The following is a 288358-nucleotide window of genomic DNA, read 5'->3' as shown; positions in this document are numbered from 1 at the left end:
TACTATTTGTGGGACACATGTTCAAGTACATATCCCATTCATTAAACCATTTGATGTTTTTCCACATCCAAGTCTTCTTGCTTTTGCACAAAATGTCATTGAAGAAAATATTAGGCCATGTATCCTCTACCGTTTTCTCTACTCTTTTAAAATATTTTAATATTTTCACCATAGCAAGTGCTTCAAAAGGGATAGCCCCCATTTTACTTAGCATGATATCATAAGGGACTGAACTTTTAATTTTGAACTTGTTTGTAATCAAACGTTTTTGGATTTTCTCAATTTGCTTCCACTGTAAGTTAGAGGTACTACTAACCCACAATTCACACCCATAGAGAACAACCAAAATCACTAAAATCCATAAAAGAGTTTAGGTATTCTTCTAGTCCGATAACTCTACCTCTCTTGACTTAGTTTGAAAGGCATAAAATGCTTTCCAACCTCCTAAGGTTATCTTCTTTTTGCAACTTCCCCAACTTAGATTTTTATTGAATCCAAATCCAAGGTAATTGTAATATGCTACTTCTTCAATAATATTGTCTTCAAAGTAGAACTTATGTTGTTTATTATTTCTTTTGTTATATAAAACCACTACTTTTGTCTTGCTAATGTTAACCTGCATCCCCACAGTTTTACAAAAAAAAAAAAGGGAAAGTAAGTGCTCTAGCAAGCCAAGACCAGATTCAGCAATCAAAATAAGGTCATATGCATACAAAAGAAGGCTTATCACAAAATCACCCAAAAGGGAACCATCATGATCTTGATTGTTTAACCACTCTTCAAGTTTGTCAATATATAGACTAAAAAGTGTAGGTGACAAAGGACACACTTGCTTGACCCTGATATCACTCCTAAGACTTTCAAGATATGTCAGCTAAAGTTTTGATTTTTACTTAACCTCTTCATATAACCTAAGGAAACTACTCTGAGATGTAAAGGAACCCCAAGTTCATCCATTCTGTGCCAAATTTATCCCTGGATATTGTGTCAAAATCTTTCTTAAAATCAACAAAGTAGAAAGAAACTTCCTCCCTTTCCTCCCGCACCTTTTCAATGATGTGTCTTAATTTTATACCATTATCAACCATGGAATTATTGGGTATAAATCTCGCTTTCCCTTTAGCACGTTTACCCCTTCCTTCTACCAAATTGTTACTTCTATTTTCTACCATACTTCCAAATGGTTTTGAGAACAAAGGATTTATCATTATAGTCTTATATATTCGAAGGATTATTGATGTCACCTCTCTTGAAAAGAGGTATTATTATACTAGTTGTCCAATATGTAGGAAACCCATGCTAAATAATGTTGTTAAATATTTTCATAATGTGAGGTGCAAGAGTTTTCAAGTCCCAATTTAGATACTCTACATGAAGTTCAACTTAGTCTGTTACTTTTCTAGTACCCAACTTCTTAATACCCATCTCGACCTCTTCAATAATAAAAATCATAGTAGTAGTGTTGACCAATGGGGAGGTTCGGCCTTAGAATCCTACAAAGTTGACTTATTTGAGCATTTTTTATTACAAAGGACTAAAATATTTTCCTTTGAGACTACTTCTTCCTTATTTGTTCCCATTTTAAACATGCAATTGTGTTTTAAAATACACCAAAACTACTTCCCATTGACCCAAACCCACTTCCCTGCTTTAATTGAAGAAGTAATTTTCACTTTACCTAGATGGTTCATTTCAACATAATTGGGTGTCTCTTGTCCATTTTTTAACCCATAATGGTGACTCTGAAGAGGGAAAAAAATACAAGATAAATAATTGAGTTGAATACATGTCTTCCTATTGGAGACATTCAAAACAATTAGAGCCCACAAATAAAGGTGATGACTCCTTCCTTCATATCCAATGGTGGATCTTAGGGATGTATCGACTCCTTGATCAAGCTCTATTACTTATATCGCTCTAGATACAGTGCTTCACTTCATGTTAATTATCGCATGTCAATCATGATTCATTGCATGTCGCTCACTACTTTAATCAATGGATGACCTTCACTGCATGTTGATCACCATCACTACATGCCAATCACTACTTTCCTACTCACTACTGCATGTTGGTCAACTTCACCGTTGCATTTCAATCATCTTCACTGCTACATGTTTCTCACCTTCACTGTCGATGTGAACTTTGCATGTTGCTTCACTACCGAACTGACCATTGTTGCATGTTGATCTAGTCTAATCATTGCTCCCCTATATTTCATGTTGATCTGATGTGATCGTATCGCTACTCACAATGTAACCTTATCTCATCAAACACTTGCTTTCTATTATGTTTATTTTCCTTTAAATAGATTTAACAATTAGGTTTGTTTCAGCTTTTTAATCATAATAGGGGTGTTTATTGTGTTTTTATAATAATTTTAGAAAATAATCAATTAGTTAGAGAAATAAATAGTATAAAATTTTATTATGTTTATTTTTACTTTATATATATATATATATATATATATATAGTAGATGATGAAATATGTAAAGGAATAAACATTGGATATGAAGAAGGAACCTATGCAATAAATCAAATCAATTCCCATGAAACTTTTAAGAGGAGTTATAACATTGTATAGGATATATTTGAACTAAATGTTCTCTTAGCTTATGGGATCTCAAGGCTTCCACAAAATTCTATCACTATAGCCCTTAAACTGCATGTTGGTTAGAAGGCCACACAACAATATCATGGTGTTATGGTAGTAAAGGAGGGAATCTTTGGCAACCTTTCTTAGTCACCACTAAGTAGTGAATTTAGGTGTCCAAACCCTATCGCATCCTAGAGTAGCAAATAAGAAACCCAATAAGTATCTTCCTTAGCAAACTATAGATTATTCTAATGAATAACCTCTTATTTCTTAGCAAACTAAATATTATTATGATGAATAACCTCTTATTTCTTAGCAAACTAAACATAATCCTAATGAAAAACCTCTCATGTTCAAGGTAAGTACTTCATTGAGGTAAGTTTGTATTATTTAAAAAATAAAAATCTCAAGCATCTTTACATCCATAGAATTGAGAGTGGGTATGAATAAAAGGTGGTGAAGGCTTCATTATATTGAGGTTTTCCATTTGGATGAATATAGGAGGACAAATTTTTATAAATGATCATGTTATATTTTCATCTAAGGTAAAATATAATTTGCATGGTATAAATTATATCGTTAATTGGGAATTGGTTTGAAGATATTTAATCTCCTTGAAAGTGTTGATATAATGCATCCATTCATCAACAATTAAATGGAAATGTTTCTTTGTTCTTAAGTTAGATTAGGATCTCTTACTTTTTTTTAAAAGGAAAGGAATGATATTTTTGAATTAGAGAAATATACCATTAATGGAATAAGCTACTTGAAATTTGGTCAAAGCCTTATTACATGGACAGTCTTGAGTGATTGGAATTTTATAAGATGAAATCATGATGATTATTGAAATATGAATAGTTTAAATCATAATGAAATGGATATTCTTGAAACATAAAACCATCATAAATATTATCATGACAACTATTATTAGCATACCCTAATTAGGATTTTGAGGATAATCACAATCACAATAATATTTTCTTTGAAAAATGAGAATGGATTTCAAATTGGATGATTTGAGTAACCAATGCAGTGGCATGCTTATAGATATTGAAGAATTCAATTTTTTTGCGAGATTTCCCTTTTATGTCATAGAATTGTGATCCTTTGGTACCTAATTGGTTCAAAACACAACAAAAATTATGGGAATATATTTTTGGTGGACAAGCTTATTGGATTTTGGAAAAACCCTTGAGAATACAGTCACAATATTATCATTGAGTTATTAGGAAGATTATACATAAGGGATTTTTGAAGATAATAGGAAATTTCCTATAAGGATAATAAACTTATTATTAGAATATGATGATGGAAAAATAATTATAAAGAGAAAAACAATTTTAAGAAGGGGAGTAAATTTTCTAAGTGATCCACTAATAATAGCATATATTTGAGAATTTACACTATGGGGGAAGGGTATATGAGAAACTTACATAGTTTCAAATGAGATGAACGTAAAATAATGCTATATAGATAATTAAGGTGAGTGAGAAAAATACTTAAGTTATAACATTATGAAAGATTTTGGATTTAGGGAATATTGATGAATGAATAATTTGGTACTCTCAAGGTATCCCATGAATAAATAACCCCGTGGAAAATGATTGCAGAATCATAGAATTATTTCCATATAAGAACACAATAATGATAAAATTAAACATCAAATAAGGATGATGTATTTTAAGAAGGAAATATAGCCAATCAATGAATCAAGTTAAATGATCATGATAATATTGAAGGTAATTTTAAGGAATTATAGTGTAGTGCCTGCTCTAGTTGACTGAAAATGATATGACACTAGCATTTATTTAGCCCTAAAGCCCACACATTATTCTTTGAGGATCCAGGCACATGATGCTATTATTATTAGTGATTGATATATTCATGGTTGTGATGTTTATGTATGTTCTCCATTGATATTATGATGAACATAGCATGAATGGTTATGTATGTTATCTATTGGTATTATGATGATTGTAACATTAAATGGTTAAGTTTGGTCTTTATTGAATTTATGATGATGATGGCAGTAAAGGATATGTATGCTCTCTATTAAAATCATGATGATGATAAATTTGATAAATAGGTATATTTCTATTGATGTTACGATGTTGATAGCTTGATGGATATGTATGTTTCCATTGATGTTTTGATGATGATAGCTATGATGGATGTGTCCCCTATGTTACCTACTTTCATTAGTTCGGGCTTACTATGAACAATGATGTGAATGACTAGGTGTTGTTAATGATGCTATTATGACAATGACTAACACTGAGAAACCTTGTTACTGATGATTATTGAGTATGGCAGGAAACCACCAAAGGCACTCGCATATGACGAGTTGATGACAACTAGTTTGATGAAAAAAATTATATTATTTTATCTTTGAAATTCAAAGTCAATTTTGAAACCTGTTATATATGTTTATCTATATTCTGATGAGATTTTAGTGGTTGCAGGCACATATTAGTTGCTTGGCCGAGTGACTCACATACGGGTGATGGGGTTGTACAAGTGGATGGAACTACATGGGAGGGGTGGGACAGTGTCCTTGATCTCATCCACTAGCACTCCCGCCGTGACTTGGGCTGGAAAGGTTGAAACACCTTCACCTTGAAGATCACAATGTCATGAGGGCAGGTCTCAAAGTTGGGTCGATCATGAGGACTTTACTGCGGGGCACACATCAAGGTGGATTCCTTGATCCCCTACACCATTAGTCTCACTATAGCAGGCAACATAAGAGATAATAGTGGTCTATGATGTTGCACCTATACTTTCCCCTCGTAGTCACTGAATGCTTGAAGGGCAATTGGTGTGGCACCCTTGGAACTTCAAGGGAATTTCTTGAAGGGCACGACCAACTTGGCACCCTTGGCATCACAAATAAACTATTAGGTGTGGCACCCTTGGAACCTCAAGGGAAGTTCTTGAAGGGCATGACCAAACTTGGCACCCTTGGACTCATTAAAAATAAATTAATTAATAAATATAATCAAGAAATGAAAACTAGGTAAATTTGCATCAAGGGTAAATGATGTTAGAAACCGAGGTAATTAAATCAAAAATAAAACTTAGGTTAAGAGGATCATAGGAAGAAATAAAATAGGTTACCTTAAAAACTCTACCCTTCCCATGTTGGAAAATAGTAGGTAGATTATGTAGTTTAATTAGGTAGAAGGGGAAAGAGGGACATGACTGTAAGGATAAAGATTAATCCTAAAATAATTAAACCTAATTAAGAGAATAGGATGGTGAATTAAAATAAGATTAATAAATTAAATTTTAGAGAAATGGAGAGAACCTCCATGTGGAAGCAACCAACATAACAATATCCATCTAAGAGATAACTTGAGTTAAATTAGGGAGTAGATAGGGGATCAAATCTTGACTCATTAATTGACTTTAGTAATGAACACAAATTAAGGAGTAAAAAGGGGGATCAAGAGGCAACTAGGAGAAGAAATAGGAATCTTGTTGAGATGAGGAAAATATTAGTTATAAATCAAAATTTAAATAAATAATTTTGGAGACCCTCGATGAGAGAGTGACACATGGGTGGGTGAATAATCAAACTATTGAATTATAAAAAAAAATTAATTATGCATGACATGTCAAGTGTCACCTATGAGGACTCCTATAAAATAAGGGGCAAGCCATGGGAGAGGGGACTTTTAGGAACCCTATTGTTGGATGGATGAGATTGTTAGAGTAGTGATTACGAAACTATAGTGAGTTTGGTGAGGTAGAGGATTTTAGAGAGGGGACTCTTGAGCCAAGGAGTGCTCTCCTCTACCAGCTATTGTATCCCTCCATTGTACAACCCCATTGCAGCTCGGGGGTCCGCGGGGAAGAAGAGTACCCAAGGAGTAGGCTGGGAGGTTAACATATGGGTCATCGCATTCGGATCAAGTACGTTGTCATTCACTCTCGGAGGTGAACGACAACAAGGGAAGACAAGTAATGGAAAATCAAGTGGAGTATCGTCTTCTGGTGAACAGTACATATGTGTTGCAACATTATTTTGTATGATTTCTTTATGGCCTTAGTTAAGTAATGTAAATTTTATGATATTTTCAGTGAAATGAAATTCAGGAATGTGTTAGACAGTGCTAAATAAATTTGAATTCCCAATGTTTTTCTCTTCTGGTAGTATTTTATTGCGATTTATTTTAAAAAATAAAAATAAAATATATAGTATAGAATTGGTCCTTACATATAGGAAGTATAATGAAATTGTATTGCAAAGGTAATAAACCCATGAGTTCTTGTATGATGTTACTAAAAATTATATAATCACACCTTGAGAAGGTTTATGCACAAACTTAATAGAAAGCAACAAGAATTTACTAATAAAGGATGTACTTGACTAGTATGCGTTCAGTGTTTCATGTGTGGGTGGTTGATATAATGAGACTTCATATAGAGAAAATTGATAATTTTGTGTCATTGGAAATGAAAGAAGTTATTGATCAAGCACAACAAGTGTATAAAACCTTATGTGAATGATAATTGTGGTAGTGGTTCCAAGTGATTCAAATTCTAAACCAAAGATACTATATGACCAACCCAAAAGAGAAGGGGAAGAATCCCTAGTCCAACTCGAATTACAGTGCATCTAAGATAAAAGAAATCAAGAGATATTGAGTTAATGGGTGATAGATAAATCACTATGATTAACCATCCCATTGTGCATGTGGATTAAGCATAACATAAAACTTAAGCAATGACAACCTAGTGGTTACTCACTATTGGTTTTGGCATGGGTGACCAAAAGACGTAAAGTGACATAAAAACATGACATTTAAATTTTTATATCAATGATTTAAGGAATCACCGTAAGAATACTAATAGCTTAATGTTGAATTTTACCAAATTTTATTGTGCAGAAAGAATACATGACTAAATGTTAGGGCTCAAGTTGATGAGGCTTGAAATTTTAATGGTGTACTTAAATAAGGAAACTATATGAAAGCTTAAGCATATTGATATGGTAACTATACCTATCCTATCAATTGTCATCTTCTTTGTTCGAAGAAGAGGAAATAATTATCATAAAAATAATCGGTATCTTTATGAAAGTTTAACACTTATAGTATTGATAAACCAACATAAATTTTATATGATGTTAAATTATGCTATTGCATTAATTATAAGAGCTGGTATTCATTGTTTATGTAGGATAATGAATTTGATTTTGTTGACGGATCATGATAAAAACATTCACGATTTTCTAGCTCTACACGTGATATGTGTTGAAATGAGTATCCATATATATAATGTACTTCCCTTGATTATATCATTGTACTGTTAAAGATTTTATACAGATATGTCGATGTTATAATATTATGATGATTCATCATGTGATGGCATGTGGTAATCATATGCTATTTTTTTATAAAAATCATGTAGTGTTTTCATGAATATATGCATGAGTTGCAAGTGGATCATTTTGTATGATATGATGATGTTATAACGAATTCATTACTTACATGTTATTAGGTGATGGCAAAATATGAATCCACTAGTGGACCAAGAGGGTTGATTTATGTGATGAACTTATGGGAGTCCATACTTACAAGAGATAAATGAGTAACACCATTGCTATTTTTTCTTCTATAATTCTTTATGGAATATGGGATCATCTTGAGAAGTTCAAGTGCCTTATATTCAAATTTTGATGCCTAAGTCTATAAGTGGGATGTCATTTTGTGTGGAACTTCAATACTTGGGTCTGCACCTAGTAGGAGATTTGGAGGGATTTGGGTCATCCTTTTGAGATGCTTGGGGTATGTGAGTTTAAGACAGGATGCCTACCTTAGGGTAGATGAGGTTTTAGCCTTGGGGCTCTAGTGTATACCAATGAGGCTTTAATCTTAGTTCCAAAATTTGGGAAGGAATAGCTTGAGAGTACTCGCACTTTCCCCCAATGTTGTGATGTAACTTTTGATGCTTGTTATGGTCACTTGGGTGGCCCTTATACTAGTAACAATATAAATTGTTGCATAGAAGGTATGGAAATAAACAAATAACTTATAACTTATATGGTTAAACTTAACTTCAGGCCAAAGTTCCTTGAAGAATGGGAGTATGTAATGCCCCATATTATTAAAATAATAATAATAATAAAAGGGAGAACATTAATTAATAAATAAATCAAATATAAACAATAAATCAAAGATAACAATAATAAATAAATAGTAACTGGAGATCATAATATATAAAGAAAATAAAATAATTTTATAATAAAAAGAGAGAGAGAGAGAGAAATAAGTAAGAGTAGACTTATGAGAAAAGTCAAGATAATAAAAAGATAAAAGAGTAAAATAAGCAAGAGTAAAATTATTGGAAAAGTCAAGTTAGTAAAAAGTAAAAGAGTAAAATAAGCCTAAATTTATAGAAAAAATCAAGTTAAGGAAAAACTTAAGATCAAAATAAAAATTACATGATGACACATGGATTATGTACATGAATATTTTCCTTCCATTTTTGGAACAAATTTTTCTAATTAATGCATGAGAAATGGGATGTGAAGCATTCTTTTTCGAGGAGAATTCTAGGATAGGAGGGCTTCAGTAGCAAAGGTAGTTTATTGAGGGCTTGAGGGTGGTCAACTATATAAATACATATTGGAGCTAAGCATATGGTTGGGTGGAGAGTTGTCCCCAACACATTGGTTGTGGTCAGCTAGATCAGAGTAGCGCACTAGTTCTAAAATCACAAGTAGGATAATCCTTCATTCTATAGGTAAGTTTCTCACCTCTCACCACTCTTGGGGATTATGTACTAATTACTTGAAATCGTCTTTCTGTTTGATGACTAATGGCCTTGAATTTTTATAAGTAATTTTGTATTTAATTATGTTTTAAGTTTAGGCCATTATAGAAATATTGGATTGTAAGTCCTTTAAATATTTAAAATTTTAATTCATCCATGTTCTTTGTAGGCATGATTATAGTGTTTGATTTAGATCTTCCTACCTTAGAATTTTGTCAAACTAGGGTTTATTGATACATATTGATGTAATAGTTATGCCCTAAATGCATATTTTCATTTAATACAAATTCTTATTTTGTTTAGTAAAAACGAAATAAAATGTTTTGGGGGAGGACAATTCTTATAATGACCCCCACCACCCAAATAAATTAATTAAAAAATCAAAAAAATAAAAAGCAAATCATTGGTGGAAGTTGATCTTATGATAAATTCCTTCCTAGAACTTGTATAATTGGAAAGATTTAAATTAATATGAATACATCCAGTCTTAGTCCTAGATGCAATATTCATTTGTGTTATCTTCATTATTTTGTCATCATCACTATAATCAAACTCAACATTATGATCAGACCCAATAAGATAATGCCAAGTGCCTTAAATTGCTACACTTGAATGACTTGAAACATGATATTTATTGCTAGGACCATGATCATCTTCATTGTTAATCTTATCGATAAGAGAAATGTTAAACTCAAAAGAGAAATGATTTCTATCCTCAACAATGTCATAAAATCTCCCATGAAATAATTCACTTGAAGTAAAATTACCATCACCTTGAAGACTATTAGAGCCATTAAGTTCTTCTCTTGGACTAGTGTCTTCATCATTAGCAACATCATCATTCATGCCTTTAAAATAATCATTTGGAGGAAAAATAATCATCATCACCATCGATGCCTTAAATTCACCACTTCGAAGAATTATCCACCATCATCATAATCATTTACACTACTTTTATAATCCCCACTTGAGGAAATTAAAATCTTCATAATCCTAGCATTAGCACCCTTAAATCCCCTCATGGAGGATGCTGAAAAGTGTAACTAGGCTCGGCCTTCATAATGACATGTATAATTATGATTTTATGTAATTGATGTAAAGAAGGAAAATAAAATTATTTTTGTAATGCTTGGCGCATGGGTTTCATGAGCAAGGAAATTTATTTTTAGTTAAGGCTCCCATTGTGAACTCATAGAATTGGTCATAACGTCAAAATGAGTCAATGTCATGTATGAAGGACCCTTCTTGGACATGTTACATATGTATGTGACTCATTAAAAGATTAAAAAGGCCCTCCAAGGCCAATATCAAGCACCTCCAGCAAGTCAGACTCAAGATGGAGTAATAAACCTACATCAAATGTCATGTCGGCCTAGGACTCTCTCAAGTCGACTTATTTGATGGACAAAAACACTATTTATATGTAGCTTGGATCTCATTTGGAACAAACAATTTCGGTGAAGGTGATTTGAGTGAGAAAAGGTGTGAAGATCACAAAAGTATAAGTATTATCATCAAGCGAAGAAGTAGGAAGATAAACAAGTTCATTTTAATATGTTTTTAGGGCTAAACTCTTCCACATGTGCGAGATTACAATATTGTCTATTGCAAAAAGAACCAAGGTACTACAGTCATCTTAAGAAGGAATAATTGGGAAAGGATCAAGTGAATCCTCAACCCGATTTGAGTAAGGATAGTCTCCATCTCAAGTGAAGAAGATTTAAGTTCAAAGTTTCTCAAGGACCGAAATCTAGGGTTTATGAATTAGGGCCAAAAAGTTACAATTCTATTCAAGGGGCCAAAATTATGAACGGTAGCCAAGAAGGAGGAAGAAGAAAGAATTTTGAGTATCATTGACTCAAGGAAGAAGTGTCTCACCAAGGAAGATTTGTGACTTGGCCTTGGAGAGGAAAATAGGTCAAGGGTCTTGGTATTGGTATTTGTCAATTGAATTCACTATAAGAAGAAGAATTCGTTTGGGTTTCCCTCTCAAGTTGGAGAGGTTTTGGCCCTGGTTGATCGCCTACATTTTGTGTATCTTGTCTCTTTATTATTTATGCATTGGTAGTTTTTTGATGAAGAATAAAACTATAATAAACTAAGTAAATAGAAGACCTTAATCTAAAGAGGTAAAAAGCATTCACAAGCAATTATCATTAGAAGAGAAATCACCTAATTGTTATGCCCTAGATTTCTCAAAAGAGGAAACTCTTCATTCAAGTCTTTAAATTATGTTGCTGGAGAAAACTCTTCATAATTATTATGTCATCATCATCTTTATCATGTAAAACAATTCTACCACTAAAATGTTCATTGTGTCTTCCATTAAAATCGCCATTCAAAGGAAAATTATCATCCCAAATATTTAAACTATCATCATAATCTTCACTTGCAGGTAGATTTTGAGTATTTTCCACATCATTGGTGTTATCATTAAACTTTTGAGATTGGATGCTCGACATATCAATCCTCCCATTCATTAATTGGAGCCTTCAAAGTCCTTATATTTAGGAATTTCTTCATGAACATGCTCAATCTTGTTGCTTGCACTATGATCCAAGAGTCCTCAGTGAGTGAAAATCACGACTCTCAATACCAATAGAAGAGGTACATGAACAAAACGTTGATGCTACAAAAATATAATTTTCTCTAGTAGATGAACTCACGAGTTCTCGTTAATAAAATAAAATAATACAAATTCCAATGCTCGCTAGTGATAATCTTATATCTTGGAGAATGAAATTTTCCTTCCAAAATTCCCACCCACCCCCGAAGAATTTTTCCCTTCAAAATTAAATAAAGCTTTTACTCTCTTTATTTCTCATTCATCCATTAATTTTTTCAAATTTAGTTATCCCACATTCAATAAACATAGAGATAATTCATCTAATCTTTGTTATAAACACAATTTTCTTTCATATTCTTCACATACTTTCATTTGTGGGATGATTAGTTAAAGAAATTTATGCAATTTACAAAGGGAGTTATAGGATCAGCAAGAAAATGATTGCTATGGAGCTTCTATCGCTTAAAATGTTAGTATTTTTTCAATTTTAATCATTTACTAAAGCCAAAAAAAATCTTTATTAAAATAAAATAATTTTTTTTAAAGACTAAACCCTAAATTATATAAAATATATATATATATATATATTACTTTTATCAAATTAAATTTTTTTAAATATTTTTATATCTTTTTTAAAACAAAATCTTCAATGTTTTATAAAATTTTAAAAGTATTAAAAAACAATAGTGTCATTTTTTTTAATTGTTTAATCTAATTTAAAATTATCTCTCCCTCACCTTTAAAATAGATATAAAATTCATAGAATATATTTTTTTAAACTGTTGTAAAATTAAAAATCAAGATCAAAAAACAAACAAACAAACCTAACCATAAATTGGGAAAACAAAAAAACAAAAAAAAACAAAAATTAAAGAATACAAAAAACTGAGATTTTTTAAAAATAGTTTGGAAAAATGTTTTAAAATGTAAAATTTTAAATTTTAAAAATTTGAAAACATATTTTAATGTTTTTCTTTTAAAAATCTTACAAGTTTGAGGGGAAGGGACAATTCTCAAAATCACATCCCCCACAAATACTCCACCCTATTTACTATAGATTTGATAAAGATCCAAAAAAAAGGGAGGTGGTTTATTTCGGGAATCACCCTTACCCTTCGTGGTCTAGACCCAAGAAGCAACTAATCCCGAAATTGATCTGGTTGAAATCCCCTTGAACATGACCCGGATTCTTAATAGTGATCTTCTAACTTTATTGCATTAACAAACTTGAATCCAATTAAACTTGTGAATGTGCTTACGGTCTCCCAAATTCATTGCTTAATGCATTTAATAATCATAATTGCAAAATAACATGCATAAGAAAATATGAGGCAAGAGATAAATGACATGAAAGAAGAAATCACTAAGTTGGTAACAGATTTCACCTAGTGTGGGCTACATCTCCAGGCTCCACTCAACTAGGTAGCCACTTCATTAGTTGTTCTTTAAGAGATGCTTTTCTTTCTCAATACAAAAGGACTAAAATCTCACTTCAAGTGGTAAAATTTCCCTTTCAATGTCACACTATCTCGCTTTTCATGCAGAGGCTATGGCCCTTTCAGTGCCATACTGTCTCGATATACATGAACAAGTTATGGCTCTTTCAGTGTTGCACCATCTCAATTTATACCACAGGCTCAAACAAAGAGTTCTTTGTAATGATATAGATCTTTGTGTATTTCTACAACATACAAAGACTATTCAAAATTTGCAAGTACATATTCTCTTATAAGAGGGAGAATCAATAATGAATGAGAATTACATTAGCTTTTGTGCCAAAACACTCAACCAAATTCTTGAAACTTAGCAAACACAACACCCTTAGGTTAGTGCCATCATTTTGTAAATTTTGACTATAAGCATAACCATCTTATGAAAAGTGCATCACTATCTCAAAATTTGTGCCATGCATTAATGACACATATGGGCTTTACCATGAGCCCTCATATCTGTTTCTCAAAACACAATAAACACAACACCAACAGGTTCATCTCACCATTCTGCAACTTTTGACTTGAAACACAAGCAGCTTCTGAAAAGTGCATCTTTATATACCAAGCATTAATTGTTGAAAAGTGTGCAACAAGAAATGCTTGTTGAGAATGCAACAAGATGATGGAGCTTAGTGGAAAGGAGTCTCCTTCACTAAGTGGGCCTGCAGGCAAATTATGGCGCAAAGTCTATTTTTGGATCACAGTAGGAGTGAGCGCAGCAGGAGTGATCACAGTAGGAGTGATCAGAGTCTATTTTTAGACTGCTAGTCAAAAATAGAAAAGTCAAATATTATTGTCTCATAATAATATTTAGACTATAAACTTTATCTTATTCTCTTGGAGCACTTCAGTTTGAGCTACAGATGTGGCACATGCAACTTTCAGAAGGAAATACGCTTTCTTTATGAGTCATTTGAGCTATTGCATGTAGGACATCAGTTAGAACTCATGTGGTTGAGTTCTGTGGAGTTGGATGAGCATAATGGAGTTGTGTTCAGTTTGACTTAGTTAAACTAGTTGTATTTAGTCTAACTAATCAATAGACTAAGTGATGAGTTGTGTGAATTAGTTATTAATTAATTCACTAATTATTAACTCATAATGTAATTGAAGAATACATCAGTTAACTCAGTGCATGTACAGTTCAGTGGAGACAGGTGTTAGAGGTTGAGATTGCTATCAGTTGTGCATGAGATTGTGCACATGCATAGGATTGAGCTATGCCGATGATATCTGTGTAGTGTGGGCCAATACCAAGTGAAATATAGCTTGTGCTCACGTGATTTACAGTGTGGGTGATTTTCACAAGGTAAATAGGAGTTTGAATCAACCATTCTCATTCATTCTTAGCAGGTATTGTGCAGTGGAGGTAGGCAAAGCAGCGGGGGAGATTTGGAGATCAGATCTGAGTGGTATTGTGTGTGATAGTGCTGGATACTTGTGAGGAATATTGTACTATGTATTGTTACATGTTCTCAATCATTAATATACAGATAGTGTGGGGTTTTCAGCTGTAAGCTTTCCCCGGGTTACATACTGTGTTAACGTGTGCATGCAATTGATGTTTCATTGTTTTTGATGCTGCTAAATTGATGATCAACATAGAGGAGGTTATGTATTATGCATGTATTTCGCAATAGTGTATAATCGGGATAATCTCTGTTGAATGTGTGTTTATTATTCAAAATTTCTACATGGTATCGGAGCTGTTGATCATCAGATCTACTATTCAGGAAGTGATTACATTCTATTTCTTCAGGCAGAGTCTGTAATCGGGCCAGGTAGCCTCTGGATTCATCCTTCTTTTGGAAGTTGAGATATCCGGTGAATGCCCATATAGGCAATCTATGTACAAGAAATACTTTGTTCTCACGAATTCTAGATCAGAGGTGGTTGAGTTGTTGAGCTGGTGGAATTCAAATTTGCAGCAGTGTTTTCTTGGTGTCAAAGTTGAAATGTCTTTCAACGGATTGCGATTGGAGTATGCCCTTGAGGGCAGCTCGAACTATATTGCATGGAAGGACAGGATGGAGGCAGTATTAGATGATAATGGGTTGAAGGAGTTCATAGATGCGGATGTCCCAAAACCTACTGATGCTGCTCAAGTCGAGGATTGGCAAAAGAAGACAGAAAAGTGTCGAAGGATTCTGTTGGAGGGCGTGAGGGATCACATTGTGTCCAGCCTCCATGGAAAGGCTTCTCCATATTTGATGTGGAAAACATTGACAAAATCATTCCAAAGCAAGAGCGACAAGAGGAAGTTGGCGCTAAAGGATAAACTCAGAAACATTAGGTGTGAGAATGGAGACAATATGCCCCAATATCTCACGAAGTTCACCCAATGCCGAGATGAGCTGGGAAGTGTGGGGGTACCTATTGAGGATGAGGATATGGTGAGTCTAGCACTCCTTGGCCTTCCTAAGAGTTGGCATAGCTACCAAGACTCGGTGAAAGGAAGGGAGAAATTTCCAGGATGGTAGAGACTTTGGTCGGATCTTGTGCAATAGGAGATTAGATGGCGCACCAGAGACAGTTCTTCATCTATGCATGATGAGGAGAACTGTGCCTTCAAGGGTAAGGCGAAGAAGGCGAAGGGGAAGGTTTCTCTTTCCAAATCCATTTCTTCCAATGATGGGAAGAAGGTTGACAAGTCGAAGGTGAGATGCTTTCGTTGTCATGAGTTGGGCCATTATGCCAATAACTGCCCAAAGAAGAAGTCCAAGAAGGGATCCGGGGAAGGATCTGAAGATGAGGCAGCCTCACTTGCTTCACAGTTTGAGTTGGACTTCACACTCTTCGCATGCATGGTTTCATCCATGGTCGGAAGTGGTTGGTTTCTTGATAGTGGAGCTTCTTTCCACATGACCGGTGACAAGAGTTTGTTCAGTACTTTGGAGGAGAAAGATCCCCAGATACTCATAGCAATGGGTAATGATGAGAAGTATAGTGTCTCAGGTGTAGGCACGGTTATTTTTCAGAGGGAGCATGGAGCTCGCCTTACCTTGACCGATGTCAAGTATGTACCAGGACTGAAGAGAAACTTGGTGTCGATCGTGATGCTGGAAGACAGAGGCTATGATGTAGTCTTCAGTAAGGGAAAGGTTTTCCTTAGACACATCATCACTAGACAGGTGAAGCAGATTGGTTCACGGTTCAAGAACCTGTATGCTCTTGAGGTTCAAGATGCATGCAAAGCCTTGAGCAGCGAGGCAACTGATGGAGACTTGGTGGTTGAGAGGGAGGGTATATTACCTCTCAACATGCAGAGCCAGAAGAAGTCTCAGATGATTTTGGAGGAGCCACGATTGGTGCAGCAGCTTTAGGAGGTTGTGGAGCAGCCACAACAAGGGAAGCTAAGAGGAGATCAAGTAGAGACATCTACTCATGCAGAGACCTCTAGTAGGGGAAAACTTCGAGCCAGGTGGGCATAGGGATCGCATGCAGCCATACCCCCAGGTAGGAGGTGGGGTGATGTGGATTGATTGTCCCAAGGAGGAGGGGCAGGATCCTTGAGGTACCCAACCTCTTGGATGAGACCTTGCTACGGGAGGCCTGATGTGGAGTAGCAGGAACTGATTGATTGGGTAGAGATAGATGCAAATGGAGTAGCAGAGAGAGCGACAGTGCAGGGAATCCTAGGACAGCGCATAGCGTGCAGGCTGCAGCAATGCGAGAGGCACAAGTGTTTTGCACAGTGCTAGGTGGCACATAGAGGTGTGCAATGGTGCGAGATGCATGGAGATGTTGCAGTAGTGCAAATTTCAGAGAGGGAGCACTTGTCAGCAACAGGTAGAGCTTCAGCATCAGGGTATGTTCCTAGCCCAATAGAGTGGTCAGTTGGGAGTGTTTTTTTCCAAGTGTTGTTGGAGCAAAGTGGACAGGGTAGATGTGTTGCATGCAGAACATTCCAGAGTTTCAGGATCAGGTTTGAGAGGAAGCATTTCTTGTTGAGAGGGAGTGTTGAAAAGTGTGCAACAAGAAATGCTTGTTGAGAATGCAACAAGATGATGGAGCTTAGTGGAAAGGAGTCGCCTTCACTAAGTGGGCCCGCAGGAAAATTATGGCGCAAATTCTATTTTTGGATAATAGCAGGAGTGATCAGAGTCTATTTTTAGACTGCTAGTCAAAAATAGAAAAGTCAAATATTATTGTCTCATAATAATATTTAGACTATAAACTTTATATTATTCTCTTGGAGCACTTCAGTTTGAGCTACAGATGTGGCACATGCAGCTGTCAGAAGGAAATACGCTTTCTTTATGAGTCAGTTGAGCTATTGCATGCAGGACATCAGTTAGAACTCATGTGGTTGAGTTTTGTGGAGTTGGATGAGCAGTTAATGGAGTTGTGTTCAGTTTGACTTAGTTAAACTAGTTGTATTTAGTCTAACTGATCAATAGACTAAGTGATGAGTTGTGTGAATTAGTTATTAATTAATTCACTAATTATTAACTCATAATGCAACTGAATAATACATCAATTAACTCAGTGCATGTACAGTTCAGTAGAGACAGGTGTTAGAGGTTGAGATTGCTATCAGTTGTGCATGAGATTGTGCACATGCATGGGATTGAGTTATGCCAATGATATCTGTGTAGTGTGGGCCAATACCAAGTGAAATATAGCTTGTGCTCACGTGATTTACAGTGTGGGTGATTTTCACAAGGTAAATAGGAGTTTGGATCAGCCATTCTCATTCATTCTTAGCAGGTATTGTGCAGAGGAGGCAAGAAAAGCAGCGAGGCAGATTTGGAGATCAGATCTGAGTTGTATTGTGTGTAATAGGTGGAGATAGTGCTAGATACTTGTGAGGAGTATTGTACTATGTATTGTTACATGTTCTCAATCATTAATATACAGATAGTGTGGGGTTTTCAGCTGTAAGATTTCCCCGGGTTACATATTGTGTTAATGTGTGCATGTGATTGATGTTTCATTATTTTTGATGCTACTAAATTGATGATCAACGTAGAGGAGGTTATGTATTATGCATGTATTCCGCAATAGTGTATAATCGGGATAATATTTGTTGAATATGTGTTTATTATTCAAAATTTCTACATTAATGACATATTTGGCCCCTAGGAATGAGCCATCAGATCTGTTGCTCAAATCAAAACTCTATTTCGACCTATGGACTCATTTCAAAAAATCGTGAAGAATGACTATAAACACCATCACCTATGGACCCCTCTGATATCCTCTATCTCGTACATTGTGCCACACAAACAAAATATTCCCTGAAATATCCTTGCCTCATAAATTGTGCCTGAATTGGGTATGGAGGTCTCCTTTTCCTGGGTTCATACGCGGGCCCCCGTCCCATTGTCATCTTCAGTTTCTCGTCCTAATGGTTGAATAAAAAAAGTTTATATGTTTAAGTGAAGGGTGGAATTTACAAAGCCACTCGTTGGTAGATTGGTTGGCAAAGGTTAATTCAAGAATTCATTGGGGAGAGATCCCAAAGTCAAAGACCCAAGACTTCCTCTTCTGGCTATAAATTATAACCATGGCACATTTTTTTATAACAATAGCTTCTCAAACTTTAAGTTTTTGAGGATTTGACCCCCCATTTTAAAATTTGGCAGTTGTTACACTAAAAAATGTCACCTTGACTACTTACAGTTAGTATGGCTCAAATCAACAGTCATGCTACCCTCTTAGGCAAGTCTTATGCCTCTGTTATCCATCTCAAACTCAAAAAAGAGAGAAAGTCTTGTAAAAACTATGTTTATCTCTGGGGTCACAGGTTCTCTCTAGCCTTACCTGCGGGGACGCAGGCCATGTTCACAAAAACTGCGTCCATGGACGCTCTGTATGTTAAAGGACAGGTGCGTCCTTCTGTAAAAGGCAAAATGCGCAAGTTTTATCTTGAAAAAGTTACTTGTGGTTACTTCTAGAACATTCTAGAGGTCGGTTTGATGAAATGGATGCGCCTCCAGTTGGTTCATGTATCTCTATTAAGAGGGAGCTTATCCCATCAATAAGGGAGCTATCCCACCAATAGAGGGGGATGATCCCATTGATAGTGGACCTGAATAACCTCTTTACAGCACTATAAATAAAGGCATTGAGCCAGAAGGAGAGGAGGTTGGAGCTATACATTTTCTTTGGGTAAATGCTGCAGGATTTAGGTCTTCCATTAGAACCTTTGTGAGGAGAGATTGTCTTTACTTGATTCTACTTGGAAGTGGGTGAGCTTTGTCAAAGTAGAGGAAAACCCTTGATGGACCCTGGGAGGAACTTGCACAACACCAAGGCCAGGTTGTAAGAGTTTCTTTGTTTCGTTATTAATACAAACTGGTTTATTTTTCTCAATAGCTTGTGTTAATGAGTTATTTCATGTGTTCCTTGGTCTGCATGTTGAATATATGTTTTATTATATGAAATGCAAGTGCTTGGTAATTGTTTGATTGTTTGTGGTTGCAGGAATTGACTTGAAGGAGGAGCTCATCCGGATTGGCAAGGACAAACTACAACAACAGCGTTTTGGAATAAGGTAAGCCTAAACACTCGTAGTTTTCATGTTATAAAAGATATATTTAGAGAAAGATCACTCCATTTTGTCTTGTTTGTCATTAGAATGTCCTAGACTTCTAGGAAGGTCAGTCGTGTCCGCACCCTTGACCAATTCCGTGTGACAAATTGGCGACTCCGCTGGGGAGCCATTAATGAGAAAGTTTTTTCCTTTGTGTGAACTTTGCTCTGAGAAAATCATTTTTATTTTCTGGTTTTTGACTGTGAGAATTAGTATTTGGGTGGCTTAACTTTAGATTTAGTTAGATTTGGTTTTTCTTAACTTTTCCAGAAGGACACACCCTCTGAGTACTGCACAGTGCGTCTTTGGACGCGCTGTTGCCGTTTGCACAGAGCGGGCCCGCGCCTGTTCTAACGGGTTGCCTGCGTCTTCCTGTAAAAATTTAGGAAAACTCCATTTTTGCTTTAATTGCTTTTAGATTTTGGTTTTTCTTAGTGTTTTCTGCCCAGATCCTTTAGTACCCTGTCAAAAATTTTCACCTGAACTTGTTTCATTAGCATTCCTGCTTTTAGCTTTCATCAATTGGGTGTTTTGAGTCTCTTTTTTGAGAAATTCTTAATTTGATTTCCTTTGGTCATTACTTGGAGGTTTCTCTCAGTCTTTTCACAATTTTGCATCTTTTTGCTTTTGTTTTTGCAAAAAAAATTCCCCCTCATTCGCCGGGGGGGGCTAAATTGTGTATGAGTGTTAATCGCCTTTGAGTGTTTTTATGTTTTGATCTTTGGAACTCTCACCCAATTTTCTCAATTTGCACTTGATTGGTTCTTAGATCACATTAGAATCGTCTTGTGTTTGAGAATTCTTTTGCATAGATCACATTTGGACAATTAGAATTCTCATTTTCAGAATATTATTGAAAAATGTGCATAGATTACATTTGCATACTTTTCGAGTGAATTGTGGTTAGATTACCATTGCATAGTTTACATTCTGAAAAATCAATCGTAGATTTAGATCAGTTTTCTTTGATTTGAATTTACACAAAAATAAAAAAAATGGTTTGGAATTGATTTGCATTAGTTTTTCTTGATAAAATTAGTGCATTAGAGAATTTGTTATATTTTCTCTTAGTGATCAATTTTTTGCATTGTTGGAAGTGAATGGAAACTCTCTCCTTACTTTAGTTAGGATTCATCGAATTGAAACGATTACATTATCATATTTGATTGCATTCAGTTGAGTCGGGTCATAACACCATTGGTTTCATATCCATTTACCCATTTGAGTAATAACAGCCTTAATAACACAGCGCTTAATTAAAATTCATCTAGTAATTTTTACATTTCTAGGGCTCTGAAGCACCAACATAGCTTAGGCTAGTGTCTTGGAGTAGGTGAGTACTTAACTCTCCAAGACAGTAAAACCAAACAAGTAGTCGATCTTGTGATAGAATCAAATCCAATTGTTACATTTACACTCTGGGAAAGCTCCTCTTAAAGGAGAAGCACGAGCTCGTGTCCAAACCAGTGAGGGGATCATTCCCCCCTCGTTGGGAACGACGCCAGACAGTACGTATTACAAACGGTAAACCTCGGATTAACCATTGTCGAGGAGCCAGGGGTCACTTATCGGTAAACCTTGGATTACTGTCAAGGAGCCGGTAAGGGGATTGAGCTTGCTACTCTGCCCTTGCGTGCTGTCGGAGTTTAGACTGTTCCCCCAGGTGTACTTGTGGCCGTTGGTAACCTTAGTGACCATAATCTTTAGGATTCTACCCAAGGTGACGGTGGAGGGAAGGTCCCACTGTACCTGGAGCAGACGTCGGCTATACTCACTTGGATTTTCTGGGGGGTTCACTTCACTCGAGACGGTTAAAGTGGAGGAACTTGGTCCAGTCTATTCATTAAGCAGGTTGTCGGCGTAACTGTTCCACCCGCCATTTCTGTACTGAATCCAGCGAGGTTGGGCTTCATCACCAACTAGCGTTTTTGGTCCGGAAGAATACTGTTTGTGTGTGGTTTGACTCCTAGATTTGATAGCGCGTGTTAATTTGTTTGTTTTTACTTTTAGAGACCATAGGTGTGAATTGTGAATTTTAATTGTTAGGTGTAAATTGTGAATTGTTAATTTTAGTTTAAAATTGTTAATAAAATTCACTGAAGTTGAATATAATGGCAAATGTTCCGGAATTTATCAACCTAGGAACCCCTCCTAATGAGAATCCTAGTACTTTTCCTTACTTTGGAAATGTTGGTCCTCCTTATATGGCTACTTTGTCATTACCTGGATTTACAATAGGTTTACCGATATGGTTATTTTCAACTTCGTTGGCCCAAAATACTTCAATTGTTCCATCTCAACCGGATGCTTCACCTCAACAGAGTTCACCATCTCAACATCACCAACCTTCTGTTGACCCTTTACCTTCTTCGCCTAATTTTTCTTCCTCTTCACCTGGTAAAAGCCTTGATGCTAGTAACCAGGAGGCTAAGAAGAAGAAGAAAGGGAAGAAGAAGAAGAAGAAGCGAGATAAGAAAGAAGTCAACCAATCAACCATGGCTGTAAGTGTTATTGGTGTTGAGGAAAATTCTGACATGCACCGTAAACCCAAATACCCTTGCAGGATTTGTAAGGGTGACCACTTCCTTATCAATTGTCCTGGTATACCAAAGGTCTTGGAAGTATGGTCAGAAAAATCTCATCAACTTTCCATTGATCCATCAACCAGTGATAGTCAGGTTCTTGGGAAAAAGGGTAAAGTTAGGTTTCCTTGTAAGTTATGCAAAGGGAGTCATCAAACTCACATTTGCCCTCACATGGATGAAGCCTCAACATTGTTGGAAAAACTTACTGTTCCACGGCAAGAATTTCCAACTGGTTACCGTAAACTTTCTCCCAACCTACCGTCAACTGACAAAGTGATTGATCTAACTTCAAGTACAGTCGATCACACTCTCCCATTGGAGAGTGAAACTCATGTCACCCAAGTTGATGATCCATTAGTTGATCAAGTGGTCGATTCAATTTCACATTCGGTCGATCCCACTTTCCATTTAGAGAGTGAACTTCATACTGCTCAGGTTCTTCTTGTTACATCAGATTCTTCTATGCCGGGGGGCATTTCACCTGTTTCTATGGGACCCCCTCCAAGCACTGAGGTCTTTTCCTTTGATTGGAATAGACTGACAGAACCTCGTCTTCCTTCCTCCATCCCTTTCCAAATCATTGTTAAGGCTGGTGGTAGGGACATACATCGTACTCAGGTAGATGAAGGTGCTTCTGTTAGTATTTTATCCTCAACTATTTGGAAAGCTTTGGGTTCCCCTCAGCTTGCGCCTATTACGCAGAATCTGAAAGCTTTTAACCGAACCATTAGTGAACCTTTAGGGATCCTTCCTAAGTTTTCTATTACCTTGGAAGGTAAAACTGTCTGCATTGATCTTATGGTAGTTCGAGGTCCCTTGGATTTCAATTTACTCCTTGGGCGAGACTATGTGTATGCAATGAAAGTTGTCGTATCGACACTCTTTCGCGTGATGTCTTTCCCTCACAATGGCAGTATTGTGACTGTAGACCAGCTTTCGTTCCCTAGTCTTGTTTCAACTACCAATGATATGACACCCCTAAATGTTCCTGATTCTAAAGTGGTATCTACCCTGCCACGGGTTAATTATGTGGCAACCGGTCCCATGCTTTCAGTTACCGATGTAAGTGAGCCTCTCACTGTTTGCTCATCTTCCTTGGATTTAGATCCGGTAATTGACATGGAAAACTCTATGGGATTACTTGAACACGATGTTCTTATCCCTTTTGAGTCCCTTGACATGTGTTCCTTCCAGAGAACTATTCTTCCTTCTGATGAAGACCTCTTGGAAGCCATGATCAAGGTGTGTCCATTGACATGTCTTTCTTCCAGTTGGAAGCCATGATCAGTGCGCGAGGATAGTTTTTTCCTGTATCAACCTCGTTAAAAAATGAAACAAGGAGCGCAAGGATAGTTTTTTCCTGTATCAACCTCGTTAAAAAATGAAATTGGATGGTGAGGAAAGTTCCTTTTACTGTGTCAACCTCATTAAAAAATGAATCAGTGTGTACAAGGATAGTTCCTTTTCCTGTGTCAACCTCGTTAAAAAATGAAACAGGTGTCCACGAGGATAGTTTGTTCCTCTCTCAACCTCGTTAAAAAATGAAATTGGATGGTACGAGGAAAGTTCCTTTTACTGTGTCGACCTCGTTAAAAAATGAATCAGTGAGTGTGAGGATAGTTCCTGTTACTAAGTCAACCTCGTTAAAAAATGAATCAGGTATGAGGATAGTTCTTTTACTGAGTCAACCTCATTAAAAAATGAATCAGCTAGATTTTAGGATATGTAGGTAGATTGTAGAAAGTAGGGTTATGAGGATAGTTCATGTTACTGAGTCAACCTCGTTAAAAAATGAATCAGGTATGAGGATAGTTCTTTTCTTGTGTCAACCTCCTTAAAAATGAAACAACTCCCTTTTCAAGTTAAATATTGAAAGTAAACCTTCATTTCATCCAGCCGGTTGAATGCAATGAAGCCTGGGAGGCATGTACCTCATTTTGCATCATTAAACTGGGGGCATGCGAAATCTTTGAGCATAGTTCCTTGTCTTGTGTCAAGCTCGTTAAAAAATGAAACAAGGGTAGGTTAAGTAGGTAGATTGTAGAGTTTAGTCATGAGCATAGTTCCTTATCTTGTGTCAAGCTCATTAAAAAATGAATCAAGGATTTTAGAGCATAGTTCCTTGTCTTGTGTCAAGCTCGTTAAAAAATGAATCAAGGTTTTTAGAGTAAAGTGTTTTGTCAGGTAGATTGTAAAGAGTAGTTATGAGCATAGTTCCTTATCTTGTGTCAAGCTCGTTTAAAAAATGAAACAAGGGTTTTGAGGATAGTTCTTTTCCTGTGTCAACCTCACTAAAAAATGAAACAACTCCCACTAGTCTTTCCAAGATTTTGAAAGTAAAGCTTCATTCCATCCACCTCATTGAATGCAATGAAGCTTGGGGGGCATGTACCTTGATTTGCATCATTATGCCGGGGGCATGTGAACTTGTAACAAGCATAGTTTTTCGTTTCAAGCTTGTGTAAACATGAAACCAAATCCGAGCATAGTTATTTTCCTGTGTCAAGCTCGTTAAAAAATGAAACAAATCCTCCTCTATTTGAGTCGAGAGATTGACTAGATCTTGTAAATGTTAAGTTGTATATTTAGGTTAGTTGTTTCGGTGTTTTGCATAATTTTCTTACAGTTTTAGGTCAAGTCTTTCAAATGATCTCGTACTTGAACCTTCATTTCATCCTACTGGTTGAATGAAATGCAGCTGGGGGGCATGCGCTCTAACAGTTATGCTTAGGGGGCATCAAGCACAGTTTTATCTCTGTTTCAAGCTTGTGTAAAAATGAAACTATTTTGAAGCATAGTTTTTATCTGTTTCAAGCTTTTGTAAAAATGAAACCTATTTCGAGTCAATTTCAGTAATTTTCAAGACTCGTTAAACTCATGAAAATCCCGAGATTATTTTGCTATTTTTCATTCTCGTAAAAACAAATGAAAATACCGAGTTCTTTCCGTCTTTTCCTGCTCGTAAATTAAATTGAAAGTCGGCCATATGAGTACATTTTTATCATTTTTTCGAACTCATTTAAAATTTACGAAAAAGTGAAAACCATGAGTACATTTTTATCCCTTTTTCGAACTCGTTAAAACTTATGAAAAAGTGAAACCTTGGAGTTCTCTTTTAAGCCCTTTTCAGACTCTCAAAATATGAAAAGATTGCCGAGCGTTTCTTTTACACTCGTTAAAACGGAATTAAAAGACGGTCCCCTTATAGCCCTTTTCTGACCGTAAAATCAGGAAAAGATTGCCGGGTTTTTGTCGTTTCAAACTCGATACGGAAATAAAACGACGTGTCCTTGATCGCTTTTTACTTTTCAGGTCAGTGGCACTAATTATGAAAGTACTCCTTGGTCGCAAGATCAAGCGGTTCCCCCAGGTATTATTTTATACTTTTTCGGGCTTGAGGGACACAAATCTACGAAAAAGTTCAACTTGGAGTTTTCTTAAGTTTTTCAGACTCTCTAAAATTGAAAAACACCGAGTTTCTCCTATACTGGGCTCGTTAAACATTTCACAGTAAAGGACCTGTTCAATTACAAACAAGAACGAACCACTCCTTCCTAGGGTTCGAATCAAAACTAGGTTGGACTCGTCCGAAGGATGAGCTTATAATCAAGCATATGTTATCCTCCTCAAGCTTGTTAAAAATAAAGAGGTACTTGCCAGAAATGGTGGGGGAAAAGAGAGAAGAATGAGCCTATTTGTTACCTTTTGTCTCAAAAGAAACTTTATTACCGCTCTTGAACACGACATTTTTCATTCACCTGGGTTGGGAAATCTTTTACCTCACAGTTGACCAAACCACTTTGAAAGTCTTTAATCGGGTTCCAGGGATTAACTTTGAGTTATTCGTCACCAAGCCATCTGTCGTGTCGTTATGTGTTCAAGAGGTCTGCAAGAAAAACTTTCATCTGCAAAATACTTGTCATCCATTTGACCATCCCTGAGTCAGTCCTTACAGCAACATTTCTTCAACTTGAACAATGATTTCGTGTTGCAGGCTTGCCTGCAACGAGTCGCTTTCTATCGACATCGACACATTATCTAGAAAGATGACTTAGGAATCGACAGTACCTTGAAGTCTGCATGCATCAATGGCAGGTTTCTCGCCTTTGACGACAGTTTACATCATTGACTTTCGATCAAAGGATTCCGTGAAGTGTTCGACATCAGAACATCTATTCACATTTCACGGGTTGTGCTTGGTACTTTGAGAACCATTGACATTACTGGTGGTCTCTCTCACGCTTGTTAACAGTTCACATCATCGACTGGTAATCAAGTGGTTTCTAACATGTTCGACATCAAATCATTTAATCACATGCTTAGAATCGTACCAATTCGGGAAATAGAAGTGAAGACCCTGGATCTAGTTTCTACCATCCAGGCTGCGAGGAGTTTTGTATTCATTATCTATGTAGACTAATCATAAACAGATGGCTGCGTCCATACTGTGTCTACAAAAGTCTATAAAAATGATGTATTGCAAGATCATTCCTGTATCAGAAATAGTTAGTCCATTAGTTAAAGTTTTGAATCTGAGTATGGGAATGCCTACCTCAGTGATGATATAATCTTATACATGTATTTTGTGTTGAAAATTGCAGGTTCCAACTAGGTCATCCACAAGTCAATCCTTGAAATGATAAAGCGCTTCACCCTTCCTAGAATTACAAAACACCAATCTATTCCAGGCTTCGCACTTTAGGGGGCAATCTGTTACACTAAAAAATGTCACCTTGACTACTTACAGTTAGTATGGCTCAAATCAATAGTCATGCTACCCTCTTAGGCAAGTCTTATGCCTCTGTTATCCATCTCAAACTCAAAAAAGAGAGAAAGTCTTGTAAAAACTATGTTTATCTCTGGGGTCGCAGGTTCTCTCTAGCCTTACCTGCGGGGACGCAGGCCATGTTCACAAAAACTGCGTCCATGGACGCTCTGTATGTTAAAGGACAGGTGCGTCCTTCTGTAAAAGGCAAAATGCGCAAGTTTTATCTTGAAAAAGTTACTTGTGGTTACTTCTAGAACATTCTAGAGGTCGGTTTGATGAAATGGATGCGCCTCCAGTTGGTTCATGTATCTCTATTAAGAGGGAGCTTATCCCATCAATAAGGGAGCTATCCCACCAATAGAGGGGGATGATCCCATTGATAGTGGACCTGAATAACCTCTTTACAGCACTATAAATAAAGGCATTGAGCCAGAAGGAGAGGAGGTTGGAGCTATACATTTTCTTTGGGTAAATGCTGCAGGATTTAGGTCTTCCATTAGAACCTTTGTGAGGAGAGATTGTCTTTACTTGATTCTACTTGGAAGTGGGTGAGCTTTGTCAAAGTAGAGGAAAACCCTTGATGGACCCTGGGAGGAACTTGCACAACACCAAGGCCAGGTTGTAAGAGTTTCTTTGTTTCGTTATTAATACAAACTGGTTTATTTTTCTCAATAGCTTGTGTTAATGAGTTATTTCATGTGTTCCTTGGTCTGCATGTTGAATATATGTTTTATTATATGAAATGCAAGTGCTTGGTAATTGTTTGATTGTTTGTGGTTGCAGGAATTGACTTGAAGGAGGAGCTCATCCGGATTGGCAAGGACAAACTACAACAACAGCGTTTTGGAATAAGGTAAGCCTAAACACTCGTAGTTTTCATGTTATAAAAGATATATTTAGAGAAAGATCACTCCATTTTGTCTTGTTTGTCATTAGAATGTCCTAGACTTCTAGGAAGGTCAGTCGTGTCCGCACCCTTGACCAATTCCGTGTGACATGCATGTATTCCGCAATAGTGTATAATCGGGATAATATTTGTTGAATATGTGTTTATTATTCAAAATTTCTACATTAATGACATATTTGGCCCCTAGGAATGAGCCATCAGATCTGTTGCTCAAATCAAAACTCTATTTCGACCTATGGACTCATTTCAAAAAATCGTGAAGAATGACTATAAACACCATCACCTATGGACCCCTCTGATATCCTCTATCTCGTACATTGTGCCACACAAACAAAATATTCCCTGAAATATCCTTGCCTCATAAATTGTGCCTGAATTGGGTATGGAGGTCTCCTTTTCCTGGGTTCATACGCGGGCCCCCGTCCCATTGTCATCTTCAGTTTCTCGTCCTAATGGTTGAATAAAAAAAGTTTATATGTTTAAGTGAAGGGTGGAATTTACAAAGCCACTCGTTGGTAGATTGGTTGGCAAAGGTTAATTCAAGAATTCATTGGGGAGAGATCCCAAAGTCAAAGACCCAAGACTTCCTCTTCTGGCTATAAATTATAACCATGGCACATTTTTTATAACAATAGCTTCTCAAACTTTAAGTTTGGGAGGATTTGACCCCCCATTTTAAAATTTGGCAGTTGTAATAATATATAAACAAATAACTCTACCATATCATATCACATCTGTAACACCTGTCATGGTGGTTAAGTCGGTTGTTTATTTTTTTGCACCATAGGTTGGCGGGTCAAACCCCATTCATTCTACCATTGAATGTTTGTTGAACCAAAGTTTTGATTCACCAACTGAGCCCATTTTGTCCACCATGGGTTGCCACATGGAATAACCCCATTGTTCCATGTGTACATCAATCAATCGGTCAATGTCGCGTGTTGAACTAGATTCGGACATACAAGATGTATGGTGTCCTAGTCATCTACCATGTTTCGGTCTCCCATTGATCCACATCAATTGTATGACCCATGTCAGCGGTCCCATGTGTCTTGTACCTTGACTTTGATTTTTTTTGTTTGGTCAAGATATTCAAACTGCCATAAATTTCTCCTATGAACTCTATTTGAGGTCTCATTCATGCCACTAGAATCATCTTGTTGAGCTCTTTGACATGGCGTTGTTTCCATCAAATTTTGAGCGCATTGATTTTTTAGATTTTCCTAGAGCCTCCTAAATCACCACAAGTTCCCCTCCCTTCCTCTATGTTTCCCAGACCCACCACTCCAAATGGGGTTATTCTAGTTATCACCCTTTACCCGTAAGTTCCCCCTCCCTTTCCCTTAGTGCACAAAGCCACCACTCCAAAGGAGCAGTGGATTTGAGCACCAAAGGAAGGGGAGGGGAAACTCAAGGCCCTAATTCGCAGTGCTGGGTTTGGATGCCAAGGGTAGAGGAGGGGGGTGCTTGGGGCCCTCCCCTCCTTCCTTATGGTTGGATTTGCATCAAATCCAAAACAATTATGGGAGGGGTATCATGATTTCAACAATTTCCCTTCCCCATAAAACACATAAGTTTTTTCAAAATTTTAATTCTTTAAATCTTTTTTCAAAATTTGAATATTTTTTTTATTTTTTATTTTTATTTGTTTTTTTTTAATTAATATTTTCTCCAAAAATTTAAAACATTTTCATTATATTTTTTCAATTTTGTATTTTTTTAATATTTTTCCAAATTTTTAAAATTTAAAATTTTTCTTTTTTCCATTATCTATAATTTTATATATATATATATATAGAGAGAGAGAGAGAGAGAGAGAGATATATATATATATATAGAGAGAGAGAGAGAGAGAGAGAGAGAGAGAGAGAGAGATTTATTTTTCCTGTAATTTCTTTATTTAGTTTGAAATTTATAGTTTTTATTGTTTTATGTTTTGAACTTTCTTTTTCAAATTTATTTTTTTAATATTATAACACACACACAAATAAATAAAGCCTTTTTAATTAAAAAATTTGAAATATGATTATTATAAAATAATAACTTGTCTTTTTAATTTTCTGCCTAGGGAAAATGTCATAAAGAAGGGTGTTTGTGAATACTTATGAATTAAGAGTTTTATTCATTGCATCCAAAACTACAGTTAATGCTTCCAAAAATGTTTGCCAACAAAAGACTAGTCCTTTTGTTCAAGGTCCAACAACTAAGCTCTGAGAAGCAACGAAGAATATAGATATTGTAAACAATATCTAATATTGGCATGTCTTGTCTTGTTGCACAAGTGCATAGAAAATTTTCATGCTAGGAATCAAACATATATCTCATAACAAGCTGAGTACTTGATAATTTTATCACATGTATTCAATCTTTGTGTGTGTGTGTTCATATATATATATACACAATGAACACACACACACACAAAGATTGAATACATGTGATAAAATTATCAAGTACTCAACTAGTTGTGAGATATATGTTTGATTCCTAGCACGAAAATTGTTTATGCACTTGTGCAACAAGACAAGACATGCCAATATTAGATATTGTTTCAAAATGAACAACTACAACATAGGTTAAGGTTTTATTCAATTATGTGCATCTATCATGCAAAACATTGAGAAAGGAAATGCAAGCTTGTTTATTCTTATTTATGTATCAAGTAATATTATAAGTGGCATGATATTTTTACATTTTGTTTAACATCAAAATGTTATATTTTATTTTACAAGATTTTTCTATGCCTCTTTCACATATGTTAGTGAAGATTTATTCTACAGAGGAAGATATCATGGAAGTTTCTGATGTCTTTTCTGATCAAGGAAAATATTCGACATCCTAGGGTACTTACAAAGTTCCCTCTTTGTTTTCATAGGCGTGGTAATCTTTTCATTTACTCATATATTAAAAATAACTTATAATAGGAATATAATCATTCAACGTGTTCACTTGTGAGTGGACCATGTGTTTTAAAAGGAAAATACAATAATAATATCATAAATAAATATTCTCTGATGAGTCATTCCATGATACAAATCCATTCATATATTATGAGGAAAACACATTTGAAGAAAATTAATAAATAGAAAGTAGAGAAATGGTCCAAACATTCATAGAAAATTCACAAGATTTCATTACATTTAAGAGCCTTGAAACCACAAATGATATGAACTCCCGAAGGTAACTCTAAGCGAGCACTAAAGAATAATTTTACAAACTTTAAATTTTTTAATAATTTAGTGCCTAAACCACTATACAAAATCTTGAGACTTAAGTGTAAATGACAAAGGCATTATTCCCTAAAGGTATAGATTGGGCTCTCTTGGACCAAATAATATGAGGTACCCTAGAAGAAAAATAGAAACTAAAGTTAGGGGTCAACTTTACAAATATATAAGACAAATTTTAAACATTGAGACTAATGTTTTAACAAGTAAACCCAACATATCCTAATGTAATGATCAATGAAAGTCATGTTATATATATTACCAAACCAAATGGGATAAACATCGAGCCACACAAATCAAAATGTGTCAATTCTAGCATTCTACATGCTCTTGAAGTGGAATCATGAAAAGGTTGTTTGCTATGTTTACCAAGGATATAATCCTCACATTGCTTCAAGTCCCTTAGAATGGTAGGAAAACTACAAACATCGGTGTTCTTCAACATAAAAATATTGCCATAGTTGATATGTCAAAATATAACATACCACAAAACATGAAAAGACAATGTACCTTCATCATAGTGAGAAAGATGTGCAAAATTCAGTGCATACACAGATGTCCCTTTCAACTTCAACAATTTGTCATCAATTCATCCTATCATGGAAGCTGTGTTGTTAAAATACCTTATTTCAGTTGCTCCATCAAACATGTGAATGAAGTGACATTTTTTTAAAATATGTACAAGGAACGACAATTTCTTTCACAGCTCCAAAAGAAAAGAATGTCATGCCAAAAAATGTATCGGAATCCAAGAAATATAAGCTTTATGGTGTCAATTCCTGCAAGTTTGGGACTAGATCTATCTACAAAATACATTGCACCCATTACATTATCATTCAATTTTTCAAAGACATATTTCTGAAATATCATGTCCCAAGCACCAATGTCAAGCGAATGAACATCTATCCAAGATTTAATAGAACCTTTGAACAAGTATTCATTTATTCCAAAATTGTTGTGAGAAAAAATGAAATGAGTAGATTCAACGAATTTACCTTTGTCTTCCTTTTTTTCTACTTGTCTTTGATATTTTCCCATGGGATTCTACATGTATTTTTTGCATGCCCATCCTTACCATGACTAACAAAATGAATAGAATACCTCTCACCTTGATTATTCCTAAACCACCTCACCTCTGAAATTCCACTTTGTGGTGACCTCTCATATTGCCTTCTCCTCTAGAAGAAATCATGTGGTCAATTCTTCCCTTTTTCAGAAAGTCATATTATCTCTCTAATATAAGGTGGGAGGGATGATCATAGAAGAAAATAAAAGAGTTCAAAGTCCAAAGGTTTACTTAATAACATCTCATCCTTACTAAAAGGAAGAATATGTGATCTAGTAGATTTTATCAACCTTGTGAAATTTATAGGTCTTTAATATCCATTATATTGTGCTTTTGTCGAAATGGTAAGGCTTCCAGAGAAGCCTTTTCCAACAACCATATGTGTATTATCACAATTCATTGTGTCAATGAAATATCCAATGGAAAAAGTGACAAAAAAATTACATGTGTGACGTGATAGGTGTGGATTACCCTATGTTCTTTACCCATCCAAATTATAATTGTTCATGTGTAGCGGAAAATTGAACTTATTCAACCAAAATTATTGAGAAATCATTTATTGCCACTATGTATAATAATTTATCTATAGTTTTTCTCAATTTGCAAAACATGAGTGAAGAAAGCTTCTCACTATATATCAATATATTACCAAGCTAAGGCCAACAAAGGGTTGGAACTAGTTGGATATTGGAGCTCATGTTCCTCTCATTGTTCATCAAGAGCAAGTTCCTTTATGCCCTATTGCACTTTAATGAGGAGATTCTTAACTTTTTTTGTATAGATCAAGGCATCGTTAAATTATCCTTACCATCAATAAAAATAGTGTTTGTGTTTCATTTGGACACCATTATTATTAGCCTCTGGAGAAAAAGTAATGGTGTTTGAGAGAAGAGCGGAACCAAATCACTTTGTGGGAAAGGGTTGTGATAGTGGCTAAGCAGGTTTATTAGCCCTATATTTAATTTTGAAAGCTAATTGAAAGGCATGATCTAATGAGAAGCTATAGAGAGTTTTATTTTTTCTTTGACGTGAGGAAGCAAAATCAAAATGAACATGATTAAAATAACATACAAAGAATCCCTTACCTCAAAGTTGATGCAATGTTTCTTCAATTCCCTATGGACTATTGGACAAAATGCCATCAATCTACTAAAGTTTCATCTATTATGCCAACAATATTCCATTTACCCTAATATATATAATCACTTACAAATAACATCTCTGAAATCATCCCAAATGTCGATTAGAGATTGATTAGAGTTTGTGAGGTGTTAGGTGCATTATTCTCACCGTGGCCCTATCCCTTTTTGGAGCTTCATCAAATGTACAAATAGAAAGTTTTAGATTTAGTGTAAAAATTGTTGGGAAATGGAGATACCTAAGGGAGTATTGGTTTGACATTGTCACTAATAGTTCAAATTAGATAATATATCATTATTTAGTCATAATTACCATAAGTATGATGGGGGAAGTGGAATGGATAGAGTAATGGTTGATAAAATCCCTATTTATCCACATTGACTAAGGGAAACTATTGTAGCAGTATTAACCAATGGGTATGTAGTCTTTGTTGGCTAACTCACTATTGGGAATGGTTGGAAATTTTTGAAACATACTCCTCATACATAGCATCATTTGAGGCTAAAATATTTTCTTGTTGTTGGACTTATTATTCTTAATCAATGACTACTTCTAACAAGCTACATTCCTACATTTGTTCAACCAATATTTGGGTAATGTCTAACTCTTGAGTATCTAGAGTCACTAGCAATTTTATTGTGAACCATCAAACTGTTAATCCCTATATAAGCCCCATGTTAACCCTAAAACATAATATTAATCCTTAAATATTGAGTGATTACATTTCTATTGTTATATTGATATATAGGCTAGAACCTTTCATGGTGTCATTGTAATATAACTGTACCATTTGTCTCATATATGTGTGTGTGTGTGTGTGTGTGTGTGTGTGTGTAGAGACACACACACACACAAAGGATACCTAGTCTTTGGATCATCAAATCTTGTCTTCTAAATTATATTCATTATAAGAGGAGGTTCCCCCCTCAAAGAGGACTATAATCACTGGTTTATTATCATATTTAAGGTGAAATGTTCATAACCTTTGGTATCAGAACATATGATCCTAAAGTTTTGTTGCTTCAGACGAATCATCTTAGAATTTTCTTTACAGCTTTTTTCTAAGATGCTTTAGATGGTGAAATTTTGAGCATTTTGAGGATCATCTAGTTAAAATTTCAAATCATAGTTCTCTATACTTTCTAAGATATTCTCTGAGCAAGTTAGGGCTCTTGAATTGTCTTGAAAACAATTTCAAACAAGTCAGTTTGGAATTTTTCCTATAACCTATTTTCAGGGATGTTTGAAACCATGAAATTTTGAGGTAGATGTGAGATATATAGGTACATGTGATAAATATTTCAAACATTGGTTCAATATAGTTTTGGAGATATGCTCTTAGAATGTTAGGATTCCTAAATGCTCCTAAAATCAATTTTAAACAAGTTAGCTTGGGATTTTCAAGGATGTTTCATATTGTGAAATTTATAGGAGATGAAGGAGAAATCTCTAGGTACTTATGGAAAACATTTCATACTTTGGTTTGCTATACATTTAAATATATACCCCATGGAAGTGAGGGTCTTTAAATGGTCATGAATGTTGGGTGTGGAGCCTGATTATCTTCTATAGTACCGGCATTTTGGACCCCAGTTCAAAATGGGGCGGCAACGCCGCCCGTAAAATGATTGTTGCCGTGGGGGGTCCAGGGGGGTGGCAGCGACTTTATGGAGCCCCCCCTGGCGGGGGGTTTCGGGGGGCAGCGCCCCCGAAGCTAAAAACAGCTGTAAAATTGCCTTGTAAAAGTATAGTAATTTCTAGTCAATCTGGGCCGTTCATTAGGCAGATCATCTGACGGTAGAACTTATGTTTAGTTTAGGGTTTTTTGCCCTAGAAGGCAACCCCTCTCTTTATATGAGAGCATTGTATTTGAGGCTGATACAGATGTGTATTCGGTGAGCGAGAAACATAGAGGTGAGACTGTGAGAGAAAACAGAGGATATTACAGTGGTTTTGCTGTAGGTTGTATCTCTTCATTTTGCTGGATAATAGAAAGGAAGGACTGGCTGTTCGGGGTGGACGTAGCCCAAACTGGGTGAAGCACGTATATCTGTGTCTCTCTTGTTTTGTGCGTTTTCTGTGTTTATATTTCTGCAATATTTTATGTGTTCCATTGCTCCGTAATATATAATTTTCTAATAATGAAATCAAATTCAAATGAGTCAAATTGGTATTTTTTATATAACTTCTTTCTAGGACTGTTCATATTATAAATTTTTTAAAGATCTAAAGAGACATACAGAAATACATTAAGTAAAAATTTCATAATTATATTTGAAGAATTGAACACATGATTTTCTATACAAATTTTCTCTTGGGAAGATGCAAAAAATAAAAAATAAAATCGAAAAGTTACTATAGCTTTCACTTCACACATCAAATTCTAGTTAGACTTACATAATTGCAAAGAAAACATGTCAAAGTATTATAAATCAAAATTTTATATTGAAAGGGGCTCAAATCTCAGAGATATATCAAGATAAAGTGTAGTCATGCAGATATTCTCCAAACTAAGATTTTAAAAGTACATAACTTGCAAGTGACATAATTTTTTATTAGAAGATCCAACCTTTTTTTGTGACTAAAAGTTATGATAAACAGGAATACTATTATTATTTCCCAGCATGCCTCCAAAGAAAGTTATTACACCAATTAAACCTCCTCAAGGCCCATTCATGACTTGTTGAGAAACAAAAGGCTTTGAATATCAGTTATCCACATTGGAAAGTCAATTTAAGAAAATAAGTCATACTATGACTATTGAATTGTCACTGGTGAAAGGATTAGTCGAAAATATGGAACAAAAGATGATGGATGAAATGGAAAAGGATATGAATGAAAATAAGAAAGATAAATAAATCCGCAAGTGAAAATATGGAATAAATAATAATAAAAAACATTTTATTACAAAATATCAGGAGAAACCATGAAAATAAGGAGAAGAATGGTGTTGAGACTCAATCACATATGAATAGTTTATCACAATTGGAGAGCACAAATATTGAATCATAGAACCATAATCAAGTTTTTTCAATCCAAGATCCCCATAATTAGGGATTCAATTTAGCACCAAGGAACTACTGCATTTCAAATATCAGTAAGAGGAAGTTTGATGACAATGATATTATAACATGGATATTCTAGATGGAGCGATACTTTGATCTACACCAAGTGGCAGCCTTAAAATTGGTAAATATTGCAACCATGTTCTTAGAATAAGATCAATATGTATAGCATCAACGGTTTTGAGAATGGAAAAAAGGATTATGTTATATCTTGGTCTATATTTATAGAGGAATTGATATCACTTTATGGGGATATTAAATAAAATAAATTTTTATTTAATTCATAAATCTTCGATAAAAATATCCAATTACAAATCACATTCAACAATTCAAAAAGTTTGAGTCTAAGGGTGAAGAATGTTTTAGAGGATAATTTTTCAAATCTATTTGAGAGTTTAAAAGAAAGCATCCAACATGAGGTGTGTCTCTTTGAACCTAAATCTCTAGAGCATACTTTCAATATAGCAAAAAGAGTTGAAAGTAAAAATATGACCACTAGAAAATTGGTCGAAAAATAACTATAAAGAAAATCTTGCTCCATCTCGTAAACCAAAAAAGTTGTCTTCTCAGTAAACAGATAAAAGAAGAGAAAAGGGACTATGTTTGATTTGTGATAGCAAGTATAGAAAGGGGCATAAATGATCCAAACTTGTGCAAGAACGCAACAGAATATAGATATAAACATAAACACAAAGATGCAACAAAAATAAATCTTCATTCCATTAATATCAAAGAATTGAAAGATGTTTACAAGAAGAACATAAATAAACTAGCTCGGGTGATGATAGCTTATCTCTAAGAACATATTTGGAGGCTACATGCCTCTAAACTATATTGAAATGAGGATCCAGGGCATTTTTATTATTGAACAACAAGGGAAAACCCTAAATAACCAAAACCCTAAACCCGAGAGATGGAATGCCAAGAGTTTGTCGGCCCCATTGGGGTTAGTTGGACAACCAACTTCCCGAGGTCATAACTTGGTCATGTGATCTTCGTTTGGCATGTACGATACCTCGTTGGAAATATCTCTCCAAATATCACAGGATTTATTGCAGGCCCCCTCATAAGGTAATGGTTTTGCTGTGGACCTTTAAAAAACATCATTTAGTGGGTCAAAACAGCTCCGAAAGTTCAAGACCCGAAAAACTGTTAAAAATAGTAAATGCTTCTATAATAAAGAAAACATATGAAACCAACTAGAGGTCTAGGTGGAATAGGCAGGTGGCCACCCATATCCACCTAGATCGGCCCTCCCCCCATGGGAATCAATTTTCCCCATTGCGTAAAGAGCCTCCATGAGGTGAGGAAATTTCTGTTGCACCTGGTCCCTAGTGAACCACTTTCCCTGGTGAAGGAGTTGGCTTGCTTTGACAACTTGATATAGATGGATCCTCTATTGGTGAGTCTTCTTGATTTATGTGTCCATTATCCCATCAATTGTGGCATGTTCAATGTAGCTTGGTTTGAGCTCTGCTAGTGTCAGCTACTTAGCAATGTCAGATATTTCCAACAATGGGAGGAAATATGGTCGTAGCTGATCCACATTGAATATTGGGTGCAGGTCGGTGGAATGCTGACCTCGAAGGAATTGTCTCCTACAGCGTTGGTGATAACATACAACCCATATCATAGCAGATGAATTTTGTGATGGGGCCCAGCAAGACGCCACTTCGGCAAATAAAACAAAACTTTGTGACCCACCTGGAATTAGTGTGGCACCTAATGTTGATCATGATGTTGCTTGTACTTAGCATTGACTCTATCTAGTATTTCATGGACCTATTATCGGATGTGTTGATTGCACTCAATTAATTTGTTAGCCCTGTTAGCTTTGTCCTAGACATGAGTCGAATATGCCTGAGTAGTGACAAATGGTATGGCCACATCAATGGGACATAGTGGTTGAAATCTGAATCCCACCTTAAAGGGGTTGTGGCCAGTTGCGCTATGGAGATATTTGTTGTAATTGTGTTGGATATAGGGGATGATTTCATCCCATGTGTGTGGATGCTTCGAGTTGTAGATGCGTAGAATGTGCACGATCATCTTGTTCACGACCTTTTTTTGGCCATCAACTTGGGGTTTGAAGGTCATGGACTTAGTGAGCTTGGTATCCAGCATCATTCAGAGGCTTGACCAAAATGTACTCAATAACCTATTGTCTTGCTATGATATAATGGACTGTGGAATCCCAAAGTGAACCCACACTTGTCCAAAGAAGAGCTTAGCAGTGGCAACTGATGTGATATTCTTCTTGCAGGCCACAAAAATGGCCATCTTAGAGAATTTTTCAATGACCACGAAAATGCATTCGTTTCCATGCTTAGTAGAAGGAAGCCCCAACATGTAATCCATATAGATGGATTCCTAAGGCTAACTAGGAGTAGGCAGAGGAGTATATAGGCCTTGTTTCATGATGGTCAAGTTGGAAATGGCATAGCCAGTGCAGGATCTAATGTACTCCACAACATCTTGTCGAACATTTGTCTAATAAAAATACTTTTGCAATACTGCCACTATTTTCTCTACCCTAAAATGTCGAGGGACCCGACTGTAGTGCGCCTCACAAATCATCTTGGCACACTCACTTGAAGGAACACAGAGGTGTCCAAGGTGGCACAATAGTGCACCCTCGAGGTAAAAATCAAGAACTTGTTTTCCTTCTAGCAGCATCTGACATGTGTTGTCGATTCTGAATTTCTCTTGTAAAGATGTGTCCATTCCGAAGTCTAGTGTCCACAAGAGTCGAGCACAGTGGTCAGTGCCATGACCGACGGTCGGCTGAGGCAGTCTGCAACATTATTGGTTCTTCCCTTATTATACGTAATGTTCAAATGGAACTGTTGTAAGTATGTGGAATATGCCTGATGGTGATCATTATGTAACTTTCCTTGTGTTTGTATGAACTGCAGGGATCGGTCGTCTCTGCGGATGACCATATCCTTCCCCATAATATAATGCTTCTACTATCGGCAGGCCTGCACAATGGAATACATCTCTTTGTCATTGGTGGGATAATTTCAGACTATGTATGAAAGTGTCTTACTGTGATATGCCACTGGATACCCCTACTAAGTAAGAAATGTGACAATATCATAGTCAAAGGCATATGTATCAATCTCAAATGGTTGTTGCAGTTCCAGTAATGTGAGCAGCGATGCGAAGTAGAGGCAATGCTTCAACTCAGAAAACACCCTCTATTGGGATTCGGACCAAAATAACTTTTCTTTCACTCCGCCCTTGGTGACTTGACTCAAAGGCCAAGTGATGTGAGAGAAACCCAACACAAATTGGCGGTATAAATTGTAAAAACCCAAAAAATTATGGAGATCTGTTAGAGTGGTTGGGGCTAGCTTATCTCAAATAACTTGTATCTTGGTTGGGTCGATATGCACACCCTACTCACTAATGATGTACCCCAGATATTGAACTTGGGTTATGCCAAAAGTGAATTTCTACAAAATTGCACACAACTTGTGTTGTTGCAAGGTTTAAGGACCTGTCAAAAATGGTGCAGGTGCTCCTCCCAACTCTAAATGAAGATCAGGATGTCGTCCAAATATACCACCACGAACGAGTTGGTGAATGCATACAAGATGTCATCCATCACCCTCATGAAGGTTGTGGGGGAATTTCAATCTGAAAGGCATGACCAGTCATTTGAAAAGGCCTTCCTTGGATTTGAAGAAAGTCTTCCACACATCAAAGGGTTCGATTGGTACCTAGTGGTAACTGGATGTCAAGTCAATCTTGCTGAAATATCTGACCCCCCTTGATATGGTCCAGAAGGTCTGATCTATAGGATTGGATGCCTATTTCGTACAGTGATCTTATTTAGTGGTCGATAGTCAATACAGAGCCTCTAGGTTATGTCCTTCTTCTATACCAACATGATCAGACTCCCACAGGGTGAGGATCTGGCCTGATGTGCCCTTTCTGCAATAGCTCCTGAATCTACCTCTTGATTTCATCATTCTCTAGAACAGAGTGCCAGTAGATCAGTCCATTGGGTAGTGGTGTACACGGGATCATATTGATGGAGTGTTTGACATAATAGTGTATAGGTACCACTGTGGCTGAGGTGAAGATGTCCCTGTACTCTTCCATGACCTTATCCATTTGTTTTTGTCGTGCGGAGGATCCTTGGTTGGAGGTTGTGGATGTGACTACAATCTTCCTCTTGTTCTGAGGGTGAACCATAAGGAAGATAAATTTCTTGATCTGGGAAATGATCTTACTGCATTGTTTAGCAAAGATTAAAGAAAAGGCGGTAGGTGGCACTACCTCTGGTATCTTGTACAACTTCTGACCCAAAATAATAATAACAGAGTGAGGTATGGATTCATATACAGCATGATGTTTCCATAGGTATCACTGACCTAATAAAACATCTCAGCAAGAGGGGAAACATCGCACAATACCTCATCTAAAAAGGGCTTGATGCTATAAGGCAAGCAGCATCATTGGCCGACATGGAGATCTCGCCCTTAGTGGAGCCATCCGATGGTGTACGGTTGTGGGTGCGGCATTGTCAACAGCTTCAATCTCTTAACGACCTCAACTAAAATCTAGCTCTTTTAGCTCCCACTCTGAACGATGAACTGCACTGGAAAACCCTTTACCCACATCTATGAGTGGAAGAGGTGCTCCCCCTCCTTTGTATCCTCAAGTTCCACCTTTTGGAGCTTGGTAGTGGCTACCATCGCAGTGGGTTATGTTGATTTTTGTAGCATTAGATGTGCTCTAGCCTCGAGATTTTGCAGAGGCTAAGACACATGCATTCTCCAAGACCCAGAAATTGTTTGGAAAAATTCCACCTAGAGATGGTTCAGTTAAAATAATTGATCAATTTTAATGTATTCCTAAGTCTAAACCTAGGAAATGTGATTAATTAAAGGGAATTAATTAAATCTGGTGTGAATCTTCTAGAAGAAGACGAGGATTAACTCCCAGATAATCTTAGCCTTTGATTATGTTTTAATCTTGGTCATTGGTGCTCTAACATGAGATTATAAGAAGGAGATTGATGGGCACTTGGAGGACACACCAATATAGTGAGATCTAGAGATCGAATTTCTCAAGAGTAGCAGTGCTGAGTTTCTAGAGAGGGATCTAGTGATATTTTTGCAGTGAGGGTTAGGGATAGTAGACTGGAGGAGATTTTTCTAGATCCAGAGAGTGCAAGGCAGAGAAGGCAATGAGATGTTCAAAGAGGCAGCGCAGTGCCACGCAAAGGCATCGTAGAGCTTCAAAGGGAGTCTGTAAGTTTGCTGGGAGCATCAAAATCTAGTGCCAGAAGTCGGGGTGTGAGACCGAAGGGCCAAAGAATCAAAGTTTCAGAGGCAAATCGACCAGCAAGAAGGGTGACACAGTTCCTAGAGACTGTCACGTAGATCTGTGTAGGCTGGCGCAGAGGCAGAGTGGCGATAGCCATCCAGAGCCTGGATCAGATTTGGATTTTCAGTGACAGTGTGAGATTTTTCTCACTACCTCTTGGTTAGTTTATTCTCTGTATCAAATTGTCAGTTTGGTCATCTAATGATTTGTACTCAGATTGCTACTACATAATAATAAAACCCTCAGTTGTTGCACCGGTTTGCCCATGTTGGGTTTTCTGAGGAAGTTTGTCAAAAAACAATAGTGTATTTATGTGTGTGTTTACTTCTCTCTAGCGCAGTGTTAGTTTTCATGGTATTTTGTGTAGGTTGCAGTGTATGTATTTCGATATTTTTCATAGAAAATTGCAAGTAATTTGTTTAATGTAATTTAACAAATAGGAAAAATATCATCAGTTTGTTGCTGTAGGAATTAGGTCACCGATTTTTCACATGGTATCAGAGCACAGATTGTAAGCTAGAGAGCTTAGCGCAAAAGGAAAGAGGCAGTTCAAATTTTTGCATAGGCAGCAAATCGAAACCCTCAAGGGAAGCGTATTTCCTTGGCCAGAAGAGTTAGTTTTTCATGGGAATTTTACTTCTCTCAATGAGTCGACAAAAAATAAAATTTTCTAGATCAAAGAGCACCAAAGACTCAGGGAGTAGCAAGAGTTTCATTGAAGAGCAGAACTTCAGCCGAGACACATATTTTTCAACAGTTGTTGGAAAAATAGCGTCAAAAGGAGAGAAGAGCACACAGTAAGGGAATTATTTCCTCAGGGAACTTCTAGACAAGAAGTTTGAATTTTCCCAACATAGTAGCAATAGTTGTGTGCAATATTTATCACTCTAGAAGGGAGTGTGAATAGTTGGGCAGCAGTTGCGGAGAGGAGAAGAGGAGGAATTCGAATTTCTTCAGAGATATGGCATCAACTGGGTTGAGAGATCAAGATCGGTTGGACGAAGCCTACAACTATGTGATCTGGAAGGCTATAATTTTCTTCCTTCTCGATGAGCATGATCTCAAAACTTATGTCGATAGTGTGGTAGTTGTACCCATAGATGCAGATCCACTTAAGAAGTAGAAGTAAGAGATGGCGAGAGCTAAGAGGTTTATTCTCTATGGGATTTGAGATCATGTGGTATCTCACATAGTTGGCAAAGATACTGCCTGGAAGATGTGGGAAGCACTAGCTACATTGTAAAAAGTGTCTTCCGAGCAACAAAAGACGTATCTTGAGGAGAAGTTGAGATGCACAAGGATGTGGAAAGGGGGGTGTGTGGAACCCTTCCTTATTAGGCTTCAAGATGTCTGGGATTAGTTGGCTTCAGTAGGATCAACATTCCAGCCTACAGAGTTTGTACCATTAGCACTGAATAGTGTTCCTGAAGAATGGCAATTTTCCATCCAGGGTATCTTGGGTACACAAAAACTACTAGATTGGGAGCGTGTGTGGGCTGATCTTCAGTAGGAGGAGATGAGGCGATATCTAGTGAAGGCTATTATCAGTGGCAGTCGCAGCAGTGGGACAAAGAAATTAAAGGAAGAGTAAGATGTGGCCCTCGCATCTAAGGGGCAACAGGAGCAGTGCATAAGAAAGAAGGACATTTCAAATATCAAGTGCTTCAGATGTGGTGAACTTAGCCACTACAACACTCAATTTCCTCTTAGAAATAAGGACAAGTAGGAGAAGAAGGATCAGCAGGTTGCATCTGTAGAAATCAACAGGTTGTCCTCCAGATTGGAGGAAGAGTTTTCCATGATCGTCGAGATGCCTCCAGGGGTGAGGTGGGGTGATTTGGAACCGTAGCCCAGAGAGCTACAGGATGGTTAGGATTCTTGAGGAGGTCCACCTCATGAATCAATACCTTGTTACGGGAGCCCAAGACATGCAATTACAAGATGGATCAATGGCAGTTGGTGCAATCAGGTGCCAGAGTGACAGATGCAGTAGCTAGTAACAAGTCAGAGATTAAGCATTGTAGAGCAGAGTTGGCAGCAATGCAAATGGCACAGAGCAAATTTAGTAATAGTGCAGAGGCTTCAGTGACAACGCAAAGTCTAGCAGCATTCAAGACTCAGGTGACAGATGCATCATACTGACCACAATTGATTCAATATTTTGGATGCTTTTCTGTTACAGTTGTTGCAGTTGCAGTAGTAACAATTAGAGAGGGTTGCAGTGAAGATGCAGTGTTGGCAGCAGATTCAACAGGGCCAGTAGTAGCACGGATGTAGCAATTAGAGTTGCGTAGTAGTTGATGGGCAGCATAGTCAGACATCAGCAGCGTAGTAGAAGACGTTGCAGAGACAGGGTGATGCTTCAGTGGGTTACAAAAATAAGAGCACATTCCTCGCTAAAAGGAAGTGTTGATTGCTGTAGAATTGGATGTGCTCTAGCCTCGAGATTTGCAGAAAGGCTAAGACACATGCATTCTCCAATACCTGGAAATCATTTGGGAAAATTCCACATAGATATGGTTTAATTAAAATAATTAACCATTTTTAATGTATTCCTAAGTCTAAACTTAGGAAATGTGATTAATTAAAGGGTATTAATTAAATCTGGTGCAAATCTTAGCCTTTGATTATGTTTTAATATTGGTCATTGGTGCTCCAACAAGAGATCATAAGGAGCTTTATGGGCACTGGGAGAACACACCCAGATAATGAGATCTATAGATCGAATTTCTCAAGAGTAGCAACGTTGAGTTGTCAGAGAGAGATCTAATGATATTCTTGCAGTGAGGGGTAGGGATAGTAGATTGGAGAAGATTTTTCCAGATCTAGAGAGTGAAAGGAAGAGAAGGCAACGAGAGGCTCAGAGAGGCAGCGTAGTGCCACACAAAGGCAGTGCAGAGATTCAGAGGCAGTCCATAATTTTGTTGGGAGGGTCGAAATATAGTGCCAGAAGTCAGGGTGTGAGACCTGAGGGCCAAGGAATCAAAGTTCCAGAGGAAAATCGACCAGCAAGAAGGGTGATGTAGTTCCTATAGACTGTGACATATATCTATGTAGGCTGACGCAGAGACTGCGCAAAGGCAGTGTGGGGCTAGTCATCCAGAGCCAGGATCATATTCAGATTGCCAGTGACAGTGTGGAATTTTTCTCACTACCTATTTTCCAGTTTATTCTTTGTATCGAATTTCTAGTTTGAGCATCTAATGATTTGTTCTCAGATTACTACTACATAATAATAAAACCCTCAGTTGCTGCACCGGTTTTCCAAAGTTGGGTTTTTCTGGGGATGTTTGTCCAAAAAAAACGGTGTATTTGTTTGTGTGTTTATTTCTCTCCAGTGAAGTATTAGTTTCCGCAGTATTTTATGTAGGTTGCAATGTATGTATTTCGATATTTGGTGTAGAAAACTGCAAGTAATTTGTTTAAATTAATTTAACAAATAGGAGAAAAATATCATCAGTTTGCTATAGTAGGAATCGGGTCATCGATTTTTCACAGGTTATGCGTCAATGATCTACTTTCCCTTGTCAGTTCCCTTGTTAGGTTCTAGCTTAGAATCATAGCATTCATCTATCTCTAGGTCTTTCAGCTTGGCCACTAGTGCCTGCTTTGCACAACACTCGTTCGTGTTGTGAGTGGGAGTTTTATGGAACTCACACCACTTATCATTGTCCTTCTTCATATTTTTTTTATTATTTGCTTGCAGCTTTGAGGAGTTGTCCTAGGGACTTGCGCCCTGACTTTGCCCTTTTCTCTGTGGCTTGGGGGCGCCTTTTCTCTACTTTGGGTTCGCAGATCCAAGGTCTTGCTTCTTCTACTTAAATTTTTTCTAAATCTTGGAAGCATAGAAGTATGTTGCGCTAAGCAAGGAGATGTCCAAGAACTCCATTTCTTCTTGAATTTATTTGTGCAAGTAGTTGTGGTACTTGAGCAAAAGATGTTTTTCCGGATCTTTGATACCCAAATTTGTGCGCAGGGTATGGAAAAGATTCACCATATCATGCACATCCTGATCCCTTTGTTGTCGCGGTGTTGTCCATTGTATGTACTTGTCCTCATAGCTCCCCATGGGATAATATTGTTCCTTGATGGTGTCTCATAAATAATTCCAAGTGGGTGCGGCTGAAACTAGTGAGGTTTCTCTCTCATCCCTCTGTTCACAATAGGTTTCCCACCAGTACTTGACATGGGGGTGGCTCTGAGGAGTGAAAACGCAATATTTTCCCGTTTGGAAAAATCATGAACCAGAAAATATTCTTCTAATATATTTAACCATCTATCTATGGCGTCTACATCTATTTGGCCTTCAAATATGGGAATATCAAAGTTGATTTATACCTTAAAGGGAGTGGCGCCTCCAGAGTGATTGTTGGATGAAGATGTGTCATCTGCTGGTAGTTGCTGAAGGATCTGGACAAAGTTATCCATCATTTCGTTCCTTTGTCACTCGAGGCCTTCCTCGAGCAATATTTTGAAAATATCTCATGCTCCCTCGTCTTTCTTTTCTTCCCCCATGGGAGGTCGTCGAGGTTTACAAGACTAGTCTTACAAAGGCTCAATCAGTTCAAGCCCTAACACCTTATACCCTGACCTCGTTGGGGACATGCAAAGAAAAAAAGAGAAAGAGAAGATTGTTCTGATACCATTGATTTGAATTGTGCAAGAATGCAACAGAATATAGATATAAACATAAACACAAAGATGTAGGAGAAATAAATATTAATTTCATTAATATCAAAGAAATGAAAGATGCTTACAAGCATAATGGAAATAAACTAGCTTTAGTAATGGTAGCTTATCTATGAGAATAGATGTGGCGGATACATATCTCTGAATTGTATTACAATGAGGCTCCAGGGCCTTTTTAATATTGAACAACAAGAGAAAACCCTAAACAACCAAAACCCTAACCCTAAGAGATGGAATGCCAAGAGATTATGGGCCCCGTTGGGGTTAGTTGGGTATCAAATTCTCAGGGTCATAACTTAGTCATATGATCTTTGTTTTGCTCGTACTATACCTCATTATAAATATCTCTTTGAGTCAAAAAAACGTCATTTAGGGGGTCAAAAGAACTCTGGAAGTTCAAGACCCGAAAAACTGCAAAAAATAGTAAATGGTTCTATAATCAAGGAAACATATGAAATGAACTGGAGGTCTAGGTGGAATAGGTGGGTGGCCACCCATATCCACCTGGACAAATGAATGGAGTGAGAAGCAATAATTCTACATAGACTGTGAAGATGAAGAAGATCAAGAAGTGGAACAATCACAAGATTTAAAGCTAAAAGAGAGTACTCCAACAATACATTGTCATGCATTGGCTGACATCAATACTCCACAAACCCTCAATATAGAAAGGTATATCATAAATAAAAAGGTAACAACATTGATTGATTTAGGGAATACCCATAACTTCATCAATTACAAATTGAAAAAACTTAATTGCTTTGTATATCTAACATCATAATTTCATGTAACTGTAGATGGAGGCACCATAAATTGTTCAAGAAGGTGTCACATTATTAAGCTGAATATGAGGGAGTATATGTGTTAGGATCCCATATTGTCTATTTTTGACCTTATATTTTGTCATTATATTACCCTCTTCAACCCTTAGTTGAAAGCCTTTGCTAGCGTTTTGACTTAATCATTCCAAAAGGTATATAGTAACTCTCCTCATTGTTATATGTTTAATTATTCAACACGTAATAATGCTATCTTTATAATTGATCCTTGAAGTTGACTAAGTTGCTGAACAATTGTTGAAACTGCCTAACTGGCAGGACCACATTTTGCAGTTGCTGAAACAGCAAGAACAGCATGAACCTCGAAGCTGAAACAGCAAGAACAGCATGCGAACTTTGAGGAGACAGTTGAGATTTGCGTAACAAATCTGCATCAGCAAAGGAGTCCGACCGATTACTATATTGGTCGTAATGATCATGATCCACATGACTGTAACAACATTCTGTTAACGAGAACTGATTTTCCTATTTTTGGTACAAAGGGTTGAACCAGAATGTATAATGAAAATCTTTTGTAATAGATGTCTCCTCTATAAAGAGGAGACATCTACATTAGAGAGGGGGATAGACATATAGAGAGAGGATGAACAAGTTGTAACACAGAAATTGTAGTGAAGGGATGAGACTGAATCTTTCTTGTAATATGGTATATTGACAGATGAATAAAGTTCTGTTCTGAGTATTTTATCTTAGTTTCTGTGTCCTGGGGAATCTTGTGAGAAGGACAGGGCCCACCTTCATCACAAGATTCACCCATCTTCTTTCTGTTGTGTGTCGTGTGTGTGATTTATGTTTATATCTTATTCACGAGTACTGCTTCTAATGATATTTTACTTTTGCTGAAACTCTGTTTTCCTTTTAACTGATTGATGTTGTATATGAGTGCCTCACCGGTGATTAGGATTTACAGAGTGTATTGGTGAACTGGATAACAGAGGCAGGTGCTGAAAGTCCTTACTCTGAGGATAGGGTCCTGATCCTTTGTTACAGGACAGCCATCACTCCCTTTTGCAGATTTGTTTTCTTTAATTATCTGTTCTTATTCCATTCCTGCAATAGGCTGTAACTGTTGTAACACAGAGTAGGGGTTTAATAGATAGTGAACTGTTTATACTACAGCTTTTAATACTATTAAGATTGAGTACATACAGTACGTAGTCACCTTTGGAATAATCAGACTTTCCCGAGTTGATAATTTATGTGGCACTCGATTGTTTTATTAATAAACAATTAAAGTGACCAACAATATGATGGATAGTCCCATGAGTGCAATCCAAATGGGTGGTGTTGAGGTTGTATTAAGGGTCACATGGCTACAATAATTGGGAACAATGGCCCTTAATTTTTAAAATGTTTTCATAAAATTTTCCTCAAAAGGAAAGCAAATCGTGCTTAGAGGTATCCAAGGAAAACTCAGTAAAGTGATAAGCTCTAGTATGAAAAAATTTCTTAAAAAAAAGTGACACCCAGTAGTAATTCCATAATTGTGTTCATTAGATGCTCAAAAATATATCCTCTCCTACAGTAGATCTCCAAAAGAATATCTACAATCATTCCAAGGTATGTGGAGAGATGCCTAAGGATCTTCCACCTACTCAAGATCATGACCATGTTATTCATTTGCAACCTGGAAGTGTACCACCTAACATTAAGCCTTACAAGTATCCATATGCACAAAAGAGTGAGATTGGGCATATGGTTCAAGAAATGTTAGAGGTTGGTATCATTCAACCTATCCAAAGTGCTTTCTCTTCACCAGTTATGATGGTTATCCAAAAGGATTGTTCATGGCATGTGTCCAAATTACAGACAGCTACAAAATGACAATCAATGATGAGTTTCCTATTCTTGTCATCAATGAATTATTAGGCAAATTACAAGGAGAAATTTTCTTTACTAGGCTGGAATTTTGTTCAAGATATCATCACATCAAAATGAGGCAAGAATACATTCCCAAAACTGCTTTTAGAACAAGTGGTCGTTGTGAGTTTTTGGTTATGCCATTTGGACTTACATATGCACCTTCAACATTTCAAAGCTCAATGACTTCTATTTTCACATCATTCCTTAGAAAATTTGTCTTGGTATTTTTGGATGACATACTAATCTAAAACAAATCTTGGGAAGAGCATGTATGAAATGTTGACAAGGTCTTAACAAGAATGGAAGAGAAACAACTACTCACATATCCATCCAAGTGTGCTTTTAGGATTCAAGACGTGGATTCAATATAATTTGGGTGATGGGAGAGTGATGCCTGAGGACATGGTATTTATGCAAATTTGATGCAAAAAGGAAGGACCCTTACCTTCGTAAGTAGCAAACATAAAAGGAAAGAACTTACTCAAACTCATTTATGAAAAAGAAGTGTTGGTCATACTACATGTAGTAAAGAAATGGAATCCATACCTAATAGGATACTTCAAATTAAAAATCGGTCACGATAGTTTTAAGTACTTCTTGGAACGAATACTATCTCAAAACAACAACAAAATTAAGTTACAAAGATATTCAATTATGACTGAAATTATCTACAAAGGGAGAGAAAAATATTGTGGTTGATGTACTCTCAAGGAAAGATGAAGAAACAAATGGTGTAATATGCACCACTTACGTTTTACAATTTGATTGGCTAGAAGAAGCAAGGATGGAATGGACGCAAGATGAGTGATATAGATTTGTAGATTGGTTGAGACATTGGATTTTATGATTTTGGTGTCAATAAGGAGTTCTTGTGATTTAATTTACTTCACATACTAAAGTTGCTTGGTTAAACATTAGATCTTCACTTGAAATTCCCATCATTTGAACTGCAAAATCTGAACATACATTTACCTCAATTGATTTGTCAACTTCCTATGTTGTGATATTGACTGGACTAGTATTTCTTCCCTTTTCTTCAACTTTGACTATTACATTTGAAGATTTTGATATTTCTTTTGTGATACGTTCTTCTAATTTGTTTTTCAGTGATTTCTTGTCATTTTTAAGTTTCTTAATTTGAGTGAGTAGACTTTGATTATGATTTCTTAAAGTGAAATTTCTTCAACTTATGATTTAGCTTCATTTTGAAATTCAACCTTCTCATTTTTTTTAATCTCTGATTTGTTCTAATAACTCTTGATTAAATTTTTTCAAGCATTTATATATTTCTTCTCTGATAGACTCTCGTTGAATTTATTTTCAAAACTTTCTTTTTCTTGTTATAATTTGTGTTTGGTAACTTTACACTTTTTTATTTGTGCAAGTAGTTTTTGGTTATGATCCTTCAAATGCAAATTTTCTTCAATTTTATTGGATATGACTTCTTCAAGCTGCTCCTACTTCTTTGAATTCTCATGAACCATCAATTTCGAAATATCCTTAAAATATTTTGATGAAGCCATTATCAATTTTGACTTCATTGTCATGTCTCCCAATGTGATCATCTTCTTATAAGGAAACATAAAAAATTGTTCTATATTTAACATGAACATACCTATTTCATTAAACCAAGGTTGTTTGAGAATTATGTTAACCTCTTTGTTAAACATAGTTACGACACTAAATTGAAACATGTATTCATAATGATCAAATGTCAGTTGTAAATGATTAATTTCATACTCTTTATTGCCAAAAAAATCATTTTTCACCTATATTTTAGCTCTAGAAGTAATAGATGATTTCGCTAAATTAATATTTATGTAATTTTCCTCGTTACTTGTGTTGATAACGATATTAATATCTCCCCCTTAGATACTCCTTTTTAATGTAAATAATTTGTAATCTTTAATTGAAAGACCCTTATAAGAAAATCTTCCTTTCATTTTCGGTTTATAATCCATTATTTTTTCTTCAAAGATTGATTTCATTTTAGTTTGTTGAGATGAGCTTACGTTTTAAAAGGTAACCCTTTTTAATCCCTATAATAATACTTTTTTATTATTAATTTTTTTATTAAAGTACTTTTATTAATTTAACCCCTTTAAATAAAAACCTTTAAACTTTATTAACTTTTCCCTTCTTGCTTCAAAACTCCCATACTTATTTATTTGTTTTTTTTCAACCTTTGCCGTAATTTAATAATGTCTCAATAATTTAAAAAAAAAACACCCTTTTACTCCTTAGTAATGCCTTAAGTTGAAATATATACAAAATTAACCAAATCGATTGAAAGTGACTACAATGGGAAACATTTATCTCAATTTTAATACTTATTCCCTTACTGTTCTCTTGATTGACTTTCACAATCTTCATTTTTGCAAACAACTCCTCTTTTATTTAAATATGAATCGGTGACTATGTTAAAGAATCTAGGGCAAAGTAGTGTAGTGTGATTCTTCATTACTTGATAACAATTTGTGGAGTCTTTTTGCTTTTCTTGTTAGCTTATTCTTCTTCTTGTTCTTATTAGTGCATATGTGTACTTCATCAAACTGCTACCAAAACATAAAAACAAAAACACAAGATGTTGGCTCTCTTCCAGTGCCAAAACCTTTCTAATCTTGAGAGGAAAAAACATTAGTGAATTTCTCTTATTGAATCTTCTATTGATCAATGCCAAACCCTAGACCCCTAACAATGAGATCCTCCAAGCACAAGTCAATTCTCCACTGCTTTCTGCACCATATACCCTAACACTTCATCCGGCACTTCTTCCAGCACTTCATCTTCCTACATCCGACACTTCGTTCTTCCTGCAACTTGTTAGTAAACTTGTAGTCCTTGCTCTAGAGAAGATACTTTTGATGAGACCCTTCTCCTTATCATGGTTCCTTTCACCAATCAACTAACTTTGGATGACTATAATGTAGGGTTGTTGTGACTGTAGAAAGAGATTTGATTCTTGCACGTATGACTATTTTCTACCCTAGAAAACAATCCCTTTAACTTTGTTCTTGTTCCTTCTTCCTTCATTGGTGAGGGCTTCTCCTTCGCTCTTGGATGGAGGCCTTGTAGACCTTAGTTTCTAACCCAAACAGAGATAAGGATTGAGTTGTTGTATTACTGTTGTTATAGCCATAGAGAGACCTCCTTCCTTCACACGTGTGGTTGTGTATGACCCTAAGAACAGTCTCTTAACCTTTGTTGTTTCTCCTCCTTTCTTCACTGCCCTAACAGACCTTTTCCACAACTTCTTTTTCTCTTCTTTTCTTGCGGATTTCAGAGCTTGAGTTCTATGTTGTATGAGGAGTGGACAACCTCTATAAATAGAGGTATGTCCCTCCTTTTAGGCCAACTTGTAGGCCGACTTGGTTGCTGCTTGTAGGCTGACTTGTAGAGTTGTTTGTAGGCTGACTTGGAGGGAAATTTGGTGGCTGATTTGCTGAGCATACTTCACACATTTTCTATGGTGGTGTAGCATGCTTGAAGGAGCTTCTTGAAGGGTCATTACATAGGTTCAGACTTGAATTTTCTTGGAGGTTTCCCTTTGACTTTAATATATATTTATACATAGTGTAACATGCCCTTAAGGCCTTCAATATTTTCTCTTAACGATTTGACTCATTTATAGCACTTTGACATGTGTTAGACCTACTTCAATGAGCAAGAAACTCATTGATATATATTTATAAAAATAATATTTCTTTTCTTGAATAAGTACAAATATCAAAAGTACATTTATGAAGACCGAACCTAGTTACACTTCCTTCAACACTCCCTCTTAACTAGGGAGGTATTCATACAGCATTACAAGGTGTTTGGTGACTATCAATCTTGAAGAATTCACATAAGAGAAATCGGATTAGCAATCCATCCGTTATAGCATCATATCCATCAGCATTGTCATAGTTCAAGGCCTTGACTAATAGCTCCATCTCTTTACGAGACCATGAGCTAAAATGTTGTTGAGACCAATGACTTATAGACACCTTCGTCATTGTCTCTCAAGGTACATACCCACTTGGGTGTTCTCCGAGTGTGAACTTCTAGGACTATTCTTATATTGGCTTCCCAACCCTCAAAGAATATCGGTCTTCTTGCCTACTCTTGTCTTGGATGCCCTACACATCCTCAAAGAGTATCGTATTCTAGATGGTTACTCAATCCTCCCATTCTTTCTTCCCAAGTGAAGACAAGAATGTAATGTCTATCTTGTGTCTACATTTCCATTCATGGCCTTCATCTAGACTTACGGTTGTTAGTCCTGGTCTAGTGCATGACCCATGAAATTGAAAACACAATTGTCACTCCTTTGTAATCAGGGGTGATTCAAAACTCCCTCTTGATCAAGGACTTGTTAGAGCTCCCTCTTAACTGGGGACTCTTTCCTTCATCAACAACTTCTTCTTCGTGGGTCCTTTAGCTGCTTGATCTTCTTCCTTTCTTGATGTCATGAAGTCTTTGTTCAAACTTCTTCTAGGTAGGGCACGATCCATCGATTAGTTTCTTTCCTGGTTTGTCATTTCATTGCTTCGCGGAAAGCGGCTATCAGGTTTTTCTTGTCATCTTGGATACTCCTTTGTTATCTTTTCCATGCTTCGGAATACTCTTCTCATGGATACTTCATTGTACTTGCTTGTTTACATGTTTTGACCTAGTAGCTCATCATGATTTCTTCCTGATATTGCTTCAACATTGCCCTTTTTTTGTTGGATGGCTTCTTCATCAGGACATCTTTGTACAGTAGAATCATCTATATGCACCTTTATATGTCCAAGGCCTTCATAAGTGTCAAGGGTCATTTCTTCCTTTATCAGAGTTGTCCTTCCTTTTTTCAGGAGATATCTTTCAAGGCATTTTGTCAGATAGTGATTCTTGGTGATCATGTTGTTCTTAACATGCTTGATCTCTTTCTTCATTTTCTTCTTCTCAGATAGATAGGTCAACCATCTAATGCTTCTTGTGAGAGAATTCCTTCATTGCTTGCTTTCTAGACTTGTCAACATTTCTTCTTGTTTCTTATTCAACATTCTTATGCTCCTTATGTGAGAATATTCTTTTGTTGTGTTGAAGAATCTAGAGCATTCAGAATTAACGTGATTCTTCTTAGCATGATAACAAATTTGTGAAGTTCTTTTACAATTTTCTTAGCTTGATCTTCTTATTATTATTAGTGTGTGTAATTACTTCATCAAATTGCTATCAAAACAAAGAGACAAGAACACAAGATATTTGGCTCTCTGCCAGGGCTAAAACCTCTCCCTCTTGGAGAGGAAAACCTGCACAAAAATTCTTCTTATAGAGATTCCAATTGACGAATACCAAGACCAGGACCCTTGACCTGCTACGCCACTCCAAGACCAAGACACTAATCCTTTTCTCTGTCACTGCTGATATCATCATCATCACAACTGTGTTAGGACTGCTCCTTCAGCTAGGTCCCTACTGCATCATCACTGCTCCATTAAGATCTTCATTACTGTTGTAACCTTCATCAAGATTATGATCTTCAAGAACAAGATCATGATTGTACACTACTATATATTGAGATAACGTGTGCCACGATAAGATCCTTTGATCATCATCATGTTGAGACAGATGATCCTTGTCACTGCTCCTTTTTCATTATGTCGAGGCTATGGTACAGTTCCTTCTCATTATGCAGAGGTTGTGATCCTGCTCCTTCTCATTACACTGAGATAGTGATAGTCACTGAGATCCTTCTTCTACCATGAGACTAGGACTGTGTCTGCACTTTCACCGAGGCTACGTTCTCCTTACACTGAGATCTACTGTAGTGATGTCGAGACTGTATCATTGTAACCCTTCTCCTCACAATGATGCCTAGACTATGATTGCGTATGGAATAAGTGCCTAGATAATGCATTCTTGTGAGAGCACTGAGATACATGTATATATACATATATGTCGAGGCTACTAGGGGACCGAATATTCTTCACTATAATGTCGAGACTGTACCTCTGTTTAACCATGCGAAGATTACAATGATACCATTCCATCCGTAGCCCTGATCTACTATCTTCCTGTAATGTGAGGTCTCCTTCCTGCTCCTTCTATCCACTCGAGACCTAGTCTGCCTGCACCTTATACCCATTTGAGGTGCAGTCAAACCCTTAAACACTTGCCCTAATGCAATGTGGATTTGCTCCTTCTATACATATGAAATCTCAAAGAGAAAAGCGAGTTTTATCATTAGCATTTGCGGATACCCTAGATGGGTATTTATAGTCGTTTGTGCTTCCTATATTGAGTCGACTTGAATACATGAACCAACATGTCTATTTCCCAAGCCGACATGACATTTAATTATGTATTTAATTCATTTTTGGAGCCGACATGATGAATTCCTTATTGATTTGCTTGCAAACTTCTTGAGCTTGCTAATGGAGGATTGTTCTTGGTCTTGGAGCGCTGCTTTTGCTTGGATACATTTTACATAAGCTCATGAAGAGCTTCTTCTTACATGACTTGACTCTTTGACATAATAATAAAATCCTAAAGACATCAAGAAGAAGTCTTTTGACCTATGACACTTCTTGCTCAAGAAACCCATGTAGAAAGGCATACAAAAATAATTTATTCTCTTTAATTACATTATTTACAAAGATCGTGTCATTATGAAGACCGAACCTAGTTACACTTTATTCAACACTCCCGCTTAACTAGGGAGGTATTCATAATGGTACTTGGTCATTCTCAATCTGAAGAATTTCTCATAAGAAGAATCAGATTTGCAATCCATCTGTTATAGCATCATTTCAACCAGCATTGTTTCATATAGCAAGGCCTTAACTAACAATTCTATTTCTCACTTAGATCAGAGCACACAATGTTGGTGAGACTAATGATTGATACACATGCATCATCATTGTCTCTCTTAGGGTCATACCCACCTTGGTTTTCTCCGAGTATGCCCTACTAGGACTATTCTCATCTTGAGTTCCCAGCCCTCAAGAATATCGGTCCTCTTGCCCACTCTTGTCTTGGATTCCCTACCACGTCCTCAAAGAGTGTCAGATGCTAGATGATTACACAATCCTCCATTCTTTCTTCCAAACTAAAGACAAGAATGTCGTGTCTAACTCTCCCTCTCAACCAGGGATGAGTTCTAAGTTTATCTTCACTCAAAAATTTTCTCAAGTTCCTTTACTCATAGGAACCTCCCAGAGCTCCCTCTTAACCAGGGACTCTATCATTAGTACTTTATAGGGTCTTCTAGATGACTAATTATCCAAGACTTCAATGTCATCAATTTCTTCATATGTAGGGTTCAACCATCCATGTCATTCCTTCTTTCCCAGAAAGTATCCTCCTTGGCTTTGCATCTGGGGCTTCCTTCATAGGGCCATCTATCTTCACCTTTCCTTCAACAGTGATTTCTCTAGATCACGAGGTACATAGTTGTGACATCCTTCACAACTCTTCTTACCATGGCCCTGCACACATACCCAGACTTTCTCCAAGAGGTCAGACACCAAAAACAAATCACATATTACCTTTTGGTGATGGCCTTTTCCAGTGACATCTTCTTGTAGGTATCAACACCTTGCATACATGTTGACACATCTCCCACGCTATATGTTGTCAAGGATCTTCATCTTTTCAGAATTCCATCAGAGTCTTCACATCTTTCCGGGAGATTTTTTGGTCAAATCTTCCTGATCCTTTGTATGTTGATTGCCTTCATCATGGTTGCATATTTCACGATCTCTCTATCTTCCCCTCTTCCATTCCCAGGAGCTTTTAGTCAGAGTTCTTCAATCATATTCAACCACCTCATACTTCATATGAGGACATATTATGTTGATTTCATCTAATGTGACTTATGTCTTTCTGCATCCTTTCAGAGGAGGAGATCTTTTTCCTCTTGATCATGCTCGATCCATGTTACCTGCAACCATATGTCATAACATTACAATATTAAATACAAATACAAGCATACATACCTCATTTTTCCCTCAGGCTTCTTCCAGTAGCTTTCTTGATTGAAAAGATCTCCAATCCCTTGATCTACCAGATTAGTGGATCCTCCGCTGAGGTTTCTATCAAAAAATCTTTGGGATCTTGCATATCCCTATCTGGAAAATGTTTCGTTTGACTTAGATGACTTCTTCCTTTCCTTCAATGTCCAATGAGATTCCCAAGAGCTATGTCCTTCATGTTTCTTATGGTGATATCACGAGTTCTTGTTTCTAATTCTTCCATGATGCCACGATGCATCTTCTTACCATGGTCATATCTGCAAGGACTTCTGATAGGATCCTTTTGAGAGGGACACCATCTCATTCATAGTAGAGGTATGTTACTCCCTCTTCCCTTGGCCCTTTTCTTCAGCTTCCTTCACCCTTCCGGTGATATGAGCTCCTCTCCATAATCTTTCCATAGTACTATTTTGTCTTGTCAACCTTCCCTTTCCTTTCTGCACATATTTGAGTCCTTTCAACTTGTCTTTCTCTATCTGGCATAGAGACCACAAATTGTTGATTGAGGTAACCTTCTTGTTCATGGACATTTGTTACCTTGCTTATCAATATCAATATCAATGATGATTATTTTCTCATCATTTTTCCTACATCTCATAACTGAGATTTAATAAAGATATTCCTTTACTCTTTGATACCTTCAATCCAGTCTAAGTGACATGACCTATGTGACTGCATTTCAGAAAGTATATCTTCTATATATTTCTTATTTGTCTCCTTTCTTGCTACATAGAGATGAATTCAAAGGAGACTTGTTTACTGACTTCTTTTCTCCATAAGGATTCTGTCAATCCTTCTTATTCTATGCAAGGACCTTTGATGACCTATCTATCTATAGATCTCCTTGCATTCATGAAGTCATAGAACCAACTTGATTACAGAATGAAAAGATACTTACTTGATTGTGAAGATGAAGTCTTCACCTTGATTGCTTTGATGTTGGTAGAAGAAGATGTATGAGGACTTCTTCTTGAATACTTTGCTGCTTCTCTTGACTATTTTCCTTCTAGGGTAAGGAAATGATCCTCCGAAGATGTTCATGCTTTATTGCCTTCAATTGTAGTTCAGATCAAGACTGCTTCTAGGACCTTCTTTGAGTTGATGTAGACTTCGATTTGAGGTCCTTTGAGCTTCATTTGATGAGAGTCTTGGAGGCTTTAAAAAGGTCTTGCTGTTGTATATTGTCTCCTTGATTGCATAGACAACAACCCTTGTTATTGAATACTGTTGTTGAAGACTGATCCTTTGATCTAGGGTTTGATCACGATTAGGGTTTGATTCTGCAATGTAGATCTTGATATCCTTCAACTTGCTTTGATGCCTTGTAGAAACTTGATCCTTGAATGTCTCTTTTCTGCCCTTCCTTTGACTTCTGAACCCAACCTAGCTTCGATACCATGTTGAAGAATCTAGGGCATTAAGAATTAAGGGATTCTTCTTAGCATGATAACAAATTTGTGAAGTTATTTTATAATTTTCTTATCTTCCTCTTCTTATTATTATAGTGTGTGTAATTACTTCATCAAACTGCTATCAAAACAAAGAGACAAGAATACAAGATATTTGGCTCTCTTCCAGTGCTAAAACCTCTCTCTCTTGGAGAGGAAAACCCGCACAAAAATTCTTCTTATAGAGATTCCAATTGACGAATACCAAGACTAGGACCCTTGACTTGCTATGCCACTCCAAGACCAAGACACTAATCCTTTTCTCTGTCACTGCTGATATCATCATCATCACAATTGTGTTAGGACTGCTCGTTCAGCTAGGTCTCTGTTTCATCATGACTGCTCCATTAAGATCTTCATTAATGTTGTAACCTTCATTAAGATTATGCTCTTCAAGAACAAGATCATGACTGAGATAGGATCATGACTATAAACTAATATAAATTGACATAACATGTGCCACGATAATATCCTTTCATCATCATCATGTTGAGACAGATGATCCTTGTCACTGCTCCTTTTTCATTATCCCGAGGCTATGGTACAACTCCTCCTCATTATCCAGAGGTTGTGATCTTGCTCCTTCTCATTACACCGAGATAGTGATAGTCACTGAGATCCTTCTTCTACCATGAGACTAAGATTGTGTTTGCACTTTCACTGAGGCTATGTTCTCCTTGTGTCGAGATCCACTGTAGTGATGTTGAGACTGTATCATTGTAACCCTTCTCCTCACAATGATGCCTAGACTGTGACTGCATATGGAATAAGTGCCTAGATAATGCACTCTTGTGAGAGCACCGAGATACATGTATATATACATATATGTTGAGGCTGCTAGGAGACCGAATATTCTTCATTGTAATGTCGAGACTGTACCTCTGTTTACCCATGCAAATATTACAGTGATGCCATTCCATCTACAGTCCCAATCTAATGTCTCCCTGTAATGTGAGGTCTCCTTCCTGCTCCTTCTATCCACCCAAGTCCTAGTCTGCCTACACCTTATACCCATATGAGGTGCAGTCAGATCCTTAAACACTTGTCCTAATGCAATGCGGATCTACTCCTTCTATACATACGAAATCTCAAAGAGAAATGTGAGTTTTGTCCTTAGCAATTGCAGATACCCTAGACGGGTATTTATAGTTGTTTTTTCCTCCTATATTGAGTCGACTTGAATACATGAACTGACATGTCTATTGCCCAAGCCAACATGACATTTAATTATGTATTTAATTCATTTTTGGAGCCGACATGATGAATTCCTTATTGATTTGCTTGCAAACTTCTTGAGCTTTCTAATGGAGGATTGTTCTTGGTCTTGGAGCGCTGCTTTTGCTTGGATACATTTTACATAAGCTCATGAAGAGCTTCTTCATACATGACTTGACTCTTTGACATAATAATAAAATCCTAAAGACATCAAAAAGAAGTCTTTTGACCTATGACACGTCTTGCTCATGAAACCCATGTAGCAAGGCGTACAAAAATAACGTATTCTCTTTTATTACATTATTTACAAAGATCATGTCATTATGAACACCGAACCTAGTTACACTTTCTTCAACATGTTGAGCTTCATTGCATTGCAGTACATGTCTTCGAGCATGTTCTTGGTGAAAGAGATTCTTTCATGCTTGATCATGTTATAGAACTATACCCATACAAATGATAACATGACTTAAACTTTGATGCATACATACCTCATCTTGATTCTTCTTTGATCGCCCTTTGGTGTGGCCCTTCTTACTTCATCTTAGCTTGCCTGCATATCATTCTTTTCTTGAAACCCATGAATGCAATTCCCAATGAGACATCTACTTTGGTCCATGAGCCTTCTTTTGAAGATTTCATCATACGATCTTAAACATCCTTGCCTTGCAAATGTTTCCTTTCTTTTGATTATGTAGGTCTTCTAGGATTCTTATCATGATCAATTTTCTTTCATCGTGTATGAGGTCCTATACTAGGTATGCTTCTTCTACATGAATATCTTGAGCTATATCTGCTATGCTTCTATATTCTAGAAGATATTTCTACTTATGCATTTTTGTGCTTATCATAAATGTTACATCTACATGAGTATCTAGAACTTTATGTACATCATGTTGCTAGATTCTAGAGGATGTTTCTAGTCATGCAATATTAATCTTATTCCTACATGCTCATATCCTACTCAAAACTTTGAAAGAAGTCTAGAAGTAGAGAGTTTTACCTAGTCATAGTAGAGATCTAAAGGATCTTCCTTCTTTTGCTTCTTTCCTTCTTTCATCTCTTGAGTTATGTGAGATTCTTCCCTCTTCATTTTGTTGTTGTCATATTCCTTTTGTAGTGTCCATATTCTTGGCATCCAAAGCATTGGATCTTGGACATGTCTTTGTTGTTTGTTCTTCGTGGACCAAACTTGCCAAATTTACCCTTTCTTTTGGCCATGGTAGCAAATGCTTGCTCCTTTGATCCCACATATTCTTTTGCCTTAAGTCTAGTTTCCTTTGTTCTACATAGAGACCACATTTCACTGAGAGTGGTTGCTTCCTTCTTGGCATATATGCTAGATGTGAAGTTTCCCCACTCCTCAAGTAGAGCATTGAGTACTACAGTTGCCATCTCTCTGTCAAACATGACTTCCCCAAGCTCTTGAAGTTGATCACTCATTTCAAACATTTTCATGAAATAGGGAGCTATTCCTTCCTTTGTTATCTTCATCTTGTATAATTCATTTCTCAAATATATTTCTCTGATTGTGGATACCGAGAATACCTCTACTAGCTTATCATAAATTTCTTTTGATGTCTCAAATTTGGAGACATAAGGAATGAGAGAGTCTTTGATTGATTCTATAAGAATCCTTTGAGATCTTGTCTCATTCTTATTGTACTTGGCTAAGGCTTGAGTCTGTTCCTTAACAGGGATAATGATATTCCCTTTTATATGCTCTAGGAGTTCATTCTCCTTGAGTAGTAGATCAGTCCTCTTCTTCCATACAAGAAAGTTATTGGTTCCTACCAATTTATTGTTTTCCTTGCAAAAAGACATTGATGTATATTTAGAAGGGGACATGTACTTGATAAATTTTGAAATGTAATGGATTTGCTTCCTCCTTGAAGGCTTGATGGCTTATCTTCCCTGGATCTTGATGTTCTTCAAGTTGCCTTCTCCAAGTGGACTTACTTGGTGATGAGGTTTGCTTGAAGACTTGTAGCTTGATGTAGGTCCTGCTTCACCCTGCTCTTCTTCATAGGTGCCTTTATGCAAGGCTCTTCTTCTAGCATTGTAAACCACCTTGATGAATGATGGATTGTAGACCCTTTTTGTCCTTGAAGTTATTGAGACTTCTAGGCTTGATGCTTCAACTTTGTAGATGCTTCCCCTTGATAAGTGTCCTTGAGTTGTCCTTTTCTTAATGTGATGTGTCACCTTCCGCTCTGATACCATGTTGAAGAATCTAGGGCATAGTGTAGTGTGATTCTTCATTACTTGATAAAAATTTGTTGTCTTTTTACTTTTCTTGTTAGCTTATTCTTCTTCTTATTATTATTAGTACATATGTGTGTACTTCATCAAACTGCTACCAAAACATAAAAACAAGAACACAAGATGTTGGCTCTCTACCAGGGCCAAAACCTCTCTACTCTTGAGAGGAAAACCCTTTAGTGAATTTCTCTTATTGAAGCTTCTATTGATCAATGCCAAACCCTAGACCCCTGACAATGAGATCCTCCAAGCACAAGTCAAGTCTCCACTCCTTTCTGCACCATATACCCCGGCACTTCTTCCAGCACTTTGTCTTCCTACTTCCGGCACTTCATTCTTCTTGCAACTTGTTAGTAACCTTGTAGTCCTTGCTCTAGAGAAGATACTTTTGATGAGACCCTTCTCCTTATGATGGTTCCTTTCACTAATCAACTAACTTTGGATGACTGTAATGTAGGGTTGTTGTGACTGCAGAAAGAGATTTGATTCTCGCACGTGTGATTGTTTTCTACCCTAGAAAACAGTCCCTTTAACTTCGGTCTTGTTCCTTCTTCCTTCGTTGGTGAGGGCTTCTCCTTCGCTCTTGGATGGAGGCCTTGTAGACCTTAGTTTCTAACCCAAACAGAGATAAGGATTGAGTTGTTGTATCACTGATGTTATAGCCGTAGAGGGACCTCCTTCCTTCAAATGTGTGGTTGTGTACAACCCTAAGAACAGACTCTTAACCTTCGTTGTTTCTCCTCCTTTCTTTGTTGCCCTAACAAACCTTTTCCACGACTTGTTTTTCTCTTCTTTTCTTGCAGATTTCAAAGCTTGAGTTATGTGTTGTATGAGGAATGGACAACCTCTATAAATAGAGGTTTGTCCCTCCTTTTAAGCCAACTTTGCTGCTTGTAGGCCGACTTGTAGATTTGCTTCTAAGCTGACTTGGAGGGCAGTTTGGTGGCTGATTTGCTAAGCAGACTTCACACAATTTCTATGGTGGTGTAACATGCTTGAAGGAGCTTCTTGAAGGGTCATTACATAGGATCAGAGTTGATTTTGCTTAGAGGTTTCCCTTTGACTTTAATATATATTTATACATAATGTAGCATGCCCTTAGGGCCTTCAATATTTTCTCGACTATTTGGCTCACCTATAGCACTTTGACATGTGCTAGACCTACTTCAATGAGCAAGAAACTCATTGACATATATTATAAAAATAATATTTATTTTCTTGAATAAGCACAGATATCAAAAGTACATCTATGAAGATCGAACCTAATTACACTTCCTTCAACGGAATATAGTAAAAATACACTTTCAAAGGTCACACACCAATTTGTATGGATAAGATATTATTAACAGTATGATTCAATATTACAATTGTACAGTTTAATAATTAATATCCAAAAGGCTCTGGTTGTCGTAGATTTCCCTACGGCTACAACAGTGTAGCACAGAGTATCGTCAACAAAAGAGCACAACAGATACAACAATGGTAGTGGATAGGGGATAAGCATTTTCGAATACTTTGATTTGTGAAATTGATGTTCACACATGCATTTGAATGGCGATCATGAGGGTTGACACTTATAGTCCCTAGTTGTTGTGATTTTCAAATGCAAATGCAAAGATTGCAAAGGGTGAATGGTTTGTGTTGAAGACAACAATTGCAGTTGTGGCATGCAACAAAGGTGGTCGTTGTGGCATGTAATAGCTAGTTTGGTGGTGGGGCGGGAGCTGGTTGGTTGTGGTCGTTGACAAAGCAAGCAACGACAAAGGGTGGATGCAATCTGTGCAACAATTGCACAGGACATGATTCGACAATGTCCTGGATCACATCATGTTCGCTGGCAGCAATAGCAACGAATGGCCATATAGATATATATATGAGAGATTTTTTATACTTTTTACATTCAGTATGACTTCTTTATAACTTCTTTTTATTTGTTTTATTTTTAATTTCTATATTATTTTTTTATAATAAAATTTTGCTTTTATCTTTTTTTTTATAATCCTTTTTTTTTAATATATATATATATAGTCAAAGACAAAAATCGGACTGATTGTAGGAGAAACTCCAAAATCTTTGAATGTGCAACATGAGATTAACCAATGGCCGGAATTGAAAAACGTGATTGATACCAATGTAACGAACAGAGTTCGCATATGCAACAGAATATTTGGAATATAAGAATGTCCACCATGGGACAAATAACAAATTTATATAAGAATATTTGAATACAAGTGATATGAAATATGTTACAAATGAAGGTTCACTTATATAACTAGGCAAGTGCCCCTTCATGAAAGGTCCTATCCTTAAAGACATGCATCTTCTATATTATTACTATTATTATTATTATCCAAGGAGTAGTTCAACTAGTTGTCACTAATATGCAAATGGTCAGTCTTGTGCCAATAAGTATCAGGTTTGAACCACTTTGAGTTATGTGCGTGTACTAATTTATGTCGACAGGTTTACCAAGGATGCCATTAAAAATCTGGGGAAGCATAAAGGTCTGTCAAGAACCTATGAACTTAGTTTCAAGTATTTTGCCCAAAACTATTTGAAACTTGTTTCTTTTAAAGAACCATATTGATTATGGTAACATAGGTAGGTTTGGGCATGCCATATTTAGCCACAAAATTGATGCTACTTTATCATCCCAAAACCCATTATCAATTGGTTAACTAGTCAAAGAAATCCAATCTCTTACCCTACAAACTTTTGTAACTTTCATTTGTTCTTCTATTAATTAACTCTAAATCATATACAAAACCATCATTCACAAACTTGTTCAAATGGTGCACGGAGGAGATAGAGAGATAGTAAATTATAGTGTTCCACAGGGATGCATCCCCTAGGGTCAAGTGCACGCATCCCTTGCACCCCACGCACCCGGGACAAGGAGTCTACTAGGGGTGTGTTCCCCCACGCACCCTTTTTGGGGAGTCTTGGGGAGATGCAAGGGGGTGCGTTTACCCAATGTGGGGGACGAGACTCCCCAAAAGGGGTGTGTTTGGGCGTCCCCCATCAAAACTTCAGTATTTAGTATATAGTATATAGTAATATACTAGTATGTTTTGCTTTCAATTTAGATTCTAGAATGATGAATGATGAATTTAATTTTAAAATCAATGTAGATTGTAGAATGATGAATGATATGGATCAATGCATTTGAATATTTCATTATTGAATTTTTTTTATTGAATCTCATGGTATGGATGAATACTGATGAATAATGAGAATGTCATATGAATGATGTATGTATCAAAATGAATGATGAGGATGGATCAATGTATGTCATTATTTAATTCAATTATGAATTTAAATTTTATGTGGATCAAATTTCATTTTTCAATGTATTGATATCCATATTACTGTTAGTATATTTAATATTTATGCTTTCATTATTGAACAATGAATATGAACTTGAATTATATATATATACACCTCAACGTCCCCTCGCACCCCTGAGATTTCCCTAAAATTTGAGGGTACTCCCACACATCCCCATGTGCGTCTCCCGCACCGGAGGCTTCGTGGAACATTGGTAAATTATGATTGTAAATTGTCAAATATGGGAGAGATGGCATACACAACAGGTGAACATACATAAACTCTCATAGTGCTGGCCACAAAACTCCCACAGTTATAACTAGCTCAAGGCATTAACACCTCTTAAACGTTATTTATCAGCTGCAACCTAATGGGTGTATTTAACGTAAGACCCAATAATTACTTCATGATATAATTGAATATAACCTTCCGGATATGTCGTACAAGCATTTGAAAAGCACATACAATGGCTGTCACGTGCATACAACCATATTCATCATAAAGCATATATACGAAATGCTGTAATTCTGGTGACTGATAAACCACCACCAAACTAAAATTATTGTACGAGTCTTCCTAATTTATCCAGAAGGTGATAATCATGAAGGATGTCATGTTGAATGCATGAAAATACAAATTTTTCAATTCTCGTAAATGGTTACAAACCACTTACTATTGTCAAGTAATAAAGCTTATAAGAAAAATACTTTTGTGATTTTACATTGAAAAGCTAGATTACATATAGAAGATTAACTGGATAATAAATAGAACATTTAAATCAAATGCTTCTAAGACTTTTGTTGCACAAGCGATATGAACCAATCTTTGTTTCTTAAGCCTTCCAAGTCGGGATCCTCAACCAACTCAGAAGGAGAGATTGCATCTACATGCATCAAATGCCTCAATGCCCAAATAGAAGTGTTCTCTTGACCACATATTCCAGCAGCACATGCCATGTTGTACATTAAATCACATTGTTCTTCAAAACAGAGCTCCTGCTTGCCAATGGAATCTGCCAATCAAAATTGGATAAAAGAGTCAGCTTAGTTGTAGAAATCATGAATTTTACTTATTGAGTAAACAATGAAAGACAGTATTGTTATAATATTACTAAGTGTGCATCTCTGGTTCAATGTTGTAACTTATCATAATGTCTGCAGCAGTAAATAATAATCAGAATATCAACTAGGACACAGAGATGATCACAGAAAACTAGGTGAGACATGCAGCCGGAGTTCACGGATATTTCTATTTGGAGAAGTGAAACAGCTTATTGCAAATTGAAGAAAATATATCGTAAAACAACTCAAACACAATTCATTGCAATAAGGAAATTCACAACCTTCTAAAAGATTCACAGCTTTTGTATACCACTGCAAACTTTTCAATGAAGACTCTTTAGCCCTTTCTTCTTCCCCTGAACGGAGAGAATGTTTTGCTGCCGCGAGACATACTTCACCAAGGCCCATCAAAGCATCCAAATTGGTAGCATCAATTTGTAGAGCAGCACCATAGCCTTCTTTGATGGATTTCTCCAGTAAATTCAGCACCTGCTTGTCAGCAGAGAACAATCAAGGTCAAGATTCTAAAAGCATACTGCATAAAATAAGGTGAACAAAAATGACTTCAGAAATTAATGAACACAAACACATCACACATTGTAAAATTCCCCAAGTCTACGAGAGACAAGACAGAAAAAGAAACAATAACAGATAAATATCTCTCTTAGCCTCTTTCAGGGAACGGTAGGACTAATACGAGCATTGCTATCAATTATTGTTAATTATTTCCTACTTACAAATCCATCACAGAATCAGTTTGAGCTGTCACATGTTGATGTCAATGCATCTTCCTGTTGATAAAAATTTCGATATCCATTTGATTTCTTTAAGGAAAAAGCAGGAAAGGTAACCTTCTATCTAATCTATTCCCCTTGCTAAACTTGTCTGTCAAAATTATTGGTAAACTTCACTTTATGTAGCTCCTAAAGGAATTGTTTGTCACACAATTTGATATAATGGCACACTTTTTATCAATGTTCCACCAAGACACTGGGACTCCGGGACACGGGTGCAGGGAGAGGCACAGAGGGGGCATATAAGAGTACCCTCAAATTTTTAGGAAATTTAGCGGGGATAGGGAACATTGGGGTATAAAAAAAAATTTCTTTTTTAATATATATATATAATGAAAGCATACATACATTGATCCATACATAATTAAATTAAATAATGAAATACACTGATCCATATTCATCATTCTCATTGATACATACATCATTTATCCATAAGACCATGAGATTCAAAAATAAAATACATTGATCCATATTCATCATTCATTATTCACCATTCTAGAATCTACATTTATTTAAAAATTAAATTCATCATTCATCATTCTAGAATCTAATTAGCATCAAGCAAAATAGACTAGTAAATACTGAAATCTGAAGACTGGAATAGTAAATTGATATAACTCAAAACCCAAAAATAGTAAAGAGTGATGAGTCAGTCTAAGATCTATAGAGGGCTTGGTGCTCTTGATTGAGTATTAATTCAATACCAGTGTTTTTAAAACCGGAACCAGTGACCGGACCGGTCCACCTAATGAACTGGTTTACCGACTGGAACCGGTCTAATCGGGACTAGTTTCGTCTAAACGAACCGGTTTTAGAAAAATACATTAAATAATTAATTTTTAATGAAACAAAACTATTTTTAAGATTTAGAACCATGATTCCAAGCCAATAGAGACAAAATATGCAAAGTTTGCTCATTTATATACCATGTAAAGGTGAATATATCGAAATGGCACCGAGTGCAATACATATCATCGACAAAATAGCAAAATACATGAGCAATGAGGCTCTAAATGGCCTATAAAGTCCAAAAACAATGTTGCAAGCTATGAGGCCATTGACCTACTACAAGTCTATAGTGTACACATGATCAATCATCAAGTTCATCACCACTACTAGCCACGGGATCATCATCAAGAGCTACATAGACATCATCTGGTTCAGAGTCTGAGGATGCCTCAGCCTGATCTGCAACCTCAGTAGCAATGCCACCAATAACAATAGAAGTGGACCTAATGGAAGCATGAGTTTGTCGACCTGCACGACTAGTGCCTTCCATTGGTTCTTTCCCTTTCCTTGATGCCGCTACTGATCCTGGTTCTGATGCCGCCACAAAATCTGCTTCATCCCCCGCTAAAGCCATGTCGATATCAAAATCAGCCTCAAACACAGGATCTTTAGTCTCCTCCACCCATTCTAATGTTGGATTAATTTCGTCCAACACAATGGGATCTAGATCAGGTGCTTTGTTCATCATTTGGTTCCTCCTCAGTTGAAGGTTGTATTGCACGAAAACAAGATCATTTAACTGATTTTGTTCCTTAAAGGCTTGGAGAGAGTGTTTTTGGAGGGAAAGCACCCTTAATTTCCCTCTAAAACCCCTAAACTACCTTGGAAAAGCCACACTGTGGGTCCTCGGTGGGCATGGCAGGTAACCGGCTGGCTTAGGACCGGTTAGTTTCGGTTAGGACCAGTTTAGGACCAGTTAGGTCAAATTTTTCGCCATGCAGCCTATTAAACCCGATTTTTTCACCGGTTCCAACCGGTGGGCCTACTAACTGGCCGATTAGACCGGTTACCTAGGCTGGTTTTTAAAACTATGTTCAATACCCTCGTACATGACAAAATCCAATGGAAATATTGCAATCTCCTCAATCTTGAAATCCTGAAAAATTATTAAGTCTATTGGATTTTGAGTGAGATCTAAAATTCTACTTTCTCCATATGATAAAACCAATGAGGTTGAAACCACTCTCAAACACCCTAATTCATTTCATGGTAATGTTAAAAGTTTAAGTAAAAGGATGAAAATGAAAGATAAAGGAGAATGTCACTTTAACATACCATTAATTACATAGCATTAGTAAGGCCCCGGGGTTGAATATTAAGCTTACCCACTCATAAATCATTTTTTCAAGCAAAATTAAGGGGGACGCCTAGTCCTTTCTGAGGCAAGATGCCCACAAGCACCCATTTTGGGGAAATGCATCCACTATGTCTCCCCACGTCCCCCACATTGGGGAAACGTTTTCCACTACGTCCGTCTGCATCTCCCCAAATGGGGGACATGGAGAAATGTTTCCCCAGGCGTCACCCCATCCCAGGTATGTGTGAACCATGGGATACGTGCACCCCACCCTTGGGGATGTTCCCCATGGAATACTGCCTTTTATCCATTTCACCACTAGTATTTTTTAAATCTTCTATTGTCCTCACGAATACTAACATTTGGTTTAACTGTCAATCACAACCTAAACAAGATATGAAAAAATCACGATGAGACAAACTTGTAGACTTTTCCTCTAATATTCCAATATGGGGAAAATAAACTTGAAAAAGAGAAGATACCCAAATTGTCAAGAAGACATACAAAAGTAAGAATATCTAAATCCTACTCACCCTAGGGACTATAAAGATACTTGAGAAATGTTAATAGAAAAACATTTAAGATTCTAATAAACTTATTACTTAATGATTAACTTAAATCAAGCAAAAAATAGTTGATTTCCAATTAAAGGAAGTAATGTTGATTTATAAACATTTCAGGTTCTAATAAACTTTATTTAATTACCAGGATTCAGATACGGATACGGATCCGGATCCACTAGTTTTTTGAAAATCTAGGATCCGAATATGGCAAGGATACATCAAGTACAAAAAAAAATAAAAAATAAAAAAAAAAAAATATATATATATATATATATATATTAAATTTTAAAAACACTTTAGAGTTCAAAAAACAAATACTCCTTGAAACCATCAAACACTTTTAGAACTGAAACCATTAGATATATTATAAATATGAAGACTGAAACACTGAAATGATGTATCCTCCCTCATACAAAGTAACAAAAAGGATCATAATCTCATCAATGATAATAGTAAATACATTTACATATCCTCAAATGGATCTACATTATCTTCAGCATATTGCAACTCTACATCATGAATAGATGATGGGGGTACTGGAATGTAGGAACTTGCATCAGTAGGTTGGACTGGTGGTGGAACAATATCCTCAAGTAGGTTGAGGTGACTCATGGCATTCAATGTCAGGTTCAAGTCAAAGATCTCAGGCTCCACATCCCACATCCTACTCGGATCTTTTTTATACTCTGGTTCAACATGTGATAGAAGATGGAGGTTGGAATGAAGTTATGAACATACACAAGATTCTCCGCCTTTGTCGCTCCTAGCCTGTTTCTCTTCACTGAATGGATGAAGCCATATGTACTCCAATTCCTCTCAGCTGATAAGGAACTAGCAATGTGTGATAACAACCTTATGGCTAGAGTGGAGAGATGAATGTTATCCCCATCATGGAAATCCCACCAAGTAATAGGATCAAGATGCCCTCGATCATCCATAGCTACTGGATCTGAAAAGCTACCAGTAGATTGTACAAATCCTCCAAATTCTTGGTGTACTTCCATTGCAACTCCCATATCTCTATAAATTTTCCTCAAAGTTGTCTTGTATCCTTGTACCACTTTAAAATCCCTGTTTGGCGTCGTTCTACTAGGTAAAGACAAATTTTTGGAATTATAACTTTTAGGGTGCAATGCATAGGCCAAAAGGTGTAATGGTGTGGTCATTTTGTTCCACCTTTTTGTAACTATGTCCTTCACTTCATAATAGAATGTTTCAAAAGGGTCATTTTCACTTGCCCTGATAATTTCCCTTATCCTCTCCAACATACTATCAATGTTTTCATAAACTTCCCCCAAGCAAGGTGTATATGTGTCAAATGCCCTAATCAAGGTCAAGATTGGTTCAGTATGTTGGAATTTCTAAGTCTATCCATTAGAAATTTAATTTGTATTCTTCTGGTTTATTTCTTCTACTTGTTAAATTCGAACAAGTTATTTAAAACATATAAATAATGAAATAAACACAATACAGTTTCAACATCTACAGATCAACAGCTGAAACAGAACAAACACACAAGTGACACCGTTATTTTTGGACAAACGTCCGCGGAAAAACCCAATGCGGGAAAACCAGTGCACCTATTCTGAGGATTTATTATTATGCAGTATTTCCTTGAGTACAATTGGGTGCCAAAATGGCTCACCTGACAGAAAAAAAAACCAGCATTAATACCTCTATTCGAAAATAGGTATTCAGAAAACCTATCCCACGAAACCCTCTCCGACAACTCTGAAGCACTGTGTCAACCTCCTGCTGCTCTACATCAGCCTGAGAACCCTTTGCGTCAACCCTCTGAGGCACTGCGCAGCCTATGGAACCCTCTACGTCACTCCCACTACCTTCTGCATGGATGACGCAAGCCCTCTGGCCTTCGCGTTGTCTCTGTTGGGCTCTGCGTGGCCTGCTCTAGCTGCTGTTTCTCACTCTCTACCTCTACGTTGGTCTCTCAGTACTATCTCTACCTTTGCGCTGGTCTCTCGGCACTATCTCTGCCTCTCTGTCCAGTACTCACTGCCCCTCGTTGTTGATCACTTATTCGACTTTGCTTAGCAACCCCGCTCTAGCAAATAGAATGACTAATCACTCTGGTGTATTCTCCAACTGACCCTCAAGCCTCTTCTTATACTTTTCTTGTTGGTCCTTCAACATCCGAGATTAAATCTCTAATCAATGGCTAAGATTAGATTTGGGTTGATCCATGACTTTTCGAACCTTCTAACCCAGTTTTATATTAATATCCATTAATATTTTATTTTTCCTAAGTTTAGACTTAGGAACTCCATTAAAAATATTATTTATTTTAATATCTCTCGAACCTAGTACAATCTGTCCAAACCATTTCTGGGTCTTGGAGATCTCATGTGCTTTAGCCTCTCCACCAATTTTCATGGCTAGAGCACATATGATGCTACCCCAAATCAACACTCCCTCTTAGCATGGATTGTGCTCTAGTAATACTCCTCATTGAGAATTACTCTGATTATATGGCACTGGTACCTGTGTTGATGCTAGGTGTCCCCGCCCAACATCCTCTGCACTGCTACCCATGGCCCTTCCATTGCCACTGCTACATGCATATGGCAACTCCCTCTGCATCTATGTTGTTGCTGGTCCTTTCTCCCAACACTGCATCTGCAATGCAACCCCCTCTCATCATGTTGCATCGTGCTATTGCATACTGCTACTACACTGCAACCCCCTCTCATCATATTGCATCGTGCTATTGCATACTGCTACTGCACTGCAACTCAATTACTAAGAAGTAACTGATCCACCCAACTACTGACATCCCTGTCAAGCTAGAAACGCTCTCGATGTTGAAGCTCTCTCTGCCGCTAACAAGTGCTCCCTCTACTGACCTCTGTGTTGTTGCAACAACTCCCTACATCTCGCACCGTTGCACACCTCTTTGTGCCATCCTGCACTGTTGCAACACTCTTCGTGCCTCTCGCATTGTTGCAGCCTGCTAGCCTCGTGCTGCCTGGGGACTCCTGCACTGTAGCACTCTCTGCCACTTCATCCACATTTGTCTCTACCGACATCCGCCAGTCCTGCTACTCTCTCTTCGAGGCTCCCGTAGCAAGGTATAATCCAAGAGATTGGGTACCTCAAGGATCCTGCCCCTCATCGCCTATAATCTTCCTGACTACAACTCGATGTCTGCCTACCTCTTCTCTAGAGGTACATGAGCACTCATGGCACAATTGTCATCCTCCTCGACCTCCTTTTCCGCCTTCACTAGGCTTGCCTTAGAGCCAGACACCTCTCCGTTGTTCTTCTTCCTCAGACACTGGTTCGCATAATGACCCAGTGCCCCACAATTGAAGCACTCGACCTTGGAGAGGTCCTTTTTCTTCCTCTTCTCCTGCTTTCCCGCAAATGCTAGAGTTGCATCCTCTTCCTCTTCTTGATCCGGACTCCTTTGCTGCTACTTCCCGTCTTGCTCAACTTCCTGATCTCCACTTGGCGAAGAGCCACCCACAATTCTTCCCAATCTGGAAGATCCACCCTGCCCACTATGCTCTATACAAATGTCTCCCAGTCCTCGGAGACTACGTTAAGTGCGGTCCTCACCAACATCTCCTCATCCAGCGTGGCCCCTATGGAAGTTAGTTGGTCTCGGATCTCCTTCAATCGACCGAGGAAGTGATCTATCTGTTTCCCCCTTCTGCATCTAGTATGACCGCAGTTGATTCTCAAGTAACATCTTCCTCTGCACGGAGGTATGCTTGTACAATTTTTTCAAGGTGTCCCACATTTCCTTTGCCGTCTCCTTCTCGGCAATATGTTGGAGCACATGATCCTTGACTCCATCAAAGATGATACATTTCGCTTTGGCCATTGCGTCCTTGTACTTCCCATTATCAATCGAGTCAACTGGGATCGCCATTGTTCTCAAGGTGAAGGCCTTGATGCGATGTCTATCTAGAATGGACAGGATCCTGGCCTTCCAGACCACAAAGTTGGACGCCCCATCCAACCTGTCCTGATCCCTTAGCCCGTTCATGGCCATCTCTCTGCTCTTCTGTAGACTCCTTCGAGTCTCTCTACTTCCCTCCGGAAGTTCTTTCTTCAATCCCTATTGAGTCTCTCTACTTCCCGCTTGGAAGTTCTCTTTTGGACTCCCTCTGAGTCTCGATTTCCCTTCTGGAAATCCTCCTGCCAAGCATCAAGTTGCACCTCTCTGATCTTCTGTGCACCTGCAACACTAATCTGGATTCCTTGGCTAGAAATCCGCCTTAGTAGCAACTCCCTCTACCTTGGTTGCTTGATTAAGGAGGCCCAGAAAGTCAACTTCATCCAATGTTGAGAGAAAGAAAAGAAAAGTGACCTTCAAGCATTTATACTTCAAAGCAAATGATGCAAGCTTCTCGAGATAAAAATAAATATCTAGGACATTTCATTCATATAACATTGGCCCATACATTAAATAAGCTAAAACATGCTCAATTCCACATTTTGACAATGCAACAACTAGCTAATCTTAGCAGTATGCAACAACAAGAATAATAGCATCAAAATTTACTTACAACATTATAGAGTATATCCAACCAACATTTTGTTTGCTCAATAAATCTCCAGGACGAGAAATAGCCCAAATCCATACATCAAAATTCATCCATCTCCAAAACTATCCACCAAGGAAAAAGTGCAAAAATTCTCTATGATTGGAGAGATCCCAAGTCAAATGATGATACAAATGAATGTATCTAACATCAATATATAGCCTTCTAAGGAGTTCGAATTACCCTATGGGCCCCTAATGATAAAATAATGTGCAAATAATAACCCCTATTCGTGACAAGCCCACCATACTAGCTAGTAATATAAAAAACAAGCCTCACAAGGGGCCAAATAATGATGTATGCATATCATAGGACCCTCCAACGGCTCAATAACATCCTAAAGTGCCATATTGAGGAATAAATTCCTCGAAATATTATGGACAAGGGGGTGGCCCCTTGTTCTCAAAGTAGTAAACCTATGGTGCTCTCAATGGGTCTGAGGACACATCAATGACCCCATGGGTCTCCATATGAATCGGAGAAGTCTATAGATCCTCTGCAATGGTCCAAGTGGTAGAATGAATACTGCCATGACATCGTACAAGTGTCAGGACACCTTCCAAGAGTGTGGAGCTCATGTGGGGGCCAACTCGACATAATGTACCATTCATGTCACCATCGTCCCAAAAGTGGATCGTTGGTAGTCTCTGAACATCCAAGAAGATCTGTGGAGTGTTCTCTGCTATTGTGGAGGTCCATGGCTCTCTATGCACACCCTACATGTGCCAATGTGGACCTCTGGGGATCAGGATCCCATATAGGGAAGTCAAACCCAAGTGGAAACCACCTACAATCCTGCATAAGATCCAATGCATCCCCTAGGCTTCCAGTACAATCAATGCTTAGAATGATCGAGTAAGGGAGCTTACAAACCATGGATAACAAAGTGGGAACTTCATAATAGCATGCCCTTCCGTAGTGGGCTTTGGCATGCGCTAGTGTCTCCAAACTCCAAAGGGGGTTAGCCAAGTACCTTATTAGGTGGTTTCAACCCTTAGAGCGGATAGTATGTCCAAGGTACACCCTTCTAATGAGAGTGGCAAGTTACAAATAGGTGAGATGGAATAGGGAAGATAGGGGCAGCCCTGGGCCACATAATGGGGCATATGGGTAGCTAGATAAGGGGAAGCCCACAACCGGGTATATAATGTATAGGAGGGAGCAGTCGTGGTACATGAGGTGCCTCAAACTTGATTTTCCCACCCTTATTTATATGCCTTTTGCCTTTTATGAAATTTCTTTAATTAATTGCTTGGGGCTCAAAGAACAAGAGCATGATGTGTATAATATAGCAGTGATTACCCCTTTTGAGGTAGGGCGGTTCATTTCCCTCCAAGGGTTGGGAGAATCATGGGTTCCTGAATGATAGATGAGGCCCATCTAGGGCCTATGGAACTAGGGTGATGGCCATGGATGGGGTAGAGCTCATGTGTCGGCTTTTGCCCATGTGCTAATTATTTTTGTCTCAGCCATCTTTTACATTTTGTTGTACAATTTCCTATTAAATGTGGCTAATTATGCTTTTTCTTATTTTTTTAATTGCTTCAACCTCCAAGGCATCATTCTAGGCCTGACCCAAGGTGGGGACAATGGGATAGGGAGGCTAGTCCTTTGTGGACCCAGAATTGGAATGTGGGCCCAGGTGGGAGAAATGATAAATGAGGGTATAGTGAGCGGAAAGGTAGTATACGTGGGTAAAGGAGCGGGACCACACACCCAAAGTCGAGGTTTCCCAAGTAGTACCACCGTAGAAACCAGTGGCCAATAAAGGAGATCCCACGGGACTAAGATCCAAGGGTAACAACCAAAAGAGATCAAGGAGACAAGAGTACAAACTAAGCCCACTCTTCCTGCCAAATTCCCCCATCAATCCATACCCAGAGGTATCCATGTTAAGTAAACTCAATACTCAATTATGAAATGACACGACATACCTTTAGATTTGGGAGGCCCACCTTCAAATCTACGATCAATACAGGTGGGTGAGGAACCACATGGCTAGGTGGCAGAGAAAAGGAACAATGAGCTAGTAGGAGACATCAAGGGGTCATTGGCTGTCGGCTGAGGCTCATCATGGGAAAAGTTTCTCCTAGGGATATCACCCACAAGGTGGTGGGTAACATGACCCATGCCTTTCTGCATCTTCTCAATGGAGGCGATCCTTTTCCCTTGATGATGATCTCGAAATAGAGCATTTATCCATGTTAGCTACAACCATATGACATGACTCTAGTTTATCACGCGTTCATACCTCATTCTTCTTTTAGGTCATCTTCCTTTAGCAGCTTCCTAGATTGAAAGAACTTCAATCCCTTGACCTGCTTATACTTTCATGAATTCCTCCAAGTAGGAATTCTTGATGAAACACTTTCTCCCTTTTGATTGGTGAACTTGCCGATGTAGATTCCAATAGAGGATCTTAAGTATCCTCATCAAGCAGAGGTTTCCTCTTAACTCATGTATGATGAGCTTTGTACCAAATGACTTTTTCTTTTTCTCTTTTCCCATAAGTACTACTTATGCTTCTAATGAGGTTACCAAGAGCTATATCTTTCCATAGACTTAATTCAGTTATCATTCATGCTTCCCTATGATGATGTCACGAGCTCTTGCTTCTATGACGCCATGATGCATCCTATCATGCTCTTCTAATGATCCCTATCATGATAGTTATACTTTGCAATAGTAAAAGAAACTTGAAAAGAACTAGGTGAGGAAGACTATCTCAATCATAATAGAGATCTTTTACTTCGTCTTTCTTAGACTTCTTCTCTTCAACTTCCTCTACTTCTTCGATGGCATGGGCTTCTTCTCTTCCTCTTTTGTTATTGTCCTTCTTGATCCTAGGACAATCGTTCCTGTAATGCCCATATTCTTGACATCCATAGCATTGAATCTTAGCCATGTTCTTTTTCTGAGGACCAAACTTTCCAAATTTTACCTTACTTTTTGTCATTGTAGCATATGCTTGATTTTGCTCACCTAATCCCACATCAGATTTTGCCTTTAGCCTAAATTCTTCAATCTTGCATAGTGACCATAGATCCTGGATGGAGTAGCTTCTTTCTTCCCATAAATACTAGAAGTAAAGTTACCCCACTCCTCCAGTAGTGCATTTAGTACTATTGTAGTCATTTCTCTATCAAACATGACTTCTCCCAAATCTTGAAGTTGATCCCCAATTTCAGATATCCTCATAAAGTATGAGGCTATTCCTTCTTCTTTTGACATCTTCAGCTTGTAGAGTTCTTGCCTTAATGACATAACTTCTCCTGCAATGCTTACGGAATACAACTCTACCAATTTGTCATATATTTCTTTTGAAGTTTCGAGTTTTGATATATATGGAATGAGGGGATCCTTGATGGATTCTATGAGAATCCTTTGAGCCCTTACTTCCCCCTTCATAAACTTTGCAAGTGCTTGAGTATCTTCTTTCATTGGTTTGGTGATAGATCCTTTGACATGATCCATGACCTCATTTTCAATGAGATTTAGATGTCCTTTTATTCCATGCAAGATAGTTTGAAGCCCAAACCAAATTGTTGCTCTCCTTGCAAAATACATTTTGACAAATTCAGATGTGGACATAAATATACTTACTTGTTAAAATGCTTCTTCCACTTGTTGCTTCCTTGAATTTGATGATGATGTAGATAAAAAGAGAAGAAACATGTCGATAGTTTTCTTCAAGAGTGATCCTTCACAAAGAGAGAGACCACTTTAGATCTTTGATGATGATGTCCTTGATGATGACTCCTTGATGATGTGTTGATGCTTCTTGGATGATCTTCTTCAAGGATAAGGATTTTTCTTTTGAGATGAAATCTTTGCTTCAACGAGAGGGAGATTGCCTTGGAACCTTTTGAAGATGATGACAACATCCTTTGATCTTGTTTCCGTTGAATGAATAGACTTCAAGTTACCTTGAATTGTAGATCTCTTCAACTTGATGAGGGTCATGGTGGTCTTTTGATGATGACTAGAGGATCCCATGACTTTTGTTGGTGTAGACTTCTTCTTCGATGTAGGGTATTGATACTTCTTTGTAGATCTTGACTTCAACATGATTTCCTTAAATTCTCCTTGATGTCTTTCTCGAGATTTAAACCTTCAGTGTCCCTTGATAAGATGCCCCTCCTTGACTTTTGTCACCTTAGCTCTGATACCATGATGAGAAATCTAGGGCATAACAATTAGGTAATTTCTCTTCTTTTGATAACTACTTGCAAATGCTTTTTACTTCTTTAGTTTAGGATGTTCACTTTCCTTAGATTATTATAGTGTTCTTCTTCATCAAATAGCTACCAATGCATAAACAATAAAGAGACAAGGAACACAGAATGTAGGCGATCAGCTAGGGCCAAAACCTCTCCCACTTGAGAGGAAAACCCAAATGAATTCTTCTTCTTATAGAGATTCCAATTGATGAATACCAAGACCAAGACCCTTGACCTAATGACCTCTCTAAGACCAAGGCACAAGGCTTCCTTCTTCAACTTCCTCTTCCTTGAGTCAATGGTAGTCAAACTTCTTCCTTCTAACACTACTTCAGCTAACCTTCAGATTTCGGTCCTTGACTTAGATCTGCACTTTTCGGTCCTTCTTTAGAAGCCCTAGATTCAGTACTTAAGAGATTTTGACCTTCAACCTTCTTCGCTTGAGATGGAGACTATCCTTCCTCAAATCGGCTTAAGGATTCACTTGATCTTTTCCCAAAACTTCCTTCTCACAATAACTAAAATACCTCGGCCCTTTTTGCAATAGACAGCCCTGAAATCTCGCATGTGTGGAGGAGTTTAGCCCTAAAACAGATCAGAAAATAACTCGGTTAACTTCCTGTCTCCTTTGCTTGGTGATGAGGCTTCTCTTCTAAGTTCTTTGCACTTTCATACCTTTCTTACTTCAAACCTTTTTCGAAAATTTTGAGTTCCAAATGGAGGCCGAGTTGCTTATTTATAGTGGTTTGCCCATGAGAAATAAGTCGACTTGCTAGTTTCCTAGGCCGCCATGTCATTTGGAGTAGCTTCATTATTTCATTTAAGGCCGACTTGATGGAGATGCTTGAGCTTGGTCTTGGAGGGTCTCTTTGACTCTTTCAATGACTCACATATATTTGTGACATGCCCAAAAAGGGTCTTCCATATATGACATTGACTCAATAGACTTTTATGACTTGATGAAAAAACCTAAAGGCTCACCATGGGAACCTTAACTAAAATAAAATTCCTTGATCATAAATACCGTGATTCAAGTATTACAAAAAAATATATATATATTTCTTCTTTACATCAATTACATAAAATCATATTAACACGTCATTATGAAGACCGAACCTAGTTACACTTTTCAACATCAGGTTCATACCTCATGACCCAGAAGTGAAGAGGAGCTGACTTGAAGAGACTTTGTAGGGAACGATTTTTGGCACATTTTTTAAGGATTGTTGGCTTATTTTGGAAGGATTTTTGGCACACTTTTCGTAGATTTCATTCCTAGTTTGGGGCTTGTTGAGGCCGACTTTTGTTGATAAGGAGGGCAAGTTGAAGGATCATTTGTTGAGGGAAGTTTTGTTCTTAAGAAGGTCGTGTGCTTGTGTGAAGGACAAAGTAGCAACTGCCATGAGGGCAAACTTTCTTTGACTAACATTGACTCTTGTACAAGCTTTGGTGCTGATAAATCAAGGAGTTGGAGCTAATAAATTTGAATGTACTCTTTATATATATATATATATATATATATATATATATATATATATATATATATATTAAGAAAAGCATTATGTGGTTTCCACATAAAAATCTTTGTGTTCTATATATTTATGTCCATTTCTTATACCTGTGGATGCATTTACAAGTTTTTGAAGTTAAAAATTGTTAATATTGATTCACCCTCCCTCTCAATATTGTTGAATATTCCAACACCAGTGACAATGATGAATCCAATGAGCAAGAATGTCATCATATAAGGAAAGCTAATTTGGTGTTAAGCATGCACAATCAAAGCATGAAAACAGCCCCGAGGGTTAGCACAATTGGTCGAGTCGCCATAGTTCCACTTCTATTAAGAGGTCACGGGTCCAAATTCCCTCAAAACTCTTGAGGTTAGGCTTCATGTTTGAGCTGGCAGGAAGTGATCCATTCAGGTGGATCTGCTTGGAAAAATATTCCATGGACATAGCAAGTCACCAATCTCTGAGGACCATAAACCACAGCGGTAAATTAAAAAAAAACAAAAACAAAAAAATCAAAAGCATCAAAAAGCAATCTAACTACATCACATAAGAAACCTAAATTGGGTGCCATTTCTAGCATGTTTGTGTCAATTTTTGGGCTAGATTGTTCTTTGTTGTAGATAATTGCAATTTTAAACTTTTCAGCATTCACATTACATTCACCCCATAACATCATATCATCATTACCATCTATGTAGAGAGAACAATAACATCAACAATGCAACTTAACAATACAATAGAAGAAAAGCATACAAAATAGAGACACCAACATTTAGGTTAGAGACTAGGGAAAAACCCCACAATGGGGAAAACCAAACCAAATTCTTCTTTTTAGATATTCATCAAATGTTAAACTGAGATACAATGTACAAATATCATGAGACATAAGTCTTCAATCATCAATCACATTAGGCCACCTAGGGCCAATCTTAGATCATACAAGATGGAAGTTGCAAGACAATCAAGGAGGCCTTCAGACTGCCTTCAAATCTCTCTAAGTAGCATAAATATTTGTCTTCAAGAAGAGCACAAGTAACGCTACCTTACATTACACTATCATAAGCCATGTATCACTGCCATATTGTCAATGTCATACATCACCATACATTGCATTGTCATAAAGGTACTGCCACACAATACTGCCATAGAGCATACTGCCACACATCACTGATGATATACCTCATTGTTGTAATGTTCCCAAGTAATTAATCGCTTAAGGGACGAACTAGCCTATCCATCCCCGTAGGCTATAGTCCTCCATAAAGGGGATAAAAACCCAAAATATCCATTGTTGAGCAAGTTTTGGGGCAATTGGGCGAAAAAAACCCAAATCAAGGGTTTTGAGTAAAGGTCACTCAATATTTTAAGAAGATGAAACCCCTCTAGAAAAGTTATAAATAAAGAAGGATTGAGTTCATTTTGGAGCATCAATTGAGGATCAATTTGTCTTTGTTTTTCTTGAGCCTGAGGCTCTGAGAGTTTTAAGACCCCATTTCTCTTGTCAATTTCGGTGGTGAAAGATTCCACCCTAGTTTACATTTCTTCCATTTTTTTCTCTCTGTCTTGGTAGAGGAATTCTATTGAAGAAGTAAATTTCTATTGTTTGTTCTGTTTTGGGCACAGGGACATCAATAAAGGTCATCGAATTTTTTGTGAAAAACGATTTTAGTTCTCGGCACAGGAATACCCTTTGGAAGACACCGCAGCCTCTATTTTATGATATAGTCTTGTCACAGAAATTACAGTTGAGGGATAGCAGAATTCTATTAGCTTGGTGTTGTGTTCCTGTAAAAGAATCTCAACTTCGAAAGGCAGCAGATTTATCCAACCGTTCATAGAACAATTATTGGGAAGGTAGCGAAATTTCGTAATTGATTTAGCGAAAATTCTTGAAGGAGGACCATGCCCGTGTGAGTTCCATCCATAGCAAGTCACTCTATACATTTGTGAAGTTGAATCTCTCCTGTGGCCAACCAACTCCAAGTATGCGACATGAGTAACTAAGGTAGGAACCTTGAGACGTCTGAAACGAACGGGTAAATTGTCAGAATACTCCAGTGCAAAGAGAATTTCGTGACAGGGCATAACGTTACTTGAGCAAATCGCAGATTCCGGAACAAGATCCATTAAACTATGGTTAAGCGGGAGTATTTAATAAAATTTGAAGTTATCGCATTATTCTGGCTAAAGTCGAGCAAGTGAAGTATGTGTCCTTGTAAGCAGTTGCAGTGTCGTGCTCAAACAATGTCAGGTCGAAGCTTCAACAGTGACGAGTAGAGGGTTTCAGATTTTTTTTAGTGACAATCCATAATTATGTGTGGTTTTTCATCACTTCCAGCTAGTGTGTCGAACATAAATTCAGTTAAAATAATTTAACATTCCCAATTGAGTTCGGTTGATATTTGGACATAGTGTCACATTAGAACATGGGACCATGATATTATATGGCATGAACTACTTTGTATCAATTATTATTTGGTATAATTTGGAATTATTGGAATTAAATTATGAGATTTTATTTTGTCAAGTTATGGCATGGTTGTTTGCAAAGAATTGAGGTATTGAGTTATTGAGTGGCATAGTATATATTTAATAAAATCATTCATGCGATTAGACTTTGTGACTAAAAAAAAAGCTGCCTGCTTTTTCGGGAGCGTTTAGCCTTTTTTGCAAAAAAAAATTGCAGTAATGTTCCAAATGCAATTTTTTTTCAAAGAAACAAATCAGTTTTGAGTGGGGCAGCTTAATGATCAAGCCTATGGCCCTAGTATTGATATGTGATTCATGGTAATGTTAAATTCTTAAAGTAAAAGGAATCTTCATATTCATCATTTTACTTAAATTTTTAACATTACCATGAAATGACTTGAGATATTTGAGAGTGGTTCCAACCTCATTAGATTTCATATAGAGAAAGTAGAATTTTAGATTTCATTCAAAATCCAGCAGACTTATCAGTTTTTTTGGATTTCAAGATTGGGGGATTTCAATGTTTCCATTGAATTTTGTCATGTATTAGCGTATGGAACTCGTATTTAATCAAGAGCACCAATCCCTCTATGTACCTTGATGTTAGTGACATTGGTTTTCGAACTCCTCTATCATGACCCTCCTAAAAATGTATGCATCACTCAAACAAAATCTTGACTTGACATGCTATGCTTTTTCTATCTTCTGTTAATGCTTAGAGGGGGATATTAATGACAAAGATCCCTATACAGATACAGAGGTAATGACAAAGATACCTCTGGATATTAATGCTTAGAGGGTGATATTAATGACAAAGACCCTGATTTTCCAACAAGACTAAAAAATTAGACATTTCTTGTGGTGGCAAGAGGCCCAAGCATAAGCAATAGATAATAGATTTACTTGTCTTTTCTAGTTTCTAGTAGTTTTTATAACTATTGACTCTTTCATATTTATTATGATATTTTTTTAAACAATATATGACAATTTAAGTTTGAAGTTGGCAAGTATAACTCATTAGTAATGAATTATGAATATGATGCTTCATGAAAGTTGAAAGTTGTTTCATTCCATTTCATTTTATAACATTTCAGTTCATGTTAGATATTATTTGTTGTAATGGTTACACTTAGCTTACAAGTACAACTTTGGTGATCAATGATGATAAATGTTATATATTGAATTTTGAAAGCTTGAAACTTTAAGATTGATGACTCATGAGACTCAATATGTTGTATGTTACTATGTTACTAACTTGTGGACATGGTTGATGAAGATTATAACTTCTAGATGATTGTTGTTATATGGTTCAATCTATGTTTTTTTATGCTTTTTATATCTAATTCATCATTCTACATGTGTTTGTTGACATATATGTATCAAAATATAAAAAATATATATATTATATTTAAAAAACGCTCTGGGATTAGCTCCCAAACTGGGAGCTTCTGAAAATGTCACTCCCGCACCCGTTTTCATTCCCGCTCCCAAGTAACACTGCATGCGACGCTCAAAACGAACTACATTTACTACTGAGGACGTGAATACGCTTGGACTTAAAAATGTGGAGACAGTTTATGGCTTTGCTTCGGGAGATCCCTTGAGATTTAAGAGAGCAGTGGGGCATACAGATTTGTTCTACATTAATGATAAGGATTTGGAATTCAAAGATGTTACTGAAACACCATTACCAAGAGCTCCTTTGGACACTGCAATTGTTGCTCATTGGCTAGCTATTGAAGGAGTTCAACCTGCTATACCTGAAAACCCTACTCCTGAAGCACTTGGAGTTCCCTCAGAGAACAAAAAGACTGAACAAAGCAAGGATGATGGGCTTCTTGTTGATGTAAAACTCCCTGTCAAACATGTATTGTCAAGAGAACTTCAGCTGTACTTTGAGAAAATATGTGAATTGATTATTACGGGATCTGATTCTAGACTATTCAAGGAAGCATTAGTTAGTCTGTCAACAGATACAGGGCTTCATCCTTTAGTTCCTTACTTCACTTTATTCATTTCAAATGAGGTAACCAAGAGTCTGGAAGATTATTCTCTTCTTTTTGCGTTGAGGCGTGTGGTGCAGAGTCTTTTACAAAACTCAAACATACACATTGAACCTTATTTACATCAGTTGATGCCCTCGGTGATTACTTGTCTTGTTTCCAAGCGTTTAGGGAAAGAACCATCTGAAGATCACTGGGGACTTAGAAATTTCACTGCAGAACTTGTTGCATTTATATGTAGAAGATATGGCCATGTATACCACAATCTCCAGTCACGGGTGACAAAGACTCTTTTTCGTGCGTTTCTTGATCCAAAGAAAGTGATGACCCAACACTATGGTGTTGTTCAAGGCCTAGCAGCTTTGGGCCCTAGCGTGGTGCGCTTGCTTATATTGCCAAATTTGGAGCCTTATCTACAACTCTTAGAATCAGAAATGTTCTTCAAGAGTCAAGAGAATGCATGCTGCAGGTAGATGCATATTCAAAGGCCTAAGATTGTTTCCAGGTCTTCTATCTTCCCCTACATGGGCTACCCCAAGGATCACTGCAAAAGTGGTTACAGCATTGCATCCTGCCAAAGATACTGCTTCTCCTGGAAAGTTGTCGAGCCCCTTAAGTAAGCGCAAGCTTGTTGCAGATTGTTCTTCACAACAGACCTGGAAAAAACCTGTGATTGATGGCTCTATTGGCAGCCTGTCATCTGAACCTTTGCCTGATTCTGTAAAAGCAACAACTGAAGGCCGAGTTATTGATAGCCAAGGAGAACTTTCTCTTGGGAAGGTTGCAGGACAGAACTCAGAAGACAACATAACAAGAGTCAGCAGCAAGCAGAAGGGAAGGATGAACAAGAGAGCAAGGCCTGGGAGTTCTCTAGCTGAGGCATAGAAAGAAGAAGTTAATATAGGGAACAAAATGGGCAGCAGCAGGGATTGTCATTACTTGAGGACAAGCAATGTCGGGAAAGGGGGACTGTGATGTTCCCAAGTAATTAATCGCTTAAGGGACGAACTAGCCTATCCATCCCAGTAGGGCTATAGTCCTCCATAAAGGCGAAAAAAACACAAAATACCCATTGTTGGGCAATTTTTGGGGCAACTTGGCGAAAAACCCAAACCTGGGGTTTTGAGTAAGGGTCACTCAATCTTTTAAGAAGATGAAACCCCTCTAGAAAAGCTAAAAGCTATAAATAAAGAAGGCTTTAGTTCATTTTGGAGCATCAATTCAAGATCAGTTTGTCTTTGTTTTTCTTGGGCCTGGGGCTCTGAGGGTTTTAAGACCCCATTTTTCTTGTCAATTTCGGTGGTGAAAGATTCCACCTTAGTTGACATTTCTTCCATTTTTTTTCTCTTTGTCTTGGTAGAGGAATTCTATTGAGGAAGCAAGTTTTTATTGTTTATTTTGCTCTGGGCACAGGGACATCAATAAAGGTCAGCGAATTTTCTGTGAAAAACGATTTTGATTCTCGGCACAGGAATACCCTCTGGAAAACATTGAAGCCTCTGTTTTAAGATATCGTTCTGGCACAGAAATTACAGTTGAGGGATAGCAGAATTCTGTTAGCTTGGTGTTGTGTTCCTGTACAGGAATCTCAGCCTAGAAAGGCAGCACACTTATCCAACCATTCATAGAACGATTATTGGGAAGGCAGTGAATCTTTCATAATTGATTTAGCGAAAATTCTTGAAGGAGGGCCACGCATGTGTGAGTTCCATCCATAGCAAGTCTCTCTATACTTCTGTGACAGTCGAAGCTCTCCTGTGCCAACCAATTCCAAGTACGTGGCACGAGTAACTAAGGCAGGAACCCCGAGACGTCTGAAGCAAATGGGTAAATTGTCAGAATACTCCAGTGCGAAGAGAATTCCCGTGACAGGTCCTAACGTTACCTGAGAAAATCGTGGATTCCAGAACAGGATCCATTAAATTGTGGTTAAGTGGGAGTATTTAATCAAATTTGAAGTTATCGCATTATTCTAAGTTCTAACTGAAGCTGAGCAAGTGAAGTGTGTGTCCCTGTAAGCAGTTGCAGTGTTGCGCTCAAACCATGCCAGGTTGAAGCTTCAGGGGTGACGAGTAGAGGGTTTAAGAATTTTTTTTAGTGACAGATCTGCAATTACGTGTGGTTTTCATCACTTCAAGCTAGTGCGTCGAACATAAATCGGGTTAGAAAAATTTAACATTCCCAATTGAGTTCCGTTGATATTTGGATGTAGCGTCACATTAGTATGTGGGACCATGATATTATATGGCATGAACTACTTTGTATGGAATTATTATTTGGTATAATTTAGAATTATTGGAATTAAATTATGAGATTTTGTTAGTTATGGCAGGGCTGTTTGTAAAGAATTGAGCTATTGAGTTATTGAGTGGCATAGTATTGATTTAATAAATCATTCATGCGATTAGACTTTGTGACTATATAGGAGGAGGAAAATTAATTGCTACAGAAAACTCTAGGGTAGAAATTACCCTAGAATACTACAACTGTTATCAAGTACAGCCACACATCTTTATCATAGAAGCACTGCCACACAACTTAGTCATCATTGCCATTAGAACAATTACTATTGTCATCAAAAGTATTGTACACATACTATTATCAATGTCATCAAGATTACTTTTATCACTGTCATCAAGAGTACTCAAGGTCACTCTACCATATATCATTATAACGACCCTACTGTCATGAGGTTTTCCATAAACACAAGTTTCACTGCCAACATATATAACTGCCATAACCAAAGGTAACTTGTCAATAAGCATAAGCTAATCACTGTCATGGGAATCTCTACCATAGATCTTATCCTTTGTCATTATCAGTGCTATGGTTGCAATCATCATAGCCATATAACACTGACAAGAGAATAAATAACATTGCCAAGTATCAAGTCCATTCATCATTATCAACAGAACAATTGTTACTGCATTATGTCACTGTCCATAATCACTGTAATAAGTATCAAACACTAATATCCCAAGCATTATAAGAACCATTTAGAGAGCCACAAATAATCATAGATAGATCGTAGACATTGCAAGGTATATATGTGAGCCATAAAGAGTGCAGACCACAGAGAAAAATGCAAGCCGTAGAGAGCATGGGCCACAGAGAAAATGTGTGCCATAGAGAATGCGAGCCACCACAGAAAATGCGAGCCATAGAGATAAATGTGAGCCATGAGAATATCAACGAGCTGCCCAGAATTCCAATACAAGCTGCCATAGAACGAGTTTCCATAGGGATATCAAATCCATAGTCCAAGACACCTTAGATAGAATGATCTTTCTAGCCTCAGATGTGATCGCACTGCCTTGATGAGATATAACCAATTCATATTTATAGTCTTCTATGGAGATCTGAATAGGTGCCTTGGTGGATCAAGTTGACTTAAGAATTTGGAAGAAAACATACTTAAATTCAAATTTGCTCGTAATATATTTTTCCCTAATGATTGCTTGCTCAATTTTGTGCCGCATGATAATGGGAAGAGTTTCAAACACATCGATAATAATAATATTTTTCTTTAACCAAATTGAATTCTTCCTTGGGGCAAGATGGGCTTCTTTTGGGGTAGCTGGGTTTCTCATGGGAAATTCATCCCAAAGCTGCCCCAAATTTCTACACTCCCTCTCAGCTAGCGAGGAATTTACAGCAGCACCATGTGTCTGATCTTGAATGTACATGCCTCAACATAGGAGAAGTGTTAATTTTAGTTATGTTCTATGCTAGAGCAATTTATTTAAATTTTCACAGTTAGCAATCACACCAGCATTAAGATAAACTGCAGATAGAACATAAATATAAAACGCAGAAGACAAGCCAAGACAAGAGGACACAAGATATGGCATGAGCCAGGGACAAACCCCACAATGTGTGGGGAAACCCTTTGATCAAATCTTCTTTTATCTTCAAAGTTTAACAGAGAAAGAAAGAGAGAGTACATTTACAATAGAAGTCAACACTTTGACTTATCTAGATCTAGCATAGATCATTTCGTATAACGATGAGATCAGTTGAAGACATTCTGCTTCCACTGATTCTCAAGGTGACTCCTTCACCTATCATCGTGCTGCATCTCGTCCATTTGCTGCACCTTACTGTGTAGCACCATCATGCTGCTCATGATCTCATACATCACACTGCCCATACATCATGCTGTCTATGATCTGCATCATGCTGCCCATGCTCATGATCTCATTTATCATGATGCTGCCCGCTGCATCATTCATCACAGTTGCACCATTGTTGCACCTTTATTGAGATCATGCTGCCCTATGACGGAGCTGCTCTTATCATCATTTTTCTGCCCATGCCCATCATGATCTGAGACTGATCATTCTCATCATTCTCATTATATTGAGATTGTAACCATCATTTCTTATGATCCTTGTCAATGTGAATGCATATTTAATACTTCACGTCACAGCTGTATGTCACTGAGATCTTCTTTATCCAACCGAAACCGAGCAGTTGTGATCATACATCAAGACTGCTACAAGTATGCCTAGGGTTTATCATATCATGTAGAATTACTGAATTATCATACACAGGTATGTGGAGCTTCATATATGATCTGCGGCTACAACAATTATGACTGCGGCTTGGTTCAATACAAGACTGCGGCTACAGGAATTGACAACGGCTCCATACCTTAACTGCAGTTATGACTGCGTATGAGTATCTATAAACAGCGTATGTATGAACAGCGTGTAAATATATATAACATGAACAGTGTATGTATATATGAACAGCGAGTATATATATAACATGAACAGCGTGTAGGGTTTCTGTAAAGGTGTGTATATTGTCTTCATGACAGAGTATACACTGCGTAGATGCCTTCATTTATTAACTGCGTAAGGTCTCCCTCCTTCACTGCGTATAGACTGCGTTAGATATAGTCATGACAGCATATATACATATATTCTTCATTGTTGTGCATATAGATGACAGCGTATAAGTGCCTGCGGAACAGCGTTAAGATTGTACTGCAGCTCTTCCATATGACAATGAAGCAGATACGTTGACTGTCTTGTGTAATGACTGTCTCCATAACCTATATATATCAGCGTATGACTTGTCTCCATGACCAGCATAGATATGTCTTCATGACCAGCGTAGGATAAGGGCATCATCTTGCAGCTGGGGCTCCTTTTAGGCCAGCGTATTCTTTTGGTTCTCTCCTTCTCCAAAAACCCAAGACGTGGAGAGGAGATCACCTCAAGAATACATGTATGAAATGACTTCAAGTCCTCACCAATTTATACTAAAACGAGGATGATGAATAGACATGACGTTTGGGCTTCCTGAGCCTACGTAAGAGCTGGTCGGCTTGATAATAATTACATAATCGAAATAAATTCATATCTCCATAAATACTTATCGAAATCGGATGATCTTTGGATCAATCCTACACCTCTCGACGAGAGGGATCCAATAAAAATATCAGCTGCCATAAATACGCTGACCCACATGGAGTTTGGCCCTAGTTGCCAATTTAACACTCCCTCTCAACTAGGGAGAACTCCATCCGCTGATCCATATGTCCGACTGTACTATCTCTGCCATCAGTGCCCTACACTACTTTGCCCAGCTTTGCTCAGCTCTGCTCACATCTGTTGGCTCTACTCTGCTCTACTCAGCACTGTTGGTTCTGTTGGCTCTGCTCTGCTCTACTCTGCTGAACTATGAATAAGAAGAATTGATCGAGAATGTCTCATACCATTCTCCACTGACCCGAAGTCAATCTCAGAGTGCGTACCACTAGTCCCAGACCAGTCTCAACCGACCCAAAGTCAGCGTCATAGTGGGTACCACTAGTCCCATACCAGTATCACAGGCTCAGAGAGTGTACCACTGGTCCCAGACCAGTCTCAACCGACCCAAAATCAACGTCATCGTATGTACCACTCTCACTGGTCCCAGACCAGTCCTGTACTAACACGAAGTTAGTCTCGGAGAATGTACCACTGGTCCCAAACCAGTCTCAGCCGACCCGAAGTCAGCGTCATAGTATGTACAACTCCTATCACTGGTTCCAGACAAGTATCACAGGCTCGGAGAGTGTACCACTGGTCCCAAACCAGTCTCAACCAACCCGAACTCAGCATCATCTTATGTACCACTCTCACTGGTCCCAGACCAGTCCTGTACTGACACGAAGTCAGTCTCGAAGTATGTACCACTGCTTCCAAACCAGTCTCAGCCGACCCGAAGCCAGCGTCATAGTATGTACAACTCCTACCACTGGTCCCAAACCAGTATCATTGATCCCATATCAATTGAGGTCATCCTAGCGTAGGGAGTACGATAGATACAACGATGCGTCCATCGGTACTACTATGGTCCCTAACTTCATTTCCTTGCTCATTGATCAGATGAGAGGTACTTCCCATGAGTCCCAGACTGCATGGGTAGGATGCCTCGACAGGAGAACTTAATCAATCCTGTCCTCACAGGAGAACACATCAATCCTGCTACAATCGCCATGGAGAACACATCAATCCAAGCCGCCATGGAGAACACATCAATCTAGGCCTCATAGGAGAACACATCAATCCTGCTACAATCGCCATGGAGAACACATCAATCCAGGCCTCACAAGAGAACACATCAATCCTGCTACAATCGCCATGGTGAACAAATCAATCCAAGCCTCACAGGAGAACACATCAATCCTGCTACACAGGAGAGCGAATCATCCTGTTCCACAAGAGAGCAAATCATCTTGTTCCAGTGCACACCACCAGGGGAGGGTGAGTCACCATGTGGTCGTATGTTGTTTCAGTAAGAATCGCAAGCCCCCAGAGCTCCCAGAGCTCAATGTATGCAACATGCAGGACCCTTTTACAAGGGTCTCTCGACGACTCCAAGTCGTACGGGAAAATCACAGGTTTGATCTTTCCCCGGCGCTTTGTCAAAATGTCAGCGACCTATACATCAGTCTCAATGCGATGGAGCCTCCTTGCTCATCGACTTACCATATCCCAGATAAAGCAGTATCTGATGTCTACCTACTGGAGAAATCGTCGAATACGGGATTCCTCAATAATTGAATCCCACCTCTAGTTGTCACAGAGAATCACAGTGGTATTCATCATGTGTACAAACAGCTCACTGAAGAGCTTCAGCAGCCAGACTGCCTCACAGAAGGCCATACTAGCAGCAATGTATTCTGCCTTGTCGGTGCTTAGAGTCACCGACTTCTGCTTCCTGCTCATCCAGGATATCAAGGCAGATTCCAAAGAGAAATAGCACTGAGAAGTGCTATAGTGATCCTCCACACTGCCTGCCCACTCATCATTCGAATAATCATGTGGTTTCATATTTCCGGCAGTGTATCTCAATCCATGAGAGATTGTGCCCTGAAGATATCTCAGAAGATTCTTGGCACCAATCCAGTGAGGCTCAACCAAATATGAGCTCACCATGCTAACTGCAACACATATGTCCGGACGGAGGTTCTCCAAGAACATCAATGTGAATGAGTTTATGAAACTCAGAGGCATTTCCCAAATCAGGTCTGACATCACTACCATATAACTTCTTGAAAGTTAAGATCCTCGAGGTAGTCACAGGCTTGCAGCTTATCTTTCCACATTCAAAATCCAACTCCCTCTGTCTCCTATAAATGAGAGGGTCTGCACCTGTCAGACATAGGTGCCAGTATGAAAGGTTTATCATCCACAACCTTCGAGTAATGGTTTGAATTGGTTTCACTCCTAGTGAATCTTAGCTGCATTAGACAGCTATCAATCCTCTCATACTACGCCCGAGGTGTTTTGCTTCAAGCCATAGAGGGCTTTCTTCCACCTGTATACATGAGATTCCCAATCATGAGTCTCAAAATCCTCGGGTTGTTCCAAGCCTGTGGACCTGCTACATGAGGGGAATGGTCCCCTTATAATATTTTCCTTCGGTACATTTCAGACATGTACCTTCATGTTCCTTTTTGAATTTAGGCATCCTAGTCACCATCTGACTCACAGACCTCCAGTGTTCAGTTAATGGACATGGTCCCCAGTGGACTTCCTGCAACTTGATACAACCCTGAACTCAAAAACATCTTTGAAAGATCTATTTTCAAACACATACCTTTCCATCAATAAGTGCCACCCTGTAACCTTTGATTTCCATTTCCAAGATGGACACCAGGTTCTTCTTGCGATCATGTACATAAAAGAGATTCTGGGGTTCCTTGCTTTCGTTGAAGAGTCGACCATTTCCTTGATGACCTGCATTACTAGTCATTCCTTTGATCATTGAAGATGTCCTAGGAATGGTTGTTATCTTCATCAAGAGATGTGTCTCTACTATTCGGACACTCCTTCGCATAACGGCCGAATTTATTGCAACCAAGGCATCTGCCTTTCCTTCCACCCTTAGATCCGAACTTCCCAATGAAGTGATCCTTAGATGGGCCATCAAAAACTTCCGTTGCACCATTCTGATAACATTCTCTGCTTCGACTTCACCCTGAGAGAATTATGAGGAACCCATTGATCCTTCTATCTTGTCCCAACTGTCTTTGGTGATTGCTCTTTCACTCTTGCTTGGGCATTGTCTCCACCTCAGCTCTGATCCCATGTTAATTTTAGGTATGTTCTATGCTAGAGCAATTTATTTAAATTTTCACAGTTAGCAATCACATCAGCATTAAGATAAACTGCAGATAGAACATAAATATAAAACACAGAAGACAAGCCAAGACAAGAGGACACAAGATATGGCGTGAGCTAGGGACAAACCCCACAATGTGTGGGGAAACCCTTTGATCAAATCTTCTTTTATCTTCAAAGTTCAGCAGAGAAAGAGAGAGTACATTTACAACAGAAGTCAACACTTTGATTTATCTAGATCTAGCATAGATCATTTCGTATAACGATGAGATTAGTTAAAGACATTCTGCTTCAACTGATTCTCAAGGTGACTCCTTCACCTATCATCGTGCTGCATCTCGTCCATTTGCTGCACCTTACCGTGTAGCACCATCATGCTGCTCATGATCTCATACATCACACTGCCCATACATCATGTTGTCTATGATCTCCATCATGCTGCCTATGCTCATGATCTCATTTACCATGATGTTGCTCGTTGCATCATTCATCACAGTTGCACCATTGTTGCACCTTTATTGAGATCATGCTGCCTTATGACTGAGCTGCTCTCATCTGCTCTTATCATCATTTTGTTGCCCATCCCCATCATGATCTGAGACTGATCATTCTCATCATTCTCATTATGTTGAGACTGTAACCATCATTTCTTATGATCCTTGTCATTGTAAGTGCATATTTAATACTTCACGTCACAATTGTATGTCACCGAGATCTATATGCCAAGATCTTCTTCATCCAACCGAAACTGAGCAGTTGTGATCATACATCAAGACTGCTACAAGTATGCCTAGGGTTTATCATATCATGTAGAATTACTGAATTATCATACACAGGTATGCAAAGCGTCATATATGATCTGCGGCTACAACAATTATGACTGCGACTTGGTTCAATACACGACTGTGACTACAGGAATTGATAACAGCTCCATACCTTGACTGTAGTTATGAGTGCGTATGAGTATCTATGAACAACGTGTATAACTAGCATTGGACAGCGTGTAAATATATATAACATGAACAGTGTATGTATATATGAACAGCATGTATATATATAACATGAACAGTGTGTATAACTAGTGTTGAACAGCGTGTAGGGTATCTGTAACGGTGTGTATATTGTCTTCAGGACAGCGTATACACTGCGTAGATTCCTTCATTTATTAACTGCGTAAGGTCTCCCTCCTTCATTGCGTATAGACTGCGTTAGATATAGTCATGACAACGTATATACATATATTCTTCATTGTTGTGCATATAGATGACAGCATATAAGTGCCTGCGGAACAACGTTAAGATTGTACTGCGGCTCTTCCACATGACAACGAAACAGATATGTTGAATGTCTTGTGGAATGACTGTCTCCATAACCTATATATATCAGCGTATGACTTGTCTCCATGACCAACATAGATATGTCTTCATGACCAGCGTAGGATAAGGGCATCATCTTGCAGCTGGGCCTCCTTTTAGGCCAGCGTATTCTTTTGGTTCTCTCCTTCTCCAAAAGCCCAAGACGTGGAGAGGAGATCACCTCAAGAATACATGTATGAAATGACTTCAAGTCCTCACCAATTTATACCAAAACGAGGATGATGAATAGACATGACGTTTGGGCTTCCTGAGCCTACGTAAGAGCTTGTCAGCTTGATAATAATTACATAATCGAAATAAATTCATATCTCCATAAATACTTATCGGAATCGGATGATCTTTGGATCAATCCTACACCTCTCGACGAGAGGGATCCAATAAAAATATCAGTTGCCATAAATAAGCTGACCCGCATGAAGTTTGGCCCTACTTTCCAATTTAACAAGAAGTTCATCTCATCTCGTCTCATCTCATAGAAGAAAACTAATCCACAATTGACGGTAGGGAAGATTGATTTACAAGGGTAAAGATCCTCCAAACCCTACTGGACTCTAGGTCAAGCTCCAAGACCTCATCTCAGCTGAACAACGATGTCTTGATCTAAAGAAGAAGAAACATCATAGGGGACATCAATTTACCACTAGGGTAAATATCTTCCAACCCTATATCAAAGACAATAGGGGAGATCGTTTTGCCATAAGTGACAAAGATATTCCTAACCCTATGTCCAACTGGGTGATCAAAAATCCATCTAGATAAAAGGGGAGATCAACTTACCAACTAGGGTAAAGATCCTCCAAACCCTATATCTTCTACAATAGGGGAGATTGATTTTTCTTAAGTGACAAAGATCTTCCAAACCCTATGTCACCCAACTTGATCCTCACTGATCAAGTGGTTGAACACCATGCATCTCGGACTTAGGGAGACCAATTCACCAGGTGCGTCCGCGATAGGTAAAGATCTTCCAACCTAAGCCTCTTCACTCATTGGTCAGATGAGTGGTGGAATCCAACAAGCCCAGCTTGTGGGTAGGATGCATGTTGGGGTATGTACTCCATCAAGTCCCAAACTTGACTAGGGGAGATCCACTTATCAAAATGATAAGGATCTTCCAACCCTATAGCTCCAAGGAGTACCCCATGCCCCCAAGAGCTCCCAGAGCTTAGTGTTCGTGATCAGCCAGGATCCCTTCCTAGAAGGGATACTTTCTCCACAACTCCAAGTTGCTCTTTGGAGACCAAGAACTTCCCTTTTGGCAAAGGCTTGGTGAGAATGTCAACAACTTACTCATCAGTGAAATCCTCACTGCTTCAATTCAGCAACAAATCAATGTTGGAGCTTCACTGCTCCCTCTATGTTAGACCCACATCGCTCCCTTTGTGTCAAAGACTCAAAGCTCCATCAAAAGTCACACTACTTGCAATATGATCAGCACTGCTAAATAGAGTGCATTGGAAGTATGCGACTTGCTCATCCAGGTTATCAGAGTAAGACCCATAATGAAGCAACACCTCATTGTGTTCTTCCTTTCCATAGCACTCCTGGTTCACTTGGCATTGGCATATTTCTTTTGTCACAATATTGTCTTAATCCATGTCCATACCAGCTTTACAGCATCCAATATACATGTCCAGGCTCTATCTAACTCAAGGCGCATGTTGCAAAGCAAGGATCCATCTAGTTGCCTTCTCATCATGGGATCCATCAAGTCTATATCTAAAGAGGAGTCTCTATCAACAGCTTCTGTGTAATTCATCATGCCAAGTTTCTGACAACATACTTTCCTTGAAAAGGAAGTCCTCATCATCTCTCTGTTACACTTCTAATCTCGAGAAGTGGATTTCCTAGGTTCAGAGGTCAAGTCCATCTAGTACTGATGAGATGATTTGATCCTGTCATAAATAAATTATTAGCATATATGAAACCAAATATCAAAGACATACCTTCAAACTTGAGGAGAGGTTAGAGTCCATATCAGATATCCATTAACCCAGGCATACCAAACATAAGAGACTGGCTTGAGTTTATATCGAGCTTTCTTCAATCTGTAATCATGAGTCTCCTTCTCATGTGCCTCGATGCTTCTTCCTTAAGTACATCAATTATATATCTGATAATAGGGCATCTGGCAACAAGTACTAGTTTCTCATCATAGTCTTCTCTTAGAGAATATTCATGGAAGGATTTGACGCTGCAACATCTTCGTTATCTAGAATATTCCTTGCATCAAGGACATATTGCTCCCAACATCTCATCTCACTATTTAATTTGACAGTCTGCTCCCTCTAAGTAGGAAGCCACTCCAATCATAGATATCAACCTGGGAGACTAGGATCATTCCTTAAAGGTCTAAGCATTTGTCCAATTTCAAATGCCACTCTAATCATGGGGTGTTTCTGCATCCTCCTCAATCTCGGTATTGAGGGCTAGTTCCTTGCATCCATCTAATGTACCTCTAGACCCTAAAACAAGAGCAAGAGCAATAATAGAAAAATAAAAATAATGAAAAATGTACCTAATAATAAGGCAAGATTGTCTTTCTTCTCTAAATATGAGAGTGGCTTCTTCATTTCCTGCACTAGCTCCCTCCTTGGGCTAACTCTTCCTGCAATGTTCTTCGGCCTCAAAGAGGGCTATTCGACCTCACCAAAGGACTATAAATGAAGTAGTTCGAATTCCATTTGAAGCATTCACTCACAAGCAAGTTTAGTATCCCTTGAAGCTGGGAAAAAGTGTGAAATAGAGGAAGGAAGGTGAAAGTAGTGCCAGTTTGGTCTAAGTGAAGAAAAGAAGGAAAATCGAAGTTTCGGTTGAAATTTCTCTCTCTCTCTCGTGCCCTATGGAAGATCGAAGTTCTTTAGTTGATGTCGTAGCCAATTGCTGCATGTTGTTGCTGCTATATGTCGAAGTTGTTGGTGTTGGATGTTGCTACCTCAAGAAGTTGTAATGGACCAAGATCGAAGTTTCTAAGTAAGGATCGAAGTCTTTCAATGAAGATCGAAGTCTCTAAGGGCAAGGTCGATGTTGTTGTGTCGAAGAAAGTGTTGCTACTGTTGTTGTTGCTATCAGGTCAAGTAAAGGAAGAAGAAGGCTAACTTGGTGTGGAGGAAAGTTTGTGTCAAGGTCTAGAGTCTTGGAATATCTCAGGGAAAACTACTGAAGGAAGAATCATTGACTAGGTTTTCCCCTAGAAAGGGTTTTTTCCCTGGCTGTGAGCCTATATCTGATGTCCATTGATTTATGTGTTATTTCTTTGATAATTGCTTGATGAACTAAAAGAAAGAAGATATAAAGGAACCTAATAAGAAATCAAGAACATCACAAGTAATTAACAAGTATAAGAAAATCTTTTTGCCTTTCTAATTTTCTAACATAACAGTGCTTCTATGCTTGGCAATGATAGTACTCTTGATGGCATTGACTTTGTCGATTGTTACCCTTAATGTTTTTTATGATAGTGACTATGTCTATAATCATAATGCATAACTTGTTCTTATGATGTGTAACTATACATGATTCTTAAGTCAGAGATTTATTATGGATCGAGATACTTATGTTTGCTACATTGCTCCTTTGATACATATAATAGAGATTTGTATTGCAGTGATCTTGGCATATGATATATGATTACAGTCTCCTTGATGCATGACAGTGATGATGATCTTTCTTATGATGGCAGTTATCTTGGATTTGTCGCATTCAACTCCCTCTTTCCAGCTGAGGTGGGTGAACTTTTTCTGGATCAATATTGAATCCATCATATCATCAAGTGATCAACAAATTGTCTTCATGACTTCTTGTACCAACTCGTAGGCTTTCCTACCTCTATAGTGTACACACTTTTGTATATTCTTCTCGGAAGTTATACCATATCCCAAACATTATGAATATCATTATCATAATTGCCAAATCAATGAGAGTGACCTCTAGTCAAGATGTAGAATATTTCACGTCAATTTATACTGCTAGCTCCTTCTAAGGTCAACAATACTTTGTTCATATACAAGTTCTGCTAATGATGTGTTCGACTACTAAACCAAGGCTAGTGATGTTGTCATAGAACTGTCAATCGACCATCAAGGAGAGTCTTGGCTCTCCTAACTTTCTATGAGAGATGTATCTTGACCAAAAATATTATGTTATGATATTGACTTTCTACCCATCTATATTTCATGTATCATATTTCTCCTTCAACTCCCTCTGAAGATATGATTCCTTTTTCTAAATGTCTAATATAGAACCTTTTCTAAGACAAGCATACTTCTTTTCATGTTTCCATTCAATTGACTTCTTTATGATCGAACTGGTACTCTTACCTTCTTTGAAGTTGATGTCCATGAATGATGAGGTTCCTTCTTCCATGTTGCTTCTAAACTCTCTTCATACTTTCTACTTCTAGATTGTTTCAATGTTGTTTCCATGTTCTTCTAACACAATAGATTTATGTCATGTTACTTAGATTCCTCCATTCAAATGTTAAACTCTGGTAGTATCGTTGAATTGATGCAAAATATCATGTTGGAGAGACTTCTGACTCTACTATAGATCTGCGTCTTGTAGTTCTTACTTGCTAAATGACTGCTTCAAAAACTTTGTGATGAGACTAATTGCTTCAGTGACTGTACTATCCTTATGACTAGACAACCTTTTAATAATCCAAACTTCTTGCTTGCTAGATGATAAGATGAATGCTTCCAACCTTTTGTGATAAGATGCAACTGACTATATAGACTCCATTTCCTTCAATGCTACATGTTTCTTCAAACAACTTTATAATTTGCGAACCCCAAGAATATTTTGTTCTTCAAATGTAACAGTAACTGCTACTCTAACTTTTATCTTCTAATAAGAAATGAAAACAAATTGTTTGCAAAACCTAGTATTTGTCTTCAATAGTAGAGGTCCTTATGGTCTTCAATCTTTGGTTTCTTTTGGGATTCATCTTCTGCAATGTGAGCTTCACTTATTTCTTTCCTCTAGTTGTTCTTGTTCTTAGGATCTTTAGGACAATCCCTTTTCTAAGGCATTATTCATTGCAACCAAAACATTGTACTTTAGACATGTCTCCATTTCCATGTGGTTGATTGTTGTTGATGTATCTACGACAAGGTTCAAATCTTACAAATCTTACAAATCTTCCAAACTTCTTCCTTGATCTGGCAGCAAAAGCTTGAGCATTTTCAATGTTGGGTTTGTTGCCATCCTTTGCTTTCAACCTTGCATCTACTAGAACACATTATGCCCAAAGTTCTTCAAATCTTGGAGTTTCTTTGCATGCATAGATGCTACTCAAAACCACTCCAATCTAGAAGTAGAGCATGAGTATGGAAATAATTAGTTCTAAATCTAATATGACTTCTCCAAGCCCTTGAAGTTGACCCTTCAATTTTGAGATCTTCATAAGATATGAGGCCACATACTCATCTTTAGATATCCTTGTTCTATAAAGATGATTCTTTAGTGACATTTTTTTACCGATAGTATTGACAGAATATAATTTGATCAATCTGTCATAGACTTCTTTGGATGTACATAGATCTGAAACAAAGGAGATAAGATGGTATTTTATAGAATCGAAGAGGATCCTTTGAGCCTTAACATCTCCCTTATTATACTTGGCCACTTCTTGAGTCTTATCGTTGTCTGGTTCTGGAATTTTTCCTAAAATGTCATCCATGGCCTCATTTTCTAAGAACCAAAGCAATTCTCTTCTTCCAAGCTTTGAAGTTAGAGGCTCCGTCAATTTTGTTGTCTTCCTTACAAAAAGATGTCATTTGATTGGAAGGTTGAGACAAGGAGTAGTAAGGTACTTACTTTTCAAAAGAGTGGAGTGCTTCAAGAATGTTGATGATGCTTCTTGTTGACCATTGAAGACCACTTGAAGACTCCATGCCCAAGGACATGTCAGAGACTTCATGTACCATCAGAGTTCTTATATCATCCAAGTTTTTAAGCTCTATATTCTTCTTCTCGTCTTCTTTTGTATCATACTCAAATTCTGCAAGCCCTACAGGGATGTTGTAAAGTAATGTTAGTGTGATGAATTGAGTCATGTAACAGACCTAGGAGGTGTCTAATTTTCCTTTGAAGTTGTTAGTGCAATTTACTTTGGGCGTTGTCATTCCACTTTCACTCAAGTATCTCTAAAATCAACCTCCAACTTAAGTTGGTTGTATAGAATCTAGGGACCCTCCACCCCTATTGACTCCTCATTGTGAGATCCGGATTCTAGGCAAAGGTGAGGTCTGGGGACCGAAGTTCAATTGAAACTTTGCTTTAGAATACAACTAATAAAATAAACCAAGAGCACATCTACATCACAACTTTACTTTACTTGCAAATGCAATTCTCCTACATATGCTATCTTGGATTTATTTGAGTCTTATTTGCAAATATCATCCTTATTTCAAGAAGCATTTATTTTATTATGCAAGTATTGTGAATCTTTTACTTTTGCAACTATTAGCTTTCTTGTACTTGGAATATTCTTCATTGGTGCAACGCTATTTCAAGTTATTTCATGTATTTGTTACTTTGATGATCATTTAGCTCATGAGTAATTGATGTCATTATCTTGTCACTTGAGCATTTTCTTCCAAGTACTATTTCCTTTATAGTTGCAAGTGATATTTATATGCTCATCTTGGTCTAACATTTGATTTTGCAGGATTATTTATCATTGTATCTTGAATTTTATTTTGAGCAAGCATTTGTCATTTACTTTGAAGCATTGGTCTATACTTTGAATATATCATTGAATGTTGCTCATATATTTATATGCTTGTTCACATTTTGGAATCAAGTTATCTTTGATAAGTAACTCCTCCTAAACTTAGTCTCCTAGAACTTCACATTTCCTTAACTAATCTTCTAGGGACTGTTACCGCTCAAGCTAGCAAGGGTCTTAGGAGGGGGATCCTTTAGGGCAACTACAAGGTCAAGGGCAAAAATGGAGCGATAGCCCACTGTCACCTCAACTAAGGCTCCCTACTCTTTATGGACTTTCACCGATGGGAGGAGACACAGTATAATGAGGATCGTGAAGATGAATGGATCAATGATAAGGTGAAAGGTGATCCGAGAAGCCTATTCACAAGAGAGGCTCGGAGGTATGGCTTACTTGCTTGGAAAGCAAGATGAAAGGCTCTGTAAGAAGGGCTTAGGGGAATTCTAAGGGCTAGGGTTTGAGTATATGACTTGTCAAGGAGATTCCTAACCCCTAAAATCCTTGTGGAAACTTGGATTCCAAGTGGTTTTTGTGGATTGAACTTTAAAATGTTATAGGACCACACGGGGCCAAGTGAACCTAGAATTAGGTCAAGGGGATGAATTTATGAAATTGATCAACCAAAGGTGTGCTTTACCTAATTGAGGGGGAGAAAGGGATTAAAGGAGAAATTTTCTTTGAATTTAATGCAATAATCCCAATGAGGTCACTATCCAAGGAAAACCCAGGGCAAGAAACGATCTTCGAGCTAGGGCTTGCAATATCTCGAGATCCCACTGTCGGATTGGCTTCAAATTTGGAGGGCCTCTAGAGAAATCTCCAGCGCAGTTATGGACCAAAAATCGAAGAATTTGGATGGCTAGATTGTGAAATAAGTGATGCCCTAGTTGACCTATGTAAGCTAGGCCTAGAAAGAAAGGGAGAAGGTGAGAAAAATATGCTTTAAGGTGATCACCTATGGAAGACCAGTGCCTATTCCTTTGGGAGAAATGGAGTCAAGAAGATTCCAATTATTAGGATGGTTTCATTCAGTCAAGGAGGCCTCTAGAACAATTTCGCATGACAATTAGGGCATGAGGAAAATTGTTTCAAGGTATTTATACTTCAATGTGCAATATGTGATGACTTATCAAGATAAATTTCAATGAAATATCTATAGGAACATTCACTTATTCAAACATGGCCCATAACATGATGCAACACTAATAAAAGACAAATTTATACCCTTTCACAAAAGAAAAGCAGCTAAATTTCGACATACTTTAACGAAAATCCCAGCATCATTTATGTGACATAGAAAAAGAATGACAAAATAGCATTAAGAGAGCACTTACATATGAGAACAAGTATATCCAATCATCTTCATATGTCAATATAGAAGCTCCACGACAAAAATGAAGATATCCAAAGATCAAAATTCATCCATCCATCCAATTTCGTCCTCCAAAAAGAATGCCAAAATATCTTAAGAGAGAATGATCAAGCCAAGTGATGATGAGAGAATGAATCAGCTCATTATCTATTTATTCAATGTCTAATGAATTTGATTTAGCCTATTTTGGCCTAATTTAGCCACTAGAATAAAATAATATGCAAAATAACAAGTATTTTTTGTGACAAACCCACCAAACTAGCTCAATAATAAAGGAGTAAGCCTCTCAAGAGGGTCGAATGATCAATAACATGTGTCGTTGGGCCTTAGAGGAGGCCTAATGAAGTCCATAGATGCCATAATTCGAAAAAGGACTCCAAAAATAGTGGACAAGGGGTTGGCCCTTTGTTCTCCATGTAATAAACATGTGGTGCTCCCAAATGGATGTGAAGGCACACAAATGTCCTCATGAGTCTCCAAACATATTGAAGATGCCTATAGGCCATCTGCAAGGGCTCAGATGATGATATAAGTGATACCACATCATCATATAGATCCTAAACCATTTTCCAAGTGTATAGTGCAACTATGGAGCCGGTTGGGCATGTTGGACCAAGAGCATTATCCTCATCCAAAAGGTGGAATAGGAGTAATCAACGAACACTGTTGGGGATCCATGAAGTCATCTCAGCAATGGAGGAGGCCCATGGCTCTCAACACTCACCCTATAGGTGCCAATGTGGCCCTCTAGAGGGCTAGGACCCCATATAGGGAGACCAAGCCCCAAATGGAAATCCACCTGCAATCTTGCATAAGATCCAATGTGTTCCCTTGCCCTCTAATACAACAACTCATTAGAATAATCAAGTAGAAGAGCTTACAAGTCATGGAACCAGTGGGGCACTTCATGGTGGCATGCCCTTCCATAGTGGGCTTCGGTATGTATCAGTGTTGTGAAAATCGCGATTTGTTCCTTCTGTCGATCAAATCGCGATAAATATACGAAAAAATCGCCGGTATTTTTTTTTGCCGATTTTTATTGAAAAAATCGCGATAAAAACGAAAAAAACACGATTTTTTAAGAAAAAATCGCCGGGGGTCGCGGCAGCATGGTTTTATAACGATTTTTTAGGTTTTTCATGCGCTCATTTGGACAATCGCGCGCGGAGGGAGGAGGAGCTCTTGGAGACCAAGCTAAAGAGGGTTTTTAGCCAAATCTAAGTGCTTAGAGGAGAAAATCAAGAGGAAACCACCGATTTCTCCATAGAAACGGTATGAGGATTACTTTTTTTTGTTTTCATTGTTTAAAAACATTGTTTTTGTATGTTTTTCATTGTTTTTGGTTGGGAAACTTGGTATGGAACCATTTTTCTTTTGTTTTCATTGTTTTTAAAGATTTTTTTGTATTTCTTCATTGTTTTGGGTTGGGTAACTTGGTATGACTATGGGAACCAATTTTTTTTTTTCATTTTTTTTAAACATTGTTTATTTTTTTTCATTGTTTTTGCCATTGGGTTGGGTAACTTGGGTTTGGAATGGTTGGGTAATTTGTGTTTGAAACTTTGAACTTTGGAGTGGTTGTTTTAGGTTGGGTTACGGGTAACTTGGATTTTCATTGTACAATCATCAATGTAAAAATTAAAAATTAAAATACTAAATTATAATTTGTAAATTTGTAACTTGTAATTTTGTAAATACTAAATTGTAATCCTAATCCTTATTTTCCCATAGGTTCACAACTGCACCAAAACACCATTCAAGACTTCAAGTTTGCAACTTCAAAGTTCAAAAACAAACATGCCAAGGAAATTGGATCCTTTCTGGGAATATGTTGTACCTGATGCTCTGAATGATAGAGTAAACTTGAGTTGCAAGTTGTGTGGAAAGGGGATGTCCGGGGGGGTGTACAGGTTGAAGTTTCACCTTGCAAAAATCCCTGGACATGATGTGGAGCCTTGTACAAATACAACTTCTGAACTTATCCAAAAAGCCATGAAAGCATTGGAAACTTTAGAGCAGAATAGAGAGGCCAAAGAAGAACTCAAAAGGCAACTAAAAAGGTCAGTTGAAGGAAGTGGACCAAGTGGCACTGGTTCTACTGCAGCATCAGCCAATCCGGTAGCTGCATCATCATTTTTTGTTCCTCGAACCACACCTGGTTCATAGCCATCTATCGGTTCAATGCTAAAAAGAACTGAGAAAGAACAAACTAACAAGTTGCTGGCAAAATTTCTCCTCTGGAGTGATATTCCTTTCAGCATTGTAAGGAATAATCCATTTTTCCAACCTACTGTTGATGTTATTGCCAGTGTTGGCCCGGGGTACAAAATCCCTTCTTATCATGATTTCAGAGGCCGGATTCTTCAAAATGAAAAGCGTGACTGCACAAAAAGATTGGAGGATTTTAGGGCATCATGGGCACAACCAGGATGCACTGTTATGTCAGATGGTTGGACTGACCAAAAGGGGAGAACCCTTATAAACTTCTTGGTTATTTGTCCCAAGGGGACTATGTTTATCAAATCTGTTGATGCATCTGCACAAATCAAAGATGCAAGAACTTTATGTGATTTGTTGGATGTGTTTATTTTGGAGGTGGGTGAACAACATGTTGTCCAAGTCATAACGAACAATGCTGCAAATTATGTTGCTGCTGGTAGGATGTTTATGGACAAGCATCCTACTTTATTTTGGACACCTTGTGCTGCCCATTGTATTGATTTGATGTTAGAGGACATAGGGAAAATTCCCTTTGTCAAAGATATTGTTGACTCATCAAAAAGCATTACAAAATTTATATATAATCATACATCTCTGCTTAACTTGATGAGAAGATTCACCAACAACAAAGAGTTGGTGCGCCCCACCATTACATGGTTTGCCACCAGTTTCATATCTCTTCAACCCCTCTTGATTTCTATGTGAGATGTGAAGAGAATGTTTCTTTTAGAGGAGTGGCGTGCTTTACCAATGAGCCGCAAACTAGAAGGAGAGGCCGTATGCAGACTAGTTTCATACCAGGAAGACTTCTGGGCGGGAGTGCAGGAGGTGTGCGCCGTTACTGAACCTTTGGTAAAGGTTCTTCGGTTGGTTGATGGTGAGAAGCCCGCAATGGGCTATTTGTATGAAGCCATGGACAGGGCCAAAGAAGCCATTCGGGCCTACTATGATGATCAGGGAGATGATGGGTTTAGAAACAACTCTTTCTATGGGGAGTGATTGATGAGCGATGGAACAACACACTCCATTGTCCCATTCATGCTGCTGGGCTTTTCCTGAACCCTGCATTTTCTTATGCATGTGGGTTTGATTTTGATGCTGAGATCATGGATGGATTCTTATCCTGTGTCTAGAAGACGGTGCGATCTCCAGAACAACGTATAGAGATCTCTAAACAAATTGAGACATATAGGATGGCAAGTGGCACATTTGGCTTTGAGATGGCTATCACTGATAGGGCGATTAAAATGCCAGGTATTTTTTAGTTTGTAACTTTGTTTCAAATTTCATTGTCTCTTCAAATTCCATTTTTTTCTTATGTTTATTTAAAATTTTATTTGTAATTTTGTTGTAGATGCATGGTGGAAAATGTATGGTGGCAGGGTACCCCTTCTGCAAAAGCTTGCCATTCGCATCCTCAGCCAAACATGCAGCTCCTCAGGATGTGAGCGCAACTGGAGTGTATTTGAAAAAATACACAACAAGAAGCGCAACAGGTTAACACTTAAACATTTAAAATATTGCAAATTTCCAAATAAATTTTTGAATTCATTAAACAATATTTTTTTTATAATTATTAATTATTATTTCATGATCCCTGTACAGGTTGGAGTCCCAGCAACTTAATGACATGGTCTACGTCTACTACAAACTTCGATTGTGGGTGAGGCAACTTGAGAGGACCCCTGATGTGGATGCCATCTCATTGGATGGGATTGACACCATTGTTGCATGGAGGGTTTGAGGCCGAGAGGCCTCTCATGGATTCTGTTGATGATTGGTTAGTGCAAGATGTAGTGGAGGGGGAGGAGGAGCAGGAGCAGGAGCAGGAGCAGGTGGAGGAGGAGGAACAGGAGGAGGAGGTAACACCGCCTGCCCGGGCTACCATTGCCACCAGTAGAGGACGTGGTCTACCTCCTATAGCTCCTACTTCTAGTTCTTCAGCTTCTAGAGCACATCAGACTCCATTTTCAGCTCCACCAACACGGGCACCAGCATCTACATCTAGAGGGAAAGGGAAAGCTGTGGCATTTTCTCGCAAGAGGGGCAGAGGAAATCAATAGGATTAGACTTCCATTTTATTGTATAAGACATTATGACATGATGAGATACATTATCATATTTTTTGTTGATATTTTGAGGCTGAGTTGGGACTCAAGAGTTAGGACTTACTATTCAGGACATGATTCAATGTTATGTGTGATTTTAGCGCTAGAAATGATATTAAACATCTTATATATTAGTTTTTTATCATATTTATGTGTCAATGTATTTAATTTATGTTGTAGATGGTTTAGATATTAAAAAAATTGAACAAAAAATAAATATTTTTGTACCAAACGATTTTTTCCAGATAAATCCGATTTTTTCCGATTTGTTCCCCGTGCCAATTTAATCCCGATAACGATTAATGCAACATTGGTCTTTCTTGCTGTAATGAATTTACTATGCCTTTCCTGGATATCTTTTACAACTTATTCCAGTTAATCATTTTGCAATAAAAATAAAAGAGGAAGAGTGGAGATTTGTATCATTTTCTATATTTAGGTTTAAATTACTTCTTTGTAGAGCATTTGAGCCAAAGTAAACATGGTTGAGGAACTAGATGAACGTTGAAAACAATATAGAGCACTTAAATACCATACATGTAGAGAAAGTGTAGTAAGAATTGCCATTTCAAAAAACTAAAGAGAACTTCAAACCTGTGGTTGATAATCTGTAGTATGAGAAAACCTATCTGCCTGCGCACTGAAAAGCTCTCCCAAGGCAATACAAACACTGGCATCTGTTTGAGAGAAGTTTGCAGCATTTCTTAACTTCTCCTCAGCTTGATTGAATGCTTCAGCAGATTCAACAATGTCTACCGAATGCTGAAGAAAAGTAAAATATGTCAGAAAGAACAGACAACCAGAAAGCATCACAAAGGACCTAAGTAGCCAAACTCTGGGAATGGCTAAATTTCCAAATAGAAACAGTTTCAGACAAGAGCCTTCCCAAAAAGAGAGAAATGGGGAAACAACAATGTATCTGTGTATTCATATTAGCACAATGCAACAAGAACAACTACCAAATATGATGTCCATGTCCACAATTACAATGTCACTAAGGTTCAATAGAACTATGTCATCAACGGAACAAAATTACTATGGAACTATGCCATCCACTGAAGCAATTTCAGAGTGACCGGTTTCTAAATTCACTATTGAACTTCATTCTTTCGAGAAAATTAAGAGTGATGGCCTAGAAGATTGACCATTAGGTTAAATTAGGTTAAATTTAGGGTTTCTATCTTAAGAAAAAACTATACGTGGATGAACTCATGTGGTGATGGAGAAAGAAACACAAAAAGTTCCAGTGATTTCAAGAAAATGCAAACTAATATCATAATTAGGATTTTTGTTGACTCTAAAATTAGCTAGGATCCCAAAAGTGATTTTCTAGCAATGGGGATGGCATTCTAAAAACAGCAAGGACCCTGGAATTGATTATCTAGCAATGCAGATGGTATTCAGTTTTTGAATAACTTTGGGATTTTTTATGCAAGTCTATTTTTGGTGGAAAAGGAGCACCCTCATTTATTTTTGACATGAGCTTTTCTGAGATACTTTCTTCAGATATTTTGGAATCTTATCCAATGTCCTTTTCTGGATCTTATCTGGTCTATTATAAGCTAGAGGAAGTGTGCCGCAGTTCAGAGAATGCTATCTTTGGCTTTGATTTTCCCAGGGGACTTGTGCACCAAGCAAGCTCTTATCCTCTTGCCTATAATCTTATCCTTATGGCTATAAGGAACACAAACAAGAGAGTTTGATGATCAGTATCTTTGTTCTTCCATCTCTATGCTTCAATTCTTACTCACTTCAAAGTCACAGTTTTTGCACAACATTTATGATTTGATGCTATTGCATTGGTTGCATTTCCCACATTCAATACCGCAGTTAAACTTCAAGTGGTGTAAGGAGATTGTAAAACTCTTGGCATGATTCTTCCTATCGCGCAATATCCTTAAGTGCATGGACTTGTATCCTATTTATTTGTAACTTTGCTCTTTTAACAACTCTGAATAATGAAGATCAAATCAACATCCTTTGGTGACCAATATGAGAGCATGTCTGTGTATGAATTCTATTTAGCATAACTCTTGCATGTTTTATTTATGAAATTCTTTAACCTGTGAGATTCAAATATTATATTTTTCCTTGCATGTTTTCTTTTCATTTCACTCTAGTATTCCTGTTATCACCCAAATGTACCTTTGAACCAAAGAACACAAAAATACCAGATAACTATAAGGAAACAGTTCTGCATCAATGAAGTAACTTGCTCTCACTTCCAAATTGGTGCATGACAATTTGAGGCAAGTCTACCGAATCTGAGGCCTTAACCTTGAGTTGCTGGGAGAAAGTGGCACCTCAAATCTGCAATAAAATATGCAAAATCTGCAATTTTCTTCCTCAAATAGGTGGTAATAAAGTTCATATTTATGAATAGATATGTCAAATAGCACAGAAAATTCATAAATCTGCAATAATCTCCTTGTGTTACTGTAATAAAAATTGCAGCACACCAGGCTTCCCCAATAAGCAGTACATCTACACACTGAGATGAGCAGTTTTAATTTGAACTTTTTCATATCTCACCTGGCAACTTCACAGTGGGACGAAAGATTGTTCCCAGTTATTTTGGTGAGGAAAGTTTGTAGTTATTAATTATGTGATCTTACATGACAACCCTTATTTGAGAGAAGACAGCAACTCAGATTTGTTAGAAATGATCTTTTCATATTGATCATGGCTATTTAAATGTCATGGTTAGAGCAAGATACATATCCTTATTGCATGAGTTCAGTGGCATCCATTAAAAGGAACATGAAACTCTATAGCAATTTCATATTAGATTCATCAACGTATATATGAGGATTCATCAATCATTCAGAATGTTGCACATATCGCGATATTATCGCCAAACTGCCCCTCGCCAATAGTATCGCCACAACTTATCGCGATAATTTCGAAGTTATCGCCCTGTGATTTAGAGGATTGAGTTGTGAGGATACTCTTCATATTTTGATCAAGCAAACAAGGAGAAATCTATTGTTTTCATTTCCAAAGATTCATCTCATGAGATACATACCCTAATAGTTAATGGTAATATTAAATTCTTGAAGTAAAAGTGACATTTTCCTTTATCTTTCATTTTCTTCCTTTTACTTACATTTTTAACATTACCATTAATTGACTCAAGATGTTTGAGAGTTGTTCCAACCTCATTGGATTTCATATGGAGAAAGTAGAAGTCTAGATCCCACTCAAAATCCAGCAAACTTAACAATCTTTCAGGATTGGTAGGATTGCAATGTTTCTACTAGATTTTGTGACGTACGAGGGTAAGGAACTAACATTTAATCAAGATCACCAAGCCTTATACGTACCTCGATGTAACAAATAAAATATATATAAATGATGTAAACTAATGTAAATAATAATAAGCATAAATAATGATTAGTTAAACTAGTAATTAGGCTAAAGAGACATGTCTAAATGAGACATGACTCTTCATGAAGAGACACTTGCGTGGTATATAAGCAAGCCTCTCGTTCTCATTTGTAAAATCATTCTTATCAACACAATTAATATATAATATTTGTATCATCATGGATATCTTTATATTCCAAGTTTTTTGGAGTAATTAATTTTTAGAGGGAACTTTGTTCATTTCATTTGGTATCAAAGCAGTTTGGTCCTCTAGGTTGCTTAACCGGTGCATAGAACTCGTTCTCTGATCCAAGTCCTTGGCTATCGAAATTTGTCAACCGTTTTGCCATACAATTGAAGCATTTTGCTCAGAATTTGGGAGTTTCTCCTTTTCTCCGTTTTTCTAGGCCTTTGGCCATTAACATTAAAATTAAAATTAAAAGAAAATTTGCTAGTTGGAGGGTCTTGTTGAAATTTGGTACCAGAGGACAGGTGGTTCTCTTAGGCTTTGATCTTTGGCCTAAGGAAAAGTGTCCAAAAGAATTTAATTTTTCTCCTAAAGTAACTTCATAATTTTTATAAAGTTAAATCTAATTTTAAAGTGACAAGTGATAAAGTTACTAAGTCTAATTTTAAAGTGACTTTTATAAAGTCAATGAAAAATTAGAAAGGAAAAGTGACTTTGGAAATAAATGACTAAGTGGGTCTTTATTAAAGTGGGGTGAATTAAAAAAAAAAGTGAGATTTAAATGAGCATTTAATCTCAGCCTTAGATCCCAATCTATTTCAGCCATTGGATTTAGAGATCACCCAAAAATCACTTGGGGTTAGATTAAAGGAGGAAAAGGTCATTCATTCTTTCATGAGCAGATTGGAAGAAGGAGAGCAAGAGAGATTTCTGAGCAGGGAGGAGAAGGAGAAAGCAGCTTGGCACACATTCCAAGGCAACAATTGAGCAGATTTGTACAGCTGGTTCAGCACACAGTGAAAGGCAGATTTTGGCACGATTTTCGAGGAGTGGTTTGCACAAAAATCGAGGAGCAGTTTGCTGATTTTTTTTACATGCAAAACGAGGGTCGTACAGCGCATTTATTGCAGTCCGTATAGCGCATTTAATAACGGCCGTACAGCAACATTTAATGCTGAAAGTGGGCACGAAAATTGAGGAGGCCGTACAGCATTTATTGCTGTCCTGTTTGCTGTGAGGCATGGGAAAAGAGATAAGTTGTAAATTTGCTTGCTGATTTTTTGCTGAATATTTCTCACTGTGAAAAAGGCAATTTTCAGAAATAAAGAAGAGCTCTCAAACTGGTTTTCCCCAAGAGTTGTAGGGGGGTTTTCCAGGGTCATGTTGACCAAAAATCTCAGTGTTTAAATGTGTTTTAATGGCTTTTATTACTGCTGATTTTTATTTCTACAATTTCCAGCGTTCTGTAAAATTTCCAGAATTTGTGTTTTCAGCAATATTTATTTTTTTCAGCTTGTTAAATGTATGGTTATGGGAAAGAGCATTTAACTACATGAGAGAAATAAGGTGAAACTGAAAACCGGGGTGGGAAAACAGAAATTTCTACAGGTCTCCAATTCGCTAGTTGACCTTTGGCCATAAAAAAAAAATTAACCAAAAAAAAATATATAAGTAAATAAATTAAAAAAATAAGAAGAAGAAAAAGTAAAAAATCAAATAAAAGAACATAAAAAAATCAAATTATATATAAAAAATAAAAAAAAGATTTAAAATCACCTGGTAGAAGCCCGTGGTTTTAGAAACAACCCATGGTATTTTAAAAGTAAAAGAAAAAACAAAAGGGATACAAAATCTCATACCAAGTGATAATTAAAACTTTTACGTGGAGAAGCCCATGGTTTTAGAAACAACCCATGGTAATTGCCCATGGTATTTTAAAAGTAAAAGAAAAAAACAAAAGGGATACAAAATCTCTTTACGTGAAAGGTAAGTTTTACTTTTTACTTAAAAAATTTGGTGAACATCGTGACCTTCTCATATGAAAAGACTGACCTTTATATTTATTAAGTGTGGTGACATCATAAAAGTTTATATAAAGTGTGACTTTTATATTAAGTGTGGTGACATCATAAAAATTTATAATATTTAAAAAACAAAAAAATTAATTAATTAATATACAAAGTCCAAATTCAAAAGTCGGGAAGTGCCACATTCAAGTCAAAAGAGGTGAGATATATAGTATATATTAATTTAATATAAAAATAAGGGAATGAATACATCAGTGAATATGACAACTCAAGAAGACAAGTCAGTTGAAGAAACGACATACTTAGATGTTGCAGTTCAAACAATGGACATCCCAAGTGAATGTTCCATAACCAATTCAACAACATCTTCGCCAGAAGAAAATCTAAAAACTCCATATTGACATCCGAATCTCGAGAGTAGACCAATCAGCCACAGAACAGAAACAACAAACTGACATTCCAGATAATAGTGATGTAATCTGACTCCAATCTTATGCTAACAAGTCATTACAAAATTCTAGTGATCAGAATATTCCACAAAAGATTAATATGGGATGGTCTGATCCCTTCTCAGTGTAATGACCCACTTATAATAAATTAATATTTAAGAAATTAAATAAATTTAAAATTAAATAAATTAAAATTAAATTATTAAAATAAATAAATAAACTTTATTTCAAATTAAGATATGCAAATAAAATCAAATCAGATTTTTGTTTATAAAAATCGACACGTATCATAATTTTGACATGGTGATGGGGGATGTCAGCAAATAGAAACTTATAAGAAGGAAGGGGCAGTGGCAGGCAAGGGGGGAGGAAAAACGAGAGAAAAGCTTATACACAGTTGGTTAATCATCAGGAACAGCTGGGCCTTGCTTGTTCTGAGGTGTCTAGGCATGGGGGAACAGTGTGCTCCAACTGAGGAGTTTACTGGACTGAGTAGCGAGGTTCTGCTCAGTTTGGCTGGGTGGTTTCAGTCATTTGGTAAACAGAAGAAAACTGGAGGAGTCTTGAAACATTTTTCATCTGCAGCAGACCAAGTAAGTATTTATCATCCAAGCCAACAATTAGTCATATGAAGTTTTTGCATAAATTTAGAATAGAAAATTTTCTTAACATCTCATACTCTGTTTAGGATAGATAGCTCTACAGAAAAATTTTAAAATATTTACAGTTCAGTAAATCGTTATAGAATCAGACATGGTCCTTTACAGTCCTTTACATCAGCTCGGTCTTTACATCTGGTATCAGAGCGAGGTTAAACTCTCAGATCTGTTAAGTTGTTCAAAAAAAAATCTGTTCAAAAACTCTATCTAAAGAAATAATGATAGCAAGTAAAAAAAAAAAATATGTTCAGAAATTCTGTCTAAAGAAGTAATGATAGCAAGTGCTTCACTACTGCAGATGCATCTTCTGGCTGAAGAAATGCAACTAAAGCTCACTCTATTACTAAAATACTTATGTTTTCAGATGACTTTGAAAAGAGTCCTTATCCTAGAAAGGTAACTCTGTATCTGAAAAGAAGCGATCTGCAAACAAAGGTTTCATCTTGTTCAGAAGCTTTAAAATCTTGAGAGGAAAGCCTGTTTACATTACAAAATTTTATTTAGAGTTGTTGTCAAGCTAAATGAGTGACATATAGTGCAACATGAATGATGAACCGAAACCCTCTGTTTCTCTTCTTCAGACATTTGAATCAAAACCCCAAAACGCTCTGCTCTCCACTGCCTCCTTTCCATATCAGAATTAGGTTTTCTTTTTATAGCATTCTTGACCTGAGCAAAAGATAAAACCACAGTTGTTGTCGTCTCTGGTTCCATGGACTCGACCGACGTTTGCTTCCATTGAGCATCTCCAGATTTTTGCTTCCGTTGAGCATCTCCAAATTTCTCTTTGACTTCGTCCTGCTGAATTTGCTGTTGCAATTCACGGCCACCGGATTCAACCTCGGTCTGCTTGTTTGTGTAATTCTCCTCTGTCTTCTGTTCATTTTCGCGGTCCGCGGACGAAGAAGATTTTAAACCTCTGGCGTCCATGGCACCCTGTATTCCCTGGACTGTTAGTCTCTTCCAGTGGATGGCTCCTCCCTTGGACGAACTGTCTGTCATCGCAATTTCTGATCCGACCCCAAGCTTTTAAAGCCCCCTTCAAGACTTGGAAAGAATGAAAGCCCTTAGGTGCCATAGAAATCAAAATGAAACGCTAACCAACCAACAGCCACTCTATGGAGGTCCTGATGATGGAGAATTAAATGAAGGAAATGCAGAGTGCCAATTGATAATTATAAAGAACGAAACCGCCATAACAACGCATTTACATAAATCCGCTAGTCTCTTCAAGGCCAGCCGTCAATAGCTGTCCACATGCCAATTACCTTCTCGAAGTATGCAGGCGTGTTACTATGAAGAGGCGCCAAAGAAATAATTTTATTCTTCAGGTGTCAAGTGATGAATTAAAGTTTCAAGCCATACATGATATATATCATATCGTAACTTTATCATATAATATAGCAAACCATATCCAAATATTAAACTATATCGAATGTGCAATCACATGTATCACATGTTATCCATTGAAAAATGACGGAAGGGTCGGACGGGAGCATGAAAGAAGGATTACAGGTTTTATTTCTCGTCCAACCTGCAAAACCACTATAGGATGAACTGGTCAGTCAACTTTTGAATAATAATTTCAGCCATAGAAAAATTAAAGACTATAAACACAACCATTGTAAGAGAAAGCTTAAATAATTTATACCTCTGGTATGAGCATTGACATGTTATCGAAGGAAAATACTCTCACTCGACAGAGTATAGAGTTAACAACTTAGAAGTGACAAATTGTGAAAGCATGCTGATAGAAGGTGTTTAGAGAACGCTTGGTGGGATACACTGTAAAAACTGTAAGTGAAAACCTAGCCGCAGAGTGGCATAAACAGTGGAGATCATTCAAGAAATGAATATGGCATAATAGAAACTCAATAAGGTCATTAACCTAACAGTGAAACCCTAGAATAATCCTCACCGTCGATTTGACATAAAAATATCTGAACTGTTGTTTGGAGTTAGGTCAAAGTGATACACGTGGCGATGCGAGTGGTTTTTCCGCTTAGTCATGGAATAATCCAGAGATGATGTGATATAAAACCGTATGAGTATTGGTGTAAATGAATAAAATAATACTACATTCAAAAGTGGAAAAGACCGCCATCCTTATAACCAAGTTTCTAATTAGTGCAATTCAAGTAACATGAGCATGATAGTAGGTTGGATATAGCATTAGTTTAAAAATAGGCACTATAATCAACATCATATGTGTCTAAGAACGTGAAGAAAACTAAAGTCCATGACTTTATGCAAAATAATTTACAACAAATAATTTAGTAGCCAAGGAATAATATCGTATGCAACGAATAAATAAAATCTTGCGATCATATAAATGTTTAAAGGTGTAAGTCTTTGCAAGAAGAATTGGACCAACACAAAGTGTAGTGGAAAAAGGTGTGTGCAAATGTTACATATTTGAATATTGCAAAATTAGACTTTGATATCATATGAATATTGCAAGATTAGATTTCGGTATCTACATATGATGTAGTTGGAAATAAATATATTGATCAAATAAACTTTTATAAAGAGAATTATGGTGAGCATCTATATATACAGTGGAAAGATAGGAAACAAAAACCCTTGTAACATTTTAGAGTAATTAAAATAAAAATTCTAGAAGAATAACACAAGAAAATTGGAGTAAATGCCACTAAGATATGTTTAGTAATATATGTACAAATAATTAAACATTGGAAACTTTATAAATGTTGAGTTTATTTCAATAAAAACAAGAAGTTAGAAGAATGATAGAAAATAAAATAAGAGGGTTGTTGGTAAAAAAAAAATTGACTAAAAAAAAGAAGAAATTAGGTATAATTATTTTAGGCTATTATTTATGTTATGTTACAATGATTATGATAATAATCTAATTTAAAGACTCATGCATTAGAATAGTATTATTACGCATTAGGGTAGGATTCCCTGCATTAGGACAAGGAGGTCGCGAGATGACCCTCCTTGACCTCGGTACCAGTAAGATCTGCCTAGCAAATAAAAATAGCAAAAAAACTATACCCGTTTATAAATGTGAAATGGCAAAAAAAACAAAAAAAACTATATGTTAAATCCAAATATATACCTCAAATTTTTTATAAAAATTTTATTATGTATACAGGAAACCTTACAATGGTAAGGACATATGAGCGACGACGACGTGATCAGGCAGCATCACCGTCATTAATGCCACTACCGTCGTCATCACCATCTCCATCACCACCATCGTCATCATCGCCTCCATCGAGACCACCATCAATACCGATCGCTCCAGCATTGGAGTTGACGGTGATAATGAACTCCTTGGAAGCTTTATTAGAAACATTAAAAGGGTCAACCATGGCTAAGACCAAAGAAGAACTTCAACCCTTAGCAACCAATTCAGCGGGGCCAAAGAATTTTGAGTTTAAAAGATCAAAGGATGATATTTCTAGGGAGCTTCAAAAAATTAAACTCCCAAAATTTTCAGGAGGTCGAGCTGGAGAACGTGCTGAGGCATGGTTAGAAGGAATGAACAGATGTTTTAAATTAAGAGAATATTCTTCTTCTGCAAAAACAAAAATTGTTGTATTTTAATTAAAGGAGAGTGCTTTGATTTGGTGGGGAAATCTGGAAAAACAACTACACCTCACAACAGATAATGTCCCTTGGGAATTATTTGAGGAAAGATTTCGTGCGAAATATTTACCTCCATATTTTCAACAACAAGCCGCAGCCTTTCATACATTAGTTCAAGTTAATAAAACAATGGAGGAATACGAGATAAGGTTTATGGAGCTTGTAAAATACATTCACTACTTAGATTCTGATGAACGTCACGCTAAACGCTTCATATTTGGGTTAAATCATCGCATCAGGGCCTTGGTGAGCATATGGAAACCGTCATCAGTAGCTGAGGCGGTAGAATGTGGCCATTATGCAAAAGAACATCTAGGAAGCAAAAAGGATGTAGGGCCAGCAGAACCTGTACAATCAGGATTTCCAGGAAAGACTCCCCGAAATTTCTTCAGGGGAGGTAACTCAAGGCCACCTTATGGTAATAGATTTACCTCAAGAAATGTAGGAACAAGAGCTCCCATGGTAGTTAATACTATAGCCGCTAAATCATCAAACACCAGTCCGTGGAGATGTCGTGGCACTGCTAATAGAGGAAGAAATTCGAGAGGAAGCAACATGAGAGGACGAAGCTCTTTATCTAGAAATTCACGTCCTGATTCAAGAGGACCAACACAGGTTATATGTTGGGGATGTGGAGGACCACATTTTCAACGTGATTGTCCAGAAGCTTCATCAAGTATAGTGCATAGGACTGGAAAGGAACCAATATCAAATAACCAAGGCAATCATAGAATTCATGCGCTAGTCAACAACGATCAAGCAGCACATCAATCCACTGTAGTGGAATCTTCAGGTATTATTAATGGTATAAAACTCAAAATCTTATTTGATACTGGTGCCACAGATAGTTTCATTTCATCATATGCATTAAACAAATGTGGGCTGGCAGCTCGCAGACAAAATGATTTCAGACAGGTAGAAATGGCCTCAGGAGACCTCCAACCCGTAGACTTAAGTGTGGATCAATGCAAAATTGACCTAAGGGTCTGTTCAACTAAATTGAAAGTGTATGTCACAACCTTAGGAACTTATGATCTTGTCATAGGTATGGATTGGCTAGAAGTTCATCAAGCTTGGGTAGACTGTTATGGGAAAAGAATTCTAGGAATAAATGATGAAGGAGAACCGATCCAAATTCAAGGAACAAAGAGAAAAGTATCTTTACACTACATATCAGCAATGAAAATGAAGCATTGCTTAAGAAAAAGTTGTCAAGCATATGTAATTTAGGAAGTAAGTAAAGAAAAAGGACCATCCTTAGAACAATATCCGGTGTTAGCCGAATTTCCGGATGTATTTCCAAAGGAACTACCAGATTACCTCCTGAAAGAGAGCTAGATCTCCCAATAGAATTGAAACCTGGCACTCAACCAATCTCTAAAACAATTTATAGAATGACAACTACAGAACTTCAAGAATTGCAAATTCAATTGAAAGAACTAGTGAATATAGGACATATTCGACCCAGTATATCACCTTAGGGTGCCCCTGTAATTTTTGTCAAAAAAAAAGATGGATCCTTAAGATTATGCATAGATTATCGAGACACTATCTAGTGGGGCGAAGTTTTACTCTTAAAAGCGACCATCAAAATCTACAATATTTGTTCATCCAAAGAGACTTAAATGCTAGACAAAGATGATGGAGTGAATTCCTAAGTGAATATGACTTTGGAATATCATATATTAAAGGAAAAGAAAATGTAGTAGCGGATGCTTTAAGCAGAAGACCACGGATATTTTCTCTCATACCTAACAAAGTAGGCTTAAGGAAACGAATACTAGATTATCTCATAAAAGATAGTTGGTATTTAAAGGTGAGATCTAGTCTTGAGAGTAAAAAGCCAAAAGAATCTAAGTTTGAAGGATATGAACTAGAAGACGATGGAATCTTACGATTTCATGGAAGGATGTATATTCCTGATAATAGGGATCTTCGAAACACTATCCTTAAGGAAGCTCACAGAGCAGTGTATTGTGCACATCCTGGAGTAAAGAAAATGTACGCAAATACCAAGAAACTCTTCTTCTGGTCGGGCATGAAACGTGATATCGTTCAATTTGTTGTAAGATGTTTGGAATGTCAACAAGTGAAAGGGATCATTGTCATCCAATGGGTCTTTTACAACCTCATGACATTCCTATGATCAAATGGGAGATTATTTCTATGGATTTTATCACTGGGCTACCTCTTACTTCTCAAAGACACAATGTCATTTTGGTAGTAGTGGATAAATTAACGAAAAGTGCCCATTTCGTTCCCGTAAGAGATACTTATGACGTTACTGACGTAGCTCGAGTATTCATATATGAAATTATTAGATTTCATGGAGTACCTAAGAAGATTATATCAGACAGAGATTATCGATTCACTTCAAGATTTTGGACTTGCATGCAGTCAGCCTTAGGAACTCAACTAAATTTAAGCACAGCTTATCATCCTAAAACTGATGGGCAAACAGAAAGGGTAAATCAAGTACTTGAAGATATGTTGAGGATGTATGTTATGGATCAGCAATCACACTGGGAAAAATATTTATCCTTAGTCAAATTTGCATACAATAATAGTTACCACAGCTCAATCGGAATGCCTCCATTTGAAGCATTATATGGCAAACCTTGCAGAACACCATTAAGTTGGGACAGATTAGAAGATCGGGTGATAGTAGGACCAGAATTAATCCAAAAAATGGAGGAGCAAGTAAAACAAATTAGGCAACGATTAAAAGAAGCACAGGATAGACAAAAGAGTTATGTTGATGCTCACAGAACTGATAGGAAGTATGAAGTAGGGGATCAAGCTTTCATCCGCATCGAACTGAATAAAAGCACTATTCGATTCGAAAAAGAGACAAAGTTGTCGCCCCGATTTATTGGACCATTTAAAGTCATGGAAAGAGTTGGACCTGTCGCCTATCGTTTTCCACTGTCACCTCACTTGCATAAAATTCATAATGTATTTCATGTATCTGTATTAAGACATTATATAGCTGATCAATCTCATAACCTTCAATGGCAGGAACTGCAGGTATTGGAAGAAGGAATCATATCGGTCGAACCATTGCGTATACTGAAACGTAGGTTTCGACAGATCAGGAACCGTCTGATAGACCAAGTTAAGGTCTAGTGGGACAAGTATAGTCCTGGATCGGCTACTTGGGAAGATACAGAGAACATATGTCAAAAATACCCCAATCTGTGTCAATTTTGCAGAACTTTAAACTATGTTTTGTACATATTTGCTTTACTGTAAATAAGATACTCAGAACCATTTTTGAATGACCATATATAAACATGAACTTTTATGACATAATATCTGTTTAATTCCGCTAGTACATGGATACCAAAATGGAATATGTTATTGATCTTACTAAATGATAGTTATCAAAGTAAAGTTTAAATATTTGAGTAATTTTGCTTCTGATGAGGATTAAGATATTATAATTTTGTTTTATTTATGCATATCAATATGACTAATGAGATAGAAATCAAAGAACGATTACATTTTTATATGAAAACCACTGACAGGAATAGATTATGGCAAAGTATGTTATACTATAGATGACATGTATGAAATATACATAAGCTATGTGTTTTGAACATATTAATGCACATTTTATAAATGCATGGACAAAAGTTTATGATTGCAGATAATATCCGTTACCAAAATGACCACGTGATGACAGAAACTTCAGAACAATTAAGGCTCAAAGAGATTCCATGATAGGGTATTAACCCTGATTCTACTGGGAGGGGTGGAGGTGTTGCCCACCATTTATCCTCCGAATCCTGGAGTCATGGGAGGACTGTGCGAGTCACGCTCCCCTAGACGTGTGATGATGACTGTCGGATGCCTACTAAGGATCAGGTCGGTATAGCCGACGTTGTCATCCTTAGAGTTTATGAATGGTTAGGTCAGTATAATTGACACCATGGCGTACTCTAATAGAAGACGGATAGGATGGGAATGGAAGAGATTAGGAAGGATAGGATGGTTATAGAATAGCTGAAAACCAACTGAGGCAGAACATGGCTATTATAGTGGTAAAATATTAAAAATATTAAAGAAAGCAAATTCAATTTTGCAATATAAAGACCTATATACTCATAATAATCATTAATATATTTTATAAACACTAACTTCAGGACGAAGTTTTTGGAAGGATGGATGTATGTAATGACCCACTTATAATAAATTAATATTTAAGAAATTAAATAAAATTAATTAAATTAAAAATTAAAAATTAAGTAAATTAAGTAAATTAAAATTAAATTATTAAAATAAATAAATAAAACTTTATTTCAAATTAAGATATGCAAATAAAATCAAATCAGATTTTTGTTTATAAAAATCGACACGTATCATAATTTTGACACGGTGATGGGGATGTCGACAAATAGAAACTTATAAGAAGGAAGGGATAGTGGGAGGCAAGGGGGGAGAAAAAACAAGAGAAAAGCTTATACACAGTTGGTTAATCATCAAGAACAGTTAGACCTTGCTTGTTTTGAGGTTTCTAGGCACGGGGGAACAGTGTGCTCCAACTAAGGAGTTTACTGGACTGATTAGCGAGGTTCTGCTCAGTTTGGCTGGGTGGTTTCGGCCGTTTGGTAAACGAAAGCAAACTGGAGTTGTCCTGAAACATTTTTCATCTGCAGCAGACATCCGCAGCAGACCAAGTAAGTATTTATCATCCAAGCCAACAATTAGTCATATGAAGTTTTTGCATAAATTTAGAATAGAAAATTTTCTTAAAATCTCATACTCTGCTTAGGATAAATAGCTCTACAGAAACATTTTACAATATTTGCAGTTCAGTAAATCGTTATAGAATCAGACATGGTCCTTTACAGTCCTTTACATCAACTCAGTCTTTACACTCGGTGCGACAATTTTGTTTGTCACTAAGAAGATCATATCAACTTGTATCGACGAGGATGACTATTCCGAGAGAGAAAGACTTTCGAAGCCGAAAAAGAGATCAAGCCTTTTTCATCGACAAGCTTTGAGGAGAGGAAAGACGCAATGTAACAAATAAAATATATATAAATAATGTAAAATAATGTAAATGATAATAAGCATAAATAATGATTAGTTAAACTAGTAATTAGGCTAAAGAGGCATGTCTAAATGAGACATGACTCTTCATGAAGAGACACTTGCGTGGTATATAAGCAAACCTCTCGTTCTCATTTGTAAAATCATTTTTATTCACAAAATTAGTATATAATATTTGTATCCTCATGGATATCTTTATATTCCAAGTTTTTTGGAGTAACTAATTTTTAGAAGGAACTTTGTTCGCTTCACTCGATGTTGTGGCGTTGACTGTTGAGCTCTTGCTTCATGACCCTAGTAAAAATGTACTCTTCACTAATAAACATGAAATACCAGTAAAGTAACCATGAAACAATGAAATAAGAGACACAGAAATTAGACACACAGTTGGGGCAAAATCCACAAGGAGAAAACCAAAAAAAATTCCTTATGAGAGAAAGAGAGAGTTTCCAAATTCATCTATACTTCATAAATAATAATAGCAAAATAATAACCAAACCAGCAACCAGAATCATGATGAAGTGCCATGTCGAAATTCAAGTACCTGAAATTTCGGCACTCTCTTTAATTTCGGCCTCCCCCTAAAATTTCGGCCCTCTCTAGAATTTCGGCGTCCCCCTATAATTTTGTCCCTCTCTAGAATTTCAGCCTCCCCCTAAAATTTCGGCCCTCCTATAATTTCAATCGATCAAAGATGCATGAGACCAAATTGATGTGTCCAAATGAGGAGAAATGATCTCCTTTATATAGCTTTCAACAGGGGGTCAAATGGGTGCCTCTTAGGGGCCTAGCAGACCTAATAAATTTGGAGGCAAAGTTAAAATTCAAATTTTCATTTCTTTTTCAAAATGAAAATGCCAACCATGGCTACTATATTTTCCAATAGGTTAGATCATGGAACTGTGGATTCTTGGCCAACTTTATCGCAGTAGTGTTGTTAACCAGAAGAGAAGTTGAATGCACTTGTTTCTCCTGCAAATCTTCCAAAATTTTCCTAAGCCACACAATTTCCTTTGTTGCTTCAGCTACTGCCACATATTCTGCCTCAGTTGTGGAATATGTTGGAATTGACTATTTGCGTGACCTCCAAGAGACAGCTCTTGATCCAAGACTCATAACTGTTGAAATTCTAGTGTAGCAAGGACTAGAATAGTTTTTCACAATCTATAACTACTTCTATTCATGCAATTTTTTCCTTCTTTATACTTTAATCAACAAGTAGCTATACATGAAAAACTTCAACCATACAATTCTTCAACAAGAGAGTAAATAGAAATCACAGTAGACAATGAACAATAAGCAATAGAGAAGAGACACCAAGATTAGTATCACAACCAAGGCAAAAACCCCAAGCGGAAAACCCAACAAAAAATTCTTTCCTTCTGAGAGAGATTTTGTCCATCAAAATTGCATCAAGAATATTCCAACAAATCCAAACTTGACCTCAATAATATATTAGTCAAATTCGGTCAACAAAGAGAGTAAAGACAGCTCCAAGTTGTTAAGTTATGGTATGTTCTATGCTTATAACAGTTTACTTCTTTTTCTTATTATATTCCACAGATTAGCAATCATAGAGTAAAGTGCAGATAGAACATTAAACAATCGACAGAAAACAAGCCAAGACAAGAGACACAAGATGTGGCGGCTAGCCAGGGACAAACCCCACAATGTGTGGGGAAACCCTTTGATCAAATCTTCTTTTATCTTCAATAATTCAGCAGAGAGAAATAGTACAATAAATCTGATTCATATCAACAGTAGCAAACCCTAGATCAGCAGCATTAGCATTAGCGGCTTCATTATCAAACTAGGGCAGACGATATCTCACAAACCGACCGTCGGATTGACTTCATTCCACCACCAAAAGTTTCGGCTTCCAGAGGAGGTTCAGATGAACCTACAGCACAGTTCAGATGAGGAGATATTCTAGGCCATGCAGGTCAATCTTTACTTCTGCAATTGCAGCTTCAGTTTCAGCAGTTTCCGGCTTCAAACTAGGGCAGTCGATATCTTGCAAATCGTTCATCGGATTAACTTCATTCCACCACCAGAAGTTGCGGCTTTCAAAGGAGGTTCAGATGAACCTACAGCGCAGTTCCAAAGAGGAGATCTTCTAGGCCACGCAAGTCAATCTTTACTTTTGCAGTTGCAGCTTCAGTTTCAGCAGTTTCCGGCTTCAAACTAGGGCAGTCGATATCTTGCAAACCGTTCATCGGATTGACTTCATTCCACCACCAGAAGTTGCGACTTTCAAAGGAGGTTCAGATGAACCTACAGTGCAGTTCCAAAGAGATCTTCTAGGCCACGCAAGTCAATCTTTATTTCTGCAGTTGCATCTTCAAATTCAACAGCTTCCGGCTTCACATGTGTGAGAGAGAGACCCATTTCAGCGCAGTAGAGAAGAGACTCATTTCTGCGCAGTAGAGAGAGAGATGTGATGAGATGAGTGAGTGAAAATGAGGAAAAGTCCTCTTCTATTTATACACAACGTTGGTGGGTGAATAGATGCGACTATTGAGCTTCTGAGCCTACATGAGTTGTAGGTCGGCTTGATAATAATTCCATAATCAAAATAAATTCATATCTCCATGAATACTTATCGGAATTGGATGATCTTTATATCAGTGTTGCACACATCGCGATCGGGATTTAATCGGCGCCGGGAAAAAAGCGGAAAAAATCGTTAAAATCGGGAAAAAATCGGAAAAAAGCGGGAAAAAATCGTTTGGCACAAAAATATTCATTTTTTTTCAATTTTTTTAATATCTAAACCATCTACAACATAAAATAAATACATTGACACATAAATATGATAAAAAAACTAATATATAAGATGTTTAATATCATTTCTAGCGCTAAAATCACACATAACATTGAATCATGTCCTGAATAGTAAGTCTCAACTCAGCCTCAAAATATCAACAAAAAATATGATAATGTATCTCATCATGTCATAATGTCATATACAATAAAATGAAAGTCTAATCCTATTGATTTCCTCTGCCCCTCTTGCGAGAAAATGCCACAGCTTTCCCTTTCCCTCTAGATGTAGATGCTGGTGCCCGTGCAGGTGGAAATGGCAGTGGAGTCTGATGTGATCTAGACGTTGAAGAACTAGAAGTAGGAGCTATAGGAGGTAGACCACGTCCTCTACTGGTGGCAGGGGTAGCCCGGGCAGGTGGTGTCACCTGGAAACATTACAATCTCCCAATCCTGAAATCCTGAAAAACTGATAAGTCTGCTGGATTTTAATTGAAATCTAAAATTCTACTTTCTCCATATGAAATCCAATGAGGCTGGAACCACTCTCAAACATCCTGAGTCATTTCATGGTAATGTTAAAAATTTAAGTAAAAGGATGAAAATGAAGATTAAGGAGAATGTCACTTTTACTTTAAGAATTTAACATTACCATGAATAGCATATCCATACTAGGGCCTAGACTTGATCATTAAGCTACCCCACTCAAAAATTATTTGTTTCTTTCAAAAAACATTGCATGAAAAAACCCAAAAAAAGTTATAAAACTATGCTGTCCTGAGCCCCCACGATTTTTTCGTTAAAAATCGCGCTTTTTTCTAAAAAATCGCGATTTTTTGAAAAAAGCGCGATTTTTTCAGTAAAAATCGGCAAAAAAAAAGTAGGCGATTTTTTCGTATAAAAATCGCGATTTGATCGGCAAGATGAAAAAATCGCGATTTTCCGATAAAATCGCGATTTTATCGCGATTTTAACAACACTGCTTTATATCAATCCTACACCTCTCGACGAGAGGAATCTAATAAAAATATTATCAGCCATGAATAAGATGACCCACATGAAGTTTTGCCCTGGTTGCCAATTTTAACACTCCCTCTCAACCAGGGAGAAGTTCATCTGCAATCTGTCTATCGGTTGTTACTATTCATCCATCAAATGCACTGCCCTGTACAGCCTGACCCTTGCCCTGCTCTGCTCTATTCTGCCTATTCTGCTTTGTCTTGTTCTGCCCTACACTGATCTGTACTTTTTTGCTCTGTTCTGCTCTACTCTTGCATTGTTCTGTTCTGCTCTTCTTTTGTCTGAATTATGAAGAAGAAGAAATGATCGAGGATGTATCATACTGACTCAAAGTCAGTCTCAGAGTATGTACCACTGGTCCTAGACCAGTCTCAACCAACCCGAAGTCAGCGTCATAGTGAGTACAACTCCACTGGTCCTAGACCAGTATCATCCTCCACTGACTCAAAGTCAGTCTCAGAGTGCGTACCACTGGTCCCAGACCAGTCTCAGCCGACCCGAAGTCAGCTTCATAGTAAGTACCACTCCTACCACTGGTCCCAGACCAGTATCACAGTCTCAGAGAGTGTACTACTGGTCCCAGACCAGTCTCAACCGACCCGAAGTCAACGTCATAGTATGTACCACTCTCACTGGTCCCAGACCAGTACTGCACTGACACGAAGTCAGTCTCGGAGTATGTACCACTGGTCCCAGACCAGTCTCAACCGACCCGAAGTCAGCGTCATAGTATGGTACAACTCCTACCACTGGTCCCAGATCAATGGAGGTCATCCTAGCGTAGGGAGTACGGTAGATACAACGATGCGTCCATCGGTACTACTATGGTCCCTAACTTCATTTCCCTGCTCATTGATCAGATGAGAGGTACTTCCCATGAGTCCCAGACTGCATGGGTAGGATGCCTCGACAGGAGAACTAATCAATCCTGTCCTCACAGGAGAACACATCAATCCTGCTACAATCGCCATGGAGAACACATCAATCCAGGCTGCCATGGAGAACACATCAATCCAGGCCTCATAGGAGAAGTAATCATCCTGCTACACAGGAGAGCGAATCATCCTGTTCCACAAGAGAGCGAATCATCCTGTTCCACAAGAGAGCGAATCATCTTGTTCCAGTGTGCACCACCAGGGGAGGGTGAGTCACCCTGTGGTCATATGTTGCTCCAGTAGCAACCGCAAGCCCTCAGAGCTCCCAGAGATCAATGTATGCAACATGCAGGACCCTTGTACAAAGGTTTCTTGCCAACTCCAAGTCGTTTGGGAAAATCACAGATTAGATCTTTCCTCGGGGCTTTGACAAGGTGTATCAACTTGTACATCATCTTAATGTGATGGAGCTTCCTTGCTCATCGACTTACCATATCCCAGATGATGTCTATCTGCTAGAGCAATTGACGAATACGGGATTCCTCAATAATCGAATCCCACCTCTAGTTGTTACAGAGAATCACAATGGTATCCAATGTAAATCCAAACAGCTCACTGAAGAACTTTCACAACCAGACTGCCTCACACGAGGTTATGCTAGCAACAATATATCCTGCTTCGGCGGTGCTCAAAGCCACCGACTTCTGCTTCCTGCTCATCCAGGATATCGAAGCAGATCCCAAGGTGAAACAGTACCTAGAAGTGCTCTTACGGTCCACCACACTCCCTGCCCAATCAACATCAGTATATCCAAGTAGTCTGACATCTCCGGCAGTGTATCTTAATCCATGAGAGATTGTGTCCTGAAGACATCTCAGAAGATTCCTGGCATCAATTCAGTGAGGCTCAACCAAATATGAGCTCACAATGCTAACTGCAAAAACATATGTTCGGATGGAGGTTCACCAAGAACATCAATGCGAATGAGTTTTTTTTTGAAACTCAGAGGCATTTCCCAAGTCTGGTCCGACATCACTACCATATAACTTCTAAAAGTTAAGATCCTTGAGGTAGTCACAGGCTTGCAGTCCATCATACCGAATCTTTCCAATATCTTTACCACATATTTTCCTTGAGATAGGAAAATTTCCGTTGGCTTCTGCCACACTTCAAGTCCTTGGTCCTTCATTTCAAATTCAGAAGCCATCTCCCTCTTACATTTGTGGATGAGAGGGTTTGCACCTGTAGAAAGAGGTCATCCACATGCAACACCAGTATGATAGGCTTGTCATCTTCAACCTTAAAGTAAAGGTTAGGATCGGCTTCACTCCTAGTGAATCCCAACTTCATCAAGTAGCTATCGATCCTCTCATACCATGCTCGGGGTGCTTGCTTCAGCCCATAGAGAGCCTTCTTCAACCTGCATACATGAGATTTTCAATCATAAATCTCAAATCCTTCGGGTTGCTCCACGTAGACCTCTTCTTTGATCAAACCGTGCAAGAACGCAGTCTTGACATCCATCTGATGTAGGTTCCATCCTTGTGAAGTGGCAAGGGCTATGATCGAGCGGATGGTCGTATATCTGGCAACAGGTGCAAATATCACATCATAGTCTATACCTTCCTTCTGGGAGAAACCATGAGCAACAAAACGAGCCTTATACTTTTCCATACTTCCATCTGCTGCATGCTATATCTTGTAAATCCATTTGGAAGTAACAACTGTCTTGCCCTGGGGTCTGGGAACTACTTCCCAGACATCATTCTCCATAATAGACTCATATTCTATGGTCATAGCACCCTTCCATAGTTAATGCTTGACGACATCTGAGAATGATGAAGGCTCATTTTGTATGATCGTGCTCATGATGGTCAGGTATCCCTGATACCTATTAGGTTTCTTACTTTCACAAAAGGTTCCTCGGGGTGCAGCATGTCCTTCAGCATCATCAACTAGGCCCCTAAGCCATGAAGGCCTCTTCCTAGAAGAGGAAGGCTCATGTGGAGGAGGATCAATCGGATCCATGGGTTCTTCTACATCAGGCATTGATTCATCAGCCTTTTCTTTCGGTTCCCTGCTGTCGGCTTCTTGAGAGCTCCTCAAAGTCGGAAGATTGTTCACCTTGCTGAGAGCCATATCTTCGTCAAAGGTGACATCATGAGTAATTACGACTTCCCTTTGACCGGATACATAGATTCTATAGCCTTTAGTATTTTCACCATAGCCCACGAAAATTCCCTTCTTTCCAGATGCACCCAATTTATTTATTTCTCTTTCGGCACATGAAAATATACATGGCTTCCAAAAATTCTGAAATGAGAAACATCAGGTTTCTTACCAGTGAACTTTTCATCAGGAGCCTTGGAACCCAATGCTTGATGAGGGCATCGAATTTTGTACATATACGACAGTGATTGTAGTTTCAGCCCATAGAAACTTTGGAAGTCTTTGATCATGTAGCATGGCCCGGACAGCTTCCATCATCGTGTGGTTCTTCCTTCCCACCACACCATTCTGCTCAGGAGTATGTGGTGTAGTAGTCTCCCTCTTAATGCCAACCTCAGGTATGCCTGAGTAAACCAACTGTAATATATCGGCGGTCTTGCTTTGGCTTGAGGGGAATGGTCCCCTTTTGAGATTTCCTTTGGCACATCCCGGACATACACCTTCTTTCTCTACTTGGAATTCGGGCATCCATGTTACCATCTGTCTTACATCGGGTAGAGCTTTGTAATGAAGGTGGGAAAACCTTCGATGCCAAAGTTCGGACTAAAGAGATGTGTCACAAGACATGACACCTAGCGGACTTCCATCGACCTGATATAATGAATCAACACTAAACCCAAGAGTAAAGGCATCTTTAACATTATTTTTCCATATACATACCTTGCCATTGCTGAAGGTTACCTTGTAGCCTCTGTCTTCCATTGCCAAGATGGACACTAGGTTCCTTTTGAGGTCAGGTGCATTTAATACATCCTAGACTTTCTAGCCTTCTTGAATGGTTTACCTCTTCCTCGATCTCCAGCTCTCCTCTTACCTTTGCTATTGAATTTGTCATTCCTTTGATTTGCCATCAGAGGGATTTTGATCATCGTCCCGGTGTGAGTCCTTTCTTCTCTTTGCATGAGAAGAAAAGGCAGCAGGAGGACCTTTAGGCATGGGCATTTCTTGCACTTCTTCCCTTGTTTCTTCTTGAATGCATCTAGCCATTAATTCCTTGAAACCAGGAATTACATTATAGTTCAGAAGAGTAGTCTTGAACACGTACCATTCGGATGGTAATCCTCCAAGAGTTGTGAGTGCCATTTCTCTATCAGTAATAGTTTCCCTAATAGATAGGAGATCGTTCTTGATCTCGGTGATTCTTAAGAAGTATGCTTGCATACTTTCATCCTTACTCTTCTTAATTTACCTCAGCTTATTTCTAAGAAACAAAACTTGATTTGCATCATTAACTTTAAATAAACTCGCCAGTCTATTGTAGATTTCCTTGGAGGTGTCCAGTTCAGAGATGTAGGCCACCAAGTGCTTGTTGATAGAGTCCCGGATGATCTTCTATTGTTTTGACTTCTCCATTTTTCCATTTGTTCCAGGCAGCAGCGGATGCATTTGATGGAGGCTCAATAATATTGCCTCTGACATGATCCAACACTCCTTGATTCTCAAGGGTTAGATCGATAGACATCTTCCATCCGTGATAGTCAGCTTTCTCACGGAGCTTGTCTTCAACAGGAAAGAGTGTTGAGGACCCCATAGTTCTTTTAGGATAGCCTTGCCAATATTCTCTTCGATGATTGCTCTTGCTCTTGCTCGAGCTTTGTCTTCACCTTAACTCCGATACCATGTTAAGTTATGGTATGTTCTATGCTTATAACAGTTTACTTCTTTTTCTTATTATATTCCACAGATTAGCAATCATAAAGTAAAGTGCAGATAGAACATTAAACAATCGACAGAAAACAAGCCAAGACAAGAGACACAAGATGTGGCGGCTAGCCAGGGACAAACCCCACAATGTGTGGGGAAACCCTTTGATCAAATCTTCTTTTATCTTCAATAATTCAGCAGAGAGAAATAGTACAATAAATCTGATTCATATCAGCAGTAGCAAACCCTAGATCAGCAGCATCAGCATTAGTGGCTTCATTATCAAACTAGGGCAGACGATATCTCACAAACCGACCGTCGGATTGACTTCATTCCACCACCAAAAGTTTCAGCTTCCAGAGGAGGTTCAGATGAACCTACAGCGCAATTCGGATGAAGAGATATTCTAGGCCACGCAGGTCAATCTTTACTTCTGCAGTGGCAGCTTCAGTTTCAGCAGTTTCCGGCTTCAAACTAGCGCAGTCGATATCTTGCAAACCGTTCATCGGATTGACTTCATTCCACCACCAAAAGTTGCGGCTTTCAAAGGAGGTTCAGATGAACCTACAGCGCGGTTCCAGAGAGGAGATCTTCTAGGCCACGCAAGTCAATCTTTACTTTTGCAGTTGCAGCTTCAGTTTCAGCAGTTTCCGGCTTCAAACTAGGGCAGTCGATATCTTGCAAACCGTTCATCGGATTGACTTCATTCCACCACCAGAAGTTGCGGCTTTCAAAGGAGGTTCAGATGAACCTACAGCACAGTTCCAAAGAGGAGATCTTCTAGGCCACGCAAGTCAATCTTTATTTCTGCAGTTGCAGCTTCAAATTCAACAGCTTCCGGCTTCACATGTGTGAGAGAGAGACCCATTTCAGCGCAGTAGAGAAGAGACTCATTTCTGCGCAGTAGAGAGAGAGAGATGTGATGAGATAAGTGAGTGAATGAGGAAAAGTCCTCTTCTATTTATACACAACGTTGGTGGGTGAATAGATGCGACTGTTGAGCTTCTGAGCCTACATGAGTTGTAGGTCGGCTTGATAATAATTCCATAATCAAAATAAATTCATATCTCCATGAATACTTATCGGAATCAGATGATCTTTATATCAATCCTACACCTCTCGACGAGAGGAATCTAATAAAAATATTATCAGCCATGAATAAGATGACCCACATGAATTTTTGCCCTGGTTGCCAATTTTAACACAAGTGAACTGTAATAGCCTGCTCAATAAGGCCGAAATTCGGTCCTATGGTCATTGTAATAAGAGGCCGAAATTTAGTTCTGAAGTCTACACAGAAAAGTCGATGCACTGATCACAAAAACTCAACTAAACCCACAGTGAAGTCACTCGATCTACCTAGGTTAGTGTCACATTGTCAGAGCGAAATATTAATCCCAACAATCAACAAACTTTTAAAGTATTCGGTCCTCCAAGGAAATCATATTTGAGGTAGAATAGATGTCAATATGCCCATGACAAAGTTCAGTCAACACAATCACCAATAGAAAGTCAATGAACAAGAGAAAGAGGTGTTCTTGTCCTTCGCACTTGTGGAGATGCTCATTGGGAATTGCAAAACGAATGAGATGAAATTCAATGTGATTGATGCTCCAAATGAGTGCCATCGATGCCATATGTGTGTGTGTGTTACATGTGGGCTAATTAGACCTAATGGAGCCGACTTGTGGATCTCATTACACCGACTTGTAGGATGACAAAAAATAAATTTTCCCCTTCAAATTTTCAATGAAAAATGCCAATTGTTGTTACATAATTTTCAACAATAACATAACTTGAAGTAGAAACTCCATTTTCTTTATCTCCATCAAAATCTGAATCAGGGTATCCAATCAAGTTGAAGTCATCCACCTATGTATACTTCAGTCCAAACTCTTGAATTCCCTTCATGTACGTTAGAACTCTTTGAGTCAAACCAATGACCCTCACAAGGCTTTTGCATAAACCTGGAGAGGATTCCAACAGCAAATGAAATATTCAATCTCGTAGTAGTCAGGTAGTCAAGACTTTCTATGAGTTGTTTGTACTTTGTTGCATCCTCAAATTTATTTCTTTCAGTGGATGTGAGCTCTAAATTCTATTCCATTGGAGTATTCAAAGCATTGCACTCAGCCATGCCAAACTTGTTCAAAAAATCTCCAATGTACTTCTTCTAAGAGGAATATAAACTTCGGATGTCAAGTTACTTCAATACCAAGATAGTAATGAACATATCACAAATTTGTCATTTCAAAACCATTCCTCAGTTGTTTCCTTAAGGATGCAATGTAATTCTCATTGTTCCATGTCATCAAAAGATCATCTACATACACCATAAGATATACAACTACTTTGCCAACTTTCTTGACAAACAAAGTTGCATCATCAAGATCATAGTGCTTGAAATTGAGTTTTAGAAGATGCTTAATCAATTTCTCGTTCTAGGCTCGCGGTTCTTGTTTGAGGCCATACAAGGATTTGACAAGCCTGCATACTTTGTGTTCCCAAACCTTCACAACAAATCCTTCTGGTTGGGACATAAAAACATTTTCTTTCAAGTCTCCATTCAAGAAAGCAATTTTTGCATCCATTTGATGGAGTTTCAAACCATTCTAAGCTGCCAAAGCAAAGAGAATCTAGATGGTAGCCCATTTTGTCGTGGGGGCAAAACTTTCCTCATAATCAACCCCTTCCTCTTGTGCAAAACCTTTTTCCACAAGCCTAGCTTTATGCTTGTCAAGTGAGCCATCTGCTTTATACTTGTTCTTGAAGACCTACTTACAGCTTATTATTTTGGTTCGCAATGGAGGATTAACCAACTTCCAAGTGGCATTCTTTATCAAAGCATCATATTCTTTTTGCATTGCTTCTTTCCATTCATCACGAGAAACGGCTTCTTTAAAGGAATTTGGTTCGAAATTGGTAGAAAAAATTAATTCACAATGATAAGAAACATCCATATCAATAGGTGAATCAAAATCGTCCTCATCACCTCCATTCTGACTAGCAGAGCTTCTTATCCCTGTCTCTCCAACCTCATCAAGACAAACACTTTTAAGTGTTTTTGTCAACCATTTTGGAAGACCTTTTTGAGATGGCCTAGACTTCTCAGTTGAGTGAGATGGGGTTGAATCAAGATTTAGCCTCCTAATTCCCTCAATCACATAACTCAAAGTGTCTTCTTGATCAGTCGGTGGAGCATCATGAGGGGGAGAGAGTTCTTCAGAAGGAGATTCAACAGATTGATCCAATATAGGGATCCCCCCTTCAAGATGTGGAATATCATTATCAAACTCTTGAAAAGTTTTTACATGCTCGAATTTGTCCATGTGATCAAGCTACTGCTCAACAACATTGTCAATCTTGGAAGATTCAAGAAAGATCACATCTCTAGATATTATAAACTTCTTATTTACTTCATCATAGAGATGGTATGCTTTGGAGGTATTTGAGTACCCCAAAAAGATACATTTTCGACTCCTTGCACCAAGTTTGTTTCTCTGTTCCTTAGGTATTAAAGCATCACAAGTTGAACCAAAAACCCTGAGATGCCTCATCGAAGGAATGTGGTCAAACCACATTTCATAGGGAGTCTTGTTTCTGAGTGCATGAGATGGACACCTATGCTTAATATACATTGTGTTACCCAACACTTTGTGGGTGATATCCCTAGGAAAAAAATTTCTGCAAGATGGTCCTCAGCCGGCAGCCAATAACCCCTTGCAACCACCAACTAGCTCATTGTGCCATTTCTCCGCCACCTAAGCCAGCCATGTGGTCCCTCACCCATCTATCATGATCATATGTTTGAAGTAGGCCTCCCAAACCTAAAGGTATGCCTTGTAATTTGGTAATTGAGTATTGTAGTTTGCTTATCATGGACACTTTTGGGCATGGATTAATGGAGGATTCGGCAGAAAGAGTGGGATAGGTTTGTACTTATGTCCCCTAGACCTCTTTTTGATGTTACCCTTGGATCTTAATCCCGTGGGATCTCGTTTACTGACCTTTGGGATTTAGGGTGGTACTACATGGGAAACCCTGATTTTGGTTATGTCGTCCCGCTTCCCCATCCACATATATCACTCCCCTTTTGTTTATCATAACCCCATCCATCATCTTTCCCACCCGGTTCCACATTTCTTTTGATTTGGGGTAGCATCGGATGTGCTCTAGCCATGAAAATTGGTGGAGAGGCTAAAGCACATGAGATCTCTAAGGCTCAGAAATGGTTTGGACAGATTGTACCCGGTTTGGGAGATATTAAGATAATTAATTTGTAATGGAGTTCCTAAGTCTAAACTTAAGAAAAATAAAATATTAATGGGTATTAATATAAAACTGGGTTAGAAGGTTCCAAAAGTCATGGATCAAGCCAAATCTTATCTTAGCCGTTGATTAGAGATTTAATCTCGGTCGTTAAAGGACCAACAGGAAAAGTATAAGAGGAGGATTGAGGGTCAATTAGAGAACACACCAGAGTGATCAATCATTCGATTTTCTAGAGCAGGGTTGCTAAGCAAAGTCGAATCAGTGATCAACAACGAGGGGCAGTGAGTACTAGATAAAGAGGGAGAGATAGTGTCAAAAGACCAGCGCAGAGGCAAAGAGTGAGAAGCAGCAGCGAAAGCAAGCCACACAGAGCCCAGCAAAGACAGCACAAAGGCCAAAAGACCTGCGTCATCCACGCAGAGGGCTGTAGGAATGATGCAGAGGGTCCCAGAGGCTGCGCAGTCCCTCAAAGGGCTGACACAGAGGGTCCTGAGGCTAACGCAATGCTTCAGAGTTGTTGGAGAGGGTTTCGTGGGACAGGTTTTCTGAATACTTGTTTCCAAATAGAGAGGTATTACTGCCGATTGTTTTCTCTGTCGATTGAGCTAGTTTGGCACCTTGTTGTACTCAAGGAAATATTGCATAATAAAAAACCCTCAGAATAGTTGCACCAGTTTTCCCGCATTGGGTTTTTCCGGGGACATTTGTCCAAAAATAACGATGTCACTTGTGTGTTTGTTTTCTTTCAGTTGTTGATCTGTAGATGTTGAAACTGTATTGTGTTTATTTCGTTATTTATATGTTATAAATAACTTATTCAGAATTAACAAGTAGAATAAATAAACCAGAAGAATACAAATTAAATTTCTAACGGATAGACTTAGAAATTCCATCATGGTATTAGAGTGTGGTTGCAGATCACACGAGAGCTGAAGGCATCAATTAAGCAGAGCATTTGCAACAGAATCAGTGGTCTTGAGTGACAGAAGCTGATCCTTGCAGAAAGCGACGAAAGAAGGGTTGACGCAGAGGGACTACGTTATCAGTCTGGGCCAGAGAGAGGCCAATGCAGAGGCTAAGGAGGGCAGAAAGAGGCTCACGCAGAGACCAGGAGGGTTCACGCAGTTGGCTAAGGGAGTTGTTTTTCCAATGCTGGATTGCGCAGAGCCTAGAGGCTTAGTCCTTCAATTGCTGGGGCATAGGAAGCTGTGGGCAATTTGCGGGAGCGAAGCTGGTTGAGTATTGGGGGCAGAACAGTAGCTAACAAGGCAAAACCAAGGTAGAGGGAGTTGCTACCAAGGTGATTTTCTAGCCAAGGAATCTAGATCAGTGTTGCAGGTGCACGGAGGATCGGAGAGGTGCAACTTGACGATTGGCAGGAGGATTTCCAGAAGGGAAATCGTGACTCAAAGGGAATCCAGCAAAGAACTTCCAGGCGGGAAGTAGAGAGACTCAGCAGGAGTCGAAGAGAGAACTTCCAGAGGGAAGTAGAGAGACTCAACAAGAGTCGAAGAGAGAACTTCCATAGGGAAGTAGAGAGACTGGGAGGAGTGGACAGAAGAACAAAGAGATGGCCATGAATGGACTGAGGAATCAGGACAGGCTAGACAGGGCATCCAACTTCGTGGTCTGGAAGGCCAAGATCCTGTCCATTCTAGATAGACATCACATCAAGGCCTTCGCCTTGAGAACAATGGCAATCCCAATTGACCCAGCTGAAAATGAAAAGTTCGAGGAGGCAATGGCCAGGGCAAAGTGCATCATCCTTGATGGGGTCAAGGATCATGTGGTCCAACATATTGCCGAGAAGGAGACGGCAAAGGAAATGTGGGAAGCCCTAAAGAAATTGTACCAGCATACTTCCATGTAGAGGAAGATGTTACTTGAGAAATAGTGGCGGTCATACCAGATGCAAAAGGGCGAGCAGATAGATCACTTTCTCGGCAGATTAAGGAGATCCGAGACCAACTGACTTCCATAGGGGCAACGCCGGATGAGGAGATTTTGGCGAGGACCACACTTAACGCAGTCTCTGAGGAGTGTGATACATTCGTCCAAAGCATACTGGGCAGAGCGGATCTTCCAGATTGGGAAGAATTATGGGTGGCTCTCCGCTAAGAGGAGATCAGGTGGTTGAGCAAGACAGGAAGTAGCAGCAAAGGAGTCCAAATCAAGAAGGAAGAGGGAGAGGATGCAGCTCTAGCACCTGCAGGAAAGCAGGAAAAGAGGAAGAAGAAGGACCTCTCCAAGGTCAAGTGCTTCCACTGTGGGGAACTGGGTCATTATGCGAACCAGTGTCCGAGGAAGAAGAACAAGGGAGAGGCATCTGACTCTAAGGCAGCACCAGCGAAGGCGAAGAAGGAGGTCGAGGAGAATGAGGATTGTGCCATGAGTGCTCATGTATCTCTAGAGAAGAGGTGGGGAGACATCGAGTTGTAGTCAGGAGGTCTACAGGCGATCAGGGGAAGGATCCTTGAGGTACCCAACCTCTTGGATTATACCTTGCTACAGGAGCCCCGAAGAGAGAGTAGAAGGACTGGCGGATGTTGGTAGAAACGGATGTGGATGAAGCGATAGAGAGTGCTACAGTGCAGGAGTCCCCGGGCAATGCGAGGCTAGCAGGCTGCAACAGTGCGAGAGGCACGAAGAGTTTTGCAACAGTGCAAGATGGCACAGAGAGGTTTGCAACGGTGCGAGATGCAAGGAGTTGTTGCAGCAACGCGGAGGTCAAGAGAGGGAGCACTTGTTAGCGGCAAAGGGAGCTTCAGCATCGGGAGTGTTTCTAGCCTGACAGGGATTTCAGTAGTTGGGTGGATCAGTTACTTACTTCTCAGTAACTAAGTTACAATTCAGTAGCAATTAGCAGTAGCACAATGCAACATGATGAGAAGGAATTGCAGTGCAGATGCAGTGTTGGGAGAAAGGAACAGTAGTAGCATGGATGCAGAGGGAGCTGTCGTACGAATGCAGCAATGGCAGTGGCAGGGCCATGGGCAGCAGTACAGGATGCAGCAGTGCAGAGCATGTTGGGCGGGGAGGCTTAGCATCAGCACAAGTACCGGTTCCAGGTAATCAAAGTGCTGCTCATTGAGGAGTATTACTAGAGCACAGTCCTTGCTATGAGGAAGTGTTCATTTGGGGTGGTATCGGATGCGCTCTAGGCATAAAAATTGGTGGAGAGGCTAAAGCACATGAGATCTCCAAGACCCAGAAATGGTTTGGACAGATTGTGCCTGGTTTGGGAGATATTAAAATAATTAATATTTTTAATGGAGTTCCTAAGTCTAAACTTAGAAAAAATAAAATATTAATGGGTATTAATATAAAACTGGGTTAGAAGGTTCCAAAAGTCATGGATCAAGCCAAACCTAATCTTAACCGTTGATTAGAGATTTAATCAGGAAAAGTATAAGAGGAGGCTTGAGGGTCAATTGGAGAACACACCAAAGTGATCAGTCATTTGATTTGCTAGAGCGGGCTTGCTAAGCAAAGTCGAATCAGTGATCAGCAGCGAGGGGCAATGAGTACTGGACAGAGAGGCAGAGATAGTGCCGAGAGACCAGTGCAAAGGCAGCGAGCGAGAAGTGGTAGCCAGAGCAGGCCACGCAGAGCCCAGCAAAGATAGCGCAAAGACCAGAGGGTCCCAGAAGCTGCGTAGTGCCTCAAAGGGCTGACGCAGAGGGTTCTGACGTTGACGCAGAACAACACGAGGCTGACGCAGTGCTTCAGAATTGCTAGAGAGGGTTTCGTGGGACAGGTTTTCTAAATACTTGTTTCAAAATAGAGAGGTATTACTGGCTATTGTTTTTCTCTGTCGAGTGAGCCAGTTTGGCACCCTGTTGTACTCAAGGAAATACTGCATAATAATAAACCCTCAGAATAGTTGCATCAGTTTTCCCGCATTGGGTTTTTCCAAGGACATTTGTCCAAAAATACAGTGTCACTTTTGTGTTCGTTTTCTTTCAGTTGTTGATCTGTAGATGTTGAGACTATATTGTGTTTATTTCATTATTTATATGTTTTAAATAACTTGTTCAAAATTAACAAGTAGAAGAAATAAACCAAAAGAATACAGATTAAATTTCTAGCAAATAGACTTAGAAATTTCATTAATTTCTCCACTAAGTCCACATAGGGTTAGCCTCCCCTTTCCCTTTCCCACACCTTGGGTCAGGCTTGGAACGATGCCTCGAAGGTTTATGCAGCTGAAAAGAAAAAGTAAAAGCACAATTGGCCACATTCAACAGGAAAATGTACCAAAAGATGCAAAAGATGGTCGGGACAAACATATTTAGCACATGGGCAAAAGCCAATGCATGAGCTCTACCACATACCCATTGCCATCACCCTAGTTCCATAGGGGTCCTAGATGAGCCTCCTTTATCATACAGGAACCCATGATTGTCCCAACCCCTGGTGGGCAATGAACCGCTTTACCTTAAAGGTGGTATCTACTGCTATACCTCACACATCATGCTCTTAGCCTTTGAGCCCCTAGCAATTAATCAAAGAAAAATCATAAAAGGCAAAAGGCATATAAAGAAGAGTGGAAAAATCAACGTCGGAGCACCTCATGCACCACGATTGCTCCCTCCTATACATTATATACCCAAGTATGGGCTTCCCTTTACTAGCTACCCTTGTACCCCAACATGTGGCCTAAGATTGCCCCTTCATTCTGTTCGAAAAGGTAACTATTTTCGGTCTTCAATAATGTACTTGAGTCATTATGTAATGTACTTGTCAAAAGAATAAACAAAAGAATTTTTATTATTGTAACATTGACTTATTAAAGCATGGGCATCATGCTTGGGTCATCATTATATTAGTCAAAGTCCCCATTGTGGACTCCTAGGATTAATATTGAGTGTATAGAGTCATTGTACATTCGAAGAGACCCTTCTTGGGCTTTCGGACCATGTAAAAAGGTTTTGTATCAAGTAAAATATGAAATATGTATCCTCCACATCATGTCGGCCTAAGGAAGATCAAGTCAACCTAAAGACCCCCATTTTGTTGAAGAATCTAGGGCAATTATAGTTAATGAGATTCTTCTACTTGATAACTATTTGTGAGATGCTTTTCCATTTTTCTTTTGATTCCAATCTTCACTTATTATTATTAGAGTGTGTCTTCGTTAGTTCATCAAATAGCTACCAAAACAAAGAGACAAGAACATAAGATGTTGGCATCCTGCCAGGGCCAAAACCTCTCCCTCTTGGAGAGGAAAACCCGCACAAAATTCTTCTTATAGAGATTCCAATTGACGAATACCAAGATCGTGACCCTTAACCTACTAGGCCACTCCAAGACCAAGACATCAATCCTCTTCTTACTGTTGAGATCATCATCATCATTACTGTTGCTTCACTGTTGCAGTTGCACCATTGCTTGTACTTCCACCTAGATCATTGCTTTATCACCATATCAACAAGGTATTATATACTTGCGTGTGAGTTGCACCTAGATAGTGATCATGACCGAGACCATGATTGCTACTTCACCGAGATCTTGACTGTGTCTAGAATGCTGGGAATGTATAACTGAGATCACTGGTAATTATGTCGAGACTGTAATCATATCTAGAGAGTAGGTCGAGACAAAGAGTGTCACTTTTAGGACCCTTCCATTCACAAGTATGTCGAGACTGTTATGCTGCATTAGTGATGACTATGAGACTATAAGGATGCCAAAAATATAGTGGGTTGTCTTCCGAAATACATACTGTAACTGCCCTTCAAAACATCAAAAGTATCCGAGATTCCTCACTGTAATCATCCTTGAAATTTCTGAGACATTCGAGATCTTGTACCTCCTGTACTTCCTACACCTATCCGAAGTTCAGAGAGAATGTAGAATTATGTAATCTTGTGGTGACTCTAGCAGCATATTTATAGTAGTTAGGCTCCCATATTTAGCCGTCGTGTCAATGTGAACCAATGTGTCACTTTTATTAAGACGACATGACATTTATATATGCTTTGAGGCCGACATGACTGTCTTATTCATCGTTTAGCTTGCAGACTTCTTCTTGTGCTTGTCTTAGAGGATTGTGCTTGTTTTGGAGGGCTTTTAAGACTAGTATACGTTTACACATAGATGCAAGAAGAGCTCCTTATACATGACTTTGACTCTTTGACTTTCCTAGACTTATGAAATGAGCAAGAAACTCATTCTTATCATTTACAAAAATAATATTTATTTTTCTTGACAAGTACAAAGATCAGAATTACATTTGTAAATAGCGAACCTAGTTACACTTTCATCAACACTCCCTCTTAACTAGGGAGGTATTTATAATGGTACTTGGTCATTCTCAATCTAAAGAATTTCTCATAAGAAGAATCAGATTGGTAACCCATCTGTATAGCATCATAATAACCAACATTGTTTCCACAGCAAGGCCTTGACTGACGGCCATATCTCTCATTAAATTAGAGCACAATGTTGGCGAGACCAATGACTATAGACATCTTCATTATTGTCTCTCAAGGTACATACCCACCCGGGTGTTCACTGAGTATGATCATTTAGGACTATTTTTATCTTGGGTTCCCAGCGCTCAAAGAATATCGGTCCTCTTGCCTACTCTTGTCTTGGATGTCCTACACATCCTCAAAGAGCATCGAATGCCAGATGATTACCCAATCCTCCATTCTTTCTTCCAAAGTGAAGACAAGAATGTTGTGTCTATCTCTCCCTCTCAACTAGGGAGGATATCACGTGTCTACATCAATGTTGCACTAATCGTTATTGGGATTAAATCGGCACGGGGAAAAAATCGGAAAAAATCAAGGAAAAATCGTAACATACAAAAATATTCTTTTTTTTTCAATTTTTTTAATATCTAAAGCATCTACAACATAAAATAAATACATTGACACATAAATATGATAAAAGAACTAATATATAAGATGTTTAATATCATTTCTAGTGTCACATCACACATAACAATGAATCATGTCCTGAATAGTAAGTCCTGACTCATGACTCCCAACTCAGCCTCAAAATATCAACAAAAAATATAATAATGTATCTCATATCATGAGTCATAATGCCATATACAATGAAATGAACCAAATAACTAAAGTCTAATACTACTGATTTCTTTTGCCCCTCTAGATGTACATGTCGGTGGAGTTCGCAGTAGACTCTGTTGTGCTCTAGAAGCTGAAGAACTAAGCGCTACAGGAGGTAGACCACGTCCTCTACTGGTGACAGGGGTAGCTAAGGCCTCCTCCTCCTCATAAAGAAACAAAAAAAAAAAATTTCCTTTTCCGATTTTTACAAAAAAATCGCGATTTTTTCATAAAAATCAAGCAAAAAAAAAACCGTTTTTATCGAGCAATTACGCGAAATTTAAAAAATCGCGATTTTACCGCTGCAACACTGGTCTACATTTATCTTCACGGCCTTCACCTAACTTAAGGTTGTTAGTCTTGGTCTAGTGCATGATACATGAAGTAGAAAAACAAATTGTCACTCCCTTTTAATCGGGGGTGATCCAATCCAAGCTCCCTCTTGATCATGGACCTGTCAGAGCTCTTTCTTAGCTAGGGACTCTTCTATACATCAGCAACTTCTTCTTTGTGGGTCCTTCAGCTACTTGATCAACTTCTCTCCTTGATGTCATGAAAATCAATTGAGCTTCTTCCTTGTAGGGCAACAACCATCGATCACTTTCCTCCTTAGTTCATAATGTCATTCCTTTCTTCATGGAAAGTGGCCTTCTTCATATCTGGAACCTTCGTTATATGACTACTTCTTTCTCATCATGCTTCTTCCATCCACCACATGAATGCTAGTTGTACTTGTATTTACAACTCTTGTTCGAGTAGCCCTACATTATCCAGATATTATTCAAGAAATCAAAACATCATATTAAATCAAATCATACCTTACGAGATGGCTCTTCATCATGACATCTTCTTGTAGGTATCAGCATCTTGCACACATATTGACACATCTCCCAAAGATATCCATTGTCAAGGGTCTTCATCTTTTTCAGACTTTCATCAAAGTCTTCATATCTTTCCGAGAGATTTCCTAGTCAAATCTTCTTGGTCTTTTGGATGTTGATTGCCTTCATCATGGTTGCATATCTCACGATCTCTTCCTTCCTCACACATTCCATTCCCAAGAGCTTTCAATCAGAGTTTCTAAATTGTAGTCAACCACCTCATACTTCATATGAGGACATATTGTGTTGATTTCATCTAGTGTGACATATGCCTTCCTGCATCCTTTCAAAGGAGGAGACCTTTTTCTCTTTAACGTGCTTCTTAAGATAGAACCAATGATCCATGTTACCTGCAACCATATCACATGACATTACAATATTAAACACAAGCATACATACCTTATCTTACCTTCAGGTCATCGGGGCTTCTTCCAGCAGCGTCCTTAATTGAAAAGATCTTCAATCCCTTGATTTGCTTCATGTCATCACATCATCATCTCATGGATTCCATAAGTTGGAGTTCTTGTTGAAACACTTGCTTCCTGTTTAGATTAGTGAACCCTACGATGAGGATTCCATCAGAGAAATTTGAGGATCTTGTATATCCCCAACTGGCCAATATTTCCTTTTTCACTTGATGTATGATGAGCCTTGTCTTAGATGACTTCTTCCTTTCCTTCAATGTCCACTAAGGTTACCAACAGCTATATCCTTCATATTTTGTCTGTCATGGATTTTGTCCTTCATGATTCCCATGGTGATGTCACGAGCTCTTGCTTCTAATGCTTTCATGATGCCACAATGCATCTTAATATCATGGTCATATCTTTAATAAAAGATCGAGGAGCTTATGATAATATCCTTTTGTGAGGGAGGCCATCTTAATCATAGTGGAGATCTATTGCTCCCTCTTTCCTTGGCCCTTTTCTTCAGCTTCCTCCAGCTTCCTCTGTCTTTTCCTTTCCTTTCTGCACATAATTGGGACGTTCAACATTTTTGGCTTCTATCTAAGATAGATACTACAAGTTGTCGAATGAGGTAACCATCTTTGTTCATGGATATTTCTTACCTTGATGATTATCTTCTCGTCATCTTTCCTAGATCTCTCAATTGAGATCTCATGAAGATATTATTTATTTCTTTGATACCTTCATTTTGTGTAGATCGGGTCTATGTGATGTGACCTTCTATACTGCATTTTTCAAAGTATCCTCTAGCATTTCATATATCTCTTTAATGTATTCTTTCTTGGTACATGGGTATGAGAGAACCTTAAGAGTTCCTTCCCATGAATTCAAAGAAGACATTTTTCCTTGATATGTTCACTGATTTATTTTATCTGTGAGGATTATCACAATCCTCCTCATTTCATGCAAGGACCTTTGATGACCCATTCAATCCATAGATCTCCTTGCAGTCATGAAGTCATTTGACCAAACTTGATTATAAAAATGAAAGATACTTGACAAGTGAATATGAACTCTTCTACTTGATCACTTTGATGCTAGTTGGAGAAGATGTATTGGAGTTTCCTCTTGGATGATCTTCTCTTCGATGGAAAGCCTTTCTTCAATGGAAAAGGTTGCTCCCTTTTGATGAGAATGATATGATGCTTCCCTTGGATGTTCTTCTTCCAGGGCAAGGAAATGATCCTTGCTTTTATAACCTAGAAGATGATGACAATACTTTTTCTTCTTCAATATCTTGTGCCTCCTTTAGTAGTGTAGATCAAGATTGCTACTAGGGTTTCAACCTGTTTCAAGATGAGGTGATCTTTGATTTTGAGATCCTTCGAGTTACCTTGCTTTGTAAACATCTTGATGAGGGTCTTGGTAGTCTTTTGATGATAGTTGTGGAGACACAAGTTCTTGTTGTTGTAGACTTGATCCTTCAATCTTGACAAAACCCTTCAACTTGCTTTGATACCCTTGAAGACTGATCCTTGTATGTCTCTTTGCTGCCCTTCCTTTGACTTCTAAACCTTGGCTCCGATACCATGTTGAAGAATCTAGGGCAATCATAGTTAATGAGATTCTTCTACTTGATAACTATTTGTGAGGTGTTTTTTAATTTTTCTTCTTATTCCAATCTTCACTTATTATTATTAGAGTGTGTCTTCGTTAATTCATCAAATAGCTACCAAAACAAAGAGACAAGAACATAAGATGTTGGCATCCTGCCAGGGCCAAAACCTCTCCCTCTTTGAGAGGAAAACCCGCACAAAATTCTTCTTATAGAGATTCCAATTGACAAATACCAAGACCGTGACCCTTGACCTACTAGGCCACTCCAAGACCAAGACATCAATCCTCTTCTCACTGTTGAGATCATCATTATCATTACTGCTACTTCACTGTTGAGATCATCATTATCATTACTGCTACTTCACTGTTGCAGTTGCACCATTGCTTGTACTTCCACCTAGATCATTGCTTTATCACCATATCAACGAGGTCTTTTATACTTGCATGTGAGTTGCACCGAGATAGTGATCATGACCAAGACCATGATTGCTACTTCACCGAGATCTTGACTGTGTCTAGAATGTTGGGAATGTATAACTGAGATCACTGGTAATTATGTCGAGACTGTAATGATATCTAGAGAGTAGGCCGAGACAAAGAGTGTCACTTTTAGGACCCTTCCATTCACAAGTATGCCAAGACTGTTATGCTAGGTTAGTGATGACTATGAGACTATAAGGAGGCCGAAAATATAGTGGGTTGTCTTCTGAAATACATACTGTAACTGCCCTTCAAAACATCAAAAGTATCTGAGATTCCTCACTGTAATCATCCCTGAGATTTCCGAGACATTTGAGATCCTGTACCTCCTGTACTTCTTGCACCTATCCGAAGTTCAAAGAGAATCTGAAATTTTGTAATCCTGTGGTGACTCTAGCCGCATATTTATAGTAGTTAGGCTCCCATATTTAGTCGACATGTCAATGTGAACCGATGTGTCTCTTTTACTGAGCCGACATGACTGTCTTCTTCATCGTTTAGCATGCAGACTTCTTCTTGTACTTGTCTTGGAGGGTTGTGTTTGTCTTAGAGGGATTTTTTGACTAATATACATCTACACATAAGCTCAAGAAGAACTCCTTATACATGACTTTGACCCTTTGGCTTTCCTAGACTTATGAAATCAGCAAGAAACTCATACTTATAATTTACAAAAACAATATTTCTTTTTCTTGACAAGTACAAAGATCAAAATTACATTTGTAAATACCAAACCTAGTTACACTTTCTTCAACACATTCGACCCACAAGAAGCCTATATATTGAAGGAGGTTGAAGTCATTTGTAGCACTCACTCTCTCAAGCAATTCGATATCTCTAGAAGAGTTGGGAAGTGTGAAGTCTACTGTCGGAAGGAGGAAAGAAGTGCGAGTTTGGGGGAGTCTCTAGAGAAGAGGAAAATCGAACTTTTGGTGCCTTTCTCTCTCTGTTTCGTGGTCTGGTTTAGGAAATCGAAGTCTGCTAGGGTCTTGTTGTTACCGAAAGATGCATGTTGCTGGGATCTGTTGCATAGTCGAAGTTGCTGGAAAGGGTCGAAGATCTTGGAGGCTAACATGTTGTGGACAGAAAGTTTGGTCTTGGTCTAGGGTGAAGAGTCTCAAAGAATACTATTGAAAGGAAGAATTAATTTGACTAGGCTTTCCCCTCGAGGGGGTCTTTTCCCTGGCATGTGGCTATATCTTATGTCTCTTGTTTTGTGATCTTCATGTATGTATAATTGTTTGATGAAAAATAATATAACAAAGAAGTAAAAGAAGCCAACACACTCACAAGTAATTATCAAGAAAGGAGAATCAAACCCTAATATAATATCATTGATTTTCCAACATGGTATCAGAGCTAAGGTCAAGAGAAGTTGAAGACAACTCTGTTGGCATGGATTCTCCCTCTATGGTGAACTACATAAGATTGGGTTTCAACTCTGTTGGATGATGGATCAAGAAGATCATCTTCTACCTATTCAACAAAGTCAAGATTCATGGATTATTGGTTGCCCTTACAGGATCTCTTACTGATGATAATGCATGGATAATTGATAGTGGAGCATCAAGACCAAGGTTGCAAGACTCGTCCCCCCCAAGGATCCAAAGGCAAATCCGTGTCCCGTATGGATCCGCCACCGATCCTTTGGCGGAACTGCAGATCGGAAAATTGGATCCGCGGATCGTCTTTTTTTTTGCGGTTCCTGCAAAAATGGATTCGTGGGGCCCCGATCCGCAGCTCCTACTGCCCGATCTACGGTTCCTATTTCTCGATCCGTGGATCCAAAAAGGATCGGGTGCAGATCTATGGAGGTTCGGGCATGTATCCACCGCGGATGGTGATCGGATCCGAGAGAAGGTGGACGGTTCCATGGGGCTTTTTTTGGTTATGGAAATTTCAACTATTCTGTGAGGAACTACACTTTTTGAATACTCCCAAGGCGCTCCCTAACGGTGACATTCTCCTTTATCTTTCATTTCCATCATTTTACTTAAATTTTTAACATTACCATGAAATGACTCGGGATGTTTGAGAGTGGTTCCAACCTCATCGGACTTCATATGGAGAAAATAGAATTTCATATCCCATTCAAAATCCAGCTGACTTAACAGTTTTCAGGATCAATGGGATTGTGGCGTGTCATTGGCTTATATCATGTATGAGGGCATGTGATTGGCATTTAATCAAAAGCAACAAGCCCTATATGTACCCCACCTAGTGTTGGTGTGATTGATTGTTGAACTCCTTTTTCATGACCTTAGCAATTATGTACGCTTCACTCAAGTCAAAATCATTGATTAGGCATGTTAAGCTTTCTCTACCATATTATAAGGCTTGGATTAAGTTGTTTGATCAAAATTAGGCAATGTTGACTAAAATCCCTATACAATTGAAGTAGAGGCAAAGGCTAGACAACAGAAGAGGAATCTAGATTGTAGATGGTTGATGCTGGAATGAATAATCATTGATGTATAATGGATGCCATATCTATCTTGATTTATGTAAAAATATGCATGTTTTCATGTCTTCTACAACTGATTTGGTATTTTGGATGTTTTTTTAATATAAATGCAAAAAAATAAAAAAAATAATATATATATAGTAGACACTTACGAGACGCTTTGCTTTCTAGATTTTTGGAAAATGACGCTTCCCCGCTTCCAAAAAATGTCCTCGTTTCGTCCCCGCTTCGTGCAACACTGATCGAGAAATATGACAAGTGAAAGTAGGCAACTACACACACTATCAACGGAATCATCCTCCCATGCAATGGAATTGGGTGATAACAAAAGCTATGTTGTTAGAGGCCTGGGATCTACATCATTAAAGCTGGACAATGGATCGAAGTTGCATCTCAACAACATTCTCTATGTTCCAAGTTCGAAAAAAGAATTTACTTGTTTAGAAGATAAAGGGGAAAGGATTGCTTTTGTTGATGGAAAAGTATTGGTTTGGGGAAAGAACTCTAATATTGAAAAAGCTAGGGTTATTGGAGTTCATGAAGGAAGTCTTTACCAGGTTATCACTCCATCTCCTCAAGCTCTTGTTCATATGGAAATAAGTCCCATTGAACTATGGCATCGAAGGTATGGCCATCTTCATTATAGGGGCATCCCTACTCTTAATCAATTGGTTAATGGCATTCTTGATATGAAGCTAGACCATGAAGGTGTATGCAAGGGATGTTCTTTGGGGAAGCATACTAGAAAGCCATTTCATCATAGTGAATCTAGATCTAAAGAAATATTAGATCTCATCCATTCCGATGTGTGCAGGCCCATGTCTGACAAGACACTTGGAGGTCATCTCTACTATGTAACATTCATTGATGACCATTCAAGGAAGACATGGCTCTACCTACTCAAAACTAAAGATGAAGTATTTGATAAGTTCAAGGAGTTTAGGGTTGAGGTGGAAACCCTAACCGAAAAGAAGATAAAGACTCTAAGGTCTGACAATGGTGGGGAATACACCTCTAAAGAGTTAATTGCATATTGTAAGGATGCAAGTATTAAGAGGGAGCTCATTGTTCCCTACTATCTCGAACAAAATGGATTGGCCGAAAGAAAGAATAGGTCAATTGAAGAAGGTATTAGAACTATGCTCCTTGATCAAGATCTACCGAAGTTCTTATGGGGTGAAGCAGCGATGACTGTCGTGTACGTTCAAAATAGAAGTCCTCATAAGAGTCTTGATAATACTACACTCGAAGAAGTATTCACAGGAAAGAAGTTGAGTGTGGATCATTTCCACATATTTGGAAGTCCAGCATATGTCCATGTTCTGAAGGACAAGCGAAAGAAGTTGGACTTGACAAGCATCAAAGGAATATTCGTTGGTTATAGTCTTTCCTCAAAAGCTTATAGAATCTACATAAAGGAAGAAAGATACATTGAAGTAAGCAGGGATGTCATATTTGATGAGAATCAAGATTACAAGAAATCAAAGGATATTCCTATTGATTCTGATGACGAAGAAGTTCCCGTATTTGAAGAAGATGAAGTTCATGAGAACTCTACTGCAAATGATGAAGAAGAAGGACCAAGTGAGCCTATTCAATTGGTGGTTATCCCAACCACAAGGAAGAGGCCATATTGGTTGAGAGATACATTAGAAGATGTTGAAGGACATGAAGTTGCGAAAGGGTCCTCTAGGGAAAGTAAGAAACCAAAAAGGTATTCTAGTTATGCTGCATATATGACAAAGTTGATTGAAGCCGAGCCATCTACATTCCAGGAAGCTGAGCATGAAGAGGTTTGGAAGAAAGCTATGCAGGAAGAATATCAATCCATCATGAAGAATGGGGTTTGGGAAATCGTTCCTAGACCTAGTGACAAATCGATTGTCACATCGAAGTGGATCTATAAGATCAAACATGTTGTTGATGGAAGTATAAACAAGTACAAAGCAAGGTTCATTGCAAGGGGTTTCTCTCAAAAGGAAGGCATTGACTATGAAGAAACATTTGCACCTACTGCAAGGTACACTACCATTAGATCGTTGGTTTCACTAGCTGCTACAATGGGGTGGAATATCCATCAAATGGATGTTAAGATCGCATTTCTAAATGGGACCATTGATGAGGAAGTGTACATCGAACAACCTGAAGGATTTGAAGTGAATAGTAGGGACTCTCATGTTTGTAGACTCAAGAAGGCTCTATATGGCTTGAAGCAAGCACCAAGGGCATGGTATGCAAGAATTGATGCATATCTTCTCAGGATTGGGTTCGTGAAGAGTATTGTTTATCTGAATCTATATATCAAGGTCATGAATAATAAGCCAGTCATTATTTTACTACATGTGGATGATCTATTCATCACCGGTGTAGAACAAAGAATTCAGGAATGCAAGAAGCTGTTGGCAGTTGAATTTGAGATGAAAGATATGGGAATGATGCATTACTACTTAGGTCTAGAAGTATGGTAGAGACATGGGGAGATATATTTCAGGCAAGGAAAGTATATCATGAAGTTATTGCAAAAATTTGGGATGATCGAATCCACGCTGATGGTTACTCCTATGATCACCAACCTCAAGAAGTTGAAGAGCTCCAACTCGAGTCTCGTGGATCCTACATCATATTGTTAGTTGGTGTGTTCCCTGATGTATCTAGTAAATACTAGACCAGATATATGTTTTGCAGCGAACATTCTTAGTCAGTTTCAGTTGCAGCCTTGTCATGATCACTCGATAGCTGCCAAACATATATTGAGGTATCTTCGTGGCACTATACATCAATGCCTAAACTATGATAGTAAGAAATTCAAGCTAATTGACTTCACAGACTCTGATTGGGGTGCCAGCGAGACCGATGGAAGGAGCACTACCAGAGGATGCTTTAGTATGGGAGCTGCTATGATCTCATGGATGAGTAGGAAGCAAGATCCCGTTGTATTGAGTAGTGCCAAGGCAGAATATGTGGTTGCATGTGAAGTAGGAAAAGAGGTTGTTTGGTTAAGGAAGCTTCTGATAGACCTGTGCGAAAAGTATCTGGATCCTACTGTGATTAACTGTGATAATCAAAGTTGTATCAAGATGTATAGAGATCCTGTGTTTCATTCGAGGACGAAACATATCATAATAATTTCCAATTTATTAGAAACTTGGTGCAGGATGGGATCGTGAAGCTAGAATATGTTCCAGCAGATGAACAGGTAGCAGACATTCTGACAAAGGCTCTTCCTAATAAGAAGTTCAAATATCTATGGAACCTGTTGAGTTTGGAAGATATTGGTGATTATATTGATAATAAAGGAATGGAAGAGATTTGTTGAGACTTTGCGAGTGAAGCATTACCTGGGGAGACATCAGGCCGGCACTATGTGTTGATGTCAGGAATCCCGAAATTGAAAAGGTGGTGTTGTTTATTGAGCTCGGTTTGGATACACACCTGAATGTTTGGGTTGGTGGTTAGCAAGGAACCCTGATGGTATCTAGAGGGGATGAAAGTTTGAGTCCACCTTAGTCCCACCTAGATAGATTGCCCTGGTCAGGAATCTAGTCCATGGCATTATGGTGCCTAAATTGTTGAGTGACTGATTGGATAGATTGCCCTGGTCAGGAATCTAGTCCATGGCATTGCGGTGCCTAAATTGTTGAGTGACTGGTTGGATAGATTGCCCTGGTCAGGAATCTAGTCCATGGCATTGCGGTGCCTAAAGGTTCTTCATGTTTTCATATAGTGTGAGATCTTCCATTGTATTTGTACATTACGAATACCTCACTAGTTAAAAGGGAGTGTTGGAAAAAGTAACTATGTTCGGTCTTCAATAATGTACTTGTCAAAAGAATAAAGAAAAGAACTTTTATGATTGTAACAATGACTTATTAAAGCATCAATAATGTACTTGTCCAAAGAATAAAGAGAATAATTTTTATTATTGTAACAATCACTTGTTAAAGCATGGGTTTCATGCTTAGGTCATCATTATATTAGTCAAAATCCCCATTATGGACTCCTAGGATTAATATTGAGTGTATAGAGTCATTGTGCATTCGAAGAGACCCTCCTTGGGCTTTTGGATCATGTAAAAAGGTTTTGTATCAAGTAAAATATGAAATATGTGTCCACCACATCATGTCGGCCTAAGGAAGATCAAGTCGGCCTAAAGACCCCCATTTGACCCACAAGAAGCCTATATATTGAAGAAGGTTGAAGTCATTTGTAGCACTCACTCTCTCAAGCGATTAGATATCTCTAAAAGAGTTGGAAGTGCGAAGTCTACTGCCGGAAGGAGGAAAAAAGTGTGAGTTTGGGGGAGTCTCTAGAGAAGAGGAAAATCAAACTTTCAATGCCTCTCTCTATTTCGTGGTCTAGTTTAGGAGATCGAAGTCTACTATGGTTTTGTTGATGCCGGAAGCTGCATGTTGCTAGGAACTGTTGCATAGTCGAAGTTGTTGGAAAGGGACGAAGATCTTGGAGGCTGACATGTTATGGAGGGAAAGTTTGGTCTTGGTCTAGGGTAAAGAGTCTCAAAGAATACTATTGAAAAAAAGAATTACTTTGACTAGGTTTATTCCTTGAGGGGGGTTTTTCCCTGGCATGTGCCTATATCTTGTGTCTCTTGTTTTGTGATCTTCATGTATGTATAATTGCTTGATGAAAGATAAGATAATAAATAAGTAAAAGAAGCCAACACACTCACAAGTAATTATCAAGAAAGTAGAATTAAACCCTAATATAATATCTTTTATTTTCCAACACATTCCCTATTCCATCCATCTCTTTATCACATGCCACCACCAATTGAAGGATGTACCTTGGACATACTATCCCCTCTAAAGGTAGAAACCACCTAATAGGGTACTTGGTTACCCCCCTTTGGAGCATGGGCAAATTAGCACATGCCAAAGCCCACTATGGAAGGACAATGTCATTATGAAGTACCCAACTATTTTCCATGGTTTGTAAGCTCTTTAACTCGATTACTTTAAATGACTTGTTGTGCTGGAAGGCTATGAGACACATTGGATCTTATGCAGGATTGCAGATGGTCTCCATTTTGGGTTTGGTCTCCCTATATGGGGTCCTAACCCTCTAGATGGCTACATTGGCACATGTCGGGTGTGTGTAGACTGTAGAGAGCCATGGCCCTCCACAGCAGTAGACAGCACTCCATGGATCCCCAGAGATGTTCAGAGATTGCTCGAGATTCACCTATTGGATGAGGAAGATGCACCTGGTGTTAGAAAATCAGAAAGGAAAAAATATTTTCTTATACTTGATAATTACTTGTGATGTTCTTAACTTCTTATTAGGTTTCTTTATATCTTCTTTCTTCAGTTCATCAAGCAATAGCACATAAAACAATGTACACCAGATATAAGCTCACAGCCAGGGGAAAACCCAATTAGTAATTCTTCCTTCAATAGTTTTCCGGAGATATTCCAAGACTCTAAACCTTGACACAAACTTTCCTCCACACCAAGTCAGCCTTCCTCTTCTCTTGCAAATGATCCTACTTGACCTGTCAGCAGTAGCAGCACTTTCTTCAACCCAGCAACTTCGACCTTGCTATGGAGACTTCGATTTTCTCTGAAAGATTTCGATCTTCACATAGGAACTTCAATTTTGACCCAATACAACTTCCTGCGGCAGCAGCATCCAGCACCAACAACTTCAACCTATACTTTGATCTGGCAACAGCAACATACGACAACTGGCTACAGCATCAACAAGAGAACTTCGATCTCCCAAACCAGGGCATGAGGGAGAGAGATAGATGCACCAAAATTTCAATTTTCCTCCTTTCCTTCTCCTTGATCAAACTCGCACTTCCTTTTCTTCCTTCCTCTATTTCGCACTTTTTCCAACTTCAAGAGATATCAAACTAACTTGTTGAGTCAGTGCTTCAAATGGAATTCGAACTGCTTCATTTATAGTCCTTTGGTGAAGTCGAATAGCCCTCTTTGAGGTTGACTTGAACATCTGGAGGCTAACTTGGTGTGGAGGCAACATAATTCATATTTGACTCGTTACTTAACCTTTTTACATGATTCAAAAGTCCAAGAAGGGTCTCTTTAAAAGTACAATGACTCTATTAACTCAGAATAAATCCTAGAAGTCCTCAATGGGGATTTTGACCTAAACTGTGATGACCCAAGCATGAAACCCATGCTTTAATAAGTCATAAAAATAATAATAATTCTTTTCTTTATTCTTTTGACAAGTACATTACAAGATGACTCAAATACATTAAATGAATACCGAACCTAGTTACATTTTCCAACACCTAGTTCACCATGCCTAGTCGGCCCCACAATTGTGCCATGCACTTGGCAAATGATCCAGGACTTGCATGTTGATGTGGCATCACTTACACCATCATCTGAGCCCTCACAAATGATCTACAGGCATCTTCGACCTACTTGGAGACCCATGAGGTTACTTGTCTGCCCCCACACCCATTGGGAGCACCACAGGTTTATTATTTGGAGAACAAAGGGTCAACCCCTTGCCCACTACCTTTGGGAGTCCTGTTCATCATCATGGCAATTATGGACTTCACCAGGCCTCTTAGAAGGCCCAACGACATGTATTATTGATCATTCGACCTCTTGAGACGCTTATTCCTCTGTTTACGAGCTAGTTTGGTGAGCTTGTCACCAAAAGTTTGTTATTTTGCACATTGTTTTATTGTAGGGGCTAATGTAGGCCTAATTAGCTAAATCGGACTCATTAGAAGTGTATAAATACAAGTGATGAGGATTCATTTTAGCATCATCACTTGGTCTAGACTTGTACCTCTTTTGTCTTAAAGCTTCTTGATTGGCAAATTGTTGATGGTTGGATATACTCTTAATACATGTAAGTACATTTAATGTTATTTTCTTCTTTATTTTTGTCACATACATTGTTGTTGAATTTTCGCTATACTAGGGCTAATTTTTGCATCCATTTATGCGAAGTTGTGGAAATTGGGTTTCTAAATAGTGATGCCTCATGTATGGGCTATGTATTATGAAAGAATGTTCCTAGAGATGTTTCTTTACTAAATTTCATCTTGATAAGCCATCAATTTTGCAAAACGAAGTATAAAGCTTTTGAAGTTGCTTATCTTGCTACCCTAATGCTATGCGAAGTTGTCTTTTAGGCCCCCTTGACATAGAAAATTTGATGTCTATAGTCATAATTAATATTGACCCCAAAATGTCGCCAAAGGACTAGGCACTAGTCCATGATAACGGTGATCACTTCAAATTATTTCCTTCTCTCACCTCGTTTCTAGGTCTAACCCTATAGGTCCCCCAGGGCATCATTTATCTTGGAAACCACCCACTGGAAAAGTTTGATCTCTTGCAATCCTCTACGTTGGTGCTTCTTCTAGGCACCCTCCAATTTTGAAGCAATTCTAACAGTGGGATTGTGAAATACTCCAAGCCCTAGCCTCAAGATCAATCTTGCCCTTGGTTTCTGTAGGCCTAAAGACCTCATTGGGGTCCTCACTTTGTCTTGTGTTGAAAATTCATTCTTTGATCCTGTTGACCACTACGTGTCAACTACCCATAGCAGTACACCCCCTTTTCTTCGCAAAAGGGATAGCGCTAGATCGACGTGTCCGTGCCATTCGATTGTCATCATCTGCTCGATTATGCTTTGTTGTAAACCCAGTATGCATGTGTAAATTGTAAATAATCTTAGCAGATCTGAGTCATGTATGTAAATTGCCTAGGCAAACCTAAATTTCTAGTGATAATCTACGTTCTAGAAGGTTTTTTGTCTCACCGATCCATGATCGGCAGAGGTTTCCTTCAACCTAACCCCAAAGCTGGAATGGATTTTGTCATTAGAATCTTAGGGGACTCCTAGTGTACTTGGTCAAGTCTATGTAAAAGTAATTTGGAAATAACTCTAACTATTTGGTTAGGTTATTACAAATTACTTGATCTGCTAGCTTATAGTTGTCGCAGAACTGGGTGGTCTATGAGGGTCTATGTCAAATGGGTTTTCCTTCTTGAGATGTAAAATTGTAAAAGTCATGATGTAAAATGTCTTGAGGGTTAGAAAATGTTTTAATCCCCTCATAAGTCTTAAGTCCTAGGTCCTAGGTGATTTTTCCAAAGGCTAAGTTCGAGGATCCAAAAATAAAAAATAAAAAAACAATAAAAAATAAAAGATATAAATAATAAAAAATAAAAAATTTAAAAGGTAAATTTTAAATAAATAAAAAAATTTAAAAATAAAATAAAATAATAATAAGTCAAAGTTTTCAGAAAATAAATGCAAAGTTTTAATTTTTAATATATTAAAATGCATTTAAAATTTCGACGGATGAGATTAAAAGGGATTTTGATCCTCACCGACGGTCAAGATCATTTTGACATGGATCACTCGAACTAACCGTTGGGAAATTTTCCTTTAAATAGGGTGTTAGGGGTCATCTGAGATCAGATTGGATCTGAGAGTCTGATGCTAAAGAAAGCTCTCTTGTAGTCATTTTTTGTGCAATAAAGAAAGACTTTGGGGTTGAAATCTTGTTGGTGTTACTCTTCTGAAAATGTTGTAAGATGTTTTATTTTTCTGCATAATTTTATTTTCAGCGATTGATGATAGCTTGATGAAGATTGATTCAGACACAGGTATCTTGTCTGATCTCTAGGGTTTGAATGATCATTTAGATTTTGAAATATAATGGCAGGTATCTCCATTTGATCTGGATTTCACTATTGTTTTCTTGCTATATGTTAATGGTTGATTTTACTCTATGCAGGAAATCCATTTTTTTAGATTACGGGGCGTTCGAGGAAGTTCTCAGCTGAACCAGCCAACTCCCGAATTGCGTTTTCTGAAAGAGCCCAGCCAGTTTTGATCCCGGGCTTATCATTTGAAATTCTTTTTATGAATGCATGAAGGGTTTTCTAAAGTATCTCACATTAAATTTAAATTCTGAAAATATTACTGTGGATTATTGACAAATCTAACTGCTTAAGAGTCGAAAATCTGTAAATATTGTAATTTTTTCCGCTAGTTTTAGGGTTTTTCAGTTTTGTTTCTTGCACATTTTATTTCTCGGTGTTCTGTTTTTTCCATTTGCAGGTTGCAGGTATAGATTTTAAAAGTTCTTCAAGGTTTTCCATTAGGCAATCAGGATTTCCATCATGCAATCTGAAGCAGGAAGGCTTTAAAAGTTTAAGTTTCTCTGCCACTCAAGGAAAAAAAAAATATTTTCTGATAGAAAAGCTCAAATTTTTCTTTTATGCTATCCGGATCTGCAAACCGTTCCGCAAGCTGCTTGGTCATTTTCTGCCACTGGCCATCACCTACTCCACGCTGCCAATCCCTTCCATTCCACGCATCCATATCATTTATGCCCGTAGTGCATCACCATCCTCACGCTGCTCTCTCCCTCTGCATCTGCATACACCATAGCTATCCCTGTGTCCATTCTCCAGCTCCCTTCATCATTTGCGTACACCATTCACCCTTCAACTCTCAACAAATCTGCCATCAAAGTTTCTCCACGCTGCCATCTGCTAAACCTACAAACAAATCATGTTCATCTTACGCAGCTCCTTCCTCAAAATCCATGGCTCTTTCCTGCGTATGCCTTCACTCGTGCGCAGCTTTCCCTTGCAATCCTCCTCTACCTGCGCGTAGCTTCCAGCACGCTACCCATTCTGCGTATCTCCTTCCTCAATACGTTGCACGCAGTCTTCACTCTACCACCATTTTGCTCTCCAACCTTCAACGCCTTCCATCAAACCTCCATCTTGCTCTTCCTTTTTCCTTCAGCATCTTCCACACACCTCCCACGCAACAGAAACTCGTTCACCCTTCACGCAATATCCATTTTTCTTCATGCAACTGAGCCATCCATGCAGTCATCTCTATGTTACCGTCCAGGTTTCTCTGCACCTGCGTGCTGCCTCTCTGCTGCGTTTACCAGTGAACACCAACGCCTTCACGCTGCTTTCCCTCCTCCGTCCTGCACGTCAAACCTGCAAATAAAAATGCCTTCAGATTTTTTGGTTAGGTTTCCCTTTTTTTTTACATGCGTTTATGTATTTAGATTTTAAGTTGGCATATATTTGATTTTAGTTTAGGATTTGATTATTTAGGTTAGCATTTATTTTATTTTTTTCTATGAAATGTGTGTTAATTTTTTTTAAAAGCAAAAAAAAAAAAATCAATTTTCTTCATAGTATATGATTAAGTTTTAGCTTTCGACTTTATTTTAACTTGGGCTTTAGCTTTAGTATTAGTTATATTTTAGTTTTTCTTTTGTCTTATTTTGATGTCGAAAAATCATAAAAAATATAAAATATTTAAAAAAAAAAAAAAAAAAAAAAAAAAAAATCACAAATGGTTTTAAAAAATAAAGGGTCCTTTTCATTTTCTTTTTTAGTTTTGTTTTATTTAGATTTTAGTTTTAAGAATTAAATCTTTACGGTAGCTTAGTTCAGTTTTTTAAATTTATTAAATTTTAAGTTTTTGTTTAGCTTTAGATTTCTTTAAATAGATTTAATTCTGTTTAAAGTTAGATTTTAATAAAATTAATTTTCATTTTTTTTTAGATTAACTGTTAGTTTCAAGTATAGTTTTGTTATATATATATATCAAAAATCATAAAAAAATAAAATAATAAAATCATAAAAAAAAGTTACTTTTTTCAAGTCTGAGTTTTATTTAGAATTTAGATTTTATATTGTGTATATAAATTAGAATTTAAATCTTAGTTTTAGACTTTATTTTATAATATTTAGTTTTAAATTCCATTTCATTTGTATATATTTAAATTTCATTTTCATTTAGTTTAAATTTAGATATTTTGGTCTATTTTGATATAAGATAAAATAATTAAAAAATATATAAAAATTAAAAAATTTTGAAAAAGACTAATTAAAAATTGACAATTCATTTTAATGTCTTTTTCTTTTTCTTTTGTGGTATCTATGTTCCGCTTTTCTATAGTTAAATGCACTTAAATGTTTATTTACAAGTTGGCTATATGAAAGTGGTAATTGGTTAGCATTTAAATTATATGATTGTTTAAAGCATTCAATATTTAGAAATTTAATTGCTGGATCATTATTAAGGCATTATGCGTATGTTGAATATCTTGCATTCTGCTTGGGTTATTTGATGATAAATGATTGTTAATCATGGAATTATAAAGTTCATATTTCTGCTGCTTTTGATAAACAATTATTTAATCATTAACTCCGTAAGGCACTGGTACATTAATTCCTAAAATTAATCAAGTACTGGTATTGCCTTGTTGTGTCTCCCAACCCAACTGGTCCACAGTTGGTCATCCTTTATCCCATAGGGTCTACCCCCCTTAGCCTCAAGAGACGGCTTAAACGGAGAGATTAGGGATCAGGGTGACAGCGCCCGGTCTGAGCATTGTCGTGACTATCTGTGCGACAACAGATCCCATTCTCTCTCCAGAATAAGTCAAGCATATCATTGGTTGCCAAACCCTCCCCCCTTGACCTACCCCCAGGTGCACTTGGTCCTGTGAGGTCCCATACCTCATTAAGAATAATTCTTCAAAGATCAATGGGAATCCAAGCCTTAACAAGAATTCTAGAGTTTGAGGGCCTCCACCATAAGAGACACACCCTAAAAACTCAAACTTTGGAATCCTCCTCAAGCCCTTCCTTGAGAGCCTTTAACCTTGTCTTCCAAAGCAAGCAAACCATTCTCTGAGCCTCTCTTCTGAATAGGCCCCTTAGCATCACGTCTCACCCTACCATTCGTCTATTCATTTCGTGATCCTTATTATATCGGGGTTCCTCCCATTGGTGAAAGTTCATAAAGAGTAGGGAGCCATAGTCGAGGTGACAGTGGGCTATTGCTCCATTGTTGCCGTTAACCTAGTAGTAGCCCTTCAAGGATCCCCTTTTAGGACTCTTGCTAGTTTGAGTGGTAACACACTGCACATAGAACTACGTCAGCCCAAAACATCAACTTAACATTCTTGAAAAACATCATTGAACATACAATATTTAAGATTGTCCTGTTCATTCTTTTAGCTACACAGTTCTGTTGGGGATTATAAGGCACAGTTGTTTGATGTTTAATCCCATGCTAGCAAAGATAGTTTTCAAAATCATTTGAAGTATATTATTTTCCATTATCAATACGAATAATATGAGATCGTGTATCATTTTCAATCCATGCATGAAAGTTTATGAAAGTTTCAAAAGCTTCAGATTTGTTCTTAAATAGATATACCCAACACATTCAAGTGTAGTCATCAATAAATGTCATCATGTATTTATTACCATTTGCAGAAGAAATAGGGATTGGGCCACATAAGTCATAATATGAGTTCAAGCTTTCTACGTGTTCCAGAATGAGAATCATTAAAAGATTTTTTGTTGTGCTTTCCTAAGATACGAGCATCACATTGCTTAAGTTTCCTAAGAATGGTTGGGAAACCAGTAACACCACTTTTCTTCAACAAACAAAGGTTGTCATAGTTCAAAGGTCCAAATCTAGCATGCCATAAAACATTGGATGGAAGTGTACCTTCATCATAATGAGAAGTGTATGAAAAGTTTTCTGCACAAGTAAAGGTTCCTTGCAGCTTCAATAGTCTTTTTCCTTCTATCCCAGTCATGACAAGTGAGTGGTCTAACGCTTTTCTGACCTCAACCTTGCCACCAAAATGTGAATGGAGTGTCCTTGTTTGCGGGATGTGGACCAAAGACAGCGAGTTTTTCCTCAACTCCGGGAGGTAACAAACATCATGTAGAATAAAGTCTAGAAGACAAGGCAGTTTGAGCCTAATGGTGCCAAGCCCTGATGGCTCGAGTTTTGACTAGTCTACAAAGTAGACTGCTCCATCAACATTGTCAGTGAATTCTTTAAAGAAATCTCTTAAAAAAGTCATGTGGCAAGTTGCTCCTGAATCAAGCAACCAAGCATCCTTCCATGAAGCAAGTGAAGCATTAAATAAGTCTTCAATTACTCCAATGTTTCAATGTCCCACAACATAATGAGCGGATTCAGGTGATTTAACTTCCTTTTATCTAATGATTCTCCTTTCTCTTCATCCCTTTCCTGTCTAATCCTATCCCATGAGTGCTTACATGTGGAAGCATCATGTCCATTTTTGTTGCACTATATGCAATGAAGATCAGGTCTTTCTCCTTGGAAATGTTTGCTCCTCTGCCTCTATTATTCTTCCTCGTCCTATTCAATCACCTCTTCCTCTAGAAGAATCTTGTCCCTAATTCTTCTCTTTTTGTACAAGGCACACAACATCTTCAGGAGACTAAGTAGTTGTCTTCTTCTTCCCAAATGCTTTCTCTCTTTCAGTAAACTTCTCCACATGAGATTCATAGGAAATCTCCTTAAGTTTGCCACTTGCTTGTAATGACTCAAGATAATGGGAATAAGTGGGATACAATGCCCTCACAAAAGTTGTGATTGGAACATCCATTTTAACACTGGTGGATGCTATATCATGCATAATGGATCTTATTGCAGAGGTTAAGGCAAGGGGATCATCATCTTTCAATTCTAAATTCAACAGCTTGATCATTAATTGTTAAATTGGCAACTAAGGCCAAACTCCATGTGGGTCAGCTTATTTATGGCAGCTGATATTTTTATTGGATCTCTCTCGTCGAGAGGTGTAGGATTGATCTAAAGATCATCCGATTCCGATAAGTATTTATGGAGATATGAATTTATTTTGGTTATGTAATTATTATCAAGCCGACCAGCTCTTACATAGGCTCAAGAAGCCCAAACGTCATGTCTATTCATCATCTACACGTTAGTATAAATAGATGAGGATTTGATGTCATTTGGACACACATTCTTGAGTGATCTCCTCCTCTCCACGTCTTGGGTTTTTGGAGAAGGAGTGAGACACCAAGAGTAATATGCTGGCCTTATGGTGATGCCCTAGCCGCAGGTCGATCTATGCAGCAAACAGAGACACCTATACGTTGTCAAATGGAGATATCTCATACGCTGGAATGGAAGACCTTATACGCAGTCATGGGAGATATTCAACGCAGTCAATGAAGACTCATCCAACGCAGTCATGATCTGTTCACGGTTACGCTGTTCATAATGGATACGTTGTGGATATTATACGCTGGTTTTCAACGCAGTCAATGAAGTTATTAACGCAGTCAAGGGAACGTTGTCCAGAAGCAACCTGCACGCTGTTCATGCTGGAGACTATTACGCTGTGAATAGAAACCCTATACGCTGAGTCGGAAACGAAGTTGTTAACGCAGTCAAGGGAACGTTGTCCAGAAGCAACCTGCACGTTGTTCATGCTAGAGACTATTACGCTGTGAATAGAAACCCTATACGCTGAGCCGGAAATGAAGTTGTTAACGCAGTCAAGGGAACGTTGTCCAGAAGCAACCATAAAAGCACAGAACTCATATTCGGATGGTTCTGAGATTGGAAGAGGAGCCGCTGTGATATGAAGGAACCCACAGTATATACGCACTCAATCACTGTCTTGTAGACTTTAATACGCAAGGCATAAATACGCAGTCATAAAGACCTTTCTGCGCAGATAGATATTGATACACAGTCAAAGGAACTCCACACGCAGTCATGGAGCAAACGCACAGCTACGTGTGATAGCAAACGCACAGCTACATGAACCCTAATCCGTTGTATATATGCGTTATGAAGAATGTCATGACCATATACGCACAACACTCTGTCATGATATAACGCAGTCTATACGGGAAACGCAGTCAGGTATGGAAACATCTAATCCGCTGGCAATGCTCTATACACACAACAATGAACTATATACGCACAGCTATGACTATACGCTGTCATCTATCACAGTGCATGAAGACTCATGACCTTGAAGACTTGATGGGCAGTAATGCTGATATAGCAGTCAATGGTATGACTATAACAATCTTCAGTGGAATTGTGTCAGCATATTCATTGACATGGCATGGAAGACACACTATGTATAATATGGCAGACAACATATATGGCATGGGCAGCATCATGATGTAGATCAAGCATAATGCAGCATAGAGATGAGATCATGAGCAGCATGATATATATATATATATATACAGCTTGATATATATGGGCAGCATGATGTATGAGATCATGTGCATGGGCAGCACAATGATACATGGAGCATGGACAGCATCATGGTGAATGTAATCATAAGCATGGGCAGCTTGATGATGAATGAGACCATGGAAGATGCAGCAAGATGAGCAGCATGAAGATGAGAGCAGCTCAGTCACCTAGGTCCAGCACGGTGATGGGGCAGCATGATACTACACGGTAAGGTGCGGCAAATGGACGAGATGCAGTACTATGATAGGTGAAGGAGTCACCTTAGAGAATCAGTTGAAGCAATATGTCTTCAACTAATCTCTGTAGATATCAAAAGTCAAAGTGTTGACTTCTATTGTAAATGTACTATCTCTCTCGCTTTCTCTGCTGAACTTTGAAAAACATAAAAGAAGAATTGATCAAGAGTTTCCCCACACATTGTGGGGTTTGTCCCTGGTTTGCGCCAAATCTTGTGTCCTCTTGTCTTGGCTTGTCTTCTACGATTTATATTTATGTTTTGTCTGCAGTTTATCTTAACGTTGATGTGATTGCTAACTGTGAAAATTTAAATAAATTGCTCTAGCATAGAACATACCTAAACTTAACATGGTATCAGAGCTGAGGTGAAGACAATGCCCAAGCAAGAGTGAAAGAGCAATCACCAAAGACAGTTGGGACAAGACAAAAGGATCAATGGGTTCTTCTCAATTCACTTAAGGTGAAGTCGAAGCAGAGCACATTATCAAAATGGCGCGGCAGAACTTCTGATGGCATACCTAAAGATCACTTCATTAGGAAGTTCGGATCTAAGGGTGGAAGGAAAGGTAGATGTCTTGGTTATGATTTCGGCCCATATGTGAAGGAGTGTCCGAATGGCAGAGATGCAGGTCATCAAGGACATGGCCGACTCTCAAAGGAAGCAAGGAACCCTAGGAATGGAAGTCGAAGTTTTTAAGGTGGCATTCGTCGATGGAAAGGTACGTGTTTGAAAATAGGATTTTTCAAAGATGCTTTTGAGTTCAGGGATGTATTAAGTTATAAGAAGTCTACTGGGGACCATGCTCGTTGACACATAGCACCAAAAGTCTGTGAGTCAAATGGTGACAAGGAAGCCTGAATTCAAAAGGAGCATGAAGGTACATGTCTGAGATGTACCGAAGGAAAATCTTATAAGGGGACCATCCCCCTCATGCCACAAGTCCACAGGTTTGGAACAACCCGAGGAATTTGATTCATGATCGTGAATCTCATGCATCAAGTGATATAAAGCCCTCTATGGTTTGAAGCAAGACACCCTGAACATAGTATGAGAGGATCAGCAGCGGTCTGATGAAGCTAAGATTCACTAGGAGTGAAATCGATCCAAACCATCCGAAGGTTGTGGATGACAGGCCTCTCATACTGACACCTATATGTCTGATAGGTGCAGACCCTCTCATTTATAGGAGACAAAGGGAGTTGGATTCCGAATGTGGAAAGATAAACTGCAAACCTGTGACTACCTCGAGGATCTTAAGTTATATGGTAGTGATGTAGTGATGTCGGACCAGATTTGGGAAATGCCTCTGAGTTTCATAAACTCATTCGCGTTAATGTTCTTGGAGAACCTCCGTCCGGACATATGGTTTGCAGTGGTGAGCTCATATTTGGTTGAGCCTCACTGGATTGGTGCCAAGAATCTTCTGAGATATCTTTAGGGCACAATCTCTCATGGATTGAGATACACTGTCGAAATATGAAACCACATGATTATTCGAATGATGAGGGGCCGGCAATGTGGAGGATCACTAGAGCACTTCTCAGTGCTGTTTCTCTTTGGAATATGCCTCGATATCCTAGATGAGTAGGAAGCAGAAGTTGGTGACTCTAAGCACCGCCAAGGCAGAATACACCACTGTATTTCTTTGTGACAACCAGAGGTGGTATTCGATTATTGAGGAATCCCGTATTCAATGATTGCTCTAGCAGATAGACATCAGATATTGCCTTATCTGGGATATGGTAAGTCGATGAGCAAGAAGGCTCCATCGCATTGAGACTGATGTACAGGTCGCTAACATTTTGACAAAGCCCCGGGGAAAGATCAAATCTGTGATTTTACCGTATGACTTGGAGTTGTCGAGAGACCCTTGTAAAAGGGTCCTGCATGTTGCATAAATTGAGCTCTGGGAGCTCTGGGGGCTTGCGATTCTTACTGGAGCAACATACGACCACAGGGTGACTCACCCTCCCCTGGTGGTGCGCACTGGAACAAGATGATTCGCTCTCTTATGGGACAAGATGATTCGCTCTCTTGTGGAACAGGATGATTCGCTCTCCTGTGTGGCAGGATTGATGTGTTCTCCTGTGAGGCCTGGATTGATGTGTTCTCCATGGCGATTGTGGCAGGATTGATGTGTTCTCCTGTGAGGCCTGGTTGATGTGTTCTCCATGGCGATTATAGCAGGATTGATGTGTTCTCCATGGCAACTGTAGCAGGGTTGATGTGTTCTCCTGTGAGGAAAGGATTGATTAGTTCTTCTGTCGAGGCATCCTACCTATGCAGTCTGGGACTCATGGGAAGTACCTCTCATCTGATCAATGAGCAGGGAAATGAAGTTAGGGACCACAGTAGTACCGATGGACGCATCGTTGTATCTACCGTACTCCCTACACTAGGATGACCTCCATTGATCTGGGATCAATGATACTGGTCTGGGACCAGTGGTAGGAGTTGTACCATACTATGACGCTGACTTCGGGTCGGTTGACACTGCTCTGGGACCAGTGATACATACTCTGAGAGTCTGAGACTGAATTCGTGTCAGCGCAGTACTGGTCTCGAACCAGTGAGAGTGGTACATACTATGACGCTGACCTCGGGTCAGCTGAGACTGGTCTGGGACCAGTAGTACACTCTGAGACTGCGATACTAGTCTGGGACCAGTGGTAGACCGTAGAGTAGTACCCACTATGACACTGACTTCGGGTCGGTTGAGACTGTTCTGGGACCAGTGGTACATACTCTGAGACTAACTTCATGTCAGTGCAGTACTAGTCTGGGACCAGTGAGAGTGGTACATACTATGAGGCTGACTTCGGGTCAGCTGAGACTGGTCTAGGACCAGTGGTACACTCTCTCAGCCTGCGATACTGGTCTGGGACTAGTGGTAGGAGTAGTACCCACTATGACGCTGACTTTGGGTCGGTTGAGACTGGTCTAGGACCAATGGTACGCACTCTAAGACTGACTTCGGGTCAGTGGAGAATGGTATGAGACATTCTCGATCAATTCTTCTTCTTCATAGTTCAACAGAGCTGAACAAAGCCAACAGAGCTAAACAGAGCAGAGCAGAGCCAGCAGAACTGAGCAAAGCAGAGCCAGTAGAGTTGAGCAAAGCCAACAGCGCTGAACAGAGCAGAGCAGAGCTAGCAAAGCCAACAAATCTGAGCAGAGCAGAGCAGAGCTAGCAGAGCCAGCAGAGCTGAGCTGAGTTGAGCAGAGCTAAGCAGAGCAGAGCAAAGCCAGCAGAGCAAAGCAAAGCTAGCAGAGCTGAGCAGAGCCAGCAGAGCAAAACAGAGCCAGCAGAGCTAAGCAGAGCAAAGCGAAGCTAGCAGAGCATAGCAGAGACAACAGAGCTAAGCAGAGTTGGGCAGAGCAGTGCAGGGCACTGATGGCAAAGATAGTACAGTCAGACTTATGGATCACCACATGAGTTCTCCCTAGTTGAGAGGGAGTGTTAAATTGGCAACTAGGGCCAAACTCCATGTGGGTCAGCTTATTTATGGCAGCTGATATTTTTATTGGATCTCTCTTGTCGAGAGGTGTAGGATTGATCTAAAGATCATCCGATTCCGATAAGTATTTATGGAGATATGAATTTATTTTGGTTATGTAATTATTATCAAGCCGACCGGCTCTTACGTAGGCTCAAGAAGCCCAAACATCGTGTCTATTCATCATCTACACGCTAGTATAAATAGATGAGGATTTGATGTCATTTGGACACACATTCTTGAGTGATCTCCTCCTCTCCATGTCTTGGGTTTTTGGAGAAGGAGTGAGACACCAAGAGTAATATGCTGACCTTATGGTGATGCCCTAGCCGTAGGTCGATCTATGCAGCAAACAGAGACACCTATACGTTGTCAAATGGAGATATCTCATACGTTGGAATGGAAGACCTTATATGCAGTCATGAGAGATATTCAACGCAGTCAATGAAGACTCATCCAATGCAGTCATGTTCTGTTCATGGATACGTTGTTCATAATGGATACGCTATGGATATTATACGCTGGTTTTTCAACGCAATCAATGAAGTTATTAACACAGTCAAGGGAACGTTGTCCAGAAGCAACCTGCACGTTGTTGATGCTGGAGAATATTATGCTGTGAATAGAAACCCTATACGCTGAGCCGAAAATGAAGTTGTTAACGCAGTCAAGGGAACGTTGTCCAAAAGCAACCTACACATTGTTCATGCTGGAGGCTATTACGTTGTGAATAGAAACCCTATGCGCTGAGCCGGAAATGAAGTTGTTAACGCAGTCAAGGGAACGCTGTCCAGAAGCAACCATAAAAGCACAGAACTCATATTCGGATGGTTCTGAAATTGGAAGAGGAGCTGCTATGATATGAAGGAACCCGCAATATATACGCACTCAATCACTGTCTTGTAGACTTTAATACGCAAGGCATAAATACGCAGTCATAAAAACCTTTCTGCGCAGATAGATATTGATACACAGTCAAAGGAACTCCACATGCAGTCATGGAGCAAACGCACAGCTACATGTGATAGCAAACGCACAGCTACATGAACCCTAATCCGTTGTATATGTGTTATGAAGAATGTCATGACCATATACGCACAGCACTCTATCATGATATAACGCAGTCTATATGGGAAACGCAGTCAAGTATGGAAACATCTAATTCGCTGGCAACGCTCTATACGCACAACAATGAACTATATACGCACAGCTATTACTATACGATGTCATCTATCACAGTGCATGAAGACTCATGACCTTGAAGACTTGATGGGCAATAATGTTGACTATAACAATTCTCAGTGGAATTGTGTCAGCATATTCATTGACATGTCATGGCATGACATGGCATGGAAGACACACTATGTATAATATGGCAGACAACATATATGGCATGGGCAGCATCATGATGTAGATCAAGCATAATGCAGCATAGAGATGAGATCATGAGTAGCATGATATATATATGGACAGCTTGATATATATGGGCAGCATGATGTATGAGATCATGTGCATGGGCAGCATAATGATACATGGAGCATGGACAGCATCATGGTGAATGTAATCATAAGTATGGGCAGCTTGATGATGAATGAGACCATGGAAGATGCAGCAAGATGAGCAGCATGAAGATGAGAGCAACTCTGTCACCTAGGTCCAGCACGGTGATGGAGCAGCATGATACTACACAGTACGGTGCGGCAAATGGACGAGATGCAATACTATGATAGGTGAAAGAGTCACCTTAGAGAATCAATTGAAGCAATATGTCTTCAACTGATTTCTGCAAATATCAAAAGTCAAAGTGTTGACTTCTATTGTAAATGTACTATCTCTCTCGCTTTCTCTGCTGAACTTTGAAGAACATAAAAGAAGAATTGATCAAGGGTTTCCCCACACATTGTGGGGTTTGTCCCTGGCTTGCGCCAAATCTTGTGTCCTCTTGTCTTGGCTTGTCTTCTGCGATTTATATTTATGTTCTGTCTGCAGTTTATCTTAACACTGATGTGATTGCTAACTGTGAAAATTTAAATAAATTGCTCTAGCATAGAACATACCTAAACTTAACATTAATTGTACTACTTCAAGCTCAAAATGTGAGTCATTTAATTCTTTCAGTTTCTTCAAAGCACCAAAAGCATCTGTCAATGGTGTAATATGACAACTCACCTCTTCATTGACTAATGTTGCAACTAAGGCATAGGCCCGGTCATTCTTGTTCTCCCATATGGCAAGCTCTTTGTCAAAAGTGGGCTTCTCAAGTGGATTGCCTCCTTCTCCTTCACAAACTCCTTTCCACAACTCATTAAAATTCAGAGTATGTTTTATTTTCCTGAACCATTCATGGTAGTTCTCTTTGCCAGAGAGAACTACTCCAACTATGGAGATAAAAGGATGCATTATAAATAGTCACAATACTATCAACAAAAACTTATATGTCTTTGCAATAAAATGGTTTGGCTATGTCTTCAAAAAGGGTCATCAACTAAGGATGCAGGCTCTCAATTTTCATGCAATATACCTTCCAACATATACCATGCAATAATGGTATCCGGTCTTCAAAAAATATATCAACACAGCATTTAATCAAACACAACCCTTCACATACACATATACTCCACACCCTTTTTTTATAACAATGCACATACCAAATTCAAATCATTGCACAATCGTTCAAAACATACTACGGCCTTCAAAACATGGGTTAATCCAGAGCTCAACTCACATGTTTCAATGTATTATTCACGGATTGTCATAACAATCAACGAAGTTCAACACACCTCCAAAACCAAAGATTAACACACAAAGGAGCACACAATCATAAGGTCTTCAAAATATAAATATATATTGGCCTTTACATTTATTCAGTATATCGGCACCAAAATTATATAGAAGCCACACCAAATTCAATCATCAACACACATACATATACAAAGAATGTAGCGTACCACATGCTTTTCAAAACAAACCTCAATGCAGTAGGTTATACAATTCAACGCTTCTATACAGACTACACAGCATACAAACACCAACAACATACAATTCAATGCTTATATACAGTCTCCAGCACCATACAAACAATCAATGCATATATCATATGTACATATCGTAGCATATAAATCCTATAGAAGTTACGCATCACCAATAATGATTTGCAGAGCTTCCATTCAAACGCACCATTCACAGCAATCCAATGCACAATACAACGCAGGGTCCAACCTTCAATGCACTATGTGAGACGGAGTTGAATTTGGTGCCAATGCAAAGATAATTCAATACTCTGTCCAAAGCACAAAAATTAGGGACAACGGGATAGTATGTAGCAGTGATTCATAAAATGACTAAAGGGACAATATATAGCAGAGAATGGCAGGAGTTACAACAAAAAGAGGCTAATTTGGGTCCTGTGCTCTGATACCATGTCAGGCCAAGTTTGTAACTCCGAATGAATTGATTTTGCATTAAGAGAAAACATGGATATATACAAGGAGTAGAAGACTATTGGGATTCATCTTCCAATGTCTCTTTATTCTCCAATGTCTCTTTATTTTGCTATTTATAATATTTACATTAATTTCCCAATCCCTTAAGATTAGGTGTCAACAGCAACAAAAAATGTGTTGAGGCATTTGTGCGGTACAGTTGGATATGGCTTGAGATATGTCTCAAATGATGAAGTGAAGTTGCTAGGGTATACGGATTCAGATTGGGTCGGAAGTGCAGAAGACAAGAAGAGCACATCAAGATGTTGCTTTAGCCTGGATCTGCTATGATTTCTTGGTTTAGCAAGAAGAAAACTTCAATTTCACTTAGTATAGCAAAGGCAGAGTACATTGTAGCGAATACTGCAAGTCAAGCAACAGTGTGGCTTCGAAAGCTACTTACAGGACTATTTGATCAGAAGCTTGAGTCAGTCGTGATATTTTGCAATAATCAAAGTTGTGTCAAGCTTTTAGAGAATATGGTTTTTCATGAGAGGTCGAAGCATATCGAGATCAAATATCACTTCATTTGAGACGTGGTGCAAAGAGGAGCAGTGGAGCTCCAGTACATATCCACAAATGAGCAGATTGTAAACATTCTCACCAAGCCCCTATATAGAGTGAAGTTTGTATACTTCATAGACAATCTTGGTGTGATGTCAAATGCCTCCCTTGTTAAGAGGGAGAGTTCATGTATTTGTAGAATTAAGGAAAACCATCTCCTAAAGCCATAAAGGACTTTGACCAAGGGAGATGGATACATTCACCTTTAAAACCAAAAGGTCTTGGCTAGGACTTTGACCAAAAAGGTGAATGGCCCAAGGAAATTATAGGGGTAATTATATGATACACTCATCTGAGAAGCCAGAAGGACTTGGCAAGGTCATAAAGGACTTTGACCAGAGGTGAATGACCCAAGGGAAATCATAGGATTGGACATATCTTCCCCTGAGAAGCTAGGACTTGCTAGGACGACCAGAGGAGATAGATGTAATTCACCTTTGAAGCCAGAAGAACTTGGCTACCAAAAGGACTTGGTTGGGTCATAAAGGACTTTGACCAGAAAGGTGAATGGTCCAAGGGAAAATCGTCTATTGATAAGCCAAAGGGATTTGGCTAGGTCATAAAGGACTTTGACCATAGGAGATTGATACATTTTGCCTAAGCAGCCACAAAGGACTTTGGCCAAAAGACCTGGATACTTACAATGCCCACTCCAAGATGGAGTTATCTTATAGACATTCATCAACGTGGCAAGCTCATGAACTTTTCCCATGTAGGAGAAATTTCAACTAAAGGGAAATTTGTTGCAAAGAATGCCTCCCTCGCTAAGAGGGAGTGTTGATTTTTGTGTAGCATCTGGAGGTATTTCTGCATGCCAAAAGGCCTCACAAGTCGGCCAAAGAAAATTATGAAAAATTAAATTATAAGTTTAACTTTTGGGGGTTCGTATAGGCTCCAAAATGACAAGTCGACCTCACAATGAATGGGAATGACTTTTGGTCAAACCCACTTCACAAAGTATAAATACACAAAAGTCATCCTCATTTTGACCAATCAATCAACACAACATCTTCTACACAAGACAGTGGCACGTGTGAATAGAAAAGGAGCGAATATGCTGAAGTTTGACCAAGTTTGACTGAATTTGACCATCCACTGAGGCTGACTATGGTGCGGATTTTTGGCCACAGACCTTTGACAACAAACCAAAGTTCACCGCAGGTCCACGCTGACTGCAGGATAGAAATTTTGACACTTGACCAGCATTGACTTTTATGTTCTTGGGTGATTTGACCATAAATGACTAGTTGATATTTGACCAGGTTTGACTAGTATTTTGGATATTGTTTTTGGCACAGATTTCCAGAAAATTCATGTAATTGTGAACCTTGCTGAAGAACAATTTCTCATAGAAGAAAAGTGTTGATTTTAGGTATACTCTATGCTGATAGCAAATTTACTTCAATTTTCCATATTAGCTCAATATCAATTCCAGATTAGCAATCACATTTAGCATGATAGTAAAATGCAAATAGGACATAAACATAAGTCACAGAAGACAAGCCAAGACAAGAGACATAAGATGTGGTGCCAGCCAGGGACAAACCCCAATGTGGGGAACCCTTAATCAATTCTTCTTATATGTTCTTCAATAGTTCAGCAGAGAGAGAGAGAGAGAGAGAGAGTACATATACATCAGAAGTCAATATTTTGACTTATCTAAATAAGAGCAGAGATCTTCTCAAAGAAGATGTCACATTGGGTCGTTGATCTGGACTCAGGTGAAGGCGTGCTGATCCTCCAAGGTGACTCCATCACCATGTTGCACCTCACTGTCCTGCACCTCATCATCGTGTTGCACCCGTCATTGTGTTGCACCAATTCACTGAGCTGCTTTTAGCACTGAGTTGCACCCAATCACGACTGTACACATTGTTGTGCACTATGTTGCACCATTCCATCACTGTTGTAACCATCACCAACAAGTTGCAATGCATCGTGCTGCTGCTACGTCTACATGCTCGTCATCACCATGTTGTACCATTGTGCAACATAGTACTGCATCCATGTTGCCCACACCAGTCACTGCATTTATCATGTTGTACCCATCCAAGTATGCTAAACATATTGTCAATATAACCATGTTGATACAACCAAGCTGCATCTTGTTACATACTGTGTTGCACCATACTGTCCATTGTGTTGCACCTAAATATGTTGTCATATCAAACTTCAATCCTCTATGTTGTTGGATATGGCATGCGGCCTAGCCCAGCAGCAAGACAACCCAACTATCTTTACCCAATGACTTCCTATCAACCTTATTGCTGCACAGCCTTACAGCGTCTAATGGTTGATAGGATCCTCTCCATGGATTGTGTTTAGGCAGCATTTGGTCTTCTCTTTGACAGCTAAGATTGTGGCCTATTCTTCTCATTCTCTGTGGCTGGGTTAAGACTTGAGACTGCAGATTAGGACAACAGCTTAGGGCACATGAAAACCCTCCTCAAACTGCGACCTAGAACAGCGTTAAGGTCTTCTTCTTGACTGCGCTTAGGGTAGCATTGTGACTGTGTTTAGGGCAGCATTCTGACTGCGTCTAGGACAGCATTCTGACTGCGTCTAGGGCAGCATTCTTGACTGTGCTTAGGGCAGCAACTACATCCAGGGAAGCATTCTTGACTATGTTTAGGACAGCATTGTAACTGTGTTTAGGGCAACATTTTGATTGTGTCTAGTGTAAAAAATTCTCATTTCCCACCCCGGTTTTCAATTTCACCTTATTTCTCCCATATAGTTAAATGTCCTTTCCCATATCCATACATTCAACAACTGAAAAAATAAATTTTTGCTGAAAACACAAATTCTGGAAATTTTACAGAATGCTGGAAAATGCAGAAATAAAAATCAGCAAGTACAAACAGCGATTTAACACATTTGAACACAATGATTTTTGGTCAATGTGACCCTGGAAAAACCCCCTACAACTCTTGGGGAAAACCAGTTCGAGAGCTCTTTCTTATTTCTGGAAAATGCCTTTTACAGTGAGAAATATTCAGCAAACAAATTTTACAACTTATCTCTATTTTCGAGCCTCACAGCCCACTGGAAATTTCCAAACAGCAAAACAAAACACTGAAAACTGATGTACGGCTGTTGTACGGCCTGTACGGACGGTACGGACCTCGATTTTTGTGCAGAAAATCAGTTGTACAGCCCTTGATTTCTGTGCAAAAAAAACTGCCTTTTACTGTTTGTTCATTCAGCGGTACAGATTTGCTTAAATGCTGCCTTGGTATGTGTGCCAAGATGCTGCCTTCTTCTCCTCCCTGTCCAGAAATCTCCCTTGCTCTCTTGCTCTCTCTCTTTCAATCTGCTCATGAAAGAATGAATGATCTTTTCCTCCTTTTCCTCCCTTAATCCAACCCTAAGTGACTTTTGGGTGATCCCTAAATCCAATGGCTAAAATAGATTGAGATCTAGAGCTGAGATTAAATGCTCATTTAAATCTCACTTTCTATTTTTTAATTCACCCCACTTTAATAAAGACCTACTTAGTCATTTATTTCCAAAGTCACTTTTCCTTTCTAATTTTTCATTAGCTTTATAAAAGTCACTTTAAAATTAGACTTTAGTAACTTTATCACTTAAAGTCACTTTTAAATTAGATTTGACTTTATAAAAATTATAAAGTCACTTTAGGAGAAAAATTAAATTCTTTTGGACACTTTTCCCTAGGCCAAAGATCAAAGCCTAAGGGAACCACCTGTCCTCCGGTACCAAATTTCAACATCTAGGGCAGCATTCTTGACTGTGTCTAGGGCAGCCTTATTGACTGCATTTAGGGTAGCATTGTGACTTCATTTAGGGTAGCATTCTGACTGCATCTACGGCAACATTCTTGACTGTGTTTAGGATAGCAGTGTGACAACGTTTAGGGCAACATTCTTGATTGCATTTAGGGTAGCAATGTGACTGCGTTTAGGGCAGCATTCTTGACTATGTTTAGGGCAGCATTCTGATTGCATCTAGGGCAGCATTCTTGACTGCGTTTAGGACAACATTGTGACTGTGTTTAGGGCAGAATTCTAACTGTGTCTAGGGCAGCATTCTTGACTGCATCTAGAGCAGCATTATTGACTGTGTTTAGGGCAGCATTCTAACTACGTCTAGGGCAGCATTCTTGACTGCATCTAGGGAAGCATTCTTGACTGTGTTTAGGAGAGCATTATGACTGCTTTTAGGGCAACATTCTTGACTGTGTTTAGGGCAGCATTGTGACTACATTTAGGGCAGCAGTCTTGACTGTGTTTAGGGCAGCATTGTGAATGCGTTTAGGGCAGCATTCTTGACTACGTTTAGGGCAGCATTGTCACTGTGTTTAGGTCTATGTTAGGGTTTCTCCATGGGGCAGTGTTAAGGCTTCTTGAGGCTGAGATAAGGGTTGTCCTCCATGACAACGTAGAGCTTTCCCATCTCCTACGATAGCACAGAGCCTTCTCCATTAGGTCAGTGGAAAACCCAAAGACAAGTGGAGAGGAAGAGATCACAAGAAGAGTGTGTACAAATGACTAGCAAGCCACCTCTTTTTATATATAACGTTGAGCACATGTGGGGACAATTTGGTTGTTGGCCGACCTTGACGAATTGTCCCATAACATAAATAAATTCATATTTCCATGAATACATGTCGGAATCAGATGATCTTTAAATCAATCCTACACCTCTCGATGAGAGGAATCCAAGAAAAATATCAGCTACCATAAATAAGATGACCCACATGGAGTTTGGCCCTAGTTTCCAATTTTAACACTCCCTCTCAACTAGGGAGAACTCCATCTACTAATCCCTCTGCCTTACTGTATTATCTCTGCCATCAGTGCTCTGCTCTGTTGAACTATGAAGAAGAAGAAATGATCGAAAATGTATCATACCATCCTCTACTGACTCGACGTCAGTCCCATATAAAAGAGAGTGTCTCATACCACTCTTACTGACCCGAAGGCAGTCCCAATGAAGAGAATGTGTCATACCATTCTTACCGATCCGAAATCAATTCCAAATAAAGAGAGTGTATCATACCAATCATACTGATCCGAAATCAATTCCAAAAGAGAGTGATTTATATCACTCTTACTGACCCGAAGTCAGTTCCAATTGATCCCAGATCAATATCATCCTAGCATTGCGAGTACGGTAGTAACACGATGCGTCATCAGTACTACTATGGTCCTTATCCTCATTTCCCTACTCATTGACCAGATGAGAGGTACTTCCCATGAGTCCCAGACTGCATGGGTAAGATGTCTCAACAGGAGAAGGATGAACCACTCATCCTGCCTACATGTCGCCAGGGGTATCCCAGGGGAAGGTTGAAGTCCGCTGAACCACTCACCCTGTACACAACAAATCACTAGGGGAAGGCTGAACCACTCACCCTATGATTGTGTCTCGGCATGAGAAGGATGAACCACTCATCCTGCATACATAGCAAACCACTAGGGGAAGGCTGAACCACTCGCCCTATAGTTGCTCATCACTCCACGATGTACGCCCAAGCCCCCCGAAGCTGCCAGAGCTCAATGTCCATATCATACAGGACCCTTCGAAGAGAGTCTCTCCACAACTCCTAGTCATTCTCGAAAAGTCAAGAATTTGACCTTTCCCAAGGGCTTCAACAGAATATTAGCGACCTGCACATCAGTTCCAATGCGATGGAGCCTTCTTGCTCCTCGATGTACCACATCCCAGATAAAGTGGTACCTGATGTCTATATTCTTGGAGCGATCATAGAACACAGCATTCTTTAACAATTGAATCCCCCTCTGGTTGTCACAGAAGATCACGACGATATCCAACACGTGTCCAAACAGCTCACTGAAGAGCTTCCACAACCAGAAAGCTTTACAACAGGCCATACTCACTGCTATGTATATGGCCTCATCCGTGCTTAAAGCCACTGACTTCTGCTTCTTGCTCATCCAGGATATTGAAGCAGAACCAAAGAGAACCAGCACCTAGAAGTTCTCTTGTGATCCTCCACACAGTCTGCCCTATCAGCGTCAGAATAGTCATGCAGCTTCACATTTCCGGCAGTGTATCTTAATCCATGAGAGATTGTGCCCTAAAGATATCAAATGATTCTTGGCACCAATCCAGTGAGGCTCAACCATATATGAGCTCAACATGCTAACTGCAAAACATATATCCGAATGGGAGTTCACCAAGAACATCAATGCTGTTATGAGTTGACGAAGCTCAAAGGCATTTTCCAAATCAGGTCCAGTAGCACTAGTGCATAACTTCTTAAAGTTAAGCTCCATCAAGGTAGTCATGGGCTTGCAGTTCACCACTCCAAATCCGGAATCCAACTCCCTCTTACTTTTGCAAATGAGAGGGTATGCACCTGTCAGAAAAAGGTCATCCTCATAAGCTACTAGTATGAGAGGTCTATCATCCATAACTTCCAAGCAATGGTTTGGATCGTCTTCACTCCTACTGAATCTCAGCTTCATCAGACAACTATCAATCTTCTCATATCAAGCCTGGGGTGTTAGCTCCAAATCATAAAGAGATTTCTTCAACCTACATACATGAGATTCTTGATCATGAATCTCAAACCCCTCGGCTTGTTCCAAACCTGTGGACTTTCTACATGAGGGGAATGGTCCCCTTGTAAGATTTTCCTTCGGTACATCTCGGACATGTACCCTCATGCTCTTCTTGAATTCAGGCATCCCTATCACCATTTGACTCACATCGAGTAGGGCCCCATAATAAGTAGACCTTCGGTGCTATAGAAGAGATGTGTCAACTGACATGGTCCCCAATGGACTTCCTGCAACTTGATACAAATTGCCAACCCTGAACCCAAGAATAAAAGCATCTTTGAAAATTCCATTTTCAAACACGTACCTTTCCATCAATGAATGCCACCTTGAAACCTTTGACTTCCATTGTTGAAATGGACACCAGGTTCTTCTTGAGATTAGGTACATAAAGAACTTCTTGTAAATGAATCGTGTTGCCCTCATTCAATTGAGGGGTAACATTCCCTACACCCTTTCCGGGATAGGTGGCATTGACTCCAAGTATAATCCCCACGATTGTTTCCATCTCTACCAGATTAGAGAGAGCTTCCTTCTATCCGATGAAGTGCCTTGAAGCACTACAATCAATAAGCCAGATTCCCAAAGAGTCTGGAGGAGAAGTAGTGGAGAAATACTTCTTTAGCTTATCAGAAACAACATTTGATTCTTCATACCTGGAGTTCCTTGCTTTCTTTGAAGAGTCGGCCATTTCCTTGATGACCTGCATTACCTGTCATTCCTCTGATCATTGAAGATGTCCCTGGAATGATTGTTATCATCATCAAGTGATGTGTCCCTTCCATTCGAACACACCTTCACATAATGGCCGAACTTATTGCAAGCAAGGCATCATCTTTCCTTCCACCCTTAGATCAGGACATCCCATTGAAGTGATCTTTAGGTAGGCCATCAAATGCTTCCACGGTGCCACTCAGATAATATTCTCAGCTTTGACTTCACCCTTGGTGAATTTGAAGAGGGATGAGGAACCCATTGAGCCTTTTTGTCCTTTCCAACTATCTTCGATGATTGCTCTTTCACTCTTGCTTGGGCTCTGTCTTCACCTCAGCTCTGATACCATGTTAATTTTAGGTATCTTCTATGCTGATAGCAAATTTACTTCAATTTTCCATATTAGCTCAATATCAATTCCAGATTAGCAATCACATTTAGCATGATAGTAAAACGCAAATAGAACATAAACATAAATCGCAGAAGACAAGCCAAGACAAGAGGACACAAGATGTGGCGCCAGCCAGGGACAAACCCCAATGTGGGGAAACCCTTGATCAATTCTTCTTATATGTTCTTCAATAGTTCAGCAGAGAGAGAGAGAGAGAGAGATAGTACATATACATTAGAAGTCAACATTTTGACTTATCTAAATGAGAGTAGATATCTTCTCAAAGAAGATGTCACATGAGGTAGTTGATCTGGACTCAGGTGAAGGCATGTTGATCCTCCAAGGTGACTCCATCACCATGCTGCACCTCACTGTGTTGCACCTCATCATCGTGCTGCACCCGTCATTGTGCTGCACCCATTCACTGAGCTGCTCTTATCACTGAGCTGCACCCAATCACGACTGTACCCATTTCTGTGCACTATGCTACACCATTCCATCATTGGTGTACCCATCACCAACAAGCTGCCGCAATGCATCGTGTTGCTGCTATGTCTACATGCCCATCATCACCATGTTGTACCATTGTGCAGCATAGTACTGCATCCATGCTGCCCACACCAATCACTGCATTTATCATGATGTACCCATCCAAGTATGCTAAACATACTGTCAATACAACCATGCTGATACAACCAAGCTGCATCTTATTACATCATGTGCTGCACCATACTGTCCATTGTGCTGCACCTAAATATGCTGTCATATCAAACTTTAGTCCTCGCTATCTTTACCCAGTGACTTCCTATCAACCTTATTGCTGCACAGCCTTACAGCGTCTAATGGCTGACAGGATCCTCTCCATGGACTGTGTTTAAGCAGCGTTTGATCTTCTCTTTGACAGCTAGGACTAGGGCCTATTCTTCTCATTCTCTATGGATGGGTTAAGACTTGAGACTACAGATTAGGACAGCAGCTTAGGGCACATGAAAACCCTCCTCAAACTGTGGCCTAGAACAGCGTTAAGGTCTTCTTCTTGACTGCATTTAGGACAGCATTCTGACTGCATTTAGGGCAGCATTGTGACTGTGTTTAGGGCAGCATTCTTGACTACGTTTAGGACAGCATTGTGACTGCATTTAGGGCAGCACTTTGACTGCGTTTAGGGCATTCTTGACTGTGTCTAGGGCAGCATTCTTGACTGCATTTAGGGCAGCATTCTGACAGCATTTAGGGCAGCATTCTTGACTGTGTTTAGGACAGCATTGTGACTGCGTTTAGGGCAGCATTCTTGACTGCGTTTAGGGCAGCATTGTCACTGCATTTAGGCCTATGTTAGGGCTTCTCCATGGGGCAGCGTTAAGGCTTCTTGAGGCTGAGATAAGGGCTGTCCTCCATGACAGCGTAAAGCTTTCCCATCTCCTAAGATAGCGTAGAGCCTTCTCCATTAGGGCAGCATTGACTCTTAGGATCTCTCCTCCCACCAAAACCCAAAGACATGTGGAGAGGAAGAGATCACAAGAAGAGTGTGTACACAAATGAATTCATATTTCCATGAATACATGTCAGAATCGGATGATCTTTAGATCAATCCTACACCTCTCAATGAGAGGAACCCAAGAAAAATATCAGTTGCCATAAATAAGATGGCCCACATGGAGTTTGGCCCTAGTTGCCAATTTAAAAAAAAAAAATGTTGGGTTTTCTCAAGTCTGGGTTTCCCAGGGGAAATTTGTTGTCTCTAATGTGCATGGTTGTCTCTTTATGATCCTACTGTCTTTCACTATATTGCTGTTGAGATTTTCTGTGCATAATTGCTCAATAGTGTCAGTGGATTGAAAGAGAAATTGTTAAAGATCATTAGGAAGTAACTACCAGATCAGAAAATTAGTTTCTATTGTTCATCTTGTAGAAAATTCAACAGTATCATATCCTACAATTGGCCATAAAACCCATGGAAAACTAATGTCAAACTCTACCTGCTGTTGTAAAGATAGGACCTTCTAATGAACACCAGTCTGTTGATGTATTCACAAGTCTGGAACAACATGGAATAAACTCAAGACGACAAAAAAAATACACGCAACAGTAGAAAGCACAACTTTTCATCAACAATGCCACTGTAACATGATGGACATTTTGATTCAGAACAGAAAATTGTGATGGTTACAATTCAAAAGATGCAAATCATAACTTGGAAGTTGGAAATCTATTCAGCGATCAGCATCAACAGTCAGGCATTTTTTTTCTAGCTAATATTCATATGAATCCCATCAAATTCAAGTAGCTTATACTCGAGCTCTACACCCATCTGGGATTAAGCCCGGGTCAATAGTGTGGTGATGTGCTGACGCCCTCTCTCAACCACTAGACCACAGCCTAATGGACAACTGTCAGGCATATTTAACATAGAGGATCATGAAAAAAATGCAAATTTTACCTCAGCTAATGAAAGAAAGCCTGCACCCCAATTCTGAAGCAATCCAGCAATATCATCACCAACTCTAATGTCAGATCTACTAGAAGCATTCGCGTATGCACTGAATGCCCGTTCATAAAATTCTCTGGCTGACGTCCAAGTATTATTAATGCTTGTCTGGTCAGGATTTAGTGATGTGAAAGAAAGTTCAGCTCTTTTTATACAACAGTCGCCCAAGTTAGTGAGTAGCTCTACATCCGCTGGATCAGAAACAAGTGCTTCAGTGTATATATTCTGCATTTCAAGATTTTATAAATAAGAAGGCATAATCCTAAAAAAAGATTTATTTCAACCTGAGTCAATATTTCAAAATGCATATAACAATGAAGTATAGACAAGGGATGGTACACTAAAAATGGATGTTACAACCTGCCCTTATAAAAGGTTATACTTTCCTTTTTGTCCTAGAAATTACCTATCAGTTACCACTAACCATAATATGTTCAAGCCCTCTTTTCTACGTCAACCATGCTTTCTAAATAGTTCAGACAACTGCAGTACATCTTTGTAAAGAAAGATCAATGACATAGTATAAATGAAAAATCTCTTCTTGATACAACTTTCAAACCCTAAAGATTGAAGCAAAAGAGAAAAACATAGAGCAATTAATTGATGCACATATTGCTTCTCCTGTATTTACCATTTCGAGTCATTGAGTACTGTGATCAGAATTAAAGAAACTGCAATATGTTAAAAACGGACCACTTTTCTAGCTATGTTATGAGATTGTTCGACCCCAATTAAGCACACGAATGGCTGTCGTAGATGTTAGCAGGCTCACATGTAAGGCATGTGGCAAAATCTAGTAGGATGCCAGCCTAGAAGGCATTCAACTGTTTTTAGCACATACAAATATACCCCATACTTGTTTTACTTATCTCTGCATATCTTTGCATTTATTGCGTTATAGTAAGGAATTTAGACATCAAGAAGTAACACCCTCCAATACAATTCTATGCAAGCTCAAGCAAGACAACATTATAGCGTAGGTTGAAGGTAAGCTCAATCACCCATATTAGAGGCACTCCTGTCAGTTGCTTGAACACATCATCACATGACACAAATCTTCAAGAACTACAGCTGTCAATTCTTTTAGACAGATTAACACTCAATAGTCCAGCATTTGTACAAACTTTTGAAAGCACTAAAAATAGTATGCCTAAAAATAGGCACTGCTAAAAATAGAAATCTGATCACATGTCCACAATATCATACTCATTAGGCTCAGAATCTGATGGGGAACCAAAATGCTGTCAATGTTCCCAAGGACTACTAAAAATATTAAGTTCTGTGTTTTTAACAAAACCACCAATATCAGACTCAAAACTCAATGGGAAGTCTGAATACATAATAAGATCCAACGTGCAACCACTGCTAAAAATAGAAAACCCTCAAAATCTCATGAAAACATCCTCACTGGATGTCTTTCAGTAAGAAGTCCAAATCCACCATCAGAATCAACATGAAAGTACTGTAAAAAATAGAAAGTGGCCACATGTCACTCATAAGTAGCTTATCAGACAAAGAATGTCGCAAGGATTCTAAATATGCCATTGTCTCTAACATGCGAGTCTCTAGACGAAACCTACAAAAAATAGTAACTTCCATGCATGTCACTCGAAGAAACCTCACTGAAATTCTGAGTTCATAAGCATTCCGAATATGTGACCATACTGTTGTACAATCCTTGTAACTCTATCTCCTACAAAGTACTGGACCTGCTTAAAATAGTGACTCTCTTCAATGTTGTGTACGAACATCAGTGGATCCATCATGCAACCAAACTCCCTGCAAACCAACCCCCAGCCTATATCTGCATGTCTCTAAACCCCCATCCTGATCAAATGTGCTGGCCTTTAACCCTCCAAATTTGCATAGGGGCAAATTTGAAGGTTAACAGTACCATCAATGAGTTGGTAGCCTTTTGTATTTGATTCATTCCCATCAAAACATTTCCATTGTTGTTGGTCTTGTTGCCTAGCATATACAAACACCCCATGAGAGACACTAAAAAGCAACAAATAGGATATTTAGTGTAACCAAGGGAAAATTAAATTTGGGATACAATAGAGTTCAAGGGGGGGTCCTTTGTTAACAGTACTACAGTGAAAAACAATTATACACAAACTTGCTACATATACACTGTTAATAGTATATATATAGCAAGTTTGTTTATAGTATAGTGACTTGCTTATATACCAAGAAGGTGTCCCTTTATGAACGGTCCTTAGACATGCCTCTTTGTTTAACTAATTATTACTTATTTACATATTATTGTGTTTATTATTTATTATCTATATTTATTACTTTTACATAATAATATTCATAACATTGCCTTCCTCTTCAAAAAGCTTTGTCCTCAAAGCTTGTTGATGAAAGGGCTTGATCTCTTTTTCTGCTACGAATGTCTTCTTGTCTCGAGACAGTCATCTTTGTCGATACAAGTTGATATGATCCTTGGAGTGATATATAAAATTGTCGCATGGAGGAAGGATCTAACCATCCTAAATTAATCTTTTGTGAAATCTTTTGATTACTGGAAACTTGTGATGAATTGTTATCACTAGACTGAGTTGTGCGCACTTCAGTGTTCTTCGGAACATAAGTTTGTTGTTTATGTTCTGAGTGATACGGATTCGTAGATTGATTGAGATGTTTGTTCTTGTGATTTGGATGTAGATAAAGAGTTATTTTGGTTTCCCTTATCATGTGTGTGGCTAGATTCTGATTTACTTCAGGTTCCGATGTCATCAAGTTGGTTACAAAATCTTCACTTGGAATTTCCTTCGTCTCAACATTTGAGTGTGTTTTTTCTTTAACTGACGTGTCTTCTTCTTGAGTTGTGTTATTCACTGGATCGGTATTCATTCCATTTTCTTCAACTTGGACTGAAACGACTAGAGACTTCGATACTACTTCTTGAAGTTGTTCTAACTTGTCATTTAGTGACTTCTTGTCACGTTTAAGCTTCTTTATTTGTGTAAGGAGGTTTTGGTTATGATTCCTTAGGCATAAAACCTCTTCGCTTTCTGGATTGTTGATTTTATTCTTAGTAGCCTCATCATCTTTTAAACTTTTGATTTGTTCTAATAATGTTTGATTAAGGTTCTTTAAACGTAAATTTTCTTCTTCTTGTTCCAACAAGTGCTTCTTGAGTTCCTTCTTTATGGCCTTAGCTTTCTTGACTTGTTCGAGTAGTTTTTCATTGTGTTCTCTAAGGCGCAAAATTTCTTTGTCTTTACTGGAAATGACTTCTTCAAGCTCTTTCTGCTTCTTTGGTATAGTTTTTTTATTATCTTGAAACATTAATTCTGAAATATCCTTAAAGTCTTCTGATGAAGGCTTTATCGGTTTTGACTTCATTGTCACATCCTAGAAGGTGGTCATCTTCCTCTTGTAAGGAAACATCAAAATCTTTTTTTCTAAGTTTAACATGAACGTACCCAATTCTTTTAACCAAGGTTGACCCAAAATGATGTCAATTTTTGGGTTAAACATAGTTACGACATGGAATTGAGAGGTGCATTCATAGTGGTCAATTATTAGTTGTAAGTCATTAATTTCATATTTTTTTTGCCAAAAATATTTGTTCTTTCTCCTATGTTTGACTCTGGAATTAATAGTTGATTTGCATGCAATTTTTCTCATGACTTGTGCTGAAAGTGATATTAATCTCCTTCCCTTGCGTATTTCCCTTTAATGTAATTAATCTACAATCTGCAATTGAAATACTTTTATAGGAAAAAATTTATTCCTTTCCTTTTGAATTAGACTACATTTGCCTTTTTCGAGATGAAATTAGGATTTTTAAGATAACCCCTTCTTAATCTCTATAATAAAATATTATTATTTCCTCCTTTTATAATCTTGTACCATATTACTCTTTTTCTTGGAGGAACCAAGTTTTACTTTATTTTTTATCAGTAATAAACCTTCAAAATTGTTATTCCTTAAAACCTTAGTATTGAATCTTTAACAATTTCCCCTTTATCTTTCTTTAGTCAAATGTATAAACTTTATAACCCCTTATATATTATTTTCCTTGTATAACCTTTTATATCTCTTATAAAAATATCCTTCTTGATTTATAAAATATATATTTTTTTCCCACTTTAAAAAAAGTTAATATAGTTCATCTATTTAAATAAATTGCTCCTTATATTTATTATAATGTTTTTAAAAAGTACTCTTCCTTTGTTATAACTTGTTCTCCTTATGTCTCTTTATAGTTTTAGATTAACCCTTTATATACTTTTCAAGTAACCATCTATAATAATACCCGCTTTGTACTTGTATATATTTTCATAATTTTATGACTAACTTTTCTTTAAAATACCCTTTATAATATAAATCTTCTCTTTATATATCTTTTATTTATAATCTTTTATTTTTCTTTTTGAAAAGTTACAACCCTAGTGAAACGTGGCTATCCATCTCTTTAGGGTATAATATAAAATATATGTCCACTTATGTGCCTTTGCCTCAGTTAACTTTCTCCACATGAAAGCAAAACTTACCATTCACATAGAGAGATTTTGTATTCCTTTTGTTCTTCTTTTACCTTGAAAATACCATGGACAATTACCATGGGTTGTGCTAATACCACGAGCTTGTAAACCACTTAATGAAGAATCAAGATAATATTATCTACTCTTCCTCTTCTTACGTATAGTTTTAAAGATATTTGTAAAAAATCCCTTTTGACTTTATCATGCACCTTTTATCAATAATGTAGAACCTTTTTATATATATGAATGTTCTCCTTCAAAATTTACATCAGACTATTTTATTTTATTTTTTAATTAAATAACTTATTTATTTTTAACTCTTTCCTTTTATAATTTTTTTCCAATTCTTCCTTTTTTTCTTTCTTTTTTTAAGTGGCCAAGAGTCTGACCGAAAATGGAGAAACTCCAACTCATGTAGCGAAACACTTCGACCATGATGACAACAAGGTTGACGAAGAGTTGACGGCCAAGGGTTGGATCAGACTCGCTCTAAGCAGCAGTTTAGCGGCCAGAGGATCGAACAACTCTGATACCAATGTAAAGAAAAAATTTGTTCTTCAAGTTAAATACTCCAGAAGGTTTGGAATATAAAGATCTCCATTGAGATACAAGAATATATATTAAAATGTATGAATAAGAATGATGATACACTTGAGAGTGAGGGGCTTGCCTATATACCAAGGAGGTGTCCCTTTATGAATGGTCATGTCTCCTTAGACATGCCTCTTTGTTTAACTAATTATTACTTATTTACATATTATTATGTTTATTATTTATTATCTATATTTATTGCTTTTACATTATTATATTCATAACAGTAGCCTTTGTATTTGATTCATTCCCATCATAACATTTCCATTGTTGTTGGTCTTGTTGCCTAGCATATACAAACACCCCATCAGAGACACTAAAAAACAACAAATAGGGTATTTAGTGTATCCAAGGGAAAATTAAATTTGGGATACAATAAAGTTCAAGGGGGGGTCCTTTGTTGGTTGGTTTCAAACATTTAGATTTTGCTAGCAACCCTAATGATTAGAAATCTACTCCAGGCTATGTTTTCAATGTCGATTTTAAACCTGTCACTTGGATTTGTAAAAAAAATGAGCCCATGCTCTTTCTTGAGCGGAAGTAGAGTATCAAGCAACAATTAGTGCAAGTCAAGAAGCCATGTGGCTTCAACAAACCCTTCAAAATTTGAATTCCAACAACAGCATATAACCACATTAGTGGGACAATTAGAATGCCATTTAGCTGACCAAAGATTCAATTCAACATCAACACAACAAACACATTGAGCTACACATGCACTTCATCGGGAAGCTTCTCCAAACTCACATCCTCGAACAACTCTATTGCTAAATAGTTGATCAAGGTGCAAACAATTCCATTACAAAAGTCAAGTTTCCAAAGCTTTAAGTTATGTTAGGAGTTTAAGAAGCTTTGTTAAGGGGGGATAGGCTCTAATGCCTCCTTCCTACACCTATTGTGTCACCTCTGTAAACCCTTCAATCCTATTCCAAGTTGTTCTTAAGGGGGAGGGGGAGGGGGTTTGGGGATTTAGAACCTTAGGAGTTAGTTAAATTCAACTTGGTCTAATGAGTCTTTTGGTAAAGAGTATTTATTTAGTGTGCTTTGGTAATTATCTAATCCAATGGTCAAGAGTGTGTTTTAGGCAAAAAGTGATTCAATGGTTTCAATCCAACAGTCATTAATGTGTTCTAAGCAATAAATGATTTGATGGTTCATCTTCTCTATGATATTAACAACACTTGATCTATGGTTTAGCGCTCGATTGGTCCATCTCTATTCATAGAGCATGGAGGGTCATTCGATGATGATCGATTGTGACTCTCAATTGTTGATGAAGTCTCAAAAACTAGTAAAAATTTGATGATCATGTAACTATTTATTTTTGTTAATAATATATCACATCAAGTGGTTTTGTTGGTTTGGATCACAGATTTTTTTCCTCTTTAAGGGTTTTCACCGCATAAATATTGGTGTGTGGATATTTAATCTATGTGAGCAGTTGCCTTAAGTTGTTCAACATGTGTGGGTATATCTAAAATTTCAAACAAATCCCTCCCAGATCCATCAGTGTTTGGATCCTACTAGAGATTGACCTAGATCAAGATCCAAGCCACAAAAATGCAAATCTTGGACCTGCATCTAGTAGATCCAATAACTTAGCTTAGATGCATTATTCTTTAGCAATGCATCAAGAACTTCCTCATAAGATGTACCTTACATGCCACATGTTCATGTTGGCAGCATTGAATATCTTCTACATATGCTAACTGTCTAGCACGCAAGAAAGAGCCTTCTTTTGGTGCTTGTTCTGGAGAAGCAAGTATTAAGATTTATTTCCTAAGTTTTAACCTAGGAAAAGCATATTAATTAATTGATTGATTATGTTGGCTATTGGGCTAAAGTTTCTAGGGTTAAACAATTTAATTATTTTAAGTGACTTAAATCTAATCTCCACTGTTGACCTAAGAGGGCTAGAATTTAATCCTAACACTCTATCACTTTGCCAATTAGGAATTTGGTTCGATGACAAATTATAAAGGGAACGTAAGGGAGACAATGAAGACACAACATTGTAATTGAGGAAGATATTTTCTCAAGGAGTGAGAGGCTCATTGAGTGAAGAGAAAGAAAAGTGTGCAACAACGGTTTTCCGGAAGAGGAATTTAGTGGAGGCCGAGAATTTGGAGACAGAGGTTGAGATCCTAAAGGAGGAGGCCAAGTTTTTTGCGCAAACCAAGTTTCTGAAGCGAGGTTGAGTTTCCATCACAGGTCGCGTAGAGCAAGCGAGGAGGCTAAGTTTCTAGCCAAGGGTGAGTTTTCCCATTATACAGGTCGTACAACTAAAGGAGATGAAATTCACAAGTAGAGGCCAAGATTTTCCAAGGTTGAATTTCTCTTGCGCCAAAATCCAATCGGTTAATTACACATTCAATTATTGTTCTAATTGTTGTGTATTTCTTTGTGGGCCAAGACCATAAATTTTCCAGATAAAATAATGTGAAGAAAAATTTAAGTGGGTAGATTTACGTGTTGTTTGTGGCTAAGATTTATGAGTATATTTTGCTACAAATTTATTGGGAAAGGTTAAAAATACCAATGTGTTTATTTTCAGCAATTCAAAAAATTAATTTATTGTTGAAAATAAGGGTACCAAGGAGGTGTTTCCTAGTGCATTTATCCTTTTGGCCTAAGAAGACACATTAATGACCCTTTTGTCTAGTGACATTATGAGTTTTATTAATGTCAAGGAGCAAAGTACTTTTTATGGGAAATGTACTATGTACTTTAATTTATTAAAGTCACATGTGTTATAAAAGTGACTTTATGAGAAAAGTACTAAATACACTTTATAATATTAAAGTGACTTTTATGTTTTAAAAGTGACTTTATGAGAAAAAAAGTGCACATGGTACAAAACATTAAAAAGTACTAGGAGGCTCATTAATTGAGGGGGACCACATGAGGGAAGGGGTCAAGTGGAGGACTTGGTCTCATCCATCGATCTCATGCGCTGAGATTTAATATCATCCCTTGATTTCTAAGGGTTAGGGTCCTCATCTTTTGGAGAGACAAAAAGGAGAAAAGGAAAGGAGAAGCTCATTCATTATTCTCATGAGCTATTGAGAAGAGGAGAAGGAGAGCTAGAGAGCAAGGAGCAACGATTCAGATTGCAGAGAAAGGAAGCAACATACAGCTCAAGGGAAACCTAAGTTTTTAGCATTAAATGACTGGCACGAATCCCGGGATTCTCAAGTAGAGGTTCCAGACTGAGTTTCTACGCGTTACAAGCCGAGACTTAAGGAGTATTCACACCAAAACTTAAGGAGAGATTCTAGGCCAAGACTTCATGGAAACCTGGCTGAGTTTTTAAGAGGAACCATACCAAGAATAAAGGAGAGTTAATAGGTTGAGTTTAAGAGGTAGGAGACCGAGAAAAAGAGTTGACAGTCATCGAGTTTCTCAAGGCTTCATCAGTGAGTATTTCAAGGTTGTCTGAGGGCAGAATTTCTGAGTTAAAGTCTGCTCTTCTAGCACAGAAAACAAGGCATTGGCAGTGGGGATCGAATTTCCTTGTTACCTGGTAGTGGCATCTTCTATCTAAAAGGGAGATAAGTTTGACTGCTTCTCTGTTGTACAAATTTCCTTAAGAGAAATTAATATACTCCTTGAAGACTAGTTTTCCCCTTGTGCGTTTGTTCAAGGTCCTTTAACCAAAAACACTATATAATTTTTGTGTGCTTGCATAAATTTCTTGTGTGAGTTGTTGAAGTGAAAAGAGTAGTGTAGTCTTTTGTTTCAAGTTGAACATAAATTTAATTTTCTACCAGTCATATGTAATGATGGGGTTTGGGCATTAAACCTATGCAAAAACTTGAAACTAGGAAGGGCTACAACATACACAAATTTTCTACATTTATTGCCTAACATAGATTTATAGGTATAAAATAATTGTTGCGTGAAATAGATCATATATGGTATTTAGATGTTAACATGGTATCAGAGCAACCTTAAGCTCTATGAAGAGGGAAATTAGTAGCACAAGGGTTTATGGTAGCAAACTTTATTTGTCAGTTGAAGGATTTTGTGGAAGAGAGTTTGATCTAGGAGAAGACTTTTATTGGGTTGATTTATGAAGACTGTTGGACACCTAATCCTCTATGGGTTAGCGTGGAAGCAAAATAGACTAAGGAAGTCCAAGAGACCTTGGGATGTGGAACCCAACAGTTACACAATGTACTATAAATGTATATCATTTGTTAATAATAGAAGTACTCTCATGTTTATCATTCATCTTCTGTTGCTGCCATGTGTGTGTTTAACATGGTATCAGAGTGAGCGATCTCCTGCCCTGCTCAAGTATGAGCCACTAGTTTATATGAGCTTGTTGTTCTGTGGCCTTTCTATACATGTCAGTCTTGTACCTCTGTTCTAGACTGCCATCTCTTTAAAATCTCTATCGTCGAATGAGTCGGTCGAGAGTTAAATGTTATAGCATACCCTGAATTTCGTGAACCACTTTAATATGCTTTCCAGAATCTATTTGCATCTGGTTGGAACACAAGATGTAAATTTGGCTCTCTGCCCCATGAAATCCTGGACTCTGCCATCTAAGCCTATCTGTCTATTACCTCTAAGACAACCTTGAATTTTTCCTCTGGTAATGGCGAGCATTCCTTTTGAATACGAAAGCGTACCTACGCTAGAAGAGGCGTCTTCAAAGCCTTGAATGCATCAGTGTCAAATTCATATCCACAAAAAAGTTGAAAGAGTCCCATCAGAAATCGAAATCGATTCACCCATGAATGGCACCACAGCCTTAATCTTTCTTCGCTTTCAAACCTGGAAATCCTATTGAAACTCAAACGCCACGCATTCTCCTCGCCTGCCCCCAGCCTATGTGTTGTCTGTCGGGCTTGACTATATCATTATCTCCAGTCATATGCTGAGCTTCCGAATCATGGCTTCAATGTGATTGTTCTTGGCTCAATGTTGCGCTCGGTTCCATATACCAGTGCTCAATTCCGTTACAATATTCCACCGCTCACTCTCGTTACAATATATCATTATATCATTGCTCGCTCCTTCGTGGTATTACCTCGTTCACACCTTCGGTTCACACTTCAGTATCGGAGCTCCTCCAAACCACGGCTCCAATATAAACTGGCCAAAGTGTTAAATTTATAGCGGAACAGCGGAAAACCCGACAATTTTGAGTCAAAAGCTGAGTGTTGGATTCCTTCATGACAGTTCACCTTCAGCTGTTCTAGATTCTGCCCCTCTTCCACAGCAACAACAACAGATTGTGAAATGCCAACACTGTGACCGAGTTGGCCATTTGAAAGATCACTATTTTGATCTTCATCCATGTAAGCACTGTCATAAAACCAGTCATTCTTCAAACAGATGCTTCAGAAACAAACCTCCTAAAGAACAAAGATTCATCTTAGATGGATCGCTTCTTGGCAATGGGAGAACAAAGATTCATCTTGGATGGATCGCTTCTTGGCAATGGGCATCAACAGCCAAGAAGATATTCCAGTCACATGTCAGAACTTGTTCTAGAGTATTGAACAGTCTTGCAGTTGAGTTTTCTCCATCATCTCACCTTGTATCTGACAGGGGGGAAATGATGGTCATCTACAAGCTTCAAAGTCACATCAAGCGAGCCTGAGCCACAACCTGCCATACCAAATTCAGAGTTGTAGCCAGAGACAAAGATGCCCCTGAGCATGCTTCAGTTGGTAATGCCTCTTCAAAGAATTTGGGACACTTTCTCTAGCAGAAGACTTCAGCTTCTTGCCAGTTTGGGAAGAGTTCCGGGAATAGAATTGGGGACACTTCCTCTAGCAGAAGACTTCATCTTCATGCCACTTTTGGAAGAGTTCCAGGAATTGCATTAAGCATTCCAGAGTTGGTGGTAATCCTTAAACTATCACAGGTTGAGACCTCCCTTTTTAGGTTGAGATTCTCCCTTCTATGTGGGGTGAGACCTCCCTTTCATGGTTGAAGGTTTCCCTCTTCAAAACAATAGGAGCACTTCCTCTAGCAGAAGACTTCAGCTTTATGCCAGACTTGGAAGAATTCTAGGAATTGCACTAAGCATTCCAGTGTTGGTGGTCATCCTTAAACCACCGCCCTTTATACCAACATTTCAAAGAGCACATTCAGCCTAGTGCTGCCATGCATTTTTTCACATTTTGTATTACAGCTCTCTTCTTGGACTCATACATAACCCTTCGAATTAAGGGGGGGAATGTTGGACACCTAATCCTCTATGGGTTAGTGTGGAAGCAGAATAGACTAAGGAAGTCCAAGAGACCTTGGGATGTGGAACCCAAAGGTCACACAATGTACTATAAATGTATATCATTTGTTAATAATAAAAATCATTCATCTTATGTTGCTGCCATGTGTGTGTTTAACAAAGACTCACTGAAAGAGGCATCAAATTTTATTCCATTGAAGGAGAGAATAGCACTAATTCTCATGGAGAACAATCTATGGGAGTTTACAGAAACTCAAGTTACACCTACATATGCTATAGCACTAGCCACCAGTAATTTGAAGGATGTGAAAGCCAGATGTATCATCATGGATGTGGTTAAGGATCATGTGATCCCTCACATATTAGGAAAGAAGAGCGCCAATGAGATGTGGATCGCTCAGATGATTTTATATATAATGACCCACCTATAACTATAAATAAAATACAAGTATTAGCATACATACGAGACCTCCATACGATAGTTACGTATGCATGGACCTGCATGTTTCGCACTATATATAAGCTAGTTACTACAAGAGGAGATACAAATGAAGGAAGTGAATTAATACCTCACCTAAATATCATATATATATGATAAATCCTTAAACTAACAGAAAATGTTAATTTTAATTTACAAATTAAAATTTAAAAATTAAAAATTAATAAAATAATAAAATTAATTAATTAAAATTATAAATTAAATAAATCAATTTAATTCATTAAAATAATAAATAAACTTTACAAATCAAATCTCCATATTCGAATAAAATCAACAAAAATCAAATAAGATTTGGTTTTATAAAAATTACACGTATCAAAATAATGACACGGAGATGGGAGGAAGGCGGTGGACGGGGAATTAAAAGGAGGAAGGAAATCTTGAGAAGGGGGAGGAGGAAAAACAGAGAACAATTTTCAATTTTAACACAGAGATACAGACACTCTGGAGTTTTGAGTTTTGATTGTACTGGAGTTTTTGGGCACGGGGGATCAGATTGCTTCGATTGGAAAGCATTCTGAGACTGTGTACCCAGGTTGTACTTAGTTCGGCAAGGTGGTTTTTGGTTGTTTTGGTAACGCAACCGGACAAGAATTGCAGCAGAGCAAACAGATTTGCAGCAAAGCAAATAGGTTGGTATTCATTAGATTAATTATTTAAATTATGTATTTAAATTTCATGTTCTGCTATTTTGAAATTAGTAGAGATTAGGGTTCTTACATTCTGGTATCAGAGCTTAGTTCAAACTCTCGAACCTGTTAAGTCTGTTAAGATTTACAGAGTTAAATCTGTTAAGATAAGGTTACAGTTGAATTCAAAAATTACTGAACTCTTGAGTGATGAATAGACAAATAGAAAGGTCTTACATTGGCTGAAGCAAAGGGATCCTGGTGTATTTGGATCTAAAAACAAAAACATAAGGCTTGTGTAAAAAAAAGGTACATCCAAGCTCAGAAAAGAAAAGAGTCACTAATGAATAAGCCACAGTATTATATCGAATCATCCATAGTATTATATCAAGTCTTTTGTATGCAACTCTTTTTTTTAAATATAATACATTGATGAGGATTTTAAAGATGATTTCCTCAGAGAACAAGCCAACTTTGGCACGATGATTTACATCTGCAACGATATATTTGCACCTGCTTTACGGTCATTATGGGAAGTGACCAGAGTGTGTACGTTTGTACAATTGAGCGCTAGCCGAAGTAGTAAACCCTTACGCACTTGTCTTAATTCCTTTCTTTTGGGTAAATTTGTTTAAACCCTTGCTGAACTGGTTTATGCCCACGGCTGCGATACCTGGTGTCAATGGCAATCAGTTACAAGTCGAAATTGCAGATAGTCAATAAAATATATATACATATATAAATAAATGCTGTGAAATTTTTATAAATTCATACTTTCTATTCGAGGAAATTTGCATTAGTTGTCTTCATTATTCTGTCTTTCCCATGCCTCTTTACTCATCCGTAGTTGTTCCGCTATCAAATTCGAACTCGATGTATCAAGCCGCAAATGTATAAGCAACGTGATTCGATACCTTGACCTCTGCCAGCAGAAAAATGGACTGAGCAGAGAGAATGGTCTGTAGCCACACAATATATATCAGCCACAAATCTACAGACCTCCATGCGCTAAGAATGCCACGGTCCTCACTCACCCTTTCTCAATAGTTTGACGCGTGAGAACCCATTTCGTGAGTGGCACTTGGTGTCATATGATGTTGTTTGACGTATGTCAACCACCAGCGGAATTCGGAAATATAGTTATTATTCTATAAATTTTGAATTTACATTTAAATTTGTATTTCGAAGATATAACTATTTATGATAATACATTATGTTAATTCAAAAGTTTTGGAAATGACTCAATGGGATTCAAATCTTGCACCACTGCATAACCAAATGACTACCGTCACACCATGAATGTGGAAATTATTCATTTCAATTTAGAAAAAATTGTTTATGAGTCTGTAGGGCCTCTCGGAAGTTCAAACTGCAGACCTACCGCAATATAGCTCAAAACTCCACCTCAATGCCACCGCTTAGACAAAACAATTATAATATATTTATTAAATATTGCTTTTCTATAACATATATAAAGGGTTATATAAGTAATCTGATGATAGCTTCTCGGCAGAGGCAGAGAACGTATCAATCAATAACTTATACACATAGAAGTTATCAACTTATAGCGTAGCTACAATAACTTATCATTATATAAGTTTTTCGCAAATTTTAAATGATCGAGTATATAAATTAACATAGCCATAGTTCCATTTATATGATCGATGCATTATAGCATTCGGTAGGGACCACTGTTTATTTACGCATTATATATACTATTATATATATATACAAATGATAGGTCTATCACTCATCACTACAGTAATACTAATTTTATAATCGTAGCCAGAATGGAATTATAATTTGGAATGAAGCAAATCCGTTTCTAAAGGCTTTTAAAATTTATTAACCTATGCTAAAGTTAAAACACCTAGTCGATGGCTCTCGTAAATTCCTATGACATAATTAGCATAGGTTATAAATCATATACTCCACGAATTTAATCGGAAATTCTCTTATTACATCAAACGCAACCGTGAAAATATATTATAAATATGTAATGTATAAGAATATTAAAACCATTATGACAAAGAAGACAACAGCACAACCATAAGAGACAACAGATTCAGCACAACCATAAGAGACAGCAGATTGGTCCAAGACCAAGGAAAAACCCCACAAGGGGGAAAACCCTTTCAAATCTTCTTCTTTATTAGATCATCATAAAAAGTTTTTAGCAGAGTAGAATGAGCCCAATACATAAACTTGCAACAGAGATTTACATAACAGACTGCAAATCTACAAAACAACAGAGAGAAACCCTTGATCAATCAGACCACTAAAGACAACTGAAAACAATTGTCAAGCCCTACCTCAAAACCCTAGACGCTCTCAACATGATTGATTATGTGCGTTTGAAACTCCTTGGACGCTCCCTTAGCCATTGTGTGAGGGCGTCTATGTCTAACCCAGACGCTCCAAAGAAGACTATATGCGTGCATCTGGGGTCAAACTCAGCTAGAATAGCGCAAACCCCTAGAGGCTCTCTTCCAATTACATGATCACAAGGACTAGGACTTATGACACAAACCCTAAGAGCACTCAATCGGTGCTTTGACCTAAAAATAAAATAAATAAAGCATGAAGCCCATGCTTATAAATAATTTTTCTTTTACAATTAATTTTTCTTTTTCTTCCTTTTGACAAATACAAATGAATTACATCATGGCATGAGCTAGACAACAACTATGAAGACCGATACTAGTTAAATTTCTCAACAGTTTCTACCACGGAGGTGGATGAGTTTGCAACACAGTTTGAGAATGAGTTTTCACTTTGTTGTCACACAGAATGTCTAGGCACCACGACAACTGCTCAGATCGGGTGTTGTCACCTTGATCCCCAATCTCTTCGTTTAAGATGTCTCCCAACATCCAACTAAGGGGGGTAGACCCTACGGAAATAGAATGAAAGAGACTAGTTGGGAAACAACCAGTTCGGGAGACACAGTTAAGTGACCAAGTACTTGTTTTAGATTTAGCAAGACTTATAGGATTTGATTAGATTTAGACAATTGATACGAGTGCCTTATGGAGTCAACTATCTTGCTAGGAAATTTAAGACCAAGTAATTGATCAGCAATTGTTGCTTGGATGAATAACTATCTTATATGAAATTTAGATCTAAAACTAATGTGAGATGCAGGAATCTTGGTTAATTTTAGTTAAATGCCTATATAAGTTTTAATCCTTCGATCCTTTCTATATTGAGCCTGATTCTATAGTAAGTGGCAGAGAGGAGAAGATGATGCACACTAAGGTGTGATTAACGATACCTCTCCTGAAAACATAACATGCTCAATGCCTCTGGCGCTGCAGGGACTGTGGCTCTGACGACTGCAAGGTCATTGTTTTAAGTACTAGGAGAACCAGGCTTCTCAAGCAAAGATGGATGAGTACCTATCTTTCTATCGACCAAGCTTACGCTTGGAAGTAAATTTTAATTATGCAAGACTAACTTAATATGCACGTGCACGAGATGATTAGAAGATGGAGCAAGATGAAGCTAGATCAAGGATTGAAAGTGCTTATATCACGATTTATTTCTGAGTTATATGCCAAAGCCTTAATTACCAAAATAAATACACTCACAAGACAGTGACTAAAAGATAAATTTCTTAAAACATTCAACTCAGTAATGTGCTTAAAATATCACAGTATAATGCTCAATATGAAATTAAATCACAAGCTTATCACTTCAGTTTATCTAGATTCTTTCCAATGCAATTATAGCTTAAAGAGAACAAAAAATTCTTCACAATTCTTCAAGATCACCCTCTCCTTAGGAATTTTCCAAGATAATGCCAATTATGTATATGCTCAAAATACTCAAGAACTGAAAGATATACAATTTTCCAAAAGTCCACGATAGAGTATTCAAAAAATGTTGATCACAATTACTTGAAAATTTCCAAACTAAATATGCAAGAAATATCCAATAGATCAAGTAAATAAATCCACACTTAGAGTTAATTAAACAATAAGCGATCTCAATACTAAAATATTTAAAATCCAATGCCAATGATCATGAAACCTAGCTGAAGTGTGTAAATAAGTGAAGGCCTAAGCACTTAAATTTCAATAATTAATTACCAAGAAAAACATGTGAAATTTAGATACCAATAAAATAAACACTTCTTCAAGCAATTCTGGAATTAAAATGATTTTCTTAAGTAACCCAAACCCAGAAAATTTTAATTTTTCCTCTTAAAGTCAAACTTAGAGATAATTTAAAATTTTACGTTAATTTGACTATAAGAACTTTCCCACAATCAAAAGATTTTATATAAATGTCCCAAAACCCCTAGTTTAAAAGAAAACCCAAAAAAATGATTTTCAAAAATGTTGTGTCATAAAAAAATAAAAATTAAAAAAAATTAAAAAAAATATAAAAAAAAAAAAAAATATATATATATATATATATATATATTTTATATGCTAATGAATTTAAACAAAAATTTAATTTAAATTTTTTTAATTTTTTAACTTTTAAAAGGATTAAAGGTCAATTTAACAAAACAAAAACAAAAAAAAAATGATTTTTTCTTTATGGGCCAAAGGCCACAAAAGAAAAAGAAAAAATGAATTTGAAAGTGAAATGTGTTAGAAGAGAATCAAAGAGATATAGAACAGTTGGTGAAGGAGCGCACTGTTAAGGCGCTCCGTATGCAAAGGTCACCGGTTCTAGTCTCGCCGATACCAAAAAATCCAGCATGGTTTCCGCTGGTGCGGCTCAGGCCGGGTGCGATCCCCGGGTGACTTTGACGGCTTAGATGCCCCTGAGTCGTGGCCTCTCAGCCACAGGGTAAGAGTGATTTTCAGGATTCACCCACTTATCAACAAAAAAAAAAAAGAAATGTGTTCGAAGAGATTAGGTTGACGTGAAGGAGAGTGAGGTATGCAGATCGAGGGGCGCACAAGCGGCGAGGAGAAGAGGGTAATGGAGCTGGAGCTCACGCGGGAGGATGAGGGAGGATTTAGGGCCGCGGATGGGAAGAGAAATGAGCGGGAGGCTAAGCAATGAGTGAGGGTCGCGAGTAAGGAAGAGTTGTGGATTGAGGAAGCAAGGAAACACAGATGCGAAGAGGGAGTATGGTTTCAAGGGACGGAGGGAAGGGAAACGCAGATGGAAGCACCGAAGAAGGGACATGCAGGGAGCAGCAAGGAATGGAGGGAAGAGTTAGGGCCGTAGGAGGAGCAGGAAACTCACGAAGAGGACACGGAATGGAAGAGAAAAAGGTTGTGTGAGAGGGTGAGGAGATGGATACTGAGGTAACAGCATACAGAGAGAGAAGGGTCGTGCACTGAAGAAGCATGAGGGAGGTTTGATGAGGAAAAACATAGCAGAAAAAAGGAAATGGAGGTAAAAAGTAGAGGGCAAAGGAAGGTTAACAGCAAAGAAAAAAACACAAGGAAATGGAGCTACAACAGGCAAGCAGGAGAAGAAGTTGAGAAAGCTCAAGATCCCACAAAAGAAAATTAAAATTGAAAAAATCCATAAATAAATAAATACTTTGCCCAGAAATATTTGTTTCAAACTGATATATTTCTGCTTGAATTGCTCCCATAAATTACTATGAAAACCTTAAATCTAAACCTTTAAATCACTGATTTAGTCGTTTGATCCCTACACACAAAAGTTTGAAGCTAGATCTTGCCCTCCAGGGCCTAGATCTGCCTCAAAACCCCAAATTTTCTTTGACAAGTTTCAGATCTGAACCTGCACAAAACAGAGATAAAAACCTTGATCCCACATGTACAAAAATCTTAAACAAAAACCCAAATCCCAAGTTAGAAAACTAAGAATAAAAAAGTGATTTTTCAAATCTATATACTTATATTACAGATCTATCAGATTTGAGGAGTATGAGTCCAACTCCGCTCCCAGCTCTGTAGATTTGAGACTCTTTCTAGTCAGATCTAACAATTTAGCACAATATTTTGAAGATAAATAATTTTTTAAGTTTTAGGTACTAGCCCAAGACACCCCTGCATGATATAATTCGTTAGATAATCTAGGAATTTTAATCCGAAAGGCTCTCCAAATCTTAAGTTTCAGGAGTCGACTAGTTTAACCTAAAACTTCCCCAAACACCCAAAATTTCTGAATCAAAAGCGATTTCTGCAAACTTATAAAATAAGTCGTTAAACCAATAGAAGTATAAAATAACTATTAAATCTTTAAAGATTAAAAATACATGCTAATCAATTAAAAATCTTAATGCTATCTTAAAACCCAACAACCTAAGTAAGATATTTGTGCAATAGATTGATGTACAAGAGCTATTAACCAGTAGCTTATAAATAAAATCAGCACAACATTAAATACAAATTACCATAAAATATTAGAGAGGAACATTGCCATCAAGTAAAATCCCAAAGACTTTGCGTTGTATTATTACAAAAAAGTTTACAAGAGCTTCAAAATCTAGTACATGATTCAATGATCGGATGATTTGAATGACAATTGACCTCTAATTTATAGATTAATTCTCCAACGGCTAGTTGGCTTGATACCCCATCAAAATAATCTCGACCATTAAATAAAATTTAATTATCTTTTAATCTCCCCCGTCGAAATTATTTTAATTTTTACAAAAATTCGAATTTTTCAGTTAATTGAATTTTAATCAGCTCAAAATTAATTATTTTGAGTTGAATTTTTCAAAAAATTGACTTTGACTTAACTACCAAGGCCTAAAGGTCCAAAATCTCTTGAAATTTTCAATATTCCCTTGGCTGGAGACCTTCAAAAATTAATTCTTCTAGAACCTACGAATTTTTTAATTTAGAGAATTATTTTTCCTAGGACTTAAAATTAATTAAATTTTTGGCTTATAATTTTAATTTATTTTTGCTAGAAAATTTAATTGATCTACTCATGAGGGGATTAATAATTTTTCCAACCCACAAATAATTTATCCATGGTGTCTAAATATGAGGAAACATGCACTAAAATATTTTTTACATCAAGATATTGACCATTTAATACATGAAGGGGGAACAATCATTCGTTATAAACCCTCAATCATTTACCCAATTCTGCGACTCAAATATGATCTAGTAGACCGAGTAATTTGTAATAAAGCAATTTAACCAATTAGCTTAAATTACTTTCAAATTACTTTACAAAAGACTCGACTAGAACACTAGGACTTACCTAACATGTTGACGACAAAATCCACCCTAGCTTTGAGATGAAGTTGGAGGGAAAAACTTTGCCAATCATCCATGTTTAGAAACACATATGAATCGGTGAAACAAAAAACATCCTAAGATAGATATCATCACCAAAAAGATAGGATTACCTAGTTTGTGACATACATAGATGATCTTACTAGGATCATTTACATTATTGTTGGAATTTCTAAGTTTAACCCCTTAGAAATTCTTCCAGTACTATCTCATTTATTTCTTCCTACTTGTTCAATTACTTAACAAGTTATTTACAATGTAAATACTGAAAATAAATACAAGTACAGTATCAACACATACAGATCATCAACTGAAAGTAAACAAGCACACAAGTGACACTGTTGTTTTTGGGCTAATGTCCCCAGAAAAATCCAATGCAGGAAAATCGGTGCAGCTATTCAGAGGGTTTTATTATTATGCAGTTTCAGAATACAACCTGAGTGATAGAAATGGCTCACCCAATAGAGAATTCCCTCGGCAGTAGTACCTCTCAGTTGGAGACAGATATTTCGGCTAAAACACCGGATGAACGATCCCACAGCAACAATACAGCGTCTGTTGCTCTGCGTCACCCTGATAGGGACTGCATCGCCCTATCCAGCTCTCCAGCTCCAATCTATCCCACGAAAATCTCCCCGCGCTGCCTCTAAGCCCTGTGTCAGCCTCTCTGGCCCAGCGTCAGCCTCTCTGGCCTCTGCATCAACCTCTGGAGCCTCTATGTCTCACACGCTGGCCCTCATTGCCTCTGCGCAACTCCTAGTTGCCTCTGCCTAGCCTCTAGCTACCTCTGTGTAGCCTCTAGCTGGCTCTTTCTCAACCTCTCTCGGCTTCTGCGTTAATCCTCCCAGTACTAACTCAGCCTCTCTGTTATGTATTCACTACAACTCATATCACTTCACTCAATTTCCTCAGTAAACCTTACCCCAGAAAATCGAGTTCTTGATCTCTCTTGGTGTGTTCTCCAACTAACCCTCAAGCCTCCTCTTATACTTTTCTCGTTGGTCCATCAACAACCGAGATTAAATTTCTAATCAACGGCTAAAATTAGATTTGGCTTGATCCATGACTTTTGGACCATTCTAACCCATTTTTTTTTTGTAAACATGGTAGTGCTCTCTATATTTACTTTTTGCAGAAAATTTACAATCAAAACCTCCAATCAGTCACCTGCCCGAAGGAAACCAGGTGCCACCGGTCAGCATTATATCCACTCCAAAATTTAGATAAGTTCATCAAAACCCACCTATTGCTCGAGCGCTTATCCCTATTGTCTTTGCTAACCATAACACAGATTCTTATCTTTCGCATTTCAAAAAAAGACATTCAAAGACCAAAGCTAAATACACTACTCATCTGAGGAAGCTATCTGTACTGTTGCCTTTACTTCAGGGCTCGGTACTTTCCCTTCAGAACTCGGCGTCTTCACCCCTGGGCCTAGAAGTTGTTGTCCCTGAAACAGTTTCCATTTTATCTCTGACAATGTCTACTCAATCCGGCCCAAAGTTAGATTATTCCTGTATGTTTAGATCTGTATTGTCGCCAAATCTTTCAAAATTTCCACCCATACTGGATCTGGTTCCTTGTTCCTTTCCTGCCTATTCAGCGCTTCCCCTTCCATATGTTCCTGGTGCAGAGTCATGGCGCGAGCTACAATGTATTTCATTATCCAATATTGTTGCAGTGTCCCTTTAAAGAGAGATTGTCGGTCGTTTGACGTACTCAAGTCCTGCAGCATTCCTTCCCATTCGTCCATAGGGAAGTCTCTGCATCTCATATTATTTCTCAAATCTCTTTCCCAGCTCCATATTTGGTCTCTAACCTCCTTCGGGTTACCCTCCATATAGGAGTCGATGATTTTCTTCATCTGCTCTCCGTCCGGTTTCCTTCCCTTTTTCTTCCCTGCGCCGCTCATTCCTTCTTCTTTTTTAACAGTCCTCTTGCTGCGCCTAGGTGCCATGTTTCTTCTCGTCTTCGCCTTAGCTCTCTTAGTCTGTGACTGCTCTTTCTGGGTAGCAGTTGCGCCCTTTCCGGAGGTCAGACCTATCACATAGTAAACATATATGTCAATTTTGGCAATTGAGAGTATACATTTGATCAGCGTATTTCTACCCCCCCTCTTCTTGATTCTACTTCTGCATTTTCTTTCTCTTTGGGGCAGTACTGTAGCCTCTCTAATTCTTTTAATTTTGGGGCACCCGAGACAATTCTGGCTTGCGCTATGTATGCCAGAGTTCTCTTCCTGGGTCAAGTGCTCAACCTCTCTCACGAGGTCTCTCCTTGCACTACTTAGGCTGCCTGCCCTTTCCGAGGTTTGGATTTCTCAGCTCTATTGTCAGTATCTTGGTTAATTTCAGTATCACCTCTCCCTATGAGGTGCTTCTCCTTCCTCCTTAGTTTTTGGGCTTTCCTTTCCCTCTTGACAGTGTTCAACTCCCCAGGCGAAGTCCCCGTGCTGAGACTGCCCAAAACATCAATTTGGCTACAAGGGTAGTGTATGATTGGGTCCTTCATGTTCTTTCTCTCCCTCACTTTACTCTTGTGCTCACCCTTCTTCCCGGCCGTAGCCCCCAACGATTCTTCCCTATCCCGGTCTTCTTTATCTCTACAATTTCTACTGTGTTTCTGATGATCTTCCCTATCTATCTTCAAGCTTACTCTATAAATCAAACTTATGATTTCATCGTAGGATGGGGAGGGAAATTTTACATACCCGTCAACCTTTCTTCGCTGCTCTGTCTCCTTCAGCTCTCATTTGTTGTCTGTGCATTCTCTCTCGCCACCTTCCTCTTTGCGCGTCCGCATGCAAAATGCATGTTTTGCCTCAGGCTCTATCCCTTTATCATTCTCCTGTCGTGATTTTACCTCCACCTGTCCTCCCTTCCTTCCTTCCTTGGCCCGCCTCCCTTCCCACTTGCCTTGGGATGCTACCCCTCTGTCTTGTCCACCGTCTTTCATTTATTTCTTTCCTCTCCCGGTTGCTCTTGTCGTCCGTTTGCTGACTCCGCGTTGCCATTTGGCGTTGACGTGCTGCCCCTTCTCGATCTTGTTGTCCTGCCCTCCCTTCTTCCACATCTTTCCATTTCTGCCCCCGCTCTCCTCGCGTCTGTCCTTCCTCTACCCCCCTCCGTCATCCAATTCATCTCCGTCCTTTCCTCTGTCCTTTGTTGTTCCGTGATAGATCTATTTTGTCCTACCTACACCTGCCTTTGTCCTTCTTCCCTCCCATCGACATCAACAAAACTCTCTAGATGCTCGCTATGTCGTCTATCTTCTTCAGATGCTTGTATCATTTGTATCATTTCCTCTTTCTAGTTAAGCTCTTCCCCGCTCGCGTCTAACTACTGCTCTCTGTTTCGGCAACCCCAATTCGCGAGGAGGTCCACCGGGGCATTTCCTTTCCTCTTCACATGGGATGGTATGGTGCATGCGATCTTCTGTAGTTGATGTCGTAATTTTGTTATTACCCATGCCATCCTCCAGCTTTTGCTCAGTTTTTCGGTTGTTGCTCTTTGTTGTAGTTGTTTAATTGTGTCTATCACCAGCATTGAGTCGCCTTCTATCTGCAGACTTTGGTACCCTTCCCTTATCGCTATCTCTAGTCCCCTGTTTAGTGCGTGGAATTCTGCTTCGTTGTTAGTGGCGATGCCGCAATCCATTGCATAGGCCCGTTTAATCTTCCCTTCCTCGTCTCTGAATATCCCTCCTATGCCAGCCTCCCCTGGGTTGCCTTTTGCCGTGCCATCAAAGTTTAGCTTAGTGAACCCCTGTGGTGGGTTCCTATATCTTTCTTTGGCTCTTGCCTTGCTTGCGTCATGTTCCTTCCCTGTCCTGTTTATGTTTTTTACTTTGATTTCCAGTCGGTTCATAATTCGGGTCTCAGTTCCCTCCATCTTCCAGTCTTCCTCTTTCCAATTTTCCAAAATTACTGTTTCTCTTATGTTTTTCATGGTTTGGCTCCATATTTCCCTTTTGTCTATTTTATCCTCGCTGAATATCACCCTGTTTCATATCTTCCATAGGTTCCATAAGAGGAAACCAATAGACAGATTCCAGGCGTGGTTCAGAATTGTGTTGCGGTACGGCTTGCTGCTCCACTTCTCTATTGTTGTTTTTATGCTCCCTGTGTTCCTTTCAGTAATCTCAAATAGTTGGTGATGGTTTTGCCACAAGTTGTTGCTTATGCTGCAGGAGATTGAAACGTGCTCCATGGTTACTTCTTGGTTTTGGCACAATGCGCAGCGCGAGGGTCCATGGGTTCCCTTCCTCCTCAATTGGTCCCAGGTTAAGGCGCGCCCATGCAGCACAGTCCAGGTAAAAAACGCCACTTTTGGCCAGGTTTTTCACTGCCATATTCTTTTCCATTTCTTTATGTCTGAGTTTCCAACTCCTCTTGTCTTTTGTTGAATTGAGGCTTTTGTGATCCATAATATTAATACGTAGAGCTTCGGCGTAAATCACATAAAGAGAGATAGTAAACATGCCTTTAATGCGTTTACCCCATCTTATTATATCTGATCCTTCTTTAACTACAATTTTTCTTGTTGCCAATTCTTTTTGGTAAATTATCCATTGATCTGTTTCTGGTGCTTCGGGCCAATCGCTCTTCGTTTTCCATTTTCTCCAGTAATCGTTCTGTTCCAATACCCAATAGTTTCTTACAGCATTTTCCACCATTTGTGTAGTGTACTGTTGAATATCTTGGATCTGAGGTTCTTGATTCAGGATTCCTCTCTGTTGCCACACCTCCTGCCAAAAGTTTGTGTAAAGTTTTGTAGATGTTCTATGCTAAGAGCAATTTCACTTTTCTCACAGCAATCATACAAGTAGATAAGCAAAATGCAGATAGAACATATAAGCAGATCTTACAGAAGACAAATCAGAAACAAGAAAAATGTATGTGTTCGTTTCGGCGGTCAACAGGATGCTTCAACCAGCAAAGTCTCCTTTGGTCAGCCAGCCCAGCATGTGTCACAACAACCCTCCAACCAGTAGATGAGTCAACCCAAGTCAGTTCTACAAAAGTCAACGCTGTCCTGAAAAGTCAATGCAGGGGCAGCAAGCTAAAAGTCAACGCAGTAGCAAAACGGTCAACCCTTTGACCTCGATTTTTGTGCCAGGTAGTACGGCCTTCAAAAATCGAACCTCCCACAAGTTTTCAGCTTGTTTGGACCAAGCGCTGACCAAAGTCAACGTTGGTCAAACTTCTGCGAAACCCTAGCAGCAGAAACCCTAGCAGCAGAAAAATCCTCTTCGTCCTTCCCACGTGTGGCTGAAATTCGTCCTCCAGGTAGCTCGTACTTTTAGGATGAGAGAGGAAGATGTGAGTTGTGTTGTCTCAAATTCTCTCCAACTTTTCCTGTATATATATCCATCAATGAGGGTGTGTGACACATCTATTGGGCATGTGAGCCTACATTACAAAACTCGCTGACCTTGCACATATAATTTATTAAGAATAATAAATTCAAAATATAAGTTCTGCTCATCGGATTAAGACTATTTTTATATGGATTTTACACCTCTCAGAAAGAGGAATCCAACAAAAATATTAGCCTCTTAATCTGAGCATCAGAACATGGAGTTTGGACCTAGTTGTCCAATTTTAACACTCCCTCTCAACTAGGGAGAACTCCATCTATTAGTGCAATTAACATCGTGAGTCATCCCGCCGAAACTTGCTTTGCTGGCTTCTTTATTTCAGAACAGAAGTGGGTCAGTCACAAAGACATCATTCCCCGACTGACATAATCAGTCCAGAGGTCCCAGGCCTCACAAATCTTGATCCCAGATCAAGTGGTTGGACCATGCCATCCTAGATAGAGAGTACGGCAATCTCTGATGCGTCCATCAGTCTTTGCTAATAGTCTCTAGCTTTTCCACACCTCATTGGCCAAATGAGAGGTACTTCCCATGAGCCCTGAACTCAATGGGTAGGATGCATACGGGGCACAGATTAAATGAGTGGCAAACCAGCTCAATAATCACAAGGGTGGGGCAGAAGCATTATGAGTGCTTATAGCTCCGAGAAGCTATCCCCAAAGCCCCCCAGAGCTCCCAGAGCTCATCGTCCAACAGGACCCACATCATAGGGTCTTTCCACGACACCAAGACTCTCACGGAAGGTTAGGAACTTGACCTTCCCCAGGGGCTTAGTGAGAATATCCGCGACCTGCTCATCAGTTCCTATATGATCGAGCCTTACGGCGCCTCGCTGTACCATATCCCGGATAAAGTGGTACCTGATATCAATATGCTTGGATCGGTCGTGGAACACAGGATTCTCAGTCATACGAATCCCACTCTGATTATCACAGAGTATTACAGTGGTATCTAGCACATGTTGGAACAGCTCACTAAAGAGCTTCCTCAACCAAACTGCTTCACAACAGGCCATACTAGCAGCAATGTATTCGGCCTCCGCGGTGCTCAAAGCCACCGACTTCTGCTTCCTGCTCATCCATGAGATCGAAGCAGAACCAAGATTGAAACAGCATCCAGATGTGCTCTTACGATCCACCACACTGCCAGCCCAATCGGCATCAGTATATCCCCGGAGTATCACACTCCCGGCAGTGTATCTCAGCCCATGGTTTATCGTGCCCCGAAGATATCTCAAAAGATTCTTGGCACCAACCCAGTGAAAATGATGAGGCTCAACCATCTGTTGACTCAAAGTATTCACTGCAAAACATATGTCCAGACGGGTGTTCACTAAGAACATCAAAGCTCCTATGAGTTGACGATACTCAGTAGGATTGGCCAAGATAGGCCCTGCAGCGCTGCCACTCAACTTCTTAAAGTTGAGTTCCATTGGTGTCGACACGGACTTACAGTCCACCATCCCAAATCTTTCCAGAAGCTTCACAATATACTTTCCTTGAGAAAGGAAAATCTCTCCAGGTCTCTGCCAGACCTCCAAGCCTAGGAAATAGTGCATCAGTCCTAGGTCTTTCATCTCGAACTCAGCAGCAAGCTCCCTCTTACATTGATGAATGAGAGGGTCATCACCTGTCAGGAAGAGGTCGTCCACATACAACACTAGAATGAGAGGCTTTCCTTCCTCAACCTTAAAGTAAAGGTTTGGATCAGCATTGCTTCGAGTGAAGCCCAGCTTCATCAAGTAACTATCCATCCTCTCATACCAAGCTCTGGGTGCTTGCTTTAACCCATAGAGGGCTTTCTTCAACCTGCAGACATAAGTGTCTCGATCTTGAACTTCAAATCCCAGAGGTTGTTCTACATACACCTCTTCCTTTATTGCACCATGCAGAAAAGCGGTCTTGACATCCATCTGATGAAGACTCCATCCTTGCGTAGCAGCAAGGGCTATGATGGATCAGATGGTGGTATATCGAGCCACAGGTGCAAATATATCGTCATAGTCAATTCCTTCCTTTTGAGAGAAGCCACGAGCAACAAATCTTGCCTTAAACTTTTCAGCACTCCCATCAGATCCATGTTTAATCTTGTAGAGCCATTTAGCGGTGACAACAGATTTGTCCTTCGGTCTCGGGACCACATCCCAGACATCATTCTTCATAATAGCCTCATATTCTTCATGCATAGCATCCTTCCAGACTTGATGCTTGATGGCTTCCTCAAAAGATCCAGGTTCAGATTGTATAATAGTACTCATGGCAACTAGATACCCTTGGTATCTACACGGCTTCTTGCTTTCTCGGAATGTTCCCCTTGGGGCAGCATGACCCTCAGCATCTTCGAGGGTGTCCCTGAGCCATGATGGCCTCTTTCCTAGAGAAGGGGAAGGATCAATAGGGTCCATTGGCCCTTCAACATCAGGCATAGTCTCATCCTGGGGTTCTTCCAAATTTCCAGGTCTTTCTTCATGGTTTTCTTCAGATCTAGGAAGATCTACTACTTTCTTCAGGGAAGCATCTTCGTCAAAAGTGACATCATGGCTTATCTCTACTTCCCTTTGACCAAGTACATAGACTCTATATGCCTTAGAAGTCTCACTGTAGCCCACAAACATTCCTTTCTTCCCAGTAGCATCCAGCTTACTTCTCTTTTCTTTCGGCACATGAAAATAGACAGGACATCCAAAAATTCTAAAATGTGAGACATCAGGTTTCTTACCAGAGAAAACCTCTTCGGGAGTTTTGGAGTCCAAAGCGGAATGAGGGCATCGGTTTTGAATGTACACAGCAGTATTTGCAGCTTCTCCCCACAGAAACTTTGGAAGACCCTGGTCACATAGCATGGCACGGGCAGCTTCCACAATAGTCCTATTCTTGCGTTCAGCAACACCATTCTGCTCAGGAGTATATGCAGTGGTAGTCTCCCTCTTAATGCCAGCTTCTCTGCAAAAGTCTTTGAACTCATTTGACTCATATTCAGTGCCATTGTCAGTCCTCAAAATCTTGATCTTCTTTCCGGTCATATTTTCCACCAAGGCTTTGAAGGTACGGAACCACATGAAAGCCTCATCCTTCTTCTTCAAGAAGTATATCCAGGTTTTGCGAGAGAAGTCATCAGTAAATGTCATATAGTAAGAACATCCCCCAGGGATGTTACAGGCAACATACCGGAAAGATCAGAATGGACCAGTTGCAATATCTCAGATGTCTTTGTGACACTTGAGGGGAAAGGTCCCCTTGTATGTTTTCCTTCAGCAAAGCCCTTACATACACCTTTATGATTATTTCCAAAATCAGGCATCCCTGTCACCACCTTCCTTGCTTCGGGAAGAGCCTTGTAATGAAGGTGTCCAAATCTTCGGTGCCATAGTTCGGTTTGACGGATAGTATCACAAGTCATAGCTCCCAACGGACTCCCTCCAACCTGGTAGAGTGTACCAACTCTAAAACCAATTGAGATAGCTTCCTTGAAGCTCTTCTTCCACATGAGTACCTTTCCATTAGAGAAAGTTACATTGAATCCTTTGTCTTCCATGGCACATACAGACACAAGGTTCTTCTTCAATTTGGGTACATAGAGTACATCTTGTAGATGGAGGACTTGTCCTTGAGACAAGTGGAGGGTCACAGTCCCGGTCCCTTTCACAGGATAAGTGGCATTATCCCCAAGGATAATTTCTAGATTAGTATCCCTTTCAACCATGTCAGAAAGTGCTTCCTTGAATCCGGTGATGTGTCTTGAGGCACCACTATCGATTAGCCAGACATCCATAATGTCGGGCGGAGATGCAGCTGAGAGAGCAGATATTAGAATATACTCATTTCTTTTATCAACAACATTAGACTCCTCATACCTGGTATTTCTGGTCCTTTTAGAAGGTGGATTGTTTCCTTCAAAGTGAGCCTTCCTCTTTCCTTTGGATTTGTCATTTCTTCGATTCCCATTCCTTCGGTTGTTGTTGTTGTCGTCACTATGGGGAGAATTCTTCTGGAAGGGGCATTCTCTAGCATAGTGTCCAGTCCTATGGTAGGTGAAACATTTACCCTTCTTCTTTTGAGTCTTAGTCCTTCCTTTGTCCTTGGAACCACCAAAGTTCTTCTTTCGGGAATGAGCAACATAGGCAGCATTTCTTTCATTATCAAATTCCTTCATCCTTGTTTCTTCTTGCATACATCTAGATAGAAGCTCATCAAAGTTAGGGATGGTATTATTGTTGAGAATGGTAGTTGTGAATACTTGCCATTCATATGGAAGTCCTCCAAGTGCGGTGAGAACCATCTCACGATCAGCTATTGTCTCCCCAATAGCTAGCAGATTGTTCCTGGTTTTGGTCAACTTCATAAAGAAAGTTTGAATAGACTCGTCTCGGCCCTTCTTCATATTCTTCAACTTGTTCTTGAGGAATAGCACTTGGTTCACATTGTTTACTCGGAACATAAGTATCAGTTTGTCATACATCTCCTTGGATGTGCCTAGTTCAGATATGTAGGCAACCAGACTCTTATTTATGGATTCCCTGATCAGCAGCTTTGCTCTGATTTCTCCCTTCTTATACTTGTGTTTAACAGCAGCAGAGGCATTTGATGGAGGTTCTTGAATCTTCCCTGTCACATGATCTAGGAGATCATGATCTTCTAATTTGAGATCTAATAACATCTTCCAGGCATGGAAGTCATCACTTCCAGTCAGCTTGTCATTCTCCCTGAATTCAAGCTTAGAGGAATCCATTTTCTTCGATGATGATTGCTATAGATAGAGTTTGTCTTCACCTCAGCTCTGATACCATGTAAAGTTTTGTAGATGTTCTATGCTAAGAGCAATTTCACTTTTCTCACAGCAATCATACAAGTAGATAAGCAAAATGCAGATAGAACATATAAGCAGATCTTACAGAAGACAAATCAGAAACAAGAAAAATGTATATGTTCGTTTCGGCGGTCAACAGGATGCTTCAACCAGCAAAGTCTCCTTTGGTCAGCCAGCCCAGCATCTGTCACAACAACCCTCCAACCAGTAGATGAGTCAACCCAAGTCAGTTCTACAAAAGTCAACGCTGTCCTGAAAAGTCAACGCAGGGGCAGCAAGCTAAAAGTCAACGCAGTAGCAAAACGGTCAACCCTTTGACCTCGATTTTTGTGCCAGGTAGTACGGCCTTCAAAAATCAAACCTCCCACAAGTTTTCAGCTTGTTTGGACCAAGCGTTGACCAAAGTCAACGCTGGTCAAACTTCTGCGAAACCCTAGCAGCAGAAACCCTAGCAGCAGAAAAATCCTCTTCGTCCTTCCCACGTGTGGCTGAAATTCGTCCTCCAGGTAGCTCGTACTTTTAGGATGAGAGAGGAAGATGTGAGTTGTTTTGTCTCAAATTCTCTCCAACTTTTCCTGTATATATATCCATCAATGAGGGTGTGTGACACATCTGTTGGGCATGTGAGCCTACATTACAAAACTGGCTGACCTTGCACATATAATTTATTAAGAATAATAAATTCAAAATATAAGTTCTGCTCATCGGATTAAGACTATTTTTATATGGATTTTACACCTCTCAGAAAGAGGAATCCAACAAAAATATTAGCCTCTTAATCTGAGCATCAGAACATGGAGTTTGGACCTAGTTGTCCAATTTTAACAGTTTGCTTTGTCCCCCTCGAATTTCCCAAAAACTGTGGTCTCTTATCAGGGCTCTGTTCAGGCTTGCAAGGTTCCATATGGCTGAGCCTTTCTTTTCTGATAGTGTTCGGAGTTTGCCTTCAGGAGTCCTTGCTATCTCATATTTCTTTTCCCATAGCATTTTCCATAGGTCGTCCCCTCCCTGAATCCATCTCCACCATAATTTTGCCCCCATGACTTGGTTTAATATGTAGGGGTCTCTTAGTCCTAGGCCCCTATCTGTGGCAGATTTGCTTAACCAGGTCCATGAAAGTAAAGCCCACTTTTTTGTTTTGTTTGACCCTTGCCAAAGAAATTTTTTGAATATTCGCACCATTTTCTGGCATATGGTTTTAGGGATCGCTTGACTAGCCATCCGGTATATTGGCATAGCTTGGAGGACAGAATTCAATAGGATAAGTCGGCTCGGGGTATTGAGCGTTCTACACGTCCAGTTGTCCATTCTTTTTTGAATTTTCCCTATCAATCCTTTCCAATTCACAATTCTATTCTGTTGATCACTCAACTGTACTCCTAGGTATTTAGTTGGGAACTGTCCTATTCTAAACCCCATTGTTCTGGCTAGGAAGGCTTGAGCCACCCTTGGGGTGTTAAAGAAGAATATTTCAATTTTCTCCTTATTTACCTCTGTTCTTGATGCTTTTGTGAATTCTGTAAGGATTTCCCCTAGTTTTTTGCCTCCTTGAGATTTGCTTGACTATACATCATTACATCATCCACAAATTGTTGATGTGTAATGGTCAATTCTTCCCCCCATAATCTCAGACCTTCGATTTCCCCTCTGCTTACTCTTGCATTAATTAATCTACCTAAACCATCCACTACTAAAATAAAGAAGAACGGTGAAAGTGGATCTCCCTGTCTGAGGCCGCGGGATGGCTTAAAGGTGTCTGTTGGGGTTCCATTTAGCAGGATTGACATGCTTGGAGAGGATATCATTGACATTATCCATGCTATCCATCAATCATCAAACCCATAGGCTTGTAAGATTCTTAATCAAGCTTAATCATCATTCCTTTATTTCTCAGCTTCTTTAAGGAATGAATCGCCTCTTGAGCGACTACAATCCCATCCATTATATGTCTTCCTTTTACAAACCCTGTTTGTTCTTTTGCTATCAATTCTGGGAGTAGAGGTTGTAATCTTTTTACCATTATGGTAGCTAGGATTTTATAGATTACATTGCATAGAGTTATTGGTCTGAAGCCATGAGGTTCTTCAGCTTTTTCTGCTTTTGGTACTAATGCAAGAAAGGTTGCATTCCATGTTGGGTGCATTCTTTTGTTGCATCTTGATTCTTCTACTGCGCTTACTATATCTTTTTTCATAAAGCTCCATGTTGCTTGAAAGAACTCTGCTGTAAATCCATCTGGGTCGGGGGCTTTGTTTTTGGCCATTGTCTTTACTACGTCCTCTACCTCTTTCTCAGTGATTACCCTTAGGAGAGCCATGTTTTGTTCCCTGTTTACCTTTTTTGGGATGTATTGACTTATTTTTGCTATCTCCTCTTCTTTGTTACTTTGTGGCTCTGCCAATATGCCTTTGAAGTGTTGGATCAGTAGATTTTCCATTTCCTCTTACTGGGTTACCTTGTTACCTAGGTTATTTTTTAGGAAGAAAATTCTATTATGCTGCCTATGTTGCTGCATCGCTCTGTGGAAGAATTTTGTATTCCTTTCCCCCTCTTTTAACCATTGTACTCTTGACTTTTGTCTCCATAGAATTTCCTCCTATTTTCTTCTTTCCTCCAATCTGGTTAGCACCCCTCCTTCTTCCTACGCGAGCTCCTCTGTTCTCCCTTCTTCTATTATTTGTTGTTGTATCCTTTTCATTTCTTTTTGGAGTTGTTCTTGGTCTTTTTGAATGTTGCCAAATTCTTCTCTGTTCCAAGTCTTAATTTTACTTTTTATCTCCTTAAGTCTCAATTGGAGCGTGTGCATCTTATTCTTTCCTTTTATTTCCTCTTCACTGTTCTGCCACCAGTTTTCCATCTTTTCTATGAGGGTTGGGTCTCGTAGCCAGAAGGCTTCAAACCTAAATGGTTTGTGCTGGTTTTGATTGTTCATGGCAATTTCAAGTTTTATCGGCCAGTGGTCTGATCCTTGGCATGGTAGGATAGTTGCTTCATAGAATATATCTTTCCCAAGAAAGTGTTCTGTTGCTAAGAACCTATCCAATCTAGAGCCTATCTGCCTGTTGCCTCCTCTTCTATTATTCCAGGTATATTTTCCATTGATAGTATTTATATCAATCAATTGTAGGGCTATCTGGGTTTCCCTAAATCTCTCCATATTTGCATCCTCCCATTGCAATCCGCCTTTCTTTTCCATCGTGGCGGTGATCATATTAAAATCGCCTGCTATCACCCACAATTTTTCTGTGTGCAGGTTACCTAGTCGATGCAACTGTGCTAGGAAGGCCTCTCTTTCCATCGGTATGTGAGGCCCGTACACCGCTTGATACTAGGAACCACTCACTATGTCCTACCATTCTGAATCTCCCTGAGATAATCCTCTTCATTCCTATCCAGAAGTCAACCATGACTTCTGCTGGATTCCACAAGATTGCAATACCCCCTGCACTCCCTTTTGAATCCAATGTCATGCTTTCATAAGTGGGCTTGATATTTTTAAGAATTTCCTCCATTTTTCCCCTCGTTATTTTTGTTTCTTGAAGCAACATAATTTGGGGTTTTTCTTTTTTGATCCTTTCTGCCAGGTACCTTTACTTACCCTTACTGTTAAGCCCCCTTATATTCCATGATGTGATGATCATTGCGAAGGTTGGGTAGTTTGGTGGAAGACCGCTGAGAGCGGCACTACTCTTCCTGTATTAACTAACATTTCTCCCATTACTTGAATTGATTCCTGTAGGTTCTTTCTTCCTCGTTTTTTCCCTCCTTTCCCTTTGCTTTGTTGTTCCTGGCTATTGTAATTTTGTATTCCTAACTACTCATTCATCCCTGTAGTTCCTTGCTCCTGTTTTTCTTTGTATTTTTGGAATATTTCCTTGTATAATTTTTTATCCTCTTCTGGGATAAACCTCTCATCCAAGTTTCTCCATTTATCCAATAGTTTCCTCAGAATTTCCTCTTTTGTTGTTGGGTTTTCCCATTTATTTATGTCTATTTCCATTACTTCATTCTCCCGGTTATCCTCCTTTTCTTTTCTCCCCTTTCCCTCTGTTTCTCTTTAATCTTTCTGCTTGTTGCTATTGGCGTCTTGATTTGTTCTACCTTCCTGTTCTGGGTCCTCTTGGTAGTCCATACCTCAGTTTTCTTCGTCTTCTTCTTCTGTCTGCAGGGTTGCAAACCTATTTGTCTCTTTTGCTTTGGTTGGTTGTTCTTTTCTACCTTCCTTAGGGGTTTCCTTGGTAGGTCTTTTCTTGGTTTTGATTTCTTGAAACCCCTCATTGTCTTCTGTGTTTTTCCGTTGTTGCTTAGTCTTTCTTTCCTCTTCCTCTGCATTTAAGGGGCATTTCTTGAAGAGGTGTCCATATTCGTGGCATTTTCTGCATCTAAAAGGTATGTGTTCGTAATCCAGCGCCTGCTACCAGACCTCTTCGTGATATTCTAGTTCTACTGTGCCTGGTATAGTGTTTGCGATGTTCATATAAACACATGTTCTTGCATATGAGGTATATCTTCCTTTTTTAGTTGATTCTGATATCTTTACAAAGCTACCTATGGTGTTCCCTATTCCTTCCAGTATTTCTGGGTCCCAGAAATCCATAGGTAGTCCAAACAATCTGACCCATACAGGTGTTGCTAGGAATTTCTCTTTATCCGGATTATAGCATTCCTCCCAGTGCCTCATAAATAAACTTGCATTGTTATGGAAATATGGGCCATTTTCAAAAACTTTTTCTTTGTCTTGCAGGTTTGAGAAGATTACCGTAAAGAATCCTCGTGCGCCTAGCTTCAGTTCGATGTGGATGCATGGCTGCCATTTCTGTTGGATCCATCTTGTCAGTTCTTTCTCTGACGGCCAGACTCCAATGAACTTACATATTAATGCACGGTCCTTCATGTAACTTTTGTACCTTTCAAGTTTGTTCATTGAGATAACAAACCTCGGTTTTTCTTGTTGCGCATGGCAAGCATTTACCTTTGCTCCCTGCTTGCCATCTTGCTCCCAAGACTAGTCTCGGTATCCTTTGCTCTTCCTCCGATTTGCTATTGCTTGTTCCTTCTCCCGCTATTGCGTCTCTATAGGAGGGGATCTCTCCCCTCCTAGTCCCCTCTGCCATTTCTGAGCCTCCTGTCCTCTTCTTTCCGCGCCTATTCGCTTGTTTTCGAGGTGTTCCGCGCCGCCTACCTCATGGCCGCAAGGTCATTAGGGTTGCAGAGCTCCAAGAATCCCTCATCATTTTTCCAAAGAAAAATAATTGTTAATATAATCACCATTCTAACCCAGTTTTATATTAATACCCATTAATATTTTATTTCTCAAGTTTAGACTTAGGAACTCCATTAAAATATTAATTATTTTAATATCTCCCAAACTGGTTAGATTCTGCCCAAACCCTTCCTGGGTCTTGGAGATCTCATGTGCTTTAGCCTCTCCACCAATTTTCGTGGCTAGAGCACATCCGATGCTACCCCAAATCAACAATTATAAACTTGTATAATGGGTTGACAACTTTTACAAAAAGATCACCGAAGATGATGATGGAATTTGGATAATCTTCACTGCCCGAGCATGATGGAATCTGCTTGCGAAAATGTACACTGTTATAAGGTAGTTGACGCAGAGTAGTCAACACACTCATTGCAGTTTAGTTGCCACCAGCATGTGGTATAATAACAGTGGGGATTCTTGCCACACGATGGGAGTCAAAGAGCATTTCCCCAGTGTGAAGGAGTTGGATTTCTACATAGAGCTTGGAGACAACACCAAGTATCATCCAACTGGTATAGGCATGGTCAAGTTTCAGGGGGAGTCCAACAAACCCTTGCTGGTGGAGGACCTGTTGTACGTTCTGGGTATGACAATGAACCTGATCTCAAATGTTACCTTGGAGGACAAGGGTTAAAATGTGACCTTTGAGGAGGGTAAAGTGTATATCAGGCACAAGAACTCCAAGGCAACAAAAGTAATAATGGTCAAGAAGGGCAACTTGTTTCAATTGTAATTTGAGTAAGTGCATGCATTAGTGAGTTGTAGCAGAGATATGGGAGAGTTATGGCACAAGAGGATGGTGCATCTCCATCATGGAGTGTTTAATGTCCTCAAAGAGATAGTGACGGCGCTGCCAAAACTGAAGGCTGAGTAACAAGAGATGTGCAAGGGTTGTGCACTGGGTAAATATGCCAAGACCAGTTTTCAAGCAACAACATTTCCAAAGAGATTTTGGATCTAGTACATTCAAACATGTGTAGGCACATGTCAATAGTATCCTTGAGTGGGTACAATTATTATGTAACCTTCATTGATGGCTTCTCCAAGAAGACTTGGATCTATTTCATGAAAAATAAGGACGAGATCTTCAACAAATTCAAGGAGTTCAAGGCCTTAGTTGAGAATCGGACGAGGAGAAAGATCAAGACATTGAGGTCAGAGTCTCAGACAATGGAGGCGAGTACACATCTAATGCCTTCAAGGACTTTTGTGCAGAGGAAGGCATCAAGAAGGAGTTGATAGTTTTGTACAACCCTTTGTAGAAAGCAATTGTAGAGCAGAAGAATATGATTATTGTTGGAGCGACCAAGACCATGCTCCATGACTAGGATCTACCTTAGTTTTTGTGGGCAAAGGCCTACAACATATCCGTATACTTGCAGAATAGAATCCCGCACAAAGTGTTGGGCAGATTGATACCAGAGAAGGCATTTACAGGGATGAAACCAAATTTGGGGCACATACACATCTTTGAGTGCTTTGTGTATTGCCATGTTCCCAAGAAGAAAAGGACTAAGATGGAACCTACTACAAAGAAAGTTATCCTTATGGGATAAAGCTAGACTTAAAAAGCCTATCTGTTTACATTCTTGCTCTCAAAAAGACTATAGTGCGCAGGGATGTGAAGATTGAAGAAGAGAGAGCTCTTTGAAAGTTTGGCAGCATGAGTTCATCTACATTTCAAGTTCAAGAGGAGCAAACACCAAAGGTTGAATTAGTGCAGATTCCTCTGACTATAGTCACGCAGGTTGGTGAGCAGATCAAGCACATCAAGGTGAGGCAGAGAGAGGGAGAGATTTTCCTTCGACAAGGGAAACACATAGTTGAAATCTTGAAGCATTTTAATTTTTAATATGGAGGATTGCAGACCCATGGCTACGCCATAACTGGAAGAAGATCGATACTTCCAAATCTGAGGCAATGAACCCTACCTTGTATAGACAGTTGATTGGCTATCTCATGTATCTGGTCAATACAAGGCCAAACATGTGTTTTGCAGTGAACACACTCATTCAGTGTACGGTAGAGCATAAGCAAGTGCATTAGGTAGCAGCAAAGCACATCTTTAGATATATATGAGGTGCAGTTGAGTAATAAGGTACATTCTGCAAAATAGCGTGAAGTTGGAGGGATACACCAATGCAGATTAGGCAGGCAGTACCACTAACAGGAAGAGAACTGTTGGGTGCAATTTCAATCTGGGATCAAGAGCAGTCGTTTGGTAAAGCAAGACGCAGAAGTCAGTTGCGCGGAGTTCTGCATTGGCCGAGTACATGGCTGCCAGTATGGTGGCATGCGAAGCTATTTGGCTTCAAAGACTCCTTTTGGAGCTTTTTATCAAAAGCTAGAACCAACTATCATTCACTGTGATAATCAAAGTGTATTAAACTCTCTGATGGTCTAGTATTCCATGACCAATCGAAGCATATTGAGATCAAGTACCACTTCATCAGAGATTGTGTTCGGAAGAGGAGAGTGAAGTTGCAATACATTCCCATAGACAAGCAAGTAGCAAACATCTTGATGAAGGCCTTGATAAAAGGGAAATTTGTATTCTTGAGGGATAAGTTGGGATGTTGTGCGGAACACCTTCCTCGCTAAGAGGAAGTGTTGAGACTGTAGCTTGGAAGGTGATTCTACGTAGATCAAGTGCCATGACATGCAACAATTCACCTTATTTATCTCCTACCGAAGTTAATCAATAATTTTTCTAAGTCAAGACTCTAGACAAAAATATAATTTAATTGCTGGGTAATTTTTTATAAAAGCGAAAATAAGTCAACCACAGATTAAGTCAAGATCGTTGATCTCAGTAAAGTGAGATCTAATCTCAACCATTGAGATTAGGGATTTCGCTTGAGATTAGAGTTTGATCTTTTTAATATGAGGTTTGAGCCAAAGTAGAAACACAATTGATTGGCACAAGTTGGGATTCAATGGAGCGCATTATCTGTCAGTGAGAGCGAGAAAAGGCTAGACCAAACCAACTAGAGTGAGATCAACAAAGAGACTGATTTATCTTGGATTGAGTAGGCCGAGTTTTCTCTTGGGCCAAGAGGTTGAGTTTTTCATGTGAACAGAAGTTCTTTTGCTGGCCCACGCATGTGGGTTGTACAAGAGCCAAGTGAGAAAGGGCCAAGATCTTTTGTTGTGAACTTGCTAGGGCAAACCAGGGAAAATTTTATTAGAATAATGTTATTTTAGTGTTTAATGCTCATTTATGTAGATAAGATCGTCTATGATCTTATTAGCAATTTCTTATTAGAAACTTGTTGTTTCTATTTTCTCAAGTAGAAATTTGTTGTTTCTGTAAATACTTTTGTATTATTTATTGAACTTCATTGCTCATTGTAAATCAATTCAATTCATTCATTGATTATGGTATTAGAGCTCGGGTATTTTTTCGAAATAATTTTTCATTGTTTGAAAATTTTCATGCTTCATTTCGAAATCGTTCTCTAGGAGTCTGAAAAAAAAATTGAGCACATTCACCGAGTATTAATCGTACGGTTATTGTTTTGATCCAACACTATTGATCAAGCCGTCAATTCAATATTCCTGGACGTGAATTTTTTCATGGTCGTAGAATTGAAGCGGATGATTTCTGTGAGGGAAAGCGATTCTTCGTTTCTTTCGATCTGCTCATTTTTGCATCGTCAGAGGCTACGTTATTGATACCGAGACCCAGTCTGCAGTACATCAACAAGGCGGTTGGTTTTTTGTCTGGAGGCCCTAGGGCCGGAATTTCGTATGTGGTATTTTGATATTGCCAAAACCAGAGTCTTCTACCGTGGTTTTTCTGGCACCCATCCCAGCAGCAGCAACTGGAAGAAGAGTTTGCGCAGCAGTCCATCCATTCACCTTGGGGCGTATAGACAGTCGAGGTGTTCCGAGCCGTTTTGATCAACCTGGTGAAGGGATGCAACCGACTGGAAGAATCGTAGTGGATTTCGAAGCCATTGGTCAGACCATGGAGGAAGAAGATATGGTAGTCATCACTTTGAAAAGTCTACTGAAACCTTATGAACACTTCATAGAAACACTCAACATTACCACCACTAATGTTGATCTGAAATTTTCGGAGTTATGCACCAAACTCCTGCCGCAGGACCATTGGAAACAGCAGTTTGGTAGTGATGCTTCATCAGCCTCCTCAGAAAATGCTTTTGCTGCCAAATATTAGTCCTTTCAGCAGAAAGGTTCTTCTCAGTCTTCTGATCCCGCTAAGAAGAAAAATGTGCAGTGTAATTATTGTCACAAGTTCAGCGACATGAAGAAAGATTGCTGACAGAGGATTGCTTCTAAACAGAAGAAACAGGGAGGGTCTCATCAAACAGCGAATGTTGCAGAATATTCTGAGCAGAAGGAATCTGCCTTTTACTCCTTAATGGCTAATAGGTCCTCAGATCATCCCCCGTCTTTTGCCTGGTACATTGACTCTGGTGCATCACGTCATTTCTCTCATAGGTGTGACTGGTTTACTGACTTCTCATCTTTCAGTGATTCCGTCATATTCGGTGGAGGTGAGGATTACACAGTGGTTGGCAAAGGTACAATTCAGATCCAATCTGGTGGGCGCACACTCATCTTCCTGAATGTGTACTATGTTCCTGGTATGGAAATTAATCTATTCTCTGTCAGCCAAATTATGAGGAACTCTCCTCAGCTTGATTTGGTGTTCAGTGCGCACAAGTGCTCCATTATTGACAGGGAAACTCGTATTACGGTTGTTGTTGGCCTAGAGGATCATGGCCTATACAAGCTTCTTGATACTGGTGATTCTCCAAAAGTAGCTCTAGCAGCTCGTGTTTCTCCCATCAGCACTCTGTGGCATCAAAGATATGGGCATCTAAACATTCAGTATCTCTCTCAGCTATCTCGGGAGGGACTTGTGTCAGGGTTACCTGATATTCAGACTCAGTAATTGGAAGTGTGTGGTGCCTGTCAAGCTAGCAAGCAACATCGGTCTTCATTCAAGGATGGAGAATCATGGCGCGCATCTAAGGTACTCCACTTAATTCATGCTGATATTTGTGGTCCTATGAATACATTTTCAGTTACTGGTTGCAAATATTTTTTGCTTATTGTAGATGATTTCAGTAGAAAGATGTGGGTGTACTTTTTAAAACATAAATATGATGTATTTAGTATCTTTCATAAGTTTAAGTCCTTAGTTGGAAAAGAGTCTGGCTGTAATATCATAACTCTTAGGACAGATAACGGGGGGGAATTTTGTTCTTCTGCTTTCTCCAACTTTTGTGATACCCATGGCATCAAACGCCAGTTAACTACACCCTATACTCCTCAGCAAAACAGTGTTGTCGAACGTCGCAACCATACTGTTGTTGAAATGGCCCGTTCCATGTTACAACACAGGAGTGTTCCGCACAAATTTTGGGCTGAAGCAGTGTTTATTGTTGTCTATCTTCTTAACCAATCACTTACTCGAGCTGTTAAGGGGAAGACTCCAGAAGAGGTTTGGTCTGGTTGTAAGCCTAAGATCTGTCACCTCAAAGTGTTTGGCTCGGTTGCATATGTTTGGATTCCAGCTGCTAAGCGCTCTAAGTTGGATTCCAAAAGCTAGAAACTCATGATGCCAAGGTACAATCATCACCATAAGGCCTATAGGCTAATAGATATAAACACTGGTCGTCTTATCTTCAGTCGAGACGTAGTATTTGATGAAGACAGAGGGTTCTTTCAGTCTCCTCCTTCTGAGCAGTGTTCTGAGGATCAGCCTCACAATGTTCTTCTTCCGTTAGGTCCACCTGATGGGAGGGATGACGCAGCATCAGTATTTGATGATGCACTACCTGAGCTTCCTCCGGAAAATAATCCTCCTCTTGCTGCTCTTGTTGTTCCTCAGCCTCCTCCACCTACCCCTGATATTGGTTCCTCTACTCTCCAGCCTAAATGGTGGGCTAAAACTATTGGTGATCTCTGAGATAATGAGCTCCTTGAAGGTAGAACTTCCAGAAATAAGAGCAAACAACAGCGTACAGTAAATTTTTCTCTTATGGCTAACCTACATAGTGTTTTTGAGCCTCAAACCTATTCAGAGGCTAAGGGTATACCTGATTGGGAACAGGCTATGGAAGCTGAATTTCAGAGTCTTCAAAAGAATCACACTTGGACCCTTTCTGATCTTCCTACAGGGAAGAAGCCCATTAGCTGCAAATGGGTGTATAAAGTGAAATAAAAAGCTGACAAAACCCTGGACAAGTATAAGGCTCGCCTTGTTGCTCGAGGGTTCTCACAGAAGGAAGGCATAGACTATGAGGAGACCTTTGCTCCTACAGCCAAGATGAGTACCATATGGCTCGTCCTTGCCTTAGCAGCTCAGTTCAGTTGAAAAGTCCACCAGATGGATGTGAAGAGTGCTTTTCTGAATGGTGACTTACAGGAAGAAGTCTACATGACACAGCCTCCAGGATTCAAGGTTGCCGATCAAGAACAGAAAGTCTGTAGATTAGTCAAAGCACTATGGTCTGAAACAAGCCCCTCGGGCTTGGTACATGAAAATTGATAAGTACCTCACAGATCATGGCTTTCAGCAGAGTCCATCTGATGCAAACTTGTATATCAAGCATATTGGTGATGATATTCTGTTTGTGGTTGTCTATGTGGATGACCTTATCATTACTGGCAGTTCAGCACATTTGATCCATGGGATCAAACAGGATTTGTGTAGCACTTTTGATATGACAGATTTGGGACTTCTTCATTATTGTTTGGGGATTGAAGTCTAGCAGACTGAGAACATCTTTCTCTCTCAGTCCAAGTATGCCAGAAATCTTGTGGACAGGTTCAGAATGCAAGATTGCAATCCTGCCACGACTCCTATGGAACCAGGACTCAAACTTTCAGCTCAGTCATCCTCACCACTTGTGGATGAATCTTTATTCCGGCAATTAGTGGGCAGCCTCATCTATCTTACTGCCATTAGACCTGATATCAGTTTTGCAGTGAGCTAGATTTCTTGCTTCATGACAGCTCCTAACACTGATCATTGGATAGCAGCGAAGCGTGTGCTGCGTTATGTGAGTGGCACTCTTGATTATGGACTTTTGTACACTCGGAGTTCAGATCCTACACTCAGTGATTACACAGATTCTGACTGGGCAGGATCGGTTGATGACCGTAAATCTACAACTAGGTAAGTGTTTAGTCTGGGATCCGGTGTTGTCACATGGACTAGTAAGAAGCAACAGGCAGTGGCTCTCTCCTCAACAGAAGCAGAGTATCAGGGAGCAGTTAAGGCATCTTGTAACGCAGTTTGGCTTCGACATATGCTTGCGGATATGCATTTTTCCCAGGCAGGTACTACTCCCTTGCTCTATGATAATCAGGGAGTGCTCAAACTTGCCAAGAATCCAGTCTTCCATGAACGAACAAAGCATGTGGAAACCCATTGTCACTACATTCGATATCTTGTTGAAGACAGATCCATTCAGTTGTTGTATGTTCCCACAACGGAGCAGCCAGTAGACATCTTCACTAAACCCCTTGGTCCCGATACGTTTGTAAAATTCAGAGGGTCTATAGGTGTTGTAAAGAGACTGAGCATTAAGGGAGGGTATTAGAATAATGTTATTTTAGTGTTTAATGCTAATTTATGTAGATAAGATCGTCTGTGATCTTATTAGCAGTTTCTTATTAGAAACTTGCTATTTCTATTTTCTCAAGTAGAAACTTCTTGTTTCTGTAAATACTTTTGTATTATTTATTGAGCTTCATTGCTCATTGTAAATCAGTTCAATTCATTCATTGATTAAATTTTAAGAATGGAAATTAAGTTTAAAGTGAATAAAACTTGGTGAATCTTACTAGTCCCTAATATGCACATTGCAAATTGTAATATGTGTGACAATATTTTGGAATATTTTTTAAAATGTTTTCAAATTTATAATGATTTTATATAGTCTCTAATTTTTGGCAATTTTTAAGGTAAAATATTTTTATTCTATAAAATTTAGGTGAATCATTTTTAGGAAAAATAGGAATTAACGCATCTTTTTCTAGGAAAAAACATGGAAAATTAGCCCATCTGTGAAATTTAGCTACTAAAATTTTCCTTCAAGCAAACTCTTGTAAAACTGTTGTAAAAAATATTTCTCCTAAAGTTGAATAAGAAGCCCAACATTTGTGGGTTTTCCCCACATTAGGGTTCACAGGGTTTATCTGAGTTAATCTATGTTGCATGTGATTACACGAGTGGTTTAGAGTATTTTTGCTTCTGCTGTTTATTTGGTTAAAAACCGAAAATATTTACTGTTACAAATAAGATTAGAAAGCATTGTTTATTTCAGATCTGTGATTATTTGTTGAAGCAATAAATTTGTAACTGAGTTTGAAGAAATTAACAAAAACCATGTTCTCCTTCAATCCCATTATCCTTTTTGGGCAACTTGATTACATATAATTTCAATTTCAATTTCAAACAATTTTGAACTTTAACCCCCAGATCACATGTGCTCTCCAATTCATAATGAAGATTTTGAGCACCGATTTATATAATTATATTGTTATGAATAAATATATAGGAAATAATGTAAAATAATGTAAATGATAATAACCATAAATAATTATTAGTTAATTAGTAATCAGGCTGAAGAGTCATGTCTAAATGAGACATGACTCTCCATGAAGAGACACTTGATATATAAGCAAGCCTCTCGTTCTCATTGTAAATCATTCTTGTTCATTCATTTTAATATATAATATTTGTATCCTCGTAGATATCTTTATATTCCAAGTCTTCTGGAGTAATTAATTTGTAGAAGGAACATTGTTCACTTCATTTGGTATCAGAGCAATCGATCCTCTAGTTGCTCCACCACTGCACAGAGCCGTGTTCTCCAATCAAGGTCTTTGACCATCAAATTCATCAACATTGTTGTCGTTGAAGCGTTTCGGTATAAGAATTTGGAGTTTCTCCATTTCACTATCAAGCATTTGGCCATTCAAAATATATATATATATGGAAAGAAAATAGAAGTAAAAAAAACCATGTTATACTTCAATCCCATTATCCTTTTTGGGCAACTTGATTACATATAATTCCAATTTCAATTTCAAACGATTTTTTAACATTAACCCCCAAATCACTTGTGCTCTCCAATTCACAATGAAGATTTTAAGCACCAATTTATATAATTATATTGTTATGAATAAATATATAATAAATAATGTAAAATAATGTAAATGATAATAACCATAAATAATTATTAGTTAATTAGTAATTAGGCTGAAAAGTCATGTCTAAATGAGACACGACTCTCCATGAAGAAACACTTGCTTGATATATAAGCAAGCCTCTCGTTCTCATTGTAAATCTTTCTTATTCATTCATTTTAATATATAATATTTGTATCCTCATGGATATCTTCATATTCCAAGTCTTCTGGAGTAATTAATTTGTAGAAGGAACTTTGTTCGCTTCATTTGGTATCAGAGCAGTCGATCCTCTAGCCGCTCCACCGCTGCATAGAGTCGTGTTCTCCGATCAAGGTCTTTGACTGTCAAATTCATCAACATTGTTGTCGTTGAAGCGTTTCGCTACAACAATTTGGAGTTTCTCCATTTCACTATCAAGCATTTGGCCATTCAAAATATATATATATATATATATATATATATATATATATATATATATAGATATGGAGAGAAAATAAAAGTAAAACAAAAAAAAGATTAAAAAAATATAGAAGAAGAAAAAAAAAAACAAAAAAAAATCAAATTCAAAAAAAAGAAAATAAAATAAGTACATATAAAAATTTAAAAATAAATATAGTCCGATGTAAATTTTGAAGGAGAACATTCATATATATATAAAAGGTTCTACATTATTGATAAAAAGTGAATAATAAAGATAAGAGGAAATCTTTCCAAATACATTTAAAACTATACGTAAGAGAAGTAAGAGAAGGAAGGGTAGATAATATTATCTTGATTCTTCATTAAGTGGTTTACAAGCTCGTGGTTTTAGAAACCCGTGGTAATTGCCCATGATATTTTAAAAGTAAAAGAAAAACAAAAGGAAAGAGATTAACATCGCCATTAATCCAAACATTGAAGATAATTACATTAATATTAATTTGGCAAATCAACTATTAATTCTAGAGCCAAATATAGGCGAACGAGAAAGTTTTTTTGGCGGAAAAGAATATGAAATTAATGATTTACAAGTGACAATTGATCATTATGAGTACATATCTCAATTCTGTGTCGTAACTATGCTTGACAAAGAGGTTGACATAATTCTCAGTCGACCTTGGTTCAAGGAATTAGGTACGATCATTCTAAACACAGAAAACAAATTCTTGATGTTCCCTTACAAAAAGAAGATGGTCACGTTCCAAGACATGACAACAAAATCAAAACTGATAATAACTTCAGCAAAAGATCTTAAGGATATTTCAAAACTAATGTTTCAAGAGAATCCAGAAACAGTATCAAAGAAGCAGAAAGAGTTTGAAGAAAGTCATATCCAACAAAAATAAGGAAAATCCATGTTTGAAGGAGCATAATCAAAAGCTACTTACACAAGTAAGAAAATGTGAAGCTAAGAAACACTAGTTAGAACAAGAAAAGGAAATTTCTGAAAAGAAACTCAACGAAAATCTATCAGGAAAAGAAGACAAAAGTGTATGCCTAAAGAACCTTAACCAAAGGTTATTAGAACAAATCAAGTGTTTAAAAACTGAGAAGCTTGAATACCAAAATAAAGTTGACTCAGAAAATGAGGAACTTTTACGTCTCAGAAACCATAATCGAAGTCTACTCACTCAAATTAAAAAACTTAAGGATGATAGGAAATCATTGGAAAATAAGTTAGAAGAACTTATCATGAAAGAAATGTCGAAGTCGTCAGTCCAAGTCGGAGGTAAAGGAACGAATACCGATCCAGTGAATATCATAACTCAAGAAGAATGCAAACTAGTTGAAGAAAAGACGCACTTAGATGTTGCAGTTCAGATGATAAACACCCCAAGTGAAGATTTTGTAACCAACTCAACAACATCGTCACCTAAAGTAAATAAAATAAATTTCTCACACTTAATAAGGGAAAATCAAACCAAAAAAGTTCCCTATCGGCATCTGAATCATGAGAGTAGACAACTCAACCATGCTACATATCGGGACCATTCAGAACAAAACAACAAACTGATGTTCTAGAGAAGACTGATGTAACCTCAATCCAATCCTATGATGACAAGTTATTACAAAATTCTCGTGATCAAAATATTCCACAGAAGATTAATCTAGGATGATCCGATCCCTTCTCAGTGCGACAATTTTGTTTGTCAATTAGAAGATCATATCAACTTGTATCGACGAAGATGATTGCTCCGAGAGAGAAAAACATTCGAAGCTGAAAAAGAGATCAAGCTTTTTCCATCGACAAGCTTTGAGGACAAAGCTTTTTCAGGAGGAAGGCAATGTTATGAATAAATATATAGGAAATAATGTAAAATAATGTAAATGTTAATAACCATAAATAATTATTAGTTAATTAGTAATTAGTAATTAATCTGAAGAGTCATGTCTAAATGAGACATGACTCCCTGTTGTCGCGCGGATTGACACGACAACGCTCAGACCGGGGGCTGTCACTCTGATCCCCGGTCTCTCCGTTTAAGCCTGTCTCCCGCGGCTAAGGGGGGTAGACCCTGCGAGATGATGAGACCAACTGTCGACCAGTTGGTTGGGAGACACGAGACACGATAGCACTAAAATGGATTTGAAGTTAAAAGACCAGTGCCTTAAGAGATTTTTATTTAAATGATTACTTGTTAAATGATACAGAAAAATGAACCATGAAAAGTAATCATCTACCATCAGCTAGATCACAATGCTCAAAACGATATCCAGCAACTGAAAGCTTCAAAAAGATAAATGCTTAAAACCACCACGAAAATCGTAAATTATTAACCAGATATCATATTTCGTATCTCAAATTGAAAATTTTCAGATTTCAGCATGAAAGACAATTCCCGAAAAATAACTGGATCTGACAAAAAAGGAAAAATTCCGCAAATTTTTTTTTTTTTTTTTTTTTATAAAAATGAAAAAATAAAAAATCTAAAAATTTTAAATCTAATTAACATTAAATCTAGAACATAAAATTAAATCTAAAAAATAAAACTATACAAATTTTAGGATCTAAACTAACCTAAAAAATCAAATTTAAATCTAAATAAATAAATAAAAATCTACGTTAGCCCCTTTTTTTTATTTTTATTTTATTTTATATTCAAAATACAATTAACAAAATCTAAAAAAACTAAACCCTAAGGCATATGTACATTTAACCAAATGAAACTAAAACTAAAAAATGAAATCATAACTATTTATTTTTTATTTAAATCGAAACCTAAGAAATAAAAACAAAAGGCATTAACATCGAAAGTTAATGGAAATCTAATCTAACTAAACCGTAACCAGATGAACGACTACGCTATGCATAAAGTAACCAAAACGTTAAATGGATTCATTCGACAGCACTCCCCATGAATAAACACTTGCTTGATATATATAAGCAAGCCTCTCGTTCTAATTGTAAATCATTCTTATTCATTCATTTTAATATATAATATTTGTATCCTCATGGATATCTTTATATTCCAAGTGTTCTAGAGTAATTAATTTGTAGAAGGAACTTTGTTCGCTTCATATATCTCATCATTAATGACACTAAAGATCCACTCATATTGTATGCTGCATCTTGACAATGAAATGCTAAAGAATTTTATCACTCCATTATGCTTATATGTTGATCAATTATTCAGAGAAATTTACTATATTCTTTACCATCCAGTAAACAAAAGAAAAACCTCAATGCCACAAATTCTCATAGGCATAAATTTCACCAATTACATAGAAAAAACTGGAATTTAGTAATGTAGACGGTATAAATTGTGAGTTTAAGAGTGAAGATGGAATGAGCTACAGCAACTCCAAAAAATAGATGTCGGAAAACATACTAACAAAGAACAAAATCTTATGCACATAACAACTGCAACTATTATTAACTATTGTCATGATATTGAAATGTAAACTTTGCACTAAAAGGTACAATAATGACACATGTACACACATCCTTGTATTGTATTGTAACAATTATCTCTTCATAGTCGAACTACATATTCCCTAGTACAACAGTTAGATCTATCTTGTTGTCATGTAATCATCCTACAAATGACTGCAGCAACCATGAACTCTGCTGCAGAGAAGTTCAAGGGTTAAAGTTTAGGGTGCATAAAAATATATTTTGTAGCTTCATGAGGAATTTTTCTTAATTTATCAGTAAATTTTGAAAGGCTTAAGATATTCTTCTGCAACAATGGATAATTAGCATGAGTTCCTAACAAACTTGCTGATGTCGACATGAAACTTTATCATATATTTTGCAGGAAAATGAAGCTAAACAAGAAAGGCTTCAAAGTACTTACATCAGCTTGAGCATAAAGATCTGCTGCGAGACCCGCACCACCACCGTTATTGCTTGGAATCTCACAAACAATTTCTCCCCAGTCACATAGTGCATTCGCACAATTTATCCTAGATTCTTGCTTCAACTCTCCTCCTTCAATAGAAGATATCTTTCTATATGCCTCAACACTCTGCCTAAACACATACTGTTGCCAGTTAGAACCAACGGGTAAAAAGTTATCACCATGTATGTTTATGTGTCTCTATTTTGAGAATTGGATACACTTTCCTCTATTTCATTTCCTTGTACCATTTCCCTCTTAAATGTAAACTGTATACCTATTTCATCTAGCTATTCTGTCATTTCACACGCTCATTTCTAAAGGCACAGCAAATGAAACCATATCACAAAACGAATTAACTGTAATAATGTTTATTCCTTAAGAAATAAAGCTACTGCATAGAATAGGTTAGACTAGATTAACTAGCAAAATTCATAATCATGTTCTCTATTCAAACAGAGGAAAAGCTGCAGAAATCTAATGGCAATTATTTTATGTATGTTTTTATAAACAGGAGCATCTGCTGTGTACACAACCATGGCCCACGACATCTTTCTAGGGTATTAGACTCTATGTACATGAGTAACCATCGACTAAAAAAACACGCCCCTTTAGTTGCATTGCCTACTTTTGTATTTATTTGCTGGACATTAGTAAAATGATCCTATCTTTCATGAGATATGAGTCTTGTATCTCATTTTAATATTCAATGACACAATCAACTCTCTATGTCTTTCTCAAAGGGTGTGTGTTGGACTGCAGCCCAGAGATGAAAGAACAAATCATTCATATAATACACAGATAAATACATGATCTTGACCCTTGGATTCATCTTCCAAGAGGTCTCTTGAACTGCCGATGACAGTCCATATTTCTGATCATAACCTTAACACATTGGGTGTCTAACATCCTGTAAATATACCAAAGCTAAATATGCTAATATAATGCAAACAATATTAAAAAACTTCTACCATCAAGAGAGCAAATCTCAAGAGGCAATGCAGGAGCTCCACCAGTCTGAAGACAATCTAAATCTGGAAGAGATGTACCACAAAGTCTGACTGGATGGGAACCCGTCCTTTTCAATCTAACGATGTGGCACAGCAAGAGGGTATAAATTCTCCTGGTGCAGGCCCAATCCAATGTATGAAGGCTTGGTCTCCATAACTCAGAACTGTACAAAACTGTCAGTGTGATGATGGAGTCCATAAGGTCCAGTTCGAAGGAGATGTCATGAAATGATGCTGCAAACATTGCCTCTCTATATGAGTAAGGGACCCATGCCCCTTAGTCACTCGGGGTTGGGAGATAACAACTTGTTAACTTGTATGGTTGTGAAGGATTAGCAACACTCTAACACAAAAGCCGACTAGGTAAAAGGGGAGTGCAAACTTAAGTTTTAACCACCCATGAAGACCCCTGCTAGGAGCCCCTCTACCTGCCCAACATGCAACTCTTTCATTTTGCAATGAAATTTTCAGGATATCATTTCTTATCACAACAATACAAGAGGCAGCCTCCAATGTATATCCACCCATGAAGATCACCACTAGGACACCCTCTGCTTGCCTGACATGCAATCCTTTCTTTATCAGCATGACAATGCAAGTGGCAGCCATCAATGTATTTCCCCCTTTCTCTTCTCCTTAAATAAAAAATACCCACAAAAGATGCGGAGTTTGACTGCTCAAATAACAATCTCATGTTTATCCGCAAATATTCAACTTCTATTTATTGAGTACCTTATCATCTATTACCGTCAATACCCATTTAATTCTTGAGGATGTTTAGACACATAAGAATTTTGGAGCTCAAGTAAACAGGAAACTGCTTGTTAGTGTAGTTGTCATCATGCACCGCACCCCTCTTGTATCATCAATATCACTCACTGAGAAATTCGACCAGGACCTATTTTTAGTGTTCTAATGTGGAACGAGCCTGAATTATATGCAACAGCCAAACAGTTAACAGTCAAGGGAATTTAACATGTTTGCTGAAGATCCTTCTCAGAAGAATTAGGACAGTAGCAATTTGTTTGCTTATGGGCATTTGCTTAAGTTTTATATGGATAATGAATACAGTATGTTCCCTTCCAACTCAAGCATGGATGTAGGGATGTCTTGGACTATCTTGTATCCCCATCAACTGATGGTAGAGAATTTAAAAAATTTAATACACACCACAGTACCTTTACAGTAACAATGCAGAGTAAAAACTTGTTAAAAAAACTCCAAATCAGTCATGTATTCGACATACATTACTGATTTCATCTCTTTCTTTCTACAATGCAGAACCATCTAATCTAGGATTGCTAGAAAAGGAGAAGCAAATAATTCAATGTAATTTGCAATTGTGATATCTGTTGTATGCTTTTGTCAATTAATGTTGGAGAAAACCTGATTATAGTCACTTCTCATAAGAAAAAGGTCAGTGCAGTAATCTGTAATTTCTCACAAATACTACCTGCAAAGGTTGGCAGCATAGAGTGACAACTGAAGCTGCAATTGAATAGCATGATGCTTTTTTATATTTCCTTTAAAAGCACTCTGATTCCCCAAACAGGGACCTTTCCTCACGGCACTGGACCACAATAAGAAAGCCTCACCCTGCAAAGAAATATTGTGCAATGTTAGAGAAATCAATCTCAAATTTCAAGCAATTACATTAATATAAGAAACTTTCAATTTATGTAATTCTGTGAGTACCCAGTACTCACTCCCTTAGCTAAACTTTGTGCACAAAGGTGACTACGTCTAAATATTTTGGTATTTCGAAAAGTTATCAACAACAATACAATGGTGGACAAATAATTAGGAGCATTAGTGTAGTAGATTAATGTAACAAGGCCCACATCATCTTCACAGTTGCATCTAGCGAAAAGAAGCTAAGAATGTAAATGCCAAGGACAAGTTATTCAGTTTCTGAAAACTGAAACTGAGACTACAAAAAAAGAAATACAAAGACGGGCGCTGCATCATTAATGTTTGCTGCCATAAGATCACAAGAAAATATAGTGCACATAATGGGCCACCTCAATGATGCAGTGTTCTCTGTAAAACATAATTAACTATTTGTGTCAGGGATAATGCACAAGAGAAAAACAATAAAATTAGAAAAATAGTGCCAGGGACAAAAAATAACTAACCATCTTAAGCCTATATCTGAACCAAATTGTATGTCATTATTTTTAATTTTTCTTTAATCATTTTTTATGTCACTTCATTATTTTTCTCTCCTTTTAGTTTTGCTGCTTGCACATCCTCTTTTATGATGAGACCACCACTGCTTACACATAGCAGGGGTTCAGTTCTCCGGCCCTACCTTCACTATGAGGCCTGTTTTCATGCCCTGGCTCAATAGGGGTTGTTACCCACCACCTGTGGGTAACGTATATATAGGAGAAAATATTTCTCCTAAGACAGTCCTCAGCCAGCAGCCAGCAGCCTCTTGAAGCCACCAGATAGTATTGTCTCCGCATCCTGAGCTAGCCAAGTGGTCCCTCGACCACTTGTCATGAATGTATGTTTGAAGGTGGGCCTCCCGACCCCAAATAACTCAATGTGTCATTGTCTCTGCCACCTGAGCTAGTCATGTGGTCCCTCGACCACTTGTCATGAATGTATGTTTGAAGGTGGGCCTTCCAACCCAAAAGGTATGGCTTTTCACTAGTATGTTTGAGTAATTTTCCTTACTTGTCATGGGCACTCTTGGGCATGGATTGGTGGGGGGATTTGGTGGGAAGAGTGGCTTAGGCTTGTATCCTTGTCTCCACTGCCCGATTTCGTGGTTACCTTGTATCCTAGTCTCATGGGATCTCCTTTACTATCCATTTGGCTTTTGGGTTGGTACTACATGGGAAATCCCGATTTTGGTTGCGTGGTCCAGCTTCCCGATACCACCTACATCACTCCCCTTCCACTCATTTTAGCCCCATTCATACATTTTCCGATCCGGGTCCACATTGGGTTAGCCTCCCCTTCCCCTTGTCCACACCTTGGGTCAAACTTGGAACGATGCCCCAAAGGTTGATACAGCTAAAAAGAAAAGAAAAAGCATAATTTGGCCACTTTCAACAGGAATTGAACCACAAAATAAGAAAAGATGGTCCGGACATACAAATTTGGCACGTGGGCAAAAACCACACATGAGCTCTCCCCCGTATCCATGGCCATCACCCTGGTTCCTATGGGCCCTAAATGAGCCCCCTCTATCATTAAGGAACCCATGATTGTCCCACCCCCTGGTGGGCGATAAACTGCCCCACCTTAGGGGGGTATTCACTGCTACATATTACACATCATGCTCTCATACCCTGGAGCCTCGAGAAATTATAAAAAAAAATCAATAAAAGGCAAAAGGCATATGAAGAAGGGTGGGAAAACAAAGGTCGGGGTTACTCGTACTACGATTTGCTCCCTCCTACACTCACATACCCAGGCGTGGGCTTCCCTTATTATAGCTACCCATGAACTTTGACATGTGGTCTGGACTCTGGATGATTCTCCTAATCCCCACTCCATTCCATTATTATATCATTTGCCACCTACCATTTGAGGGATGTAGCACGAATATGTCACCCCCTCTAGAGGTTGAAACCACCTAATAAGGTCCTTGGCTAACCCCCAGTTTGGAGACTCTAGTACATACCAAAGCCCACTATGGAAGGGCATGCCACCATGAAGTGCCCCATTGATTCCATGACTTGTAAGCTATTTTACTTGATTATTCTAATGATTTGTTGTATCGGAGGTCAAGGGGACACATTGGATCTTATGCAAGATTGCAGATGGATTCCCATTTGGGGCTTGGTCTCCCTATACGGGGTCATATCCCTCTAGAGGGCCACATTGGCACTTGTAGGGTGAGTGTTGACAGCCATAGGCCTCCACCATAGCCGAGATTACTTCATGAGTCCCCAACAGCGCTCGTTGATTGCTCCTATTCCACCTTTTGGATGGGAATGATGCACCTGGTTCACCATGCCTAGTTGACTCCACAGATGTACCATACACTTGGCAGATGTTCCAGGATCTGGAGGATTGTCCCTGTGGCAGAGGGAGGTCTTATGTCATCATTCCAAACCTTACAGATGGTCTACAGGCACTTCTAATCCATTTGGAGACCCATGACGATGACCTTGTGCCCCCACACCCACTTGGGAGCACCACAGGTTCTTGCTTGGAAAACAAGGGGCCAACCCCTTGTCCACTATGATGGGAGTCCATTTCTACATCATGGCACCCTTTGGACTTCATTAGGCCTCCTCAAAGGCCCAATGACTCACTTTGTTGATCATTCAACCCTCTTGAGAGGCTTATTCATGTATTATTGAGCTATTTGGTGGGCTTGTCACCAAAAGTTATTGTTATTATGCACATTATTTTATTCTAGGGGCTAAATTAGGCCAAATTAGCTTAATCGAACTCATTAGACATTGTATAAATAGATGAGAGTTGATTCATTCTCTCATCATCACTTGGATTGGGTTATTAGCTCTTGTGAGATTTTCGCTATTCCTTTTGGAGGATGAGTTTGGATGATACGGATGAATTTTGATGTTTGGATATCTCTCTCTTGTCTTGGAGCTTCATTTTTGGCATAATTTGATGATTGGATATACTCTTTTATACATGTAAGTGCTATCTCAATGCTTATTCTTGTCATTTACTTTTGTCACATGAATGTTGCTAGGACTTTCGCTATACAAGTCTGAAATTTACTACTCTATATGAAATTGTGGGAAGTTTGTTCTTTTATAGCGTTGCATCATGTCATGGGCCATGTATGAATGGGTGAATGTTCCTAGAGATGATTTATGTTAAATGCATCTTGATAAGTCATCAATTATTGCAAGTTGAAGTATAAAGTCCTTGCAGTAGTTGCTCTCATGCTCTAATGCCATGCAAAGTTGTTGAAGGCCTCCTTGATTAGGTGAATTCTTTCCAAACCATAAAATTCTCCTTGACTCCATCTCTCCCAAAGGACAAGGCATTAATCCTCCATAGGTGATCACTATAAAGCTTATTTCTTTCACCTATCCTCTTCTTTCTAGGCTTGTCCCTCAAAGGTCATCTAGGGCATCACTTATCTCATGATCTAACCATCCAAACACTTCGGTTTTTGGTCCACAACTGCGTTGAAGCCTTCTCTAGAGGCCCTCCAAATTTGAATCAAATCCGATAGTGGGATTTCGAGATATAGCAAGCCCTAGTTCAAGGACCACTTCTTACCCTAGGTTTCCCTTCGCTAATGTCCTCATTGGGATCATTGAATTCTAACCTCAAAGAAAATTTGTCCTTTGATCCTCTTCTCCTCCCTAACTGGGTCAAGCCCCTCATTGCATGATCAACTCCACACCCTTTAACTAATTTTGGGTCTGCTTGGTCTCGTGTGGTCCTGCAACCTTACAACTCCAATTCAACAAAGATCACACAAAGACCAATTTCCCATAAGGATTTCTAGGCCTAGGTATCATCTTTGCAAGATATATTCCCAAACCCTAGCCTCTAGAGTCCTCTTATCCCTTCCTAGAGAGCATATCAGCTTGTCGCCCGAGCAAGAAGGCCATATAATTGAGTATCTCTTGTGAATAAGCTCTAGGAATCACCCTTTGTCCATTCATTGACCTACTCATCCTTGTGATTCCTCTTATATCGGGTCTCCTCCTATCGGTGAAAGTCTGTTAAGAGTAGGGGGCCTTAGCTGAGGTGACAATGGGCTATCGCTCCATCGTTGTCCCTTGACCCAGTGATTGCTCTATAGGGTCCCCTCCAAGGACCCCTGCTAGTTTGAGCGGTAACAAGGGGTATGCCTCTCTCTCCATTCTAGAGCACCAATGTTTCCAGTTGCATTTCCAGGGCATCCCAACAAAGTTGCTCATCTTTAACACTATCTTTAAACCCATTCTTCTTTATGTTGTTGAGGCCCAGGGACCTAGTTTGACTTTAGTAGATTGGTCTCAAGTTGAAAGAGTTCAGTCTATCATGATCCAATATATATTTGTTGCAAACAAACAGTGCCACAAGATGTTGTCCAAGCTAAGTTTGGGACTCTATCCTTTACACTTGAACATTTTTAGACTCATCTTTTTTCTCCACAAGATTTACACCTTGGGGATACTGCTTTTGGATGCAACATATACTCCTATCTCACTCTTTGCTCCAAACATACTACACAAGGCTGGTTTACTAAGGCCACTCCTCTCCTCCCTTTTATTGGTATATATGTACTTGATAGCAAAGTGGTCAAGGATAGCATCTTTTAGAGATACACTCAAAGCATTTAGGTCTCCCCACCTTGGACTCTTGGTCCCAAGATGGCCATTTATTATGATATCTTGATATAGTTGCAGAACAATCTGATTACTCATCTAAACTACATTCAACATTCATTAGGTTCATGGCCTCATGGTCCCACTTGGCCAATTGTACATTTGCTCATATCACTTATGGGCCAAGACATACCATCACATCCTAAGGTTCTATCTGCCAACTATACAATCTCTAGGAGGCCAAGACCAAGGAACACTTAGTCTTCAAATGTCCTATATACTGTTAAATCTGGTAGTCATTGCTTAATACACGACTTCAGTTGTTCCCATGTGACCTCCTTTCACTGCCCTGATCAGAATTGCATAGTAGCCTTATATGTTCAAGAGGTAATGATCCATGAACGAGACACTTTGCAAGGCCTCTCTATTGGTGGACATGCTAATCACCAAGATGACTACCCCACCCATGAATTGGATGGCAATAAAATTGTGAGACAAAAAAACTCTCCTTGCAAGGGCAGTAAGTATGACAGATTTAAGAGACCTCTAAGTCAAACCCATTCACTACAATGCATGGCCTCTCAAGTCAACCCAAGCAAGTACCCTCCATCACGATTTCTTCCCCTCAACCTTAGATGTTAAAAGAGATAAGACTTGTCAATCTTCTCTTTTCTCTTATCACTCCAAAACTCTAACCAAGATTGTATAACCCAGGCCCTTCAACCTTGAGAACTCTTTGGAAATCATCATCAAGGTATGCATTGGTCCCTTCACAACCATTAATGAGGACAAGAAGGCATGTCTAGGTATGGCATCTCCCTCTTCCTCTACTTTCATTTCCATTTATGGTGTTGATAAGGAGGTAAGGCCTCATGCCTTGTAGGGTTCCAGGCCCCTTCAACCTTGGGCACTCTTTGGAAAACACCATCTAGGTATGCATTGGTCCCTTCACAATCATTAATCAAGACAAGAAGGCATGTCTAGATATGGCATCTCCCTCTTCCGCTAATTTCATTTACACTTATGACGTTGATGTGGAGGTAGGGACTCATGCCTCGTAGGGTTTGCCTAGCCCGTGAATTTCTCTTTCTTTTATTATTATTCATATTTCGATAGTCCCATTGTTTAGTGGCCACTAATTGTAATCTCTAGTCCTATTGAGTTGTCAGCTAGGGAAACATGGACATTAATAAAATCATCACATCTTATTTCTTATGATGCGTTTAAAGAGTTCTATTCATCTCTATGTGTCATGATCATGGTATATGCTTTGCTCAACTACTGTCAAGCACATACTGAAAACTGAAACTCATACTACAAATAAAGAAATACAAAGAGTGCCATTGTATTATTAATTTTCATTGCCAAAAGATCACAAGAAAAATATAGAAAATGGAATGCTAGACAGTCCAACAATACAATGTTTTCTCTAAAACATAATCAAGTATTTGTTCTAGGTATTGTTTCCCACCACCAGTGGGTGACCCCATAGGAGAATTTTCTCCTAGATTTGTCTTCAGCCGACAGCCAACAGCCCCTAACTGTTGATTTGGGGTAGCATCAGATGTGTTGTAGGCCTCAAATTTTGCAGAGAGGCTTGGGCACATGCATTCCAAAGAACCCGGAAACCGTTTTGGGAAATTCCACCCAGAGATGATTATATTAAAATAATTAATATTTTTAATGGGGTTCCTAAGTATAATCTAGAAAAAGACAGAGATCAAGTCAAAACGATCTAAGCCTTTGATCAGGAGTTAATCTAGTTTGTTGGTTGCCCAACAGGAATATACAAGAAGGGGCTTGAGGGTCATCTAGAAAATACACCAAGAGAGATCAAGAAATCGATTTTTTGAAGTGAGAAGTTCTCTAGAGGAAAATTCGATTGAGGAGATTTCTTGCAGCGGAGGGGTAGGGATAGCTTCTGGAGAGAGAGAGAGAGATTTTCTCGACAAAAGGGGAGAGGGTGATTCAGTAGAGAGAGGGAGAGGGTGATTCAGTAGCCCAGACGCAGAGGTTGACGCAGGCCAGCAGGGCCACGTAGAAGCAACGCAAAGGGTGAGAGAGAGTCGAAAATCTAGCAGCAGAGTCAGTTTTAGTAGCTGAAAGCCAAGGTGTGATCCCAAGAGGCTGAGAGCAGTGACTCTGGGCTGCAAATCAATTCCCCAACTGGGTGATGTAGTGCCTAGGAGAGTTGATGATGGGACAGTGTAGAGGCAACGCAGGGCCTACCAGGGGAAACTCATCCAGTGATCGGATCAGCCAGACTTTTTCTCAGTGATTGTGTGAGATAATCTCACAAAGCTTCTGCCAATATTTCTCTATCTGTAACTGAATAACCCTGTGAAGTATTCAGCGATGTATTCAGAATTTGCTACTGCTTAATAATAATAAACCCTCAAAGTTGTTGCACTGATTTTCCCGCATTGGGTTTTCCTTCAGGATCATATTTAATTTGGTATAGGTTGCTTCAGTAATTTACTTCAATATTTCAAGAAGAAATCTGAAATAAGTTTGCAATGTAATTTACGATCTAGGTGAAGTAGATTCATTTGGTTGCAATAGGATTCCAAAGATTGTTAGATCTAGGAATTTTCACATGGAATCAAAGCTGCAGGTGAGGCAAGAAGAGCAGAGTTGGTAGATCCAGCGTTGAGCAGAATAGGGAGATTGAAAAGCTACAGGAGGCAACAGTTCGAAACCCCAGAGGGTTTGCGCAGTTCTTAGCCAGAGGGCTGAAATTTCGAGGTAGTCTCTCTTCGAGTGAGTCGACAGAGAGGACTCCCAGTTCGAATTTTTGTCGGGGCAACGTTGAAGCCTCAACGTGAGGAGCGCTGGTGGGACGCAGACTTTTCTGTAGGTAGTTTGCTAAGCGGAAAATTGTCAGAAGAGAGAGGAGAAGCACGGTTGAGGGAATTTCTTTCTCAAAGAATTCCTAGCCAAGGAATTTGAATTCTCTAGAGCTGCGCAACAACAAGGGGCAACAATTTTACTAGCTCCATAAGGGAGTGCGTAGGCTAGGCCCACAACAGCACAAAGGAGAGAGGAGGTCATTCGACTTTCTATTTTTCGCAGAAATGGCAACCAGTGGCTTGAGGGATCAGGACAGGTTGGATGGAGCATCCAACTACGTCATCTAGAAGGCTAGAATGTCATTCCTTCTAGATAAGCATGCCCTCAAGACATACGTCGACAGCGTGGTGGTTGTCCCTGCAAATGCAGATCCGCTGAAGAAGTACAAGGCTGAGATGGAAAAGGCCAAGAGGATGATCCTGGATGGAGTCAAGGATCATGTGGTGTGCCACGTTGCTAGCAGAGCAACTACTATGGAGATGTGGGATACTTTGGCCACGTTGAATAAGGGATCTTCCAAGCAGCGGAAAATGTACTTAGAGCAGAAATTGAGATTTGCTCAGATGCGGAAAGGAAAGTGTGTGGATCCCTTCCCCACAAAGTTGAAAGAGACCCGTTATGAGTTGTTGGCTACAGCGCATATACCTCGGGATTCAGAGTTAGTGAGATTGGCCCTAAATTCTGTCTCTGATGAGTGGCAAGTCTTTGTCCAGAGTATCTCGGGCAGAGCAGCATTGCCTAATTGGGATGAGATGTGAACAGCTCTAAAACAAGAGGAGTTGAGGAGAGACATGGTCAAGGTCAAACTTGACGGAAGCAGCAGTAGTAGTGGGTCGAAGCCCAAGGAGGAGGATAATGCAATGCTTGCATCGAAGGGAAAGCAGGGGCAACAAAGACGAAAGAAGGACATCTCCAAGGTGAAGGGTTTTAGATTTGGCGAGATGGGCCACTATGCATCCCAGTGTCCTTTGAAGAAAAAGGACAAGGATGACAAGCACGACCCTAAGGTTGCAGTCGCAAAGATCGAAGAGGAGTTCACCATGACAACCGAGATTCCTCCAAGAGGGAGGTGGGCTGATTTGGAGTTGTAGTTTGAAAGAGCTACAGATGGGCAACATCCTTGAGGAGTCCACCTCTTGAATCAATACCTTCCTACGAGAGCCCAATTTTGTTAGGATATTCCGACACATAGGATATAGTTAAGTATAACTTGGTCTAGTGTATAGTTAGGTAAAGTGTGTTTCTTTAATGTGTACTTTTGTAACTTATAAGCCAACGGTCATGATACGTTCTAGACATGAAGTGAATCGACGGTTCATTCTCTCCTTAGTAATACTGACACTTGATCCGTGGCTTAACACCCGATTGGTCCATGATCTCTATTTAAAGAGCATGGAGGGTCATTTGTAAGGTGACCGTTCATGAGAGAAGCTTATGTAAAATTTATTTCTTTTATTAATAAATTGCCTAAAGTGGCCACGTTGGCTCAAGTCGTGGACTGTTTCCCTCTTTGAGGGTTTTAACCACGTCAAAAATACTGGTGTATTGATCTGTGATCTGTTTGTGAGAGGTGTCCTTTAGTGTTCTATCTGAGGAACTTACCCTGTAAATTCCTACATGGTATCAGAGCTATTTGAGGGCCACATCCATTGGTGATCCAAATCCAAAGCCGGTACAACTGCATCCAACTGCCGTTTCCTAGATCTATTGTTTCTGACCGCTTTCGAGCTGAGGGGACTGCTCTATTGTGTTAGGAGCATCTGTTCCAGTGAGGAGCCCCTCTCGTTTCATGTGAAAAGGTTTCCAGTAGCCCTAGCTACGTCATTTTTAAGATCTGGAGGTAAACAGTCATTATTTGCAATTTTAGTTATTTATCTCTCTGTTTATTTCGATTTATTTATCTCTCTGTTTTCTATTACTGGATCTATACCTTTCATTTCTGTGTATGCTCTTTGCCCCGCGACTCTGTGCGATCTAGGCAAATCAGAAACAAAAAAGAAGAATTTTTCTCATGCGCATGCTCTTTTCCGCCGCGCCTTAGTGTGATATCGGAAGATCAGAAACATTGAGGAAAATATTTAGCTTCCGGCGAAAACTAACTTCAAGCCATAAGGTTTGGTTTTTTTTTTTGCACATCCATGTTGGGTTGTGTGGTTTTTTTGTTTTGTAGGCCAAAGAGGGCTTTTTCAAGTAAACACTAACCCCAAAGCTTCAGTGACTTCAAAAAAGAAAACCCTTCCTCTTTTTCAAAAATTACTAACCTTTAACTAGCTCACTTGATCCAAAGTTACTTTATGAGAGTAGAGGTCTTGGATTCAAGTCTTTCTTTTTGTTGAGTTACTTTTTCAAAAAGCACATGTAACTTATGTTTTAAAGTTACTTTATGTAAAAGTGTTCTCATCATTATAAAAGGTGAATCACTTATAATTCTAAAGTCTTTTTATCCTTTACTTAAGTTACAATCTAGTGGGTAGCTCATAAAGCACCATTGTAAAAGTGACTTTCACCTATTTATAAAAGTGGTGTAGGAATATACAGGGTAAGTTCCTGAAATAGAACACCAAAGGACACCGCTCAAACAGATTACAGATCAATACACCAGAATTCTTTACGTGGTGAAAACCCTCAAAGAGGGAAACAATCCACAACCTGAACCAACACAGCCACTTCAGGCAATTTATTGATAAAAGAAATAAAATTTACATAAGCCTCTCTCATGAACGGTTACCCTACAAATGACCCTCCATACTCTTTAAATAGAGATCATGGACCAATTGGGTGTTTTAAGCCACGGATCAAGTGTCGATAATACCACGAGGAGAGAATGAACCACCGGATCCTATGTTACTTGGGAGCGGGAGCGGGAGCGGGAGTGGGAGCGCGAGCGGGGAGCGTGAGCGAAAACGAGAGCAGGAGCGACCATTTTCAAAAGCTCCTGGTTTGGGAGCGAATCCCGGAGCGATTTTTTAAAAATATATATATTTTTTATATTTTTTAATTTTTGATACATATATGTCAACAAAAACATGTAGAATGATGAATTAGATATAAAAAACATTAAAAAACATAGATTGAACCATATAACAACAATCATTAGAAGTTATAATCTTCATCAACCACGTCTGCAAGTTAGTAACATACAAGATATTGAGTCTCATGATTCATCAATCTTAAAGTTTCAAGCTTTCAAAATTCAATATATAACATTTATCATCATTGATCACCAAAGTTGTACTTGTAAGCTAAGTGTAACCATTACAACAAATAATATCTAACATGAAATGAAATGTTATAAAATGAAATGAAATGAAACAACTTTCAACTTTCATGAAGCATCATATTCATAATTCATTACTAATGAGTTATAATTGCCAACTTCAAACTTAAATTGTCATATATTGTTTAAATAAATATCATAATAAATATGAAAGAGTCAATAGTTATAAAAGCTACTAAAAACTAGAAAAGATAAGTAAATCTATTATCTATTTCTTATGCTTGGGCCCCTTGCCACCACGAGAAATGTCTAATTTTTTAGTCTTGTTGCAAAATCAAGATCTTTGTCATTAATATCACCCTCCAAGCATTAATATCCAGAGGTATCTTTGTCATTACCTTTGTATCTGTATAGGGATCTTTGTCATTAATATCACCCTCTAAGCATTAACATAAGATAGAAAAAGCATAGCATGTCAAGTCAAGATTTTGTTTGAGTGATGCGTATATTTTTAGGAGGGTCATGATAGAGGAGTTCGACAACCAATGTCACTAACATCAAGGTACATAGAGGGATTGGTGCTCTTGATTAAATACGAGTTCCATACCCTAATACATGACAAAATTCAATGGAAACATTGCAATCCCCCAATCCTAAAATCCTGAAAAACTGATAAGTCTGCTGGATTTTGAATGAAATCTAAAATTCTACTTTCTCCATATGAAATCCAATGAGAACGAAACCACTCTCAAACATCCTGAGTCATTTCATGGTAATGTTAATAATTTAAATAAAAGGATGAAAATGAAAATTAAGGAGAATGTCACTTTTACTTTAAGAATTTAACATTACCATGAATAGCATATCAATACTAAGGCCTAGACTTGATCATTAAGTTGCCCCACTCAAAAACTATTTGTTTCTTTCAAAAAAAATTGCATTTCGAACATTACTACAAAAAAAAAATGCAAAAAAGGCAAAACGCTCCCGAAAAGGCAGGGAACGAAAAAAAATTTAGGGAGCGCGCTCCCAAAATCGCTCCCGAAAACTCAAAAACTATTTGTTTCTTTCAAAAAAATTGCATTTCGAACATTACTACAAAAAAAGGCAAAAAAGGCAAAACGCTCCCGAAAAGGCAGGGAGCGAAAAAAAATTTATGGAGTGCGCCCCTGAAATCGCTCCCTTTTCGGGAACGCGCTCCCGACCCGCTCCAGCCCGGAGCGCGGATTGGGAGCGGGAGACGGGGGGGCGCTCCCCCGCAACATAGGTCGGATCACTTCATGTCTAGAACATATCATGACTGTTGGCTTGTAAGTTACAAAAGTACATAGTAAAGAAACACACTTTACCTAACTCTACACTAGACCAAGTTATACTTAACTATTTCCTATGTGTCGGAATATCCTAACAAAATTGGGCTCTCGTAGCAAGATATTGATCCAAGAGGTGGACTCCTCAAGGATCCTGCCCATCTGTAGCTCTTTCGAACTATAGCTCCAAATCAGCCCACCTCCCTCCTGGAGGAATCTCGGCTGTCATGGCGAACTCCTTTTCGATCTTCGCGACTGCAACCTTAGGATCGTGCTTCTCATCCTTGTCCTTTTTCTTCAAAGGACACTGGGATGCATAGTGGCCCATCTCGCCACATCTGAAACACTTCACCTTGGCGATGTCCTTTCGTCTCTGTTGCCCCTGCTGTCCCTTCGATGCAAGCGTTGCATTATCCTCCTCCTTGGGCTTCTTCGACCCACATCTGTTGTTGCTTCCGTCAATTTTGACCTTGACCAGGTCTCTCCTCAGCTCCTCTTATTTTAGAGCTGCCCACATCTCATCCCAATTAAGCATATTGTGAGCTGAAGGAGGATCCCGAGAAGGTGGGGGAGGATTGTCATCCTCGCTATCATCATCTGAAGAAGAACTATTTTTAGAGGTAGAGGGGATAGAGAGAGGTGGCACATCCGCCGAACTAGGCTCGTAGGCCGATATATTTTCAGCAAACTTTACATCTCTTCTAACGATAACATTTTTGGACTTAAGTGGAATAAGTCTATATCCTTTAACATCTTTAAAATATCCAACAAAAATACATTTTTCACTCTTAGGTTCTAAAGCTTTATGTTTCTCATCTGGAATATGGGCCCATGCTTCACTTCCAAATCCACGAAAGTGACTTACATCTAGTTTAATTGAGCTCCATGCTTCTTGTAGAGTGATATTCTTTAAAACCTTAATAGGAGTGTGATTTACTATGTAATTTGCATAGTTAATTGCTTCTGCCCAAAAATTAAGACCAAGTCCTTTAGATTGAAGCATACAATTAGCCATTTCCTTTAAGGTGCGATTCTTCCTTTCAGCTACACCATTTTGTTGTGGAGTATATGGAACAGTATGTTGCATTTGAATTCCATGCTCAATGCAAAAGTTGATGAATTTGTTGTTAACATATTCTCCGCCATTATCTGATCTTAGCTTAAGAATTTGATGTCCAGATTGTTTCTCAACAAAGGCCTTAAAGGCCAAGAACATGCCAAAGACTTCACTCTTGAGTTTTAAGAAGTATACCCAAGTGCATCTCGAGAAATCATTAATGAGAGTTAAGAAATAATTGTAGCCAGAGAATGAAACAACTGGAAGTGAACCATATAATTCACTATGCACAAGTTGTAAAGGGGTTGAGGCGTGCCAGGAGGCACGTTTTTCAAAACTATCCCAATGATGTTTTCCGAGTACACATCTAGAACAAACACCATCTCTGCAGGATACCATAGGAAGACCTGTCACCATATTTTCTTTACATAGATTTTGAAGGGAGCGATAGTTTAAGTGACCAAATCGCTCATGCCAAAGTTGCTCACTTCATCATTATGAACAACAAATACCGAGAGAAGTGTTCATAACCCAAATTTGTTAGACTTATACAACCTTGTAGAATCATTAGCAATGCCAATAGCTAAAATCTGTCTAGGATCTCTTAGGTCCTTAATTACAACATCGTGAGGTGAAAATTCAACAATTTTACCTTCACCTAAATGAGTTATCTGATATACAGATAGAAGGTTGCAGGTTGCAGGATAAGGTTGGAACACATAATACACCATTAAATTGACCATTGTCTAGATAAATAGTTCCAGTCCCTACAACACTAAAAGATCTATCATCACCAACATATATATTTTTGGTGCTACAATCATTTAAAGAAGAAAACACGGCTTTGTTTTTGGCCATGTGATAAGAAGCTCCAAAATCAATGAGCTACTCATGAGGATGAGAAGAAGAAGATACATTTAGTGCATAACCAGACTGAGATGCTTGACAACCACATGCAGAAAGTGTTATTCTTGAAGTTGAAGAGTGCTCCAAATGGATGTTATGCTTCTTCATTGTTGCTTCCAAGGCTTCCATCTTCCTAAAGCATTTGGATTCTAAGTGGCCATCTTGATTACAAAAGTTGCAATGTCTATCAGTCTTCTACCATTTGTTTTTATTTGCCTTATCATTTTGTTAAAATGATTTTTCATTTTGAGGTTGAAATTGCTTAGGACCCTTGTTTGGTTTAGGACCATTCTTTTTAGGATACTGCTTCTTAGGATTCTTTGAATTTGATTGTTGTTGGGCGGCTAAGGCTTTCTTAGAAGAGTTTCCAAGATTAAGAAGACCAAGATGTAAGAGTTTTTCTCGTTCTCTTATTAAAGAATCACAAAAGGCATCAAAAGAGGGGGACTTGTAGTCTTGTCCTTGAGAAATAGATGCTTCTCTAGTAGAATGGAAGGTGGAAACAAACACAGAGTAGGCTGGTCCCAACTTAGTAAGAATGGAATAGATAAGGCTACCATTTTCTTTCTTAACCTTAACACCTTCCAAGAGAGGTCTAAAGGTCTTGAACTTGGACAAAAAATCTTCAATGGAAAAAAATTATTGGGGTCCAACGTAAGAAACTCATTTTCAAGTTGATGGGCTCTAATTTCATCTTTAATTCCAAAAACTTTAGTGAGTTGCTTCATTGCTTCATTAGGGGTATCAAGTTCTACGATATGGAATCTAAGGTCTAGAGAAATAATCCATATCAACCCACGTGCTTGATCTTGTCTATTTTCGCATTTGGTTGCCTTATCTTCATCTTTAGGTTTAGTTTATTGGCCTGAGGCTATTTTGTAAGACCTTTACTTCTAAATAAATCCACAATGTAGGACCACCATTGGAAGTAGTTGGTGTTGTCAAGAATAACTTGGCATGGACTTTCCATTTTAATAGAAATTGAAGTTGTAGATGTTGAAACTAAATGTTCCAATCGAAAGTTCTTGAAAAATTAGGCTGATTCAAAAAAAACGGCTCTGAAAACAGCTTCTGGATGAAGAACTTATGGCTTTTTGAAAAAAAGTTGTTGAAGATGCGGACGAAGTGCGTGAATGTGCGGAAATGAATGATAATGTTGTAGTTTTAAAAAAATCCTCCCCCCACCCTGGCCCCCTTTCCAAATTTAATCTAATTAGCTCACTTAAAAAAGCAAAAAAAACATGTGACTCATTTTTATAAACAAGTGAAAGTCACTTTTACAATGGTACTTTATGAGCTACCCACTAAATTGTAACTTAAATAAAAGATAAAGAGACTTTAGAATTATAAGTGACTCACTTTTTATAATGGGGGGGAACACTTTTACATAAAGTAACTTTAAAACATAAGTTACATGTGCTTTTTGAAAAAGGAACTCAACAGAAAGAAAGACTTGAACCCAAAACCTCTATTCTCATAAAGTAACTTTGGACCAAGTGAGCTAGTTTAAAAGGTTAATAATTTTTGGAAAAGAAGAAGGGGTCACTGAAGCTTTGGGGTGCGTGCTTACATGAAAAAACTCTTTTTGCCTCCAGATTTTAAAAATGACGTAGCTAGGGCTACCGGAAACCTTTTCGCGTGAAACGAAATGGGTTCCTCACCGGAACAGATGCTCCTAACACAATAGAGCAGTCCTCTCGGCCCGAAAGCAATCAGTAACAGTAGATCTAAGAAACAACAGTCGGATGCAGTTGTATCGGCTTCCGATTTGGATCACCAACAGATGCGGCCCTCAAATAGCTCTGATACCATGTAGGAATTTACAGGGTAAGTTCCTCAAATAGAACACCAAAGGACACCGCTCATAAATAGATCACAGAGCAATACACCAGTATTCTTGATGTGGTTAAAACCCTCAAAAAGAGAAACAATCGGCCTGAACCAACGCGGCTACTTCAGGGAATTTATTAATAAAAGAAATCAAATTTACATAAGCTTCTCTCATGAACAGTTACCCTACAAATGACCCTCCATGCTCTTTATATATAGAGATCATGGACCAATCGGGTGTTAAGCCATGGATCAAGTGTCGGTAATACCGAGGAGAGAATGAACCGTTGGATCACTTCATGTCTAGAACATATCGTGACCATCAGATTGTAAGTTACAAATGTACATAGTAAAGAAACACACTTTACAAAACTCTACACTAGACCAAGTTATACTTAACTATTTCCTATGTGTTAAAATATCCTAACAAGTGGGTTACATAATTTTTTTTTAAAAGTGAGCTAATTAGATTAAGTTTGGAAAGAGAGGGTATTTTTTTTTAAATATAACATTATCATTCACTTCCGCACATTCACTTGCTTCATCGGCATCTTCAACAACTTTTGTTCAAAAGGCCATAACTTCTTCATCTGGAAGCCGTTTTCCGAGCTATTTTTTTTAACCAGCCTAATTTTTCGAGATCTTTCCATTGGAACACTTAGTTTCAGCATCTACAGCTTCAGTTTATGTTAAAATGGAAAGTCCATGCCAAGTTATTCTTGATAGCACCAACTACTTCCAATGGGTATCCTACATGGAGGATTTATTTAGAAGTAAAGGTCTTATAGAATAGCCTCAAGCCAAGAGTCTAAACCTAAAGATGAAGATAAGCAAGCCAAATGGGAAAATAGGCAAGATCAAGCACGTGGGTTGATAGGGATGTCTATTTCTCCAGACCTTAGATTCCATATTACAGAACTTGATACCCCTGATAAAGCAATGAAACAGCTCAATAAAATTTTTGGAAATAAAAATGAAATTAGAGCCCATCAACTCAAAAATGAGTCGCTTGCGTTGGACCCCACTAATTTTTATAAATAAGTTCTTGAATTGTAAAAAGTGAACATCCTTATCATGTACAATGGAGTGCGAGTGTAAAAGTGCAATTAACCAGGGATGGGCCCGTTATCACATGCATTAACAACCTTGGCAAGGTCCAGCCAAGCTGCTAAGTGGTAAGCACACAGTAAATTGTCACCTCAATGCCATCTCATCTCAGTTTAGGCCAACTCCTACAATGCCATGAGGGATATCTCAATTTACACACACTTCACTAACAAGCCTAAGAGACCAATGCCTAGAAATACTAAACATGGTGAAGGTTAGGAGTTAAATGAAATATAATGCTAAGTTTGATATATGATTTATGACTGCAAAAATACAAACAAGCATACAAAACTCACTCAAAATACATAATAAATAGTTATCTTTGATGCTTGAGAGTGAGGGAAAGATACAAATATCAAGTGAGATGACTTATCCTTGATTTCCACTTGATTTGTACCCTGATTGGGACAAGCTTGCGGCTCTACTACACTTCCAGACATGTAAAATAACCAAAAAATGCAGTCATTCCAAATATGGAGTGCCTTTGAAGCAATCCAAAAGTGTGGAAAGTTCACACTAGGATGATGGATCCTTAGGTGATTTAGCTTGGGGACAAAAATAAGAGTGAAAATACAGTTCATCTATGAATAAAATGTAATTAATTGACAAATTACAGCAATCTGAGCCTAACTTGCATAAAAAGGGGGTCCTACCCCCCTAGGGACAAAAATGAAGAATGTCATAATGAAGGTGAAATTTTTTGCAACACTTAAGTCAGCTTTAAACACTTCTAAATATCGATAATATACATTTTAAACACTTAAGAAATGTAACTAGGGCTTCAAGGGGTAGGAAACAACGTCTCTCACAAAACCCTATGAAAGGAGCCTTACCGATCCTTGAGAAGATGTAGCTATAACCAAATTTTGGAATAGTGAAGGCACCTTCAAAACCCTCAAAATGATGTTAGACACTCTTTGAAAAACATTAAAAAATAGGGTTGCTTTTTCCTTCGGCCTCTAGATTATTAATATGGCACAAATCCCAAGAAAATTGCCTAAATCAAAAATATAATCTATTAACTTTCTTTTAGACAAGAAATAAAAGATTTTCAATGGTTTACTTTTCATTTTTGAAGGTTACATTTTTCTATTTTTAAATTTTTTAAGTTTTGTATTTGAGTTTATTTTACAATACTATAAATAAATAACAGACAACAACAAGAATTTTGAGAAAAAATAATGAATGTTGGATTAGGGCTTATCTCCACTAGGGCTATTGGGGTCAGAATGAATGTCACATTGAAGTTGGTTAGTCAATGCTTATAGATTAGGGCAAAGAGGTAGAACCTTAGAAGTTAAATTACCTCTTCATCTAATGAAGACAAGTTATGAAACCAAGCCCTGCTAGAAGGGATCCCTCCAAGGGGAAAGCCTTCAACCATAAGATCAATTATGGAATGAAATAAAATCAAACCCTTGTTGAGGAACCTTTGGGTATGGCCCAACAAGGAGTTTTAATCCTTACCTCACACCAACAAAGGAGAAGTGAGAGATTTACCCTAGATGTCTCCCTCCAAGTGACAAAGTTGCCCTTCAAATGGATCAATCTTGATAGCCTTGTAGTAGTCTTGAATTAATCACAAAATTGCCTTTGAAAATTATGCGAAAAGCCAAGGAAAAGGGACTTCAAAGTTAACACCGACACTTGATGAAAATAATTAAATTGTGGGAAAATGATCTCAACAATTCACAACGAACCGAGAGAGTGAGCTCTCTATTTATAGATGAGTTCTCAACATCTCTCCTCCTTTTGATCCTCAGTAAAAGAAAGATTGATTTGTCATCCACAAAAGGTTTGAAGACTAAGTCATTACAACAAATAGCTTTACATAACTTGAAACCCTCATAAAAGAGGTGATAAAATCCTCTAAAGGGGGCACTTCCATTAAGCATGGTAATGACTTTCCAAGTCCAAACATCCTCACTCAATGGTCAATCTATTAACTAAAACCAAGATTATCTCAAAATTTTGCATATTTTTCAAGACCTAAAGACTTGATGAATATGTCGATAGTTTGATTCTCTACGGGTCAGTATTGCATCTCAATAGATCCATCCTCTACAAGATATATGATGAAGTGGCAATGTGTCTCAACATGCTTGGTACGCCTGTGGATGATCAGATTCTTGGCTAGTTTGAGCACCTCTTGATTGTCATAGTGTAGCCATGTTGGTTCTATCTATTGCATCTTCATGTTTGAAAGCATCCTCCTAACTCAAACTTTCTCACATGCTCCTTACATTGCTTCTCAATATGCTGCTTCTATCAATGAAAGGGATATTGTGTTAATTTTTCTTGAAACTCTGCAACTACTTAGATGAATTACTGAAAACAAGGCAACTGAAAACTGAAACCAAATTTACTTTCACTAAGATACAGATCTCCTTAACAATTATAACCAGTAGAACAAAAACACCAAAGATAAAAACACATGCACACAAATTGAAACACTTTTTACCCAGGAAACCCAAATAGAAAAACTTGCTTTCTTTGTCATGGTATTTTATTGATTGTTCTTGAGCAATTGTATCTATTACAATTCACACTGCTTCCTGCAGTGAGCAACCTGTCACTGAGAACACACTTGTTCTCCTGTTTAAATAGCCTTGACTTGCCCTTGCAATCCCTGCTCCTACTTCCTTGCACACTAGAATCCCCTATTTCCTTGCGCACTAAGCTCCTATTTCCTAGCGCACTTAGAGCTCCTATTTCCTAATGCAAATCTCCTATTTCCTTGCGCACTTATGGCCTCCTAAATCCTTGTGCACAAGCTCCTCAATTTTGCACACAACCAAAGAATGATCTCACAAACTTATGATAATCCTGTGGTTTGCATTCACATCAATTATGTTAGTGAATGGCACCAAGCCCTATTTCAGAACCATTGCAATGCTGGTTCAGATCCTATTCATCAAACATTGTTTCTACTTCACTCATCGGTTGTGTTGTTACCTTGATAGGAGCAGCAATGTGCCACTTGAACTAACCTTCGAGATAGGAATCTATAGCACTTTAGTGATGACTGTAATAAAACTTTCACCCACGACAACAAATTAAATCTTATGTATTGCTTGCCCAAATCTCTCGAATCAGAGTTTGTTCTTAATTGATATTTATTGATTGGTTTAGTCATATTGACCTCAAAAGCAAGAAGGAGAACCGAGATTCAAGTTTGAAAGACGATAGGTTTCTCATTATCTTTAGGAACTGAGCTTTATGAAGTGTATTTGCAATCCGATAGCAAGGTGTTTCTTCCCCAGTATTGGAATTCATGGTGGAGACTCTACTGCTTATAGGGTACGTTGTAGCCAATCATGCGCAGAGAGGATGGACAGTATTCAATATCAATGAATACAGGGTGGTGAAGCATATTTTTAGTCTAAGAATGAGTGCAGAAGACAATGTATTTTTATTCTAAAATAAGATTTTGCGTTGATAAGATGGATAGGACATACGCCCACCATCTACGGATCAGTGGTCACCCTCCTCTACTTCTGATGAATTTTATGTAGGTGCCTCAAGTTAAGTGCCAACATCTGTTGAATGAATGCAATCAATACAGATGTCATGAATGTGAAAAATCGGTTACCCGATTCTTACTGCAGCAAAGTAATAATATTTCACCTACTTGTTAAATTACTTGATCAAGTTACTTGCAGTTTTCTATGGCAAATATTGAAATACATACACTACAGCCTACACAAAATAAAATACTACGGAAACTAAATACTGCACTGGAGAGAAATAAACACACACATCAACACAGTGGTTTTTGGACAATGTCCCTGGAAAAACCCAACTTGGGAAAACAAGTGCAGCAGCTGAGGGTTTTAATTATTATGCAGTAGTAAATCTGAGTACAAATCATTGGATGCCCAAACTGCCTATCTGATACAAAGAACTGTTGGCCAAGAGTTAGTGAGAAAAATTCTCACAATGATTCAAGAGATCCAACACTGATCAGGGGTTGGCTAGCTGGCCCCACGGTGCCTCTAAGCAACTTCTACATCAATCCTACACAGATCTACGTCACTCTGGCTAGGCTCTACATCACCTCCTCTGTTGATCTCTTGTTGTCTAGAAATTCGACCTCCTGGCCCTTCGATCGCACACCCCGGCTTCTGGCACTGAATCTCGATTCTCCCAGTTGTATTTTGAACTCCCTCTGAAGCTTTGCGCTGCCTCACTGAACTGCTCTATGCCCTCTCTGCTTTGCACTCTTTGGATCTGGAAAACTCTCCTCCGGACTACTATCCCTGCCCCTCACTGCAAGAAGATCACTCGACCTCACTCCGGCAACTCAACGCTGCTACTCTTGAGAAATCCAATTGTTGATCTCTCCTTTGATGTGTTCTCCAAGTGCCCATCGAACTCCTTATAATCTCTTGTTGGAGCTCCGGCTACCAAGATTAAAACATAATCAAGGGCTAAGATTAACTAGGAGTTGATCCTCGTCTTCTTCTAGAAGATTCACAACTGATTTAATTAATATCCTTTAATTAACCATATTTCCTAAGTTTAGACTTAGGGAACCATTTTAAAAAATTAATTATTTTAATTAAATCATCTCTAGGTGGAACTTTCCCAAACGATTTATGGGTATTGGAGAATGCATGTATCTTAAACTCTCTACAAAATTTTGAGGCTAGAGCACATCCGATGCTACAGAAATCAACACTCGCTCTTAGCGAGGAATGTGCTCTAGTGTTGCAACCCATTGAAGCATCACTCTAACTCTGCAACACCTCTTGTTGCGTTGCTGATGTTTGGCTGCTGCTACCCACCAACCACTGCAGCATCTGCAACAGTCTCTCATCTGCTACTGCTGCTGCCCATCCTATAGCTTTCTGAGGCTACAACTCTAGATCACCCTACCTCACCCCTGGAGGCATCTCGGCAATCATGGCAAACTCTTCCTCCAACCTGCAGGACAGCCTGTCGATATCAGAAGATGCAGCTTGATGATCCTGCTTCTCCTCCTTGTCCTTCTTTCTGAGAGGACACTGAGTGTTGTAGTGGCCCAACTCACCACACCTGAAGCACTTGATCTTCAAAATGTCCTTCTTTCTTCTGCACTACTCTCGCTGCCCCTTTCACGCAATGGCCACGTCCTCCTCTTCCTTTATTGCTTTCGCCCCACTGCTGCTACTGCCACTGATGGTGGCCTTCACGAAGTCACGCCTCATCTCCTCCTACTGCAAATCAGCCCATAAACATTCCCAATCTGGCAATTTCTCTCTGCCCAGGATGCTCTAGACGAAGATTTTCCGATCTTCAGAAACGTTATTCAGCTATAATCATACAAACTCTGAGGGTTGGGGTGTTGATCCTACTGAAGACAGTTGGTCCCGAGCATCCTAAAGCCTTGTAAGGAAGGGGTCCACATGCTCCCCTTTCTGCATCCTCGTGCATCTCAACTTCCCCACCAAGTACATCTTCTGCAGTTGGGAAAATCCTTTGTATAGCGTAGCTAAGGCTTCCGACATCTATCGGGTAGTATCCTTGTCGGCTATATGGGATAATACATGATCTCGAACCCCATCGAGAATGATCCTCTTAGTCTTCGCCATCTCAGCCTTGTACTTCTTGAGCGGATCTACATCGACCGATACAGCTACCACACTATCGACATAAGTTTTGAGATCATGCTCATCTAGAAGGCAAGAGATCCTAGCCTTCCAGATCACATAGTTGGAGGCTCCGTCCAACCGATCTTGATCTCTCAACCCAGTTGATGCCATCTCTCCTGAAAAAAGTCGAATTGCTCCCTCTTCTCCTCTGCACAGCTGCTGCCCAACTATTCACACTCCCTTCTGGAGTGAGAAATCTCGCACACAGCTACTGTTGCTCTACTAGAAAAATTTGGACTTCTTGGCTGGAAGTCCTCTGAGGAAGAAATTCCCTCAGTATGTGTTATTCTCTCCTTCTGACGCTATTCTGCCAGCAATTGCTACAAAATATCTGCATCCTAGCTGAAGATCTGCTCTGCAAGGAAAATACGTTGCTCCCTTCTGCCTCTAGAAGGCTTCGATCTGGAAATCGAATTTCTCTGTCAACTCACTTAGAGAAATCGATCTTCCCTCAAAACTTCGACCTCCTTGGCCCAAGGACTGCACTGCCTCTAGGGTTTCGAATTGTTGCCTCTACAGTAATTTCGAACTCCCTTCTTCCTTTCTACAACTGAGCTCTTCTGCTCATGATCTGTGCTCTGATACCATGTGAAAAATCAGTTACCTAATTCCTACTGCAGCAAACTTATAACATTTCACCTACTTGTTAAAATACTTAAACAAGTTACTTGTAGTTTTCTACGGCAAATACTGAAATACATACATTGCAGCCTACACGAAATAAAACACTGCGGAAACTAAATATTGCACTGGAGAGAAATAAACACACACATCAACACAGTTGTTTTTGGACAATGTCCCCGGAAAAACCCAACTTGGGAAAACCAGTGCAGCAGCGGAGGGTTTTAATTATTATTCAGTAGTAAATATGAGTACAAATCGTTGGATGCCCAAACTAGCTATCTGATATAGAGAAATGCTGGCAAAGAGTTAGTGAGAAAAATTCTCACATTGATTCAGGAGATCCAACACTAGTCAGAGCGTTGGCTAGCTAGCCCCATGCTGCCTTTGAGTAGCATCTGCATCAATCCTACGCAGATCTGCATCACTCTGGCTAAGCTCTGTGTCACTTCCTCTGCTGATCTTCTGTTGTCTAGAAATTCGACCTCCTGTCCCTCCAGTCTCACACCTCGCTTCTGGCACTGAATCTCGATTCTCCTAGCTAGATTACGAACTCCCTCTAAAACTCTGTGTTGCCTCTACGTTGCCTCACTGAACTGCTCTATGCCCTCTTTGCTTTGCACTCTCCTGATCTAGAAAGCTCTCCTTCGAACTACTATCCCTACCCCTCACTGCAAGAAGATTACTCGATCTCACTCCGGCAACTCAACATTGCTACTCTTGAGAAATTCGATCTCTGATCTCTCATTCGATGTGTTCTCCAAGTACCCATCGAACTCCTCCTTATAATCTCTCGTTGGAGCTCCAACGGCCAAGATTAAAACATAATCAAGGGCTAAGATTAACTGGGAGTTGATCCTCATCTTCTTCTAAAAGATTCACACCTGATTTAATTAATACCCTTTAATTAACCAGATTTCCTAAGTTTAGACTTAGGGAACCATTTAAAAAAGTTAATTATTTTAATTAATTCATCTCTAGATGGAATTTTCCCAAACAATTTCTGGGTATTGGACAACGCATGTGTCTTAGCCTCTCTGCAAAATCTTGAGGCTAGGGCACATCCGATGCTACAGAAATCAACAATGAATACTGCCCAATATGCTGTCAGATCTATATAGGAAACCATACCCTGTTGCTAGTCCAGAATAGAGATGTAGGCTTGTAGCACTGATTTAATGCTATCATAAGTTAGAACAGTTGAAAAATAGGCTGTTAGACCTGCCACTGACAGGCTGCCGAGGATAGTATGTAACTGCCCACTGGATGCTGTCATAAATGATGAATGTTCCTTGCTGTGCCCTCCATATGTGCAGTGCCCTCCTCTTCATCAATTGCCTCATTCCGCACACCTTTTTCTTGATTGATAGTGTCGTATCCAGTTGCACTCATGTGTATCAAATTTATAATTCTTCAACGCCATAATCTGTTTGTGATAATTGTGTAGAGTGCTTCTATCTCTAATGCTTACATATGTAATTCCTGCAGCTGCAATTCCCTTGAACAGATGAGCCTCATTAGCTTCATCTAGTGCACTTGTATACTCATCCAACAGAGCAGACTCTGGCTCTGCACGTAGCAATAAAGCAAACACAAGTTGTTGCTGCTTTGTAACCTCAGCTGCATGGAAATAATCTGTAGCAGACTTATCATCCTTATGAATTGAGAAAACAACTTACCGTTGGATTGCTGAATTTGGGAGGATTCGGGAAATGATAAAATTTCTCCCAGGTTTTCTAGATTCTCTTTGTTCTTGGCTCTAACGTCAATAAAATAATGAAATGGGGCATAGCAAAGCTTTGAAGCACTATGCTGACAACAATCTTTTGAGTCTTGACCCATGTTCCTTGTAGCTTCATCAGAACATGAAGATACGCTAACATGACTTGGCAAGGTCAATTCTTGCTCCTCTGGAGTCTTTGACCACCTTCACTGTGTTCATTTTAACTGTGCCATTGCCTTTAGCTGCTACAACTAACTATTACATCCGATCCATGTTTTCTAGAACTTCTATAGTCTCTTGGACTGCATTTTCATCATGTTTTGTTTCAATCAATCTTGTCATTGTCATCCGGTAGTTGACAATTGCTTTGACAAAGCTCCAAAATGTGCAGATTAGCATCTGCATCTTCAACACCTTGTAATTGAAATAATGAAATGTTTAAATACGAGTCATGCCATTTATCAGTGGCCAGATTCTAATCCGCCTGTTGATGTTGGAGGGTGTAAGAGTCCTTTGAAATTCCCAGCAATAATTCAAAACTCTCCACCTCCATGCCTATGTTCATCACCATGCATGATGCAGTGAGTATTCTCAGCCCTGAAATATGCCTTGAGATATGGGATAGCTAACAGTTTAACACTTGAATTGCACATAGGTGCAGGTTCAGTGATAACAGGACTTCCTTCAGAATGTCTCCTATTGTCCCTTGTATGCCCTCGGTATTTTGAGACTTCACTAGGGACAACCCTACAGAAATGGAACACTCTTGGTACTTGTGGTGCTTTGTGGCACCCCTACAGAAACGGGACACTCTTGGTACTTGAGGTGCTTTCGGACACCCCTCAGCAGGGTGCATCCTTCTAAACACACACAAACTAAAAACAACAGGAAACCCTAACCTTGCTTTTTCTTCTCTATAAAACCCTACCAAACCCTAATTTCTGTAGTTTGAGTACATTAGGTGGTTGAAATTAGGTTTTCATGGACAAGCTTTCAAAGGTTGAAAAGTGTGGATGGTACCATAATAAAAGTACATTTCAGATCTAATAAGCAATCTTTCAGTGAAAACCTGCATAAGTTACAATCATTTTTCATACCTTTGGTTGAAAACTTTTAGAAATAGTTAGATTTGAACTAGGGATCAACTATCTTCATATTGCCATAGATGATGTTGATAGCTTCCACAAGAATATCGAAGCAGAGATCCAAGAAAAGGTTGATTGAGAGCATGAATAGTTTGCTGGGGCCTAGTTCCATTTCTTTTTCGGTTATTTCTAAGACAATACTGACTCTTTGCTATCTAGATGATGGATGTAATAATATGATGTATCAATTGCATTTCATTTTGATTGGAAGATAGATGATTCTACAAAGAAAAATAAAATAATTATCCTGTTCCAAAAACCAATTTCCAAATTTTGTAAATGTCGTATGGAATCTGCATCATGGATGTTGCTACTTTGATTGTATAAAAGCGTCATTAATTATGCATTAAAAAACTTGATATTTTTTATATTTAAAATTTATATTATATTATTTTTATATTTTTTTTTATTTTAAAAAGGGTCCCCTGTGTCAGGCCCCCAACGTCCCCTCGTGACCTCGTGACATTCCCTAAAATATGGGGTCTCTGGATTCTCTGGAGTCTGCACACATCCCAAGACATGTCCCAGCATTCCTAAAAGTTTGGGAAAAATTAGAAAGAACATATAGCAGTCAAAGGCACGTAGGATCCCCATGATTGACATAAATCTAGTGGGAGTTGTCTAATGAACAGTTACAAATAATTGATAAGATCCAGCATTATTAATGTGAGGACCATGATTGAGTGACATTTGTTGTTGTTTCTTTTTAGCAATTTTCTATTGTTCTATTGTAAGTAAAAATTTAACCAAAATATGGTGTCTTAGGTTCCCAAATTACAAATTGTACTCCACTCCTATTGTTAAGGTAGGACTCTCTTCTTCTAGCAGCTCGTGAGTTCTTGTGTATAGCTTTTATCAGTTTTTCATCGATTGCAAAGGCTAGGGAATCCACACAAGCCTCTAGGTTAATTTCAACTGCTCCGAGTCTCATGTTAAACTGTCACTTCTATATTTCTATTGATGATATTCACTATCTTATCTTCCTTTTTATGATTCAGTAACTTTTCCCACACCTATAAAGGTGAGTAAAAAGCATTCTCATGATTGCTTGTTTCCACCAAGATGTTTTCTTCAATATTTCAATTAGCCTCAATTTCCACATTTGGAACCCCCTACAGCTTTCTTAATGTTCTACAACACCAATTTGCGTAGATGATTTTCTTGTATTGTCACTACCTCCTCCCATTTGAGCATAACATTCACGTCTTTGTTCATTCAGCATGATAGCGTCTTCCTAATACCATCTAGGAGCCCTCTATCTACAGGTGATTTTAATTACAAACCATCATGTATACAACAAAGACAAATGCCAGGTAAAGCATATATGGCTATGGTTTTACCATTGTAGCAAGATTCAGCCATATTGGCCTTAGCTGTAAAATTCGGTAGTAATATGAAAATCTGTAGATTTTTGGTACAATACAAACACAGTATAGTCAACTTTTTTTTATTGTATTTGATAATATACCTCAAGTATTTGATCTCCGATTATTCATATACCCAAAATAAAAACAGACCAAAAATCTCAGAACTATTAAAATAATTTATATAGATTCATCACAAGCTTTCAAAAACTTCTATAAATTAATTGCAAAATTTTAAGGGATGGTTTTTTTCTACTTTATTGAGAATTCTTGAGATTTAAATTCTTCTAAATTGTGGAACAAAAATGTATATTTTAGTATTTATGAGTTGTATACTTCCTTATAGGAGCTGTACTTGATTTTTTTCATTACATATATTTTCCTTAACAAATCATATTAGGGCAACACCCTGGGCAAATTTATAGACAAGGCTAACAACAAAGATCAGTATGATTGCGCCAGAATTTGCGTGGAGGTAGATCTAGAGATCGGGCTACTGGAAGCCATCAAAATAAGCGTAGGTCCCTGGACTCATGTGCAGAAACTTGATTATGAGCAGCTGCCCTTCAAATGCCGGAAGTGCCACGTCTATGGCCATTTTGCCAGAGACTGTCCGTCCAATGGTGTGGAAGAAAAAGGGAAAGAAGAGGGCTGGAACCAGGTAAAGCGCACCAAAATCTCTCACAAGAAGACTGCAAACGCAAATGCTAAAGCTCCACAAATGGGTCCTGCTCAGAAACCAACCATGGAAGGTCAAGGGAACAAATTCGAGCTTCTAGGATCTGAAATCATGATCTCCCAAGAGGTAGAGATCCCAAAGGAAATTTCTCCATCCAAAGCTTCCCCCTCCATCAAAAGTGGAAGTGCAGCAGAGAGATCCAAAGGCAAGATCTCAGAAGAGGAGGAGGAAACCCAAGAATCTGAGGAATTAGAAGAAGAAGGAGAAATAGGAGACTCTCAATCCTCTCCTAGAAGATCCACAAGAGGATGCAAGTCTGCAAGGGAAAAAAGAGAACAAGAAACCTACAAGGACAAGCTTCAGGGCAGCTAGCCAACTCTAGAGAAGCTATTGGCAAAAACCCCGAAGACGACGAGGAACCAATCTCAGGGCTCCAAGGGAGCCCTCCACAACAAAAATAAATGATGAAGATAGTCTCCTGGAATTGTAGGGGTATGGGCTCTAGAGCCAAGGAAGAAGCAATGAAAAGTTTAATAAGATTGGAAACCCCGGACATCCTCCTCATCCAGGAGACCAAAATGGAGGACACAACTTTCCTCCAAGCAAGTAAAAAATTTTGGAATAAAAGCGGAGCGCAAGCAATTTCTGCCCGTGGAGCTTCGGGAGGGCTTGGGTCACTCTGGAATCCAAATAAGTTCTCATTAATCTCTGAGACTCTGAATACCCATTGGATTTTCTTAAAAATGCAGCATTTAGAAACTAAGGAGTTCATTTGTCTATTCAATGTGTATGCTCCTAACAATGCAGGTGAAAAAAAAATTGTTGGATTCCATAAAAAGTCTGGCAGATCTAGGGAACCTGGAAAATATCATCATAGCCAGTGATCTCAATCTCACCCTCCTCTCATCAGAAAAAAGAGGAGGCAGCATTGTAAGGGATCCAGCAAGAGAATGGGCGGAGGATCTCATGCAGGACTGGGACCTGCTAGACATCAAGCCTGTTACTGGTAAGTTTACTTGGTCAAATAAGAGAGTTGGTCCTGGGCATATAGCGGCAAGACTTGATAGATTTTTTGTTCAAAGCTCCTTCCTGCTTCTTGGGCTAGAGGCTAGAATGCACATCCTTCATAGCAGTGTATCAGATCACAAGCCCATTAGTCTTGAGCTGCTGGCTCCCAAGGACCTGGGGCCTATCCCTTTCAGATTCAGTTCACTATGGACTAAAGAGGAAGACTTCATGCAAAAGGTCAGAGATTGTTGGAAAGACCCAGTCAAGGGTTCCCCATTTTTTGTTTGGGAGGAAAAACTTAGAAGAGTAAAAGCAATGCTAAAAAACTGGGTCAAGACCTTGCCCAACCTTGCTACTGAAAGGAAAAAAATTCAAAACGCCCTAGAAACGCAGCATCTCCATCTAGAAGCAGCCGAAATCACCAAAGAAGAGCTGGACAAGGAGTCGCAGCTACAACAGAAATTTCATAAGGCTTGTTTGGCTGAAGAAGAATTCTGGAGGCTCAAATCCAGGAGTCTATGGCTCAAAGCAGGTGATAGAAACTCCTCTTTTTTCATAAGCAAGCTCAAGCCAGGAAATGTTGTAACTCCATCTCTGAAATCAAAGAAGAAAACTGCACTTTAAAGGATTTTGCCAGCATCAAAAAGGTAGCTTCCGAACATTTCAAGAAGATGTATAGTGAAGACATGGAGGCTGGCCAAAGCTCTATTCTCCTGGACATTGTTCCCCACCTTATCACTTCTAGAATGAACCAGCTGCTTGAAAGCAAAATCAACAAAAATGAAGTCAGGGACGCCCTCTTTGCAATGGATCCCGACAAAGCCCCGGGACCGGACGGTTTTACAGCTAGATTTCTCCAGACCTGTTGGCAGATTGTGGAGAAGGAGTTCTTTAAAATGATTCAAAAGTCCCAAGATTGTCAGAAAATTGGAGGTTGCACAAATTCAACTTTTCTCGCCCTCATCCCCAAGGAAAAAGGAGCAAACTCATTCAATAGATTCCGCCCAATTTCCTTATGTAACATTGGATACAAAGTGATAACCAAGGTGATAGCGAACAGGTTGAGAAATATCCTCCCCAAAATCATCCCGGAGAATCAAGGAGGATTCATTCATGGCAGACAGCTTGTGGATAACTTCATCCTGGTTCAAGAGGCGATCCATTCCAGTCTTCACCGAAAAGAAAAAGGTATGGTCATTAAACTAGACCTAGCAAATGCATTTGATCGAGTAAGGCATAGCTTTTTGATAGATGTTCTGCATAAGTTGGGTTTTGGCCAAAATATTATCAACTGGATCTGAGCTTGTATCTCGGAGCCCTGGATTGCTCCCTTGGTAAATGGTAGGGCTGTTGATTTCTTCAAAGCCTCTAGAGGGCTGAGGCAGGGGTGTCCCCTCTCACCCCTCCTCTTTATGTTGCAGGCTTCTATCCTCAGCTTTTATTTAGATAAGAAACAACAAGATCAAGAAATAGTTGGCCTGAGCATAGCAAGAGGGGTAAAAAACATCAACCACGCCCTTTTCACTGACGATACCTTGTCGTTGGGGGCTGCAACTCCACTTTCAGCAACCAGATTTAAAGAAGTGTTGGAAGTTTACTGTGAAGTCTCGGGCAACGAATTAAATAAGGGCAAATGTCACATCTTCTGCTGGAATATCTCTTTCTCATCCGCAAACTCCATTGCCAGATGTCTAGGTTTTGCAGCCTCTTCAAATTGGACCTCTTTCAAATACCTTGGCCTTCCCATCTTCCACAAGAGGGCCTTGAGCAAAGACTGGAATCCTCAGATAGAGAAATTCAAATAAAAAATGCAGGCCTGGGGATCCTCTTGGCTCAACATTGCTGGCAAAGCAGTGCTTATCAAAGCAGTACTCAGTAGCCTGCCTTTATTCCAATTCTCTGTTCTCTTGGCACCTGGGGGAATCCTCAAGAAGATGGAGGAGCTAATCAGAAAATTTTTCTGGAAAGGAGGCAAACAAAATGAAAAGAAGATCCCTCTAGTCAACTAGGGAATTGTCACCAAACCGCTTCAGGAGGGAGGGCTGAATTTCAAAGATCTCTGTGCTCAAAACTTAGCCATGGGAGCAAAGTTGATTTGGAAAATCATAGCTCCCAAACCAGGTTGGGTGCATTTAGCACTGTGGAAAAAATACTTCAGAGGACAGAGACTCCGATGCTTGGATCAGCCCAAATCCCACCTCAGAACCCCATTCAACATGCTCTGCAACAAAGCTGCCCCTCTGATAACTGCTCACTCCTTCTGGATACCTGGGAATGGCAAATCTATCAACCTGTGGGACGACAGCATAATGAACAGGCCCCCGCTGGCAGAATCGATCTCCATGACTGAGCTGAAGAATTGGATGAAGGACGCCAACATTAAAACGTTGTGGGATTTTTCGAATTGGAACGGTGACTGTTGGTCTAGATGGAAGCAGCTCCCGGTTCCACCCGCACTGCAAATCGACTTCGCTGCGTTCCTTAACAATATGCATGGTCTGGCTCCTTCCCACGCTCGGAGGAATGATGTGCGAGGCTGGGGTCCACATCGGGATGGTTTCAAGGTCGCTCTGGGCTACGTCAAATGCGTGGAAAGGCCTCACGTCCCTCCTAATCCAGCACCTTGGTTTGGCATCTCGAAATTTCCCTCTATCCCAAAAATCGACCATTTGTGCTGGCTGCTCTGCCATCAAAAAATCCTTACAGATGACAGGTTACAGAAAAGGGGCTTCTCCGGCCCTTCAAGATGCACGTTATGCAAAGAAAGCCCGAAATCCGCCCTTCATCTCATGCTAGAGTGCAAATTCGCAGGCCTTATCTGGCAAGAGCTTCTTGGAACCTGGAATTTTAAGTTCGCCTTCCCCTGTTCTGTCCCGGACCTGTTTGCTGGATGGTTGGCCAGATACCTAGGCCCAAATCCAAAAAACAAAATTATCATAGCAGCTTGGACTGCTCTTCCTAAATTCATCAGCTGGCAAATCTGGTTAGAGAGGAATAGAAGGATATTCAGAAATAAAGAACAGGATTCCAAACTTGTTGCAAATACAGTGAAATGTCAGTTAATTGATTGGCTGAGAGACAAAAGGGATGATACAAATCTTTGTCAGCAAGATATTGAGTTTGGTGTTGCACTCAATCTCCAATTCCAAAAATCGACCACCATTCCTATCTTTATCAAAGATTGGCAAATCGGAAAAAATGAAGAAGAATCTCAGTCCTCGATTTTCAAGCAAACACTTCCTTCTCTCTTCTTTGATGGGGCAGCCAAGGGAAACCCAGGAATTGTTGGCGCAGGAGGGCTCATAATAAACTCAGAAGAAACTTCTATACACAAATATGCTTGGGGACTAGGTCACTCCTCAAGCATGCAAGCTGAAGCGATGGCCCTTCTCCAAGGGATCAAACTTCTCAAAGAGTTGGGACACAAAGAGGCAAATGTCTTTGGTGATTCGCAGGTCATCATCAAAGCAATGGCGACCAATACTAATCCAGCAGATCTGCGTCTTGCTAGGACGATTACAAGGATCAAAGACATGACAAAGGCCCTGAATTTGAAATTCTTCCATGTACTGAGAGCAAACAACAAAGAGGCAGACATAGAGGCAAACAAGGCAGTCCAGCTATCTGCTGGGACTATTCTCAGAGACAAAGAAACCTCATGGGATCCAATCCCCTAATCTTCCATGTTTTACTGCATTTTATTGAAACAGTTTGTATGCGTTCATAAGCTCGGGAAAGCAACAGTAATAGATCACATTATAAAATGTAAAAAGAGGCGACTCATAAGCGTATGTGCTATGTCCCTCTTGTTGGAGAGGCGCTCAGAAACCAGCGTCACTATCTATAACCGGAATTGTGGCTTTTTGGCAAAAATCTAATGAAATCCCATAACCGTTTCTGTAAAAAAAACAAATCATATTAGAATTCAACTTCACATACAAATATTGTTATTATGGTTTTATCTCATTGAAGGCCATGGGTGGAGACTCTGTTATACTGCTAGACAGTTAGTTCGATAGATCTTGTGGTTGTTCTAAGCAATGTAAACCAATATTAATATGTACTTGCAAAGAAGATTTGCGCTTGGTATGGACCTCTCAAGTTGCAATGAGAAAGTTTATACATGATGATTAAGAAACTACGTATGAGCAAGATAAAATTTAGGGTTTAAATTTTGTTGGTCAATTTTCTGTCCTTTTCAAAATAATAGGCTAATTTTTATTTTTTGCTAAAATGATTCACCCCAAGAAGAATTTATAGTAAAATTCGCCTACATTTTGTAATAATTATATATAAATCTCAAAATTTTGAATATTTTTATAAAAATATTACCAAACATTTACTAATTGATTAAGATTTGATAAACTTTGAGATGAAATGAATCCAAACGCGAAAAAGTATTTTTGAACCAAACGATTTCAAAATTTGAGCTTGCAATATGTCCACACAAGCTATTGGCGGTTACCTCGCAGAAGTCCCCGGTCCAAGGCTTCGGCCATATCAATATGTAAGATGTTTCCAATTCCACCCCAGCACAGCATCCGTGTACCAGTGCAAGTCCAATGATAACGGGTCATTGGTGGAAGACACGGTTTAGTACCCTAGGTTGCACATTTCGAGCTATTGGACAAACATACCCATATATCACCTAACTAACTATTTGTGGGATATAACCAGTATACTTCAAATTTTACTTCAAAGCGCCATTTGTGCAGACATCAACAATCCTTGTGAATGAAAATTCAACTAGGCATTGCCTGACAGTCTTGTTGATCTGCTGCAGTTGCAGTCTTTTTTCTCTTCAAAGCACAAACCCTCTAAGCTCATTGCAATTCAACCGAAAAGAGATATAATGGCTTTGTTCAGCAACAATATTATGTCAAATAGTAAATAACACATACCAAATCAAAAAGTGCTTCCTCCTTGTCGCGAAGAGATAGTGGGAATTGCAAGGTGTTCTGAAACAACTGTGTGCATTTTTCCAAGAGGGGTACTCTTTCTGGGCCATTGGATTTCCTTTCGGCCTGCTGTTTTAGCTTGCTCGCTTCTGCAACACAGCCCACCCCATTATAAGATAACTCCACATTATTATTTATGCTATATTTATGACTCTGGGCATCTACGGAATTAATATCAATCGATATGATGTTCTGATTCCTACCGGCAAGAATGGATTCATGGCGACTGTTGCTGTCACCCTTTCGGTTCCGGCCACGACCCATAATCAGTTTTCTAGTTTCAGTGCAGAGATCTTCCAATTTTCCTAGTGCTTAGTGCTTCCAGCTTACAGTTATGCTACCTTTTCAAAACCTGAAACCTCCGGAACTTCAAATTCACATGATACAATATACATTTAAGGTCTTCTCTATCCATGCCTTAGTCCTCTTTGTGCCTTTCAAGAGCTACACGCCGCACAGAACATGCAGGTGGTTGCTCAAGCCTGCGATTGAGATTAAGTCTATTTCTGATTTCATATTATTGGTGTGATGAAAAATTATTTAGGTTTAAATAAAATGTTAAAGTTGGGTAGGGTGTAAAATAGGATATTTTTGGCCCTGTGTGGTCCAAGCAAAATGTGATTCATGGAGTGATTTGGTGGGGTTATTCAAGTCATAGAGTGATTTGCTGGGGTTATTCAAAGTCATAGAGTGATTTGTTTGTTTGTTGTTACTCAAGTCATAAATTAAATGTGAGTCATTTTAGAGTTCACACTACCTAATAAACAAAAGGAGTAAGATGTATAATTAAATTAATAATCTATATTAATTTAGAAAATTATCAATTTGTATATTGATTTAGAAAATATAACAAGTACATATTTATCACTTATTTTGTATCTAAAAGGGTTTAAGGAGATATTCATGTTTGTGTCATTGTTATGGAGAAATTTAAGGAGATATTCATGTTTGTGTCAATGTTATGGAGAACTTTATGCTAATTTGTAAATCAACATGTATTCTAGTTTGTATAAATATATGAATTTGATTCAATTTGCATAAGAGGTCCAAAAATAATACAATAATGTGACTTATGTTTTTAATGCAATTATTATTATTATTATTATTATCTCATTTTAAGGTCACGACCAAACCAAACACCAAATTGGTGTATGAGCCCCCTTGTTTATGGGACAAGGAACCCACTCTCCTTGCAAAAGTCTACAAAGGCATACATACTCTACCCCCATGTGGTTTTGAACTTGTAACCTCTTAGGAGACAACACATGCTATTAACCATTAGGCTCACAATGCAATGTTACATAAGGAAGCATTCAATTGGCACCCAACAATATTGATAAGATAATTATTCATTTAGATGGCATATGAAGCTTATGATTTTCTACATTAAATGGTTCAATGTCCCACCTAACCACAAATACTCTAAGAACACTCCTAGTTTCACATGTCCAATTTCTTAGATTGCCTCCCAAGCAGGGGAAGTGAACAACCCATTTGTGTAACACCCCCTCCCCACTCATTGGATAATCTAGTGCTCCCCATGAGTTTCGCGACATGACATAATCGCCTCTCGTGGATCTGTTAACTCTCGCAATGCATCTGTTTACTAACACCTACGAATTTTGGTGTTGCGGCAATTGTGATTCCAACAAGTGGTATCAAAGCCAAAGGTCTCAAGTTTGAATCACACCTAGATCGCGCTAGGGGAAGAGTGCAAGACTAGAATTTACTCACACTCATGGAGATGTAAATGGTCTTCATAGTAAGAAACAAGTATGAAAGAAAAAATCATGGTAGCTAAATAATAGATTTTTGATGCAAAGTAAACCTTAGAAACATTCCAAATACATTATGGGAAACATTTCCACCACTTCTAGAGGAAACATTAATGACCAAAAAGAATACAATTATCTCGTAATCAAAGGTTTTCTTTTTCCATCAAACTTTTTGATGTGAAATTTACGACAATTGCACCACATATCCTTATGGTGTTTATGATTTGCAATATGACCAACATGTAAAAAATGCATTGCCAATTAATAAACATATTTAGACTTAGTAAACATTTCAAGAGAAAATAGACCACATAGATTAATATATTGGAAAGTAACTAACAAATGTAGGTGAATATACTTGGCTATTTAGTTATCAATTTCCTTCTATGTAATGTTGGTATCTTTATTATGACGAATCTATTTAACCAATGTATCCACCCCTTTCCCTAATAACATACCATAACATTATATAAATTGTTTTATCAATATCTTCATGCAATCAAGATTGTTTGCAATGTATAAATGCAGAGCATCCCACTCTCAACCAAATGTATGAAAGAGAATTAATCATTAATAATTAGGCACCATAGTAAATCTTAATAATTAATGACCCATAATAAAAGTTAATTAGGTATGATATAGATAAAAATGGATAGTGAAATATAACATAGATATATAAATCCTACTCACCATTCACTTTCCTCATTATACCTTTCTCCAATAGGACCTCCCCTTCAATATTGTTGATGGAGTCGACATCCCAAATATTGGATACGTTCATATTTGCTACTAATTTTGGAAGATATTGATTGATATACCATACAACGCTCCACTGTACAACCCTCATGACATGATGTTTGTCTAACAAAAGGATTCAATGATTTCAAATGTCTCTACACTATCCACGTTGACCTCATATGTATAGGTTCACATATTTCAATCTCCTCAACTTGGTGTAAGAGGTAGTCACGATTGTGCAATGAAAAATGTTAGAGGTTGATAATTTTTCATTCCACACATTAGAAAAGGAATTTCTCTCTTCCAATACTTTATATCCCTTATAGATTTGTTTAGATGAAAACCATGTACACATGATGCAAGAAAATCACAAGTTTCAATAAAGAAGTGTATACATTGCAAGTAAAACACATGTCAACGAGTTTCACAACTAAAATTTTGCATAAAGATCATTACTTACCTCATTGTGCTGAGAGCGCTCTCCAACTCAGTATGGAAGAGATGTTGTAAGATTATGTTATGTTATGTGATGTGATGTTATGTAAACATTTTGACTCGGTCAAACTATATAAAATAAAAATAAAAATAAAGTACATTTTTTTTTGTAAGCTTGGTGGTTCCTTTCTATTAATTTTCGTAAATAAGGCAGGTTACATCCATATATCCATGAGTTAGGTGGCCTCAACCTGCCCAGTGGGAAACCAAGTCTGTTGGCCACCTATCTGCAAAATAAGTCATCCATAAACACAAAATAATAAGTTTGTCCAACCATGCCATATACACCTAAGAGTCTTTGTACTTCCTATGCGCTAGATAGTTGTAAACGCAATTGTAAATAAGTCTATATCTACTTAAAAACATTCAAAAAAGAGAATTGGGGTACGTTGTCACTAATCCTCATCATCCGAGTCAACTGGAGCGGGTCCTTCACATTGGAACCAGGAAGCGCCAAGTGTGGAATGCACGGGATGTGTTGTTCGATCTGGCTCAATCTTCCACTCTATTGTTGTAGTTGAAACTGAATTTTTTCCAATACCCTCATGAGCTCTGACTTCTCTGAGTTTCCCCGAGGGCCTTCACGCTGCTTTGAATGGGCATGTGCACACTGATCAGGAGGAGATCATTCTATGGCCTTCAGAAATATACTTTTCATCATCCAAAATACACGAATTGGTTGTTGATACTCGGTTACTCTCCCCCTCATGTACCTAGGGTCCGGTGCAACCTCTTGCCACTCATCTAGGTCCATCTCAAATTCTTCCCCAACCTAATGAATTTCCTCCTCCCAATCTACAATTAATTTTTTTTACCAGATTCGAGCTGGTGGCATGGTAGGCCTAAGAGGCATCCTAAATGATGCTCGTTACCACCTTATGCCCACAACCCCTCCTTGTCGCCTCGTTGGAAGAACTGGGTCTGGTGCCCTGAGCCTTAGTTCTCTCTTTTTGCCTCTCGTGACCTATGTTCCTAACTCCATTGCTTCTTTCCCCCTTCGCACACGCCATACTGCTTTCTCAGATTGTCGACTTCTCCTCTCCTCCCTATATTTTCCACTCCACTCTTAGCTTGGGCTACGAGACGGAACTCAACGTAACTAGTGGTCTCGTCCCTCCAGCGGACCTACTACACAGTCACAGGATACCAACCAAGTACGAGTCTCCTTCCAATGTTTGTCATAGTTTGAAATTCACCACAAGATTCTTATGTACTCATGGAAACCAACCTTCCCCTGCCTCATGCAGAGCTCGATCGGATAGTATGGGTCCTTCATCGCATACATCGTATCTTCCCTCATAAGATTCCAATTTTCAACAAAATTCATATGAATTGGCCAGGCGTTATTTCTATGGTTGAGAGGGGTTACAGGTTTTTCTCAGGTCCGATCCCCTCTCCCCTTGAACTCTCTGCAGAGCAACTCGTTACCGTGGGCTTCGGCATAGGAATTTGGACCTGGGGTGGGCAGGGTCAGTTGAATTTGCGCCTCGAGGTCCCTAAGGCTCTTCCTGTCTCTGAATTGGTTTTCCCTCATACCCAGGAACCTGACCCAGGGATTCTAAAGCCAGAGGCTCAGTTCTTTTCTACAATTATCCCCCATGATCTACTCAGCCAAACCCATTGGAGTCCCCCTTTCATTCTCCCTCCCTTCCTCTCCTTCTACACGACATGCCCCATTTTCAGTAGGTAGATTCCAAACTTCACAGACATTGGGACAAACATTACAATTGCAGTTGGTCCTTCCAAGTACCAGACAAGGCCATGCCTCTAACTTTCCTCAAATTCATTACCCCTCCTCCTCGACTCGACATAGGAAGCTTGACAAGGGTCGGTCTATTCATCTCCGTTGTAATTTGATTTACATATAATAGAAGGTATCCATACCAAAGAGCGCTCCCCATTGTAGTGAACATCATCCCCCAGTAGTAAGGAACCCCAGGACTACAAGCACACAGACAACATTCCACCACCGCTGGACCCTCCTCTCCCGAGCACTGCTTCTCCATGATCGAAATAACTTCTTCCCACTCCACCCTACCTTAACTCTTTCCCACCCACATGCATTAACTCTTGCATGCTCGTTGCCAGCTTTCCAAGTGTTGGCTCCATGCGAAAGGTGGTGGGGTCTTACTTGCCTTCATAGCCTCGTACATCCCATAATGGTTGGCTCACACCCCCATCGGGCTATTGACGAGCTGGAATTTTTCACCAACAGCAAAGGGGTTCTCCCTAGTGTAGGTTCCCAACTAGATCCTGCACCATTTGCATTAGGGATCCCTTCTGGTATGTAGGCCCAAATGTCGTTCAGGTGTTTTGATCTTGCTTTAGACGGAGGTGGGATGTGAGCTCAATTGAAAGCATGGACTTTAATAAACACAAGGAAATAATTGACAAATATCTTATAATGTACAAACCATGAATAACCAGACTATTAACAGCATAAACCTTATGTATAGTGTAGAAATTCCCACTTTAGATCACCTAATAATGCAATATACTAAAGCAAAATACTTGATCTACTTCTACAAACAAACTTGCGGAAGCTAAGCAAGATCAAATAGAACACATATAACAGGTGAAGAAGAAACAGTCACACATGAACACAGAAGAATACTATGGGGAAAGCCTCAGCTAAAAACCTTGATCTCTGTATTATCATACAAGTGGAAATATCTCTGGATTACACAAAACTTTAGCTCACAAGCTATCCAACTCTCAGTACAATTCCTCAATGTTGCTCATAGACAAGATAGACAACACATATGCCTTCCTTCAGTACTCCAAGCCTCCTATTTCCTTGCGCAATTTCTCCTGGATCCTCTGGCTGCCACCTCTGTGAATTCACCTCTCACACAACTCACCAAACTCAGAAATAACTGTGCAATCCTGAAGGAGATAATTCCTTCTGCATGGATGAGTTTCCTGTATAGGAAAATTCCTCCAACTGATAGTACTTTGTCACTTCCTTTGATCTCAACTAGGTCTCTGACTAAATTGACATGCATGAGTTATTTATGAGAGAATATTCAATTATCTGAAGTACACTAGTTACATGCATGCATGCATAAACTAAATGAACTCACAACCAGTTCCACAAACTATTGGAACTAATCTAACTGGACTTAACTAAGTTAACTGAGCTAACTAATTACAACTCAAAGTACAACTCATCCTGATCTCCTTAATTAAGGAGTAACTTCCTCAATCAAAGGGATAATTGTTGCATGTCTTCACATAGACTTCATGTTTGATGTTCTCCAACTAATTAACTCAAGATGAATTAATTAATTATTTTTCAAACAGCTGCTAAGATCAAATTCAAATTTTAGTTCAGGGACTAACTAAAATTGGAATGTATCCCAAAATGCTATTTATAACAATGTTATTTTTAGAATTTATATTTTATCATTCTTTGTTGCTATTTCCAACATTGGTACCTGAGATGCTATTTATAGCATTTCTATTTTTAGCATTTCTTGTTGCTATTTTCAACACTCCCTCTCAACAAAAAAGGCATTCAACTCGAACCCGATCCTGAACCTTTGGAATTTTCTGCATGCAACACTTTTCCCTAGTGTTGTTGATCCAGCAACTCTAGAAACAAAAAAATATCCAACTTGAATCAAAATGATGCCTCTGTCATCAAAGTCTTTGACTGTTATTGCCTCTTTCGACTGAAAGCTCTGCACCTCTGTGCTCTTCAATATCTGATTGCTCTAGTCTCTGTCACTTTGATCTTTGATTGCATCAATCGCACTGATTCCTCTTGCTGCATTCGTGTTGTTGCTGGTTCTATCTCCTAGCACTGCATGCGCACTGCACCTCCTCTCATCATGTTGCATCGTGCTGCCCAATGTTGTACTGCGACTCAGTTACTGAGAAGTAAGTAACTGGTCTCCCAACTGACCTCCCTATTGGGCTAGAAACATCCTCTGATGATGAATCTCCCTCTGTCGCTCCATCCACATCTGTCTCTACCCACTTAGCTAGTCCTGCTACTCCTCGTTGGGGTTCCCATAGCAAGGTCTAATTAAAGAGGCTGGGTACCTCAAGGATCCTACCCCTATTTCAGCCTTCTTAGGACTATCACTCCACATCGTCCCACCTCCCACCTGGAGGTATGGATGCATGTGATCCCTCTGCCCACTTGGCTCGAAATTTTCCCCTACTAGAGATCTTTGCATGAGTGGATACCTCCACTCAGTCTCCTCTCTGCTTCTCCATTTGTGGCTGCTCCACAACCTCCTGAAGCTGCTTCACTAATTGTGGCTACTCCACAATCTCTTGAAGTTGCTTCGCCAATTGTGGCTCCTCCACAATTGTCTGAGACTTCTTCTGGTGCTGTATGTTGAGAGATAATGTACTCTCCCTCTCAACCACCAAGTCTCCAACAGTTGCCTTGCTTCTCAAGGCTTTGCATGCATCTTGAACCTCAAGATCGTACAGGTTCTTGACTCGTGAACCGATCTGCTTCACCTGTCTCGTGGTGAGATGTCTAAGGAAAACCTTTTGCTTACTGAAGACTACATCATAGCCTTTGTCTTCTAGCATCGAAATCGATACCAAGTTCTTCTTCAGTCCTGGCACATACTTCACATTTGTCAAGTTAATGCGAGCTCCATTCTCCCTCTGAAAAGAAACTGTGCCCACACCTGAAACACTATACTTTTCATCATTACCCATCGCTATGAGTGTCTTGAGGTCTTTCTCCTCCAAGGTACTGAACAGACTCTTATCGTCGGTCATGTGGAATGAGGCTCCACTGTCAAGAAACCAACCACAACCCATCATTGATGAAACCATGCATGCGATGAGGGTAAAATCCAATTCGAACTAAGAGGCCTATGCCTCACCTTCATATCCTTCCTTGGGTCCCTTCTTGGATTTCTTCAATGGAAAATTAGTTGAATAATGGCCCTGTTGGTCAGGTAAATCCCCTCTGCGGACAGAGGCGATCCCACTAGCCTATAACAGAACTAGCCACAATCAACCACGCTGCTACGCAAGTTCCTAGTTATGCATCAAAGGTGAATCAAGAAGACCAACCTGGAGTCCAACGCTATGATTGAAGCAGAGTTGATATCCCCCACTCCCTTGCTCCAGCAGATCATAAACGAACACCTGCACATGCAAAGGAAGAGACAGATACCAACATAACAGCTACCAAGGCACAACTATATTTTAGTCAGAAAGGAAATAAATCAACACATCACCATAATAGACAATGAGATTGGAACTATAATAGCAGTCGCTCATCAATTAATAATAAACAGGAAGAGTTACAACCATTGTTCTAACGCTGACCCTCTCCTGGCTGGGCGAGTAACTATATGTGTCTTGCAATGCATCTCCTCTCCGGCAGCATAACCTCTCTAGCACTCACTAGCATTCCTCCAAGAACTCAACATCTAACACTCCATGACTAATCACTCAATCACTTAATCTAGCACTAGCTTGTCCAATGCAAAATGACAAGCTTATATAGATGAAGAAGGGAGGAGGATACGATGAACCGGGACACCTTTTGTGGATTAGCATTATCCTCAAAAGCCACTAAAGATGGATATAGGATAAAGCTCGACAAAAGACTGATTTTTTATCTTCAGAAAAGCTCCATGTAATGAAGGAAACAACAGTCGGACGTGCGTTAAGGCAAAAAGCACGACCAAATTTGGTTGGCGCGACTGCTGCTCTAAGACAGAGCGCCAATGGTCGCGCCCTCTTTTGAGGATCTCCATCATTGGCGCGGGTAGGATATTGTGGACTTGCGCCAATGGAAAAAGAGCACTTTTCAGGGATGATCTGTAGGAGGTGTCTTCTGGGAACATGAAGTACATACTCAGGGGAACATAATGCAAGTGTTTTTAGACTTTGTCACTTCTTATAACTCCCGGAATGAGTCCTCCAAGGTACGACAAGAGGAGTAACAGGGATGGTGACAAATTACTGTGTAACAGATGCCCCCTAAAGCATGAAGTCCGAGAGGTGGAGAGGGGTGAAATGCTTTACAAGAACACACATAAGAACACATATAGTTACTGCCGCCGAGGATCTGTATTAAGAGACATGACTGATAGTTCAATTACATGATGTACGTGGTATGGTCGCAGCCATCCATAAGAGAGTACATAAATAATCTAGATCCATAGTATGGACGCAGCCATCAGGTTAGGATCAATGAATTGACTCAGGTATGGTCGCAGCCATCCAGTGAATGAGTCAAGTATCAAGAATCACGCCTGGATTACAACAGATACAATCTAGGGTCTTGCACTCCATCTCGACCTGAACAAGAGTACAAGTTCAAGCATGTGAATATATGAGCTGAAGTCGAACATGCATGAACATCGTCTGATTACCAGTCAATAGTGGAAACTGTTAACAGACGCGAGAGGTACCACCAATAATGACAATGGTCCTCAAGGTACTATAGGTACAATCTACGACGCGTGAATTAATGATCTGAAGTCGAACGCCCGTAGAATCATCCGATCGGAGGCCAATGATGAAAACCTCGCGTCGAATACGAAGAACCTGCCATTGAGGCATGCAGGCTCCAAGGCACCGGCAGGGAGTCTCTAGGTCAACTTCCTGGATAATGAGTTGAAGTCGACAGGGAGTGACCTTGATCGAAGGTGGGCCATAATGTTTCCCACATCATCGACACGAGACAGAGAGATAATGTTGTGAATCAAGATTGTACGAACTATCAGAGGGAGGTTGTTTCTTTGCAGAGGTCAACTTCTCTTGAACATATCGGCGGCACATTAACGAAATTGGCAGTATTTGACATCAAGGTATCAAAGGTCATGATGACGAGGCAATGAATGGATGAGAGGTCAAATAAGGTACCCAAGTCCATGGAAGCAAGTGAAAGATATGAGATGAGATATCCCCACCACGGACACGAAAGCAGAAAAGTGCCATGTTCAAGAGCGACATACTGCCGTCACGGTAATAATTATGGTTCAAAAATTTTATTTTCCCCCCGCCATTTCTGGCGAGTACCCCAGTTATTTTTAACAAGCTTGATGGGGATAGCATATGCTTGCGTTGTGACAAAATCCGATGTCATTAAGTTTTAACGAGTCTGACAAAGGAAGAACTCGGTGTCTTTTCATGTTTAGAGAGTTTGAAAAGACAGCAGAAAAGGAAACTCCAGGGATGTCCTTTTTCGTAAAGTTGTGTCTCTCGGGCCCGAAAAAGTATAAAATAATACCCGAAAGAACCGCCCGATCTTTACGATCGAGGAGTACTTTTCATAATTAGTGATTTCGACCTGAAAAAGTAAAAAAGCGGTCAAAACCACGTCGTTTCACAACCATTAACGAGTTTGGAACGACAAAAACCCGGTAATCTTTTTATGTTTTAACGGTCGACAAAAAGAACTTAAAACGACCGCCCCTTATTACCATTTAACAAGTCAAGAGGAGCGACTCGGCAATCTTTTCCTCTTTAAATGGTCAGAAAAGAGTTGAAAGCGGACCTCCATTTTTATTTTCTTTAACGAGTCAAAAAGGGAAAAATACTCGGCAATCTTTTCATGTTTTTCGAGTCAGAAAAGAGCGTAAAGGCGACTCGTCCTGAAGGAACGAGTGGTATAAAGGATAGCAACTGGTTCCGGTAATGGTGGAACTTACTCGAAACATGTAAAGGTTAAGAGGCTGGCTAATAAAACCACTCATCGCTGCGGTTCCTCAGGAAAGGAGAAACAACCAAGTGAAGGCATATGATCGGCCAAAAAGATGGTGGCGATGGAATGAAACAACCAAGGCTCATTTGGCAGAATTTAGCAGATAAAAGGCAATCACGGGATGTAAATCAGGTATGGGTTTATTTTTACACAAGCTTAAACCATGGAGAACTTTGCTTGTTAAATTTTTTTTTGTTGCATGCCCCCAGCATGGTGATGCAAAATTGAGATACATACCCCCCAAGCTTCATGGCATTCACGGAGTGGCTGGAATGAAGGTTTAGTTGAAAAAACTCGATTTTGAAGGAGGATGCATGTCTCCGGGGGCCAGCCGTCGTCATCAAAATGACGGAGTGGAGGCTGGGGCATTTCTTGTGGAAATAAGACCATTGAGGAATGGTAGATGACTATATGTGAAGTGTGAACCGGGGAATGAAAGTTGGTCTACGACTTTGATCGTCCTTCCTTCATGCGGAAAACACATCACTCTGAAGAGTGAGGACACAATAGCACGTATGCGATAAATATAGTCTCGTCCAAGGAGTAAATTGTAATCTAACGGACCTTGGACTACCATGAGACCCATTTGGATAGTCTTCCCTTCTAACGTGATAGGTACATTGGGAAGAATTCCTAAAGGTCGAGTGATTTCTCGATGGAAACCTATAAGGTTTCTCATCTCAGGCAGAAGCAGTGGGGGACCAAGTGCTTCCCAAGCTGTTGAAGAAAGGATACTCACAGGAGATCCCTCATCAATAATTGTACCAGCCATAACCATGCGATAGACTTGGACTATAATTCGAAATGGTATGGAGGCTGGTAACCGAGGATTGACTAGTTGATCCCAATTGAAGGAAACAACTAGGTTGCTTGGAGGTGGGACTGGATAGACAGCCGGATATGATTCTGATGGACTTTCTTCCTGTTGTGAAGGAATGAGAGGGACGCTCACTTGATCATTAACGTCTATGTCAATGAATAGAATTTGGACGGTGGGTTCTTCATTCTTGGCAGTGATAACATCATCTGAGAAGGGAACTTCTGAAGGCGAAACCGGGTCACTTGTAATCCAGACCGTTTGACTGTTGTCTGGTTTGGATTCAGATGTTAGATCATCTAAGGCTGGAAGTTCTGAAAGCAAAACCGGGTCACTTGTAAGCCGGACCTTTTGACTTTTGTCTGGTTTGGTTTCAGGTATAAGAGCATCTAAGGATGGAACTTCTGTAGGCAAAATCGGGTCACTTGTAAGCTGGACCTTTTGAAAGACCGGGTCACTTGTAATCTGGAACTGTGGACTTTCGTTTGGTTTGGACTCAGGTGGTTCATCGTTGATGATCGAGTGGTGCGTAGATGATGAATATAAATCAACACTCGTTCCGACCAGGGACTGGTCTGGAGCAGGCGGAGCACAGGTAGGTTCAGGAAGAGAAAGCTGGACCAAAGAGGAATCATGTTTGATCACTTGGTTAGTGGAGAGATGCTCTGCAGTTGTAAAAAGACGTTGATATCCAGCGGGTAGTTGGGGTAAGGGAGCTGACAGACTTGCCTAAAGACGGGAAGCTTCATCCATAAGTGGACAAAGGCGAAGGAGATGATTACCTTCACAAAGTCGACAAGGGAAACGAACCTTCCCTTTTCTGTTACCAACTAGTAAGGTATCGTCGATTTGCGACAGCAAGGGGCGAGTCGGGTCACGGGACCATATATCTAGGATCCTGGGAATGCCAGGACAATCAGAAAGAAAATGGTCCCCTTTGCATAATCGACAAGGAGACCAAAGCTTCCGCGGAGGAGCAAAAGGTGGTTCCACTTCTGATAGTTTCGTGGTAGATACGACCTTTCCCTTAGGAGACTTCTTCTTTTTGGTCTTCTTCTTCTTCTTCTTAGCCACCTGGTTAGTGAAATCCAAGGTTTCACCAGGCGAAGTAGAAGATGAGGACGCAACAATAGGCGAAGAAGGGAAGGGGTCCACCTTAGAATCAACATGGTGTTTTTCGGGTGGAGGAGGTGGTGGCGGGACAGGAGTCATCACACTTGAGACCATCGAGTTTGAAAACAACCATACGGGCAAACCAATGGTCAACCCAGGCAAAGACAATGTTGCGATATACTGAACACCGACATTTCCAACAGAAGGAAATGGGCGAGGGTTCCCATCAGGAGGAACACCTTGGCCGGTGGGCGCCGGAAAGGCTGCCATTGAACGAGAAATAACCCTACTCAAGCTAACGCAAACAAAATCTAATTGGGTAATGTTATCGTGGCCAATAAATTTTAAGACACTGAACTTAACCTTTTCATTTTTTAAGAGTCGAGAAAAGGATAAAAGATGACTCTAGTCTCCTTCGAATATTTAATGAGCACGAAGTGACAAGACGCTCACAGGCACCTTTTCGTTTAGGGAGTCCGAAAAGGATCAAAAGTGACTGCTCTAGAATTCTAGGTAGAGGGTGTGCCAAACTTTTCGCAAAACCACAGAATACTTTTTAGGGTACGGGTGGTCGATCTTCGTGAATGCTGTGTTCACTGCATTGCGAATCATAGGGCGGCTGACACGGCTTCCTATGGATAAAGGCTTTATTCCTATAGGGGTCTCCCAATATATACTCGACGGTACGTGGGAGCACAGTCCGTATTGGCACCTATCGTTTCACCGTGGAGGAATCACCCAACCACTCGACGATAAACTACCAGGTTTAAAGACGCCGGAACACGTCTCTAACCTAGACCTCTAGAGTATTTGCGTTATGTTCCAATGCGTTGTTATGTTCATTGAGTTCATTTTAAAGTTTATCTTTGATTATGTTTCAGTTTTTGGTCCTACCGTATGTGATATCTCAAAAACTTCTTACATGCAAACTATATGCCAAAATTAGATCATTCGATTCGATGAATTCTATCTACAGGAGGGTTGAGATCTTTTTCCACAAACGAAATGATCACTTCAACAAACAACAAAGATTTTAATGTAGCTAATAACAAGAAACACAATTTTTCCTTTTTCTTTTTAATAGTAACAAATAACAATAAATGCTAACTACTATGATGCAAGAGATTTTTTGTTTTTCTTTCCTTTAAGATGGCATGATGCATGTAAACAAATTCTAAGAGATATGCACAATCCAAGTTCAGTCTATGAAATAGAACCAATTCTAAAACACCAAAATGAACCATGCAAGCAAGGAAAAACACAAAGACAAGTGAAATCCAAAGAGGCTAGAAGTGAAGTATTCAGAGTATAGGAGATCAAGCTTTAACAAATCACTGGATCGGTGCAGAACACAACCAGCAAGCTGACTGGATAATCAAAAGACCGAAATTTCCCACAGAAAGCTAGACATGCAAAGTCACTAGATGTCCTAGGGCTAAGATGAAAAGCAAAGAAATAGGCAAACAGCTGAAGGATAAAGGCTAAGACCAGTCAAGCAGAGGTTCGACACAGTTCCAGAGGCTGTAAGAGATATAAAAAGAGACTGAAAGAGCTTTCCACCCACACACAAGCAAAATTTACAGGGCTGGCGCGACTGTCAGCCTGCAACTTGCGCTACCACAGGATTGGCGCGAGTTGCTTTAGAGCAACATGCGCCAACTGGCGCGACTGTCAGAGAAATAACCGCGCCAATTAAGCTTGCCAACTAGAAAAATAAATAATACGACCTCAGGTCGGGTTGACAGTGCTCAGATGGGTCAGACAGTAAAGAATAAACTCAAAACTGACTCAGGAAGCTCATTCACTCAAGCAAGCAGGAGAAAATCAACATGCAAGACAAAAATCAACTAGCTATTTCCCCAGCGGAGTCGCCAAATTGTTGGTCAGGTAAATCCCCTCTGCGGACAGAGGCGATCCCACTAGCCTATAATAGAACTAGCCACAATCAACCACGTTGCTACGCAAGTTCCTAGTTATGCATGAAAGGTGAATCAAGAAGACCAACCTGGAGTCCAACGCTATGATTGAAGCAGAGTTGATATCCCCCACTCCCTTGCTCCAGCAGATCATAAACGAACACCTGCACATGCAAAGGAAGAGACAGATACCAACATAACAGCTACCAAGGCACAACTATATTTCAGTCAGAAAGGAAATAAATCAACACATCACCATAATAGACAATGAGATTGGAACTATAATAGCAGTCGCTCATCAATTAATAATAAACAGGAAGAGTTACAACCATTGTTCTGACGCTGACCCTCTCCTGGCTGGGCGAGTAACTATATGTGTCTTGCAATGCATCTCCTCTCCGGCAGCATAACCTCTCTAGCACTCACTAGCATTCCTCCAAGAACTCAAGAACTCAACATCTAACACTCCATGACTAATCATTATCACTCTAATCACTCAATCACTCAATCTAGCACTAGCTTGTCCAATGCATAATGACAAGCTTATATAGATGAAGAAGGGAGGAGGATACGATGAACCGGGACACCTTTTGTGGATTAGCATTATCCTCAAAAGCCACTAAAGATGGATATAGGATAAAGCTCGACAAAAGACTGATTTTTTATCTTCAGAAAAGATCCATGTAATGAAGGAAACAATAGTCGGACGTGCGTTAAGGCAAAAAGCACGACCAAATTTGGTTGGCGCGACTGCTGCTCTAAGACAGAGCGCCAATGGTCGCGCCCTCTTTTGAGGATCTCCATCATTGGCGCGGGTAGGATACTGTGGACTTGCGCCAATGGAAAAAGAGCACTTTTCAGGGATGATCTGTAGAAGGTGTCTTCTGGGAACATGAAGTGCATACTCAGGGGAACATAATGCAAGTGTTTTTAGACTTTGTCACTTATTATATCTCCCGGAATAAGTCCTCCAAGGTACGACAAGAGGAGTAACAGGGATGGTGACAAATTACTATGTAACAGGCCCACCTCATGACAATTAAAGCATCACACTTTAGATTTGTTAATCCTCTTCCCACCATGAGAAGAACTTGATTTGGGATGAGAATCCTTCTCCTTCCATTTCTTTGCCTTACTCGCTAAGGCGTAATTTTCTTCACCCTCCTTGGAAGAAGAACCATCTTTGGTGCTTCTCCTGATCTCCTCTTGCATCAGATCCAACCACAATCATTCCCAATCTGGCAGTTTCTCTCTTCCATTCACTGAGTCCTCGTAGCTATGCCAACTCTTAGGAAGACCGAGGAGAGCAAGACTTACCATGTCATCATCGGATTTCATGATTCCTACACTTCCAAGCTCATCCCTGCAGGTGGTGAGCTTGTTCAGATATGTAGAGTTTGTGTCACCCTTTTTCACTTGATTTTCCGAAGCTTGTCTTTCAGCGCCATCTTCCTTTGATCGTTGTTGTTCTGATATAGATCCTTCAATGTTTTCCACATGAAAACGGTGTCTCCTTCCATTGGAGACTCGAGACAATGTGGCCTCGAACTCCCTCCAGAAGAATCCTCCTTGTTCTAGCCACACATTTTTTCCATTCCGCCAATTCTTGGGCATTAGTTGTTGTTGGTTTGGGCACTTCTTGATCAATGAAGTCCTTCAAAATGTTGTCCTCTAATACCGCTTCCATGCGATCCTTCCAGGCTATATAATTCAAGCTGCCATCCAGGGCATACTCGAGTCTCAAATCGTTGAATGCCATTGGTGAAATTTGGGATGTGATAAGAATTTGATTTCTATAATCAGGAACTTCAAACTTCGAACTTCTCCCTTCTTTGTATATGTTTCTCTGCTTTTATCACCTTTGCTCTGATACCATGTAGAAATTCCCACTGTAGGTCACCTGATAATGCAATATACTAAAGCAAAATACTTGATCTACTTCTACAAACAAACTTGCGGAAGCTTAATCGATTTTGAGCAAGATCAAATAGAACACATATAGCAGATGAAGAAGAAACAATCACACATGAACACAGAAGAATACTCTGGGAAAAGCCTCAGCTAAAAACTCTGATCTCTGTATTATCATACAAGTGGAAATATCTTCGAAATACACAAAGCTTTAGCTCACAAGCTATCCAGCTCTTAGTACAATCCCTCAATGTTGCTCATAGATAGAATAGACAACACATATGCCTTCCTTCAGTCCTCCAAGCCTCATATTTCCTTGCACAGTTTCTCATGGGTCCTCTGGCTGCCACCTATGTGAATTCACCTCTCACACAACTCACCAAACTCTGAAATAACTGTGCAATCCTGAAGGAGATAATTCCTTCTGCATGGATGAGTTTCCTATATAAGAAATTTCCTCCAACTGATAGTACATTGTCCCTTCCTCTGATCTCAACTGGGTCTCTGATTGAACTGACATGCATGAGTTATTTATGAGAGAATATTCATTTATCTGAAGTACACTAGTTACATACATGCATGCATTAACTAACTGAACTCACAAGCAGTTCCACAAACTGTTTGAACTAATCTAATTGGACTTAACTCAGTTAACTGAGCTAACTAATTACAACTCAAAGTACAACTCATCCTAATCTCCTTAATTATGGGATAACTTCCTCAATCAAAGGGATAACTGTTGCATGTATTCACATAGACTTCATGTTTGATTTTCTCCAACTAATTAACTCAAGATGAATTAATTAATTATTTTTCAAACAACTGCTAAGATCAAATTCGAATTTTAATTCTCAATTTTAGTTCAAGGACTAACTAAAATTGGAATGTATCCCGAAATGCTATTTATAGCAATTATATTTTTAGCATTTCTATTTTATCATTCCTTGTTGCTATTTCCAACACTGGAACCTGAGATGCTATTTTTAGCAATGCTATTTATAGCATTTCTATTTTTAGCATTTCTTGTTGCTAGTTTCAACATAAAGTAATTGTTAGTAGGCTTCAAATAAGACTCATGTTTGACAAGATAAAGTGCTTAACGATTGTAAAGTAATTCACAATGATCAAACATCTATGAGCATAAATAAACGTGCAATCAAAATAGATTATACCAATACCAACGAAACAATTCATCAGCACGAGCATAGAGTTAGCGAATCAAATACCATCCATGCGAAGCAACACAAAGTTTGTAGTATGAGACAACATATGACAAGACTGCACATCAAAGGACTCTCAGGAACATCTGATCCATCAAGTGAAGAAAATACTCATGGCATTACGACATAAAAGATTTGAGGAATCCAATAGTGGAATCTTACAATCACTCCTTGCATCAATTAGAAGAGCATAAGTTCTCTTAAGCAATATATTATCTCCAAAAATGTCCTCAGCAAAAGGTCTTTACAAATGTGGCATGAGGGTGTATTTATAGAGTGAGGGTGACTCATGGCCTACCCTTGACTCTTGAACTTCCTCATGACTCTTCATCTACCTGATGACTTTTGGTCTCCCTCATGACCTTTTGTATTAAAAAATGTTCTATGCTACCAAAGTACATACATCACAAAAATAAGCTATCAACCTAATTTATTAATTTAACAATGGCAAGTTCTGGGATGTCTAGATCGAGTTGTTCTGTCAAATAGGTTTGCCATAGGTTGTATTCTGCTACGATGGGAGTGATCTGTGGCTGATCTTCATCATGTCGGTGTAGGCATTCGAGTGCGTCTGGGATGAGGGTGGTTTGTTTGGCATGCACCTAGTTATTCAGGGTTACGAATTTGGTGTAAATCCTCATCAGTTCTACCACATAACGTGTGATATTCTCTTTGGTGATTGACATGTCCTCTACATGGGCTGCTTGTTTATATGTATCCACAAACGCATGTACTTCCTTTGAGATCTCATCCTACCTCCTTACTTGCTAGACTTCTCCTATAGAAGGGACCACATGAAGTTGGATAATAGATTCCAAGCCGTTGAAAAGATGCTTGTAGGAAGCTAATAACCTGTCCACATGTTTGGTCAATTTGTCTTTAGATTGAATCTTGATGCGGAGTTGAACCTTGGCGTTATGCATTGCGATTCAATCTTTCTTAGGGACCATTGTTGGTGCTCCTAGGTACTTGACGAACCATTCATGTATCTCATCTAGAACAATCATAGCCTCCTTTAGCATTGCAACTCTTTCTTTTGTGTGGGCTTGGATTACCACGATTGGGGCCATTGTGTGATGCAATTTGGACATCTCTTTGTAGACCATTGCCATGGCCTCCCCAAGGGTCTCAATTTCTTCTTTGATTGCTACTTGAAATTCTGCTGTGCTCAGATGAACTAAACGGAGTGTTGCATTCTCTTCCTCTACCTTCTTTCTCTCTTTCTCTGTTGTGGTGGCCCTTAGTTTAGACACGTAAAGTGATCTGCTTGCTCATCCAAGCCACATTGTGTTTTGTGGCGGCGACGAAAGTTGTCCTGACCAAGGCGATCATCTCTGGGTCTGCTGTGATGTTGGGCACAGATTCCTTGGCCATGGTGACTAGTAAAGGCTCAGTTGGATTCCTGGCACAATATTTTTTCCTTTCTTGCACAATATTGAGGCTAACTTCATCGAAAGTGAGACTTGTGAGATCTAAGACCTCCTCTTCTTATCCTTCCGAGAAACCCAGTTCCTACAAGGGGAGGTGTTTGCCAATGAGGGGAGTAGAAGGAGGCACATCCAATGCGGGTATCTCACTTTTCCCTATACCCAACTTGATTGTTTTGCTAGTTTCTCCTTGTTCGCTTTCCCTAGCTTCCTTTTCTTTGTTCCTCCTTAGCTCTTCCTCTTGCCGCCTCTTTTCTTGATCTGCGAGCGCTTGTTGCCTCTTTAGCTCGTCTTCCATATTTTTCAGCTCTTGCTCTAATCTCCTTTTCTCCTCTTCTTCTCTAGCCTTGTGTTCCTCCTCCTGTTTTCTCTTCTCTACTTCTTCCTACGCCCTTTTTTCTTCCTCTTGTTTTCTCTTCCTGCGCCCTTCTTTCTTCCTCCTGTTTTCGTCTCTCTGCTTCTTCCTTCACCCTTCTTTCTTCCTGCTACTTTGTTTGTAATTGTTTCTCCTTTTCTTGCTCTTCCTGTCGCCTCTTTTTCTCGAGTTGGCCTTGGTTATTGGAATCTTGAGATTGTTTGATATCTTTCTCTTTGCCTCTTAAGCTCTTGCTTTTTCCTTGCTAGGGTGGCATTCCTTTGTTCTAGTGTTTCATTAACGTCCTCCTCTTCGTGGTCACTCAAGACATCTTCGACCTCTTTCCCCTTTCGCTTCTCGGATTCCCAGATGCCTTGTGCTATTTTTTCTTAATGGTGGAAGCTCTTTCTTTAAGGCTAACATCTTCATGGGAATCCTCGAGGAGCTCCTCATCTCTGGCCTGTTGCTCGCTTGGACTAAGTTCCCTCGTAGCATTATACCAATTTTTTACCCCATCCTCATGATCCTGTTTTGTGTGAGAATATGACTAGCTGAACTTTTCTTTTTTGCAGTGGGCGCCCACGAATTTCTCGGGATCGTATGTCCGATAGTTAAGGCTCACAAAATGGCTCCCCTTCAATCTCTCGACCTCTTCCTCTACTTGTTTAAAATTCTCCACCACATATGCTCTGATGGTGAGAGGGAAGTCGGGTCATGGTTTCTTTTTGCCTTTGTTCAATACCCTTGAAAAGCCCTGTGTCATTTGGTAGCAGACTTCTCGCATGAGCATTTTGTTTATGACGAACCTGGGTAGGGCATGGGGGGCCTTATGGGTACCGAACATTCTTATGAATGTGTCTTCTTGAATGGGAAACTATGTGCTGCCTTGACCACAGTCTTCATATCCCTCTTTGACATGCATCCTGGTTCTTCCCCAAATAACAGTTGGTACAACGAGGCGATAAAAGATTCAGAAATTACAACATCATACCTTTGTAAGTTGTGTCCCAAAAAGCCTTGTAGTGGCAGTGCACGGGGTCAACCACTGATGAATCCTAGTTAAAGCTCCAGTTCTCAAATTGGCATCTCGCACAAACAACGTCTAGGAGGTATGAAGCCATATAGAATTCTAGAGGCTGTTTCAGTTGTGGGAGCTTGGTCGTAGATATTTATTTTTTTCAACGATGATGCGAGAATGCTTGCGCAATTAAAAATAGTTCCTCGGGTGGAGACGATGTACATGAGAAGAACCCGAGTGCCATAGAATGCGTCACAGTCTGCCTTACCATACAAGTGGCACATCATCGCGACAATTAATTGATATACCTTACGCAACTCGTTCTGACTCGGAACTTTGAAGGGTCCTGCCACCATCCCCTTAAGATGTCTTTAACCGAGATCACAAACTCAGAGAGCCACCTGGTATTGAAAACCTCTTGTCTCTACAAGAGCCTGTAGTAGGCGCCGATATCTACAGGGGAGATTGCGGCTATGGATGCTCCAACATGGTCCTTGATCGTCCATGAATCCGTATCTGTATTTTGCAAGATCCATTCAATAGTTTTTGTGCATGGGAAGACCGGGGGGCATGATGCTATCTTGTGTAACTTCGACCTCTTGACATTTATGTATACCGGGAAATCCTCTTGGGTTTTTGGTATGTCTAGCTTTGAAAAATCTTCGTAGATGTTGTACCAGGAGAGTTTCGTGGTTTTATTGATGTTTCAAGTTGTGTCCCCGAATATGGGTGGCTCCTCGTCTTGGTAGATCTCCCATGAACCGCTTCCTGAGCCTTTGCGAGTAGCCTTAGTGGTTGGGGGAGCCATCTCATCTTTGAAGGAGGAGATGGATATGCACTCGAGGTCCACATCACCTGGCATGTCGAAAATACAATCCCACGATGAGAGAGACGACATGAAAAATCGAGCAAAATTGCAAAAATAAAAGGAATTTTAGAAGCTGATAGGCAAGTCGCATAAGGAGACAGGTTGCAAATCCAGAAGTTCGACTGAGTGACTTGTTATATAGGTCGCAGGTTGTTATGGGTTGCAAAGTCACAAGGTCGTAGGTGGAAGTGAAGTCACAGGAAAATGGATATCACGACCTTAAGCCATGTGACCTAGGTTTTAGTAGGGTAAAGGAAAACAATCCAAGGCTTTGGGATTCTTCCTGGCAAGGTGGTTAAGGCTTACTGGCGAAAACCGAGAAGGTTAGGGTCAAAGAACGACCATGGTTTGGTCAAGGAAGAATGAACAGGGCCAGGGCAACTGCTCTTCTGAGTTTGAGGTAAAAAACTAAGTAAAGGGGATAAAAATCCCTTAGGAATAGGATGCAAAAGGTCGAGTAGACAGGGAATGACACTTGGAAA

At 38.8% G+C, this 288358-nt stretch overlaps 1 protein-coding gene and 1 pseudogene across 1 annotated transcript; one reads left to right on the top strand and one right to left on the bottom strand.

The window, feature by feature from the left end:
• Positions 1-66304: 66304 nt before the first annotated feature.
• LOC149246963 (uncharacterized) lies at positions 66305-267040 on the bottom strand. Its single transcript, XM_089458067.1, has 8 exons — positions 266734-267040; positions 266474-266619; positions 232316-232458; positions 229811-229985; positions 181239-181511; positions 108011-108178; positions 67054-67261; positions 66305-66723 (listed from the first exon to the last, which is right to left on the bottom strand). Exons 1-8 carry the CDS (start codon positions 266792-266794, stop codon positions 66500-66502), a joined length of 1398 nt encoding a protein of 465 aa, XP_089314193.1. The 5' UTR covers positions 266795-267040; the 3' UTR covers positions 66305-66499.
• On the top strand, positions 84488-85874 carry LOC149246964 (transcription initiation factor TFIID subunit 6 pseudogene; annotated as a pseudogene).
• Positions 267041-288358: the final 21318 nt, after the last annotated feature.

The sequence above is a fragment of the Pinus tabuliformis genome, chromosome 7 (genome assembly GCF_031772625.1).
Source record: "Pinus tabuliformis cultivar Carrire ecotype Pingquan chromosome 7, CPIR1, whole genome shotgun sequence".
Classification (NCBI taxonomy): Eukaryota; Viridiplantae; Streptophyta; class Pinopsida; order Pinales; family Pinaceae; genus Pinus; species Pinus tabuliformis.
This window is presented reverse-complemented; position numbering and strand designations above follow the sequence as displayed.

Excerpts from the sequence above, each read along its gene's own strand:
- LOC149246963 (XM_089458067.1), bottom strand. The coding sequence starts at position 266,794 with ATGGGTCGTGGCCGGAACCGAAAGGGTGACAGCAACAGTCGCCATGAA. Across the intron at positions 229,986-232,315 it reads TATGCTGCCAACCTTTGCAG|GCAGAGTGTTGAGGCATATA; the intron begins GTAGTATTTGTG and ends GTATGTGTTTAG. Across the intron at positions 181,512-229,810 it reads ATCTTTATGCTCAAGCTGAT|AATATATACACTGAAGCACT; the intron begins GTAAGTACTTTG and ends CTTGAAATGCAG.